The following is a 288,358-nucleotide window of genomic DNA, read 5'->3' on the forward strand; positions in this document are numbered from 1 at the left end:
ACATTCCCTCACACTTTATTGGTTCAGTCTGGGTCACATACTGGTCCAGAACCAATTGTTAACACAGGGTTAAAATTATCCTTATACCAATCAGGTCTGTATCAGTCAGAGTTCTCCAGAAAAACAGAACCAATAGGGGATAGATATATAGGTAGAGATATATACACATATATGTCACAAAAATAATCCCCTGAAGGTCAACTCATAGATGTTAACCTCACCTAAAAAATACTTTACAACAACACCTTTGTCAGTACTTGAGTAGATAACTTAATACTATAGCCTACCAAAGTTGACACATAAAAGTAATCATCACAGAAATTCCCTGGTGATTGAGTGGCTAAGACTCTGAGCTCCCAATGCAGGGGACCCAGGTTTGACCCCTCGTCAGGGAAGTATATCCCACAGGCCACATTCCAGCAGAAGGATGGAAGATCCCACATTACTACAACCAAGAGTCGAAGCAGCCTAATAATTAATTAATTAAAAATTAATCATCACAAGATCCATTTCCAAACCTGTGAAGAATATGTTGAAGAGTGAAAATGGAAACCTGTACAAAATCAAGATCCTGACCAAGAATTGGTCAGTAATGTAGCACAAAGTTAAAGCCCAAGAGCATTGCTTTGTGCCTGTTAGTAAGAAAAATCCATCCTTTAATTTCTACTGAATCCACCGAAGTAAAAGTTCTCCTTACCCCACTGTATACTACTGTTTATACTAACTTCAGTGATTTTTAAAAATACTTTTAATGCACAAGGCTTAGCAGCTTTAGTTTTTCTTTTCAATTTATCAGTAAAAATTAAGACAATAAAATACCATATAAAAGAGAAGCTAATACTTTTCTAATTAAAAAAATTCCACTTCTTACATTGCCAAAATTGAATGAACTTTCATTTATTGTACTTGACCCAGAAACCTCTTTTTGAGTTTATTGCCAGTAATAATTAACTGCCTCGGGTAAAATGCAAACAACTTGTGCCAAGTTGTATAGACTCAAGACAACTTGTGTCAAGTTAATCATTTGGAGTCAGTCACTTTTTACCATATTTTTAAACCCTGTGGTCTTAGGGAAGGGAAGTCCTACAAGCTACAATCTGCTTTTGTGTCCTCATATCCTTATTATCCTGAACATCCTTTTCCAAGATTCTTCCTAACAATCACCTCCTTCCCACTTTTTTTCACTGTATACCGTGGGACTCTAGCTTCAATGTTAACAAATGCATCTATTTCCTCAAAATGTTCATCTATTTATTTCAATGGACACTTGCCTATTAATACTTCATCTGTTTGATGTCAAGCTCCCTCATAATTCTCTTCCCCTCTCTTGACCTCTGGCTCCCTCTCACAACTCAGTAAAGATATTGTCTTGATTTACATAATTTACCTTCACCCTAGACCCTGCTATAAGCCTAAACTAGCCCAACATCATGGTGGACCAATGAACCAGGCTATAGCCCTCAGAAGCCTTAAACTCCAAAACTCAGTCTCTAACTACATTCCATATATCCTTTATCATTCTCTCATGATCTTACAACATTGCAGATTTTCAATCTAAAAAAACCTTTTGGCGAAATATTCTCTCAATTCTTTTAGGTCCTTTCTGGCCTCTTTCCCCTGGGTCACAAGATTGGTCATACAAATGGGCACTTTGGTTTCCTATCCTTCCACTCTAAAAACTCTGACAATCTTCACTGAATGTTCCTCTGCCCTGCAGGGAAGCACAACAGACTTATTGCCAGTAGACTGACTGGCATGCAGACTTATTGCCAACAGACTATAAATTGATCTGGAGCCTTCCTACTGCCTAGCAGTCCCTAGTCAGTTACCTTAGTCAGCTTCCTCTCATTCCTTTCAGACAGTAAATTTCTTGAGGGCAAATTGAGTGCCTGATGGGCAGTCATATCACTTGCATATGACTACTGATTTATATAACAGACATAATTATCTATTAACTTATTAAATGTTAATTAATTTGTTAAATATTTATTTTTTTAACAAATGAACGCACCTTTAAAATGCTTGAGTTTCTCCCATTCATTGTTCTTGTGTTCTTCTCTGGCTCCTTCCCATTCTGAATTCAATCCCAACATTCAATCTTTGCAGAAGCATAGACTGCCCTCATGATTACCTGTCACCGATCGTTATCCTTTAAGAATCATCACCATACTTCAGTGTGTCTTCTTCCCTCATCATGGTCCACTCATTATCTTACCAAACATCTCTGCAGCATGTGACACTGTTTCATTTCACAGTTCAAAGACTGCACTCTCTCAATACTGTTCTAATTCATTTCTTTACTGTCCTTTCCACAAAATTAAACTTTTCTACCATCCCACTAAATGTCAGAGGATTAGTTTGAGCTACTTCCCTGGAAATGGACACTAAAATGGAGAAGAGTGTAGGTGTGTGCTTGGACTGCTCTTAGGAAGATGATTATCAATAGGAGAGGGAGATGAGGCAAGAGACAAGGTGAACTGTGATACAGTTGCAACAGAAGCCTCTACTGATTGTACAGAGTTCTTGAATTAGACGGTCCTTGATTGATGTCACAAATTGATGCAAAGGGGCCAAGGCATTGGATTTCTACATTGATCATTCCTTGGATGAGGGATATCCCCACAGAATGGGCTGGTTCAAAGTAGGGCAAAGCATCTCCCTTGGGTGTAGGGCAATTCTAGAGAAGTGATATCCCTCTGACAGCTGCTGCTGCTAAATTGCTTCAGTCGTGTCTGACTCTGCACGACCCCATAGACGGCAGCCCACCAGGCTCCTCCGTCCCTGGGATTCTCCAGGCAAGAACACTGGAGTGGGTTGCCATTGTATTCTCTGATCCCTCTGACAGAGCTGGGAGCAATCCACAGTCAGTGTTCCTAGAATCTGGGGAGGTGAGTGCCTTGGTTGTGAAGGGTGAACTGAGGGTGCAGTATAGCTTCCTCTACAGTGAGAATTTCCCTCCCATTCTGTCTTTAGTTCACTGCTTTTTTTGCCTCTCACTCTCCTGCCCTGCCTAACATACCTTACACATATGCTTTCAGCTACCACCTGTACTGTGTGTGTCTGTGTTAGTTGCTCAGTCATGTTGGATTCTTTGTGATCCCATGGACTGTAGCCCATCAGCTTCCTCTGTCCATGGAATTTTCTAGGCAAGAATAGAGAAGTGGGTTGCCATTCCCTTCTTTAGGGGATCTTCCTGACCCAGGGATCGAACCTGGGCCTCCCACATTGGCAGGAAGATTTACTACTGAACCACCTGGGAAACCCCACACTCCATATACTCATACAAAACTGACTGCTAGGCATTTTCAGCTGCAGATGCCATGGGCACTTCAAATTTAAAATATCCAGACCCAGAATCATCATCCCCAACCCTCTGCCCTTCTGTGCATCCACAGTTCCTACCATGGCATCACTCTTAATCCCATCGCTCACTCAGCCCCACTCCGGTCCAATCCGGCTAGCCAAAGTCCTGAATATTTAAACTTCTTTCCATTTCTGGATTGAGGTGAGGAACTATTCAAGCCAGAGTGTTGATTAATATGTTCAACTTTACTAAGTGAATAATTAACTCCCTGTGAGCAGGGCAACGGCCTCACAAAGACGTTCACGTCATAATATCTGGAGCTGTGAGCATGTTACATGGCAAAGGGCAATTAGGTTGCAGATGGAAATGAGGTTGTTAATCAACTGAACTTAATACTGCAATATTAGCCTGCATTATCTGGATGTGCTCAGTATAATCACAAGGATTCTTAAAAGTGGAAGATGGAAGAAGAGGTCAGAGTGATACCTTCTGAGAAGGAACTTGACTTGCCATGGTTAACTTTGAAGATAGAGAAAGGGGATTATGAGCCAAGGAATATGGATAGCTGCTACAAGCTGGAAAGGCAAGGAAACAGATTCTTCCTACAACCTCAATTTATTAGTTTTCTATTGTTTCTGTCACAGATTGACATGAAATTAGTGGCTTAAAACAACAGATATTTATTATCTTCGGAGAAGACAACGGCACCCCACTCTAGTACTTTTGCCTGGAAAATCCCATGGACAGAGGAGCCTGGTGGGCTGCAGTCCATGGGGTTGCTAGAGTTGGACACGACTGAGCGACTTCACTTTCACTTTTCACTTTCATGCATTGGAGAAGGAAATGGCAACACACTCCAGTGTTCTTGCCTGGAGAATCCCAAGGACAGGGGAGCCTGGTGGGCTGCCGTCTATGGGGTCGCACAGAGTCGGACACGACTGAAGTGACTTAGCAGCAACAGCAGCATTTATTATTTTATGGCTCTGGGAGTCAGAATTGCAAAATCAGTTTCACTGGATTAAAGTCAAGGTGTCAGCAGGCCCACTCTCCCAGAAGCTCTAAGGAAGAATCAATTGCCTGTCTTTTCATAGCTTCTAGAGCTACATTTCTTGAATCCCTAGGCTCATGACTCCCTCTTCTGTCTTCAAAAATAGTGGTGTAACTTGGTAGTCCTGTGGCTAAACGCTATGTTCCCAATGGAGGGAGCCTGGGTTTGATCCTTGGTCAGGGAACTAAGATTCCACAAGTTGTGGGGTGCAGCCAAATAAGAAAAAAGAAAAAAAGGGAAAAAAAAGTTAAAATCACCTGAAATAAAAGTGACTACTAGTAAAATGTCCATAAATATTATTCCAGATATCTCTGCACAAACAGAAGTCAAATTTTTTCATGGAACCAAACTATAGGGTTTTAACTTGTTTTTATGACATGTCAAAGTCTTGAAGATATTGAAATGTGTCATTCTTTTTAATATTGCTGAACATATAAAATTGAGTTTAAGAAATTATTAGATAATTATTGGCTCTTCACTTTTTAGAATTATACAAATAATATGTACTAAATATAGTAAAAATTAAAACAAGGCAACACATATAAATGGAAAATTTTATTTAAAAAATTTTTTTCACAGAAAATTATTTTATTTTATTTTTTTAATTGCAGGTAATATCTTTTTTTTTTTAGTATTTTAAAAACAATTTAATTAGAAATTACATTCTACATAGAGGTCAACATGCATCCACCACGGGTGTACATGTGTTCCCCATCCTGAACCCCCCACCCATCTCCCTCCCCATACCATCGCTCTGGGTCATCCCAGTGCACCAGCCCCAAGCTTCTTGTATCCTGCATCGAACCTGGACTGGTGATTCAATTCTTATATGATATTGTACATGTTTTAATGCCATTCTCCCAAATCATCCCCCCACCCCCACAGAGTCCAAAAGACTGTTCTATACATCTGTGACTCTTTTGCTGTCTCGCATACAGGGTTGTTGTTACCATCTTTCTAAATTCCATATATATGTTAGTATACTGTATTGGTGTTTTTCTTTCTGGCTTACTTCACTCTGTATAATAGGCTCCAGATTCATCCACCTCATTCAAATGTATTCTTTTTAATGGCTGAGTGATACTCCATTGTGTATATGTACCACAGCTTTCTTATCCATTCATCTGCTGATTTTTCACAGAGCTAGAACAAATAAGTTCACAATTTGTATGGAAATACAAAAACCTTGAATAGCAAAGCAATCTTGAGAAAGAAGAATGGAACTGGAGGAATCAACCTGCCTGACTTCAGGCTTTACTACAAAGCCACAGTCATCAAGACAGTATGGTACTGGCACAAAGACAGAAATATAGATAAATGGAACAAAATAGAAAGCCCAGAGATAATCCCACGCACCTATGGACACCTTATCTTTGACAAAGGAGGCAAGAATATACAGTGGAGAAAAGACAATCTCTTTAACAAGTAGTGCTGGGAAAACTGGTCAACCACTTGTAAAAGAATGAAACTAGAACACTTTCTAATACCATACATGAAAATAAACTCAAAATGGATTAAAGATCTAAACGTAAGACCAGAAACTATAAAAATCTTAGAGGAGAACATAGGCAAAACACTCTCCGACACACATCACAGCAGGATCCTCTATGACCCACCTCCCAGAATATTGGAAATAAAAGCAAAAATAAACAAATGGGACCTAATTAAAATTAAAAGCTTCTGCACAACAAAAGAAACTACAAGCAAGGTGAAAAGACAGTCTTCAGAATGGGATAAAATAATAGCAAATGAAGCAACTGACAAACAACTAATCTCAAAAATATACAAGCAACTCCTGCAGCTCAATTACAGAAAAATAAACGACCCAATCAAAAAATGGGCCAAAGAACTAAATAGACATTTCTCCAAAGAAGATATACAGATGGCTAACAAACACATGAAAAGATGCTCAACATCACTCATTATCAGAGAAATGCAAATCAAAACCACAATGAGGTACCATTTCACGCCAGTCAGACTGGCTGCAATCCAAAAGTCTACAAGCAATAAATGCTGGAGAGGGTGTGGAGAAAAGGGAACCCTCTTACACTGTTGGTGGGAATGCAAACTAGTACAGCCACTATGGAGAAGAGTGTGGAGATTCCTTAAAAAACTGGAAATAGAACTGCCATACAACCCGGCAATGCCTCTGCTAGGCATACACACCGAGGAAACCAGAATTGAAAGAGACACGTGTACCCCAATGTTCATTGCAGCTCTGTTTATAATAAATGGAAAATTGTAAATCCCCTTAATTTTTCTATGAATTTCTATACAAGTACCACTAATACAGAATTGATCTATTTCTTTTTTACATAAGTGGAATCACATCATAGACATTATCCTGCAACTTGATTCCTTTATTTAACAATATATCCTGGTAAAGTGTTACTGTAAGTATGTGAAGATCCCTCTCATTCTTTTTTACTACTGTGTGAGAGTTGGTCCATAAAGAAGGCTGAGTGCCAAAGAATTGATGTTTTCAAACTGTGGTGCTGGAGAAGACTCTTGAGAATCCCCTGGACAGCTAGGAAATCACACCAGTCAATCCACACTGAATATTCAAATAGTCATTGGAAGGACTGTTGCTAAAGCTATAATACTTTGGCCACCTGATTCGAAGAGCCAATTCATTGGAAAAGGCCCAGATGTTGGGAAAGATTGAAGGCAAAAAGAGAAGGGGGCAGTAAAGGATGAGAAGGGGGAAGTAGAGTAGAGTCAGCATCACTGACTTAATGAACACGAATCTGAGCAAACTCTGGGAGATAGGGGAGGACAGAGGAGCCTGGCATGCGGCAGTCCAAGGGGTCACAAAGAGTCTGAGACAACTTAGCGACTGAACAACAACAACATCCTACAGTAAAGATACAAGATGTTGAAGGAGGGAGAAATTTCAAGCTTGATAGTTTGCTTTGTAAAATATGAGAGGATTATTTCTACATTCTTGACAACGTTGTTTATAATTAATCTCTCTAATTTTTGCCTATCTGACAAACAAAAAGTGACATCTCATTTGAAACTGCATTTCCTTGGTTAGACCATCTTTTCATATAATAGTTATTTACATTTATCCTTCCATTATGTGTGTTCATTTTTCTTTTTTGGTGACTGTGTTTTGGCTTTCTTTTTGTAGACATTAGAGTTATAGCTATTAACTGTCAGATTTATATGTAAAGAATACTTTTTCCCACTTTCTTGTCTTTTAATTTTGCTCATAGTATGAGGTTATGGCTTTAAGGTTTATGTGCTTTGTTGAATCTATCAGTCTTTCACTTTATACCTTCTGGATTTTATGATTTCTTTGAAAAGGCCTTTCCCTTTCTAAGATTATAAAATAATTCCTCTACATTTACTTCTACATACTTCATTTACTTCATACATATTAACACCACTGAGGAACTAACTCATCTTTTTCTACCAATCAAAAAGACCAGTTTAGGGACTTCCTTGATGGTCCAGTTGTTAAGATTCTGAGCTCCCAATGCAGAGGGCCTGAGTTTGACCCCTGCTCAGGGAACTAGATCCCACATGCTGCAGCCAAGAATTCACATGTTGCAACTAGGACCTGGTGTAGCCAAATAAATAAATATTTTTTAAAAAAGACCAGTTTAGCCACATATTAAATTCACATGCATATGAACTACTGAATCTCATGTTAATTCTATGTTATTTATTTAAGAGGATTAATTCTTATATTTCTTTTATATTTCTGTGTACAATCTGTCTTTAAAGTATATTTGCAGAAATAATATTTGGTTTGCTAAGCAAGTGATGTCATTGGAGCTATATAGAAAATTCTGTTCCTGTATTGCCAGTGTCAAAGATAAGCAAGTGAGTGAGTGAGTGAGTGAAGTCGCTCAGTCATGTCCGACTCTTTGCAACCCCGTGGACTGTAGCCCAAGCAGGACATTAAAGTTTGAAAACAGATTTTATTCAATAACTACTGACTGTAGGGGCAAGAGCTGAGCTCCATCTGATTAGTGCAGAGATGACGGCATTTTAATGGCAGAATGAAGGAGTAGGGAAGAGTGAGCAGGGCTCAAGTAAAGAGGGAAAAGAAAAATTGCAACTACAAAGGGTGGTATCAAAGTGATTAGGCTAGCTGTGTCTGCCAGCTGGCAGTTAAGGAAACTGAAATTCTATCCTTTCACTGAGACTAGGAGACAAAGGCCCAATTCATCCTGATAATTATATTTCCAAGAAATAGTTTCAGGTCCTGGAGAAAGATACCTCTGAGTAGCAGGAGGTATGTATACATCTCTATGACAAATCTGAACAGCACATTAAAAAGCAGAAGTGTCACTTTGCCGAAAAAGGTCTGTAGACTCAAAGCTATGGTTTTTCCAGTATGGATGTGAGAGTTGGACCATAAAGAAGGCTGAGCACCAAAAAATTATGCTTTTGAATTGTGCCAAGAAACCCTTGGACAGCTAGGAGATCAAGCCAGTCAATCCTAAAGGAAATCAACCCTGAATTGGAAGGTTCATTGGAAGCACTGATGCTGAAGTTAAAGCTCCAATACTTTGGCCACCTGATATGAAGAGCCAGCTCATTGGAAAAGACCCTGATGCTGGGAAAGATTGAAGGCAAAGGGAGAAGAGGGCAGCAGAAGATTATTTTATATTTTGCTTTGTTTCAATTAGGTGTCATAGGGGGTTTTAGCGACATAGTCATTAGCTGATTTCTGAGGTAGTTGATTTTCATTGTTGCTGAATCAATCATTATTCATTCATACAGATGACCTGGACTATTAGACTATCACCTTTTCGTAAATAGCTCCAAAAGCACTTCATGTCAAGTAAATTCTACAGACTTATTTTGCCAGTTGGATCATGGCTCACATCACTCTTAGGGAAGCCTAAGTACTATATTATGAGACTCGATGGGTTAAGAAAGACATAGAAAGACAGAGTCCCTACCCTTTTTGAGGTATTTAGGTAGAGGTAAACATTCGTATCAAATAGCAGCAAAATTGTCTTTTAAAATGTATTTAGTAGTTCAATCAACCTGGATTGTATTTTATATATACTCTGAGATATAGCAATCTATATATATTTTTAAATTTACAGCAAACTTTCCTAATCCAATTCAGGGACTAGTTAATCTGTTTCTGCTAGTTAAAAAGACAATCTGTCATATATTATTCTGAGTTCTACCTCCCAGCTGCATGATCTGGTAATCTTTAATAGGTTAAAATCAGTTACACCACAATTGAGCATAGAAGCTACTACTTTGTTAGAGTTGATAGAAAAGTAAAAATATAATTTAAAATTTAATTTCAAAATTAAATGTTTGTATAACACCTGAAGTACTTCTGCAAAGCTCTTAAGGTATGATGGTTTAGAAAGAGCTTGGCTATAATTGGATGTTGAACTTTAACCTGTAGCCTGTGTTGTTCAGTCTCACTATGTCCAACTTTTGCAAAACCATACACTGTAGCATGCCAGTCTGTTATTCCATGTCTGGTTGTAACTGTTGCTTCTTGACGTGCATACAGGTTTCTCAGGAGGCAGGTAAGGTGGTCTGGTATTCCCATCTGTTTAAGAAATTTCCACATTTTGTTGTGATCCACAGGGTCAAGAGCTTTAGCACAGTCACCGATGAAGATGTTTTTCTGAAATTCTCTTGCTTTCTCTACGATCCAAAGAATTTGGAACTTTCATCTCTGGTTCCTTTTCTAAATCAGCTTGTATATCTGGAAGTTCTCGTTTCACATATTGTTGAAGCCTAGCTTGAAGGATTTTGAGCATTACCTTTCTAGCATGTGAAATGAGTGCAATTGTGTGGTAGTTTGAACATTCTTTGCTATTATAATCTTCTTTGGGATTGGAATGAAACTGACCTTTTCCAGTCCTGTGGCTATTGCTGAGTTTTCCAAATTGCTGGCATATTGAGTGCAGCACTTTCACAGCATCATCTTTTAGGATTTTAAATAGCTCAACTGGAATTCCATCACACCCACCAGCTTTGTTCATAGTAATGCTTCCTAAGACCCACTTGATTTCACACTCCGGGATGTCTGTCTCTAAGTGAGTGATCACACCATCATGGTTGTCTGGGTCATGGCAAGAGTGAACATTGACATTTTAGGAATCAGTGAACTAAAATGAATGGGAATGGGCAAATTTAATTCAGATGACCACTATATCTACTACTATGGGCAAGAACCCCTTAGAAGAAATGGAGTAGCCCTTACAGTCATAAAAGAGTCTGAAATGCAGTACTTGGGAGCAATCTCAAAAACAACAAAATGATCTGTTCGTTTCCAAGACAAACCATTCAATATCACAGTAATCCAAGTCTATGCCTCAGGCATGAATGTCAAAGAAGCTGAAGCTGAATGGTTCTATGATGACCTTCTAGAACTAACACCAAAAAAAGATATCCTTTTCATTATAGGGGACTGGAATGCAAAAGTAGGAAGTCAAGAGATACCTGCAGTAACAGGCAAGTTTGGCCTTGGGAGTACAAAATGAAATAGGGCAAAGGCTAATTTGTTTTGCCAAGAAAACACACCGGTCATAGCAAACCCCGTCTTCCAACAACACAAGAGATGACTGTACACATGGACATCACCAGATGGTCAACATCAAAATCAGATTGATTATATTCTTTGCAGCCAAAGATGGAGAAGCTCTATACAGTCAGCAAAATCAAGACAGGGATCTGACTGTTGCTCAGATCATGAGCTCTGTATTGCAAAATTGAGGTTTAAATTGAAGAAAGTAGGGAAAACCACTAGGGCATTCAGGTATGACCTAAATCAGATACCTTATGATTATACAGTGGAACTGACAGATTCAAGGGATTAGATCTGATAGAGTGCTTGAAGAACTATGGACAGAGTTTTATGACATTGTATAGGAGGTGGTGGTCAAATACGTCTCCAAGAAAAAGAAATGCAAAAAGGCAAAATCGTTCTCTGAGGAGGCTTTATAGACGGCTGTGAAAAGAAGAGAGGCAAAAGACAAAAAAGAAAAGGAAAGATATACCCATCTGAATGCAGAGTTCCAAAGAATAGCAAGGAGAGATAAGAAAGCCTTAAGTGAACTGGTGTAAAGAAATCGAAGAAAACAACAGAATGGGAAAGACTAGAGATCTCTTCAAGAAAATTAGAGATACCAAGAGAACACTTTATGCAAAGATGGGCACAATAAAGGACAGAAATGGTATGGACCTAACAGAAGCAGAAGATATTAAGAAGTGGTGGCAAGAATACACAGAAATATACGAAAAAAGGCCTTAATGACATACATAATCATGATTGTGTGGTCACTCACCTAGAGCCAGACATCCTGGAGTGTGAAGTCAAGGGCCAAAGTGGAACTAAAGTGCCTCTTGATGAAGGTGAAAAAGGAGTGAAAAAGCTGACACAAGACTCAACATTCAAAAAACTAAGATTATGGCATCCAGCCCCATCACTTTATGGCAAATAGATGGGGAAGAAATGGAAACAGTGACAGGCTTTATTTTCTTGGGTTCCAAAATCACTGCAGATAGTGACTGCAGCCAGGAAATTCAAAGATGCTTGCTCCTTTGAAGAAAAGCTATGACAAACCTAGACAGTGTATTAAAAACAGAGACATCACTTTCCTGACACAGGTCTATATAGCCAAAGCTATGGTTTTTCTAGTAGTCATGTATGGATGTCAGAGTTGGACCATAAAGAAAGCTGAGTGCTGAAGAATTAATGCGTTCAAACTGTGGTGCTTGTGAAGACTCCTGAGAGCCCCTTAATAGCAAGGAGATCAAACCAGTCAATCCTAAAGGAAATTAACCCTGAAGAACCATAGGAAGGACTATGATGAAACTGAAGCTCCAATCCTGTGGCCACCTGATGTGAAGACTGACTCACTGGAAAAGACCCTGATGCTGGAAAAGATTGAGGGCAGAAGGAGGCTGGATGGCATCACTGACTCAAAGGACATGAGTCTGAACAAGTTCGGGGATATAGTGAAGGATAGGAAAGCCTGGTGTGTGGCAGTTCATGGGGTCACAAAGAGTCGGACATGCCTGAATGTCGGACATGTTGAACAACAAAAAGAACAACTACTACTTCATTTAGGAAGCAACTGCAATAATCTAGTTTAGAGAAAGTCCTGCACTAGGGCAAAATGAGTGAAACTGTGGAGGTGGAATCCGATTCAAAGATACGTCATAAGGAAGGAGGTGTTTAACACCACACAGTGCAGCATTTGATGTTTCTCAGTTTATGAAAACATAGAAAGTATTTGAGAAATACTGGTTTGAAGAAATAGTTCTTTAGGGTATTCGTGTAAGATGTTCACAGTGTATGTTTGACATATTTGTTCAGAGTATAATCTTTTAAAAACAGAGTAGTACAAGCAGGTATTGGTCCAGACATGACTTTTATCTTGCTGTTTGGCAGTTCTCCTTAACTATTGCACCACAGGAGGCCATGTAGCTAGGCAACAGCAGAGCTGAGATTTTTAATCCAGTCTTGCTACTACAGAGTCCATGCTCTTTATTATTTTGATATCGGAATTTGATTCTGAATTGTGCAGATTCATCCTGTGAAAATCAAGAGGCAACTAGACTTTAGAATTTAAAGGTGATGAGAAAAACCAAAAGAGATGATCTCCTTCTATGCCAAGTTAGTGGGAGTTTTGGATCTTAAAGACTATGAGGAAAACCACTGATAGGTTTTAAGCAGAAGTAACATGATCAGTGGAGGTGTTGGAATTGCAGTTGAGTTATTTCAAGTCCTAAAAGATGATGCTGTGAAAGTGCTGCACTCAAAATAACAGCAAATTTGGAAAACTCAGCAGTGGCCACAGGACTGGAAAAGGTCAGTTTTCATTCCAATCCCAAAGAAAGGCAATGCCAAAGAATGCTCAAACTACTGCACAACTGCACTCATCTCGCACACTAGTAAAGTAATGCTCAAAATTCTCCAAGCCAGGCTTCAACAGTATATGAACCATGAACTTCCAGATGTTCAAGCTGGTTTTAGAAAAGGCAGAGGAAACAGAGATCAAATTTCGAACAACCATCGGATCATTGAAAAAGCAAAAGAGTTCCAGAAAAATATCTATTTCTGCTTCATTGACTATGCCAAAGGATTTGACTGCGTGGATCACAACAAACTGTGGAAAATTCTGAAAGAGATGGGAATACCAGACCACCTGACCTGCCTCTTGAGAAATCTGTATGCAGGTCAGGAAGCAACAGTTAGAACTGGACATGGAACAACAGACGGTTCCAAATAGGAAAAGGAGTACGTCAAGGCTGTATATTGTTACCCTGCTTATTTAACTTATATGCAGAGTATATCATAAGAAATGGTGGGTTGGATGAAGCACAAGCTGGAATCAAGATTTCCAGGAGAAATATAAATAACCTCAGACATGCAGATGACACCACCCATATGGCAGAAAGTGAAGAAAAACTAAAGAGCCTCTTGATGAAAGTGAAAGAGGAGAGTGAAAACATTGGCTTAAATCTCAACATTCAGAAAAATAAGAGCATGGCATCCGGTCCCATCACTTTATGGCAAACAGTGGAAACAGTGGCTGACTTTATTTTTGGGGGCTCCAAAATCATTGCAGATGGTGACCGCAGGCAGGAAATTAAAGGATGCTTACTCCTTGGAAGAAAAGCTATGACAAACCTAGACAGCATATTAAAAAGCAGAGACAATACTTTGCCAACAAAGGTCTAGTCAAGGCTATGGTTTTTCCAGTAGTCATGTATGGATATGAGAGTTGGACTATAAAGAAAGCTGCTGCTGCTGCTGCTAAGTCACTTCAGTCGTGTCCGACTCTGTGCACCAAAGAATTGATGCTTTTGAACTGTGGTGTTGGAGAAGACTCTTGAGAGGCCCTAGGACTGTAAGGAGATCCAACCAGTCCATCCTAAAGGAGATCAGTCCTGAGTGTTCATTGGAAGGGCTGATGTTAAAGCTGAAACTCCAATACTTTGGCCACCTGATGTGAAGTCCTGACTCATTTGAAAAGACCCTGATGCTGGGAAAGATTGAAGGCAGGAGAAGGGGACCTCAGAGGATGAGATGGTTGTATGGCATCACTGACTCTATGGACATGAGTTTGGGTAAACTCCGGGAGTTGGTGATGGACAGGGAGGCCTAGTGTGCTGTGGTCCAGGGGTCACAAAGAGACATGACTGAGCAACTGAACTGAACTGAAGTGAACATGATCAGACTTGAGTGCATGAGAGATAATGCTGGTATGTTTTGCTTCTTTGAGTTTCTTTAGCACTTTAACATAATTTTCAAATTCATTCCAGGACTTGAGTCTCCAAACATTTTATGCGTTTATTTTAGTATTTTTTCCTGAGGAAAAAAACTATACTGTAAGTAAAATTAAACTAATTTTTTAATGTAGTGAACAAATATTAGTACAGATTAACCCACTCCAGTGTTCTTGCCTTGAGAATCCCAGGGATGGGGGGAGCCTGGTGGGCTGCCGTCTACGGGGTTGCATGTAGTCAGACACGGCTGAAGTGACTTAGCAGCAGCAGCAGCAGCAAAGTAAAAAGTTTTTTTATGTCTTTCATACCTATTAGAGGAAAATTATCTGTCTGAAGAGATTTGTTTTCCATATGTTTAAGAATCATTGTATTAAATGAAGCATACATAGATTTTTTTTTTTTAATCTTCAAATGACCTGGTTAAAAACTCCTATTACTAGTTAAACCAGTCAAACAACATTGGAAAACAAGTCTTCAAATACCCTGATTATCAATTTGAAGAAATATCCAACCGTGATGGCAAAATGTCCTATCTTTCAGTAATGAGAGATGATAACTACCGTATTTTAGGAGAATTTAAATAAAACTCTCTTAAACAGAGAATGACAACTTACCGTCTAACCAACTCTGACACACTGATGGCAATCATTTGATAGAAAGGGTTTGTTAGTCCCTCAGTCATGTCCGACTCTTTGGGAGCCTATGGATTGTAGCCTACCAGACTCCTCTGTCTATGGGATTTTCCAGGCAAGAATACTGGAATGGGTTGACAATTCCTACTCCAGGGGACCTTCCCAACCCAGGGACTGAACTCGGGTCTCCTGTACTGCGGGCAGATTCTTCAGTGTGTGAGCCATAAAGGGAGGGGAATGTTTTTGTGTAAGTATACATAGATGTATGTGCTTAGTTGCTAACACACACATACATATATATAATAGTTTATTGAAAAGTGAAAGTGTTAATCACTCGGTCGTGTCTGACTCTTTGTGACCCCATGGACTGTAGCTCACCAGGTTCCTCCACCTACGGGATTTTTCAGGCAAGAATACTGGGAGTGGGTTGCCAATTCCTCCTCCAGGGGATTTTTCCCTACCCAGGGATTGAACCCAGGTCTCCTGCACTTTAGGCAGACTCTTTACTGACTGAGCCATTTATTATGTACAGTTAATGACACTGTTTTGATTTCAATAAAATCAATTTTGAAATTAAAAAATGTAAAATAATAAATGCAATATGTATAAAATATATGTATTTTTATATATAATAACATAATACAAAATAAACTTTCCTATTGCATGTCTAAAATCAGATCATTTGTTTAAAAACTTTGAATTCAATTCAATTCCCCCATTTTAAGAATGTGGAAGTTAAGCACTACAAGATTACCTGAAGGAAAGTTTCCAGAATATGATATATATTTGTCACAAACTGCTCCTTAAACAAAAGGGAGCTATTCTTATTAGTTCAGAAAAATTAAGATATTTTTAAAAAGTTGATTTCAAACTGATTAAATTTAAAATGGTTTTGTGGAACCAGAAGGAAAATCTGTACAGAAAAACTTTTCAATAATTTGTTCCAGTTGAAGATACTCATGTTTTATTTATAAAGTACAAAACAGAGCCATAGAATCACCAAAAAATAATAATGTGTTTTGACCACAAAGTAACGAGGCTGATTTTCTTCACAAGATTTAGAATCACACAGAGTAACACTAAAAATATGCATCTTTTCCTCAGCCAGGAGCAACAGGGTGAGACCAGCCAAGAAGAGTGTGTCATATGACCACAGTTTGACAAAGTTACTAATGCCATTTTCCATTTCATGTGCCCTGTGGAAGGGCAAAAATGGAAAAGCAGACCCAGTTGTGAGGATAGCTTTTTCACATTCTGTCAGCTACAGCACAATAACTGTTATATACTGTATTGCGACTAGCAATGGAACTTCAGTTCTAATACTTGGATTTCCCCTCCATCCAATTTCTTATGTGTTGAAAATATTGGGCAATGCAAAGTTAATTTCTCCTCATGTAGTTGGACAATTTAATTTGGTATTTTGTTCCCTCAATGACTTTAATTAAAATTATAGTATTTATAGGAAAAATGAAAAACTTCGGAGTTGAAAGAATAGCATGAAAGGGCAAGCACTTTGATGGACAGACTTTGAACTGGACCAACTGTCCATTTGAATCTCAGTGTACTTGCTAAGGAAGCTATGGGCTCATTTAATTTTCGTGTTTGCTTTGCTTTGATTTAAAACTAACAACCACGTTCCTTCGGTCAGCCCTTAATCAAATAAAATGATTATGGACTTTTCACTTGGTCCTTCCATCCAGCTACTAAGAGCATAGACGGTTTTGAAGAAACCTGACTTGGCTCAGGTCTTCAAGGAGCTAGCTGGCTAAAAGATACGGCTTGGATTGAATATATGTGCTGTATCAATGCACCATTGCAACTTGAATAAACTTAGAATAATGCCTAAGATTTATTGGGTGTTTATAATGGAGCCAGAAGCCTTGCATGAATTACCTCATGTAATCTTTACAACAGTTCTGAGTAGTATTTAACAGTTTTAATTTGCAGGCTTAGTAAAGTTAGGAAATTTGTCTCAGATCTGTCAAAGGGATTACCAGCTGCATGTTTGCATCTGGTGAGTAATCTCGGGGTTTTCCAGGAGTCCAGTGTCCGAAGATCCTGAACAAGGTAGACTTGGATGATGCCAAGCGGGGAAAAGTTGTGCCTACATCCAGTCCCGGAGGGCCAGTCCTCGTCTAGCCTTCTTTACCAGGGACCATCTTGATGCAGCCTGTCTGATCACATCTCAGGTCAGACGGCTCCCGGCTGATTCTCAAACAGTTTGCTGTTTGAGAAGCAAACAGTAATACTCTTACACAAGCGAGGGCGGGTGTGGGGAGAAAAGACTGAGAAACGTTAGACGTGGGAACGTTGTCCACAGATGGGGAAGGGCCTCAAGGCGGGTCCACCTTTGCAGCCTCCACAGGTTCCAGACACTGATAAGAAAGAGCAACAAGCTCCACCGCCCGAACACTAGGCTAAGACCTATCCCTGACCTTGGCAAAGACAGTAACTCATGACCGCTCGCACCCTACCGGCTGCTGCGGCAAGTGAGCGCACCGGGGCAGACCAAGGCACGCCCGACCGCGTGATGTATCCGACCGCCGCCAGGCCGGGACCTTCCCCCGCGACCCGCCCCGCCCGCGAGCCCCTCCCATCCTCGCTGCTCCGTCTGCCAAGCCCCGGCGCCAGAGGACCCACGACGTCACCGCAGCGCTATCGAGCCTCCAGCCCGCCCCCCGTGCGCCTTCCTTTTCCTCCCGTCCCGTGACGCGGCGGCCCGGCGGCGTCAGTGGACACACTCACACGCGCGCTGCGGCCCGGCCTGCGCCCACCCCAGCATGGCAGCTCTCGCACGCCTCTCCTCGCGCCTGCGGTTCTGCGCCTCCGCCCTCTCCTCAGCGGGCGTCTGGTCCAAGGTAAAGTGCAGGTGAAGAGCAAGGCCTCGCCCGGAAGAACGCGGACGAAAGCCTGAGCGTTTTTTTTTTTTTTTGGTCTGTCCACACCCAGCCTCTCCAGCCCGGGAGCCGGCATCTGGGCGCAGTACCCAGGGCCCCGAGGCGCGCCGACGCCTCCTTGCCTCACTGCTTCTCCGCCTGGCCTCCTTGACTTGGTTCTGCACCCGCTTCCCCAGTGAGGCGAGACGCGGCACAAAAGTGCGCGGAGAGGCCCTGGCTCGCGTCTCCATTTCGCGGGCAGTTTCTTGGGAAGGGGCTTTGGCTGCAGGAACGACCGGGAGGGTTCGCCGGCTTAAGGAGGGCAGGGGGCGACGGCTGCAAGGGGTAGGTTTGCGCTCCGAATTGGGGATCTCGGGGCGGAGTCCCCTCTACAGGCCCGGAACTGAGGGCTGGGCTAGCCAGGGGTCGGCTCGAGTTTGCCGCCAAGGGGGTGGAACGCTGCGCCCCTTCTTCTCCCTACGAGGCTGCGCTGCACCTTGGCGGTGGGAAGCGGAACCGGGACTGGAGCGCTTGCCGGCGCGTTTACCTCGCCACGCCGAGTAGCCTGTGGAGGTCTGGCGGTGCCAGGACGCGGGCTTCGAGCGCGGGCATCCCTTTCTTCTGAGGCTCCTTGGGATTTCCGTTTTCAAAGTTCTTTGCAAACGTTGTCCACTCTCACTGCAAACTCTTCACGAACGGTAGTATCTCGAGGCCCTCGCGCTGCGATTGTGGGCTGTGTCGTCTTTTTTCCCCGCGTGTCCTGTCCCCGCCTGTAAGCCCTCGCTCTGGTGCGGTTCTTATCCGGAGTCCTCGGACAGGACCAGAGTGACGAGTATAGGAGACTAGCTTACCTCCGCTACTTCCGTCACCACGGGAGCCTTTTCCTTGGAAGAGTCAAAGAAAAGTGATGTTTTTGAATAATAGTTCTGAGCTTAAAAGTGTGCCTTGAACACTTATCTCCTCACAAGGAACTCCTCTTTTTCCCCATTGTTGTGGCATCTTACTGGCATCCACTCTGAGAGCGGTGAACGGAGAGGGGCTGTGACTCACCGGTAGGTGAGTGCTAGATGGTGATTAAGAACTGGAAAGAGTTACACATAAATGCCTGTTAGGAGGCATTTTGATAATTGCAGGTAGCTTTGGATTTGTAAAGCATTGTTAGAAGGGAGCTCGACCTTCTGTCATTGCTGTGGGCACTGAAACGAGTGCAAATCGGGACACAGCGACCTCCTTGGGCCAAGGTTAATAACATTCCTTGTTTTGGCACTTTGTGTGTGCATGCTCAGTCGTGTCCAACTCTTTGCGACCCCATGGACTGTAGCCCGCCAGGCTCCTCTGTTCATGGAATTTTTTTGGCAAGAATACTGGCGTGGGTTGCTATTTGCTATGCCAGGGAATCTTCCCGACCCAGGGATCGAACCCACGTCTCTTGTGTCTCCTGCATTGGCAGGCAGATTCTTTACCCCTGGGCCACCTGGGAAGCCCTGCTAGTTACTTATTTGCCTAAGTGTAATTTACTTATTTTCTTATTGTATTATTAAACTATTCCCAAAGCCCAGCAAGCGTCTTCTTAGATGGCCGAGTTACAAATTATGGATTTTCCTGTATCTCATCTCTCCTTCAGGATTTGATCATAGGTCCAACTCCCCTTTCTCCGTGTTCCTCCAGCATTTGGCACTTAAATCCCTTAGTGTTTACCCCTTAAATCTTCACCTCCTACTTGTGTTAACTGTAACATTTGCATACTTGTTTAACTTTTTGAACGTGTAGACATCATCTTCATAACCAGATGAAATTTGCAGACCATATTGTATGCCTTTTTCTCCATCTCTCTGAGCATTACGCACTGCCATGCATAGAATAGACACTCAACACATTTCCTACGTGGATGAGAAAACACTGTGGGCAAACTTATGGAGTAACCTTGAGGACATAGATTTTTTTACTAAATATAACCAACAGGTAAAATGAGGTAGTTTTTTTTTGTCTTGTTTGTGATAAACATGTCTTCCAGACTTGAGTGTGCATCAGAATTACCTGGAGGCTTTATCAAATAGATTGCTGTGTTCATCCCCAGAGTTTGCCATTTAGTAGGTCCTGGTAGGAGCTTAGTACTTTGCGTTAATTAGTTCCCAGATAGTAAAGCTGCTGGTCTGAGGACTGCATTTGCAGAGCCAGTGGCATTGGCTTTGACCTAAACAGACTACCCGAAGGTATCTTCCATCTTCCTTAGTCCATGATTGTTTTGGAGGGTATGTTTAATACTATTTTCCATTGACTATAGAAAATTATTACTGAAAATAAAAATCTTAAAACTACCATTAACACTTTAGCTATTTCTCTTCTTTGAAAACCATCTTTTCCAGATTTATCTCCAACCCCAGACTCTCCTGAACTGCCTTCCTTCCAGTACAACTTACTGGTTCATGTCACTCAGTACTTCTCAAGTCTTTCTGATCAAAAATGAACCAGCCGTAACGTGGCATTTTCCTTCCTTGTTTGTTTTTATTATGGGTAACAGCACCGGTATCCATCCAGAATGTAAGCTGGAAATTTAGAACCATTCTCTCCTCTGCTCCTTTCTTTAACTTGCAGTTGATTACCAGTGTCATGGTAATGTTGTAGTTGTTTAGTGGCTGTTATCCTTGTAAGTTTCATTAGAGCAGAGACTATGCTTGTGAGTTTATTTGTTCGTTAACTCTCTAGTCTCAGTATTAAGTATGAAAGGGAAAGTTGCTCAGTGTCTCTGACTCTTTGTGACCCCATGGACTATACAGTCCTTGGAATTCTCCAGGTCAGAATACTGGAATGGGTAGCCTTTCTCTTCTCCAGGGATCTTCCCAACCCAGGGATCGAACGCAGGTCTTCCACATTGCAGGTGGATTCTTTTCCAGCTGAGGCACCAGAATGGGTATTTTAGAACAAATAGAGGAATGAATGAAAGAATGAGTTCCCCTGCCACTTTCCTGATTCAAGTTTTTGTATGAGAGTTGTGACATCTCTGTTTCAAACAAAACAAAACACTTTGCTGTCCTTTCCTCATTGAAGGATGAAGTTGAAGCTCTCTAGTGTTGTCTTTAAGGCCTTTTGCAAATTGCCCTGACTCCCTTACCAGCCTGATCTTCATGAGCTTCTCTCCACAGTGTGATCCTGCATGCCCTTGAAGACACAGTCTTTCCACATCTTGGTTGGAGAAGGCGATGGCACCCCACTCCAGTACTCTTGCCTGGAAAATCCCGTGGACTGAGGAGCCTGGTAGGCTGCAGTCCATGGGGTCGCTGAGAGTCAGACATGACTGAGCGACTTCCCTTTCACTTTTCACTTTCATGCATTGGAGAAGGAAATGGCAACCCACTCCAGTGTTCTTGCCTGGAGAATCCCAGGGATGGGGGAGCCTGGTGGGCTGCCGTCTGTGGGGTCACACAGAGTCGGACACGACTGAAGTGACTTAGCAGCAGCAGCCACATCTTGGTACCTTTGCTCAGGCAGCTCCCCCTTTCTGGAATCCCCACCCTCATTATTTTTTTTTAAGTCTTGGCACACTTTTACACTTTCTGATCTGCTAGGCAGAATTCATTGCTTATTCATCTATGATCCTTCAGAGTGCTTCAGGGCATCCCTCCAAATTGGAATAAAATATGTACATTCCCTAAAAAACAAAGTATGCTGTTGCTGCAGAGCACTGGCCCATGTCAGCAAGTCCTGTGAGCTCCTTGTGATTCATTTGTGTCATAAGTTAGTGATTAATTATTCATGATAGTGTCCATCTTTGGTCAACGCTGGTCCAGTGCTGGATACCTAAAGCATTTTAGCACATGTCACTACTTCCTTTTGGCAGTAATGCCATGCTGTCCTTGTAAAACTGTGTATATCCACTTAAATGTTAATGCCCTTTCCTTTTAATGGTGTTCTCTGAACCTCTCTCCAGATGGCCTATCCTCCCCACTTCTATATCTATATGTCCAATTTTGAGACTGACCTGGGCAATGTCAATCTTTCTGTGTCCTGATGTATTTAACTAACTATAGGGTGACAAGGGAGAGAGCATGTAGTTGTATAGTTCCTATCATTAAGATAAAATTTGTTTAAAAATAAAAAAAGTGTGGTTTGTGTATTTTCCCTCAGACGTCTTCAAAATGAAGTGCATTTTCATTTCACTAAGTTCTGGAGTGTTGAATGACAGAAAAAAGAAATTTAGGTGAAAGAATTAGTGGTAGAAGTGGTTAGAAAGGAAGGAGTTCTGGATTGGGAAGTCATGAGATAAAACATAGGCTCCACAGTAGAATCTGATCTCAAAGATTCAGTGTAAGAATTTGAAGATAAGAACAAAGTGGGAAGAGGGAGAAGATTTTGAAAGAACTAGATTTAGTAGAAAACAATTTTGCACTGTAAGAATTTTATTTCTTAGCTTCATTATGTACTGAATCACTATTATTTCTTTCCCTCAATAGTGTTAGCAGAAACTAGTGGCAACAATGAGATGGAATTTTGCAGAAGGTAGGAGGGTGGAAAAACAAAACAAAATATATTATGTTAATGTAAAGGAAGATCTCAGTGGAAAAAAAAATGCTCCTAGAATCAGTAGCTGTCAAAGCTGTACAGTGTTCATTACTCTTCATTCTTTTAGGTAACTGCTGCAAAGTTGAAGGTTATTTTATTTATTTCCTTATTTTTGTAGTAGATGATGCTTGGGTTTTTTCACATCATTATTTTAATATTTAAAATATAGTGGAAGGTAGAGCAGTTTAGAGCTCTACTTGAATTCGGTTATCATAGGAATTAAGGTAGGTAATTAGAAACATATTTCTCCCCACCTCCCTGCCAATTCTTGGAAGGTGTTGGGTGTCTGTTTCTTGACCACCAGAAGCAGGGAATGTGGGAAGGGATAGTGGGCAAGGAGTATGTGTGTCAGAGAACAGATTCCAAGGCTTTCTCAGGGGTGCTGCCTCCAGGTTGTGGGCAGTTCGCTGGACTTCAGGCCTTGAAGATCCACAGCAAACTTTCTGTGGTAACTGGCCTCAGGCATCGTGCTTCCTCTTTGTCCCACTGCCTGCAGTTCATATTGCTGTTTGCCCAATAATCTTTGGATACTTACACTGGCAGCTTGATTGCAAATAAAGTAATTACATTAAAGTAATCTTAAAGCTGGTGCTCATTTTTTTTTTTTTTTTTCAAAATCCCCAACAAAGATTGCTTGGATTAATTGGCTATAGTATGGATCATGTTAAATTCTTTGTAAAATCAGTAATGTGTCTGTTTTTGCATGTGTGGAGGGTAGAGTGGGGAGGTTAAAAATGAAAATTAAACTCCCAATCAGTGTCAGGTTAATCTTACTGCCCTGGCGGGGAATGGAGAAAAGGTTGCATTTCCTAAGTGAAGATCATATCCCCTGGGTATCTTCTGTAATCCAGGCTCAGGGCTAAGTGCTTCTTAGCTTAATAATAATACATAATTGTTTGATCTGTACTATATCCCTGGGAAACAGTTATCATCGTTTGTATCAGGCTTTTTTTTAAAAAAAATATTAAGAGTGTCTTATGTGATACAATTACATGTCTAATTATATGGAAATCATTGACAGGAATTTAAAAAAAAATGATCATCTTTTTGTAAACCCTGATAGCTCGGTTGGTAAAGAATCCACCTGCAATGCAGGAGACCCTGGTTCGATTCCTGGGTTGGGAAGATCCGGTGGAAAAGGGATAGGCTACCCACTCCAATATTCTTGGGCTTCCCTTGTGGCTCAACTGGTAAAGAATCCACCTGCAATGCTGGAGACCTGGGTTTGATCCGTGGGTTGGGAAGATTTCTTGGAGAAGGGAAAGGCTACCCTTTCCAGTATTTTGGCCTGGAGAATTCCATGGATTGTATAGTCCATGGGGTCACAAAGAGTTGGACATGACTGAGCGACTTTCACTTTTGTAAACTTAATGTCACTGCCACCCCCCTCCACCCGCCAAAAAAAGAGGCTCAGAAGTTAAGTAATTTTCTCCAGTTAATACTTCTACTGACATTTGAAACAAGGATATTTTAGACTGAGATTAATAGAGTGTGGCCCATTATGCCACTCTTTCTCAGTCAATACATATCAAATGTTGTTATAATAAATAGATAATACATATCAACAAATATTGTTAACTGAACATATGCAAAATGAACAGACCAATGCTGAGTACCTGTAAATTCTTTATTATCTTGAGTCCTTCTCACATTCTCTGAAAATACGAATTAGTTTATTGCTTTTAAGCTTCACTTGGGTTTTTTCTAAAATACTTCTGAAGTTGTTTTGGGGAGAGATGTGGCACAAGAGTCTCAGTAATTAAAAAAAAGATTTACATATGTATTTGGTTGCTGTGGGTCTTAGTTGTGGCACTTGGGACTTTTGATCTTCATCACAGCATGCGAACTTTTAGTTGTGGCAGGTTGGTTCTAGTTGCCTGACCAGGGTTCAAACTTGGGCCCCCTGTACTGGGAGCTCAGTCTTAACCCCTGGACCACCAGGTAAGTCCGCTTCTCAGTAATTTATGACTATTTGTAATGAATGATACTGTTCACGGGGTTCTTCCAGCAAGAATACTGGAGTGGCTTGCCATTTGAATTGCGGTGATTGAGAAGACTCTCGAGAGTCCCTTGGGCAGCAGGGTGATCAAACGAAGTCAATCCTAAAGGAAGTCAATCCTGAATACTCATTGGAAGGACTGATCCAGAAACTGAAGCTCCAGTACTTTGGCCATCTGATGCAAAAAACCAACTCGTTGTAAAAGACCCTGATGCTGGAAAAGATTGAGGGCAGGAGGAGAACAGGGCAACAGAGGATGAGATGTTTGGATCGTGTCATCGACTCAATGGACTGGACATGAGTTTGAGCAAACTCCGGGAGATATTGAAGGACAGGGAGGCTGGCATGCTGTAGTCCATGAGATCGCAAAGAGCTGGACACTACTGAACAACAACAACCAATTTTAACTACAGTAAAAAATGTCAGAGGAGCTATAAGTTTGGAAACATTAATAGATAATTGTGTTAGATTACTAGAGTGTACGGTCATATTGAGAGAATTTCCAGTCTTCAGCAGTTTTACCCCCCCAAATTTTTTAACTTTCTTCCTCTTCCTACTAAGGCCCTCTTTACCTTTCACTGAAAATAAGGACAACAAGAGTTCTTCATGAAAAAATAAGACACTCATAAAGGTTTGTTGTACATAAGTAATAAAATAGAAGTAGTGTAAGACTGAGGATTTTTGAAAAGGACAGAGAGGAACATATTGTGGTAGAGGGCCCCAGTGATAGAAGGCTAAACCTGGGAACTGGTCTTGCTTTAACACTGTGTAGTAAATTACAAGATCCTTATATCTTCAGAAACTTCACTTGTAAAATGAGTTGATTGGATTAGATATGTGTGTATTTTTCTCTTCTCTGTTTTTTAGGCGTGCATGTGTGCTCAGTTGTGTCTGACTCTTTGCCACCCTATGGACTGTAGCCTGCCAGACTGTCCTTAAGATGTCCCAGGCAAGAATACTGGAATGGGTTGTCATTTCCTTCTCAGGGGCATCTTCCCAACCCAGGGATCAAATCCCCATCTCTTGTGTCTCCACTGTACCACCTGGGAAGCCCCTGTTTTCTAGGAGATATCCTCAGTTTCATTTTATGATATATATGTTGGCCTCGTTAGGCTATCAAAGTTTTAAGTTCTAAGATTAAAAACATATTTTCATATATATGTGTGTGTTAAAACAGAATCAAGTAAATCCCTGCTACTTGAGTATAGGACAGAGGAGACCGCTGTTGGTGGTTCAAGCTCTTTCCTTCCTATCCCCACCTCTGCTTATTTCCCTTTGTGTGGGCAGTGTGCCACGGTAAACCACTCTTCCTCATCTGACCTTGACCAAGGTTGCAGTTTAAAAAAACAAAGGTCATTTAGCACCTATACCTTTGCAGATCTCATTGGACTTTCAGTATAGTTTCTTAATCTCCTTTTGTGTTGTGTGTTAGTTGTTCAGTTGTGTCCTACTCTTTGCGACCCCAGGGGGTCTTACCCACCAGACTCCTCTGTCCATGGAATTCTCTATGCAAGAACTCTGGAGTGGGTTGCCATTTCCTTCTCTACCTTTTGTATTAATTGACACTTTTTATGACCAACCTAGACAGAATAGCAACCCACTCCAGTGTTCTTGCCTGGAGAATCCCATGGACGGAGAAGCCTGGTAGGCTGCAGTCCATGGGGTCGCACAGAGTCGGACACGACTGAAGCGACTTAGCAGCAGCAGTAGCAGCAGCAGTAGCAGCGGCAGACAGAATATTAAAAAGCAGAGACATTACTTTGCCAACAAAGGTCCGAAGGCAATAGCAACCCACTCCAGTACTCTTGCCTGGAAAATCCCATGGACGGAGGAGCCTGGTAGGGGGCAGTCCATGGGGTCACAAAGAGTCGGACACTTACTGAGCGACTTCCCTTTCACTTTTCACTTTCATGCATTGGAGAAGAATATGGCAACCCACTCCAGTGTTCTTGCCTGGAGAATCCCAGGGACGGTGGAGCCTGGTGGGCTGCCGTCTTGGGGGTTGCACAGAGTCGGACACTACTGAAGCGACTTAGCAGCAGCAGCAGTCAAAGCTATGGTTTTTCCAGTAGTCATGTATGGATATGAGAGTTGGCCTATAAAGAAAGCTGAGCGCCGAAGAATTGATGCTTTTGAACTGTGGTGTTGGAGAAGACTCTTGAGAGTCCCTTGGACTGCAAGGAGATCCAACCAGTCCATCCTAAAGGAGATCAGTCCTGAATATTCATTGGAAGGACTGATGATGATGCCGAAACTCCAATACTTTGGCCACCTGATTCGAAGAACTGACTCATTTGAAAAGACCCTGATGCTGGAGAAGGGGATGACAGAGGATGAGATGGTTAGATGGCATCATTGACTTAGTGGACATGAGTTTGAGTAAACTTTGGGAGTTGGTGATGGACAGGGAGGCCTGGCATGCTGCAGTCCATGGGGTCGCAGAGTCAGACACGACTGAGTGGCTGAACTGAACTTTACTGAACTGATACTTTTTATGAAAGGAGATTTTGGAGGGAGAAAAAAATGAGAGCACTCATTTATGCTTTTGCCTTGATCCCCTGGGGTTCTCTGTCTGGGAGGCTCTGATAGGCATGGGTGTGAGCTTACAACATCGATGGACGGGTTAAGGGACAGTGTCTCAGGAGTCAGGTGTCATTCTCTCTACCCCCTCTCTTTTTATGTGTGCATGCTCAGTTGTGTCTGACTCTTTGCGATTCCATGGACTGTAGCCCACCAGGCTCCTCTATCTATGGGATTTTTCAGGCAAGACTACTGGAGTGGGTTGCCATTTCCTCCTCCAGGGGGTTCTTCCCAACCCAGGGATCGAACCCACATCTTCTCTATTTCCTGCTTGGCAGGCAAATTCTTTACCCCTCAGCCACTGGGGAATCCCTCTTTTTTTAGGTTGACTACATAGTGAGAATAAAGGAGAGATGATGTTAAGTATGAGTGATTGATTGCAACTCAATCGACTGTATCATTTTTCCTGTTCATACTGTGAATGAAGTGTAAAGAGGGAAAACAGTTTAAAACTGATGGTGAATGCGCGCCAGATAGCCTGACTTGCACCAGATAGTACACTGTGATGAGACTGGCCGCGCCCCTCTTGGAGTTAAGAGTTTGCTGTTTTTCTCTGGCATCCATAAACTCTAGGCTCCAGAAGGGAATGAGTTTTTTGTGTGCTGTTCTTGTCCTTTCCAGAGGTATTCTTTGATACCCAAGATTGGATCAAGGCCAAATCTGTAGTATTTATAATATTGAGAGCAGCAGTTGTATCTTAATACTTATTAGGTTGGAATAAATAGCAGAGTATTTGGCACATATGGGTTCTCAGGAAATATTTGTTAGTTGTATTGCTATCAAAAATCGATATTGACGCTGATACTGTGAATTTGAGTCCCATCATACACAGTATCTACTTTCTTTTACTCTTTGAAGGGGCCCCAAATGACACAAAGTTTTCCTTATGTAATAGAAGATATGGATCATAAAGGGATTCTGGTGGTAATTTGTGAATAGAGTATGTCCACCCTACTCTTTTTTTTTGGTTGTTGTTAAATATTTATTTATTGACTTGGCTACTCTGGGTCTTAGTGGCCACACACAATATCTTTTTTTTCCCTTATTTATTTTTACTGAAGTATGTTTGATTTGTAGTGTATTAATTCCTGTCATACAGTAAAGTAATTCATTTACACACACACACACACACACACACACATATATGCATATACATTTTTTTAAATATTCTTTTCCATTATGGTTTACCATAGGATTTTTTAAAATTGGAGGATAATTACTTTTCAATGTTGTGTTAGATTCTGCTGTACAGCAAAGTGAATCAGCTATAAGTATACATAACATATATCCCCTCCTTCTTGAGCATCCCTCCCCGCCCCCACCCCACCCCTCCAGGTCATCACAGAGCACCACGCTGAGCTCTCTGTGTTTTACAGCAGCTTCTCACTAGCTGTGTTTTACACATGGTAGCATATATATGTCGGTGCTACTCTCTGTTTGTTCTGCCTTCGTTTTTCCCTTCTGTGTGCCCAAGTCTGTTCTTTGTATCTGTGTCTCTATTCCTACCTTGCAGATAGGTTCATTTTTCTAGATTCCATATCTATACGTTAATATTTGTTTTTCTCTTTCTGACTTCTTTCACTGTGTATGACAGACTCTAGGTTCATTCACATCACTACAAATGACCCCATTTTGTTCCTTTTATGGCTGAGTAATATTCCATTCTGTATATGTACCACAACTTCTTTATCTGTTCACCTGTCGATGGGCATCTAGGTTGCTAACATGTTGTGCCTATTGTGAATAGTGGCATGCAGGATCTTTAGCTGTGGCATGTGAACTCTAGTTTCAGCATGTGGATACAGTTCCCTAAGCAGGGATTTCACCTGAGTCCTCTGCCTTGGGAGCCTGACTGGAGTCTTAACCGCTAGACCATCAGGGAAGTCTCTGTCCATCCTACTCTTAAGATGAACTACTTACAGCCCCACTCTTTCTAAGACAAGCTAGTAGAATTATCCTTGTATATATAATAATTGAATATATTCGTATACATGCAAAGTAAACACAAGTTTACAAATGCTTGTTCACTTAAAGATGTTTTTTAATATTTTAGGGATGTATTTGCTACTTTTCAACTAGCACACGTCACCATACCAAATTTTATACAGACCCAGTGGAAGCGGTAAAAGACATTCCTGATGGTGCAACAATACTGGTTGGTGGTGAGTAATAGTATTGTTTTCCTTTTGATTTTCGCAAAGCAGGGAAATCACAATGGTGAGGTGATTAAAAAGGCTAATTATTTTATTACTTTGTTAATAAATGCCAGTTATTAGAAATGCCAGTTATTTTATTGTTTAGTTATCAATTCTTTATCTTATTTTATTTATTACATATTATCTATTTTTTATTATAGTGTTCCCTTTCTGAAAGTTTAGCAAGGTTTAGCACTTTATAGCTGACCTTTTCTTTCCTTTTCTATTTCTTTTCCTATATTATTTGAAAAGCTGACACCTTAAATGGGGATATCTTATTAGTAGCTTTGAAAAATCCCTAGATACTTGGGAATTCTGCTTACCTTAAAACGTTTGCATAAAAAAAAAAGTTTGCATGTATCTTAGTAGCCCACACTGGCCATTCCTTTTGTTCCTCCTCATTTTGGAAGCTAGAGAGCACATCCACATCTATCTGTTAGTGAGCCTCTCAAGTTCTATTGCTTCTTTTGTTTAGAATGTCTTTTACCACCCCTCTCTCACACTCATTAAACTTGTTGCCTGATTCTTATACGTTTCTTTGGATTTCTAGGCCTTGGTCATAAAAATCAAGGGTTATTTTTAGGGCTGTTCTTCATTCATTCATTCAACTCAGCAGTCATTGAATTTTAGACCTAATACCCTTTTGAGGAATTGTGTAAAAGAAATGAAAGTCATTGGCTTAGGCTTCTAGATCTGCAGAATCTACCCAGGAATGTAAAACAAACATGCTTGAAAAAGTAACTGTGTAAAGGTTCAATTTTAAAGTGGGAAAATAACAAATATGTAGTTAAGTGCAAGAAGAGCAATGTGTAGGTGGCTGTATTAACACATTGCACTTGGCTTTATACTTATGAATCAAGGACTTGGCAGTGATGTCTGATGCTATATAATGATGTAAAACATTTGGAGATAGCTATATGGCCATTTATTTTATTTCATTTTTTTGAGGTTTATTTTTGCTTTGTTTTGCCAGTAGAACTTTAGTAAAGTGACTTGCCAACTTTTTTGATCTAAAAACACATTTTACATCACAATCCAACAAACACACATGTATGTACTATGTATACATATATAAGTGAAACAAAAGTTTTTCAAAAATGTCTATCCTGAGTGTTAATTTTTTTCTTTTTGGAAACTTTTTCTCAAAGCAGTTTTAGGTTTATAATAAAATTGACAGGAAGGTACAGAAATTCCTCATATACTCCTTCCCCATACATGCATAGCCATTATCAACAGAGTGGTACTTTTTTTTTTCAACCAGGAATGAATTGCATTGACAGAATCACCAACATCCACAGTTCACCTTAGGGTTCACTTTAATGAAGTAAATAGTGTTGTGCATACTATGAGTTTGGACCAAAGTATAATGACATATATACATATCATTATAATGTCATACAAAGTATTTCACTGCTCATGAAAACTTCTGTACTCTGTGTATTCATCTCCCCCCCCACCCCTCAAATTCCTGGCAACTGTTGATCTTTTTACTGTCTATGACCACTTCTTAAGTTGCTGAGATGTATCTGTGCTTTTGCATAGTGGGTCTAATAATGTGCTGGTACGTTTTTCTTTTTTAAGAAAAGAGTAACAGATACATTTCCTTGGAAGAAAATTACTCTCTACATAAAATTATTTATCTTCTTGGCCCATTATAGGTTTTGGGTTATGTGGAATTCCAGAGAATCTTATAGGAGCTTTGCTAAAGACTGGAGTAAAAGGACTAACTGCAGTCAGCAACAATGCTGGGTAAGTGTGTGTTTTTAAAACAATTGACTTGAAAGAAATGATAACCCTTCATAATATTGAAATGAAGTCTATCAGTGAAGTGAAATATTTCTTCATTGACAGGAGCAGTAAGCTTAAGGATCAGAAGATAGTTTTATCATTCCAATGTTTAAGACTCCATGGTGCCACTGCAGGGGACACAGGTTTGCTCCCTTGTCAGGGAACCAAGATGCCACAAGAAAAAAATGTTCAAACTGAGCCCTTCTTTATAAAGTTTATTTAGTTATTTATTTTGTTTTTGGCTGTGCTGGGTCTTTACTGGTGCACGGGCTTTTCTGTAGTTATGGCGAGGTGGGGCTCCTCTCCAGTTGTGGAGCATGGGCTCTAGGGCCTGTGGGCTTCTACTAGTAGTGTGGCTCCTGGACTCTAGAGCACAGGCTCAGAGTTGACAAGCACAGGCTTAGTTGCTCCAAGGTGTATGGGATCTTCCTGGATCAGGGATTGAACCCATGTCTCCTGCATTGGCAAGCAGGTTCTTTACCACTGATCCACCAGCAAAGCCCCCTTTCATTTTAAAACTTAGAGATTGTATGTTGTACCTTATTGTAAATCTTTATTTATAAAGGCAGATGGACATCGATTTGAAATCTGTTTCTTTTATTTTGGTTATGACCTTACCATAGAAGATACATGAAGAATATAATCAGTCATTAAAAATGTTGCTGGTCTTGGTAGAAAGAGGAGGGTATGCAGCCAGCATTAAGACAGTAGGCTTGCATATCAAAATGGTCAGCAATGACCCATAAAATCTTAATGATTAATGGCCTACATATTAAGATATATTTAGTTATCAAGGGAAAGGACATTTTAATTCACAATAGTAAATTATCAGCTCTTCTAACAAAGACTTCAAAGATCTTAAAAATTAAAGAAATTAATTAATTTGGCAGTTTAGTGTATTATCATAAATGCAATTTAGAAGAAATAGCGTAGATTATTTAGGCAACAAAACTAATCTACGTCGTTGTTGTTGTTGTTCAGTCACTCAGCCATGTCTGACTCTTTATAACTCCATGGACTGCAGCAAGGCAGGCTTCCCTTCACTGTCTCCCAGCATTTGCTCAAAGTCATGTCCATTGAGTCAGTGATGCCATCCAACCTTCTCAACTTCTGTTGCCTCCTTCTCCTGCCCTCGATCTTTTTTAGCATCAGGGTCTTTTCCAGTGAGTTGGCTCGTCACATCCGGTGGCCAAAGTATTGGAGTTCCAACTTCAGCATTAGACCTTCCAATGAATATTCAGGGTTGATTTCCTTTAGCATTGACTGGTGTCATCTCCTTGCTGTCCAAGGAGCTCTCAAGAGTCTTCTCCAACACCACAGTTGGAGAAAGCATCAGTTCTTTGGTGCTCAGCTTTCTTTGTGGTCCAACTCTCCCATCTGTACATGACTACTGGAAAAACCATAGTTGTGACTATACGGACCTTTGTTGCAAAGTAATGTCTCTGCATTTTAGTACACTGTCTAGGTTTGTAATAGCTTTTCTTCCAAGGAGAAAGCATCTTTTAATTTCATGGGTGCAGTCACTGTCCACAGTGATTTTGGAACCCAAGAAAATAAAGTCTGTCACTGCATTTTTCCTCATCTGTTTGCCATGAAGTGATAAGACCAGATGCCATGATCTTCGTTTTTTGAATGTTCAGTCTTAAGCCTGCTTTTTCACTCTCCTGTTTCACCTTCATCAGAGACTCTTTAGATACTCTTTTCTTTCTGCTGTTAGCGTGGTATCATCTACATATCTGAGGTTGTTGATATTTCTCCCGACAGTCTTGATTCCCGCTTGTGCTTCATCCAGTCCAGCATGGCGCATGATGTACTCTGCATATAAGTTAAATAAGTAGGGTGATAGTATGGAGCCTTGATGTATTCCTTTCCCAATTTGGAACCAGTCCATTGTTCCATGTCCAGTTCTATCAGTTGTTTCTTGCTCATTTTTTTCTTTGCTGACTTTATGCTGTTATTTTTGCTTGGAAGCCTGTCCACTTCTCTGGGTATCCACATCTTTTCCCATCTTATAGAAGCCATATCCAGTTAGAAAACAGCTCTAGCCTTCATTGATTTTGTCCCTTTCTGAATTCCTGTGGAGATGGTTAGCCTGTCTTTGTGTACTGATATGTGTTTATTATCTCTGATGTATATTACAGGCCAATCCTTTTACTTAGAGTAGTTTTCTATTTTCTTTTTTTTTTTTTAATTTTTTAGTTGCACCATGGAGCATACAGGATCTTAGTTCCCCAACCAGAGATCAGTCCCGTGCCCCCTGCAGTGGAAGTGGGGAGTCTTAACCACTGGACCTCAGGGAAATCCCTAGAGTAGTTTTCTGTTTCCTACTATTTATGCTTAGCCTATAGTCTCAGAGTCATTGAGACTTGAAGCTGGATGGGATTATAGAGACCGTATGTTCCAGTTCCTTCATTTAACAGGGGAAACCCTCTGTAAATAGGGAAGTAACTTGTTCATGGTCACTTGTTATTCCTGAAACACATCCTGTGCCCTGTGAACTTACTTAATGTTTATTAAAAATACTTTTGATTATCTATACTTGGTTGAATTTTCCTGATAACTCAGTGCTTCTAAGGAGTGTATGCATGTATGCTAAGATGCTTCAGTCATGTCTGACTCTTTGTGACCCCATGGACTGTAGCCCACCAGGTTCCTCTGTTCATGGGATTCTCCAGGCAAGAATACTGGAGTTTATCCAGGTGAGAATACTGGAGTAGGTTGCCATTCCCTTCTGCAGGAGATCTTAGCAACTTAGGGATCGAACCCATGTGTCTTACATCTCCTTCATTGGCAGGCAGGTTCTTTACCACTGGCACCACCTGAGAAGCACAGGGAGTAGTACAGATTAATGTAAATTTTTGATGCAGAGTAAGTACTGATAACCTACTTCATTGAAGTCAAAGAAGGCACTGGGTACACCTTGATTGGCAGTTGATTATCTTTTTTCTTTTTTTTTTGCAGTTGATTATCTTAATTAGAGGTGTTTAAAGTTTATAGGGATGAGGGCTTTGTTTTGATAATTAGAATCAGATAAACGAGGAGGACAGCTTAGTATGTCTTTATTTGAGAACCAAACATGTGTGAGTTGTGGGGTAAAGGGAGAGAGCATGGAATTAGAAGTAATGGTTATCACCAATATGTTCAATCTAAAAAAATGATACAAAATAACTTATTTCCAAAAGAGAAACAGACTCACAGCCATAGAACACAAACTTTTGGTTACCAAAGGGGAAAGGAGATGGGGAGGATAAATTATGAGTTTGGGTTTAACAGATACACACAACTGTATATATTTATAAAATAGATAAGCAGCAAGGACCTACTGTATAGCACAGGGAACTGTATTCAACATCTTGTAAAATACCCTGTAATGGAAAAGAAACTGAAAAAGAATGTATATGAATATATAACCAAATCACTTTGCTCCACACCTTGAAACTAACACAACATTGGAAATCAGTTCTACTTCATTTTTTAAAATAAGGAAGTAATGACTATTTTCTTCTTTAGAAAAAGACTCCATCTTTAGAAGTTCTGCCTGAATTGGAAGTCTTCCAAAGCTCAGGACTTCTAATTGTCTGTTTTTTTTTTTAATTTGTTTGCTTTTAATGACCACTAAGACTTGTTGGCCTGAGGTACCACTTACTTTGCTATGAGTATTGACTATTAAATGTTGATGAGATAAACCCTCCTTTAGGACCACTGAAATGAATCAGTGCTTTGATATGGGTTGATTAGAAAAGCGGGAACATCACAGATGTTCCTCTGATTTTTGGAAGACTTTAACATATGAATTACAAACCTGGATGAGCAAATGTTTCACAGTAAACTTTATTTCAGGTAGTTAAATCACAGAGTCAAGGGAAAAATAGGTGTGCTGTATTAGTCATTTTCATTTCCTCAGGACAAGGTGGGGATTTAGACAACTCCCAAGGGCAGCCCCACTTCATGTAGAAGACTAATAAATAGTGGTAATATGTACAACATATGTACAGCATGTGTACATATGTACAACAGTCCCCACCTTATCCATGGTTTTGCTTTACATGGTTTGAGATATGTGGCATCAACCTTGATCTGGAAATATTAAATGGAAAATTCCAGAAATAAACAATTCATGAGTTTTCAATTATGGGCTATTTTGAGTAGCATGATGAAATCTCACGCCTTCCTGCTCTGTCCTGCCCTGGACAAGAATCATCCTTTTGTCCAGCGTGTCCACTGGTTAGTTTCTTACTTACTCCATAATCAGATCCATGATCATCAGTGTTGCCAGATCACAGTGACTGTGTTCAAGGAACACTTATTTTACTTAATAATGGCCCCCAGATGCAAGAGTAGTGATGCTGGTAATTCAGATATGCCAAGGAGAAGCCATGAAGTGCTTCTTTAAAGTGTAAAGGTGAATATTCTCGATTTAATAAGGAAAGTAAATGATCGTATGCTGAGATTGCTAAGATGTATGGTGAGAATGAGTCTTCAGCCTGAAACTGTGAAGAAGGAAAAAAGAAATTTGTACTAGTTTCCTTGCTGCATCTCAAATTGCAAGTTACAGCCATAGTGCATGATAAGTGCCCAGTTAAGCTGAAAAAGGTATTAAATTTGTATAATAACATATTTTGAGAGATCACATTCACAAAACTTTTATTACAATATGCTGTTAAAATTGTAGCAGCAGCTGTTATAATTGTTCTACTTTATAATTAGTTATTATTAATATCTTACTGTGCCTAATTTATAAATGAAACTTTCTCATAGATATGCATGTATAAGAAAAGAAGATACCTATGTATTGTTGTTTAGTTGCTAAGTTGTATCTCTTTTGTGACCCCATGGACTGTAGTCCACCAGGCTTCTCGGACCGTGGGATTTTCTAGGTAAGAACACTGGAGTGGATTGCCATTCTCTTCTCCAGGGGATTGTACATAGCATCTGTAGGGTTGGTACTGTCTTGGCATGTATCCTGGGTTAAGGGGAGATGCCTGTATGTACCTGTACATGAGATTACAATGCTGTTACTTGTATATACTTGTGTATGTCTTGTTTTATTGCATTTTGCTTTATTGCATTTCATAGACATTGCACTTTTTACAAATTGAAGGTTCAGGGCAGCCCTGCATTAAACAAGTGTATTGGCTCTATTTTTCCAATAGAATTTGCTCACTTCATGCTTCTGTCACTTTTTGATAATTTTTTCAATATTTCAAACTTTTTCATTATTATTATATTTGTTATGGTGATCTGTGATCAGTGATCTTTTTTTTAATTTATTTTTTAATTGAAGGATAATTGCTTTACAGAATTTTGTTGTTTTCTGTCAAACATCAACATGAATTAGCCATAGGTATATATATGACAGTGATCTTTGATGTTATTATTGAAAAAAAATCATGACTTCCTGTAGGTTCAGATGATTGTTAGCATGTTTTAATAATGCATTTTTTTTTAATCACTGTGGCTTTCATTTTTTAAAATTTTTACTGGAGTACAGTTACTTTGCAATGTTGTTACAAAGTATTTTTAAATTAAGGCATTGACATTATTTTTAGGCATAATACTATTGCACACTTAACAGACTATAGTATAGTATAAACATTTATATGCACTGGAAAACAAGAAAATTTTCAGGACTTGCTTTATTGCAGTGTTTGCTTTTCTGTGGTGGTTCGGTGAGGTATGCCTGTAGTTCTGTACTGCTCAGGTATAGGAATTTTCTGGGGGTCCAGGAGAAGTTTTTCATTCTGAATAAAATTTCTGGTTTTGCACCAATGGTTTTGAACCCAGAGATAAAGGCAAATGACTCCTTTGCTGTGCCATCTTATTTGTCAAGATAGCTACAGCTCTGAGAGCTCTAAAGGGCTTGAAGGGGAGATCTCGGCTGCCTTGGCTGATCATGAACATTTCCCCCAAGATTAGGTTATTTGGTTTGGGAAGGGCTAACCACTTCCTCCTTTCCTGCCAGAGATGCTCAGAGGGCTCAAACAAACTTTGTGCTACTGTACAAAAAAGATCTTCATGACCTAGATAATCACTCACCTAGAGCCAGACATCCTGGAATGTGAAGTCAAGTGGGCCTTAGGAAGCATCACTATGAACAAAGCTAGTAGAGGTGATGGAATTCCAGTTGAGCTGAAAGATGATGCTGTGAAAGTGCTGCACTCAATATGCCAGCAAATTTGGAAAACTCAGCAGTGGCCACAGGACTGGAAAAGGTCAGTTTTCATTCTAATACCAAAGAAAGGCAATGCCAAAGAATGCTCAAACTACAACACAGTTGCACTCATCTCACACGCTAGTAAAGTAATGCTCAAAATTCTTCAAGCCAGGCTTCAACAGTACGTGAACCGTGAACTTCAGATGTTCAAGCTGGATTTAGAAAAGGCAGAGGAACCAGAGATCAAATTGCCAACATCCACTGGATCATGGAAAAAGCAAGAGAGTTCTAGAAAAAAACATTTATTTCTGCTTTATTGACTATGCCAAAGCCTTTGACTGTGTGGATCACAATAAACTGTGGAAAATTCTGAAAGAGATGGGAATACCATACCACCTGACCTGCCTCTTAAGAAATCTGTATGCAGGTTAGGAAGCAACAGTTAGAACTGGGCATGGAACAACAGACGGTTGCAAATAGGAAAAGGAGTACGTCAAGGGTGTATATTGTCACCCTGCTTATTTAACTTCTGTGCAGAGTACATCATGAGAAATGCTGGGCTGCAAGAAGCACAAGCTGGAATCAAGATTGCTGGGAGAAATATCAATAACCTCACACATGCAGATGATACCACCCTTACGGCAGAAAGTGAAGAAGAACTAAAGAGCCTCTTAATGAAAGTGAAAGAAGAGTGAAAAAGTTGGCTTAAAACTCAACATTCAGAAAACAGAAATCATGGCATCTGGTCCCATCACTTCATGGCAAATAGATGGGGAAACAGTGGAAACAGTGACACCCTTTATTTTTCTGGGTCGAAAATCACTGCAGATGGTGACTACAGCCATGGAATTAAAAGATGCTTACTCCTTGGAAGGGAAGTTATGACCAACCTAGACAGCATATTAAAAAGCAGAGACATTACTTTGTCAACAAAGATCCGTCTATTCAAAGCTATGGTTTTTCCAGTAGCCATGTATGGATGTGAGAGTTGGACTATAAGGAAAGCTGATTTGAGAGAACAGCATTGAAACATGTATATTATCATATGTGAAATAGATTGCCAGTCCAGGTTTGATGTACGAGACAGGGTGCTCAGGGCTGGTGCACTGGAATGACCCTGAGGGCCTGGATGGGGAGGGAGGGGGGAGGGGGGTTCAGGATGGGGAACACATGTACACCCATGGATGATTCATGTCAATGTATGGCAAAAACCACTGCTGCTGCTGCTGCTAAGTTGCTTCAGTTGTGTCTGACTCTGTGTGACCCCATAGACAGCAGCCCACCAGGCTCCCCCATCCCTGGGTTTCTCCAGGCAAGAATACTGGAGTGGGTTGCCATTTCCTTCTCCAATGCATGAAAGTGAAAAGTGAAAGTGAAGTCACTCAGTCGTGTCCGACTCCTAGTGACCCCATGGACTGCAGCCTACCAAGCTCCTCTGTCCATGGGATTTTCCAGGCAAGAGTACTGGAGTGGGTTGCCATTACCTTTTCTGGGAAAAACCACTACAATATTTTAAAGTAATTAGCCTCCAATTAAGAGAAATAAATTTAAAAATGAAAAAAGAAAGCTGAGCTCTGAAGAATTGATACTTTTGAACTGTGGCATTGGAGAAGACTCTTGAGAGACTCTTGGACTGCAAGGAGATCCAACCAGTCCCTCCTGATGGAAATCAATCCTGAATATTCATTGGAAGGACTGATGCTGAAGGTGAAACTCCAATCCTTTGGCCACCTGATGCGAAGAACTGACTCATTTGAAAAGACTCTGATGTGGGAGGAGAAGGGGATGACAGAAGATGAGATGGTTGAATGGCATCACGGACTCAATGGACATGAGTTTGAGCAAGCTCCAGGAGTCAGCGATGGACAGGGAGGCCTGGCGTGCTGCAGTCCATGGGATCACAAAGAGTTGGACACGACTGAGTGACTGAACTGAACTGAACTTAACCACTTCCTGGGATGTGCACTTGGACTTCCTGCTCAGCCCCTTCAAGATTTCACTTGTCCCATATAACTATGTCATGTATGTGTGCCTGGTAAGTGACTTCAGTTGTGTCTGACTGTGACCCTATGGAATATAGTCTGCTAGACTCCTTGGTACATGGCAATTTTCCATGACAGGAGGGCTGTCATGCCCTCCTCCAGGGGATCTTTCTGACCCAGGGAACTAATCCATGTCTCTTATGTCTCCTGCATAGGCGGGCCAGTTTTTTACCACTAGTGCCACCTGGGAAGCCCCTCACTATGTCATAAATTAACCTTATATCCAAATACAGTTCTTCCTCCATTTACAGTGGGGTTAAATCCCAATAAACCCATTCTAAAGTGAAAATATTCTGAGTCATCAGTATATCAGTACACCTAACTTACTGAGCTTTGTAGCTTAGCCCACCCTGCCTTCAACATGCTGAGATTTATATTGGCCTACAGTTGGGCAAAATCATCTACCACAAAGTTTATTTTGTAATACAGTGTTGATTAGCTCATGTAATTTATTGAATACTGTGCTGAGAGTGAGAAACAGAGTGGTCCTATGGGTACAGAATGGTTGTAAGAGTACTGGTTGTTTACCCTCATGATTGCGTGCCTGATGGAGCTGTGGCTGCCTCTGCCCTGTGTCACGAGGAGTACTGCAGATCGCTAGTCTGGACAAATATCAAAATTTGAAGTATGATTTCTGTTGAATGCATATGACTTTCACACAACCGTAAAGTTGAAAAATTAAGTCAAACCATTTTTAGTTGGGGATCATTTGCACTACATTTTCTTTTGTTTTAGTACCCTTGATATTATTACAGTACATATAAAATTATAAGCTTTTATTATTGGTGGTTTAGACGCTAAGTCGTGTCTGACTCTTTCGACCCCATGGACTGTAGCCTGCCAGGCTCCTCTGTCCATGAGATTCTTCAGGCAGGAATACTGGAGTGGGTTGCCATTTCCTTCTCAAGAGTATATTCCCGACCCAGGGATCAAACCCAGGTCTCCTGCATTGCAGGCAGATTCTTTACCAACTGAGCTATTAGGCCACTGGTGAAAGTGAAAGTCTCTTAGTTGTGTCTGACTGTTTGCCACCCCATGGACTATACAGTCCATGGAATTCTCCAGGCCAGAATGCTGGAGTGGGTAGCCTTGCCCTTCTCCAGGGGATTTCCCAACCCAGGGATTGAACCCAGGTCTCCTACATTGCAGGTAGATTCTTTACCAGCTGAGCCACAGGCAATTGTGGCTATAATTGAGATGAGTATATTTAAATTGAGAGTAAAGAAGAGAAATACTGTTTGGAAAATAGTTGCAACTTCATTTTTTAAAATTAAATTATAGTTGATTTATAATATTATTACTTACACGTGTCCAGTAAAGTGATTCAGTTACACATCTGTGTGTGTGTGTATATATATATGTATATGTATATAAATTTTTTTCAGATTCTTTTCCCTTATAAATTATTATCAGATATTGAATATAGTTCCCTGAGGTGTACATTAATACTTTGTTGTTAATTCTATATATGGGCATCCCTGGTGGCTCAGATGGTTAGTAATCTGCCTGCAATTCAGGAGACCTGGATTCAATCCCTAAGTCAGGAAGATCCCTTGGAGAAGGGAATGGCTACCCACTCCAGTATTCTTGCCTGGAGAATTCCATGGGCAGAGGAGCCTGGGAGCTATATATTTATATATACATATATATATTACTTTGCCAACAAAGGTCCGTCTAGTCAAGGCTATGGTTTTTCCAGTGGTCATGTATGGATGTGAGAGTTGGACTGTGAAGAAAGCTGAGTGCCAAAGAATGGACGCTTTTGAACTGTGGTATTGGAGAGGACTCTTGAGAGTCCCTTGGACTGAAAGGAGATCCAACCAGTCCATTCTGAAGGAGATCAGCCCTGGGATTTCTTTGGAAGGAACGATGCTAAAGCTGAAGCTCCAATACTTTGGCTACCTCATGCGAAGAGTTGACTCGTTGGAAAAGACTCTGATGCTGGGAGGGATTGGGGGCAGGAGGAGAAGGGGACGACAGAGGATGAGATGGCTGGATGGCATCACTGACTCGATGGATGTGAGTCTGAGTGAACTCCAGGAGTTGGTGATGGACAGGGAGGCCTGGCGTGCTGCGATTCATGGGGTCGCAAAGAGTCGGACATGACTGAGTAACTGAACTGAACTGTATATATATCTATATTCATCTTTTTCAGATTCTTTTCCACAATAGGTTATTATAAGATATTGAATATAATTCCCTGTGGTATACAGTAAACCCTTGTTGTTGAGTATGGGATTAAGAAATACAAACTATTTTATATATGATAGTGTATATTTCTTAATCCCATACTCCTAATTTATTACCCTGTCCCTTCCCCATTTGTATTATTTTTTAGATTCCACATATAAGTGATATCATATAATTTTATACTTCTCTGAGTTACTTCACTCATTATGATAATCTCTAGGTCCATTGATGTTTCTGCAGATGGCAATATTTCATTCTTTTTTATGGATGAGTAATATTTCATTATGTATAAGAGTTGACTCATTGGAAAAGACTCTGATGCTGGGAGGGATTGGGGGCAGGAGGAGAAGGGGACAACAGAAGATGAGATGTCTGGATGGTGTTGCTGACTCGGTGGACGTGAGTCTGAGTGAACTCCGGGAGTTGATGATGGACAGGGAGGCCTGGTGTGTTGTGATTCATGGGGTCGAAAAGAGTCGGACACGACTGAGCAATTGAACTGAACTAAACACATGTATACACTATATCTTCTTTATCCATTAATCTGTTGATGGATACTTGGGTTGTTTTGATGTCTTGGCTGTTGTAAATAATGCTGCTGTGAACGTTGAGGTGCATGTATCTTTTCAAATTAGAGTTTTCTTCAGATATATGCCCAGGAGGGGTGTTGCTGGATCATATGATAACTATTTTTAGTTTTTCAAGGAACTTCCACACAGTTTTCCATAGTGGCTGCACCAATTTACATTCCTACCAACAGTGTAGGAGGGTTCTCTTTTCTCCATATCCTCTCCAGCATTTATTATTTGTAGACTTTTTGATGATGGATATTCTGACTGGTGTGAGGTGATACCTCCTGATAATTTTGATTTGCATGTCTCTAGTAATTAGTGATATTGAGCATCTTTTCATGTGCCTGTTGGCTGTTTGTCTTTTTTGGAGAAATGTTTATTTAGGTTTTCTGCCCATTTTTTGATTGGATTGTTTGGGTTTTTTGATATTGAGTTGTATCAGCTGTTTGTATAGTTTGTAAATTAACCCCTTGTTGATTGCATCATTGGTTGCAATTTCATTATTAGAGTTTTATTTTGACAGTTTATTTTAGAATTGTCAGTGAGATTTCAGAAAATGAAATTTCACATTCAGAAAATGAAAAATACTTGTAATACATTGATGTCTTCCATGAAATACACATTTGTGGACACGACTGAATGACTTCATTTTCACTTTTCACTTTCATGCATTGGAGAAGGAAATGGCAACCCACTCCAGTGTCCCTGCCTGGAGAATCCCAGGGATGGGGGAGCCTGGTGGGCTGCCGTCTATGGGGTCACACAGAGTCGGACACGACTGAAGCGACTTAGCAGCAGCAGCAGCAGTATACCTCTCTAATGAATTCTTGGCCTTAGGCTTCTTTTAACCATTAAAATATTTTAACATGAGTTTGTGGTGCTGTAGGAGAAAGGTCAGATCTCTCTTCAGGTATGCTAGAAAAAATTGGCTACTAAAGGCGCTGCTGCTGCTGCTGCCGCGTCGCTTTAGTTGTGTCCGACTCTGTGCGACCCCATAGACGGCAGCCCACCAGGCTTCCCATCCCTGGGATTCTCCAGGCAAGAACACTGGAGTGGGTTGCCATTTCCTTCTCCAATGCATGAAAGTGAAAAGTGAAAGTGAAGTCTCTCAGTTGTGTCTGACTTTAGCGACCCCATGGACTGCAGCCTACCATGCTCCTCCATCCATGGGATTTTCTAGGCAAAAGTACTGGAGTGGGGTGCCATTGCCTTCTCCGACTAAAGGCACTAAGTAAGATAATATCTTTGAAAGTTCATTCAGATTATCTTTAATACCAGAGAGCTTCAAGATGCTTTAACATGTGTGTTTCTCTGTTAGGAATATAGTAGATTTTTCATTAGCAAAAGATTACATATGTGTTTCTTTTTTCTTGTGTGAGGCATTGCCCTTTTCACTTTTTTATCATTAGTGTCTGATACACAGTAGATAAGGGGTACATGTTTACTGAATTTGTGAACTGGAAAGTATATGGCAGAAAAGACACTCTTTTTTAAGATTTATTTGTTTATTTTATTATTATTAGTCTTTTGGCTGTGGTGGGTCTTCATTGCTGCACGAGGGCTTTCTCTAGTTGCAACAAGTGGGGGCGGCTCTTTGTGGGCTGTGGGCTTCTAATTGTGGTGCCTTCCCTTGTGTGGAGCACGGGCTCTAGGCATGCAGGCTACAGTAGTTTCTGCACATTGGCTTCAGGTGTTGTGGCTCTCGGGCTCTAGAGCACTGGCTCGGGAGTTGTGGCGCATGGGCTTGGTAACTCTATGGCATGGGGGAATCTTCCTGGGCCAGGGATCAAACAGGTGTCCCTTGCATTGCAAGGCGGATTCTTAACCGCTGGATCACTAGGGAAACTAGGAAAGACACTCTTATGATAAGCTATCTAACAGCATTTTTTGAGGCATAAACACTAAATTTGTACCTGGTCAGGTGGTAACCTCAGCTGAGTATCTTAAGCTCTGCTGGGTTGCTATGCCAGCTTGCTAGTCCAGAAATAAACCAGTAGCTAAATACACATGGTGTCCAGAGCCAAGATCAACAAATACAGAGAGGTTATCTCCAAACAGAGATAAGTTCAAATGTGTAATGGGTTGGAAGACCACAAAGAGATCAATGAAAGTGTGGTTGGAAAAATTCCCAAGTCAGTGAATGGCCAACTGTATTCTGTTTTATGGTATGGACCTCTGTACTTGGAGGGAATTTCAGATTTTTTAAAACTACAAAGCAAATGGGTTATATCCACATTCATGGATTATTTTACTATATACAACTTTACAACTTTATTTGGACAGGGCTCCAGAGGATATCAATGGTATTGTTATATTAGATAATTGAGAGAATTTATTAAAGAGACTCTTTTTAAAGGAAGAGTCAGGGCTGAGGGAAGGCAAACATGAGTATTGAAGAACCTTAGAGTTAGTAACAGTGGAGAGCTGTTACACCAGCCCTGGCCCTGACGGGGCGAGGGGATGGGGACTGTTAGAACCCAGAAGAAAGTCTTATGGAGAGGGCTATCCAGTGTGCTGCAGGTGCCAGGGAGAGAACTAAGGGAACAGAAGTCCTGACATCATTCTCCCCTCACTCCCCTGATCCTCCTGGTGGTGCCTTTGATTGGCTGGACCCAATCAGAAGTGGATGGACTCAATCAGAAGCCAGAGGGCAGGGGACCCCATGATTCAGTCTACACAGGGCAGCCACCGTAGGTGTAGGGCAGACTGGAGGTTGAAGAATGGATCTGGAGGAACACATAGCAAATATCCAGCTTGAAGACTTAATGATTTTCATTTTTATTACTAAAGAGCCAGTGAGGAGGGGAAAGTGAAATCAAGCAATAAACTCATTTGACAGATGTCAAGAAATGTTTATGTAAAACCCTATATGGGGAAAGAGTTTCTGAGAGAGATGGAAAGGCCAGTGTAAGGGCCTCCATGCACAATGCCTGGTGTATTTGAGGAACTGTAAGGAGGCCTGCAGAGGCAGAGAATTGAGCAAAAAGAAGAATGGGAGGAGTGAGGTCAGAGGTGTAAAAGGACATTTCAACCCATCCCAGGGGGCCACTCTAGAGAGAGACCTTTACTTTTACTCTGAATGAATGGGTACAACTGCAGGGTTTCAAGCAGAGCAGTGACATGATCTGATATATTGTAGTTTGGGCTATCATTTTTTGAGTAGATCATAGTGGGCCGGAGTAGAAGCAGGGAAGGTTACTGTGATATCCGGGCAAGATATGGTGCCAGTTCCAGAAAGGGAATGAGAAATGCTCAGATTCTGGGTGGATGCTGAATGCAGAGTAAGGATTTTCCAGAAGAGCTGACGTGGAACCTGTGTGTCAAGAGTCACTCCCTGAGTTTTGTTCTGAAGATCTGTAAGATGGGGCTGCCATCAGGTGAGGTGGAGAAGGCTGTAGGTAGAGTTGAATTGAGGGGAATAGAATTGTTTACCCAAAGAACTGGGAAATTGTTTAATGTCTGGGTGTATCTGTGCGTGCTCAGTCATGTCCAACTCTTGCAACCCAATGGACTGTAGCCCACCCAGCCCCTCTGTCCTTGGGATTTCCCTGGCAAGAATACTGGAGTGGGTTGCCATTTGGGAGAAGGGAATAAACAGAAAGTGTAAAGCCTTGTGCATAATCCGTGTTCGGGGAGGCTTTTTAATGACTTGGAGCCTTCTAGTGGACAAGTATATTATTAATCTTCAGGGAATTCTCCCCACATTTCAAAACTGCATTCCTGAAAATACTTGCTATTTAGGCTTTAGTTTTCTTTGTAAGGGCTTCCCAGGTGGCTCAGTATTAGAAAATCTACCTGCCAGTGCAGGAGATTCAGGAGATGTGGGTTCGATCCCTGGATCAGGAAGAGTCCCTAGAGAAGGGAATGGCAACCCACTCCCGTATTCTTGCCTGGAAGATCCCATGGACAGAGGAACCTGGAGGGCTACAGTCCATGGGGTCACAAAAGAGTTGGACTTGACTGAGCACATAGGCAGCCAAGTTTCTTCAAGTAAGAATAAAATCTGCAAATATATAGATATATATTTGGCCACACTTCATGGCTTGTGGGATCTTAGTTCCCCAACCAGGGATCGAACGAACCCGGGCCACCATAGTGAAAGTGCCGAGTCCTAACCACTGGACCATCAGGGAACTCTTCTATGCAGCTATTTCCTTACACCCATGGTGAGTGGGAATTGTTTTTAGATTCAGTATTGGAAGACTTGGACTATGAAACAGATCTGTCAGAAAGTTGACAGGTACCTACCTGGACTGCTTTAAGATGTTTACTGTATCTGGACTGCCTGGGGAAGGTTATAGGCTTGGAAATGACACATTATGAGAATTAGGAAAGAATTAGGTGAGCGAGAATAACTACATGTTGGTATGAGAAGGATTAGGATGTGAAGATGAAGGAGGGAGAAAAGGAAGTTGTTAGGAGTAATGTCAGTGATTTGTCATATAAAATCTCAAGTTTCTGAATGTGAGGATGTTAGTGTTCCTTCGGATGTCCCTTTGATTGTAAGCTGCTTGTGTTTTCTTTCTAGGGTTGACAACTTTGGTTTGGGCCTTTTACTTAGATCCAAGCAGATAAAACGCATGGTCTCTTCCTATGTGGGAGAAAATGCAGAATTTGAGCGACAGTATTTATCTGGCGAATTAGAAGTAGAGCTGACACCACAGGTAAAAAAAAAAAGTGTTTTTTTTTTTTTTATTTTTAATAATACAAACTTATTTTGAAGTTTAGCTTTTTCCTTCTAGAAATTTCATTGTGTAAGAGAGGTAAGATAGAATGCTGTTTTGCCAAACCGAGAAAACTTATTTATAAGTCACACCTCTTGACTGCTAGAGGACTAATGTTTTGTTACTATGCACTGTAAAAGAAAGTATTTCTAGTGAAAATTCCAGGCTTCAGGATAAAATGTTAAATTTGGCACTGAAATGTGAATTTCACTGTGGCATGCAAAAGCACTTGCTGAAATGTTTGAAGATTGTCCCAAAAGTCAACTCCTACTAATCACAGAATTAGAAATTTATGCAGAATCTGGTCTTGCTGAGACGTATCAGGAAAATGAAGCCCATGGACGGGAGTAAAACTGTCAGCATCACAGACTAAATGCTGGGGGTCAGAGCCCAGGTTTCCAGGGAACTGAAACAAAGGAAGCAATGACTGCAGTTAATCTAGCAAGTTTCCACTCACTTTATCCACCATTTCCTTTCCTGTCTGATTGAAAAGTTTGTCATTGAGGAACCTTTTTGGCCAGTCCAATATAGTTAAAGGTCCCAGTTCAAGTAGACCCTTGTTTTCAGGTTGGGACAATATTAAACTCACCATCGTTAATATCCAAGCCTATTCTCACTACTGATTAGGCAGGCAGTTATTTAGTCTGAATATGATGTACTCATCTCACACGCTAGCAAAATAATGCTCAAAATTCTCTAAGCCAGGCTTCAACAATATGTGAACTTCCAGATGTTCAAGCTGGTTTTAGAAAAGGCAGAGGAAGCAGAGATCAAATTGCCAACATCTGCTAGATCATTGAAAAAGCAAGAGAGTTCCAGAAAAAACATCTATATCTGCTTTATTGACTATGCCAAAGCCTTTGACTGTGTAGATCACAATAAACTGTGGAAAATTCTGAAAGAGATGGGAATACCAGACCACCTGATCTGCCTCTTGAGAAATCTGTATGCAGGTCAGGAAGCAACAGTTAGAACTGGACATAAACAACAGACTGGTTCCAAATAGGAAAAGGAGTACGTCAAGGCTGTATATTGTCACCCTGCTTATTTAACTTCTATGCAGAGTACATCATGAGAAACGCTGGGCTGGAAGAAGCACAAGCTGGAATCAAGATAGCTGGGAGAAATATCAATAACCTCGGATATGCAGATGACACCACCCTTATGGCAGAAAGTGAAGAACTAAAGAGCCTCTTAATGAAAGTAAAAGAAGAGAGTGAAAAAATTGGCTTAAAGCATTCAGAAAACAAAGATCGTGGCATCTGGTCCCATCACTTCATGGCAAATAGATGGCGAAACAGTGGAAACAGTGGCTGACTTTTTGGGGGGGGCTCCAAAATCACTGCAGATAGTGACTGCAGCCATGAAATAAAAAGATGCTTACTCCTTGGAAGGAAAGTTATGACCAACCTAGACAGCATATTAAAAAGCAGAGACATTACTTTACCAACAAAGGTCCATGTAGTCAAAGCTATGGTTTTTCCAGTAGTCATGTATGGATGTGAGAGTTGGACTATAAGGAAAGCTGAGCCCCGAAGAATTGATGCTTTTGAACTGTGGTGTTGGAGAAGACTCTTGAGAGTCCCCCTTGGACTGCAAGGAGATCCAACCAGTCCATCCTAAAGGAATCAGTCCTGAATGTTCATTGGAAGGACTGATATTGAAGCTGAAACTCCAATACTTTGGCCACCTGATACGAAGAGCTGACTCATTGGAAAAGACCCTGATGCTGGGAAACATTGAAGGCAGGAGAAGGGGAGGACAGAGGATGAGACGGTTGGATGACATCACCAATTCAATGCACATGAGTTTGAGTGAACTCCAGGAGTTGGTGATGGACAGGGAGGCCTGGCGTGCTGTAGTCCATGGGGTCGAAAAGAGTCGGACATGACTGAGCGACTAAACTGAACTGAACTGAATATGATATAACTAGACTGTATGTTAGGGGGTGTGTCAGCAAGTGTTTAGGGCCAGAGTTATTTCCCAGTAGGAAAACTGGGTGGAAAGGCAGGTGGTGGTGAGAGAGCAGCTGGGGAAATTAGATTTGAAATGACTAGTACCTAAAAGGGAGACAAAGTGATCAGAAGAAGATACAAAGACATTTTTCATACAGCTGTTCCTACTCTTAAACAAAATTTGAATTTCTCTTGGCTTTTTAAAAACCGGTTTAGCTTTATGTTGTAGTCTTTGTCGTTTGTATTTTTCCTTAATTAGATAACGTAGTAGATAAAATACTTAAGAGAAGGTTTAGAATACACTCTAAATAACTGGAAATTTTACATTATTATTATATAATCATGATATTGTTATTTATGATAAAATTCAGGCTGTACCTACATGTAGTACACAGTAAAACACGATATTTTATTTTATGTTTTTAAATGTATACAGTTAAAGTTATATACTTCAGATTTGAAAATTGATTTAAAAATATTACAAATAGACTTGTAAAATATGATGTTGAGAAACCAGTGGAGACATGGAAACCGAGAACATGAGTATACAAATAAGCAGTTCCATTACAAATTAAGGATTAAAAATAGAGAAGTTGTTGTCTAGAGCGTCAGTCATTGTTTTGCATTGATCTTCTAGCCTGCAGTGTTAGTGAGGTAGACCAATATGCACTGCTAGGGGTGGTTTAGATGGATAAACACCTAGAGAGCAGGGACCGTGTGGCTAAGTATTTGTGTCCGCAGACAGAAGTGTGCTTAATGGACTTTTGACTCAGTGTTGTTTGCTTGCTTGTAGGGCACGCTTGCAGAGAGGATTCGTGCAGGTGGGGCTGGAGTTCCTGCATTTTACACCAGCACAGGGTATGGGACCCTGGTGCAAGAAGGGGGGTCACCAATCAAATACAACAAAGATGGCAGCATTGCCATTGCCAGTAAGCCGAGAGAGGTAAGATGCACGGATTCCAGGTGGGCTCATTGGGTAAATAAGTATAAAATCATACCTGGGTGAGAATAAAACACATTCGTTCAGTAACATACATATGCTAGGTACAATTTCTAGCTAACACTGAACATCTGCTAGTAATTAAAGTCACGTAGAGGAACCAGAATAAACAAATGAGAAGGAAAACTAATCCATAGAAATGAGAGTCAAGATTAGTTTTATGGTAGGTTTTAAGAAATTTAGGAGTGTGTATAATTGCTGATTATGTTTACGTGGAAAATAAAATACAGCTACTTTATTTAATACCATAATATGTATAGTATTAAACCCTTCATGTTCAGGCCCCTTCTGGACATGATTGAAGAATGGAAAAAAAGCTAAAGAAATCACAAATTTGTCTATAATCTTAAAAAACAGAGAATGGTTATAAATATATAATATGAGTAGAATAAATACCAAGTTTATATTATCTTCTTTATCCTTCATTTTGTACACTGGACACATTTGAGCCTTAGACTGAATAACTTAGTTTTATTTAAAGTGCTGGATAGGATGGAGTATCTTTATACTAGGTAACTTTCCTCACACATTAGAAAAGAATAGAACTCTAGATACAGGTATTTGAGATATTCAGGAGCCAGTTTTAAAAATGACACAGGCCAGTATTTCATTGCTGTATTTTTGGTATCTTTCCCTTCTCTCTGCCCACATGGCTCATGAGAGTTAACAAAAGTCATGGACTGCTGAACTTATCTCTAGGGAAGTGAGAACTTAGTATATCAAGGGGTCTTGTCACCTTTCTTCGTATAAGGATGTTAGCTGTGCCCCTTGGGGTTGTGAGGGGAGATAAAGGTCATTGCTCTCATCCCCCTGCTGTCCCATCTTGTCTCCAGCAGCGTCCTTCATCTTTAGCTGTGCCTTTTCTGCTTAGGGTTACCTATATTGACTCAAAGTTTTTGTTAACGATTTTTATACTCTATCTTTGCTTCTTGCCTAATTAGGTTTAAAAAGTTTTCGCAAAGAAAAAGACAGGAACCTAATTATTAAGATGGATCCTAGTTAATGTAGATTAGGATAGCCAGCAAAATCTGGTGAATGCTTTGAGAACTTGCTAGAAGTTACATCATTAACTCACCCTGTGAAAACAAAGGATAGACTAGAATCTGTCCTGAATGCCTGGGTTCATTTCAGCCTGGAGTCAGGTGTAGGCATCTAGCAGTTTTGTGATTTTGTCTGAATCCCGAGGAATACAACAGATAATCTCTAGAAATGATTCTTGTTAGCCAACTTTATTTTCCTTGATTATGGTGGGAAGAGGAAATGAGTGAATTCCTTGGATTAGTGATAGTTATTTGAGGTCCTTCTGTTTGCTAAGCACTAGTCCAAATGTGGTGGAAAAAGGGGTCCTTTAGGCCAAGTCCCCCTGTAGTGGGGGATCTGACAAAGAATGAAGAAACAAATGCAAAATGTAAGAAATCAAGTAGGGCAAAGGCAGAGAGGGTGCTGAGTGGCCAGGAAGGTGTGTTCCAGGCTGGGTCAGGGGAACCTCTCTGAGAGGTGATGTTTGGTAGAGACCTGAATAAGATAGGAGAATGAGCTGGGTGATGATTGTAGGCTGTGCTCTAGTCAGAAGAAAGAGAAAGGACATGGTCCTTGGCAGGCTTGCTGAGTGTGTGCAACAGCAGGGCAGTGAGACTGGAACAGAGTGAACGAGGCAGAGAGTGGTAGGATTGGAGATTGAAGAGAGGCAGGAGCCAGGTCACATGAGCTTGGGCTTCACTGAGAGTGGTGAGGGGTTGAGAGTGTTGAATAGAAGTGGGAGAGTGATGGGACCTGAGCTACATTTTGGAAAGATCACTGTGGCTTTTGGGAGTGGGTTTTTTGTCAGAGACCCAGAAGCAGAAGCAGCGAGAGAGATGAGGGACTGTTGAATTAATACTAATCCAGTTGGAAGTAGAAGGCAGTTTAGATTGAGGTGGTGACAGTGGAATTTGTGAGAAGTGGTTGCAGTTGGGAAATACACTGAGAGTAGAGCCAACACGATTTACTGAGTAAGAAAAGACACGAATCAAGCATGCTGCTTATTGAGATGGGCCAAGTATGAGAATTAACAAGGAGCTCTTTCTGGACTTGAAGTGTTTAAGAGATTCATTGGCCTCCAAGAGTAGCTACTCAGTAGGCTTTAAGTCAGCTCAGGGAGGGTTGAGAGCTGGGATAGGAACTTTGGAGGCATCAGCAAGTGAAATTCGCTCAGTCATGTCTGACTCTTTGCAACCCCATGGACTATACAGTCCACAGAATTCTCCAAGCCAGAATACTGGAGTGGGTAGTCTTTTCCTTCTCCAGGGGATCTTCCCAACCCAGGGTCGCACCCAGGTTCTCCCTCATTGTGGTCGTGTTCTTTACCAACTGAGCCACCAGGGAAGCCCAAGAATATTGGAATGGGTAGCCTATCCCTTCTCCAGCAGATCTTCCCAACCCAGAAGTGATCAGCACGTGGTGTTTAAAACCATGTGACTTGAGTGACGAGGGCTGGAGTGCAGAGAACACCTCTTTTGCGTTTAAGGGTTTAGAAGAGGCCTGGCATTTAAAGGTTGAAAAGAGGAAAAGAAGCAGCAAATAAAATGGGAGTGTCCAGTGAGTAGAGGAGATCCAGGGGAGGTGATTTGGAAGTTGGAAACTTTTACAAAGCAAGGAGTGATCAACTGTGTTAGAAAGTGAAGGAGCTGAGTAATAGGACTGGAAGTTGATCATTGCAGTTGAAAATGTGGAGGTCATTGGTGACCTTAAAGGGTGATTTTTTTGGAACAGAGGATTTTTCTGGAATGGTGAAAATTTGAATGGAGTGGATTCAAGAAAGGATGGAAAGATGAGGATGTGGAGACTGTGAAATGAGTGACTCAAGTGAATATAATAGCTAGTTTGACAAAACCAATTCTGTCCCTGTTTTTAAATTTTAAAATAGCTAACACTTAGCAACTGCTGATGTGTAGCCCCTTTAGGAAGTTATATAATTGGAATAGAAAAAAAATGTCAGTGTTTTTACTTTGCCCTGAGTTGGCATTTGTTCAGATGTGTTCTTCTAGGTCTGCATGGAAAAGACTCAACTATCATCATTAGTGATGACTGAAATTCTTAAGACTTAAAAAAACTAAGGCAGGAGGAGAAGGGGACAACAGAGGATGATATGGTTGGATGGCATCACTGACTTGACGGACATGAGTTTGTGTAAGCTCCATGAATTGGTGATGGACAGGGAAGCCTGGCGTGCAGCAGTCCATGGGGTCACAAAGAGTCGGACATGACTGAGTGACTGAACTGAAAAAACTATTGATGTGTATCTTACAAATATCCTTCATATAATTTATCTAAGTTCATATTAATATGATCCTCATTCATCTGTGATTCCCTAAATTCATTCATTTTTTCTGACATAATGTGTCATAATACCTTTAAGGAAACTGTTCTGTAAGAAATGATTTCTCTTTTAATGTAAATCAAAACTACAGTGAAGTATCACCTCACACTGGTCAGAATGGCCATCATCAAAAAGTTTACAAATAGTAAGTGCTGGAGAGACTGTGGAGAAAAGGGAACCTATACTGATGGTGGAAATATAAATTGGTGCAGCCAGAGTGGAAAACAAGAAGTTAAACTAAACATAGTTACTGGTCATAATGGCCGTCATCAAAAAGTCTACAAATAATAAGTGCTGGAGAGGCTGTGGAGAAAAGGGAATCTATACTGATGGTGGGAATATAAATTGGTGCAGCCAGAGTGGAAAACAGTCCCACTCCTGGGCATATATGGAAAAGATAAAAACCCTAGTTCAAAGAGATATATGCACCCCAGTGTTTTATAGCAGTATTATTTACAGTAGCCAAGAAACAGAAGCACCCTAAATGTCTATCAACAGGTGAATGGTTAAAGAAGATGTAGTGGATATATACAATGGAATATTGCTTAGCCATAAAAATGAATTAATTCCATTTGCAGTAACATGGATAGACCTAGAGCTAAATGAAATCAGTCAAATACAGAATATTATATGCTGTCACATATGTGGAAACTAAAAGATTGATACAAGTGAACTTATTTACACAACAGGAATAGACTCACTGACATAGCAAACAAACTTACGGTTACCAATGGGTAAAGTGAGGGAGAGAGATAAGTTAGGTGTTTGGGATTAACATATACACACAATTATATAAAAATAAGAACCTACTCTGTAACACAGGGAGCTTTATTCAATATCTTATAATAACCTATAATGGAAAATAATCTGAAAAAGAATATATGTATGTATACGTGTACATGTGCTGTGCTTAGTCAGTCAGTCATGTCTGACTCTTTGTGATCCCATGGACTGGAGCCCACCAGGCTCCTCTGTCCATGGGGATTCTCCAGGCAAGAATTCTGGAGTGGGTTGCCATGTCCTCCTCCAGGGGATCTTCCCAAACTAGGGATTGAACCCAGATTTCCCGAATTGCAGGTGGGTTCTTTACTGTCTGAGCCACCGGGGAAGCCCAAGAATACTGGAGTGGGTAGCCAATCCCTTCTCCAGGGGAACTTCCCAGCCCAGGAATAGAACTGGGGTCGCCTACATTGCAGGCAGATTCTTTACCAGCTGAGCTACGCAGGAATCCCATATATATACATATATGGGATATCTGAATCCTATATCTGGGATTTGAATCACTTTGCTATATACCTGAAACTAATGCAATATTATAAATTAACTATGATTTTTTTTAAAAGTTTCTTTTTTTATTTTTTTTTTTTTTTTTTTAATTTTATTTTATTTTTAAACTTTACATAATTGTATTAGTTTTGCCAAACATCAAAATGAATCCACCACAGGTATACATGTGTTCCCCATCCTGAACCCTCCTCCCTCCTCCCTCCCCATACCATCCCTCTGGGTCATCCCAGTGCACTAGCCCCAAGCATCCAGTATCGTGCATCGAACCTGGACTGGCAACTCGTTTCTTACATGATATTTTACATGTTACAATGTCATTCTCCCAAATCTTCCCACCCTCTCCCTCTCCCACAGAGTCCATAAGACTGTTCTATACATCAGTGTCTCTTTTGCTGTCTCGTACACAGGGTTATTGTTACCATCTTTCTAAATTCCATATATATGCGTTAGAATACTGTATTTATGTTTTTCCTTCTGGCTTACTTCACTCTGTATAATAGGCTCCAGTTTCATCCACCTCATTAGAACTGATTCAAATGTATTCTTTTGAATGGCTGAGTAATACTCCATTGTGTATATGTACCACAGCTTTCTTATCCATTCATCTGCTGATGGACATCTAGGTTGCTTCCATGTCTTGGCTATTATAAACAGTGCTGCGATGAACATTGGGGTACACGTGTCTCTTTCCCTTCTGGTTTCCTCAGTGTGTATGCCCAGCAGTGGGGTTGCTGGATCATAAGGCAGTTCTATTTCCAGTTTTTTAAGGAATCTCCACACTGTTCTCCATAGTGGCTGTACTAGTTTGCATTCCCACCAACAGTGTAAGAGGGTTCCCTTTTCTCCACACCCTCTCCAGCATTTATTATTTGTAGACTTTTGGATCGCAGCCATTCTGACTGGTGTGAAATGGTACCTCATAGTGGTTTTGATTTGCATTTCTCTGATAATGAGTGATGTTGAGCATCTTTTCATGTGTTTGTTAGCCATCTGTATGTCTTTTTTGGAGAAATGTCTATTTAGTTCTTTGGCCCATTTTTTGATTGGGTCGTTTATTTTTCTGGAGTTGAGCTGTAGGAGTTGCTTGTATATTTTTGAGATTAGTTGTTTGTCGGTTGCTTCATTTGCTATTATTTTCTCCCATTCTGAAGGCTGTCTTTTCACCTTGCTAATAGTTTCCTTTGATGTGCAGAAGCTTTTAAGGTTAATTAGGTCCCATTTGTTTATTTTTGCTTTTATTTCCAATATTCTGGGAGGTGGGTCATAGAGGATCCTGCTGTGATGTATGTCGGAGAGTGTTTTGCCTATGTTCTCCTCTAGGAGTTTTATAGTTTCTGGTCTTACGTTTAGATCTTTAATCCATTTTGAGTTTATTTTTGTGTATGGTGTTAGAAAGTGGTCCAGTTTCATTCTTTTACAAGTGGTTGACCAGATTTCCCAGCACCACTTGTTAAAGAGATTGTCTTTAATCCATTGTATATTCTTGCCTCCTTTGTCGAAGATAAGGTGTCCATATGTGCGTGGATTTATCTCTGGGCTTTCTATTTTATTCCATTGATCAATATTTCTGTCTTTGTGCCAGTACCATACTGTCTTGATAACTGTGGCTTTGTAGTAGAGCCTGAAGTCAGGTAGGTTGATTCCTCCAGTTCCATTCTTCTTTCTCAAGATCGCTTTGGCTATTCGAGGTTTTTTGTATTTCCATACAAATTGTGAAATTATTTGTTCTAGCTCTGTGAAGAATACTGTTGGTAGCTTGATAGGGATTGCGTTGAATCTATAAATTGCTTTGGGTAGTATACTCATTTTCACTATATTGATTCTTCCAATCCATGAACATGGTATATTTCTCCATCTATTAGTGTCCTCTTTGATTTCTTTCACCAGTGTTTTATAGTTTTCTATATATAGGTCTTTAGTTTCTTTAGGTAGATATATTCCTAAGTATTTTATTCTTTCTGTTGCAATGGTGAATGGAATTGTTTCCTTAATTTCTCTTTCTGTTTTCTCATTATTAGTGTATAGGAATGCAAGGGATTTCTGTGTGTTGATTTTATATCCTGCAACTTTACTGTAGTCATTGATTATTTCTAGTAATTTTCTGGTGGAGTCTTTAGGGTTTTCTATGTAGAGGATCATGTCATCTGCAAATAGTGAGAGTTTTACTTCTTCTTTTCCAATTTGGATTCCTTTTATTTCTTTTTCTGCTCTGATTGCTGTGGCCAAAACTTCCAAAACTATGTTGAATAGTAATGGTGAAAGTGGGCACCCTTGTCTTGTTCCTGACTTTAGAGGAAATGGTTTCAATTTTTCACCATTGAGGATAATGTTTGCAGTGGGTTTGTCATATATAGCTTTTATTATGTTGAGGTATGTTCCTTCTATTCCTGCTTTCTGGAGAGTTTTTATCATAAATGGATGTTGAATTTTGTCAAAGGCTTTCTCTGCATCTATTGAGATAATCATATGGTTTTTATTTTTCAATTTGTTAATGTGGTGTATTACATTGATTGATTTGCGGATATTGAAGAATCCTTGCATCCCTGGGATAAAGCCCACTTGATCATGGTGTATGATCTTTTTAATGTGTTGTTGGATTCTGATTGCTAGAATTTTGTTAAGGATTTTTGCATCTATGTTCATCAGTGATATTGGCCTGTAGTTTTCTTTTTTTGTGGGATCTTTGTCAGGTTTTGGTATTAGGGTGATGGTGGCCTCATAGAATGAGTTTGGAAGTTTACCTTCCTCTGCAATTTTCTGGAAGAGTTTGAGCAGGATAGGTGTTAGCTCTTCTCTAAATTTTTGGTAGAATTCAGCTGTGAAGCCGTCTGGACCTGGGCTTTTGTTTGCTGGAAGATTTTTGATTACAGTTTCAATTTCCATGCTTGTGATGGGTCTGTTAAGATTTTCTATTTCTTCCTGGTCCAGTTTTGGAAAGTTGTACTTTTCTAAGAATTTGTCCATTTCTTCCACGTTGTCCATTTTATTGGCATATAATTGTTGATAGTAGTCTCTTATGATCCTTTGTATTTCTGTGTTGTCTGTTGTGATCTCTCCATTTTCGTTTCTAATTTTGTTGATTTGATTTTTCTCCCTTTGTTTCTTGATGAGTCTGGCTAATGGTTTGTCAATTTTATTTATCCTTTCAAAGAACCAGCTTTTGGTTTTGTTGATTTTTGCTATGGTCTCTTTTGTTTCTTTTGCATTTATTTCTGCTCTAATTTTTAAGATTTCTTTCCTTCTACTAACCCTGGGGTTCTTCATTTCTTCCTTTTCTAGTTGCTTTAGGTGTAGAGTTAGGTTATTTATTTGACTTTTTTCTTGTTTCTTGAGGTGTGCCTGTATTGCTATGAACTTTCCCCTTAGGACTGCTTTTACCGTGTCCCACAGGTTTTGGGTTGTTGTGTTTTCATTTTCATTCGTTTCTATGCAAATTTTGATTTCTTTTTTGATTTCTTCTGTGATTTGTTGGTTATTCAGCAGCGTGTTGTTCAGCCTCCATATGTTGGAATTTTTAATAGTTTTTCTCCTGTAATTGAGATCTAATCTTACTGCATTGTGGTCAGAAAAAATGCTTGGAATGATTTCTATCTTTTTGAATTTACCAAGGCTAGCTTTATGGCCCAGGATGTGATCTATCCTGGAGAAGGTTCCATGTGCACTTGAGAAAAAGGTGAAATTCATTGTTTTGGGATGAAATGACCTATAGATATCAATTAGGTCTAACTGGTCTATTGTATCGTTTAAAGTTTGTGTTTCCTTGTTAATTTTCTGTTTAGTTGATCTATCCATAGGTGTAAGTGGGGTATTAAAGTCTCCCACTATTATTGTGTTATTGTTAATTTCTCCTTTCATACTTGTTAGCGTTTGTCTTACGTACTGTGGTGCTCCCGTGTTGGGTGCATATATATTTATTATTGTTATATCTTCTTCTTGGATTGATCCTTTGATCATTATGTAGTGACCTTCTTTGTCTCTTTTCACAGCCTTTGTTTTAAAGTCTATTTTATCTGATATGAGTATTGCTACTCCTGCTTTCTTTTGGTCCCTATTTGCATGGAAAATCTTTTTCCAGCCCTTCACTTTCAGTCTGTATGTGTCCCCTGTTTTGAGGTGGGTCTCTTGTAGACAACATATGTAGGGGTCTTGTTTTTGTATCCATTCAGCCAGTCTTTGTCTTTTGGTTGGGGCATTCAACCCATTTACATTTAAGGTAATTACTGATAAGTATGTTCCCGTTGCCATTTACTTTATTGTTTTGGGTTCGAGTTTATACACCGTTTTTGTGTTTCCTGTCTAGAGAATATCCTTTAGTATTTGTTGGAGAGCTGGTTTGATGGTGCAGAATTCTCTCAGCTTTTGCTTGTCTGAAAAGCTTTTGATTTCTCCTTCATATTTGAATGAGATCCTTGCTGGGTACAATAATCTGGGCTGTAGGTTATTTTCTTTCATCATTTTAAGTATGTCTTGCCATTCCCTCCTGGCTTGAAGAGTTTCTATTGAAAGATCAGCTGTTATCCTTATGGGAATTCCCTTGTGTGTTATTTGTTGTTTTTCCCTTGCTGCTTTTAATATTTGTTCTTTGTGTTTGATCTTTGTTAATTTGATTAATATGTGTCTTGGGGTGTTTCTCCTTGGGTTTATCCTGTTTGGTACTCTCTGGGTTTCTTGGACTTGGGTGATTATTTCCTTCCCCATTTTAGGGAAGTTTTCCACTATTATCTCCTCAAGTATTTTCTCATGGTCTTTCTTTTTGTCTTCTTCTTCTGGAACCCCTATGATTCGAATGTTGTAGCGTTTAATATTGTCCTGGAGGTCTCTGAGATTGTCCTCATTTCTTTTAATTCGTTTTTCTTTTATCCTCTCTGATTCATTTATTTCTACCATTCTATCTTCTAATTCACTAATCCTGTCTTCTGCCTCTGTTATTCTACTATTTGTTGCCTCCAGAGTGTTTTTAATTTCACTTATTGCATTATTCATTATATATTGACTCTTTTTTATTTCTTCTAGGTCCTTGTTAAACCTTTCTTGCATCTTCTCAATCCTTGTCTCCAGGCTATTTATCTGTGATTCCATTTTAGTTTCAAGATTTTGGATCAATTTCACTATCATTATTCGGAATTCTTTATCAGGTAGATTCCCTATGTCTTCCTCTTTTGTTTGGTTTGGTGGGCATTTATCCTGTTCCTTTATCTGCTGAGTATTCCTCTGTCTCTTCATCTTGTTTAAATTGCTGAGTTTGGGGTGTCCTTTCTGTATTCTGGCAGTTTGTGGAGTTCTCTTTATTGTGGTGTTTCCTCGCCGTGTGTGGGTTTGTACAGGTGGCTTGTCAAGGTTTCCTGGTTAGGGAAGCTTGTGTCGGTGTTCTGGTGGGTGGAGCTGTATTTCTTCTCTCTGGAGTGCAATGAAATGTCCAGTAATGAGTTATGAGATGTCTATAGTTTTGGGGTGACTTTGGGCAGCTTGTATCTTGAAGCTCAGGGCTGTGTTCCTTTGTTGCTGGAGAATTTGCTTGGTATGTCTTGCCCTGGAACTTATTGGTCCTTGTGTGGTGCTTGGTTTCAGTGTCGGTATGGAGGCATTTGATGAGCTCCTGTGAATGAATGTTCCTTGGAGTCAGGAGTTCCCTGGAGTCAGGGTTTGGACTTAAGTCTCCTGCTTCCGATTATCGGTCTTATTTTTACAGTAGTTTCAAAACTTCTCCTTCTATACAGCACCATTGATAAAACATCTACATTAAAGATGATAAGTTTCTCTACAGTGAGGGTCACTCAGAGAGGTTCACAGGGTTACATGGAGAAGAGAAGAGGGAGGAGGGAGTTAGAGGTGACCCAAATGAGATGAGGTGAATCAATAGTGGAGAGAGTGGGCTAGCCAGTAGTCACTTCCTTATGTGCACTCCACAACTAGACCACTCAGAGATGTTCACGGGGTTATACAGAGAAGAGAAGAAGGAGGAAGGTAACAGAGGTGGCCAGAAGGATAAAAGGGGGGAATGAAAAGGAGGGAGACAGATCCAGCCAGTAATCAGTTCCCTAAGTGTTCTCCACCGTCTGGAACACACAGAAATTCACAGAGTTGGGTAGAGTAGAGAGGGGTTAGGGAGGAGACACAGGCGACCTGGTGGAGAAAAAGGAGGGTCCAAAGGGAGAGAGAGCAGTCAAGCCAGTAATCTCACTCCCTAGTGAAAGATGGGTCCTGAAGATTGGGTCCTTAAAGGTACAAAATTGGTAACAAATACATAAAAGCAAAAATTAAAAATCTAGAGTAGAGTTTGGAATTTCAAAAATACGATGTTAAAGAAAAGAAGAAGGAAAAGAAAGAGAGAAAGAACGAACAAACAAAAACAAACAAGGTCGCGAAAATTATAAGGAAAGTACAGGTACAAAATTGATAACTAATACCAGAAAGCGAAAATTAAAAATCTAGAGTAGAGTTTGGAATTTCAAAAATACGATGTTAAAGAAAAGAAGAAGGAAAAGAAAGAGAGAAAAAACGAACAAACAAAAACAAACAAGGTCGCGAAAATTATAGAGAAAGTACAGGTACAAAATTGATAACTAATACCAGAAAGCAAAAATTAAAAATCTAGAGTAGAGTTTGGAATTTCAAAAATACAATGTTAAAAAAAAAAAAAAAGAAGAAGAAAAATAAAGAGAGAAAACAAACAAACAAATACGAACAATGTCACAAAAATTATACAGAAAATACAGGTACAAAATTGATATCAAATACCAAAAAGCATAAATTAAAAATCTAGAGTAAAGTTTGGAATTTCAGATATACAATGTTATATAAAAGAAGAAGAGAAAGAAACAGAGAAGAAGAAAAAAAAAAAAAAGTCACAGAAATTATATAAAAAAAAACTATAGGTATAAAATTGATAACATATACCAAAAAGCGAAAATTAAAAATCTAGAGTAGAGTTTGGAATTTCAAAAATACAATGTTAAAGAAAAGAAGAAAAAAACAAAAACAAACAAACAAAAAAAACAAGGTCAAAAAATTATAAAAGATATATATATGAAGTTTGCTGAAGAAGAAAAAAATAGGGTCTTTTTTTTTTTTTTGCAAAGTAATAGGTTATAAAAGTGAAAATTAAAGGAACAATAGAGGACTTAAAATTTTTTTTTTTTAATTAAAAAAAAAAGAAAGAATGATTGTAAAAATAATAAAAATATATCTAGGACTTTTTTTTTTTTTTTTTTTTTTGTGGGTGTTGTGGGTTCAGTTCATTTTTGGCTAGTTCCTTGGTCAGATTTATATTTCTCAAGATCTATAGGCCCCTTCCTATGTAGTCCGTAGTAACCACAGGGTTTTGATCTATTGCCTGTAGCTTCCAAGGCGTTTCCCTCTGTTATATCTTCTTCTGTTTGCTAGTCTCTTCAGTGTCTGGTTTCCGCCCTGACTCAAAGGGCACGGTGGAGGACACTTTTTTTTTTTTTTTTTTTTTTTAGGCTTACTTGTTCAGTCGCGCTGTGGGGAGGGAGGGAGGGAGGGATGCTGCAAACAAATAACACTGGCGTGGGCTCGCAGTGCCTCAGCCACCCTGGGTCTGCCCCCGCTCACGGCGCGTGTAGCCTCCCTGTCCACACTGCTCAGACTCTAGGTTGTTCCGCCGGGAACAATCCGAGGCTGGCCCTGGGCTGCATGCACCTCCCAGGTCCAAGCCGCTCAGGTTCAGGCACTCGGGTAGTCCTCAGAGGCGCAGACTCAGTTGGGCCTGCGTTTTGTGCTCTTCCCAGGTCCGAGCGCCAATTTGCTCTTCCTAGGCGAGCGCCAATGCTGCGACTTATCGCCTCCCCGCCACTCGGTTATCTGGATGTAAAACCGGCGCACCTTCTCAGGCAGATGTTGACCGTCCAGAGCCCCAAGAAGTTTTAGTTAGCAAAGAAGCCTTCTTACAATTTTATAGATAATGTCTCTCTGAGGCTGCGATTGCCCCCTTCCGGCTCTGGCTGCCTGTCACCGGAGGGGGAAGGTCTGCAGCCGGCTATCTCTGTTCAGTCCTTTGTTCCGTGCGCGGGCCTGGCGGTCTTAGGTTAGGGCTGGCTTTTCGCGTGGTAGGTATCCCACAGTCTGGTTTGCTAGCCCAAATTATTTCGCTCAGATAGCGCTCAGGGTATTCAGGCCAGATTCTTACTCTCAGCGATGCAGCCCACGCCGCGCCTCCCTGCCCAGCCCCGGTTTGCTAATGGTGGATGCAGGCGTCTGCGCTGCTTCTCTGCTGGGGGAGTTACTGTAGGGCTCGCAATCTGCGAGTTTTAAATTGTTTATTTATTTTTTCTCCCTGTTATGTTGCCCTCTGTGCTTCCAAAGCTCGGCACAGATTCGGCAGTGAGAAGGTTTCCTGATGTTTGGAAACTTCTCTCTTTTTAAGATTCCCTTCCCGGGACGGAACTCCGTCCCTCCCTCTTTTGTCTCTTTTTTTTTGTTTTTAATATTTTTTCCTACCTCCTTTCGAAGAGTTGGGTTGCTTTTCTGGGTGCCTGATGTCCTCTGCCGGCATTCAGAAGTTGTTTTGTGGAATTTACTCGACGTTTAAATGCTCTTTTGATGAATTTGTGGGGGAGAAAGTGTTCTCCCCGTCCTACTCCTCCGCCATCTTGGCTCCTCCTCAAAGTTTCTTTTTTTAAACCATAGTTTAAGAAAAGTATATGTACCCAAACTCTCAAAACTTTCTGTAAAATGCATGCAGTTTTTTTTCCACTAGGAGGCGCAGTAGGAATGAGAATGGACTTCAGCCTTCAAATGGCTTCCATCCCATGTGGTGATGGAGTGTGATGTTGATTTTGTTCCCTCTGTTTCAATTCCCAGAGCTAAGTCCCCATGAAGAAAAAGGGAACAAAATGCCACAGCATAGTTTTGCTTTATGCTTTTTCTCCCCATCTCTTCCATCTGGAGTAGAATTAAAAGTCAATAAACATAAAAAATCAATAACCTTCCATTAGAACAGTAATGACAGAAAAGAAGGTGTAGTAGAATAAAATATAATAGTCATAGTGGCCATCAAAAACCATGAAGCACCTGTGAGTAAACCTAGAAAATATATACAGAGCTTTTTTGGGGGGAATTGTAAAACTATTGAAGGAGGTAAAAGAAGACTTTAAAAAATAAAGGCCTATATTATGCTCACAGGTGGGATATGGCATATCACTTCTCTCCAGATTAGTCTATAAATTCTAGGAATCCCAATTAAAATCTCAGCAGATGATTATGAATTAATTAGGAGAGAGGAATGGATTTTTATAACTATTTTAGGTAGGAAAGTAATGCATTGCCTGTTTCATGCAACTATATAGTTTTTTTCTAGAGTGGAGGGAAACTGAAAGTGTTAGTCTCTCAGCCGGGTTGGACTCTTTGTGACCCCATGGACTGTAGCCCGCTGGCTCTTCTGTCTGTGAATTTCTCCAGGTGAGAGTACTGGAGTGTGTTACTATGCTCTCCTCCATGGGATCTTTTCGACCCAGGGATCAAAGCCAGGTCTCCCACGTTGCAGGTGGACTTCCTACTGTCTGAGCCACCAAAGAGGCCATAGAGTGGAGGGAAAGAGGGGCCTTTTTCATGTCAGTATGTAACTTATTCACAGAAATAGTAAAGAGAGTGCTAACACATGCAGTCTATACCATAAGCATGTAGAATTTTCAGTTCCTCGGAGTTACCAAGCTCTCCTACCACGGGGCCTTTGCACATGCTGCTTCCTTAGTTTCCTCTTCACCACTTTGAGTGAACCCTGATCCAGGGGTCCCCAGCCTCCTGGATCCAATTCCTGATGATCTGAGGTGGAGCTGATGTAATGGTAATAGAAATGAAGTGCACAATAAATAAAATGCACTTGAATCATCCCCAAACTACCCTCTACACCTGTCTATGAAAAAATTATCTTGCACGAAATCTGGCCCCTGGTGCCAAAAAAGGTTGGGGACTGCTGGCCAACACTGCTCATCCTAGAAGTCTCAGTTTAGATCTTCTCCTGCTTGCCCTAACTAGGATTGTATCCCTTTTATCTGTCTCTGTCAGAGCAGGTGGGTCTTCCCAGGTGGCTCAGCAGCAAAGAATGCACCTGCCCCTGGGTTGGGAAGTTAATAGTTTAGTAAAACACATAAGAAAATAAGTAAGTTACACTTAGGCAAATAAGTAACTAGCAGGGCTTCTCAGGTGGCTCAGTGGTAAAGAATCTGCCTACCAATGCGGGAGACACAAGAGATGTAGGTTTGATCTGAGAGTGGAGAAGATCCCCTGGAGTAGGAAATGGCAACCTGCTCCAGTATTCTTACCTGGAAACTTCCATGGACAGAGGAGCCTGGTGGATTACAGTATATGGGGTCTCAAAGAGTCAGACACAACTGAGCAACTGAGCACACACATACACACACATCAGAGCAGGTATCACACCCAAGCAAGCCCTGTGCAGATCCTGACGATGCCCTTTGTCTCTTGCAGGTGAGGGAGTTTAAAGGTCAGCATTTTATCTTGGAGGAAGCAATCACAGGGGATTTTGCTTTGGTGAAAGCCTGGAAGGCAGATCGAGCCGGAAACGTGATTTTCAGGTAGTACAATGGTTTTAAAAAATGTTCAACATAATGCCTGTTAGCAACTTTATGTTTCCGAAATCATGATTACAAAATGGATATCTTGATGTGTTTGGTATTTAAAAATCTATTTTAAAGATTGGTTAATATCAGTCACGTGTGTGTGTGTGTGTGTGTGGGTGTGCGTGTGTGTAGGTGTGTGCAGAACCATTGCTGTGTGGCCATGCTGGTTTGGTGCACTTGAGGACATCTGTTCTGACTGATTGGTGCCCATGGTGCACTGTTTGTTAACTATTTGAATCTATTCTAGTCTTGTATATAGTCGCATATACTTTTGTCCTGTGTAATTTAGTGATGAAGACTAATTACCATGTTGTGACATACTTAGAAAAGTTGACAAAAGCACACAATTATATTTAATTTTGACATCGTTATTTATATGCATTGTCTTAAAACACCTAAGTTAGTTTGATGTTCTGGAAAAATATTGGTAATAACCATTTAGGTCAGTTCTTTTCTGAGCTTGTTGGTGTCTACTAGGAAATGCTTATAAAGATGATGTTTGGAAAGTTGATTAACAGTAATAATGCCTAGCTTTCATTTTCATTATCTGGATGGCCACAGATAGATTAAGCCACTTAATGGATTTCAACATCTTTTGATTACGCTAAGCATACTAAATACCAAGTTTCAGTATCTTGGATTTAGGTATTATGTAGTTGTTTTTTGAAAATTGTGCCACCTTTGAATATACTCATAAAAGCTTTCAAAATGTTTGGTTTTGAAGACTTCACCTGTTAGGTTACCGAACTAGTTTTCTTTTTTATAATATGGTCCATTTCCTGCTTTTTGTTAGTGATTTTTAAACAATCTTTACCAAATACAGTTTTGGTATGATCACAATTAAATTATCAGTGATCACTCTCATGTTACTGTTTCATTTCTGAAGATCTTACATGACATTGGCTTCCCTGGTGGCTCAGCTGGTAAAGAATCTGCCTGCAATGCCTGAGACCAGAGTTCAGTCTTTGGAATGGGAGGATTCCCTAGAGAAGGGAATATCTAACCACTCCAGTATTCTTGTCTGGAGAATCCCATGGACAGAGAAGCCTTGCAGGCTACAGCTCATGGGGTCACAAAGAGTGGACACCACCAAGTGACTAACACTTTATATGACATTAACTATACTGTATTTGATTTTTTGAGCTTAGCCAATTTTTTTTGTTTGTTTGATTTTGTTTTTTTGATGGGGCCACAGCACTTAGGATCTTAGTTCCTTGACCAGAAATCGAATCTGTGTCTCCTGCAGTAGAAGTGCAGAGTCTTAACCACTGGACTGCTAGGGAAGTCCCCATATTTGGTCAGTTTTTGGTATTATAACTAGTTTTAGCAATTACAGAGGACATTGACTGCTATCTACCTTTATTTGACACCTTGGTGTAATGTTTTTGAAGCTAGGTTTTTTTTTTTTTGGAAAATTAATGAAATTGTATAGTAGCAAATGAAAATGAATTACTTAAAATATTTCCATGAGTTTATCCTGTGCTTTACTGCCTGTTGTCTAAAGACAGCACAAGAGCTATTCTGAGCACAGACTTTATGCCTATGGTTTCTGCTCAGTAGCCATTGAGCTTTGATGTGAAATGAGAGTGCTTGTCGCCAGCGGTCAGGTGGCCTAGATTCTTAAGATCCTGACTTCTAGGCTGACCTTCACGTTGAGTGGGACAGCTGGTACAGAGGTCTGTCTAGGCCATTGGTAGAGTGGGCGGGCCCTGCATCCCTGCACCCCAGGCCACTCTGTCCTTGGAGCTTTTGATGCTGGATGTTTGATGGAATCCAATACAGTAGCTTGTGAAAGTACATAGAGATATTCCTCTCTCAAGGACACACCTATCCTTGAATCCAAGTGAAAGAAACATTACTAGCACAAAGGGCTGGTAAGACACAGCTGTGAATTATTCCTCTTTACCAAAGAATTTTTCCTTCCAATTTACACTCTCAGAAACAAGAACACATTTCAATTTTTATTATTAGAGTAAGTGCATAAATTTAGGAACTTGGGAATGCAGAAGCATCAGCAAAATTGGCCCCCTCTTTTTATACCTCAGGGTCTGATGTGGAGGTTGTAGTTTCAAAATTTTCATTGGAAGTTGGTTCTCCAGAATGATCTTTATAAGTGACTCACAAATTACCCATGAATGTTCAGTTAATTTCAACAATAGATGTCTCTTTAGTAATGAGTATAATTATTATACCTTCTCAGATAAAGCACTTGCTACTTTTCTTAATATTTAACAAGAGCAAGTTCAGTGAAATATTTAACTATAGAAACAAAGGAGCATTTCAGTTAAAAGATTTAGAGAAATTAGACTCATTAATATCCATTTTATTTTTCTGTATATTATATGTTGAAAATGAAAAATAGTTCTTTCTCTTAACCCCATAAATATGATATGATTCCATTAAGTGGCCATTGCATTGTTTTTATATATAAAATAGCTATAGAACTTACAGAAAATACGATATACTCTTTTAAAAAAATTCACAGAGTCTTAGATTGCAAAAATTCTTTTAATCTGTAATTAAAGCTGAGAGAGACACTTCTTATTTTTGGCATTCTTTCCACACTTCCTTATTCCCTCACCCCTAATGTAGGAAAAGTGCAAGGAATTTCAACTTGCCGATGTGCAAAGCTGCAGAAACCACAGTGGTGGAGGTAAGAGAAGAGGTTATTTCTGATTTCCTAATGTTACTTTTTTAAAGTTGATGTTATGTGTTAGTTTAAGAAAAAGTACTACAGTTCATTTGTTTTCATGAAGAGGGACAGTGACCATTTTTTTTTTCATTTTAGATGTTGAAGGATTCTATTTAAATATATGATAGTTGAAATTTTGCTGGAATTTGAGCTCTCTGGTTAGCTAGGATCTCAGCAGAATGCTCACTTTGGGAACCAAGCTATGAGGCTGACCAGCTCATGAAAGTTCTTTGGTACTTGAGCAAAGTGGACCTTCTTGGGTAAAATCTCAGGGATGAATTTTTCTAAACAGAATCCCAAGGAAAATAATAAGTTGTATCAGGAAAAGTTCTTTATCTCACTGTGACAGAAAGTGGTGATACTTTGCTCCTCAAGAAAGGAGGGTAATACAACTCATTGCTTTGATGTAGTTCTGTCTGGAACAGTTGAATTAATGCACTAACTGACTCTCCTTTAAACATCTCAGGGTTCGTTTGGAAGAGACTTGAATAATTCTAGAACGTGCCTAGGGTTAAAGCTCTGGGATAGAAATAGGTGCTTATACCAAAACCCTGCCATTTTGTGTGTATATATTGGAACTTGAAAGGAGACTTCAAAATAATTCATGTAGGCTTTGAGGATCACTTTGGAACCAGATTTTCATGGGATTTGAGATACATTTCCCCATGGGAGGGCTTTATAGGATCCCATCTTGGGATCTGGAAATGAGAATGTATGTTCTTGATTTTTCTTGTTATGGTACCATTGTATTTGACATCTTTTCATTCCTTCAAGCACTTGGCCAAGATGATATTTCATGGAGGCAGTGCTGCTGTATTTTTGAAACAATCAAATGTTAGAATTCTCTTGAAAAGTACAGTGTATTATTATTTTACTAGATAGCCATAGTTTGGCTTCTTTTTTTTCCCCTCTTATGGAAGAATGGTTAATTGACAGTATTTGAAGTGTACTATTTTTAAAGTGCTGGGAAATGTGGTACTTTCAACATTGGCAGGATGGTTTCTTTTGCAATGGCTTCAGTATATTTTCTGCATTTAAAATGGATAATGTGATTTAATCTGTGCAGTTTTTTTTCAATCGAATCATCTTAATGACTTTGCCTTTTCATACACCTGTAATGGTACTGAAAAAAGCCTATAACACAGCTTGAACTAATTGGTAGTTTAACTCTGTTGATTGTATGTACCTCTGTAAAACTGCCACAAACGAGTATTTTTTCTCTGAGTACTATGGGGTCAATATGCATTGTCCTGGGTGATTTTCTTTCTTTTTTTCCCTTTTATAATCCAGTTCTTTTCAGCCAGTCTTATCTCTTCCAAAAGCAGGAAGTGAACCTCTAGTAGTTTGAGAGTTAATGAAGATATTTGAAAAGACGTTCGCTGTTGGCATAAGGGAAAGGGAGATAAAATCCTTTAATTGAGCCTGCAAATATGATTAAGGCTGCCCTCCCATGTACAAGAACAGACGTCTCTTATTCACAGCACTCTGTCCTGTTAGACTCACGTTAGGATCCCCTTCAATATAGTGCTGCTGACTGCCACTCCTAATTGATTATACCTGCACTGTCCAATATGCTAGCCAGTGCCCACATGCAACTTTTAAAATTTAAACTGTTGTTGTTCACTGAGTAAGTTGTGTCCAACTCTTTGTGACTCTACGTACTACAGCATGCCAGGCTCCTCTGTCCTTCACTGCCTCCCAGATTTGCTCAAACTCATGTCCATTGAGTCGGTGATGCCATCCAACCATCTCATCCTCTATCACCCCCTTCTCTTCCTGCCCTCAGTCTTTCCCAGCATCAGGGTCTTTTCCAGTGAGTCAGCTCTTTGTATCAGGTGGCCAAAGGATTGGATATTCGGCTTTAACATTAGTCCTTACAAAAAATATTTAGAGTTGATTTCCTTTGGGATTGACTGGTTTGATCTCCTTGCAGTCCAAGGAACTCTCAAGAGTCTTATCCAGCACCACAGTTCAAAAGCATTAATTCTTCAGCACTCAGCTTTCTTTATGGTCCAGCTCTGACATTCATACATGACTAATGGAAAAATGACAGTTTTGACTATATGGACCTTTGTCAGCAAAGTCATGTCTCTGCTTTTGACTATTCTGTCTAGGTTTGTCATAGCTTTTCTTCCAAGGAGCAAACGTCTTTTAATTTCATGGCTACAGTCACTGTCCACAGTGATTTTTGGAGCCCAAGAAAATGAAACCTGTCACTACTTTCCCCATCTATTTGCCATGAAGTGATGGGCTTGGATGCCATGATCTTAGTTTTTTGAATGTTGAATTTTAAGCCAGCTTTTTCACTCTCCTCTTTCATCCTCGTTAAGAGGCTCTTTAGTTCTTTTTCGCTTTCTGCCATTAGAGTGGTATCTGAGGTTGTTGATATTTCTCCCGGTAATCTTGATTCCAGCTTATGCTTCATCCAGTCCAGCATTTTGCATGATGTACTCTGCATACAAGTTAAATAAGCAGGGTGACAATACACAGCCTTGACGTACTCCTTTCCCAATTTTGAACCAGTCCATTCATTGTTCTATGTCCAGTCCTGACTGTTGCTTCTTGATCTGCATACAAGTTTCTCAGGAGACAGGTCAAGTGGTCTGGTATTCCCATGTCATGAAGAATTTTCCAGTTTGTTGTGATCCACACAGTCAAAGGTTTTAGCATAGTCAATGAAGCAGAAGTAGGTGTTTTTTCTGGAATTCCTTGCTTTCTCTATTATCCAATGGATGTTGGCAATTTGATCTCTGATTCCTCTGCCTTTTCTAAATCCAGCTTGTACATCTGGAAACTCTCAGTTCATGTACTGCTAAAGCCTAGCTTGAAGGATTTTGAGCATGAGAAATGAGCAGAATTGAACATTCTTTGACATTGCCTTTCTTGGGATCCATTCCTGTGGCCACTGCTGAATTTTCCAAACATATTGGCATATTAAGTGCAGCACTGTCACAGCATCATCTTTTAGGATTTGAAATAGCTCAGCTGGAATTCCATCACCTCCACTAGCTTTGTTCATAGTAAGGCTTCCTCAGGCCCACTTGACTTCATACTCCAGGATTTCTGGCTCTAGGTGAGGGACCACACGATCATGGTTATCTGGGTAATTAAGATGTTTTTGTATGGTTTTTCTGTGTGTTCTTGCCACCTCTTCTTAATGTCTTCCACTTTTGTTATGTCCTTACTGTTTCTGTCCTTTATTTAAATTTAAAAATTTAAATTAATCTAAATAAAAGTTCAGTTTCTCTTCATTGGTTCCATATACTAGTGACTACTGTGTTGATCAACATAGATAAAGAACATGATCATCCCTGTAGAAAGTTTGATTCAGTTCAGTTGCTCAGTCGTGTCTGACTCTTTTCGACCCTATGAATTGCAGCACGCCAGACCTCCCTGTCCATCACCATCTCCTGGAGTTCACTCAGACTCACATCCATCGAGTCGGTGATGCCATCCAGCCATCTCATCCTCTGTCGTCCCCTTTTCCTCCTGCCCCCAATCCCTCCCAGCATCAGAGTCTTTTCCAATGAGTCAACTCTTGGCATGAGGTGGCCAAAGTACTGGAGTTTCATCTTTAGCATCATTCCTTCCAAAGAAATCCCAGGGCTCATCTCCTTCAGAATGGACTGGTTGGATCTCCTTGCAGTCCAAGGGACTCTCAAGAGTCTTCTCCAACACCACAGTTCAAAAGCATCAGTTCTTCGGCGCTCAGCTTTCTTCACAGTCCAACTCTCACATCCATACATGACCACAGGAAAAACCATAGCCTTGACTAGACGAATCTTTGTTGGCAAAGTAATGTCTCTGCTTTTGAATATGCTTTCTAGGTTGGTCATAACTTTCCTTCCAAGGAGTAAGCATCTTTTAATTTCATGGCTGCAGTCACCATCTGTAGTGATTTTGGAGCCCAGAAAAATAAAGTCTGACACTGTTTCCACTGTTTCCCCATCTATTTCCCATGAAGTGGTGGGACCGGATGCCATGATCTTCGTTTTCTGAATGTTGAGCTTTAAGCCAGCTTTTTTACTCTCCACTTTCACTTTCATCAAGAGGCTTTTGAGTTCCTCTTCACTTTCTGCCATAAGGGTCGTGTCATCTGCATATCTGAGGTTATTGATATTTCTCCTGGCAATCTTGATCCCAGCTTGTGCTTCTTCCAGCCCAGCGTTTCTCATGATGTACTCTGCATAGAAGTTAAATAAACAGGGTGACAATATACAGCCTTGACGAACTCCTTTTCCTATTTGGAACCAGTCTGTTGTTCCATGTCCAGTTCTAACTGTTGCTTCCTGACCTGCATACAAATTTCTCAAGAGGCAGATCAGGTGTTCTGGTATTCCCATCTCTTTCAGAATTTTCCACAGTTTATTGTGATCTACACAGTCAAAGGCTTTGGCATAGTCAATAAAGCAGGAATAGATGCTTTTCTGGAACTCTCTTGCTTTTTCTGTGATCCAGCAGATGTTGGCAATTTGATCTCTGTTTCCTCTGCCTTTTCTAAAACCAGCTTGAACATCAGGAAGTTCACGGTTCATATATTGCTGAAGCCTGGCTTGGAGAATTTTGAGCATTACTTTACTAGCGTTTGAGATGAGTGCAGTTGTGCGGTAGTTTGAGCATTCTTTGGCATTGCCTCTCTTTGGGATTGGAGTGAAAACTGACCTTTTCCAGTCCTGTGGCCACTGCTGAGTTTTCCAAATTTGCTGGCATATTGAGTGCAGCAGTTTCACAGCATCATCTTTCAGGATTTGGAATAGCTCAACTGGAATTCCATCACCTCCACTATCTTTGTTCGTAGTGATGCTTTCTAAGGCCCACTTGACTTCACAGAGGCTAAGTAGAAGGATCAAGATAAAATCTAATTTGTAATTCTAGTTTAGGAATGTAAGCAAAACAGCAATTTAGACAATAAATTATGGTAAGGTTGCCCCCTCTGCCTGCTCATAGTAGAAGAGGTCCACATGGCTTTAGGTTGAATTGGAAGAACTGAGCTCTTGGAAGTGTAAAATATTTGAAATTGGGGTTGATGAGTAGACTGGGTGTTTTCTGATAATGAAGAATCTATCTAGGGTGTGAGTTTTGTATTATTCTTAGTCCGGTGAGTACCCTGGACCTCCAGCTCTTCTTCTGTGCTATGTTCTGTGTACTCTGTGACCTGCATTAGCTTTCAGGACTCTACAATTCTTTCCTCCAGCCCTATCCTGCTTTCTTGTGTAGTGGTCTTGGTAAGATGGATGATTGTGAGCTGGTTTAACAGGGAGTCCTTAGAGATCATAAGTTAGCTGCATATTTTCCTGTATCAGTATTAACAGTAATAATAACTACTATTAATCAAGTATTTATTATGTATTACTCACTTCTATATTTTAGTGGATTTTTAAAAAATGTTCACAATAATCTTATGAGATAGGAATCATTATTATCCTTATTTTACAGATGAGGGCTATAAAGCACAGAGAGGTGAGGTTGTGTACCTGTGTCACACAGCTAGGTGGAACTGAGATAGTCCCATAGGAAACATGATTCCCAGGTGCCTGTGCTTTTCCACTATTTTATGAAATACTCTCAAATCATCATCAATGGTGATATTTCAAAATCTTGAAAGATACTGAATTTCTGAAAGTAGTCCATTTCAATGCTGTTAGAATCAAGCAGATAGGGAGTTTGGGGCCAGTATATTCCTCTATCTCCAGTCTTCTCCAGTGAAGGTCTTTTTGCCTCTTGTACCATCTGCCTCCAAGAGGGCTTTGAGAAAATCATCATCCTGGGTGGGATCAGTAGCCCTGTGAATTGGTTCAGTCCTCCTCTTAGACTCTGTTCATTCTGTTTCGTAGCCTCTCTGAGCTGTGCAGCTTTTCACAAACTTCCTGAATGTGGTGATTGAATGTCTATTCTAGTCTGGCAGGAACTTAAAGCAGTGTTTGCTTTGACAACAACTACACCCTACATTTCAGACAAAGACTTTTCTTTTTTAGACCTCTTAGCGCATCTCCTTTCTCTTATAGATCAGGCCAGAGGGATCATTTCAGTAGCAGGATCTCGGGTGGAGCCTGCCTCCTTGCAGCTTCACCCCACTCCTGAGGCTGCATCTTTTCAGCCTTTCTCCATCGGTACCCACTATAACTTGAGTTTTAAAGGGAGTCAGTGTGATGGGGGGGCGGTAGTACTATAAATATCTAAAATATTAGTGATGATTCCTTAAGAGTGGAGTTGCTCAGTCGTGTCCAACTCTTTGCAGCCCCATGGACTGTAGTCTGCCAGGTTCCTTTGTCCATGGGCTTCTCCAGGCAAGAATACTGGAATGGTTTGCCATTCCCTTCTCCAGGGGATCTTCCTGACTCAGGGACTGAACCCAGGTCTCCTACACTGCAGGTGGGATTCTTTACTATACAGGGAAGCCCCGATGATTCCCTCAGGTACCTTAAAATCTTTGGGAACTTTTTTTTTGCTGTGCTGTGCAGCATGTGGGATCTTGGTTCCCCGACCAGGAATCAAATTCTCTGCCCGCTGTGTTGGAAGCTCAGAGTCCTAGCCACTGGGCTACCATGGAAGTCCCTCTTTTTGAACTTAGAAACAGGATGGCGAAAGAACATGCAAGCCATCTCTTTCTTTTTTTGCTTCATAATTTCTCTTCTAACTGACAAGACATAAAACCAGTATCGGAGAAGGCAATGGCACCCCACTCCAGTATTCTTGCCTGGAAACTCCCATGGATGGAGGAGCCTGGTGGGCTGCAGTCCATGGGGTCTGGAAAGTCGGACACGACTGAGCAACTTCACTTTCACTTTTCACTTTCCGGCATTGGAGAAGGAAATGGCAACCCACTCCAGTGTTCTTGTCTGGAGAATCCCAGGGATGGGGGAGCCTGGTGGGCTGCAGTCCATGGGGTCGCGCAGAGTCGGACACGACTGAAGCGACTTAGCAGCAGCAGCAGCAGCAAAACCAGTGTATTTATCTTGAAGAGAATATCAAAATGACCCTTGGCATGAATTATTTCTGGTTTCTCTTAAAGTGAGACATTCCTCTTTTTTGGAAATGTTTTACCTTTCAGATGTGTTCTAAACAAACGTGAGTTGTGGAAAACCAAAGAGGTGATCAGTATGTCTTTTTCCCTTTAACAAAACTGATATGGATATTGCATTGCATCTCTTAAAACCTGCAGCCAGTGGTCTGTTTCACCACAAAGTTGGATGTCTCTTTTTCCCTCTTAAGGAACCTGGGGGTAGTTGCTTGGGAAAAATAGTACAAGTGGGTGTACATATTGGCACACATGCCACAAACACATTTCTCTTTTTAGGCCAGGCAGTGTTATTTCTGGACCTTCTCTTTGAGTGGGTGAAATCTTCCCTGATAAACTTCACAAGTTTAAGTGCAAACCCAGCCAGGGAACAGTTCTTGGTGCTGTGTCCATGTGTACCGTGAGCGGCAGGACCCTGGAACTCATTTGGCTTCTGCAGGGATCTGTTAACCCTCAACCTCCCACGTGCTCCTTGGTCAGTCTCTTGGGTGCATATCCCATCAGTCTAGGTTTCTCTGGGAATTGTCTCTATATTTTTAAAAAAAGCAACTTATAATAGAAAACCCAGGAGGAGGGGTGGGAGTGCTTCACTCAGGAGACTGTAGATATTTTGTCTCCTGCAAGCAGCCTGGCATGTCTGTGCTGTCAGGAAAGGTCATCTGACTCAGCCACCGAAGGCTGTTAAGGCTGCCTGTGACCAAAATAACCTGGCTGGTTTCGTCAAACGTGTGCCCTGGCTGGTGTTAGAAGATGGCAAGGTTTACACAAAGCTTCTTCAGCTGTTTTAGCTAATTTCAGCTTTTAGTTAAGACAAATATATTCATTACCATAACTTCAATGAACTTATTTTTATCATATTATGGTATATTTATGTATATGCTTATGAAAGAATTATGTCTATTATATGATATTTGATGCATACTGGTATTATATACATGTAGCCTGTGCAGGTTAGAAGGCATAATAATAAATCAAACACCTGCAGACCCACCTAAGGTAGAAATTAGAGGATGGCTTCTTCTCATTGTCATCTGCCTGCCTTTCCTGCAGAGAGAGCCACTGTCAGGAATATTGTGATTATCAGTCCCTTTAAAAAACATCAAAGTCATAAGGTGTGGACATATGGAAAATCATTTTCCAAAGTGATATCATAAAACTTTTTGTTTAGAAGAGCCATGCTCTGGGGACTGTGACTTCTGTGTTCTGTGCTAGCGCTTGGCGCATGCCATGGCTCCTGAGGAGGTTAATTAAAGGAAAATATTAGGGGTTCATCTGCCATCTGGGCATGAAGATGTGTTGTTTCTGATTAGTGGATGAGGAAAAGGGCAGGTTGCAGTGTAAAGGTATTACAGATTTTTGTTTTTAATGTTTATTATGAAGGGTAATGGACATATACAACAGTAAATGGAAGAGTGTAATGAACCCATCTGAGCTCATCCTGCTGTTCCAACACCTGCCCACCCTTGATCACTCCTGCCCCATCTACATCCCCATCTCCTTCTTTCTCCTCTTGTAATATTTTTTTAAATGATTTTTATTTATTTATTTGTTTTCTGGCTGCAGTGGGTCTTTGTGGCTGTGCTTGGGCTTTCTCTAGTTGTGACAAGTAGGGGCTACTCTTCATTGCAGTGGGCCGATTTCTCATTGCAGCAGCTTCTCTTGTTGCAGAGCACAGGCTGCAGGAATTGTGGTGCGTGGGCTCCATAGTGTGGTTCCCTGGGCTCTACAGTACAGGCTTAGTAGTTATGGCACACGGCTTAGTAGCTCCTCTGCACATGGGATCCTGGATCGTGGATTGAACCGACATCTCCTGCTTTTGCAGGTGGATTTTTTACCACTGAGCCACCAGGGAAGCCCCCTCTTGAAGTATTATGAAATAAGCACCAGATATTATATCCTTCACGAGCTTACATGATGATGCTCAAGATAGACAATAGGTACAATCAATAAGTAAAATATATAGTATATTAAATATTGATAAATATTAAAGAAATGGAACAAAGCATGGAAAGGGACATGAGCTGTCAAGAGAAGAAAGTTAAATTTTGTTTTTGTCTGCACTGTGAGGCTTTTGGGTTCTTTCTTCCCCGACCAGGGATTGAACTTGGGCCTTCAGCAGTGAGAATGCAGAATCACTGAATCACCAGGAATTCCAAAAGTGAAATCTGGATGGGTTGGTTTATAACAAAAATGAGATATAATGCTACTGAGATGACATTTGAATAGAGACCTCAGGGAAGTAAGGAAGATAGTTCTGGAGTATCCGGCAGGGGAGTAAGCTGGGTGGTGGAAGAAGCAGCAGGTGGAATATTCCTGGTGGACTTGAAGAGTTGAAATGCCATACTCCCCTTTCTCCAGTGTGAGGTGGTGGGCCAGTGAATCTTTACGTGAGGGTAGCCATCTTGAGAGTAGTATGATTTCTATACTTAGTTCATTTTGTAATCGTTCCTGGGATGATGAGACCTAAATCTGACTTTAAAACTCTGAGATGAATGGAGAATGTGATTTTTATATTGGAACCTCCTGGCTTTTGTGACTTTCTGGCCCTCTTTGGAGAACTCTGTGTTGATACCAGCTTATGCATTATCTTCATAGAGGAAATCATACTGGTGGTTAGTTCACGTTTTACTAGAAGGTGGGAACACAGTGGGTTTAACTGTTTGACTTAATCACTTCAGTGGATCTTGTGAACATTTAATTTCCACCAAGCAGGCCAATTAGTGTATCAACATTTTAGAAACTGGTCATCTTTCATCCTGCTTTAGAAAAAATGAAACTGCCCAAGAGATAAACATAATGCCTTTCCTCTTAGATTGCTTTTATTCTTAATCTTTAGATTGCTAATGCCTTTTGATATTACAGAGAAACTCATAATTTTTCCAAAAAACAGTAAAAAGGAAAAAAAAATTAGGTCCAAACAGGAAAAAAAATGAAAGGTTCTATCCACCCAAGAGAAACATATCTAACCACGTTGAGAAACTTCGTTAGACAGATGCACTGTTAAGGACACACATCCACACACAGACGGCCCCTGCTCATGCCTGTGTGGGATTTATGCCCACACACAAATCTCTGATTGACATGTGGAGATGTGATGTTTATGAAAACTTGGCTGAAATGTCAAATGTGACATTCACCGTGTAAAACATAATACAGTAAATGCCTTTCACTGCACTTTAGTATTTACTTGGTAATGCTTTCTACTTCTCTTCGTTAGGCAGAAGATGAGGACAGCAAGGACCTGTTTAATCCCAGTCTTCTTTACTTCATTCACACAGGCCAGTTGAGATGAGCACTCAACACAAGTTCTTTAAAAACACAGGTGGGGTAGGAAAGCTATTTGATGCAAAATATAAAGAAGGAACATCCTCTTCCCACCAATCTACCAAGAACCCTGGGATCCATCAATCCTAAGGCATAATACAGTCAGTTTCTCAAGTGTTAACTTTGGGAATGGATGTGGTGAGCTATGGATATCATTTTAAATGATTGATTTTTAAGCCTGCTAAATTATCTGATATCTTTAATTTACGTGTTTTTCTCTTATTACAGTTTTTCACTTATAAGATTTTATTCATGCTTTTGGATTTCATTTTTTTTTTTAATTGTTTGCTATGCCTCTCTGAAAGAGATAGCTATAAATTCTTCATGCTACAAATTTAGCCAGATATACATTGCTTTGACAGATGATAATATCCTTACACAACTAAATGAACTGATTCATTCTACTTATTTTGAAGTATTGAAGTGTTTAGAGACATTTCCTTGACTTTTCATAAAATGCAAAACTAATTTGAAAATATTTGAATACTAATGAAGATGTATTTAGTGAAGACACATTGTAGTTGAATATTTTGACAAAATAACCTTCTAAGTAATAGAATCACTATTATATTATTATTTGTTGTTTCTGCTAAGGAAGCAGTAAATATAAAAAATATGAAGTTGATGAGTGCCCAAATTAACTTCACTGCAATTTTTTTTTTTTTTTTTTGCGTACTCTTAAAGAGTACTAAATATAATCCTTAAACTAATGACCATTTACATCCAGAAGAATAGCAGGATAAAGTATGGTTTATTGATGGTAAAAATATATTAAATCAAGTGCTAATCCTGACATTTTATTTCTTGTTGCTTGGTAACAATGCAGGAACTCTGTAAGAGTTCCTTTATCTCAGCTACAATGGACTTCATTACATTGTGGGGTAGAAATACCAATTACAGCAAGTCATTTGTATGCCATTATCCTTACAAAATTTTGGTGCTATTTTTTTATTGTTAGTACAGAGATCCTAAAAGAAAGTCATTTTAATAATACATCCCTCCTTTTTTGATGGATTGGTAGATTTAATTCTAGCTATTTGGGGCTGTTTGGCTTTGTATCTATGTATAATTTTTGAGGCTTCACAAATTTGTCTTTTATCTGTCTACACTGCTTTTGAATTTCATCATAAATATGTATGTTCTAAGTGATTGTTCATTAGTTCTTAGTGAACATCTTTTATACTTGACCACTTAAGAGGAGAGAAAAGAATACCTCATGGAATTTTTTTCTCATAAAAATTGTGAGGACACATACATCATCCTTCTCTAATATAGAGCATTTCTAGTTTTAGAACCTGCTTTAGGAAAAGGGAGCCTGTTGAACAAGTGTGATATAAGTGAAAGGCTAATTTCTGTTGTGTATACTGTATATATCCTATATACTGTTAGTTCATAATTATTATTTACAACAAAGATTGATAAACTGCAGTGTGACCTGTTCTGTACTGCCTAACAGGTAAGAAATTTTTTTAATATGTATATTTTAAAGTGTTGTTTGAAAAAAGAAAAGAACAATATGGGACAGAGACAGTATGGAGCCTGCAAAGCCTTAAACATTATCTGGCCCTTTACAGAAAAAAACTTTCAAACCCTTGACTTATGGCATAATTTCCATGTGTATACTCTAAATATATTAAATGTCACTAAGTATTATTTTCTAAAGGACCAGTGAACTTAAGTAGAACTGAAATAAAATAATGATAGCTGGTTTGAAGAGAATCAATGAAAAAATTAAATTGAAGAAGTAGTAAAATGATTATGTAATTTAGTAGGCCTGTATTGGGGACAACCATGAAGAAAGGAAGATTAGATATAGCAACTTACTTATCTTGCCATGGTTTTTACAATTTCTTTACTATCTCAATGCTTTTGTCAATAAATCTGACTTTAATACAATTCTGTACTGATAGACTCATTTTATTGGAAGCATCTTGCTTTTTCTTGCCCATTAGATTTTAGCACATACCTGAGGGCCAGTTTCTTATGTACAGTGTCTATATCCTGGGGTGATGGGGTGAGGACTTCTCCAACTTGACCTGGGTCCAGCACGCACCTGCAGCTCCTCCTGGCTGGCAGAGTGTCCAGGAGCTGCAAAAATGGTCCAGAGTTGGAGTCGTCCTGTGTGCCTGGGGTTTGGAAGGGCTCCGCAACCCTGGGTTTTCATCTCCTCTGGAGCTCTGCCCCCTGCTTCTCAGAGACAGCCCAGGAGAAGACTTGTGGATAGACTTTGGGCAAGGTGAGACTGGTTGTCTCAGCCTTCCAAACCAGGGATTTTAGCTTCTGATTTTCTTTTTAATCAGGAATATGTATGTAAGAGTTATCTGATTATGTCTTATTTATTGCTAAGGGAAACTTGAAATCAGAAAGTTCACTAGGGTAGTCGTGTGCGTTCTTATGTGACACTAGTCCTCTTAAGGAATAGAAAAGGCTCCATCCAGCCAAAATGTATTCTAATAATTAAAGATAAAGTCAATTATTTATTTACTAATTTTTGCTTTGCCATTCCGCATATGGGATTTTAGCTCCCTGACTAGGGATTGAACCTGGGACCCTGGCAGTGAGAGTCCTAACCACTGGACCACCAGGGAATTCCTGAAAGTCAGTTATTTCAGCTAGATTTGCCTCCTCGTTCTTGTAAGCAAAGGCCCAGAAAACCCTATGCTTGAGTACCACTTCTGTATTAGCATGCGTTTTATATTACTTTGTAATGCTTTATGTTTTCAAAGTGATTTTTCATATGTGTATCTAGTTTGATCCTCTTAATCACCAGGTGAGGTAGGAGGAGAAGCAATTTTATTATATATTACCCATGAGGAAACTGAGACATAGATACATTTCTGGAATAGATCAGTAGGAAGTTGAATGGCTTAATGAAAGGGACATTTGAAAGACTTGGAGTCCTGCTTTCCCACATTTCTTCTGCCATGGTCCTGCCATTACAATGCTGAAGCTTTCCTTTTTTTTTTTTTAATTTTAATTTTTGTTTTTATTTTAACATCCAAAAGATTTTGTATTAGGACACAGTTGATTATCCTTCTTTCTTTTTTAAAAAATTAAGTGTTTTTTTGTTGTGTTGAGTCTTCATTGCTATGAATGGGCTTCAATAGTTGCAGTAAGCAGGGGCTGCTCTTCGCTGCGGTGCGTGAGCTTCTCATTGCATCGGCTTCTCTTGTTGCTGAGCACAGGCTCTAGGCACACGAGCTTCAGAAGTTGTAGCACGTGGGCTCAGTAGTTGTGGCATACAGGCTTAGTTGCTCCGAGGCAAGTGGAATCTTCTCATAACAGGGAATGAACCCATGTCCTCTGCATTGGCAGGCAGATTCTTTCCTATCCACTGTACCACCAGGGAAGTCCTGAAGCTTTATTTCTAAGACACTGAACAACAAGAAGAATTGTGAAACTCTGAAAATGTAGCTAAGTGGGCTTTTATAGAAGCTTGCACCTTATTTTAAAACAAATGAGAGGGTTGTGATTTTAGGTGATGTGTGTAGAATGGATTTTTCTGGAGGCAGGAAAGAAGACACATGGTAGCCAATGAGGAGGCTGTTGGTGTGATCCAGGCAAGAGGTGGCTATGGCTTGGACTTGAGTGGTGGAGTGGAGGTGGGGAGAGGTAGCGGAACTGAGGTATACAGTATTTTGGAAGAGGAATATTTTCAGACTTGGTAATGCCTTGGACGTGGACTGGGGTAGGGGGATGGCAGAGAATAAAATGATTCCTACTCTACTTAAGCAATGGTGTGTCACCTATAGAGTTGAGAAAGCCTGGTAACAGCTTTTGGAAGAAGTAACAAGAACCCAGCTACGATTGATTGGCATTTTTAGGCATTCAAATGGTGATGTAGGTGAAGATGGACATGTATGTGTTGTGCTCAGAGGAGAAGTCTAGAAAGAGTTATACAGTTGGAAATAATCTACATGTATTTGATAAGTAGTCATGGAATGGAAAAGACCACTTAGGGGAAAGGTCCTGGAATCAAGCATTAGGAGTCTCAGTATATTTATTTATTTATTTGGTGAACAGTATCTGAGATTAAGAATCACACCTTTGCCCCTCTGTGACATTGTGACTTTGGACAAATAAATGTACTTAAGAATCCCAGCTTCTTTATAGCATCTCCTATTTCTATTTCTCAGGTCTATTTTGAATGTCTGTGGGTTAGGGCATTTGGATGTGTTTTGTAAAGCTCTGAAGTGCTATGTTCTCACCTTGATCCCTCCTGCTGCTTTGATTAATGAACCTCAGATGACTGTGGTTTTCACTGGCCCAGTGACAATGACTGTAGAACCACCCTGTGAATAGTACCTGGCAAGGTATATCTGCCTTATCCTTTCCCTGTCTTCCACAGTTCTTGAGATTTAAGGAAATAAAAATTTCATAATACCTCCAATTTCTAAAATCTTAGTGCATTATCAAAAAACTAATTGTTTTTGATAATAACAAAAAGCAAGAATTAATTGTTTTTTAAATATATTGTTCACTTTGCATGCATGCGTGCTAAGTCACTTCAGTCGTGTCTGACTCTGCAACCCTAAGCACTGCAGCCCGCCAGGCTCCTCTGTCCATGGGATTCTCCAGGCAAGAATACTGGAGTGGGTTGCCATGCCCTCCTCAGGGGGATCTTCCTGACCCAGGGATTGAACCTGCATCTCTTATGTCTACCCTGCATTGGCAGGCGGGTTCTTTATCATTAATGCTACCTGGGAAGCCATTGTTAGCTTTAATCAGCTGTAAATTACCTAATATTTAAAGCTCATCAAAGTCAGCCTAAATATGTTTGATAACTTACGTCAAGCAAATACAGTGATGACTTTTAATGGGAGCACTACAAACCCCTTATAAAAAGGAATGTTGTTAGAGATCTGTCATTTCATTAGCTCAAGTTGCATACAGTAAAAAAAAAATAATGACCAGTCTCTGCTGTCATATTTTAAATGGAGGATTAGCCAATGATCTGTTTATCTCTTTTTGTACTTTGGCTCAGAAGGTTCAAATATTCTGGTTTTGGATGGAAACTAATGTTTGTTCTCTGATAAAACATACTTATGCTGAATATCCTCCTTGAATTCTTTCCACTGAAAGTAACATTTATTGTTTTAGGGGGTGTGAGAGAAACAGAATGAATAAAGAGAGCCTTAGATACTCGTTGATGGTTTATGTTCAACTCAGTGCACACCACTACCTACAAACATCAGAGGGACCAAGAGTCCAGAAATAGATCCTTATTTCCTTAGGATGCAGCACGCTGCTACGTATAAGTTAGTCAGTCTGCAGATGTGTTTTCCTTAAGAAAGCTTTGCCTTACTGAATTTTCAGACTCAGGGAAAAGTATGTTTTATTTAGTTTGTTTTTTGATGAAATGATTTGAAATGGTTTATTTGGGAGAAATAATGAATGATTAGAAACCAAGAATGACTTAACTGTTAGAAAGTACAGTAGTTCCTCCTTACCTGAGGTTTTGCTTTTCACATTTTCTGATAGCTATAGTCAGCTGTGATTCAAAAATATTGAATGGAATATTCCAGAATAAACAATTCATAGGTTTTAAATAGGGTGATGAAATCTCATCCCCTACAGCTCTGTCCCACCCGGGATCCCCAATTGTCAACATCTTCTGCTCCTAACATCCAGCCATCAATATAATGTCTATGATCCAGGACCACCCAGAGCAGTTGGTCCTCCTTCTGACATATCATCAGAAGGTCAGTACAGTAAGTCTCTTACATATGTATGAGTTCAGTTCTGAGAGCACCTTCAAAAGTCCAGTTTGTTCGTTAAGTCCAACAAAGTTAGCCTAGGTACCCAACTAACTCAATCAGCTATATAGTACTGTACTGTCATAGGTTTTAATAATTTTCACACAAATAATGGATAAAAACACAAAAATAAAAACATTTTTAATCTTGCAGTATAGTATCTTGAAAAGTGCAGCAGTACAGTATTATTACAGTACAACTTTTTGCCTCGGTCCACTCTCTCAATTATTTTCACTTTTGTTTTCATTGTTATCATTTGGTGCTTCTTAGCTGTACCACTGCCTTTATGCTTGCTTCTGGACATCCTGGGCTTGAAATAACGATACTGTGACACTGTATCCTACACGGTACTGTACAGTAAAGTATACAAAGGCACCCCTCGTAGAGGATGCATACATGTGACAGTGTATGCCAGAAATGTGGACTAACGTATGTGATTGGACATGAGACCACACGTTTACACCTTTGAAAATTTGCAACCTGAAGGTTCGTACATAGGGTGCTTAACTGTAGTAGTCTAACATTGCGTTACATTGCCTCTGTCCCTCACCTCATTTCATCTCATGGCATCTCGTCATCTCACATGATCACAAGGAGAAGGGGGAGCACAGAACAGTAAGGTGATTTGGGAGAGCAAGACCACATTCACATATCTTCTATTATAATATATTGTTATAATTGCCCTATTTTATTATTAATTATTGTTAATTTCTTATTGTGCCTAATTTATAAGTTAAACTTTATCATAGGTCTATATGTATAGAATAAAAATGTATATGTAGGGGTTTGGTGCTCTCCACAGTTTCAGACATCCACTGACGTCTTGGAATATATTCCCTGTGGACAAGGAAGCACTGGTGATGGTTTTTTATTCTGTTTTTTGTTCCATGAAGAAGCCCAGACCATGCATGTCCGGGAATATAGGTCACTTTCTCTCCGACTTGGCTTCTGAAATTTAGTGTTAATTTCTGTCACTGAATAACTAAGCCTGCACTCAGTTTCTTTGAAGAGAATTTTAAATCCAAATCCTATGGAGGGAAGTTAAACAGGAACCTGAATAACCTAGTATCTTTTCTGTGCTTGCTGTGAAGAGGAGCTGGGTTATTCATTTAAAGAAGCTGTTTTAGTTTCCTTGATAATTACAGGAAAGGACACAAGTTTTGCCTTGTATTCTTGAAAAGATTCTTTTCAGTTTAGAATTTTATTTTAAATTTTGGAAAAAGTTTGCTGGCACAGACAAAACTCAGGGAAGAAAAATTCATTATTATCAAATTCAGACAAATACAGGTTGACTGTTCAAGCTACAGGATTAAGACTGTAGAGTTTGAAAGTTTTGATATAATTTAAATTTCTTCCAGATTGAGAAATTTACAAAGCTCATTCATTTTGAAAACTGACATCTCAGAAATGGAATCAAATCTTTAGGAAGAAAGGAAGTATTAAATGGTATTTTAAAGGCAGTTCTATAGATCAGTTTCTGCTGTAAAGAGTATTTTAGCTGCTGTTTTATTTATAGATTTTTTTCCCTCCAGTGCTTTTGGCATTATGTTTGCACCCAAAAAGTTTTCACTTACTTTTCCTTTTTGTTGATAAATATTTTAATACATCAATACAGAGTAGCATTTTATATGTGGATTAATGAGGACTAGATTTTATAAGGAGAGAAGAAAATAGAATGGAAAACTTTTCTTCATAAAATTCATTCCCAGAAAATAGAAGGGGCAGTAAAATGGTCCAAGTAGAAAAGATAACAGGTAAAGGGTGCCTTACATAAAGTGGAGTAGATCCATAATTGAAATGTTTTCAACTGTGGCAATAATAGATAAAGGAGTTATAGCCTAATGATAATAAGAACAGCAATAGCAACAAGAACTATTTATACCATGAACTTACGTACAAAGCAAATAAGGTCATGTGTTATAATAGCCTAGTAAGGTAGGTTTTATTATCCTTATTTTATAGAGGGAGGAAATGAGGATAAGGAGAAACTTTATGATAAAGCTAATAAAGGAGAGTTAAGATTTAAAGACATTTCTTTCTGCCTCCAAAGCCATGTTCTTAAGGATTAATGAAGGATAATGGATGTATTTTAAGATACATTTTGTTTTATACTTTGCAGTGTTAATATTTAAAGTATAATTTACTAGCTCCTTAAGGGCAGGGTCATAGACCTTTAGCTAATTGAATTTTTCAGTTAACTAAGTATGGCTCCAGGATAATGTTAATACTTCCATAAACATAAAATTAAAAATCATTCAGAAATGTTAACCTCGTAAAACCTATAAAATAGGATAATCTCCTGAAAGCTATAAAATGAGAGTCTTTACACTTGAGAAGCTAGAATGGTTTCTCCCCAATAAAAATGATGTAGATGATATTAATTTCATTTCAGACAATAGTTTGAAAACAAGATAGAAATTTTAGGATTCTGGATAATAAATAGTGGCATGATTATCTACTTAAAAACTAGGAATTTCCATTTTCTTTACTGACATCTAAGAACCTTAGACATTACCACTCTTGTCCTCACAATAAAAAAGTGAACAAACTGAAAATCAGCAGAAACAGTTTGTTCACAAGAATAATAGTAGTGATGTAGTTCATAATTATAACTGATAGATGAATGAAAGCAATGTTTTAAGGGGAGGGAGGGAGATGAGAATACTGTGTCATAAGGTACTTGAATTTGTCCAAGTAACCAAGAACTCGTGTTAGTCCAGTGTGCTGACTTTCATAAGGAAGTAAACGTTTCTTTCTTTCAAGAAGTTACTTTATGTATGACCATGTTTAGACAGAAAACAGTATTTCACTTAAATGTGGGAAATGAACAATTAGCTAGAAAGTCATTCTAACTGCACACTGGACCAAGTTCATATTTTATGAAATCTGAAGTTTCATATTTTATGAAATGACCACATTTAGAGTTGCTTGGAAAGATAGTAAAAAAAAAAACATGACTGTTAAGTTCACAATGGTAAGGATTTGCTCTGTGAGACACAGTGATGATCTTAGATGATATCTCAGTTTAGTTGTTGCGATAGGATAAGCCTGAAATTAGAAGCTGTATCTAGAGCAATGGTGCTAAATTTAATGATTAAGACAGTCATTGCTGTGGGATCCTGACGATTTGTGGCTGTAACCTCTAAAGTGTTCTGTTTCTTAGCTTTGTTTGTGTAGGTACTTTAAAAAAAAATTATTTGTTTATTTTTATTTTGGGCTGTGCTGGATCTTCGTTGCTGCATGTGGACTTTCTCTAGTTGCAGAAGGTGGGGGCTACTCTCTGGTCGCGCTGTGCGTGCAGGTTTCTCACTGCAGTGGATTCTCTTGTTGTGGAGCACAAGCTCTACAGTGCGCAGGCTTCACCAGCTGGTGCACAGGCTTAGTTGCTCTTCGCATGTGGGATCTTCCTGGACCAGGAATCAAAGCCATGTTCTCTGCATTGCAATCAGTTCAGTCTCTCAGTCATGTCCGACTCTGTGGACTGCAGCATGCCAGGCTTCCCTGTCCATCACCAACCCAGAGCTTGCTCAAACTCATTGGGCCACCAGGGAAGCCCTCTTTAGATACACGTGTATGATGGCTTTTAAAGGAAGGATGAACTTTCTCCATGGCTCAGCAGTAGAATCCGCTTGTAGTGTGGGAGACGTAAGATACACTGGCTTGATCCCTGGGTCTGGAAGATCCCCTGGAGGAGGGCATGGCAACCCACTCCAGTATTCTTGCCTGGAGAATCCCATGGACAGAGGAGCCTGGTGGGCTACAATCCATGGGGTTGCAAAGAGTCAGATACGGCTGAAGCGACTTAGCACGCGGGCAAGCAAAGGAAGGATAGGTCTTCAGGTATTTTACAGTCTCTTTCTTGGCTCACAGGTCTAAGGACATTTGGGTGGGGATGGGCCAGAATGGAGTGTGGAAACACATCTTCCACAGAATCAAGGGCCTTGAGGGAAAAAAATGGAATGGAATTCTTTGGTTCAATTTTGTTAATTCCTGTTTGTTACCTATATGTTTGCTTTTATAAAATTAGAATCATATTTTAATTTTTTTCATACTGTAAAGCGTTAAGCTTTTTTAATAAAAGTATTTATTTGGCTCTGCCCAGTCTTAGTTTCAGCAGGTGGCATCCTCGATCTTCATTGGAACATGCGGAATCTGTAGTTGCAGCGTGTGAACTCTTAGTTGCGGCCTCTGTGATCTAGTTCCCTGACCAGGGATGGAACCTGGGCTCCCTGCACTGGGAGCATGAAATCTTAGACACTGGACCACCAGGGAAGTTCCAAGAAAGTTTTTGGAGATCATTAAATATTCCCCTAAAGAGGGTATTTTAGTAATTATACTCAAATTTATATCAACAGTTCTGTTGTACTTTCATGTTGGTTTTCCTTGCTCACTATTATTAGTAATGCTGTGATAAACATCTGTATCTTGTATCTGTGAGTGTCTGATGATTTGATGAAATCCCTAGAAGTGAATTTTTTGGATGTGTACCTCAACATTTTACAAATTTTTGATAAATATTGCTGCATTATTCTATAGGCAGGTAGTTTCAATTATAACCCTGTAATGATACATAACAGTATCATTTTGAACCATTCTCAACAACATGAATATTATAGTTTTTTTTTAGATAATCTGCTAAGTGAAAAAAAACTGTGTGTGGTTTTAATTTTGCATATCTTTGATGACTAGGGAAGTTGAATATTTATTGTTTTTTTTTTTTGTATTTGTGTGTATGTGTGGTTTTATGTGTTGCTGTAAGTATGATAATTATTTGAATGGGCATGTCTAGTATTTCATTCCCAGGAGTTCTTAGGTAATGAGTTGTATAAGAGGGAGTTATATAAGGGATATCAAATGACATTCCTTGTATGTGGAATCTAAAATGAAATGATACAAACAAACTTATTTATGAAACAGAAACAGACTCACAGATGTAGAGAAAAAACTTATGTTGACTTGAGGGGAAGAATGTGGGGGAAGGGATAGTTAGGGACTTTGGGGTCAACATGTACACACTGCTATATTTAAAATGAATAACCAACAAGGACCTACTATATAGCACATGGAACTCTGCTCCATGTTATGTGGCAGCTTGGATGGGAGGTGGGTTTGGGTGAGAATGGATACATTCCATCACTTCATGGCAAATAGATGGGGAAACAATGAAAACAGTGAGAGACTTTATTTTCTTGGGCTCCAAAATCACTGAAGATGGTGACTGCAGCCATGAAATTAAAAGACGCTTGCTCCTTGGAAGAAAAGCTATGACCAACCTAGACAGCATGTTAAAAAGCAGAGACATTACTTTGCCAACAAAGGTCTATGTAGTCAAAGCTATGGTTTTTCCAGTAGTCATGTGTGGATGTGAGAGTTGGACTGTGAAGAAAGCTGATCACTAAAGAATTGATGCTTTTGAACTGTGGGGTTGGAGAAGATTCTTGAGAGTCTCTTGGACTGCAGGAGATCCAACTAGTCTATCCTAAAGGAGATTAGTCCTGGGTGTTCATTGGAAGGACTGATGTTACTTTGGCCACCTGATGTGAAGAACTGACTCATTTGAAAAGACCCTGATGCTGGGAAAGATTGAAGGTGGGAAGAGAAGGGGATGACAGAGGATGAGATGGTTGGATGACATCACCGACTTGATGGACATGAATTTGAGTAAGCTCCAGGAGTTGTTGATGGACAGGGAGGCCTGGTGTGCTGCAGGCCATGGGGTTGCAAAGAGTTGGATATGAGTGAGCGACTGAACTGACTGAACTGGAGATGTGTATGTATGGCTGAGTCCCTTTGCTGTCCACCTGAAACTATCAAAACATTGTTAATTGGCTATATATATATATAATATATGTAATATAAAATAAGTTTTTTTTTAAAAAAGGAGAAAGAGGACGTGCAGGATTGTGGTTGACACATGAGCTCTGGAGTTAGGCTTTCTGGATTTGAACCCAGCTTCCTGAGTGATCCCCCATCTGCTGAACTCAGGCAAAGGAAGGGCATTTGAACTTCGAGGCAGTCACCCAGTTATGGGAGTAAAGATGAATAAGGCTCTCAAAAAGTAACCATGGCGGCAGCTGTACCCCCAGAACTCATTCCTAAAATAAGGTGTGAGTCAAGTGCTCCGTTGATTCACCATTTTGAGACAGCTCTCTAAAACTTACAGTCGTGATTTCCCACAAAATCATCTCACTGCAAATGAGGACATAAATCCTGTTGAAAAAAGAGAAGGGAAGAAAGGGCCAGAGGGTATTTCTAACATAATCTAATGGTTTTAGAATCTTTTACCTGTGATATTCTCTCCTGAAAAGTTATTGAATAATAAGGCACAGTATGAGTGACATAAATTGAGGAGATGTACTGTTATGAATTATCTTATTGCAAGAAAGAACAAAAGTTTCATTTACTAATTTTGTTTTCACCTTTATTTTAATGAACAATGTTTGACCTACTTTTTGATTTATTCCACATTGGTGTTAAGAATTTAGCTTGTGATTTTAGTCACTCCTATTAAAATAATAGTGGCTTTCCTCACTCCTTCCAGAGACTTTGTCAAAAAATGTTATTTTTTCCACCTCAAATATAGATCTGGCCTACAAATAGTGAAGTGCTAATTAGGGCTTGTGCAAGATTGTTTCACTTGAAAAATTAGCTGCTTTTTTTTTTTTTTTTAAAGGATTTACTTTCCAAATTGTTCTGGTTTGAGTGTATAGCTAAAAAAAGGCATTTTAAAGTGATGGCTTACATAAATGATTTAAGTAAGAAATGAGTGAGAGGAAAAATGAAAAATATTATTCATTGACCCCTTTTGTGTTTCTGGTTATAATTTTTAGAAATGCATTTTTTCATGTATCATTATTGTAGTTTGAGCATGTAACATATGTCAGTCTCCTAAAATTAGAATATATTCAGATTTCCCTGTAGCCTTTCACAAGGCCCCTATAAAACCCAGGGGAACAACCAAAAATTAGTAAGAGTGAGAGACTGTGATTGCCATGGTATTGAAAATTTCTTTCTGGCGAGAGACCACCATAATGAAAAGAAACTGCCCTAGCAGCATTAGTTAAGTGAACTCTTGTGAGAGTTTTGAAGTATGAAGGGAATCATATTTCTTTTTTGTTCAGGTAAGCGATTGCTGTTTCTGAGACCTCTTCCAGAACTAGGTTCCTCATTCCATAAAATAAAAATTTCACACATCTTTCTGCCATTTCCGTTCCTATGTTCCCAAAATTTTTTCACAAGTATCCTCTCTCCACATTCCTCCATAGGCCACATCCTTCCCTAACTCCAGGCGTTTGCCCTGGCCTCTCGTTGCCTGGAATGTCCTCCTCATCCTTCTTTCTGTGGCTCATTTTCTGCCTTCTTGGTGAAGCTTGTTCTCTATTATAGCATTTATTACCTTGTTACATTGTGATTAGCTGTTCATCTGTCTCTTCCAATAGATTGTGAGCACCTCGTGGGACCTTGTCCTATTCATCTCTGTATCCTCCGCATATGCACACAATGCCTGGCACAAAAGAGGCACTCATTAAATGATGTTTGAGTCACTGAGCCAGAAGGTTAAAATATGAGCATAATTTTGCAGGCTTAGAAATGTTCTGCCCATGCTAGTTGCTTGACATTATCCTGCCATAGTCTAAGAAAGTGAAAAATGCCTTGTGTTCAGTAGTTCTTCCTGATGGCTTTATGATTGAGTTCTTGATTGGGCCCTGCTTGGAGAGGCTGGATAACCTGCCACCAGATGTTCTGTAATTCCCTTCTTTATTACAGTGACTAGTTTCCTCTGATTTCTCTGGGATCACTTTATCTCAAGGTGTGCCTTTTAATGCTGGCTGGAATAGATAGCTTTTATTCCTCAGCTAAAGGAGAACAAGCCATATGGTAGTTAACTAGATTTGCAAAGGATTATAAATTGGTGGCAAATAAACTGGCCTTTTAAATGCAACAGCGTGATAAGGCAGGAGAGAATTGGCATAGCAAATTCACAAGTGCAGAGGAGTATTAAAGGTGTACTAAGTGACATGGAATTAAGATCATGTGTTGCATTTAACAAAGTACACCCAGTAAAAGGGGTTTGATCTAGTGCTCAATAACCCAGAATAATGAGAAAGCTGTAGGTTAATGTGTGTACTTTGAGGTCTTGATCGTAGAAAGAAAGAAAGATTGAGCTAAATCACATCCAACTCTTGTGACCCTATGGAGTGTAGCCTGCCAGGCTCCTCCGTCCATGGGATTTCCCAGGCAAGAATACCGGAGTGGGTTGCCATTTCCTTCTCCAGGGGATCTTCTGGACTCAGGAACTGAACCCAGATCTCCAGCACAGCAGGCAGATTCTTTACCGCCTAAGCTATGCAGGAAGAGTGGTTGTAGAACATCCAGCAACTGATGTAGACTTACAACACATAAGGGCTGGAAAGAATACGAGGCATCGCTTAAAGTTCACCTGTCACATTTTAGAGATAAAATGGCCTTACGTGGTTCACATAAGAGCATAGTACAAGAAGGAATTCCCGCTAAAACCCAGAATCTATATCTTTTGACTCCAAATCCAATTCTTTGTTTCACACTCTGCTATCTTCTTAGTTTCTAAGGGTAGGAGACATCAGAGAAATTATGTATGGACAAAAGTCCTTCTCTTACAAACTATTGACATCAGTAAATTACTTTTTTTCTGTCAACCATAGTCATTTTTCTTTAATGGTAGGGGGGAAATTCTGCCTAAAATATCAGGGTGCTTTTTAAATTGTCATTCTTAACTTTTCTTTTTTCTTTTTTTTTATTCTTAACTTTTCAAATATGCTGTTGATTTTCAGGGATGAGCTGTATATGCTCAGATGACATTTTAGATGCAGGACCTTGATCAGCTTTATTCACTTTAGTTTTCAGTTAATGCTGTGAATGACTACCTCAGAGTTAGGACTAGCTCTGCTTTCCTAGTGATGACTGGAGGTTAAAATTCAATTTGTTGGAAGAAAACTGAAAACTGAAGCCAAATCCAGCCTCTTTGGTACCCAATACCAAATTAAGTTTTGGAGACAAGAGTTTTGGTTGAAGTAGAAAAGAATAGGTTTATTGTTTTGACAGGCAAAGGGGGCCACAGTGAGCTAATGCCTTTAGAACTGTGTGTGCCCATCAGGAGTGGGTAGTGAGAAGTTTTATAGTAATGCTTCAAAGAGGGATGATCATCTCATGGACATTCTTCTAACGATTCGAGTCAGTGTCATCAGCCTTCTGGTTCCAACTGATTCTGGGGTCTGTGTGCTTGTGGGCAGCACCCCATTAATTTCTCACAGCTGGTGGGGTTTTTAGTATCTGCAGAACAGCTCAAAGATATTGTTACGTTTATCCTTTGATGGGGAACCAGGAGCCTGTTCCAAGGCTACACTATTGTTCCTCTGACCATTCGTTCCTCTCTTGTCTCTGCATCCCTTCCCTTTCCTAATTACCAACTTTTTGAACCTGTTTATTGGAAGTGGGGAGGAAGGTCATGGATGCTGAATGAAACCTATTTCCTGTAATCAAGAGATGGGTAACACCAAAAGACTTTCCTACCCAGGATTCCCACAGGGTCCTGCTCAGTATCAGAACAAGTGATGCCAGTTGTAAAACTGATTGTCTCTGCCAGTTGTCCTAAGGGAGGAGTCATTTGCTCTTAATGCTAAAATCAGAGCTGAGACTGTGATGAATATGTTTGAATATCTTTTAGGACTTAAAGGTCTAGTTTTAGAAATTGAACTACAGAGAGAGGAAAGAAGATGTTTTGAAGTTTATTTTTGCACTTTATGACTATTTTTATTATACTAAATCAAAGAAAGCAAACAGCATTTTAGTTTTCTTAATCAAATAAACAGGGTTCAACCTTGCTTACTGCTTCCTAAAAATGAAAGCATATTGAGAACATATAGAAATTTAAGTGAAAAATAAAGCTCATATTCAAAATGGCATATGCTAAACGATTTTAAATTTAGAAATTGAGTCATTCACAAACTGAATTCGAGTCACAATCCCTGTTGGGTTAAGCAGCTATTATCTGTGTTCTGGAAATGTTAGAGTTTAGCCCAATTCTCCTTTGAAGTTTCTGTGTTAAATACTGTGTTCTTGCATTATAAAAAGCTCCAAGGATGATTAACAGGCCCCAACTGAAGGAAACAGTCTTAAAAAGTAACCTTTTAAAGTTTTAGCTGACATCACTAATAGGCAGTTTATCTGTGGCTGTAAAACCCAGCACAAACTTTTTTTCTCTCCTTGTTTCTCCATAACTCTCTTCATTGAAAATTGTTCCTAGTTAATTCTATTAATTATATCATGTCTCGCTGTTTTTCTTGGAGTGTGTGATAATGGTGTAATTTTTCTTACTATTATAGATAAGGCTGGTGCTTTGAATGAATGTGTTGGAGGTATTTTAATTCCTTTGGGTAGATGTTCTCATTTTAATTATTTCTTTGGATTTGCTACAGCCTAATGTTTTCTTTTAGAAAAAGATAGGACAAATAAAATTGGATATTTATAATACTTACTGAATGTTATTAAATCACATACTTAGTGAAGGATGGCATTTTTTGGTTAAATAGAAAGTGTGAAGGCAGAATGCCATCATGATCTAGACTATCTGGATGTTGTATTAGTCAGTGGAAATGAAAATAATACTTAGCATAAGCTGCATTTGAATTTGTTTAAAAAAAAAACAGTTCAATTCTACATAAACTATTGGATTAGTCCATGAAGTAATTTTTTTACTGTTTTTTTTTTTTGATCAATATGTCCTATTAATTTTGCTACTAGTCACAGTTTTAATAAATTGAATTATTTTAGGTGAAGTTTTTCTCCTAATGAGTTCAAACTCATCCCATTTCCACCTCATCCCGTGGTTCTAAATGAAACATTGTAGGGACAAAGAACTGTTTTTGTTTTGTAATGAGGAACATTAGGTTGAAGGTGATTATCATAAACTCAGGTTGAACAAGAGAAGAAAGGAAGATTCTTTCACTGTTCTCTGGGTATCTTTGTCATATTATAGTGTTTTTGCTGGTAGTTAGCTAAGCCCTTTTATTTCCTAGAAAAAATGACTAGGCTAGGTGTTATTTTAGAATATTAACTTTGATCCCTGTTTAATTGCATTCATTTAATTGGCTCATTTTATTTTTTTAACCAGTAGAGGCCATTTTGTACCTTCATTGTATCAGTATTTTTTCTGGCTTGTATCATTCTCCAGTTTGATAAATATACTGTTTAATTTTTATACATTTTGTTCCAGATATTGTAAAGTAGCTTATAAGGCACAGAAAATACACAATTTAACATCAGTTAAAAGTAGGGCCCTACAAAGAAAGAAAACCAATGGTAGGGCTTTAAAATGGAGCAAGGACCAGACTGAAAAATTATACTGTAATAGCAAGTGCAAGATATCAAATAAAAATTATAGGACTTGTTTATATAGTTAGAAGTACATCTAATCTTTTTAATTTATTTTTTATTTTCTATTGGAGTATAGTTGATTTGCAATGTTGTTTTGGTTTGAGGTGTACAGCAAAGTGATTCAATTATACATACATACATTCTTTTTCAGATTTATTTTCCCACATAAGTTATTACAGAACATTCAGTTCCCTGTTGTTGTTGTTTAGTCGCTCAGTCGTGTCTGACTCTTTGTGACCCCATGGACTGCAGCATGCGGGGCTTCCCTGTCTTTCACTATCTCCCAGAGTTTGTTCAGATTCATGTCTATTGAGTTGGTGATGCCATCCAACCAACTCATCCTCTGTCTACCCATTCTCCTCATGCCCTCAGTCTTTCCCAGAATCAGGTCAAGGTCTTTCCCAGTGACTTGGCTCTTCACAGCAGGTGGCAAAAGTAAGTATTAGAGCTTCAGCATCAGTCCTTCCAGTGAATATTTAGGACTGATTTCCTTTAGGATTGACTGCTTTGATCTTCTTGCCGTCCAAGGGACTCTCAAGAATCTTCTCCAACACCACAATTCAGAAGCATCAAATCTTTGGTGCTCAGCCTTCTTTATGGTCCAACTCTCACATCCATACATGACTACTGGAAAAACTGTAGTTTTGACTATCTGGGACCTTTCTCAGCAAAGTGATGTCTCTTCTTTTTAATATGCCTTCTAGGCTTGTTATTGCTTTTCTTTCAAGGAGCAAGTGTCTTTTAATTTCCTGGCTGCAGTCACTGTCCGCAGTGACTTTGGAGCCCCAGAAAATAAAGTCTGTCACTGTTTCCATTGTTTTTCCATCTATTTGCCATGAAGCGATGGGACCGGATGCCATGATCTTCATTCGAATGTTGAGTTTTAAGCCAGCTTTTTCACTCTCATCTTTGACCTTCATCAAGAGGCTCTTTAGTTTCTCTTCACTTTCTGCTTTTAGGGTGGTGTCATCCGCATGTCTGAGGTTATTGATATTTCCCCAGCAAGCTTAATTCCAGTTTGTGATTCATCTAGCCTTGCATTTCACATGATATACTCTACATAGAGGGTTTCCCAGGTGGTGCTAGTGGTAAAAAACCCTCCTGCCAATGCAGGAGACATAAGGGACAGGGGTTCGATCCCTGGGTCTGAGAGATGCCATGGAGTAGGGCACGGCAACCCACTTCTGTATTCTGGCCTGGAGAATCCCATGGACAGAGGAGTCTGGCGGGCTCAGCCCATAGGGTCACAAAGACATAGAAGTTAAATAAGCAGGGTGACAATATACAGCCTTGACGTACTCCTTTCCCAGTTTGGAACCATGTCTGTAACACGTTGTTCCGTGTCCGGTTCTAACTGTTGCTTCTTAACCTGCATATAGGTTTCTCGGGAGGCAGGTAAGGTGGTCTGGTATTCCTGTCTCTTTAAGAATTTAACACAGTTTGTTGTGATCTACACTGTCAAAGGTTTTAGCATATTCAATGAGGCAGAAGTATATGTTTTCCTGAAATTTCCTTGCTTTCTCTGTGATCTAGTGGATGTTGGCAGTTTGATCTCTGGTTCCTCTGCCTTTTCTAAATGCAACTTGTACATCTGAAAATTCTCAGTTCATGTACTGTTGAAGCCTAGCTGAAGGATTTTGAACATCATCTGAAATGATGTGAAAATTACTGCACACATGCAATTGTGCAGTAGTTTGAACATTCTTTGGCATTGCCCTTCTTTGGGATTGGAATGAAAACTCACCTTTTCCAGTCCCGTGGCCACTGCTGAGTTTTCCAAATTTGCTGGCATATTGGGTACAGAACTCTAACAGCATCATCTTTTAGGATTTGAAATAGTTCAGCTGGAACTCCATCACCTCCACTAGCTTTGTTCAGAGTAATGCTTCCTAAGGTCCACTTGACTTCACACTCCAGGATGTCTGGCTATAGGTGAGTGATCACTCCACTGTGGTTATCCGTGTCATTAAGATCTTTTTTGTATAGTTCTTTGTATTCTTGCCACCTCTTCTTAATCTCTTCTGCTTCTGTTAGGTCCTTATTGTTACTGTCCTTTATTGGGCCCATTTTTGCATGAAATGTTCCCTGGGTATCTCTAATTTTCTTGAATAGATCTCTAGTCTTTCCCATTCTGTTGTTTTCCTCTGTGCTATGCAGTAGATCCTTGCTGATTATCTATTTTGTATATAATAGTGTATATGGTAATACCAAACTTCTAGTTTTCCACCCCCCTCATAGTACATGTAATTTAAAGGAAAATAATGATCAAGTGAAGTACAACTATTCTTGCTATTAAAACCAGACAGAATTTTATCTTAGGCACCCTGTTGTTGTTTTTAATTTTTTATAATTTATTTTTTAATTGAAGGATAATTGCTTTACAGAATTTGTTGTTTTCTGTCCAATATCAACATGAATCAGCCATAGGCATACATATGTCCCTTCCCTCTTGAACCTCCCTCCCATTTCCCTTTCCCTCCCACCCCTCTAGGTTGATACAGAGCCCTGTTTGAGTTTCCAGAGACGTAATGCAAATTCCCATTGGCTATTTGTTTTACATATGGTAGGCACCCTGTTTTAATTGGAAGGAAAAACTCTTTATAACTGTGGTGTAGGTTTTCTCCAAGAGTATACTATTCTTGGAGCATTAAAAGACTGGTTGGGCTCCTTAATAATTTTTTTTGCTCAAACTTTTGCTGAATATTTGGAGGTCATGAGCTTAAGATTGTCTTATAAGATGCAAATGGGAATGTAGATGTTCAGAATTGTCAGTTGTACCCAGACCCTTGCTCTTTAACCACAGTGAGCTCAGGATGTATTCTCTGTCTTCATTTAAGGGCTTGATAAAGATATTGAACAGGATAGGACCAAAGACACCAAAGTGTTACCAAGTCCAAGCTTGCTCTGCTCATCACACAACAGACCAATAAATCAGAGAAGAGTTGTTGAGGCAAGGAATATGACTGTATTCAGAAAGCTGGCTGACTAGTGTCTCCCCAAAACAATCTTATCAGAGTCTTAGGGAAGGGAGTAAGGAAGTAAAATAATATGGCCATTAATCTTGCAGTGTCTCCTGGAATGACCAGACTTGGGGAGGGGACGGGTTAATTTTTTCCTTCCTGTAGCCATCCAAGGGTAGACTGGGTCCTGGATAATAGCACTTTGGTTTAACATTCAGGCAGAGAGGCAGACAAGCAATGAGAAGGAAAGGTTAAAAGCAAACAGATGCAACATTTAGTCAGATTTTATTCTTCCCTGAAACGAAAGCACTAGAATAGGGGTCCTTTTTTAATGTGGGGTCTCACTGAGGCTTGGGGGGAGAAATGGGTAGATGTTTATGGACAAATCCTTCGTAATCCTTAGAGGGATTTTACAGGTCAGTAAATATTTTTGTGTGTGGACAGATGTTGTAGCTTTCATCAGAGTCTTAAGCAAGTACTTATTTCCCTCAAAGAACCACACTATCAGAGGCCTCTAAGACTTTGTCAAGCCATCCAGTAGTTTTGTGGTTCTTCTGTTATCTTTCTGTCTCTGCATCAGAGCAGGCTCCCTGTTTTCTTCATTGTTGTATCTAGTAGGTGCTTAATTCATATTGTTGATTTTAAAGTGAATGAAACCAAGTCACATTTTCTCGGTATGTCTGTAAAACTGTAGTGTGAGGGAGTTGGCCAGGTGCTTTGTGAAATCATACTGTGTGCTTTTCTCTCGATTCAAAAATGCACTAGCTAGATCTGCAAATTAATGAAGTTCACTTGGCAGGGCTTGGTGTGGGAAAAAACTTGTCCTGGGGTCTAACGATGTTCTTCTATCTGTTTATGACCTTGTGGACCGTTTGTTCAATAATCTTTCCCCTGCCCCACCACGCAACATGGATCTTAGTTCCCTGATCAGGAATCGAACCCTTGCCTCCTGCAATGAAAGTGCGTCTTCTTAACCCCTGGACCACCAGTGAAGTCTCAATAATTCATTAGCACACTCTTGTGAATAGAGCCCCAGTTTGAAAAGGAGTATATTTGCCTTTCCATACGCTGACATCTATGCCATTTTTTACTTGACTGTAATTCTGTGACCATATTTTCAGGCTTTTTAAGAATCCTGACTTGTAATTTTTGTGGGTCTACAGCCTAGAATTAGTTTGGAGAATCTAGGTGTATCTTCTTGGAATTCAGTTCCTTCTTAGCCATATTAGTTCTTCCCTTTTCTTCTCCCTGATCGTGAAGCCAGAAGTGAAATGGAATTGAGCTGCTGTGCTTTATTCTGTCTTCTGTCTCCAGTGGTTGTGATTACCATGTCTGAACTCCCCATCAGCAGCAACAGAATCACCCCAGAAACCACCCTTCCATTGTCTTTAGTATTTAGACACGACTCAATGGCACCCCACTCCAAAACTCTTGCCTGAAAAATCCCATGGATGGAGGAGCCTGGAAGGCTGCAATCCATGGGGTCGCTGAGGGTCGGACACGACTGAGTGACTTCACTTTCACTTTTCACTTTCATGCATTGGAGAAGGAAATGGCAACCCACTCCAGTGTTCTTGCCTGGAGAATCCCAGGGACGGGGGAGCCTGGTGAGCTGCCGTCTATGGGGTCGCACACAGTCGGATACGACTGAAGCGACTTAGCAGCAGCAGCAGCACCTCATTACAATTTGTACTTTTTGACCTACCTGTTACAGTTTCATGTGACCTCATTTTGTCTTAGGTCATGCGTGTCTCTCTTTTGTATGAGCTTTTTTTTTTTTTAATTGAAGTGTAGTTGCTTTACAACGTTGTGCTAATTTCTGCTGGACAGCAAGTGACTCAGTTGTACACATATGTTCATTCTTCTTTATATTCTTTTCCATTATGCTTTATCCCAGATTGGATATAGTTGCTTGTGCTCTACAGCAGGACCTTGCTGTAATAGTTTGCATCTAAATGTAATAGTTTGCCTCTACTAACCCCGAATTCCCAGTCCATGCCCCACCCTTCTTTCTCCCCTTGGCAACCACAAGTCCATTCTCTATGTCTGTGAGTCTGTTTCTGTTTGTAGATAGCCTTTTTAAACTACGAGAAGACACACTGCTATCCATGTTATCATATTCTTTCTTTGTATACCGTGTTCTCGTTGTCAGGATGATCCGTTTTCATACTGTCAGAATGGGGGTTTTGAGCGCCTTCCATCCCTTATAGTCTTCTATCATTTACAGTTTCTGACTGCTTGATCCTGATCTTTGTTTTTATCCTCTCAACTTTTCAAAATCTACCTCCCTTCAAAAACCAGGATACATTTTTGTGTATATCTTAAGATTCAGTTCCTGGCTTATTACAAATTCCAATTTTACATTGTCACTTTCTTTCAGGGTTTCCATCATTTCTACTTTACCAAAGAATTTATCTTTATTGGTTAAAAGTCCAGAATCATGGTTTCTCTCACTGTTTCATTCTGAAAAATAGAACTTGTCAGAAGGCAATATCGAATTTATCAGAAGAATATGATGAACAAAAGATGTTCTAATAATTGACATTGTCCATGATATCACCCTTTTATATCACTGTCTTGTTTCTGAGCCAGTTTTGTCATTTCTGTTAAAAAATATGCCATCTACATCTTTAGTTTGGTGAGCACTCTTGATTATATGTCCATTAGTGCGATATTCTTTCTCCTTTTAAAGTCACTTTGAATACATTTTGTCACATCATCGCTAGGTCAGTGGCTTCCCAGGCTTGTGCCTGTTTTCGTGACATACCTTGTGCCTTTGAGCTTATTGTCATCAGACATTGGAGAATGCCCATTGGCGTGAGATATTCAGTGACTATGCGGTTACATTTACAACTGTTTGTAAGGTTGCAGTTTCATTAATAGCCACTCATCTTTTCAGTTTTTGTGCCTTTCTATAAAGACATCTAAGACCCCATGTATTTTTCCAGATCTTTTCAGCTTTCATGCCATTTTCTACGATATTTTTGTAGTAGTCAAATTATTCCCTAGCATGGAGCTTAAGAAGCTATACACCTTCTTGTTCCTTTGGATGTTTTTTCTCTGTTGGATTTGTGGGGAAGGACACCCTTCAGGCCAACCCTCCTTTTGCTCGACATTTCTTCTTTCTCTTCCCTGATTTTCTGGGTTAAAGTAGTATACAGAATACCTCTGCATCTTCTAAATTTTTCTGTTATTGCTCATTGCTTCCCTTCTCCATTTTTCTAGTCTTCCAAGGCCTTTTTTCTTTTTTTGCTAATTTGGGTACTGGTGGTTTTTTTTTTTAATGTTTCTTATGGTTTAATGTTTTTTAATGTTTAATGGTTTTAACAAGCCATTGTGGCTTGTTATTTGCTTTTTAAGTTTCCTGATAAGAGAAGAATATTCATCCTAAGTCTTTCTGAAGGCTAAGATGACTCAGGAATAAAATCTGCAATGTGATTCCTCCCCTTCCTCCCACCTCACTTTATTTCACATGGTGAGGTTTGCAGGTGTGCAGCTTTTTCCACTAACAGCCTTCAGGGTTGTGCACACTTTTGTGGCCATAACCGACTGAGGTTGTCACTAAAATAAAATATGAAATAAGGAGGTTATTACTTTGCTGTTCCTCTGTTACATTACCTGAGATATAAATAATGTTTGCCAAGAAAAAACAAAAACACTGTCACCCGAGGATGAATTCTTACCCTTCTCTGAGGTTTAAATTTTTGCAGAATTATAAAGTGGGAAGGGTTTAGGGCAGAGAAAGCAACCTTTTAAAACAAAGTTCAAATCAATAATAATTAACATTCACTGGCCTCTCTTTTCCTGCTAATAACTGAAGACAAGTACTAATTAGAGAAGCCTCAAGTGTTTGGATTTCTGGATGTACCAGATGGCTGCATAAGAACTATGCATCGTGCCAGGAAGAAGCCTGGGTTGCTCTTAGCTACCACCTCTCCTCCATTTTGATCTTGTCTGAGGACCCTTAAACATGCCCATCACTGTGCACTGAGGCTTTTTCTTTGTTCTTTCTTCTCTTGTCTTACCCACTTCTGATTTCAGGAGTACATTTCTGCCATGCTTAGTGAGTGCTCTTGTGAGCTTTTATTTTTACTTCTTCCTTAACAAACTCCTTCTATTCATCTTTTTCTTTTCAGATTTCCTTTGACTCTTATGTTTTTGTCTGATCTCACCAGATCCTTCCCTCTCTCCCCATTTGTTCTTTTTCAAGATCACACAAAATCAGCACAGAACCTTTCAGTTGCTAACATTAAGATAGTTCTGCTTCTTCAGGTTTTTTTTTTTTTTTTTGGTAAACTCTTTTCACAGATTGTCTGAAAACATATGTTTTCTTCTTTGGGTTTATACTTTAAATATTTTCTTCCTCTGTGATTAACTCTGCTAACCAACTCTGAGAAAGCTTTGATTTTTGTATAGAAATTTTCAATCCTGTTGAGTGTTGGTATTGTTTTGACAAATGCTGCCCATGCGTTTTCCACAAGATGAAAATCATTCCTATTAGGATGACAAAGCCTGGAACTGATTACGCTTAACCACATTCTTGCTTTTCATTGGAGTTGTTTTACTGGGACACATTCTTTCACTTCGTTTGTTGTGAAAGTCATGATATAGTTGCCCTTGGTAAAGAAAATTGGTCTTGATTTGGTGTTTTTTTGTCGGAACTTTCTCTGATGGAACTCAGAAGAAAGTAGAGATTGGTTACCATCAACATTTTTGGCTAAGTGAGAAGTATGACTCCTTTTCTTTCCCCGTGTGTTTCTTGCTCCTGCTGAAGGGTCATTGCAGGGAAACCAGTGAGGAAGCTGATGCAGTAATTCAGGCCAGAGCTGAGAGGGCGTGATCTACTGGAACAATGTTAGACAGTGAGATTAATTTGCATTTTCTTAAAAAATATAAACAAAAAGTTTACATTTCATAATGTTGTAAATGTTTTTAGAGTTTAGAAACCACAGTTTTTAGGGCTCTATTTTCTTTTTAACATGTCCTTTTGATACATAGCTAACTAAGCAATTTATCACATCCTCCACTTATGTATTTCCTAGTTTTGGAAACCATCTACTTGATGTCTATTGCAACTTAAAAAAAAAAAAAAAACTTGCATGTTTTTCACCTCTTGATTATAAACATAAACTTAAACAGAAATAACTTGTACTGTCACCTAGGGATAAAAATTAGCATTTCAGTACTAGTTTCCTTTGGTTTTTCCTCTTAGTTTTTGCAGACGTATAAATAATCGTTTGAGCCAATATATTAGTCTCTCAGTCATGTCCAACTCTGTGATCCCATGGACTATAGCCCACCAGGCTCCTCTGTCCGTGGAATTCTCCAGGCGAGAATACTAGAATGGTTTTCCATTCCCTTCTCCAGGGGATCTTTCCAACCCAGAGACTGAACCCCATACCATGTATATTTTAGTGTTATTCTATTGTTGATCCTTTAGGTTGTTCCCAACTCAGTTTAAAAAAATTTTTTTGTATGTGTTTTTGGCTGCCCTGAGTCTTCATTGCTGTGCTCAGGCTTTCTCTAGTTGCGACATGAGGAGGGCTGTACTCTAATTACCACGCAGGGGCTTCTCATTGTGGTGGCTTCTCTTGTGGAGTATGGGCTCTAGGTTTGCGGGCTTCAGCAGTTGTGGCTCAGAGCACTGGTTCAATAGTTGTGGCTCACAGGCTTAGTTGATCCATGGCATGTGGGGTCTTCCTGGACCAGGAATTCAACCTGTGTCCTTTGCCTTGGCAAGCAGATTCTTGACCAGTAGATCACCAGGGAAGCCCCAACTCAATGTTATTTTAACAAATTCTATGGCCAGCATTTTCATGAATAGTAAATCTTCACACATATCCTCAATAAATGGCTTCAAATATATCCTTAGAATAATATCCTCAGAATAAATTTTTTAAAGTCAAGAATTTCTTTGAAGGCTTGAGTTGAATAAGTGTAAAATGTGAATGAACTCTAATGGCTGAAATTCCTGGCTTGTTGAAGAGGTGGAAGTAATACTTAGTTGCTCTGCATTTCCTATATCCACCTCCTGTTTACCTGATCCCTACCTTGGTTGCAGTAGATTAAAAAAGAATCAATATGCAGGAGGCCTAATAACCTGTTGGATATGTAAAAAGTGAGGGCCATGTTCTTGATATATCAGAGTATAGAGAACTTTGGAGGAAAAGATACAGAGCACAGTAATGGGGAGCCCCCTTCCTCCCCCTGATTCATTCTCAGATGAATATTAGATATACATCTCTACTCACTATTTCATTTTTGGATTCCCACATGTTTACTGACTCTTCCTTGGAGTTTTTGTTCGATCAGAGAAGATGGTTTTTATGTACCATGTCCTGTTTTTTTTTTCAGCTATTTGAGAGCAGTGCATAATAATGAAATCGACTCTTGTTAACCCCCATTAGTCTTTCATTGTGGAAGGAGTATGATTTGGGCATACATGGTAGAATAGCATAACGAGGGGTGCTTAACCTCGAAAACTTCTGAAGAGTTCAATTACTAGTTTAGGAGACAAGTATAATACAACTCCCTTTGTACAAGTCATTTCCTTTGCAGATAGTTCTTTGCTTTGGGTATGACATCTATTAAACTGAGTACTCTCAGTCTTCAAGATAATATTTTTTCTTGGCACCAGAAAGATAATTTTTTGATCTCAACAATGTTGATCTTAGTTTTTCTTAATCCTTTTTACTCTGAGGGTTTTTTTTTTTTAATGTTGATATAAGAATTTTTCTATTGTCCTTTTTAAAAATGAGTTTTAAAATAGCAGACTGACTTGGGACATTTGGTATTGCTATAAAGTACCTTTTTGCTCTATGAATAACTTTAATTTTTAGAATTTCTAGTTAGTTAATATTTTCTTTTTCAAATTTCCATATTGAAATTAATGATCAATCTTAAATTATTTCAGCAATTGCAGTTCTATCACAATCCTAGGAAGCTAATAACAGGAATAATTAGAAATTGTTACAAATAGCATTTGCGTCTATATTTAAAAAGCAATTGACCAAGCAGATGTTGTTACAGATTTTTGTCTTTGATATGATAAATTTCCATTAATTTTGAAAATCTGGGTTTAAGGGATGTGCTTTCAAATTTTGCATAGTTGAGCTGCAATTTGTGAAAGTTCAAGCAGCTGTACTGACAAACGTTTGACAAATTTGTAGCTGAGGCTGTTTTAAGCAAAGTTCTAGAACTTTATGTTCTGTGTTTTATGTTCAGGCCATGTATTTGAATTTCTTCTCTTTTTGTGGGTCTAGAAGTTTGTGTATATGTATGTATATGTGTATTCTTTCTCTCTGATGTATATGTAGATTTATATATGATATTTGTATGTATATACATATATATATTTTACATTGTGTGTCCAACCTAAGTTGGAGGTAAAGATGCATATTCTTTGTTTTTTTTTTTTTAATAAAAATATTCAATTTAAACTCTCATTATTTAATTTAAAATGTTTTTCTCTTTGCTTAGGTTGAAGAAATTGTCGATATTGGATCATTTGCTCCAGAAGACATTCATATTCCTAAGATTTATGTACATCGCCTTATAAAGGGAGAAAAATATGAGAAAAGAATTGAGGTAATTGACTTACCTTGTTTGTCAGTATTTATGGATCTGACTGTCAGAGAGATGTGTCCCTGGAGCTATTCCAGATGAAAAAGAATTAAAGCTGAACAGGAAGTCTTGCTTTGAATCTTAATAGACGCTTCTCATGTGTCCATCTTGAGGGGACGTCTGTGTGATTGTCTAGATTAACAGTGCCTTGTGTTTACCACATGTATGTCACTAAATTACATGATTCTCCAGACTGTGTCTTCCAAGCTTTTGTAACTGTTCTAATTTATAATGCATAGTTTTGGATGGCTGTCCTGAAAGATAGAGAACAATAATCAGGCCTTTGGTTGCTCTACCCCTGCTGGACTCTTAGTGTTTGAGTGTTCAGAGCTAACTATCTTGATGTCTTTTCATGTTTTCCCACAAGTGTTGGGCTCTCAGCAGCTGGTGGACAGATATGAGATCACGATAAGGAGAGGCTACCAGGAGCATTGGAGGTATACTAAGGCTACTGAGAGCATGAAGATCAGCTGGATCAGAGTTGATATTAAGATTCAGAAATGTGTAGGGATCCGCAACAGAATAGACAAGCAGTAAGAGATACCAGAGATTCAGAGATGCCCTCTACCTGTTGACATCAAACAGGAAGAGACTGCAGTCTAAAACTAATGTCAGGGCCCAGGGATCAAAAAGAGGACATTTGCAAACAGGGCCAGAGTCTGTGTCAAAGAGACCTAGTGATGGAAATAGTTTTCTGACTGGTTTCTGGATATATCTATGATTTCTGTGATGCACTTATAGCAAAACCAGTCTCAACTCTGCAGGTGGAAATAGGAGATTGATAGCAGCAATACTTGGTAAACACATTCTGGTAGCCCCACCAAAAAACGGAGTCGAAAGGTCTATTTGTTCTCTTTGTTCCAGCTCCATCCCTGAGCACCCGAGGAGAATTCAGCTGTAGGACTCTTAAGAGTAACAGTAGTAGCACTCTTTGTGACAGTAACGGAGGAATTATTCGCTTCAGAGATAGAACAAGTGTATGTTCGTCTTCAAACAAATCTGACCTTTCATTTACTTCCTAAAGAATAATTTCTGTCATCAAATGTCATCCATGTTACTCTTCTTTTGTTAAAAAAAAAACAAAACAAAACATCTATATTATATTGCAGATTTGCTTCCTGTTAGTAATGGGGGAGAGTTAAAATTTTTTCCAATACAGTTTCGTATTTCAGCAGTGATAAAATACAAGGCATACCTCAACCATGAATAATTTATTTGTTTATTTTAAAGCGTTTATCAATCCGGAAAGAGGAAGATATAAAAACCACATCTGGTAAACCTGGAGATAATGTCAGGGAACGTATCATCAAGCGGGCAGCTCTTGAATTTGAGGACGGCATGTATGGTATCCTTTATTCCTTTTGGGGCTGAGCAAAGACTTAGCCCTTTTTACATATTCATCAGGTTACTAGACTTCCTGCATAGGGATTCTTTTCTAGTCCATTGTAGCTTCTAAAGCAATTGATCAGTTTTTACAAAATGTGGCATATAACCTAAAGATACAAAGATAAATGGAATTGAAATTATAATCCTTTTACCTTCTTGAAGCAAAATAGTGACTGAAAATTTGCTTAGCTATTCTCTGATATACAGTGAATTCCAGTTCAGTTTGGCATTTGGCTAAAGTTAATTGGGAAAAGAGATTACCCCAGATGAAGGTTTAAATTCTCAGAAGTACTAGTTATAACCAATGTTATTTGCTTTCTCTGTGTTCTGACATTTACATACTCATTTGAAACATAAGATCCAACTTCTTAACAGCCTCTTGTTTCCCATGACAAAGATCCTGTGAGTGTACCCTTTTATGTCTGATGTTTTGTATTCAATGAATGATTCAATTCTGCTTTAGATACTTTGTCAAGAAAAGGGTAGATAAAGTGTTTGGATTTTGAATGTGTTTAAATGTCAGTGAGTCTGCCATTTTGCTAATTTTTGAGACGTTAACCATTGAACTATATAATACAAATAATATATATAAATTCAAATAATGTATGATAAGGTAAATATTTGTTGAATGGTGAATACAGTAAAGCTGTGCTTAAAGTCCTGGGACAGAAGGTAGAAACATGGCATGTGTATCCATTCTCTGAACTTCCTCTGGTCCATAAAAACCTTCTTTCAGACAGATATTGACTGGGAAAACTCCCTTTTTTTACTTTCTTCTTAACTCCCATCACTTCATTTTTTTTTTTAATCTTTCAGCTTATGCATTGGTTTATGGCGGGAATTCACACAGGGAAGAGAATATTATAGTGCCTTCTTTCTCAGCTCCCATATCAGCAAGTTACAGAGTCAACCAAATTGGCTGAGCAGATGAAAGCTTGTCTGTGGGCTTTCTTTTTACCTCCAGTCAACTGGTTTACCACTGACACTGTTAACACTGACTAAATGATAACTCTGCTTTTAGATGTATTGGCTTCTCTTCTAGGTGTCCTTTGTTCACTGTCATTGTATTGCCTATGAAAAATATGTGCAAGTCAGTTCATATAATGGTCTTTGCACAGCACCTACTCTTTTTCAACCCAAATTGCATGGGCTTTTCTCTCTCTGGTGTTTGACTCACTAAATAATATTAAAGAACTGAAAATTGCAGCATATGATAAGAAAGTTGAAGTATAAAACTTGTAATTTGGATTGCCCTTTCTTGAAAATAACCTGCTCACAATGGAATCAGTACCTCAGCGTGTTACGTGCGTCACTGTGAGAAACACAGTTAACTCTACACTGGATGGTTTGGTAGGAGGTAATCCAGGTAGCTATCATCATACCTTCATAGACTCCCTATATTCACTAGAGGTGACCTGGCACGTTGGGTTGTTTTGCTGGCCTTTGTAGTTTATAATATGGTACCATATACACACTTTATCTTTTCTGGCCTTGATTCTTAAAGCACTCCCTGTTATTAGGATCTCCTCCGAGTGCTGTTATTCTTTACTTGTGTCAGGGTCTGTGGTGTGCATTAGTGGACAGCATGGACAGCGGTTCTAGACAGTGTCGGTTGTTTTTTTTCCTTTTGGACCATGCTGTATAGCTTGTGGGGTCTTAGTTCCCCGACCAGGAATCAAGCCCAGGACTTTGATCATCTGAAGAAGGTTTAATAGCCTCAGTTAGCTCTTTAAAAAAAAATTTATTGAAGTATAGTTGACTTACAGTGTTGTATTTAATTTCTACTGCACAGCAAAGTGAGTCAGTTATGCATACATAGATTCTTTTACAGCTAATTTTCCATTATGGTTTGTCATAGGATATTGAATATAGTTCCCTGTGCTGTACAGTTGGACCTTGTTTTTTATCCATTCTGTATATAATAGTTGGCATCTGCTAATCCCAATCAGTTAGCACTTTGATGCTGCAGCATAGCTTCTTTTTAATAGATGGTCTCAGATGTGTTCACTGAAACTTAAGCATCCCCACCATCCTCTCTATGTCTTAGAGAAGATTCAGTTACCAATGGATGTTATTACAGTGACCCAAAGGAATCCATACAATTTAGGTAGACATTTTGGTGGTGTCAGAAAACTTTGTTAAAATTCAAACACAGAAGCCCCTTGTAGAATATTTTAATCATCTTTAGTCTCAGTTGGAGTTTCGAATAGTGAAAAATGCTTTTAAACAAAGCTCAGGCCATGTTACATCAGTCAGCAGTCATAGTACATATATCATAATACATTAGTCCTAATACATAGTATATAAGTCCTAATACAAGCCAAAAATTTGCTAAATGTGTCTTACAATAAAAATGACCTTTTGATTAGTTTTCTGAAGCCACTACTTTGATATCTTCATGGCAAAAGCTGTGATTATTTGAGAGATTTTCTTTTTGAAAAAATTACAAAGTAATATCTAGAGAGTGGTGGGAGAATACATTCAGAAAAAGTGACTTTAAACGCTCTGTGCAGATTTATTCATGTAGAAGATTTATGACATAATCTCTACCTTTTGTATGTTGGACCTTAACATCTTTTATTCCAGCCAATTTGGGCATAGGAATACCACTTCTGGCCAGCAACTATATCAGCCCCGATATGACTGTCCATCTGCAAAGTGAAAATGGAGTCCTGGGTTTGGTAAGACAAAAATTAAAGTTATATTTATCCAGTCTTTAAGATATTTTATATAGTGCAGTCTTCTTAGAGTTGTTAGCTTAGATTTTCCAATCTTATTTTTCTTTCTCTTCATCTTCATAATAAATGTTTAACTTTTCCCATAAAATGGTAGTACTTATGAACATGTCCTGTCATATTTTATGGAGTAGATGGTAGTTTCCCAACTCCATGAGCTTTTCAATCACTCCTCATTTATCACTGTATGAGCTTCCATCTCCCCTATATAACACCGACTTCAGAGACCTCACACCAGCCTGTTCAGGTAAACTATTTATTAGCCTTTGTGTGACTGCACAAGATAATAAAGATTATTAATAATCCTATATTAAATAAAAATCAGCAAGTCTCAGCATGAGAAACTGAAGAATAACATTTCTATTGATCCTTTAGAACAGGACATTTTTTGACAGTTGGCCAATTCGAAAAGTTCTCATGTCATAATCATTTTGAGGCCATGTTGTTCAAAACGGTAGAATTTTCCCTTTCTCAAGAATAACTTTTCAAATGGGCTCAATATTCTCATAGAATTTGACTATTCCTTTTATTTTAATATTTATTTAACATAAAATAAAATTAAATACTTTAGCTTCCTGAATAACTTTTATTTACTTATTAATTATGGCAGAGATTACTTATTGTCTGACGATTTATAATATTCCTAATCTTTTATTATTTCTCAGTATATCTTAACTGTTAATACAGTACAAATTGTACATATGGAAAATGTATATCCAGCATTTAAAATATAAATTATGGTCATGAGCATGTAGTTGATTCTGATTGAGGCAATGATTGTGACCATTTTCAAAAACACAAAAATGATAATCGTCTGGAGAAAAAAAGATTCATACTGCAAAGACTCACATTTTTCAGATACCTTAGAGATTATCTAGAGTGACCAGATCCCTCATTTTGAAGACAAAGGAAATAAGTTGATATGCTTAACTATGATCACTGTTTAAAGAAAAATTTACACAGGTCTAAAACATTAGTTACCATTTCAGTTTATTTATAGAATACATTTTTGATCCCATTTTTTGAAAGTATGTTAAAGTTTTAACAGCCACTATTTTCTCTTTCTTGGCTCTAACTTAGACCTTTTCTTTCCTCTTTTTCTATTTCCTCTCTTTTAGTTTAATATATGTTATGTTATGAAACTGCTCACCCTATTCAAGTTATTAGAGATGGTTTATAAAAATACATAAAAAATAAAAACTTAGGATTACCAGTCAAAGGGACAATAAGGGCATCAAAAAGATGAGACTTGCTTCTTCAGATCCTTCTAGCCCAATAAAGTAGCCATTTAGTTTGTATTCATTGAGCTGGACACGACTGAAGCGACTTAGCAGCAGCATTGATATACTATAGCATAGACTGCATAGTAGATACTAAATAATTACTTTTTTTATTGACCTGGATTTCCAATAGCTTAACATTTCTTTCAGACTTTGGTACTTTGAAGAAACTATTTTTCACTTACCTGATCACACTTATTAGTGTAGAAAAGACTAATCAATGTGAGATATAGAGCCATGAAAACATCAGGATTACTTTGAAAAGGTTCACCTCAAGTCTTCTGATAATCATTTCCTAAGGTTTTAAATGAGTTGTTTGCATTAAAGTTTTAGTGTGTGATTCAGTGAGAAACTTCTTTTCCTAACTGGACATGTGCTTTATTTTACAGGGTCCATACCCATTAAAAAATGAAGTTGATGCAGATCTAATCAATGCAGGTAAAATAACTCATTACATGTTCTTCTAGCATTTTCCTTTGCTATTAGTTTCATTCTCTGCCAAATGATTTTAGAGTAAGGAGTTGGGCTTGATTCTTTGATGTTTCCTGGAGAATATGCACTGTACTTTACTTGGAGGAGGCGAGAGAAGCCTTTCCAGTGCCATCTTGGTCTGCTTGCCCATTAGAGGTCTCCCCTATTTAGGGCAGAGTAAGATATAGGGGAAATTGCAGGAGGGGCTACATGAAATGGCAGGAGCTTTGGTGGGTCAATCAGGTGCCATCCTGACGGTGCACAGAGAATGCTCTCAGATGGGGTAACGAGAATTAAAGGAAAGGATAGTTTACAGGGGTGTAAATAGGGTTAAGGTAAACCAGAAAGGATGTTGAAGTACCACAGGGAGTTTTTATCACCCTTGGGCCTTAAGGGGCAACTGTGGGAGAGGGTCACCAGACAGGAACAGGGTCTTTGTGGAGGAACACAAACATCTTGCAGAAACCTGTGTGAGGGTGAGGATGGGAGTCTGCTCTGCTGTATCTCCTGCTTGTGCCTCCAATTGGCAGACCCCAGGCTGAAATAGATCTGTCTTCTCATGATGAGAAGGTGGGAAGTGGATCCATAGTAGCAGCCAAAACCAAGATCTGGGGCTCTGGGGTTTTTGTCGTGGGTACTATGTTCTGTCCTCTAATCCAGGGGTCCCTAACCACTAGAATCCAATGTCTGATGATCTGAGGTGGAACTGATGTAATAATAATAGAAATAAAATGCACAATAAATGTAATACGCTTGAATAATCCTGAAATCTTCCCTCTACCCTCTGGTCCATGGAAAAATTGGCTTCCATGAAACTAGTCACTAGTGCTCAAAAGATTGGAGATTGCTGCTCTAATTGACATGAGAGTTAGGAGTTGTTTGTTTATTAGTTGCTAGGTCATGTCCAACTCTTTTGTAACCCCACAGACTGTAGCCAGCCAGGCTCCTCTGTCTGTAGGAGTTCCCAGGCAAGAATGCTGGTTAGTAGAGCATCCTTCAAAACTTCAAGGGTACTTAAGGATGTACTCTGCTACTCATTGCAATCTAATGATATAGGTGATAAATACAGAGTTTCTTTGAATTGGGAACTCTAGCCTGTCTTCTCCTATGCTCTGGTATTCATATGCTTTGCTTTTTATTATTAGCCTTTTATTTGACTGGGACAGAGAGTCACACATTGCAGCAGCCTGGAGGAGGAGGAAAAACAGGTCAGACCTTTTGGCCTCCATCATTGCCCATACGTGAGGCAGTACTGCCACTGTGTTGGAGCTAAAGATTTTCCTTAGAATGGAGTTTCCCATAGGAAGCTAATTTTTATATTCTGGCATGATTTTCTTTATCCTTCTTTTACTTCTATTCACTCTACCCCCACAAAAGTATAATTCTTACTTTGTGTTCAAAAATAGTATGTGTAAATTTCTGAAGAGAAGCAACAGGAACCGAATATAAAGGCCAGCTGCCAAGTAGAATTGATGTTTAATACTTAGGAGTTTTGGAAGTAAAACAGCTTCTGGTTGAATAGTTGAATTAGTTAACACGACTTAACTCTGAAAGGCGCACTGTGATAAAGCAATGACATTTAACCAAGGCTGTGATTTAATTGTACTGTACCCTTTAGCAATAGCTCATTGATCTGTGAAAATATTTGCTGCTTGGTTTAATTAATTTATGATGTTAGTGAGTTATTTGCAAAATGAATAACTCCATTTTCCAAATTTCAGGCTTGAGCTCATAAAACCCACTTTCTTTGGAAAGTAGTTAATCTTTTCAGTGACATCATTGGAGAGTAGACATTTCTGATTCCATTGAGCTTAAAAGTAGCCCAATCCTAATGAAGCCACCAGTTTTAGATTTCAACTTCTCAAATACCATATATAATCTTAAAGTACTTTGTAAAACCAGAATTCTTTGCTTTTGGGAAGCCAGGCTGCCAATCAGTTTAATAGTATTCTATCTCTTTCATCAACGTCCTTTTTGGGATTTATGATGCTTTTGACTTTGGAGCTAAGTTAGAGGTGAAACACTTTGAACTCCAGAACCCAGAACATAAATTGATGATTTCCTCAACTCCCCAAGTTTGGACATTACCAGGAAGATTAGCCCATTGTTTGTGTTCATTTGAAAGGATTTTCATAGAAATCCATTAGAACAAAGACAGAGTTATGTTTCTGGGCATAAAAAGTGTATTAAAATAATAATTAGAACTATTTCTAAGGATCCTCTTTTCTAAATAATTTTATATGGTTATGTAACAATGAATGACCACTTGTATAGAATCACACAATTTACAGCATATTTTTTCACATATATTATCAATATATTAAGTAAAAATTGAGCCTCAAGTGAAAACTTTTTATACACGTTGGGAAACTGAAGCCCAGAAAAGTGAAGTGATGTGCTCAAGATCAGGTTGCTAGGGACAGATTCACATGTAGTCTCCTGCTCTTGGCCCCAGGCCTTTTTCTCTGCACATTGATCTACATCCACTGATAAGTTGAGAATTTACAAGGATGCAGAAGGCAGCATTTAGAACATTTCCAAGGTCTCAGGAAGATTTGCAGCATCCTAGTGCAATTGTGAAATTTCTAATAAATCTCATGTTAGCTTTCATATTAATGTGCATTTTGCATTCTTTCTTATTTCTTAATATTTTTCTTATTTTAATATCAAAATGTTTTTAATGACTTCTTCTTGGTCATTGTTCAGTCGTTAAGTCATGTCTGACTGTGCGAACCCATGGACTGCAGCGTGCCAGGCTTCCCTACCTTTTGATTAAAAAACTACTTAGAAAGACTTAGCAACTAAACAACGACTTAGAAAGAACCATGTTAATCTCATGGCTTTTGAATATCCTTGTTTCCTGCTATGTGCCTCTAGAGTGGTGGCTTTCAATGGGAAAGAGGGTGATTTCACCTTTCTGGGGACATTTGATAATGTCTGGAGTGCCAGTGTTACTGGCATTTAGTATGCAGAGGCCAGGGATGCTGTTAAGCATCCTGCAATAATCAGAGCAGTTTCCAGCCCCCAGCATCAGCAGTATCTGCTCTAGAGGTCTGCGTGCCACATCTGAAGAATTACAGGCCTGCAGTCTAAAGTACCACATTCAGGATCTCTCTAATGGTTGTGACTGACCTTTCCAGATTTATCTTTCGCTATGACTGAGTCCGCCCATACTGAAGTGCTCGATCTGTTCTGTTTCCTTCATCCATGACTTAGCTCTTTCAGTGCCCTTTCTTTTTTGTTATGTTCTATCCCTTGTTCATCCCTGTCTCTTTATCAGTAATGCCTATCCTTCAAGTCCTAGTTCATTTGTCCTCTCCAAATCCTTTTGCGGCTCAGAAGTGCTTCTCCTTCGAACCCACAACACATTCAGCATCTCATAAGCATACCACATTTTGCCTTGTTATTATTTGTGTATATTTATCTCTCTCGCTGGGTATCGTGTTCCTTTTGTTTAGGGTATGCATGCTTGCTTGGTTGTTACAGTCATGTCTGACTCTTTGTGACCCCATGGACTATAGCCCTCAAGGCTCCTCTGTCCATGGGATTCTCTGGGGAGGGGGCGGGGGTTGCTGTGCCCTTCTCCAGGGGATCTTCCCTATCCAGGGATTGAATCTGTATCTCCTGCATTGCAAGCAGATTCTTTACCCACCTGGGAAGCCCTTGCTTAGGGCAGTGGTTCTCAAAGTGTGGTTTTCAGAGCCACAGCATTGGCATCCCCATCACTGAGGACTTCTTAGAGATGAAAATCCTCAAACTCTGGGAGTTGTGCTCAACAGTCTGCGTTTTTATAAGACCTCCATGTGATTCTGATGAGTGTTTGAGAACCATTTGTTTAGGGCATCTGCATTTTGTTTAAGGCACAGAGTGAACATCTACTTGATATTGAGTGAGTGGCATGTTATGTCATAAGCCAAATGACTCAATAACCATGAAACTGGATAATTCTATTGCCTGAATATCATGAGAGGATATAGACATATACAGGGGAAGTTGAAGAAGACAAATAATTAGGAAAAGCTGAATAAGAAAGCCTTTTTAAGATATTGATTGTATTATTGATTATAATTATTTAACCAAATTAGGACACTGTATTTGAAAAGCATTGGTATCAACTTTAGGATATCCTATTTTTATTTAGATTTTGGGATGTTAAAAATGAAAATTAACTTTTTTTTCAAAGAATATATTTATAAGATGCCAGAATATATAACAGGGGGCCTGACAATAACTTTCATAAGAATTATTTTCTGGGCTCTTTAAAAAATACTATCCTTGATAAATCACATGGGGAGATCAGAAGCTCTGTGTGCATTGATCTCAGAGTTTCCTTTACAGTAAGTGGTAAATAATGTCTTCTATGTACTGCCAGCCGGTAGAGATAGCCCTTTGGAAGTCATTTTATTTATCACATAGAGAACAAAGAATTGAAATTTTTGTTCGTTTGTTTGTTTTGCATTTCCAGCCTACAGATTCTTCTTTGCCTCTCCATCTCACAGGACTGGAGAGGAACTGTATTTTCTGGACATGAAAGTGGTGTTAGGATAAGGTTTAGTTGTATTCTGCTTGTCCTGAAACCTGGAGTTCACACGCTGGTATATAACCTTATCATAAAAGCTGATTGCTTGCCCCTGTAGCATTTATCCCTAGAGGGTTGATGGCATTGTCTTTTTCACAAGTAGGTTTAGAGTGATGATTAACAATGAAAATAATATTAAAAATTAATGTTCACAAAGTGCTTTCTCTGTACCAGGTCCTAGAGTAAGGGCTTTACATACATGATTTCATTTAATCCTCTAAATCCTACATGCTGTTTACAAGCCAGCCCTTATTAACCACACCAGAAAGTATTCTCCAAAGCTTTTCAGCTTTGTGTTCCTTTAAAAGAGGTGAGAATGTTTCCTTTGATTAGAATCAAACTTTTAGGGGTCAGTAAATAATTCAGCATGATATAGATAGTCATGCTCTATATTTGAGCTCAGATGGAGGGGGATATTGGTGAAGTTAGCTCTTGGACATGACTTGAGAAGTTGAGGGGACAGCTGTTGCACATTTGATCACTCTTGTGATCTGATCACAGTCAGATCACTCTTGTCCTGTTGTGTCCAAGAGCTTTGCTCTATTCCATTCTTGGAATCACTTTTCTTCCCCTTCTTATTGTCTGCTCTATTACACTGGGGCAGTGGCATGCAGTGTGCTCAGACAGTTGACTTAACCTTTGGCAGAGTGGCACGTGAACACTTTTCTGTTGAGACCAGAAGCATCTCCTAGGTACCTCAAGCTCCTGAATAGACAGGTCACAAGAACTCAGCAGCTCAGGTTTGAGTTAGGTTATATTATTGCTTGTATAGGGATTGGACGACCTTGAAGAACTTTTCTAGTTCTCAGTTTTTATTATGGGATGTAAGTGTTGGGAGAGGTCCTTCTAAGAGGACCTTTTCTGGTTATTAGTAGAAATTTACTGAAGCAAGGGCAGAAAGATGAAGCAGAGAGAAAGGTTGAAAGAAGAGATTCTTTCAACCAGTGACATTAAGGAATTAGGTGAAACCTCTCTTTCTAGATTATTCATTGATTTTAAAGAACTATTTGGCGGAACTGATACAATTGTGTAAAGTTTAAAAATAAAATAAAATTTTTAAAAAAAAGGAAAGAAAAAAAAAAAGAAAGAAAAATATTTGAGAAGCATCTCCTGCTTCATTCCCTTCCAGCTGATTTCTTCATGTTTATTCTACAGTGTTTCAGTCCAGTGACTTATAATAGCATTGGGTTCTGACAGGTGCATCCCAAGAACCCCTTTCTTCTTTACTCCTATTAGCATTTAATAGGGGCTTGTGAAGGGACTGGGTCTGGTGGGAGACAGGGATGGTTATGTAATAATAGGCAATAGAGAAGTACATTGTCTGTAGACAATTTCAAAACAATAATAAAATGAAAAGTTGGTCTGTTTTTCATTATCCCCATGCAAGGGCAAATCTGAACAATGTTGGTAACAAAACACTTGTCTTTGTAGGTTGGCAGTTCCCATTGTGTCCCCCCATACTCCTGTTGTTGCTGTGTTTTGGTTAAGGGACACTTACTTCTGTATGAAATAGAGAAGGTGTAGACCTCTGTCTCCACCATGATTTCCGCTCTTAGAAATCTAATAGCCTTTTCTTTCTTTTGTCTTCCCTGTGTCTGTGTGTGTGTGTGTGTGTAGGCAAGGAAACAGTTACTGTTCTTCCAGGAGCCTCTTATTTCTCCAGTGATGAATCATTTGCAATGATTAGAGGGTATGTAATAATGGAGCTCCTCATGTTTCCCACGGTGTGGAATGAGCTGAGTCATCCCTGAGTCTATTAACAAGACTGCGAAACATAACCACCTCTCCCAGCCAGAAAATGATCATGGACTTGCTTGGCTGCACCAAGATGTGAAATTATTCACATTGAATGTTGGCAATTGGAACATGCAGCCCACGATTATTAAAAGAACCTTCAAAGTGAAATATATGTCTGTGTGCCAACTAAACTGAAGTAAACGTTTTTGAGGCTCTTTCTGAGGATCCTAACATTTTCTGCAAACTGTGTTTTCATTTTCTAGCTAGTGTTTGCCTTCAAATTGAGCCACATTTTCCCTTACCAAAGGAAACAAACTCACTGTGTACACCTGTTTTTAATTTGTTTTTGGATACAATATAGGCTATAATTTTTTTTAAAGAACTCTTAATAGTTATTTTTCTGCCTTAGCTTGAAGCCAGTCTATTTGGAAATCAAGTGTTGGGTGGAAGAAAGCAAATATATTTGGGGGCAGGGGGAGTAAGATTATTTAATTGCTGGCAATTTCAAGCAAAAGGGACATAAAACATGGAAGTTTGCTTTATATTTCTTCTCTGTCTTTCTCAGGGGACATGTCAATCTGACAATGCTAGGAGCCATGCAGGTTTCCAAATATGGTGACCTGGCTAACTGGATGATACCTGTAAGTAGGCACGTTTTCTTCTGAATTATGCCTGGGTTAGAATAATTGTTTTTGAAGTATTAATATTAAGAAAAATCTTATCAGATTGCTATGAGTACAAATATAATTGTTACAAAAATAGATACTGTAAGATGTATTTCTTATTTCAAATTTTAATAAAAATCAAATTTCTAATTCTCCTGAAAAATATTTAGCTTTGCCAGTTTACTATGTAATTGGAACTAAAAATAGATAAGATCAGAGTCAAAGCATAATTTTCCCTAGAAAAACAGAGAACTTCCTCAGAAGGTAAAAAATATGGGTTAATTATACTCTGATAAAAGTAAGAAATACAAATATTTATTATAACTAAGCTTTATAACTAGAAAGAGTAATTAATATGTTCATTAATTTTATGTTAATTGTATTCTTTTCTTATTCACAGTGAGTAAAATCCTCTCTTGATTAGTCATGTGACCCTATGAGTAATCAATCACATTGTCTTCTATTACCGAATACAAAACCTGTGATATTTAAACATGTCTGTGAAATGCAAACAGTTTTCATTTACTAACGATCTAAATCAAGGAAGAAACCTCTTGAAATTAGCTTTGGAAAAAAGACTATAATCAGTTGATTTATGAGTGTAATTCTTTACATTCCAGAGTGTGGTTCTTTATATGTGTAGGCGAACAACAATGAGTGTCCATGATTATGAGCTCATTTTTTTCAGGTTACTCTTTTAATGTGTATCTTTAAAGGTTTCTGTGTGTTTCTCTGAAGCTTGAGCTAAAAAATATTTTGTTTAACTGAGGTTGGTGTTCTATAATGAAAGGTTTTTTGTATTTTTTAAATTTCTTAGTTTTTCCTGCTCATTTTTTGAGGATGGTGAATTAATGTAGTTGATAACAATGGTAGAGATTGTATTAGTTTAGCTTTTTTGAACTATGATCTCTTGAAACATTATTTTAAAATTTCAGTTATTATTACAGCTCTGGTTCTCAAACTTGGTTGCATATTGGAAGCACCTGGGAATTTTTAAAAATGGTGATGCCTCTGGCCCATCATTAGTTTCCAGTTTAATCTGGGATATAACCTGGAACTGGTTATTTTAAAAGCAGTCCTATATGGTGATGATATGTAACCACGTTTGAAAACCAAGTTCGAGTGTATTAAAGAGTGATCATCAATCATGTTTAAAATGTAAAGGGAAAATATCATTGACCCATTAATAGTAAGAACACTTAGCAAGTTATGGATTTGCTAAGTTGTTGTATTGTTGATATATTGTTATTCTAAATTAGCCATAGTTATAAGAGTTGGCAACTTTCGGAGGCTTCGAAGAAATCAGGGGGTCTCCTGAGCATTATACAGTAAGTCAGATTGATACTTTATAGGAATGTTTATTTGTGTAGAAAGAGTGTATTTCTCTTTTCAAATTTTAGAAAAAGTCTAATAGAGGGTAGTAGAAGGAGCATAAAATAGCAAGCCCTGAGTTTTAGCCCTAACTCTAAGGTTATAATATATATCATAGGGCTTGACACAGTATATGCTAGATAAATGGGTTGTTATTATTTGATAAGTTAAGAAGTTGGAGATGCCTGCCTGGCAGAGGACGGAAGAGGATTGGTTACTATGAACAGAAGCAAGAGAGTTCAAAGTAGAGTCTATTTCTCTGGACTATTAGTGAGTTTTAAAATCACAGAAACATGTCCAACATATTTTTGCTTTCAGGGAACTTGGGCATCTTTAACAAGCTACTATACAATTTGTTTTTATTATGATTTAGCACACAGTGAGACTGGAAGCTCTCATGGTGAGAGTATGCATTATGTAGTTGCCATTTGTAGGGAAGATTTTCCAACATGTATCATGGTTTTATATATCCTATGAAGATTCCTATGAATGATCAAAACATCAGTGTTTATTACTTTGTAATTTTCCTAATATAGTTTGGAGATCATGCGTTTGCAAAGGACTGGATCTAGTGGAGCAGCAGTAGAGAACTCTGGATTTCTAAAGGGGTGTGGAGAAAAATTAAGCTTGAAAAGTGTTCTTGTGTCTGGTTCCACTCTTTGGTCATGGAAGTTAATAGCGTCTTTTCTGAATGAGCATTTCTTTTGTTCTTTTAGAATTTTACTTATGGCTGTGCTGGGTCTTGATTGCTGCACAGGCTTTTCTCTAGTTGTGCTGAGTGCTACGCTCTAGTTGCAGTGGAAGGGTTTTTCATTGCGGTGACTTTTCCTGTTGGAGAGGGTGGTCTCTAGGCACACAGGCTTCAGTGGCTGCGGCTCTCAGGCTCTAGAGCGCTTGCCCAGTAGTTGTGGTGCATGGGCTCAGTTGCTCCGCAGCAGGTGAGGTCTTCCCAGGTCAGGGATTGAATCCCTGTCTTCTGCGTTGGCAGGCAGATTCTTTACCCCTGAGCCACCAGGGAAGCCCTCTTTTGTTCTTTTAGTAACTGATAGTGACTTCTGGGATTCTTTGTATGTGATACAAGGTATATATTTTGCTTCCTTTGGATTCAAGATAGCTTAAGAGTCAAGACCATGAGCTTTAATTTGGAAGAGATCTGATTTGAATTTCAGCTCTACCCCTTAAAATTACACAATCTGGAGTATATGGATTTTTGTTAGGATTAAATGAAAATAAAAAGTGAAGACTCAAAGCACTCCATAAATAGTGGCTATTATTTTTAACTTCTTCAGTGTACTATTGCTTAACATTGAGAGGGAATATTTGCCTCAAAAAATGCTGGCGTAAGCAAGACTATTTTGCAGTAACTGTAAAACCTGTGTATCCAAATTCATATTCAAGTACCAGATCTGAGGACACATTTCTTGTTTTCATTGGTTATGGATAACAGCCTAGCCTCCTTATGTAGTTTCAGTGAGCTATTTCTGTTTGCCCTAAAGATTTATGTTGATTTATAAAATTTAGATATATTTTTATTGCAAGACCTGGCAGTCAAGGCGCTGAAGGGTTCAGCTTTATTATATCATTTTTCATTTACTTTTATCTTTTTACTGAGTTTAATAATCTTTCAATGGTTGTAAAGTCTTGAGTTTCTCTGCACCGTAGCATCTCCATCAATCATTACAATGTCAGATTATAATAAACTTTAAGCTTTTAAGGCAAGCAAATGGTGTGGATGCTATTTGTCTTATCCTCTAATAGCTTCTTAGTATGCAGCATGGGTCCTGTTTTCACAGATTTTTGAAAATTCTGCCCTGAGCATACAAAGAGAGAAAATGTGACAGAACAGTGATTGGCTCTTTCTAGTTCCTTGATGATGGTAACCCTAGGCAAGCTGCAGAAGTATGAGAAGATGTGCAGTCCGTTGACTCTCCATCCAGAGCTGCTCTGGCTCTTCTAATGCTTATTTCTGGGAAACAGCTGCCATAGATGATAGACTTGTGAGGGGAAGTAGATGTGTATGACCTACTATGGGAGCTGGTTATTAAAGGCATGCAATAGCTGCCTTCTGGACAAGTTGCTGTATCTGAGCTGAACGTAACAGCCGAGGGCCTGCTCCTTCTACACGGGGAGAACAGAAATGAGGGATTCTTGGAACAAACAAAAATAGAATGTTTAGGTGTTTTGTTTTTCCCTCGTATTTTTCATTTCTTTGTGCATTTTAGAAGATTAAGCACAAATCAGCGTCATATTCAGGTATGCTATATGTATGAGTGCATAACATTGATTTGGTCTCCTAGATATGATGCCTGTTTTAAATAAGCTAATTCTCTAGTCTTTCTTCTTGTACAGCTGAGGGGAAGGGGTTGTGCTCAACATTTAATCTCGTGGTTTAGATGCATGAAATGTAGCCTATATACTAAACTGTAGGTACAGATACAGAAATATAAAGATTACTGTATGGATAGATACAAACATACAGATCTAGATAGTTGTTTTAAGATACTGGTGTCTTGTCCATTTGTCCCAATGCTCAGGCAGCTGCAAACCATGGGCAAGGAAAAAGGACAGGTGGGAATTATGTGTACTTTAACAATTATTCAGTAGTGCTTTTGCTCCATCAGTGTAATGTAATAGAAACTGTACAGAACTTTAGGGTTAGATATGCCTGTTCTTAAGTACTGAAGTGAAAGTGTTAATCGCTCAGTCATGTCAGTTGCTCAGTCATGTCCAATTCTTTGAGACCCCATGGACTGTAAGCTGGGCTTCCCAGGTGACAACTAGTGGTAAAGAACTCGCCTGCCAGTGCAAAAGGCATGAGATGAAGGTTTGATCCCTGGGTCGGAAGATACCCTGGAGGAAGGCATGGCAACTCACTCCAGTATTTGCCTAGAGAATTCCATGGACAGAAGAGCCTGGAAGGCTACAGTCCATAGGGTCAAAGAGAGTCGGACACGACTGAAGTGACTTAGGATGCACGCAGAGATTGCAGCCTGCCGGGCTCCTCTGCCTATGGAATTGTCTAAGCAAGAGTACTGGAGTGGGGTGCCATTCCCTTCTCCAGGGGTTCTTTCTGACCCAGGGAGTGAACCTAGATCTCCCTTACTGCAGGCAGATTCTTTACCATCTGAGCCACCAGGGAAGCCTTGCTTAAGTACTGGTTCTGTCATTTATTGGTGGTATAACAAATTAGGTGAACCTTGATATATTCATTTGTAAAATGATAACATTTAACTCATGTGCTTGCTTTGGGGATTAAGTTCGCTCATTCATTCAACAAATATTTATTAGATGTGTATTAAGGGCCATGCTCTAAATTTCTCTCTAAGCACTGTATCAGTAACATCCCACAAATTTTTGTCTCTTTTGTTTTATTATTATTCTCTTCAGGATATTTTTAATTTCTTTTGTGTTTTTTTCCCATGACCTATTGGTTATGTAAAAGTATATCATTTAATTTCAAAATATTTGGTGATTTTCCACAAAACTTTGTACTAATTTCTAGTTTAATTCTCTTGAAGTCAGAGTACATACTTTACATGGGTTCTATCCTTTTAAGTTTGAGATGTATTTGCAGCCTAGAATATAATCTATTTTTGTGACTGTTCCATCTGTTTCCATTCTTGGAAAGACTGTGTATTCTGCTCTTGTTGGCTAGAGTGTTCTCTAAGTGTCAATTAGGTCAAGTAGGGAGATGGTGTGGTTCATGTCTACTGTGCCTTTCTATTGATTACTGAGAGAAGAGCATTGAAACCTTGAGTTATAATTGTACATTTGTATATTTCTCCTTTCAGTTTTATCACTTTTTACTTCATATATTTTAGAACTCCATTACAGTAGTACTTAAGATTATTATATTCTTTTAACAAATTGACCTTTTAAAAAATTATATTTTTCTTTATCTCTGGTAATATTTCTTATTCTGAAGCTGACTATCTTAATATTAATATGTTCACTCTGCATGGTATATCTTTTCCCATTCTTCTACCTATAACCTGTCGTTACATTTAAGTGAGCTTTTGCAGTTAACATATATAGTTAGATTTTGGTTTTTTATCCAGTCTTGACTTATTTTCTTATATATATTTTAGTGGTTCTCTCAAGGTTTGCAATACAGACCATCTTTTATTTATCACAGTCTATTTCAGGTTATATCACTTTATATATAATGAAAGAACCATACAGCTATAAACTTATATTCTATGTTATCTTATTTGCTATTTAGTCATATGTTTTATTCTGCATGTGTTATAAATCCATGGTGCATGCATGTGTGCTAGGTCACTTCAGTTTCGTCCAGCTTTTTGCAGTTCTGTGGACTATAGCCTGCCAAGCTCCTCTGTCCATGAGGATTGTCAAGGCAAGAATACTGGAGTGGGTTGCCATGCCCTGCTCCAGGAGAACTTCCCAACCTAGGGATCGAACCTGTGTCTCTTATGTCCCCTGGAGTGACAGGCAGATACTTTATCATTAATGCCACCTGGGAAGCCCCATAAATCCATGGTACTTTGTTATTATTTTGCTCTAAACAGTCAAGTCTCTTTTAAAGAGATTGAAAATGAGAAAAATATTGTTTATAATTTATGTATATAAATTGTATATTTTATCTCTTTTCCCTGTATATTTGCTCTTTCCTTCACTTTTCCTTTACATCAATTCAGAATGCCATCTGATCTTATTGTCTGTCTGCTGGAAGGACATCCTTTGATTTTTTTTTTTAATGCAAGTCTTACAGATGTTACTCAGGTTGATTCTTTCAGTATTTGCTTAAAAAAATTTTTTTTTAATTTTTATTTATTTTTTTTAATTTATGGAAAATTTGCTCTTAAGCTCTTTGAGATTAGTTGACAGCCTTTCAGTTCAGTTCAGTTGCTCAGTCGTGTCCGACTCTTTGCAACCCCATGAATCGCAGCATGCCAGGCCTCCCTGTCCATCACCAACTCCCAGAGTTCACTCAGACTCATGTCCATCAAGTCGGTGATGCCATCCAGCCATCTCATCCTCTGTCGTCCCCTTCTCCTCCTGCTCCCAATCCCTCCCAGCATCAGGGTCTTTTCCAGTGAGTCAACTCTTCTCATGAGGTGGCCAAAGTACTGGAGTTTCAGCTTTAGCATCATTCCTTCCAAAGAAATCCCAGGGCTGATCTCCTTCAGAATGGACTGGTTGGGTCTCCTTGCAGTCCAAGGGACTCTCAAGAGTCTTCTCCAACACCACAGTTCAAAAGCATCCATTCTTCGGCGCTCAGCTTTCTTCACAGTTCAACTCTCACATCCATAAATGACCAGTGGAAAAACCATAGCCTTGACTAGACGGACCTTTGTTGGCAAAGTAATGTCTCTGCTTTTGAATATGCTATCTAGGTTGGTCATAACTTTCCTTCCAAGGAGTAAGCATCTTTTAATTTCATGGCTGCAGCCTTTAGTTTCAGTCTAATTAGCCCCACTACTCATGCTGTTTTTTCTGAGGACACTACCTGATGTCCATGGCATTTCCCCTCTGGCTAGTGGGAATGTGAATTATTCTCAGACCTGTGTGAATTATGGACATTTTTCACCTAATACTTCTCGTGATTCTTCACCAGACCTCAGACAATTTTTTCTTGTAATATATATACATCATTACTCTGGTAAATAACTTGAGTTCACCTTTTGCAAATCTTCTGAGCTCTCTCTCTGTATAGCAAGCTCCCCTCTGGTATTTTGAGATCTCAAGTCAAACTCTAGTTGATCAGAGATCTCAACCCAAATGAGGCAGCTGGACTTCTCATTTCCCCTCCTTGCACTGCAGTCTGGAAACTCTCTAGACAGTAGCCTGGGGCAGTTGTGGGCCCATCTTATTGGCTTCCCTTTTCTCAGAGGTCACAGTCCTGTATTGCCTGCTCTCTGATGTCTAAAAGATGCTTTTTCTATTATTTGTCTGTATTTCTTTTTTTTTTTAATATTTATTTATTTGTATTTATTTGGCTGTTTTGGGTCTTAGTTGCAAAACGTGGTATCTTTAGTTGTGGTATGTGGGCTTAGTTGCTCCGTGCCATGTAGGATCTTAGTTCCCTGACCAAGAATTGAACCTGTGTCCCCTGCACTGCAAGGTAGATTCTATTTTCTTTTTAATTAATTAGTTTATTTTAATTGGAGGATAATTACAATATTGTGATGGTTTTTGCCATACATCAGCATGAATCAGCTATGGGTATACATGTGTCCACCCCATCCTGAACCCCCCTTCCACCACACTCCCTACCCTGTCCCTCTGGATTGTCCCAGAGCACTGACTTTGAATGCCCTGCTTTATGTATTGAACTTGCATGGGTCATCTGTTGTGCATATGATACTGTACATGTTTCATTGCTATTCTGTCAAATCATCCCACCCTTGCCTTCTCCCACTGAGACCAAAAGTCTGTTCTTAACATCTGTGTGTCTTTTGCTACCCAGCATGTAGATTGTCGTTACCCTCTTCCTAAGTTCCATATATATGCATTTACATACAGTATTTGTCTTTCTCTTTCTGACTTATTTCTCTCTGTATAACAGGCTCCAGTTTCTCCACCTCATTAGAACTGATTCAAATGCATTCCTTTTTATAGCTGAGTAATATTCCATTGTGTATATGTATCATAACTTCCTTATCCACTCATCTGCTGATGGACATCTAGGTTGCTTCCATGTCCTAGCTATTGTAAATACTCCTGCAGTGAACATTGGGGTACATGTGTCTTTTTTAATTCTGGTTTCCTTGGAGTGTATGCCCAGCAGTGGGATTGCTGGGTCATATAGAAGTTCTGTTTCTAGTTTTTTAAGGAATCTTCACACTGTTCTCCATAGTGGCTGTACCAGTTTGCATTCCCACTAACAGTGTAAGTGGAGAAGGCACTGGTGACCCACTCCAGTACTCTTGCCTGGAAAATCCCATGGACTGAGGAGCCTAGTGGGCTGCCGTCTATGGGGTTGCACAGAGTCCAACCTGACTGACATGACTTAACAGCAGCAACAGTGTAAGAGGGTTCCCTTTCTCCATACCCTTTCCAGCATTTATTCTTTGTAGATTTTTTTTTTTTTTTTTTTTTAGATGATGGCCCTTCTGACTAGCGTGAAATGATACCTCATTGTGGTTTTGATTTACATTTCTCTAATAATGAGTGATGTTGAGCATCTTTTCTTGTATTTATTACCATATGTATATAATCTTTGGAGAAATGTGTGTTTAGGTCTTTTGCCCACTTTTTGATTAGGTTATTCTTTTTTCTGGTGTTGAGCTGCATGAGCTGCTTTGTATATTTTGGAGATTAATTCTTTGTCAGATGTTTCATTTGCTATTATTTTCTCCCAGCAAGGTGGGTTCTAAACCACTGGACCACCAGGGAAGTCCCTGTCTGATTTTCTAATTGTTTAAAAGCATTAATTATATTTTTGAACTTTGGTCTTTATATAGTTCTTAGATGATTTTCCTAGTGTAAATCCCTAGTAATAGAACATCTTGGTCAATTTTTAGGGGTTTTGAAACTTACTGAATTCTTGGCAAAAAATTATCTCAGTTTACACTCATACTGTTTTCACTCTCTCACCAACACTGGTATCAGTTTTCGTTTATTTGTTTTTCCTGTTTTTCTAATCTGTTATTTTGCATTTCTTTAAAAACTGCATCCTTGACTATTTAAAGAGCTGGCAATGTCTTATTTTTCTGGAGGGGCACTTAATCCTTTTTGTTGTTGTTGTTCTGGAGGCCTTCCTTTTGGCTTTTAGTGTTTATTATATCTTATCAAATATTGTTTCCAGTACTGCTGTCTTTGATCATTTTAAAAAACAGTATTGATGGTGACTATTCTCTGTTGTAAATGTGTGTTAAGAGACCATCTGTAACAAGCAAGCACATGTGAACGTGTGTGTGTTTGTGTTTTGTTTCCGATATGTTGAACAAGTCTTACACTTGGGATGAAATCAAAGCACAGCAATTTTTATCTCCTGTGGTGCATTTAACTTTATTCTGTTGGGAAGCTTTCCCTCTGTGTCAGCTCATTCTCAGATAATAAACTTTCAGTGGGTCACTTTAATTCCCAAACTTAGTAGTGAGTCTAAAATTAAAGGATCCAGTTCAGACTGGTGGCTCAGATGGTAAAGAATCTGCCTGCTATGCAGGAGACCCAGGTTCAATCTCTGGATTGAGAAGATCCCCTGGAAAAGAAAATGGCTCCAGTATTCTTGCCTGGGACATCCCATGGACAGAGGAGCCTGGCAAGCTATAGTCCATGGTGTTACAAAGAATCAGACATAGCTGAGCAACTAAACACACACAGTGCAAACTGGTGAACTTTGCTTCAGTATACATTCAAAAGCAATGTATCTCCTTTAACCACTGCTTCCCAGCTATGGGCAGAACAGGCTGCCTGCATTTGGGGAAGGTTGCTTGGTGTTCTTTTGCTTTTTCTCTCCACTCACTTCGTCCACCAACTCAGTTTGGCACTGCAGGGTCAAAATTCAGGAGAATGAGAAGGTGAGGAAGAAAGTTGGGAAAGTTCTTATATAGCTGTTGACTGGTAATGCCGTGAACTGCCTCCATGCTCTCTGGTCCTTTCACATGCTTAGAGCTGATCCCTTTCTCTGTGTGGTTGGGCTGGGGTTTTGGGGACCCCCTTCTGGGCTCCTTCTGTAGTGTCTGTCCTGATGAATGATGGCTGGATGCTTTCCCAGCAGCTCCTGGCTTTCCTATTGTTCTCTTCACACATACACTCTCAGTGATAGGACCCTCTCTTCCTTCCATGGCATCTTGTTGAGAACATATTAAAGCATCTTCATGCTGCTGCTGCTGCTGCTGCTGCTGCTAAGTCACTTCAGTCATGTCAGACTCTGTGCGACCCTCTCCTACATGGCCCACATCTGGGAAGCACCCACACATTTCTTGTCCACCTTCAGGAATAGTGTAGCTACTTTGCCAGAATGGTAGCTTCTACTTTCTCAGGTAGGAGTCAGACATGCCATTCCCTGGTTGCATCCTGGCTCTTCTCCAAAGGGTATGATGCTCTCCTGTTGTCATCCAGGCTCTAATATGTTGATTTAGGGGTAGACAAACACTTGCCCCTCTTTTTGGTTGCTGGGATGGACCTTTCTTCAAGCCCTTTATAGAGAATCCTCTGCTGTGGCCTATACTCTGCTCCTTGATCTTGCCAATGGATCCAAAAATCATAGAACTTGTTTTTGACCATTTTCTCTGAAAATTCTGTTACTGAGCATCTGTCTCACATGCTGGTATCTCATAGGTGTCACGGTTGAACATCAGTCAAAAGCAAGACAAAAAAAGTCCCACTCTAGCATTTGGTTTCTACCACTTTGGCTTGTGGCCCTGCTGTTTCCTTGCTGTCATTATTTCTCCCTTGTAAGCTCATGTTCAGCTAAGTCTCCATATGTGCGCGAGTGTCCTCTGTCTATGGTTCCTGTATACCAGGGTGCTCCCCACAGTTTATTCTGTTCCTAGCTCCCCTGGATAGAATAGAGGACCATGGAAGAACCTAGCCAAGCCCTTCTCATTCTACCAGGGAATAAAACGTACATTGACGCCGTGGATAGAACTTCACTTCCTGTGTCAATTAGAGACACATTTAATATCCGCAAATTTTCTGAGACCAAAGAATGATTTCTTTTTGTTCTGCAATTTAACAAATGAGCATACGTTAAAGAAAAAAAAGGACAACCTAAGATTAGTGAAATTTATGAATTTAGGGTGTTATTAGGAATATAAGCTGTTTATTATTGTTTTTCACTTGAAAACTATATTTGGTTATCCAAAAATACTTTAATCTGTGACTGTCTGGAAAACATTATGTTGAAAACTAGTCTTTAGTTTTATTACTCACAGTCAATATTTTTCAGATTAAAAGTATTTATTGACTAACATATTGACATATGAATTTTATAATGAAAATTTCTCTTACTTGGAGGATCCTGCTGCTGCTAAGTCGCCTCAGTCGTGTCCGACTCTGTGCAGCCCCATAGATGGCAGCCCACCAGGCTCCCCCGTCCCTGGGATTCTCCAGGCAAGAACACTGGAGCAGGTTGCCATTTCCTTCTTCAGTGCATGAAAGTGAAAAGTGAACGTGAAGTCGCTCAGTTGTGTCCAACTCTTAGCGACCCCACGGACTGCAGCCTACCAGGCTCCTCCGTCCATGGGATTTTCCAGGCAAGAGTCCTGGAGTGGGCTGCCATTGCCTTCTCCATGGAGGATCCTATGGATGATCAAAAGCTGTGTGTGTGTGCTCAGCCCACCAGACTTGTTTATCCATGGGATTTCTCAGATAAAAATACTTGAGTGGGTTGCCATTTCCTTCCTCCAGGGTATTTTCCCAGCCCAGGGATTGAATTCATATCTCCTGCATTGGCAGGTGGACTCTTTACCCCTGAGTTACCAGCGAAGCCACAACTAAGTTATAAATCTACTATTTTTACTACAAGGGAGCTAAGTTATAAATCTACTATTTTTACCAGAAGCTCTTTGGTTCATGCCATTGGCCAGGTTCTATGCTGTTTATTTGTATGTTTATTGTCACTTAATCCTTATAACTCTGTGAGTTAAATATAATAGTCCCTGTTGTTATAGATGAAGAGACTCAGGCCAGGAGAGTTAACTTTTCAAGTTTACATGTGTTGCAAGTTATGCAGTGGGGATTTAGTCACAGTATTGTTTGCTTTTATGTACTTTGCATTCTGCCACAAGTTTCTTTGTTCCTTTTTTTGGATGTATTTTACTAATGCCTTTGTGATGAGACAAAACTACCTGCAAAATAAATAAATATCTTTATAGCCTTTCTGTAAACTTGAGAAAGAAATCTCTGTTTCATTGTGTGGGGTAGCATGTGTGCGTACTAAGTTGCTTCAGTCATGTCTGACTCTTTGTGAACCTATGGACTGTAGCCTGGCAGGCTCCTCTGTCCATGGGACTCTCCAGGCAAGAATACTGAAATGGGTAGCCATTCCCTTCTCCAGGGAATCTTCCTGACCAGGGATCATACCTACATCTCTTATGTCTCCTGCATTGGCAGGTGAGTTCCTTACCACTGGTGCCACCTGGGAAGCCCATGTGTGGGATATAGGCTATTACAATTGGAAGGATACATGCTGTATGTGTAATACTAGTTCAAGCTGCAGGCATTGGAAGGTGCTGGATTGACAATTTGCATATTCTTTCTTCTGCATATTATCTTTTAAGTCCTCACTTGAATTCTAAAGTCTCCACTGCCTAATCACAGTAATTAACATCAATCTCATGTATGAAGTATTTTATTATCAACCCATTTTGTTTTTTATAATCTACCAACTGAAGCGTTCTTTGAAAGAGTTCTTGTCCTCTACTAGGATTTTTATAATTTTAGCTTTAGATATTTCTTAAATGGAAAACATTGAGACATAATTATAGAAATATGGGAATCAATGCAAAGGGGAATCCTAAATAGAGGTTTGTTTTTTTTTTTTTTTTTTTAAAAGATTAAATGTGAGATCAGGAAGGAACAATAGCAGATTCATTAGCAAGTTACCTCACTCAGCCTAGATCCCCACCAGTGTTAAACTTTTAGGTAAGCAAAGTAACATGAGAATATGAAATAGAAATATCTCAATTTTCATTAATCTTAAAAGAGACTTTGTCTTTTGATTGCTATCTGAATCTGTTTTTGCTCTGAAGGAAAGGAAATATTTTCCTCCTTTGTATGTTGCATATGATGTGTTTGTGAACAACTGCTTGGTTCTAAGAACTCTCTTCACTGGAACTCAGATATATTCAAGTCAGACTCTGAAAGAAACGTAAGCTGGATATCTGATTGGTTCCAAGACATGGTGCTACTTGGCCTCCTAGCAGCTCTGTATGAATTTGATCATACTTTCCACCTCCTCAGTATTGGAAGGCAGAAGTCTATGCATGAAACGGGAGTTTGGACCTTTTTATTAAAATAGTATCTGTCCCCTTTCTCCTTCTTTATAAAGAGACTAAGCAATGAGTGAGTTTGTTATTTTCAGTTATTATCCCTTTAGTTAAAGATGGTTAGTATGACTGCGGCAGCCTCCTCTCATTAAAGAGCCCACTTAAAAGAAGGGGAGGAAACATTAAAAATGATAGATGAGGTCTCCTAGAAACCCATTATTAGTAATTTCATAAATAATGGTGCTTCTGATATGACTTAGCGGGGAATGAAGCCAAAGGGCTGAAGACAGTGTGACCCTGCAGCTAAAGACTAATGAATCTTGAAGACTAAATGTTATTGAATGACTGAATTTAGCATTTCCAGTTGGTGAAAGCTTTATTTCTTACTTTACTCCTTTGGTTTAGAGATAATTTTTGACTAGAACTTTTATTGTCAAAAAAGTTTTATTAGGGAAAATGTCAAATGTGTACAAAAATAGAACACTAATGCTTAGGCAGTTGTCCATTCATGGCTAGTCTTATTTCTTATAGTCTTATACTCCTATTTACCTCTGCCCTCCCCAAATTATTTTGAGGCAAATTTCATCATCATATCATCCTATCAATAAACTTTTTAGCATTATTTCTGAAAGATAAAGATTCCTTTTATAAACCACAATTCCTTATTCCCTTAACAGTAAGCGATTAAGGATGCAATTCCTTAATATCATCCGTCGATACAGCACCCTTCTTCTACTGATAGAGAACCTGAATTCAAAGAAATGAAGTGGCTTGACCCAGGTCACAAAACTAGGCAGCAGCTAGGCCAGTGCTATAATGCATCACTCCAGCCTGTTAGTCTTAGAGGGATGGCATGTCCACTGTAAGAGGAAGAGTTTACTTTTGAAATGTAACATCCCACATAAAAAGCCTTCCGTTTTCCTTTTAAGTACACTCAGAAGCAGCTCTACGTCTCTGTGAAGTCACTTAACCTTTCAGACTTCATCTCTTTATTTTTAAAATGGGATGAATGCAATAGGTTGTATTTTATACAACTTTTTGTATTTTATACCTACTTTCTTTGGTTTTATATGTTGTATTAAGGACTGTGGATAGAGTGGTGAGCAAACCTCTTCAGGAAGAATCTTTTTCCTGGAGTGCACTAAGCATTAAATATGTTGATTTAGGAAGGACTGGTAGGTTTAGAATAATAGAGTTTCTTTGTCCAGGAGTGATGCATACTTTGTCATTTATTTAGGTCTTGTTTACCTCTTGCACTACAGTTACTCCTAATTCTTTTTAAGTGTTTGTCAATGTATTGAGCTGGATATTCCCTTTCAACTTCTAATCTATTTATTTTATTTGCTATCATGGTTCTTTTAGAATTCTCTTAGATATTCTACATATCTCTTTTATCTGCAAATAAAAATCATTTTTATTTTCTAAGATGCCTGCCACCAGTTTATTTTCTTTTAACATATTATCCAAAACAAATATGAGTAAGTCATAGTGATTGAGGACTCTCTTGATTTTGATGAGATTTTATTTAAAATTTTTGCCTGTAATACTATGCTTGCTGTTTGTATTGTTGTTGTTCTAGAAGTTTATATTGTTCTAGAAGTTTCAGATTGCTTTTAAACTTACTGGCTGTTGAATTTTATCCAATGTGTTTTTAATCTGTTAATTTACACATGGCTGTTGTTCAGTCACTCAGTTGTATTCAACTCTTTGCGACCCATGGACTGCGCAGCACCCTGGACTTCCCTGTCCTTTACTATCTCCCAGAACTTTCTTAAACTCATGACCTTTGAGTCGGTGATGCCATCCAACCATCTTATCCTCTGTCATCCCCCTTCTCCTCCTGCCTTCAATCTTTCCCAGTATCAGGGTCTTTTCTAATGAATGGGCTCTTCACATCAGATGGCCAAAATATTGGAGCTTCAGCTTCAGCATCAGTCCTTCCAAAGAATATTCAGGATTGATTTCCTTTAGGATGGACTGGTTTGACCTCCTTGCAGTCCAAAGGACTCTCAAGAGTCTTCTCCAACACCACAGTTCAAAAGCATCAGTTCTTTGGCACTCGGCCTTCTTTATGGTCCAACTCTCACATCCATACATGACTGCTGGAAAAACCATAGCTTGACTAGAAGGACCTTTGTAGGTAAAGTGATGTCTCTGCTTTTTAATATGCTATCTAGGGCTTCCCTTGTGGCCCAGTTGGTAAAGAATCTGCCTGCAGTGAGGGAGACCTGGGTTCAGTCCCTGGGTTGGGAAGATCCCCTGGAGAAGAGCATGGCAATCCACTCCAGTACGTTTGCCTGGAGAATCCCCATGGACAGAGGAGCCTGGTGGGCTACAGCCGATGGGGTTGCAAAGAGTCGGACATGACTGAGTGACTAAGCACACACACAGGTTTGTCACAGCTTTTCTTCCAAGTAGAGAGAATCTTATAATTTCATGGTTGCACTTAGCATCCACAGTAATTTTGGAGCCCAAGAAAATAAAGTCTGTCACTGTTTCCATTGTTTCTCTATGTATTTGCCATCAAGTGATGGGGCTGGATGCCATGATGTTCCTTTTTGAATATTGAGTTTTAAGCCAGCTTTTTCACTCTCCTCATCTTCATTAAGAGACTGTTTAGTTCCTGTTCACTTTCTGCCACAAGAGTGGTGTCATCTGCATATCTGAGGTTATTGATATTTCTCCGGGCAGTCTTAATTACAGTTTGTGCTTCATCCAGCCCATCATTTCACATGATGTATTCTGCATATAAGTTCAATAGTCAGAGTGGCAATACACAGTCTTGATGGACTTCTTTCCCAGTTTGGAACCAGTCCATTGTTCCATGTCCAGTTCTGTTGCTTTTTTGACCAGCATACAGGAGGCAGGAGACAGGTAAAGTGATCTGGTACTCCCATTTCTTTAAGAATTTCCCACAGTTTGTTGTGATCCACACAGTCCAAGGCTTTAGTGTAGTCAATGAAACAGAAGTAGACGTTTTTATGGAATTATCTTGCTCTTTCTATGATCCAGTGGATGTTGGTGATTTGATCTCTGGTTCCTCTGCCTTTTCTAAATCCAGCTTGAACATCTGGAAGTTCTATATTCATGTACAGTTGAAGCCTAGCTTGAAGAGTTTTGAGTATTACTCTGCTAGCATGTGAAATGAGTGCAGTTGTGTGGTACTTTGAACATTCTTCGGCATTGCCTTTCTTTGGGATTATTGGAATTTGTTAATGTTATATTTTAAGTTGATAGGTGTTGAATCATTGTTACTCTTAATACAGATGATCAGTTTGTAACAATCTGCAAGAAATTTTTTTGTTTATTGGTCTCCTCATATTTTGTGACCTTTTTTGTGACAATCTTGTTAACATGTATTTTTCTTTATAGCATTTATTTCTTTTGGATTTTCAAATTTATTGGTCCAAAACAACATAATATTTTTGTATAATTTCTTTAATAGCTTAGGAACTTGTATCTGCTTTTTATTTCTAATTCTGTAGATACTCATTTTCTCTCTTCTGTTTTCATCAGGCTTGTAAGAACTCTAATTGTTTTTAAATTAATCAAGTTTAAGAAGCATATGATTTGTTAATTTTATTCTTCTTATTATTCTCTGTGTTATACTAGTTTCTAGATTTACAAATTGCTTACTTAATTTTCAATCTTTCTGTTTTAATAATAAAAACTTTTAGGGCTTTCTCTTTCTTTAGTACAATATTGTATACTATAAACTTTAATGTGAAGTTTGTATTTTCATTAATTTCTAGGGCATTTGTAATCTTTTTATTTTTATACTTTATTTTTGGCTGTGCTGAGTGTTGTTTCTGCGTGGCCTTTCTCTAGTTGTGGAGAGTGGGGGCTGCTCTCTGGTTGTGGCTTGCAGACTTCTCCTGCGGTAGCTTCTCTGGTTGCAGAGCACAGGCTCTAGGGCTCGTGGGCTTCAGTAGTTGCAACTCCTGGGCTCCAGAGCACAGGCTCAGCAGTTGTGGTGCACGTGCTTAGTTGCTTTATTGCATGTGGACTCTTCCCAGATCAGGGATTGTACTTGTGTCTCCTGCATTGGCCAGCAAATTCTTTACCACTGAGCCACCAGAGAAGCCCCAGAATTTCAGTTTTAATTTCATTTTTGATTCAGTAACTTCTTAGAAGAATTTTTTCCCTTCAAAGATTTGTGGGGTATTCTTTATACTTTTTGAATTTACTAGGTTTTCTATATGGCCAAGTACATGATTTGTTTTTCTGAACTTCATATGGAAATGAAATAATTTTATATTAAATTCAGCCTATTACTTAATGTGGTCATATCCTTTATTTATTCACTAGTTCTTAGGGACAGTATGTGGTTTAATAGAGAGCAAATAAGAGAATTCAAAAGACCCGAATTCTAGTTTTAACTTTTCTGCTAACAAATTGTGATCTTACATGACTTTCTCTCTTTTGGTCTAATCCAGTGCTATCCAAAAAAAACTTGCTGTCGTTGTGTAAATGTTCTATATATACTTTGTTCAATATTGTAGCACTAGTAACATGTTGCTTTTGAGCACTTGAAATGGGGCTGCTGCTACTGCTGCTAAGTCACTTCAGTCGTGTCCGACTCTGTGCGACCCCATAGACGGCAGCCCACCAGGCTCCCCCGTCCCTGGGATTCTCCAGGCAAGAACACTGGAGTGGGTTGCCATTTCCTTCTCCAATGCATGAAAGTGAAAAGTGAAAGTGAAGTCGCTCAGTCATGTCCGACCCTCAGCGACCCCATGGACTGCAGCCTTCCAGGCTCCTCCATCCATGGGATTTTCCAGGCAAGAGTACTGGAGTGGAGTGCCATAGAAATGGGGCTAGTATTACTGAATAACTGAATTTTAAATTTTATTTAATTCAAATTTATATAGCCAAATATTGGACAGTGCAGGTATAATCTATTAAAGTCTTACACTCAATAAATCTCAAGGGAGCCCAACTATAAAATGTTATTTTAACTTTCAAGCTGTAAATTTACATATTAGGTATTTTTGAAGATGCTGTGATATAATGGGAAATTTGAATGCTTAGAGAAATAAATAGTTGAGAGATGGTAAAATTTCAGAAGTTTCATACTCAGTCCAAGCTTCTAACATTAAAAAGATTGAGCCTTTGGTGATCTAAAGGTTTTGAAATACAGAAAGTTATACTGAGGGTTAGCTTCTAAATGTCAGCCCTTAGGCGAAAATCACATTATTCAAATTACACTTAAGAATGTATTTTATTTCTTTGTTAAAGGTTGGAAGACCCATAAAATCTATCATGTATTCTTTGTATTTTTTGTATTTTTTCCCTTAGGTCTTTGAATCAAAAATAAATCAAAACCTAAATTATGAATTACCTAGAAATTAATGAGAATAAAACTTTATATCAAAGCTTATAGAATACAATTAAAATTAGACTCAGAAAAAAATTGAGAACCATAAATACTTTTATTATTTGCAGATACTGTGAATTGACCCTTCTGGCTTGCTTGCATTCCTTACCAGTGTAATGTACACAGTGTGACTATGTTAGGACTTCCGTTATCTGATCGTATTAGCCCTGGGATGTGTATTACTAAGACCCGCAGGATCAATACTAAATCAGATCATGATTATCTTTGTTAAGAACTAGATAGAGAAGTTGACTTTTATTTGGGGGAGGTCAGAAAATCCCATGGACAGAGGAGTCTGGTGAGCTACAGTCCATGGGGTTGCAAAAGAGTCAGATACAACTTAGCAATTAAGTGAAAACAAATATGATATGACAACATGTCATATAAACCCTAGAATTATCTTGATAAATATTCATTGCTGGAAGCATATGGGATTGAGACTGCGTGAATATCAGTTTCTCATCTCCCATCTTACCCTCTTTCCAGAACTTCAATGACTAAATAGAATGCCAGGCAAAATCATTAATATTTTACATTTTAGCTCTCTTTCTCCTTTCTTTTCCCTCCTCAGTCAGTATGGTGGAATTTTCTTAAGTAAAAGGCAGATAGAGTTTTTGAGCTTTATTGTACCCAATAATAAATTTAACATTTATTATACCCAATAATATATATAACATTGCCCATTTATTGTTTGCTAACTCAAAGTGGATCATTTGTAATAATACTTTTTTTTTTAATAATACTTTATATATTGAGAATTAGTAGAGAATAGGATATTCCATTTATTTTTTTCAGATTATCCAAATTTAGCTATGTGCTGTGCTTAGCTGCTCAGTCGTGTCCAACTCTTTGTGACTCCGTTGACTAACCTGTCTGGCACCTCTGTCCATGGGGATTCTTCAAGCAAGAATACTGGAATGGGTTTGCTGCCCTCCTCCAGGGGAGCTTCCCAACCCAGGGATAGAACCCAGGTCTCTGCATTGCAGGCAGATTCCTCACCATCTGAGCCACCAGAGAAGCCCAAATTTGGCTATATAAGTACCAATTTCTAAGTATAATTTTGGATAGAAAACCAGATTACCTGTCTTGTTACAATTATGCATAAAAAACATAAGTATGTTTTGCACAAGGGCTTGACACAGAGTCCTTTGCTTCCCTGGGGGCTCTGACAGTAAGGAATCTGCCTGCAGCGTGGGAGACCTGGGTCTGGAAGATCCCCTGGAGAAGGGGATGGGTACCTACTCTAGTATTCTTGCCTGGAGAATCCCGTCGACAGAGGAGCCTGGCAGCTACAGTTGATGGGTTCGCACAGAGTCAGGCACAACTGAGCCGACTAACACTAACATAAGCTTTAACTCATATATGAGAGATTTGACCTGTTTTATCCTTTCATTATCTGTTACGGTATTTATGGAATATTGTTATAACTTTGAACACTAACAGAATTAGATAAGAGAATTCCTCATTGGAGAGTTCTTATCATGATTTGCGTCTTATCTTTTGTTTTTCAAAACACCGCTTTCTGGTGGGGATCCTGTACTTACCAAATAATAAAGGGCCAAAGAAGTACATATTAAAATGAAAAAAAAAAATAAGCCTATCATCTATATAATCAGAGCCTGAAAAACTAATCCACAAACAATGTAGAACTAGCTCCCTTAAAATTGCAACATTTTTCTTACTACCAGAACATTATGAAAAATAAACTGATTACTCTGGCACTTAGAAACTTAATCAGCTAACATTTTCCATCCTGAATGTGACTTCTGCTCATAGTCATGTAGTTTTTAGGAAATTTAATTTTCTTAAATCATGGCTTTCAGGTTGGTGAAGGATACATGGTTTGTTTACAAGCACATTTGGAAAGTTTTATAATTTTTGTCCTTAAGGATCCAACTGTATTTTTAGAAGTTGTCTAAACTGAAACTATGTAGATCATCTCTAGGCTTGCTGTCTGCTTCTTAACTAAATTAATTAATTACATACAATAGATTAGGAACAATAAGAAAAAAAATAGTGCAATAGGTCCAACATAATGGACATTTTAAATAAGAAGCATCTTCTGTGGGAATTCAATTACATTTTTCTGGAAGTTATAACTTCCAGAAAAAACTTAAAAGACTTCAATTTTTTTCTGACTTGTTCTTTTAACTTCAGGTAATTTATTTAACTTTTCTTTGTTGTATTTTCTTTTCTGTATAAGGGAGAGTAAGTAAGTAAATATTAAGTAAATAAGTAATATCATTAAGTAAGTAAATATTTGGAGAAGGCAATGGCACCCCACTCCAGTACTTTTGCCTAGAAAATCCCATGGACAGAAGAGCCTGGTAGGCTGCAGTCCATGGGGTTGCTAAGAGTCGGACACGACTGAGCTACTTCACTTTCACTTTTCACTTTCATGCATTGGAGAAGGAAATGACAACCCACTCCAGTGTTCTTGCTAAGAGTCGGACATGACTGAGCTACTTCACTTTCACTTTTTGCTTTTGTGCATTGGAGAAGGAAATGGCAACCCACTCCAGTGTTCTTGCCTGGAGAATCCCAGGGACAGGGGAGCCTGGTGGGCTACCGTCTATGGGATCGCACAGAGTCAGACACGACTGAAGCGACTTAGCAGCAGCAAGTAAATATTAAGTAAGTAATAGTAAGTAAGTAAGTAAATATGATTATTTACTTACTTTTTGTAAGTAATAGTCTTACTACTTACTTTTATAATATCTACTTACTTTTTGTAAGTACTGTTTATAATGAGGAATTATCTTTATAAATTGTGTTTATTGAAAGATTCTCTCTTACTGTGGAAAAAGTAAGCCATAACAGGAAAAATAAAATAATAGTACAAAGTAGAAATGGCATATTATATATCATAGAACAAAGATCCAGTCTGTATTTCTGATTTTTTCAAACTTGTAATAATATGGTTGTAGAACATTGTTTTAAAAGGTCCTCATTACCATGTTTCAAGTTTTTTTTTTTTAATGCTATCAAAAACCTAAGCTGTCCAATATCAGAATTGGCTTATCAAAATAATAATGACTTAGATGGCAAAGTTTATTTATTGGGAAAAATAAAATAGAGCAAAGGAAATCCTCAACAAAATGAAAAGGCAACCTGTCAAATGAGAGAAATTATTTGCAAATCATGTATCTGCTAAGGGGCTAATATTCAAAATATTTAAAGAACTCATGCAATTTAATGCCAAAAAAACCAAACAATCTAATTTTTAAATGGACAGAAGATATTAATAAACATTTTTCCAAAGAAAATACACAGATGGCCAGCAGGTACATGAACAGATGCTGAACATCATTAATCACTGGGGAAATGTAAATTAACCTCATGAGTTATCACCTCATACCTGTTAGAATGGCTACTATAAAAAAGACAAGAAAGGGAATTCTCTGACAATCCAGTGGTTAAGACACGGGACTTTCACTGTCATGGCCTGAGTTTAATCCCTGGTTAGGAAACGAAGATCCCCTAAACCATGTGGTACAGCCGAAAAAAAAAAAGACAAGAAATAAGTGTTGGTGATAAAGTGGTGAAAAGAGAACCCTTGTGCACTGTTAATGGGAATGTAAATTGGTCCAGCAACTGTGCAAAATGGCATGGATGTTTCCCCAAAATTAAAAATAGAACTACCATAAGAACCAGCAATTCTACTTCTGCGTATTTGTCTGAGGAAAGCAAAAATTGTAACTTGAAAAGATATATGCACCTCTATGTTCATTGAGGGATTATTTATAGTAGTTGAGATATGGTAGCTACCTCTGTGACAATCTATGGATGAATGAAGAAGCTATGCTATATGTATGTATGCACACACATAAACAAACACAACAGAGTATTACTCAGCCATAAAGAAGAATGAGATCTTACCATTTATGACAGCACACATGGACCTCTAGGGGATTACAACAAGTGAAATAAGTCAAACAGAGAAAGATAAATACCATGTGATCTCTCTTATATGTGGAATCTAAAAAACAAAAACAAGCTTATAGATTTAGAGAACTAGTTGGTGGTTGCTAGAGGTTGGGGGTGGAGGTGTGAAAAATGGGTGAAGGATGTCAAAAAGAAAATTATAACAACAAGAACAATGAAAAGCCCACACATAGAGTTCTCAGAAGTATCTTTCTTGTTCTTTATCCAGATACTAACTTATGACTTTCTGTTAAGCTAGTATATCCCGTATTGGAATAAAATTCAGTTACTACAAGAAAACAGATCATAGCTAAAAACAAAACACAAATTCATTTAACTGTCATAAATTTATTGTTTTTAGAGTCAGATTTTGCAAAGTTTTTTAGCAATTGTCTAAAAAATTACTAGGAGAGGCCCTCACTGAGGGAAATCTGAGTACTAATCTGTATTGGTTTCATTTTAAAGAAAAAACAAAAACTATAGGAACAAGCCACATATTGAGGTTTTTAAAAAAATAAACTTTGTGTTTTGGAATAATTTTAGATTTACAGAAAAGCTGTAGAGATAGTACAAAGAGTTTTCATATTCCCTTCACTCGATTTCCCTCATTATTATAATCCTTTATTACTGTGGTACATTTGACATTATTTTCCAGTAGCAACCGCACCATTTTCCATTCCATCCAACAGTGTTCAAGGGTTCCAGTTTCTTCATATCCTTGTCAACACTTATCTTTTTTTTTTTTTTTAACAATAGGTAATACTATATTGTGGTTTTGATCTGCATTTCCTTGCAGGTTGGTGATTATAAGCATCTTTTCATATACTTTTTGTGCTTCTCTGATGAGCTCAGTTGGTAGAGAATGCACCTCTAATGCAGAAGACCCCGGTTCGCTTCCTGGGTTGGGAAGATCTGCTGGAGAAGGGATAGACTACCCACTCCAGTGTTCTTGGGCTTTCCTTGTGGCTCATCTGGTAAAGAATCCCCCTACAATGCGGGAGACCTGGATTCGATCCCTGGGTTGGGAAGATCTGCTAGAGAAGGAACGGCTACTCACTCCAGTATTCTGGCCTGGAGAATTCCATGGACTGTATAGCCCATGGGGTCTCAAAGAGTTGGACACAACTGAGCACCTTTCACTTTCATATACCTTGGCCATTTGTATGTCTTCTTTGAAGAAAGTTTTATTCAAGTCCTTTGTTCATTTTTTAGTTGGATTATTTGATTTTTTTGCTGTTGAGTTGTAGGAGTTTCATTTATATTTGAGTATTAATTCCTCATCAGATATGTGGTTTGAAAATATTGTCTCCAATTTCTTAGGTTACTTTTTAATGTCATTGATTATTTCCTTTGCTGTGCAGAAATTTTCTAGTTTGATGTAGTCCTCCTTGCTTATTTTTGCTTTTCTTGCCTTTTGTTATCCCTATAAGAGCCCAGTTATATTCTTTCCATGCAGATATCTAGTTCTCCCAACACCATTTATTGGAAAATCTATATTTTCTCTGTTGTATATTCTTGGCAGCTAGGTCAAAAATCGGTTGACTGTATATGTGTGGATTTATTTCACAGCCCTATATTCTGTTCCATTGATCTATGTGTCTGTTTTTATACCAGTATGATACTGTTCTAATTATTGAAGCTTTTGAAATCAGGAAATATAATCCCTCCAGCTTTGTTCTTCTTTCTCAAGATTGCTTTGACTATTTGGGGTCTTCTGTGGCTTCACATAAATTTTAGAATTTTAAAAACATTTCTATAAAAAAAAAAAGTCATTGGTATCTTGATAGGTATTGCCCTGAATCTGTAAATTACTTTGGATAGTATGGTCATTTTAATAATATTAGTCTTCCAACTCATGAACATAGAGTTTCTTTCATTTAAATTTTGTTTCATCAGTGCTTTATAGTTTTCAGTGTGCAGTTCTTTTGTGTACATTAATATCAATCTCCTGACTCTGTTTGAATTTTGTCAGATTTTCCATTCATGTTTTCTGTCTTTTCCAGGATCCAGTTCAGAGTACTGCATTGCACTTAGTTGTCACATCTCCCTAGTCTTTTCTGGTCTGTGACAGTGTCTTAGTCTTTATTTTTCATTACTTTGATAGTCTTGAGAAGTACTGGCCAGATGTCCTGTATAATGTTCCTCAGTATGGGTTTGTCTGATTTTTTTTTTTTCATTAGAGTGAGGTTCTGAGTGTTTGGAAAGAATACTATAGAAGTAAATATTCTTCTTTTTGCATCATGTTAAGGAGTATAGGATAGCCACATGATAACACTGTTGACATTAACCTTTATCTTTTGATTAAGATACTGTTTACAAGGTTTGTTTACTATAAAGTTACTATTTTTCCCTTTCCACACTTTATTCTTTAGAAGCAAGTCAGTAGATTCAGCCCACCCTCAAAGATCTCTTAAGAGAAAGGTATTATATATTATTTGCTGTTCTTTGAGAGAGATTTGTCTCTTCTCTATCATTTATTTGTTTATGACAGTATGGACTCATGTATATTTTATACTTTGAGTTATCACCCAATGCCATGTTGTTTATTTTCACACTCAAGTTATTCCAACTGTGGCCATTGGGAATTTTTTCACACTGGCTTCTGTATACCTTCATTGAAAATTTTTTCATTGAGTACTTCCTTTCTGTTACTACAGGGTGTTCATCTTATATTTTTATTGTACCCAGTATCAGCTATTTCTCCAAGGAATCCTGGTTTCTTTTGCTTGAGAAAAGTATTTGAAACCAAGATCTGGGTGTTTGGGTGTGCTTGTTCCTACCATGATGTCTTTGCTTCTAAGCCTTCTCAATGAACAAAGCTAAGTTATATATATGCATGTGAACTCACACTCATACAGTTTTGAATAATGAAGATAAACAACTTTCCATTTTAAACCTGCTCACTGAGGTTAGTCTAGTCAAAGCTGTGGTTTTTCCAGTATCCATGTATGGATGTGAGAGTTGGACCATAAAGAAAGCTGAGCACCAAAGAATTGATGCTTTTGAACTGTGTTGTTGGAGAAGACTCTTGAGAGTCCCTTGGTCAGCAAGGAGATCCAACCAGTCTATCCTAAAGGAAATCAGTCATGAAACTCTAGTAGTTTGGCCACCTGATATGAAGAACTGACTCATTGGAAAAGTCCCTGATGCTAGGAAAGATTGAAGGCAGGAAGAGAAGGGGATGACAGAGGATGAGATGGTTGGGTGGCATCACCAACTTTATGGACATGAGTTTGAGCAAGCTCCAGGAGTTGGTGAAGGACAGGGAAGCCTGGTGTGCTGCAGACCATGGGGTCGCAAAGAGTCAGACATGGCTGAGCAACTGAACTGAACTGAGGTTAGAGAAAAAAGCAACTCCTTCCTGAAGAGCTGCGTCTCAAGTGGTTATCAAGAGAGTGTGTTTCATTCTAAATATGAAGCCTAAAAATAGCATTCTTGGGAATAAAAATGATATTTTTGAGAGTACATCGCAGCTCCAAATATTTGCCATACCTCAATTCCAGATGAATGTGAATGAAATCATTTTTGCCACAGAGTGTTATAGCAATAAAAGGAATAAAATTTTTCTCACTGCAGCTCTTGCTGCTCACCTGAGAATGTAAGTATTAGATTTTTTTTTAATTTTTTTAAATTTTATTTTATTTTTAAACTTTACATAATTGTATTAGTTTTGCCAAATATCAAAATGAATCCATCACAGGTATACATGTGCTCCCCAACCTGAACCGTCCTCCCTCCTCCCTCCCCATACCATCCCTCTGGGTCGTCCCAGTGCACTAGCCCCAAGCATCCAGTATCATGCATTGAACCTGGACTGGCATCTCGTTTCATACATGATATTTTACATGTACGGCACAACTACTCAGCCTGTGCTCTGGAGCTCACAAGCTGCAACTTCTGAGCCCACATGTTGCAACTATTGAAGCCTGAAGACTTTGGAGCCTGTGCCCCACAACAAGAAAAGCCACTGCAATGAGAAGCCTATGCACTGCATCCAGAGAGTAGCCCCTGCTCGCCACAACTTGAGAAAAGCCTACACAGCAACAAAGACTCAGCAAATACATAATTTTAAAAAATCGTGTGAACACAAAACTTGATTATTTCAGACCTGTTTTCCACGGAGCCTAAGTTGAGGTACATTCTAAATCTAATACATGTTCTTTTACCTAACCCTCTAACTTGCTTAATATAGAACCTACATTTAGTATACATAGCATTCGTTGTTGTTGTTTAGTTGCTAAGTCATGCCCGACTCTTTTGCGCCCCTGTGGATTGTAACCCACCAGGCTCCTCTGTCCATGGGATTTCCCAGGCAAGAATACTGGAGTGGGTTTCCATTCCCTTCTCCAGGGGATCTTCCCAACCCAGGGACTGAACCCAGGTCTCCTGCTTGACAGGTGGATTCTCTACTACTGACCCACCTGGGAAGCCCTTATGCTCTTTCACAATTGTTCTTAAGTGTGTATGTGTTTAGCTTTTAAATTATCTTCTACACTATTTTTTGATCTTTTCTACTGTGGTTAAAAACACTGGTAATGATTTTGATGTATTCCTTAGTAATGTTCTTTCAGTCACTGTGCCTCTCTCTCTGAAAATTCCATCCAGCTGTCAGAGATAGCTGTGTAATTATAATAATTCTGTAATTGTGCTCTTTAGAGCTTTGCAGACAGTGGGAGGAGGTGATGGAGCAAGTGTGCTTCTGCCCGTGGTTCTATGCTCACCGCCCGCATTTCATTCCAACCAACCCACACCCCCTTTGAAGAAGCAGATGATAAACTTTGTGAGAAAGATTATTTCATATTTCCAAAAGTAATGTAATAATTTCATATTCCATGTGAGTGACTTGTTGAAGGATGTTGATATATTTTTGTACATTCAGACACATAAAAATGATTGTTATCTTTCCGTTTGTATTTTAGCTGTCATTTTTGTTGTTATTATCTAGAGATTTCCTAAAAATAACATAAGCCCTTAAAAATATTCTGTGTGATAGTAAATGGGATCTGTGTTCCCACCATTAGAACATTAATTTGAACCAGCCATATGAAATTTCTGTGTTTTTAGGTCATACGTGTTTTTGTTTTCTTGTTGTTCAGTCACTCAGTTGTGTCCGACTTTTTGTGACCCCATGGACTGCAGCACACCAGGCTTCCCTCTCCTTCACCATCTCCCAGAGTTTGTGCAAACCCATGCCCATGGAGTCGGGCTGCCATCCAACTATCGCATGCTCTGCTGCACCCTTTTCCTCCTGCCTTCAATCTTTGCCAGCATCAAGGTCTTTTCCAATGAGTTAGTTCTTCGTATCATAGGGGCAGTTTCATATGATTCTAATGCATTTCTCTCTGTGACCCAATGGAAAGAAGAGGTTGTTAATGAAGAAAATAACTTACCCTTGGATTTTAAAATATTGTGTTTATCCTGTTTCTGGTTAATGTACAGGGCCAGAAATGCCAGTGTTTAGCATTATTTAATTAATTCAATTAAATTCTTATTAAATAACTTATTTATACTGTAAAAAAGTTCAATTTAATAACTTATTTATACTGTAATAATACTTAATCATGTTAAATAAAAACAAACCCCCTTACATCTATCCTGGAGCACTTGTTCAAGCTCTTTCTATTGATGTCTTCTATAGGAGGTCTGATAAAATAAGGTGAACTCACCTAGCCACCTTATTTGATATTTGTTTCCATCTTTGCAGAATAATGAATAGATTCTATGAAGACTGAAACTATAGCTTCATGACAAAGCTAAGAATAACATAAGAGTTTTCCTCCTGCTGTTCATTTTATTAACCAAACAGAGTAATCAGACTGTCAATCTATCTGACCTTGTAAGAAGTTAACCTACCCAAAATGCTTCATTTATAACCCAGGGAAACTTCATCATATATTGCTTATACCTTAGGAAAAGAAAATATTAACATTTTCTACTTTTAACTCTTCACTTAGTAAATTTATAATCAATTTCTTATACAAAGGTGGAGTTAATGACTTGCAATCAATTTTATGCACATTGAAAATTTTTTATTTACTTGGAGTAGGTTGAGCTGAATTCACCCACATTCACCCAATTCAAAGGTGAATTATGTAGGCACTATTGAGTGGTATTTATACTTTTACAAAATGAGAGAATCAGTGTAGTTAATAGCTAGGGCTCCTTTTTCCTGTTTGAAGATAATTGATTTCTTTAGTGCACAGATACTGATGAATCACAATAGATGTGATCGATCACAGCATATGGTAGTCATAGCTGGATTGTCTTGGAGGCCTGGTATTGTGTTTAAAGTTGTTAGATGGTGGTGGTGGGTGGGACACAATTTGTTAGAGAGGGGAAGGGGATGCTTCTCATGAGGAAGAATTTTAATTATAGTTACCTGGATTGATTAGTGATGAGGCCTCATCACTACTTGTCAGTGGAACATCACCCCTGATCCTGATGCAGGCCATGTGACCGATTCTGCAATGAGACTGAGCAGGGATGCTGTGAGGGCAGCAAAGAGAGGTCCCTAATCTGTCTTGTTGATGGGTTGGGGCAGAGGCATGTGGATGCTTCCTGGGAGACCTCAATCAGGATTGTTACGTAAAGGGTGATCTGGAGTACCCTTGATAGAATGAGGGTGGAGCCTTACAGCATAGTGTGAAGCCATATGTGGTAGACCAGAAACTCACTATTCCTGGAATAAACATGGGAACTGGGGTGTAAGGAGATGAGGAGGGTCCAGGCCAGGCCATCATAGTTTGTATGCCAGACTGAGTGATGTGCTTAGGCTTTACCCTGAAGCACTGGGGAACTAGTGAAGAGTCTTAAGCAGAGGAATGATATAAAATGCTAATTTTAGGAAGATTATTTTTGAGTTTGTGAGTTGGAAAGATTTGAGAAGGTCAAGGGGCTTCTCTGGTGGCTCAGACGGTAAAGAATCTGCCTGCAATGCAGGACATCTGGGTTCAATCCTTGGGTTGGGAAGATCTCCTGGAGGAGGGCATGGCCACCCACTCCAGTATTCTTGCCTGGAGAATCCCTATGGACAGAGGAGCCTGGCAAGCTACAGTCCATGGGGTCGCAAAGAATCAGACATCACTGAGAGACTAAGCACAGCATAGCACCAAGGTCAAGGCTGGACACAGGTTGACTAGTAGGGATGTTATACCACCACTTGGGAAGAAGTCTTAAAGATCTTATCTAGATAAGAAATGATCAAATTCAAGAAATATTGTGATTGAATGACGCATTGATTGTACATAGATAGTGAAGGAGAAGCAAGAGATAGGAACATTTCTGATTCAGACCCTGAGATGGTTGGCCACTAACTGAAACAGGAAGTTTGTTAACAGATGAGATTTGCCTTGAAAAATATGCTTAATTTAGTTTGGACTATACTGAGTTGAGGCATGAATAATTAACATACTATAATAGAAGTTTTTAGTTCTCACTCCCATAGGACCAGATGAGTATTCCTCATTGGCAGACAGCTGTCTTCTGTTCAGGGATTGAGATTTCTTGTGTTCTGTGGCTGCACCATCTTCAACATGTAGTTTGTAGAAAGGGGAAAAACATGGAACCTTGTTCTTGGAAGATTTTATGGTCCAGTCCTGGAAGTATTATATATCACTTTCACCCTGTTCCATTCATCGGTCAGAGATATCCATATGATGAACCCTAACTCAAGGAAGGCTGGGAAATGTAGCCAATTGCCAAGAAACAAGAGGAAATTATTTTGGGAATCAGCCAATAGATTGGGCCACAGGGTTGGCTGGTGGATATTGAAATCCGAAACTCAGAGCAAAGATTTGAGCTGAAATGTGGTTTTAGAAACATCAAAGATGGAGTGATTTATATCATGAGCACACAGATGAAGTCACTCATGGAGAACAAGTAGTGACAAGAGCAGGAGCCCAAGGGTAGAGGTTTTAAGTTGGCCAACACACAAAGCTGGTGTGGGAAAAAGGATGCGAAAAGGGGGCCTGAAAGAGAGTAGGAGGTGTTTTATGAACCATGGAAGCCAATGAGTATAGAGAGTGTTCAGAAGTTGGTGGACAAGAGTGTAAAATGTCATGGAAAGGCCCAGGAATGTATAAAATAAACCCTCAGTGTTACTGAATCAAATGATTAAATATTAGAGAAGGGATGGAGTAGTTCTCACTTCAAAGGCATGATCAAGACAGAAATCGGACCTCAGTGTATTGAAGAATCTACAGAGAGGGGGATAATTGATGAAACAAGATCTCAGAGAGAACAGGAGCAAGGGTGCTTACTAAAATGAAATTTTGAGTTTATTCAAGTACTGCTTTTTATATAATGCTTTTCTGTTCAGCCCATATTATGATTGATAACTGATATTTGTTACAAGCAATTTTGTCAATTTACTTAGCAGTAGAGACTATTATTTCATTTCTAGTTAAATATTAATTGGTTTACATGATCAATTCACCTGTCCTGGGAAATATACATTAATCTTAGAGAAGAAAGTCACATTTTTCTTGGTTTTGAATACAAAGTATAACAGAAAAGAGAAATATTCTGCTGTACTTCTGTTATAACTTTGCTAAGTTAACGCAAAATTTAAATCTTTTATAACCTTTCTCTCTTTGTTTAAACAATGTTGATTATGTTTTTTACTTTCCCTCTATCCTGCACTTTAGCTGGAAACATGTTTAGAGGCCCTTTTCTTTCCTAGAACATTTTTTAATAATGGGGAACTGAGATAGAAATAAAGAAGCTTACTTTTGGATTGAGATGGATTCTTAATGTTCTGATATTTAATACTGAACAACAAACCCTAGCTTTATTAATAAATAACAGCTATCTTTCCCTTTTTCTTACACTTGATTCACATTTTTCAGTGGGGCACATAGCATTAGTTTAAAATGCTTTAAAAATTGTTTCTGTAGATTGTACATTGTTTCTTACTTAACAGAATATTTAGAGGTAACAGATCTGAAAATAAGCCATTACTTTTATATACTAATGCTAAAGATGATGGCAAGAATCATTTTCAATATGTTTTATGTTTTATTTTAAATGGTATTTTAACCATTTCCTTCACTTTTCTTCAGAATTCTGATATTAGGAAATAGGATCAAAGTAAATAAAAATGTGTTTAAAATATTTATTTTGGTTTAAATATATTTCCTAGGGAAAAAAGGTAGATGATCATATTCATTTTTTATTCCTAATTCTTTAGTTCCTCGTTCATAATAGACCCCGGAAATATTTGTGAATGGAGGATAACACTTGAGTCAGTATCTTTTTCGAAAAGTTTTATAACTGTCGTATTAAATAATACAGATTGCAGCATTCTAGTGCATTTTATTTCAGTATTCTTTTCATACTTGATGTCAGAGTCAATCCATAAAATGAGCTGGCTATGAAGTGAGTATCCAGCAATCATCTCCCCATTATGCTAGCCAGAATGCATTTCAGAACTAAAGTTGCCCCATTCAAGAAATGTGTATTTGCTGATGAGATTCTAAAGAAAGCCACACTTTGTGTCACCCTGGCCCAGTATTTCAATCGTGCCCAGAATCTCTTCTTTATTATAGGCCTGTTTTTCTCTAAATACCACTTTCTCTCTTGTGATTTATTTAAAAGTGTATTTTTAGCTCCTTAACCTCTCTGTTTTATCAGCTTTTTATTTTGTATATTGAATAGGATATAGGGTTTCTAGGAGGGAGATGAAGATGTAGATGAGATCTGTATTTCAACTCTATCAAGTGTCAAGCAGTGTGTAGGACACTTGGATAAACAGGTAATTACAGTGCCTAGGACAGTCACACCCCTCCCCGCCAGAAGAGCAGTGGTACAACGTCTCCTTAAGAGGCCTCAGGTCCCCCACTGTTGTGCAGCTGTAACAGTTAGTTCTGTTTCTGTGCAGAATTCTGTCCCTTACATAGAACTGTTTTGGACAACACATCATTTTATTAGTCACACTAGCTGATGTAAGAGATAAGCCTCCTGACTTCAGTGGTTTAGCATCTTATATGTTTATTTTTCACTTGTATTGAACAATGCAGTTTGTTTCTGAATAAGTGGGCTCTGCTCCACATGGTCATTGAAGGACCCAGGCTGAAGGAAGCTCAGTCATCTATGATGTCAATGTCCAGATTGTAGAACTTGAAGGAGCATGAAGGATTCTATGTGAGAGGTTTTTATGGGCCAGAACCTGAAACTACAGATGTCTCCTCCCTCTCTTCCGTTGTCTAGCACTCAGGCACATGTCTTCCCCAGCTGCAGTAGAGAAATGGGATATTCAAGTAGTTGAGTCCCAGAAGAGTGCCTGCTGAGTGGGGTTGAAAGACTGTGTTGAATTTCCCACCTGCTTCAGAGAGTATGTCTTACATAACTGTTTTTTTTTTTTCTGCTGGTATAGATAGAATAAGTTGTTTTCCTTTAGTAATTGATTCTGTTTCAGAAATCACTTGGGACTTGAAATGGAAGGAAATGTTGTATTTTCTTTTTCTAGTACAATGAACTTACTTAAAAAATATGAAAACAAACATTTGAAGGTTTTTCCTGTTAACCTGCTAGAATGCTTTCCCTTAGGAGTCACTGCTGTTCTCTTTCCCATTTGCCAGACTGCTTTTGTGAAGCATCTCTTCTGTGACACCCCCCTGCCCCAGCCTCTTCCTCCCATTCCTGCCTCTCCAGGCACAGTTAGCATTTGCATCTTCAGTGTTCTGCTAGAGCTTGAACATACCTATGTTAGTTGAAGCCATTCATCCACTTATTCATCTGAGCACCTATAATGTAGTAATAATAATAATAAATAATACAATGACAGAAAGAAAAGGAGAGTTGACATTCACTATGATAGAATTGCATACCGAATAGTGCCAAGGACACAGGGAAGAGGCACTTAGCTCTGCCTTGGGATGAGGGAGAGGTGGAGAATGCTTCTTTTACAGGGAAGAAGTTTGGTTCCAGTCTCTTTAATTACACAAGGATGCTTTCCCTTCCCTCAGTGGTGAAATTTATGAGGAAAGAAGCCTGTCTTGATCATCTCTAACTCTAGCACCCAGTACTGTCAGGCTTATGTTAGACACTCAGGAAACTGAATTGACTGACTCAGGAAACTGAATATGTAAGTCGGTGAACTTACAAACTTTTGTTTATTCCACAGTTTTCATACATTATTTCATCCATTCCTCACAACAGCTTTATGGTATGGCAGATATTCTTATTCCTGAATTATGAAGAATGAGCCCAAATTCAGAGAGATTTGTGCGTGTACATGCTACGTCGCGTCAGTCGTGTCCAATTCTTTGCCACCCCATGGACTGTAGCCGTGGACTGTAGGCTCCTCTGTCCATGGGATTCTCCAGGCACAATACTGGAGTGGGTTCCCATGCCCTCCTCAGGGGATCATGACCCAGGGATTGAACCTGTCTCTTGGTGTTTTGCACACGACACATGATGGGTTAATAGATCTCCGGTGTTCTGCACTTAATCTTGTGCATTTTTCACTCTTGGAAACCAATGTGTAAGTTTCAGAATAGTGCTTTGAAACATAGCATGTGCTTTGAGGACAGAACATTAGATCACTTGAATTCCTTTGCATGATGAAGGCTGTTCATTTACATTGAGTCAGGGGGTAAAGTTCTTTTTAAGAGAAACAAAGAGCTAGTTCTTTCCGACATGTTTTCTAGCTCTTCATATTCCTGCCAGCACAGTGTTATGTGCTTAGTTGGTACTCTGTAAGTCTTTCTTAAATAATTGACAGGGGTTTAAAATACATACATCAGATTCACTTAAAATGGACAAGCTTCTTTTTAGAGGCTGTCATAAACTTTTACCAGTATCATTGTGTCACAATGGACAAAATTGGACTGTGGTATATTCTAATTCAAATAATTCTGTTTTAATTCAAGGAACGTTTAACACACTAACTTAGCCTCCGGTTTTCTTTGGCTTTCTCATTCTTTGGCACTTACACTCTTAGTCTGCCCAAGGACACCGTGTGCGGAAGCTCAGACTGGCTGGATATTCTTACCACAGCAGTTTGAGATATTTTAAAATGGACTAGCTTTAGTGTCTTCTGATGCTTTAAAAAATCTCAAACTTCTAAGAATTGGAGTTTATGATAGACATTCATTGCTTCCATCTATAACTTTCATATTTTGTACCATAACGTATCAGTGTTCTCTACAGAAATATTATGATGTGGTGCTTAACTTATTAAAATTGCCGTCAAGTAAGGTTGAAGGCATGACTTATAGAAATATAAAATTATACATTTCTACATGGATATTCTGCTTCATCGCAATCTTAATGTCTGAAGACAGACTCATTTGGTCTCTTCTACTCCTTTCTTGCTCCACTCTCCAACCATTGCCATGCTTCTCATGTCATTTAGTGACAAGCTCCAAACCACGAAGATATCCTGACTACTTACTCCCTTCTTTTCTGTTTCCTAATTCATGTTCATGCAGTGTTGCATTGACCTCTGAAATTTCTGAAACCAGGGTATTTGAGACTGTTTTAAAGCCAGCTGTGAGTGTGTGGCCTAATCTCCTTAAAGCTATGAAATTAGGGGAAAGGAGCCGAGAGCCCTGTAACCATTTATTGTCAAATCAGCAAGAGGACTTGTATGAAAAAATATATTAAATTTTCAAGAGGTTTCGGTGTTAGAAACATTTCTCGTCAGTCTACTTGAGTAAGAATTTATTTCATCATCTCTGGAAGCACTTGCTTTTTCCAAAATTCTATAACCAGGAGACAGACTAGACAATGGGAATTATTCAGAGTATATGGCACAGAGAAGGTGGTTGGTAAATGTTTAATGAATGAGGAGCTGGACAGATGACCACCAATAGAATTGTCTTGATGAAAGGATCCTGAACTGTGCTTTTGTTTTCCGTTTTTGCTTCACAGAAATACATACTTTTGTTTTGGTTTATTTTTGTAAGAGCAAGAGGAGTGCCAAGTTTTAGAAAGACAGACCCACCTTTCATATTAATCATTACTAGGGAAACACCACTAATGCATTAGTTTGTTACCTAGTGGCATTGAATCTGCAGGACAGCCAAGAGAGTGCTTTAGAAAGGGTCTGTGATTGAAGACTCAGTGGTGCCAGTTGTATGTTTAAAAAGAAAGAAATGAATGTCAGGGGTATATAGATTTTCATCTCCTATTATTCTGATAGTAGTAATGTGCCCAGAATTTTGGAAAGATTCTTGAGGCTTTTCTTATCCACTGATTGCCTTATTGCTAATATTTCTTTGATGTAATAATGTTAGCTATATTTAATAAATGTGACATAGTAATATTTATCCTGAACTTATCCTTCAGCCACAGAATAATAGAGAACAACAGAATATTAAGGTGATAAAGTTCAAGTACTAAGCAATGAAGGTCAATGAGTTTTTCTGATTAATTATTCCAGCAACTTCTTGTAAGTTAATTTTGTTGCACCACATACTGAAAGGTTGAAAGAGAATTACTTCTTATTTTTTGTTTGTTTTGCAGGGAAAGATGGTGAAAGGAATGGGAGGGGCTATGGATCTAGTGTCCAGTGCCAGAACCAAAGTAGTGGTCACCATGGAACATTCTGCAAAGGTAAGGAGGGCTGCTTTTGGAAATTCACACTGGGCTGTGACTGTGGTTTTTATTGTTTGCTCTGGATCACTCAACTTGATAGTATTTATATTTTATAGCAAAACATTGCAGATAAAGACAATTATTTATTATCATTCAGCTAAATGGTTGTTTAACTTTGAAGCAAACATCAGGGCATTCTTTGATTATTTGCCTCACGTGCACATTAAAGGTAAAAGCTATAATGTCTTCAGAGGCAGTGAAAAGATGTTAGGGAAGAGGTGTTGATTCCGGTTTGTAGATATTTTTAATTTTGGGGCCACACCCAGCGGCATGAGGGATATTAGTTCCCCAACCGGGAATTGAACTCGTTCTGCCAGACAGTGGAAGCTCAGTGTCCTAACCACTGGACTGCCAGTGAATTCTGATTTAGGTTTAAAGATGGTTATAGTGGTTGTATTTCTGTGAAAAATGAAAATGCAACAGAATGTGGGTTTTTAAAAGCAGTTATTTTCATGTGGTTAATGTGGCCTTTTACCAAGGCTGTGGAGGTGCCATTTTGAGAAGGTGTTAGAAAATGATGGACTTGGTAACAGCAAGTGGTCTATTCTGAAGAATATTACACTTCTATTTTGATAAATTATTCAGTGTTTATTGAATGCCTGTTCTGTGTTGGGCACTGCTGGAATTTGGCTGTGACTAAAAATGGACAAGAATCCTTGACCTCGTGGTGTGTGATTAATGATGATGATGATGTCATTATCCTACAATGGTGATGGCTTCCATTCATTGAGCTTACTGTGCTCCAAAGGCACACTAAGCTCTGTGTGTGTTTGCCTGTACAAGCCCATGAGCTTGATACAGGTATTTGTTGTGGGTCCAGAAACAGAGTTTCAGTGGAGTTAAGTACTTGCCTGAGGTCACATAACTAGTGGAACTGAGATTAGTCCTGATACCTCTGACTTTGAGGCCCAGTCTTCTAAATACCAAGCTATCAGTATGACTTGCTTTCTTATTCCTTTCTTATTTGTATTTGAACCAGCTGAGCTTAATTGCCTTCCTGACCTGAATCCCTGGGCTTCTGATAATTTGCAAAGTTGATATTGAGTGACGAGTACGCTTTTCACTCTCTATGCCCTCTGCTCATTCTCCTTTAAAAGTCTTACTTTTGAAACAAAAACTATTTTCACCTTGTTGTTGTTGTTCAGTCGCCAAATTGTGTCCGACTCTTTGCGACTCCGTGGACTGCAGCACGCCAGGCTTCCCTGTCCTTCACTATCTCCCAGATTTTGTTCAAACTCATGTCCATTGAACCAGTGATGCCATTCAGCTATCTTGCCCTCTGTCGTCCCCTTCTCCTCCTGCCCTCAATCTTTCCTAGCATCAGGGTCTTTTCCTTGATACCTGCTATTTTGAGTGGAAGTGATAGTTCATTTTCACTTTTTTTATTTGGTGATGAAGTATTGGAGAGCCTGGATCTGAAAGATTTGCATTTGACTTGCTTCCCATGGGGAGTTCTGTTACAGAATGATGTGTGTCATGAAGCAGTTTCATTGTGAAAACTGTAATAAATACAAAATTATAAATTGCTTAGTAAACACTGAAAACTGAGCAGTGAAGCCTAAATATGGAACAATAGAAATGAAACCAACACAGGTGACTTCTGAGCAGTGCCTTGCAAAAAGCATCCAAAATACTCCATTTCAGAGACAAAGGAATGCCAAGCACGCAGATCAAATCCAAAGTTTTTCCAGAACATAATGTCTGTTTGGAGGAAACTCTTGCCGACTTTCCTTTTGTTGTTCCTTCAGTGTTGACGCATAGGCAGTGAAGTCCGACTCATTTCAGATTATTTTTGTGCATTCGTTTTCAAAACATTGGGCCTGTATTTAGCAAATTCTCTCTCTCTCACTTCTCTTTTCCCCCTAAACTGTTTTCTTTCTCCTCAGCTGGAATTTTTGATAGAGGAAACATGGCACTTCAAACTTCTGATTAGTCCCTTATTAAAGCTTTTCATAGAAGGAAGATACTCTTTTTTTTTTTTTAGAATTTCTTATTTTTCTTCTCTGAGTGAGGAAACTGGCACTGACTTTTAGACCAGAACTGAAGTTAGATATTTTCCCTAGATACTTTCAATTGAACAAACTAACAAAAAATATTCTTGTGATTAAGAGATTGGTTCAAGATGGCAGAATAGAAGGACATGTGTTTATCTCCTCTTGCGAGAGCCCAAATCACAAGTAGCAGTTGAACAACCATTGACAGGAGGATGCAATAATAATAGTGACTTCTTCATAGTTCACAGTTAGATAACCTTGAAAACTGGGCTTCCCTGTTTGCTCAGTGACAAAGAATCCACCTGCTAGTGCAAGAGACACACATTCGATCCTTGGGTGGGAACGATGCCCTGGAGAAGGAAATGGCAACCCACTCCAGTATATTTGCTTAGGAAATCCCGTGGACAGAGGAGTCTGGTGGGCTACAGTCCATGGGGTTGCAAAAGAGTTGGACATGACTTAGCAACTATATAACAACAAACCTTGAAAACTAACCAAAAGAAGAAGTTCCTTTTCTTGCCACCTTCACTTTTTACTCCTGGAATGTGATTCCTACTCTCTGTTGTTCACCTGGACTCACTGTTACTGGCCCAACTTAAGGAAACACAGGGACCTCACTTCTTTCCTGCATCTTTTGTCTGCCTGAAGATTGAGAGAGGTTGGAAAGAAGAGAGAGAGGAGAGTTCTTTCACTCCTAGTGGCCTCTCCCGTAATGACCAGTTCTTTTAGACGTGCCAGGTAACTTCTACTGCCTTATGACTAATCAGCCCAGGGGGAGGATCCCTACAGTTTTCTAAGATACAGAGTGGATAGTTTGCAGTGAAGAATTAAAATCTGAAGAAAGAAATATAATCTTGTATTCTTGGGCTGCTAATCTTTTTTTTCAGTAAGTGGATGGAACCATCAGCTGGTCTTAGGTATAGCTTTTTGCTCCTTTTCTTCATCTATAGGGTTACAGATGCAGGTTACTTACAAATATAGCATGACCTAATGTTTACAAATGTTTTAATCAAAGGAAACTCTTTCCTTATAAGTCTTTGCAGCCAGCCAGCAGCTTATGGTATTTGAAGCCTGGCTGCCTACAGTGCTGCTCTAGAGTAACCATCATAACATTTCCCTTGCCTTCAAACTGCCTCTGGAGACATAGAGCAGACACTGGTGTCAGACTGGCATTGTAGAGTGGCTTTCATTTAAACTTGGGCATCGAGGTTCCAGGCAAAATTACAAAAAAGTAGTGGTAGTTTTTGGTGTCTAGCCACCGTCTTTCTTCTCTTCTTTTGATCTCTTGGCGTGTCCTTCTTTTGCCCTCTAAAAATGGGGAAAAATGGAGGAAAGGAATAGGAGTTTGAGTCCTCACTAGGTGCAAGGCTCTGTGTATGTCATTGTAGATACTGAATTTATTAACCTGTCAGTGACCCTGTAATGTAAGGCTGGGATGTAGGCAGGTCAGAAACTTGTCCAGGTCAGCGGCAGAGCCTGAAGTTTTACTCAGTTTGGTCTAGTCCATATTCATCGTACGATTCCATGCTGCCTCCTCACAAGAGTTACCTCTGTATCACCATCCCACCCACACCGGCCATTTTCTGGGAGCATCAGGTTTCAGAAGTACCTCTTTCTTTTTTTTTCATTTTTTCCTGGTCAAAGCTCTCCTTACTTTGTTGAGATGGATATAAGCAAAATATTCATTTATTTTTTTATTGGCCATGTCATTTGGCTTGTGAGATTGAACTCCTTGCTCTCACTCAGCAGGGAGAGCAAGGAGCCCTAACCACTGGACCACCGCCAGAGAATTCTCTCAGCAAAATATTTAAAAGAAAGCAACGGAATTGTGTCACTTAGTACCCATCTCCCCTTCTTCCCTTTTGTATTAGAACCCTCCCAGGCTTTAGCTGGGCACATTGTAGCCCAGTGACAGACCACATTTTCCAGACCTCCCTTGCACGTTGTTCAGTCATGAAGTCGTGTCTGACTCTTTGCGATCCCATAGACTGCAGCACACTAGGCTTCCCTGTCCTTCACATCTCTCAGAGCTTACCCAAACTCATGTCCATTGAGTTAGTCATGCTATCCAACCATCTCATCCTCTGTCATCCCCTTCTTCTGCCGTCAATCCATGTGACCAAGTTGAGTCAGTGGGATTTCAGCATTTGAACCCATGTAATTTCTGGATCATACTCTTAAAGCCAAATTCTTTGGACTTTCTTTGCCCCTCTCTGGTCTTTTGAGAAAGACCTTAACTGTAGCCTTGGACCCAAAGTTGTAAACCACATGCTACCCCAATGCAAAGCTGTTCTCAACAACCTGGATCCCTAGACACCACATCCTCTTTTTTACTAGTTCCTCCAGGGCTCCATGTAACTTCATCCAAGGTCCTCTGCACCTCTGACTCTCTGCATCTCTCTTGGATGCTATATAAATTTTTGTCCCCAACTGTTATTCTTCACTTAGTGAATCCCTGATCCTTATGTCCACACTGGAATTGTCTGATGAATTCTAGGACTGTATTTCTTCCCTGTTAGATAACTCCCCCCAATTATTCCATAACTACCTCAACTATAACACTTATACAAGTAAAATCATCATTTCCTCTAAAAACCTCCCATCTGCTAGCCCAACTGAAGTGATGATGCCCCGCCCCTTCTGGAAATTACCTGTGGAATTTCTGCCCCTCCCTTGGCACCAAGCGCTGTGCGTATTGCATCCACAGCACCCCTGTAATCTGCTCTGTCCTGTGCATTTCTGCTTGTTTAGGTCCTTGTCACATCTACATAGCATCCCAAAGGTCCTCTTACTGCTAGACAGACTTTCTTTCCTGGTAACCAGTCATACCATGCCACTGCCAAAGTGGCTAGTCTCAAACTAAAGCTGGATTGAATTAGGGCCACGGAGGAACTCAAAAGCCTCTTGATGAAAGTGAAAGTGGAGAGTGAAAAAGTTGGCTCAAAGCTCAACATTCAGAAAACGAAGATCATGGCATCCGGTCCCATCACTTCATGGGAAATAGAAGGGGAGACAGTGGAAACAGTGTCAGACTTTATTTTTCTGGGCTCCAAAATCACTACAGATGGTGACTGCAGCCATGAAATTAAAAGACGCTTACTCCTTGGAAGGAAAGTTATGACCAACCTAGATAGCATATTCAAAAGCAGAGACATTACTTTGCCAACAAAGGTTCGTCTAGTCAAGGCTATGGTTTTCCTGTGGTCATGTATGGATGTGAGAGTTGGACTGTGAAGAAGGCTGAGCGCCAAAGAATTGATGCTTTTGAAGTGTGGTATTGTAGAAGACTCTTGAGAGTCCCTTGGACTGCAAGGAGATCCAACCAGTCCATTCTGAAGGAGATCAGCCCTGGGATTTCTTTGGAAGGAATGATGCTAAAGCTGAAACTCCAGTACTTTGGCCACCTCATGCCAAGAGTTGACTCATTGGAAATGACTCTGATGCTGGGAGGGATTGGGGGCAGGAGGAGAAGGGGACGACAGAGGATGAGATGGCTGGATGGCATCACTGACTCAATGGACATGAGTCTGAGTGAACTCCGGGAGTTGGTGATGGACAGGGAGGCCTGGCGTGCTGCGATTCATGGAGTCACAAAGAGTCGGACACGACTGAGCGACTGATCTGATCTGATCTGAGCCTCCCAGTCTTTTGTCATCAACTCCCCAGCAGCCCACCCCATTCTGTTTCCAGGGCTTCACTTCTTCTAAGATCTCCACAAATGCATCGTGTTGTTTCAAGTTCTTAGTTGTTTCCATGTTCTGTTCTCTTTTTTAAATGGCTCACTTCTACCTCTACCCCACCCAATATAAATGAGCCAGCTTTTTATGAATTTGCTGGCTTAGCACCTTCCATCCTCTGATGAATATTCTTTGATGCTTTTTCTGGAAATTTGGCAGAATTATTGTATGTAAGTATGTTAATTTACTTGTTTCTGCAGGCACCAAATATTTGTTGAGTACCTACTATATGCCGAGCACTATAATAGGCTCTGAGGAAGTTAGAAATAGAAAGATGTGGTCCTTCATTTAGACAGGTCAGAGTCTCACCGGGATAGAGTCATAGAAAGCAATACTTAGAATAGTTACACATCAGAGTGCACGTCATGGGATGCAGCATTTGCGTGGAGATCTGATGGATGGGGCAGAGTTTGCAGGGACCTGTGTGTTGCAGGTCAGGGGAACAGGCACTGGTGTTGGAGGGCAGTGCATGCTGAGATCCCTATTGTCAGAGAAACAAAGACGAGTTGGGTGGAAACACACACACACACAATTCTCCACACTGGTAGGAGTGATGTTTTAAAATATAAACCAGATTATATCACTTCTTTCTGGGCTCAGAAATCCTCCACGGCTTCCCATCTCCCTTAGATCAAGTTCAGAGTGCTACGTATTATCTCTAAGGCCCCCCCCTGGTTTGTCAACATCAATCGAAGTGCCTCTGTGATTCAAGCTCCTGGGATTCTCCCACTTGCCCACTGAGCTCTAGCCAGACTCTATTCCTGTAAGTTTCTGGAACATTCCAGACACCCTCTGCCTCGGGGCCTTTGTGCTTGTTACTCTCTGTGCCTGGAAAGCTCTTAGGTTATCTGCATGGCTCCCCTCCTCAGTTCAGTCAGATCTCTGTTGAGAATACCAGAGCAGCTTCCCCTGACTATTACACAAAATGAAATTCCCCCCTCTTCTGATGATTCTTCATCTCCTTTCTGCACTAGAATGTGAGTTCCATGAGGGCAGGGGCTCTTTCTATCACAACAGCTGAGGAAAATCATGCCCGGTGCATATTAGGAATCAGTAATTGTTGAATTCATTAATTTGAACATATTTGAACACTTTTAACTTTTTCCAAGCAGTTACATGTTCATAAACTGCCTCTATTTTATCATTATAACACTCTTCTGAGGTAAGTCTTAACTGTTTTCCTTCTAAAGATAATCCAGCCAAATTTCCTGGAGATTAAACATTCTGATAAAGGTCAGGTAGAAAATTAAGACCAAGTAGAAAATTAAGACCAGACGCAAGCTGAGAACCTATATATCCTGCCTCCCTTTTCTGTTACTAAACTTTTCTGTCTGGCAACTACCATCATCACTAACAAGATAAAGGAAAGTGCTTTGTTCTCAGTATTGTGTACTGGAAATGTGTTCCTAAGGGTATAACTCTCAGAGCACAAAAGCAAAGAAATTCAGTCATAGTTGTCATTTATTGGAAACAGGCAAAGCTCCAGTACTTATTTTTGAGAACATAAATGAGAGCTCTATTTCTGAAACAGGCTTAGGTTTTATTTTTATTACAGTAGGAGGCCTGGATTCTAAAGAATAAAAAGAGTCATAATTATATTGTTACGAAGCTGAGGATAAATCTTTGTGAATAATATTTTTATTAAGTCTAATCCGTATCTGATAGCAAAGCAGTCATATCAAAATCTTGAATACTGTTTTACTTTGTCTTTGCTTTTTTAATATAATGTAACTTATTTTTTAACTTTTATATTGGGGTATAGTTGATCAACAACGTTGTGTTAGTTTCAGGTGTACAGCAAAGTGATTCAGTTATACATATACATATGTCTATTCTCTTTCAAGTTCTTTTCCCATTTAGGTTATTAAAGAATATTGAGCAGAGTTCCCTGAACTATACAGTAGACTCTTGTTGATTATCTGTTTTAAATATAGCAAGGCGTATAGGTCAATTCCCGAGAAGGCAGTGGCACCCCACTCCAGTACTCTTGCCTGGAAAATCCCATGGATGGAGGAGCCTGGTAGGCTGCAGTCCATGGGGTCGCTAAGAGTCAGGCACGACTGAGCGACTTCACTTTCACTTTTCACTTTCATGCATCGGAGGAGGAAATGGCAACCCACTCCAGTGTTCTTGCCTGGAGAATCCCAGGGACGGGGGAGCCTGGTGGGTTGCCGTCTATGGGGTCGCACAGAGTAGGACACGACTGAAGCAGCTTAGCAGCAGCAGCAGCAGCAGCAGCATAGGGTCAATTCCAACCTCCCATCTGTCCATCCTCCCCACCCTTCTCCCCAGTGAGAAGTTTGTTCCCCCCAATGAGAAGTTTGTTCTCTAGGTCTCGGATTCTGTTTCATATATAATTTCATTTGTCTTTTTTTGTCATGAAGTTGAGAATAAATCTTTGTGAATAATACTTTTAGTAAGGCCATTTCATATATGATAGCAAAGGTGTCATATGGAAATCTTGAATACTGTTTTACCTTGTCTTTGTTTTGTTTTTTTGTGCAGAGGAATTATACAAAGTATAGATGAGATTTATTCATCCTTTTTAATTTGGATCAAATATATTACCAAAAGCTGCAAATATGAAAGAGTTTTTTAAAAAATGCTTTCTCAGAAACATCCTTGAGATAATTTTCTGCGATGTTGAAAAGTATCCCAAGATAAAGTATTCTTCTGTGAGGATAATTCATAATTAACAGTTTCATTTGGTTTAATTTTTTTTTTCATTCATAAGAGCTTGCCGCTGTTTTATAATTTGTTAATGAAACTTCTTCGCTAGGCTTGTTTGGGAAAAAAAAAACAATCAGCTCAGATCAGATCAGTCACTCAGTCGTGTCCGACTCTTTGCGACCCCATGAATCGCAGCACGCCAGGCCTCCTTGTCCATCACCAACTCCCAGAGTTCACTCAGACTCATGTCCATCGAGTCAGAGATGCCATCCAGCCATCTCATCCTCTGTCGTCCCCTTCTCCTCCTGCCCCCAATCCCTCCCAGCATCAGAGTCTTTTCCAATGAGTCAACTCTTGGCATGAGGTGGCCAAAGTACTGGAGTTTCAGCTTTAGCATCATTCCTTCCAAAGAAATCCCAGGGCTGATCTCCTTCAGAATGGACTGGTTGGATCTCCTTGCAGTCCAAGGGACTCTCAAGAGTCTTCTCCAACACCACAGTTCAAAAGCATCAGTTCTTCAGAGCTCAGCCTTCTTCACAGTCCAACTCTCACATCCATACATGACCACAGGAAAAACCATAGCCTTGACTAGACGGACCTTTGTTGGCAAAGTAATGTCTCTGCTTTTGAATATGCTATCTAGGTTGGTCATAACTTTCCTTCCAAGGAATAAGCGTCTTTTAATTTCATGGCTGCAGTCACCATCTGTAGTGATTTTGGAGCCCAGAAAAATAAAGTCTGACACTGTTTCCCCATCTATTTCCCATGAAGTGGTGGGACCGGATGCCATGATCTTCGTTTTCTGAATGTTGAGCTTTAAGCCAACTTTTTCACTCTCCACTTTCACTTTCATCAAGAGGCTTTTGAGTTCCTCTTCACTTTCTGCCATAAAGGTGGTTTCATCTGCATATCTGAGGTTATTTATTGATATTTCTCCCGGCAATCTTGATCCCAGCTTGTGTTTCTTCCAGTCCAGCGTTTCTCATGATGTACTGTGCATAGAAGTTAAATAAGCAGGGTGACGATATACAGCCTTGACGTACTCCTTTTCCTATTTGGAACCAGTCTGTTGTTCCATGTCCAGTTCTAACTGTTGCTTCCTGACCTGCATACAAATTTCTCAAGAGGCAGATCAGGTGGTCTAGTATTCCCATCTCTTTCAGAATTTTCCACAGTTTATTGTGATCCACACAGTCAAAGGCTTTGGTATAGTCAATAAAGCAAAAATAGATGTTTTTCTGGAACTCTCTTGCTTTTTCCATGATTCAGCGGATGTTGGCAGTTTGATCTCTGGTTCGTCTGCCTTTTCTAAAACCAGCTTGAACATCAGGAAGTTCACGGTTCACATACTGCTGAAGCCTGGCTTGGAGAATTTTGGGCATTACTTTACTAGCATGTGAGATGAGTGCAATTGGTGTAGGGGCACTCTGTAGGGGATGTTGGAGATGGTTTCTCCAGGGTAGATGACACCAGAGCCAAGTCATGAAGAGTGGGGCGGGTGTTGACATTCAAATGTGGGGTAAAGGGGTACATGGAGTGTGTTTCAGGTGGCATGAACACACGCTTGAAGACTTGTTCCCTTAAGGAGCAACCACCTTCTAGACTTTGCCTTCTTTGTACTTGATCACAGGGCTTTCCCAAAGAAGATGCCTGAAATAAGAAATAATATTGGGGCACATTTAAGAAACACTTAACAGAAAAGATGGGCATGAAATGGGGTTTTATGTAAATCAAAGTCTTACATGAATGCTCTGTTGCCTCCGATAAATGAAGTGTTGACATGGAATGCAAAAATCACTGTAAAAAAGAGAACTTGTTATCTTGGATTAAGTTTATTATGATAACATGAAGCTTGTTGAAATGATGACATGAGGTTTATTATCATTTAACCAGAATTATTTATACTTAAGACTTTAGCAAAATTGCACACAGATTATCTAAAGAATTAAAGAGACATCACCATGAAGCAAGTAATAGAAAGTATTTGGTTGGATAAAAAGAAAATGGTGGTTTCCTAGATTTTGTAGGAGGCCTGTAAGTGATGCAGTGGAGAAGAGAAAAGCTGGAGAAGCAGGTGGAGGAAAGAGATATAAATGTTCACCAAGGTTAGATGAAGTTAGCAAAGAAGGAAATATATATAAAAATCAGAAGCCTTGAGGACCAGTCAGAGCTTTTTTGATGCTTCACTTGGTGTCTGGTCATCTACCTTTTTTGACATTTCTTCATGGAGAAAGAAAGGAGCAGATTGATGGAGATGAACAAGACACCACTAACCCTAAAAATTCGGATATAGAGTCAATCCCTCCCACTATACTGCACGTTCAGAACATTTCTTCCTACCGTGATCAGGTAAGGAAGAAAGAAGACTTGGCAGTTGAAAAGAAAACCACAGCACAAAGAATTTAAAGGACCAAATGACAATTAAATGGAAGAGTTAAAATGAAACACCTGGTCTTTGGACTCCTAATAAAGTGTTCTTTGCTACCACACTACACTACATCTCTTTTTTGGGATTTATTTTTTATTGCTAAAAACCCAGCGATTGTTCCTGCTTTGTGAATCATAGCACATTGTAAGGCTCAGCCTGGCGTGGTTAGAATAGAGTGCTCAAGTGAGAGTTAGTCATATTTTGGCTTCATAGCTAACCTACTGTTGAATATTGAAACTGTGACATTCTTTAATCCTTCTGCATCTCATTTTCTCTTCTTCCTTGATCTGTGTTATGTCTTGAAGCTCAGTGTGAATGGAGTCATCTAGATACCTTGTTCTTACCACAAGAATACCGTTGGTGCTACCATCCTAGGCCAGCCATATGCTAAGTCGCTTCAGTCGTGTCCAACTCTGTGCGACCCCACAGACGGCAGCCCACCAGGCCCCCGCCGTCCCTGGGATTCTCCAGGCAAGAACACTGGAGTGGGTTCCCATTTCCTTCTCCAATGCATGAAAGTGAAAAGTGAAAGTGAAGTCGCTCAGTCGTGTCTGACTCTTAGCGACCCCGTGAACCGCAGCCTACCAGGCTCCTCCGTCGATGGCAGGAGCATTTTCATTTCCTCCGTTCATTTTCTGGGTAAGAGTACTAGAGTGGGTTGCCATTGTCTTCTCCGCCAGCCATATGGTTTGCTCCCAAATATGGGTTGCGGTTTCATTGGTTCTGTGGGTCTCGGGAATTTTGTTTAGGCCATTTTCTGTGTAATTCTGTGTTCAACTTCATTGAGGAACTTAAGACTTCCTGAAAAATTCCCTGGTGGTTTAGTTGCTAAGTTGTGTAGGACTCTTTGTGACCCCATGGACTGTGTCCATGTAGGTCCCCATATAGCCTGTCAGGCTCCTCTGTCCATGGGATTTTTCAGGCAAGAATACTGGAGTGGGTTGCCATTGCCTTCTCCAGGGGATCTTCCCCACCCAGGGATCAAACCTGTGTCTCCTGCACTGCAGGCAGATTGTTTACCATCTGAGCCACCAAGAAAGCCTAAAGAATTCCCTAGTAGATTGTAGAAATGTTCAGTGTATGTTATGTAAACAGTTCAAGGTTACTGAGCACTTGCTAAGTGCTGGACACTTACAGTCACCCCTGAGGTATAGCAGATGGATAAGACACAGGATCCTTGACCAGCTAGTGTGGAGTGGAGTGAGGTTTTACACTCAGGTCCTTGACTCTGCTCTGAATCACTGAGCTGTACTGTTTACATGGAAAATGGTTTCTGAAAGGTGTGTTTTGGTGATGTGCTGTGCTGTGCTTAATCGTTCAGTCACGTTCGTCTCTTTTTGGCCCCATGGACTGTAGCCCGCCAGGCTCCTCTGTCCATGGGGATTCTTCAGGCAAGAATACTGGTTGCCATGGCCTCCTCCAGGGGATCTTCTAAAGCCAGAGATTGAACCCAGGTCTGCTGCATTGCAGGTGGATTCTTTACTGTCTGAGCCACTAGGGGAAGTCCAGGAACACTGGAGTGGGTAGCCTATCCCTTCTCCAGGGGATCTTCCAGCCCAGGAATTGAACTGAGGTCTCCTGCCTTGCAGGCGGATTCTTTACCAGCTGAGCTACCAGGGAAGCCCTTCTGTCTTGGTAGGGCACAATTAATTCTGGTAGTTGAAATTCTCCAAAACCAGAGTTGGTTGTTCATTGGAACCCAAGTGGCTGCTTTCACACCAGATGTAGGTCTTGCTCAAATAACGGGAACAAAGTAAGAGCTCCCCACAGAAAAACGTTCCTTGGAGGCCCACAGATTGTTCACTTTGTTCACATGCAGACCTGGAATTCATTGTGACATGTCTTATTTGAGTTGTATGAAGTGCAAGGAGTCCTGACAACTATAGCAGTTCGAATGTTCATCATTAATCTCAGCTCTGTAATTAAGCGTCTGTGACATGTGCAAGCTTTCTTTGAAATCTGGGAATGAAAATAGACCATTAACAATGAAGCAGAAATGAGGTTTTATTTCTACAGCTATAAGTTTTCTTACACAGTAAAATCTAGAAACATACAGTTTGTTGTTAAAAGTGTAATGTCTATCCACTCTCTCTATATATATTTAGCACTAATTTTGACTAAATTAAAGTAATACAGTTTGTCAGTTTTTGAGATTCACCTAAGATTCCCAATGGAATTCCCCTTGTTTCCCCATTCATTCGTTCAAAAAACACTGAATATCTTTTGTGCCATACACTGGATTAAGTATACTAAAGCCTCTTAATTACTCGTATGTTGGTGCATCGACATGTTATTACAAGGAGTAAAATCTTAAGCCCAGTTATTTGAAATCCTTTGCTTCTGATCATACTTAGTATGATAGCAGTTTTGAGAGAGACATAAGCCAGCTAGCAGTGCATAATTGAGAAGGTAAAACTTGGAGATGGCTCAAGATGGTGATGGCATCATGTGTGGGGTTTTTAGACCCAACATGGAAGCAGTAGGAACATTTTTGCCATTTTAAATAGAGGATCTAAAATGTGACAAATTAGCCTTCAGCCTCAAGGGAAATAGTAATTTAAGCTCCTGGTGCTTGATCCTTAGAAAGGAGCTTCATCATAATCAGAAGAAAATGATCTGAAGATCAGATCATTAGAGCTAATGTTTCAGCTGTGCTCCAGAGATGTGCCCCATCGGTCACCTCTGCACTGCACGGGGTTGGGGGAGTAGGGAATGGTGGAAAGGGGTTGGTGGTTGAAAACCTGCTTCCCATCTCAATCCCTCTTTCATGTTTGAAGAAAAGGCAGTGTAGCTGAAGGAAACTTTGAAAAAAAATATGAGTATAGACCAGCACACACAGTTTACCAATGAGCGAACGGAGGCCCAGATATATTCCAGGAAAGGCAAATAGCTATATAAGAAAGTGAATATAATCATGGTTTTCTACACTGCCTGGGGTATCAGTGAGCCGTTGTACAGTCATTTTGCCAGCATAGTGTAAATTCTGACTATTGAGTTATATACGAATTGTGACATAGCTACGCTGGGTGAACTGAAGATGATGAAGCATGGGGGTTTGCAGGAGAGGAAAGTCTTCATGTGCCCCTGTAAGAAGTTAATAGATAATACCTAAAGCTGATTAATTAAAACATAAATAGCTTTGTCAACATAGCATTTAAAAATGCAGAGGTTCAATGGAACAGAATACAGAGCCCAGAAATAAAATCACACACCTTTGGTCAATTAATCTTCAACAAAGGAGGCAAGAATATACAATAGAGAAAAAAACCGTGTCTTCGATAAGTTGTGGGGAAACTGGACAGCTACATGTAAAGAATGAAATTAGAACACTACCTAACACCATACACAGAAATAAACTCAAAATGGCTTAAAGACTTAAATATAAGACATGACAACATAAAACTAGAAGAAAACATAGACAAAACAGTCTCTAACATAAATTATGGCAGTATTTTTTTAGAGCAGTCTCTCAAGGCAGTAGAAATAAAAGCAAAGATAAACAAGTGGAACCTAACCAAATTTATAAGCTTTTGCACAGCAAAGGAAATCATAAAATGAAAAGATGATCTACAAGCTGGGAGGAAATATTTGAAAAAAATGGAACCAACAAGGTCTTAATTTCTAAAATATACAAACAGCTCATACAACTCAATAACAAAAAACCAGACAACCCAATGAAAAAATGGGCAGAAGACCTAAATAGATATTTCTCCGAAGAAGACATACAGATGGCCAATAAGCACATGAAAAGATGCTCAACATTACTAGTTATTAGAGAAATGCAAATCAAACTACATTGAGGTACCACCTCATTCCAGTCAGAATGGCCATCATTAAAAAGTGTAAAAATGGTAAATGCTGCAGAGGGTGTGGAGAGAAGGGAACCTTCTTACACTTTTGGTGGGAATGTAAATTGGTACAGCCACTGTGGAAAACAGTATGAAGGTTCCTTAGAAAACTAAAAATAGAGTTGTCCTGTGAGTTAGCAGTCCCATTCTTGGGCATATATCTGAACAAAATTCTAATTTTAAAAGATACAGGCACGCTTACGTTCATAGCAACACTACTTATAATAGCCAAGAAATGGAAACCTACATGTCCATTGACAAATGAATGGATAAAGAAGATATCTATATATATGTATATATAGATATATATGTATACACACACATATATATAATATTGCCTATCAAATAATAATATCCCACATTAATTAATATATATATACTAGAGTACTACTACTCAGCCATAAAAAAGAATAAAATAATGCCATCTGTAACTACATGGATGAGTCTAGAGATCATATTGAGTGAAGTAAGTCAGACAGGGAAAGAAAAATACCTATGATATCACTTTCATGTGGTATCTAAGATACGACACAATGAACTCATCTATGAAACAGAAACAGCCTCACAGACATAGAGAACAGAATTCCTGTAAGGAATTCTCTGGCAGTCTGGTGGTTAGGACTCAGCATTTTCATTGCTTAGGGCTCAGGTTTGATCCCTTTTTGGAAAACTAAAGTCCCACAAGCCATGTTGCTCAGCCAAAAAAATAAAAAGAAAAAGAAACAGACTTGTGAAAGCAGGTGGGCAGGGGAGGGTTGAATTGGGAGTCTGGGTCTAGTAGATGCAAGCTATTGTATATAGGGTGGATAAACAACAAGGTCCTGTCGTATAGCATGGAAAACTATAGTTAATATCCTGTAGTAAGCCATAGTAGATAGTAAAATTTGTTATAAAATAAAAAAATTTAAAATGCAGAGGTAAGAAGAAAATGTATAGAAGTATATAGAAAAATGCTAAATAAAGTTGAAATTGATTTCCTGTTCAGAGCATGTCTAAGGATACGAGGGGAGTCCAGAGCTTCTGTTTTCTGTGAATGTATTACTTTTTCAACAAATAAAAATAAAACTTGAAGGAATGTATAATATGCATTTGTATCCTATGTATGCCCCCTACCCTTGGTAGAAAAATAACTCATTTGTCAAGGAGACCCTTCCTTGGGAGATCTAAGGGTGGAGGCTTAGATCAAATCTGTGGCTGGCTGTTTCCCAGCTAAACCAGTTATGCCTTTGGCTACTCATTTGTATTTCTCCTTAAATTACTGTAGGAACACAAGCCGCCTCCAGAAAGGTGAAAGCATGATGGCGCAAGTTTTTGAAACAGCCTGTACTTAGGAGACAATTTCTCTGATAATTCCTTTTGTCCTATCTTATACCAATTCTAAATAAGAATCAGCCCCTAACTACTCTTTTTGATGTTTTTTAAAACAGGGAAATGCACATAAAATCATGGAGAAATGTACATTACCTCTAACAGGAAAGCAGTGTGTCAACCGTATCATTACTGAAAAGGTAAAGTGCCTTTCTCTTTCATTTCCTCTAGTGCCTGCTACCTTTTTTAAAAAATGTGTAAGCATTTTAGAACTTTTTGTTACTTTCTAAAAGTGTATTACATTGGTAGTCATGGGATTAATTTAATCCGTGGGTAGACTGAATAGGAAGATTCATCAATTTAATGTTTCTGGATGCAGAATTCTTAAGTGAACTTCTCTGGAAATATACATATACACACAAAATGAACTATTGCCCTTGGTAACTTTGACAGTGTGATACAAATAAAAGTTATATTGAGCCTTATGACTAATACAATAGATGATCTATACAAAGTTAAGAATATATTTATCATTCCTGTCTTCTTTGATTTCCTGAATTGCAAATACATATTGTTGGATCTCATTTTAGGAAACTCAGTAAAAATTAGGTTTTAACCATTTAGGTGCAAATTGCAGTATGGCCCCACAGTGAACCAAAAAATCTATTCTTTGGTTCTTGCATAAAGCGGACTTCAGAACACACTTGCGTTTTAGAGGACCTCTAGATATTATCTTCTTTGATAGAAAAGTGTTACTGGTAAATTGAAACTGAGAACAGCATGACTGCAGGTGCTGTAGTTCCTTTCCGACCCAGATTTGAACCTGAGATGCTGGAATGACATTGCTCTCGTAAGTGAGCCAGGAGGGTGTCATTTTCATTGTTTTGATTCAGTATTTTGATGAACCACAGGACAGAATTCTCTAGATCTAGAGTCTGTTTGTTTTTTCGTAATGGTGCTGTTCCTTTTGGCCTCAGTCAGGTTTAGAACCCTCATTCAGTTGTGGTACGAAGCACCCTAAAGCAGCCTTTTGAAGTAGAAGGCTTATAATACTTTTCAGAAGCCACATTTTAAGGAGAGTTTTGTCCTAAAATGGTGCCTGCCCCTAGGGCAGTTTATATCCATAAAGATGACATATAGAGAAGAACAAGCAGATAAAAGGGCACAAATCTAACCTACCATTTATTCCAAGTCTTATCATTTCTTAAACTCCTCCACAATCATGGACAGAACTTGTTGAAAAGAATCCATTACTTTGAAATCAAAGACAAAACAGTCCTTGCTCCTGTTTTCTTTAATAAAGTGATGGCGGTACAGCTCCTACGGGTAACCCCAGCTACGTTTTACCCCCGATCTTCCTCTTCTCCCTGTAGCCCCCCTTCACGTGCGCCCTCACCGTGTTCTTACCAGTTTAATGTTTTCATGTGGAACCACTCCCATTCAACTCTGCCTCCCCAGATTCTACCCATCTTTTAATATAATTTCCAGCTTCATCATGAAGAGGTTTCCGATAACTTAGCACTCACAATTTCATCCTCAGAGTGGCCCACCGTTCATTTTGGCACTTACCCTCTAATATAGCGACCCCCAGCCCCTGGGTACCCGTCTTAAACCTGGTTGGCACAGCCGGAGGTGAGCGTTAAGATGAGCAACCAAAGCTTCGTCTGCTTCTTCCCGTCGCTCCCTGTCTTTCACATTACCACCTGAACCATCCCACCTGCTACCCCCAGTCTGTGGAAAAATTGTCCTCCACTAAACCAGTCCCTGGTGCCAAAAAAGCTTGGGAACCACTGATTACATGCCTGCATTTTCTCATGAGATTACGTATATGTTATTTAACTTTGCTGCCATTTAAAAAAGCTTTCTACCCTTTCTCTCCATCTGCATTATTGTTTTTTACATTCTTTCATTCCATAAGTATTTCTGAGCTCCTTCTCTGAGGCAGGCTATTGCCAACAGTGGGCTCAGAAAGGAGGACAGTCTACTGCCCAGGAGCACATTCAGGTGGAGCTGACCTCAAGCATCCAGAGGTGCCAGCAGTTAGAGTAATGCATGTAGTAGAGTCCACAGAAGAGATGTGCCAGATCGGATGCTGAGCTGGGAACATAGAGGAAGGCTGCTTAGCAGGCTCAAGAGAGTCTCAGGAAAGCTTCTAAGTGGTATCAGATATAAGCTTTTCTCTTTCTCTCTCTCTTTTTTCTTTTTGGCCACACTGCACAGCTTGTATGATCTTAGTTCCCCAATACCAGGGTCTGAACCCGGGCCCTAGTAGTCTCAGCGGTAAAGAATCCGCCTGCCAACACAGGAGACATGGGTTTGATTCCTGGGTCAGAAAGATCCCCTGGAGAAGAAAGTGGAAACCCACTCTAGTATCTTTGTCTGGGGAATCCCATGGACAGAGAAGCATAGCAGGCTACAGTCCATGAGGTCGCAAATAGTTGGACAGAACTGAGGGTCTCAGTGAAACAAAAAAACAACTCTCGGCAGTGAGAGCTAAGAGTCCTAACCACTGGACCACCAGGGAATTCCCATCAAATATAAGCTTTTAACTGCAAGGCATTTCACAGTCTGAATCTTTTCTCCTCCAGTCTGTTGCTCTCTTTTTGCCTTAACATTCTCCCCACCTCTACCGTCCTAAATGCTGTGAACTATGTGGCATCACTTACACCTTCCCCCACAACACACACCGTGTTCTTCTGGGACTTTGCACATCCTGTCTCTCTCCCTGGCATGCTCTTCCCACCCTAGCCATCTCGCTATTTCCTGCTCATCTTTTATGTCTCAGCTACTTATTCTTCTGGCAAACCTTCCCTATCTCTCCCCAAGTCTTGTCATTGCTTCCCTGAGTCTTAGGACTCCACCCTAACAGCACTGTATTGAAATAACCTCCAAGCTCTGCCTGTCTCACTTATTACTGTTTATCTAACATTGAGCATAATGCTTGACCTGTACACAGTGAATGCCTGTTGAGTAAATACCATACGTTCCTTGATGAGAAATTAATAGATTGAGTGATGAGTCTTGAAAAATAAACATGAGTTTTTATAAGTGAAAATAAGACCAAAGAGGCCCTTCTAGGCAAAAGAAATAAAATAGGCAGGGTCACAGAGGTATTAAAACACAGCTTACTCAAGGACTTGCATATGGGACAGTGTGGAGCATGGGACAGCATGGAGTGAGGGTATAGCCAGGGATTTTGAAGGCTGAAGATGAAAAGCCAGTGAGGGGCCAAATTATGAAGGAATGTGAATATATTGTTAATAAATTTGGGTTTTATATAGAAGGCAGTTGGGAGCCCTTCATGATTTTTAATGGACTTTGCCCTTGTGGCTCAGCTGATAAAGAATCTGCCTACAGTGTGGGAGACCTGGGTTGGGAAGATCCCCTGGAGAAGGGAGAGGCTATCCACTCCAGTATTCTGGCCTGGAGAATTCCATGGACTGTATAGTCCATGGGGTCACAAAGAGCTGGACACAATTGATCGAATTTCCCTTTCACTTTCATGATTTTTAATAGCTGGGGACACCATTGATTAGCGGAGAAGGCAATGGCACCCCACTCCAGTACTTTTGCCTGGAAAATCCCATGGACAGAGGAGCCTGTTAGGCTGCAGTCCATGGGGTCAGGAAGAGTCGGACATGATTGAGTGACTTCACTTTGACTTTTCACTTTCATGCATTGGAGAAGGAAATGGCAACCCACTCCAGTGTTCTTGCCTGGAGAATCCCAGGGATGGGGGAGTCTGGGGGGCTGCCGTCTCTGGGGTCACACAGAGTTGGACACGACTGAAGCGACTTAGCAGCAGCAGCAGTAGCAGCCATTGATTAGATGTTCATTTTGTAGAGCCAAGAGAAGCAAATGGCAACGCACTCCAGTGTTCTTGCCTGGAGAATCCCATGGACAGAGAAGCCTGGTAGGCTGGAGTCCATGGGGTCGCACAGAGTCGGACACAACTGAAGTGACTTAGCAGCAGCAGCAGCAGCAAAGAGCCATGTGGTTTTTACATAGAGTAGGGGGAGAAACCATGAGACTCCCTTCAGGTATCTTGGTCAGAAATATCAAGGTCCTAAACCACAAGACCCAAAGAGAGATTTCAGAAAGATTTAGGAGATGGACACAGCCTAACTTGGTGATGAATGGGGCATAGTACTAAGGCAGAGGTGATTCCTGAGTTTTCTGGCTAGAGTCATGGTTTACCTCTTTTATCTTTAATGAAGCCTGGCTCTGCAGGAAGAGAAAGGGAGGAGCAAGGAAAGGCAGCGAAAAAATAGGTTTTGTTTGAACATACTCAATTTGATATTCCTGAGTAAGGTGACATCGAAAGTATCCAGTCTGAGATTTCTGATAAACAAGTGGAGATGGGTATCTGGAGCTCAGAGAAGTCACAGTTTGAAGGAATATGTGAACTCATTAGCAGACGGGGGTAACTGGAACCTAACCTGTAGGTGGCGTTGTGTAGATAAAGGGAGCTAGGTGTGGCACTTTGGGTGCCTCAGGGAATGGAGTAGGTAGGGTATTTCCCCTGTGCTCTATACATAGTAGATGCTTAATAAATGCTGCCTTGCTATTAACTTTAATGATTGTGAACACTGCCAGAGCAGATGTGGGACTAGAATTCCATTTTCAGCTCTTAAGGAAAGTTCCATTAGTTGCCTGCCATTTGAAAGAGGCTTCAGAGATATTTCGACTCTGCTTTCTTGGTTTTGTGTTGCTAGAATGATGGGATGATAGATACCTTCCTCAACAGCACTTGGGCTGTGACTAATTGCTTTATCCATAATGCAGCCTGTTACGGTGGTGAAAAAATAATAAAATTATTCATCTGTAAAACAAAGTAATTGAAATATTATTCTTGGTAGTTGAACAGTTGGCTGTAGCTTTTAGATTTTAGTGTCTGTCTTTTATCAAGTTTTTGTTTACACTTTATATGACTAAGTGGGGAATCTCCCTCAATATTTCAAAAGTAGATTTCTCATTTTTTTTAAAATTCATAATGTTTAGTTTTCTAATATATGACCTTGAGAGCTAATTAGGGATTGATAAAGATGTTAATAAAAGGTTTTTAAAAGCAATGTCATTTGCCACAGAGTTTATCTTCTTGATCACCGAAGCTTTATACTCATAATACCACAGTTATACACAATAAGGCTCTTTTTCTCTTATTTGTTCCATTTTGATAAATTTGTGGTTGTTCATAATACAAGGGAAAGAATATAGTATGAATGATGCTCCAGACACATTTTCTGCAAATAAAAAGTTGCCAATTAAAAAAAAATTATAATTGTCATTTTGAAATTGAATAACCTACTGCATCATATGGGCGTTCCTCACTGATAATTTTTCCCCCTCAAAACATATTTCAGCTGAAAAGTTTCTTTAGGAACATAAAAATATGGAAACAAAAAAGTTTGCTGAAATAAATCATCCCAAATGTAAATCATCTTTTCCAGTAAAACCAATCAGGTGTCTATTCATCAAACAAAGCAAATATCACTAGTCCCCTTAATGTTTTGCTCCTGAGGAGAAATATCAATTATCTGGAGACAGATAATCATTTGGAGGCTTTAATTTGTGTTCACACACATATGCACATGTGGGAGAAAGAATATGCCTCTGTGGTGTCCTTGCTATGTCTCAGGCATGAGGCCAGCTGCTCCGAGTAGGTTTGTTATTATATTTGTCCTGTATAACAATCTTGGGAAGTAGGTTTGTTTGACATACATCTACAGATGTGAAGACAGGTTCAGCAAAGATTGCATAGCTATTGCCAGCTGAGCTGGAATTCCAGTTCATCTTGAAAGCCAGGATTCTTTCTGCTACATATTGTTGTGTCTTCTTTTTTATTATTTTTAAAATTTCTATTTTATATTGGAGTACACATTGCTGTGTCTTTTTAATAGCCTCCAGGAGTGTGTTTAAAAATGTCAATTTAGGGATGGACTTCCAAGCTAGATGAAAATAAAGATTCTAAGGCTGCAAATAATAGTTGAATTTAAAGTAATTCCAGAGGAGATGAGAGATCTGGGAAGCATAAAAAGTTTAAGTCTGAGGAAGACTGACCTTGAAAACTGGAAGAGGGAACAGTTCCTGTGCATGGAGGACAACTTACTGTAGAGTCCATGAGTGAATGTTTAGGAAAGCAGTTTTGCTTCTTGCAGTTAGAGCTTCCCATTGGTAGGTAATCTGCCTTAGAAAGTGAGCCTTCTACTACTAGAAGTTTCTAAACAAAGCCCCAGAGACCATCTCAGAAGAATGCTTTGAAGAATTCTTGTATGGAAGATTTTATTGCATGACTTTGTGGGTCCCTTCTACTCAATTTGTTGCTTTACCAAGAGTGACCACATGTGTTCTGTATCAGACACAGCTGGTTGAGCCTACCTGCTTGGGTCAAGCTATACCAATTGGCACCACCATCACCTAGTATAACCAATCAGAATGTTGAAATGCAGTGTTTAGGGTGAGGTGAGCCTTCTCATGCTTGTCCTAAACGTGAGCATCTTCATTTGATTTCCATACCAGAGGGAGAGTCACTATGCTTTCAGACCTGTGTGTTTTCACAGGACTTAAGGGAAAGCTTTAATGTTTACGTGGGGGAGGGAGTTGTCTTTCAGGGCAAACTGTCCCTTTACAATTAACTCCTAGCTACTTCAGAGCACCTGCTTTTGTTTCCAGTAATTTACTGAGAAGCATCAGTCAACTTTCCCCCATCATTCCTGTCCTTTCACCTTCTAAATCTCTCCTTCCTCCCTGCTTTTCTTCCTCCTTTTTTTTCAGATCATTGTTAAATGCCAAATTAAATTTTGACCAAAAGTGTTAGATCTAACAAAAGGAAAGTAGTTAAAAAAAAACTGGTTATAATAGTGGCAAATGCCATCAATAGTCAGCATTTATTTATTTTCTGGCATCAACAGCGCTCCCCAACTAATTGCCAATTAAGGCATTGGCGTTTATTCTCACCAAAATATAGTAGTTACAGTTGACACGTTTTCATTGCTGATTTTCAGTCTTTTACCCTGGGTCTTTTCTGTCCTTAAAAAACTTGTGAGGTTATTTCTGTTTCGTGCTATAAAATAATTACAGTGATAGGAATAGTCATTGTCATCTTCTTGATTTTGACAGGCTGTGTTTGATGTGGACAGCAAAAAGGGTCTGACTCTTATTGAACTCTGGGAAGGCCTGACAGTGGATGACATAAAAAAGAGCACTGGGTGTGATTTCACAGTAAGTGTTTCTATGAACAAATCCAGCTACTTGTCCTGTACCCCGAGCTTGGTTAATGGGTATTTATGGGACATGAACCATTAATTTGTGATCATTTTTGGAGTTGACCTTTGCAGGAACAGGAGTGGAAGGATGGGTGCCTCCAATGAGAGCAGGTGGGAGCAGGAACAGGCTCTGACTCAGGGGACAGGGTTGGCTCAGGGATCAGAAGCAGGAGGGGGAGGAACCACTAGGAGCTGCTGCAAACAGCAGGTTGAGCTTGAGCTCTAAGCTATTTACTGTAACATTCCTTGCAGTCCTCTGTTCCTGGGTTATGTATTGGGCACAGCCAAACTTAATTAACTAAAAAATGTGAGCCACACACAGACAAATGATACTTCCTTATTTTGAAACGTATGTGTGGAATTTGATTTTCTCTCTGATTAACTTCTTTGCCTGATCATTCCGTCTATGGGCGATCCTCGAATGTTGAGCTTTTAACACCACTGGATTGATAATCACAAAATAGATGATTCCTGTATTTGAAGAAAAACTGTGCTTTAAAACTCTGACTTACAAAGCATATAAGAACATCGGGAGTATCCACTAAGAAATCTCCAAATCCCTTTTTTAAACAAAGAGAATAAAGTCCACGGGGTCACTCAGTTGTGTCCAGTTCTTTGCGATCCCATGGACTGTAGCCCGCCAGGCTCTTATGTCCATGGAATTCTTCAGGCAAGAATACTGAAGTCGGTAGCCATTCCCTTCTCCAGGGGATCTTCCCAACCCAGGGATCAAACCTGTGAATCTGTGCCTCCTGCATTGGCCGGCGGATTCTTTACTACTACTACCAGCTCGGGCCTGATAATATAAATAATAGCCTTTTAATATAAGAGCTTATTTGTGAATCACCAATCACCAAACTAATGGGATTGGGCAGAGAGTTCAGTCCATTTAGAGTTAATTGAAAGTAAAGGTGAAATGTGTCTGAAAAATGAAGAAATAGACTTTGCTTCTCACATACCTTTTTAAGAACAGCTCTACATGTTAAAATGAAATATATTTATAATGAGAAGAAATATTGCAGCTACCCATCCTTGAGAAAGTAATTTTACGAACTGTTAGTCGCTCAGTCACATCTGACTCTTTGCAACCCTGTGGACTGTACCCCATCAGGCTTCTTTGTCAGCAGAATTTTCTAGGCAAGAATACTGAAGTGGGTTGCCTCTTCCTTCTCTAGGGGTCTTCCTGACCCAATGAGGATCAACCTGACCCACATTGCAGCCAGATTCTTTACCATCTGAGCAAGCAAGGAACTTCCTTGATAAATCAAGCATGTATTTCATACATTTCTTCCTGAGGTACTACATGATTGGCTGGTACCTATTAGTGCTTAACAAACATCTGTAAACAATTGTGCTGCATAATTCACGATCCACATATAACTGTTTCTGGTACTGTGTGAAGGTCTTTGTCTATTAACCTTCTTTGAATTTCCTTACAGAAAAAAGAAGTCTTCCAACAACTCCTTACATGAAAAGCACATCTTTAATTAACTTTTCAGTGACCTCAGTGGGTAACAAATGGGATTTGTTTAGTTTAACTATTTAGAATTCCTTACTCCAGTGATGAAAGCAACGGGTTCTTCTTCCTTAATTAGCTATTCTTTATATTTTTTCCCTCTGTGGATAAGTTAACCTCTTCTTCAGCAGATGACATTTTTGAGACATTCTATCGAATGTTCAAATCTCTGCTACAGAAGGGAATTGTAAAAGAAGATCCTCATTGTTACCAGTTTTTTTTTTTTTTTTCTTTTTAAGTCATGTAGGTAAATCAAGAATGAAAAAGATAGATTTTTACTGTTTTTACTTTGTTTTTTAAGTGCTAGTTTCCATGTCTTGATACATTGAAAAATATCTCTGTGGCACCTCTCTTATCGCAGTAGCAACCCTCCTCCTCTTTTGGCATTGACATATAATTTTGTTTCCTCCAAATGAGGCTGTTGAAATGAAATGTTAATTTTTATGTCAACATTGCTCTGAAAATGAAAAGGTCTAGTAGTATCAGCTAAGCCATCTCAACAGAAGAACTGGATTTTGAGGATCTAATGATCAATGGCATCTCTTTAGACCCTGACAGATGAAGCCACATGTATCAGATTCTCTGTAAGACTAGAGACTGAAGTGTTCTTATTCATAAGAAGTTCTGTTTAATAGCTGGGTTATCAACAAGCTACATTTAATAACAAAGTACATTGGGATAGCATCTCTTTATTTGATAACTCAAAAGATATCTCATGATTATTACTGCATAGATAGAATTTTACTCTATGTGACTGCATACAGTTTACTCAAGATCTCTGTTTGACAAAGGCCACTCAGCCTTCACTGTATACTGAGAACTGAACATTTTAGAAAGGCATAGTTAGACCAAAGAAAGCTAAAGACCTCGGTCAAAGTAAATATGAAAATGTGTTGGTAAAAATCCCATGTACCTAGGAATATGGGCAAGGGACTGGGCAAAAGATATAGAATGTGAGCTGATGGAGAAAATCCTGAGAATTAAAAAAAAAAAAAACAAATATGACAACATCAGATAACAGGACATGACAAAATTGAGGTTTCAGGGTATTAAAAATAATGGTAATGAAATATCTGAGCATTAAAAAAAAAAAAAAAAGAATGACTAAGACTTTTCCTGTATGTCACAGTGCAATTAGCAAAAACAAAAAATGTGAAGGGAAAATGTGTCCTTTAGGTATCACTTGAAATAGGTTTAAAAAAAATTCATAGTAACCATGATGTGAGTAGAAAGGAATTTTCTTTTCAATTAGTAGGAAAGTCTCTGTCATGTTACATCTGAAACTCCAGAGAAAGCAGTAGACGTTTTGTAAAAGAAATGCAAATATTGACTATATTTCAGGAAACTTCCTCACACTTCTAAAATAAGATTCTGGTCAGGAGTAGTTGACAGCAAAAGAAGCTAACCCATAATGGACAGAGGTCTTGTTCCATATGATCGCTTTCCTTCAAAATGCAATTGTTATAAAGAAAGGGACTTTCCTCTATATTTCTTGAAGATTGAGTTCAAAATCTATTGAGAGAGAGAAACGAGTTGGTCAGAGGTTAAAACATCATGTTATAAAGCCTAGGATGAAGAATGTGGCTTAGATGTACAGCCACATAAGCTTTCCCAATTACAGACCCCTGAAGTGAGAGGGACCTCCACTCCCAGTTATAGGCAGCCTTGAAAAATCAGGCCTTCCACGCAGAGGAGAGTCTTTTCTACTGAACTTCTTTCCATGTGGCTGAAAGCAAAACAGCACATGCTCCCTACAGAAGGCTGAGGAAGAAGGTTCAGACTGAGTCCTACATACCCCCAGTTCTTCTGCCCAAATCCTTCTTAAGGGACACACTTGAGGCCAGAGTATTACACTGGTAAGTGTCCTTCCGCATGAGCAGTGGGGAATAAATGCTTGACACCAGCACTGTTGGTTGGTAAAGCCATACACACATGTTCACGCCCTACAAATGCTTGACGGTGATGCTGTGCAAGAATGCTTTTCTATTTTTTTTTTTAATAATTTTAGCTCCAAACATTTTTATGACTAAGGAGTTCTCTGGTTTACTTTTTTTCTAGGGCACTCATATTTTGAAAAAAAATTTCTCAAATAAATAGTAATAATTCATTTTCAAAGAGCTAAAGGGATATTGCACAGTTCTCATATTAAAGCTGTGACAAGCTAATGAACACGTTAAATTTCTTTATTTCTGGTTATACTTACATCACTCAGTGTGTTACTGCCAGCTACTTCTTGGGTCAAATAGAAAGAAAAAGGAAATGAGCTCCCTGGTAGCCTAGTGGTGAGGATTCTGCCGCAGCCCAAGTTCAATCCCTGGTCGGGGGAACTGAGAGCATGCAAGCTGTGGGGTGCAGCCAAAAAAAAAAAAAAAGGAAGGTGGCATCCTACCACTTAAATTCCATTATATTCCAAAGTATCTTTTTGAATAAGTAGTTGGTTCAATTGGATATTCATTTCTTTCTTTTCTGATTCATGCTTGAATTACATAAAATAGGTTTTTCTTTACCACATATATCTGTGAGCCTTTTTGAACTAGAATATTTCTATTTTATTTTTTAAGTTTTCTGTTTCTTTAATTTAAAAACTTAAAAATAAATTGAATCTACAGTTGAACATCATGTAGTAGAATAAACCTTCAGAGGTTATTAGTTGTCCATGGTTATTTATTAAACTCCCAGTGTATCTCCCATATTAAGCTATGAAACATGAATAAAACAGGACAAACTAGTATAATTCCTAATCCCAAGAGCCTTGGTCTTTTCTGTAGGTAGGAATACACCTAAACCACCAGTGGCAACAAATCAAATAAGAATCCTGCCTATTGATATGTTTGCAGGGGAATCTGAAAGAAGCCAGCTGCAGGCATTCTTTGCAAGTTGAATAAATTTGTATGCTCAATGTCTATTATGAACTGGTATTATACCAGAATTAAACAGTATATTCTTTGGATTTCAGTGGACTAGGAAGACAACTTGTTAGCTTATCCTCTGCTCACAAATCATACAGTCCTATGCTTAGCCTGTAGATCACTTTGGCAGGATAATCTGCTTCAGCTTACATGGGTTCACCATGTTGATGAGACTGTGAGAAAACAAATGAAAAATGGTGGGTTAGTAGCTGTTTTTCTTTACAAAAATAGACAGGCCAAGTCAGTGTACCTAAAGGTTCATCTTCTTTTCTGTTAAAAGTCAAGTTCCATGCTGAGGCTATAAAGGTTACTAAGAGCTCAAAATAGGGCCAGCATGACAAGGATAAGGATCAGATGTTTAGTTTGAAAAAGTCAAGGTGTCCAGTTTCCTTTTAAAGGCAATGCTATAAAGCACCTATTAGAAAATGACCTGTTTCCAAAGAAGAGTTTTATTTCATTAAATTATTTCCACAGATGCTCTGTTGTTTAAAAAAAGAAAATTGATTGTTTATGAGACACACTCTCTAAATACTCAGAGCCCATATATCTTTATTCTCTTCGGTAGAATTGAAGATCTGTGACTTTTGTGTATTAATGTCTTTTATTTTGTCTATTATTATGTATCTGTTCTTGGAGCTGGCAAGTCTGAGTGAGCTCTCATTTATCCTAAGATATGTACCAAGCCATTCTGATCTTTTTTATTCTGGTCATGGCATTTTTAGGTAGAAAAATGGAAGAGGGTACATTAACTTTTGACATTGTGAAGACTTAATAAGAAAACAATTTACAAATGAATAGCAATATTTAACTTCATCATAGCCAAATAATTGTCTTCTGTTTTTACTACTGACTTAACCTGTATTAGGAGACCTTTCTTCTAGTTCTTTGAGGCTTATCTAATCTACTCATTCATTCATTCATTCATTTAACAAAATTTTAAGTGTTTATTCTGGAAGACAGATTAGATCCCCTTCAATTGTCACATCCATGAAGGGCTCAAAAATCACCTAAATTTTAGTATTCCATACTGTGCTTTCCATGGAGCCTGTTAACTAAGACTTAATGGATATTTGCCAGCTTAAATTTACCTGCTATTACACCTTGAAAGATCTGTCAAAATTAAGCCAGACTACTTACCACCAGGGTTTCCCTGGTAGCTCAGATGGTAAAGAATCTGCCTACAATGTGGGAGACCCACGTTTGATCCCTGGGTTGAGAAGATTCCTAGAGAAAGGCATGGCAGCCCACTCTGGTTTTCTTGCCTGGAAAATTCCATGGACAGAGGAGCCTGGTGGGCTGTAGTCCATGGGGTCGCAAAGAGTTGGACATGACTGAGCAACTAACACACACACTTACATTTAGATTTCCTCCTCGACCAGCTTTAGCATTAAATATAGATCTGCCCTCATATTTCTCTACTTCAAGACTCCTTGGAATTCATTTGCTATTTGGTACATTGAACATAATCATAGTTAATATTTAATATTTTTAATACTGTTACTTCCTTTTTATAATAACCTGGTATCTTTTTACTGCCTTTTTATCATTTCCACTCTGATTATAAAATTTCTGATAAAAGTGTGTTATCCAAAGACTACATTATCTCTTAACAAAATTGTGAATTGACTGGATCTATTTTAAGGATTCTGAAACTTGTGGCTTGCTCCATGGCTCTGTTCTGAGTGAAGTTCATCAGTCTCAGAGCTCAGGGGGCCATTCAGGAGAGTTTGGTCATCTGGACCCTTGTTCATCTGCTGCTCCTCCTCCACCTCCTCCTGGTTGCGAGTCTTAAATATCTTTAAGAGCTATAATGCAAGAAGGTTGAGAACTACCAGATACACAAAATGTAAATGGATAAAAGTGTTCTTTTTCTCAGTGGCTCAGATGGGGAAATAATGAGGAAACTCCAGGTGAGGGCTATGGCAAGATTACTTGTTGCCTACATCATTCAGTTTTGGAAATTCAAAGCAGAGATGTTTTATACCATGAGGTTTTTCTCATAAGTCCATAATTTTTTTTCTCTTTCTTTTACCAGGTTTCACCAAAACTCATACCAATGCGGCAGATCTCAACTTGAAATGTGTAGTAAACCTTTGTTCTAGGCCTTGTGCTCTTCATTTCAACCACATAGGAGTTTATTAGGACATCAGTAATCATAATTGTATATCTTACAGTTTTTGTCTAGTTTTCTTCTAGTGTCTTAGTGCTTTTATAGCCATACAGATTTTGTTCTCTCCAGCGTGCTATGGCATTTTAATGAATAACCAAAAGGAAAAATATATATGCTTAGCTTATTTGTTTTATAAGTGCTGAGAAGGTCATATTTACAGTTGGTGCTCACATTGGATTTATCTTCATCTTCTGTGGTAGGTACATTAAATTGTGCACAATTTGTACCAAGATGGGCCCTTAGGGAGAGTTTCATTGGTATACTTTCCCTCCTAACTAAATCATGACATGTAGAAAAAAAGGAGGGAGGAGAAGAACTCCACTCAGAGTATACCCAGGGCAGCATTGTTGTAGTTCTAAAAGATAACATTTGTGTGGATTGAATTAGGAGAAATGTTGTCTTAAAGATCAGGTTTTTCCTTTAGCCTTCTCTGTCTTTTCTTTTGGAGCCTCTGACTTTGTGATTACATCTTAGTGCATCCCTTCTCCATCCCCACTTTTGGTAACTAAAATAAATACCCAAGAAGGCAAACAGGAACATCTCTGTGTGAGAGAAGTAACCTGGTTTGTGGGAGAGACCAAATGGTATAGAGTCTATTGGTGCTAACATCCAACCAAGAAGTTGCCTTTATAAACAAACCAAATAAATACCTGTGCTTTGCCAAAGATGACAGTTTTTTTTTTTTTTTTTTTAAGGAAGACAGCTATAAACCTAACTGATTAGTCAGTTTTCTCATTTTCAAACAGTACAGTATTCCTGTGTATCCAGAAAGATCCTTAGAAGTCTTTCTCTATGGTATTGTGGGCTTCTTGTATAATACCTCCTCTTAAGGTAAGAGGAGCTGTAGGGTAATTTATCATGAACCTGCAGTAACAGTGACCGGAGAGGTTTAGGTTTTTTTTTTTTTTTTTTTTTTAAGAATTCTTTCTTTTCAGGGTCTCTTTTTTCTTCTTGGGAAAGTTTCTAAATATTGAATGCCTTTTTCTACAGAACAGTGTTCTTTATTCTGCCCAGGATTCTTCCTTGAACAAAATACTTTTTATTCAGCTTTATCAAACTAGGGAAAATAATGATGAGCAAATCCAGGATTTGAAGTGCAGTGAACTTCATCCTTAGAAAATAAACATGGTAGATTAGATTTTGTAAGGACCTTCTCCTCCGAGGTATCCTCAGTTATCAAACAGTTCCCCAGGGGGTCTACCAAGCGTCCTGGGTATCAAATTGGAGAAAAGTCCAGGCACCCTGAAGACAGGCCAGATTGCTGTCCTCTGGACAGAGGTAGGCATGTTGTAGTGCAATATATCATTCCTCTCATACCAGATATAAGCATTTCTGCAAGTTTTTAGCTAATGGCTGTCATTAAATTCACTTTCTCTTCAGATACAGCTACAGTTCTGTCATTTTAGAGGAAGGAGAGGAGAAGCACACTCCATATATAAAATGGTCTTTCTGGCTGGCTGCGTGTTTGAAAGCTTCCTCTCCCAATACTGGTAAAATGGACTTTCTAGAGAATTTTAATGGTCTAGAGAATAATTTACATCTGTGTTAGAGTTATGGTTTGGAAAATGTATGACATTGATGGTTGCTGTATTTGTAAACTTACTTCTTCTGTGATTCTAAGAAAGCTCCTCATGTTGAGTGGCAAATTCTAAGTAGATGACTTTATATTCTTGATTAAAGAGTACCATAGGTGTTAGGAAATGCATTAAGAACTACAATAAATATTCCAAATGGATGTCGATCAGTGTGATTGTCCTTTTTCTCATTTGGGAATGGTTTAAATGTGGGAATGATGCAACAGAGATTGGTGTGATAGCCAATAATAAAGTTAGAACACTTAACCACTTGTAATCAAGTGACTGTTTTTTCTTTTGCTCTTGTCAAAGAAAAGATGTTATCCTTCATGAAAGAACAAGTGAAATGTCTACCTACGTGAATTCTGACTTTGCTGCTTGTCAGAGTCAATCATTTATTTGTCTACAAAAATCGATTATCCCGGATTTCCATGTGTTATTATTTATTCACATGTATCTAACATTCCTCTGTTGTTGCTCTTTAGTTGCTGAGTCGTGTCCGACTCTTTTGAAACCCCATGGACTGTATCCCACCAGGTTTCTCTGTACATGGGATTTCCCAGGCAAGAATCCTGGAGTGGGTTGCCAATTTCCTTTTCTAGGAGATCTTCCAGACCCAGGGATCAAACCCACATCTCTTGCATTGCAGGCAGATTCTTAACTGCTGAACCACCAGGGAAGCCCAACATTCCTTTAGTAGTGAGTAATTTTCCAGTGATATGTAGATTTTACTTGCATTTTGAAGTGGCCCTACCCAGGTGTCTAACCAGCATCTATGTTGCCCCTCTTGTAACAGACTCACCCCCTGTCCAAGGAGCTGGGCCAAGGATATGCCTCTTTTTGTAACTCTCCTTTGTCCAGAGTGATTTTATAAGGGATGGCTGTATGGCCCAAAATGTATGATTCAGGTTATTTATCCTATGTTGAAAACTGAAGATGAGAGAGAAGCCAATTTTCTTATTGGTCTCTGCTCACTGAGCCATAAGAAGAATGTGAGCCTGACACCAATACCCACGTCCCGCTCCCCACCACACACTGAGCTTCAGTTAGAGAGAAAGAAATGGAAACATAAAACATTGAGCTGTCGGGAGGAGGCATCCTAGTGGTATTTGAGTTTCTGGTTCTGCACCATCTAAGGTGCACTAACTTCTCTGCAGCCATGCTTAGACATGAGCCCACAAGTCTCCCTTTTTGTTTGATCCTTTGTCACCTGCAGCCAGAGTGTGAACTCAATCAACTCTGGTAATTCTTAAGACCTGGGAGGGATCTGGTCTCCTACAGAAGGTATGCAGAATATAAGCAAATCTGCTTCTCCCTGGGCCCATAGAACATATATAAGAGCATTTATAGGTGTTACCCAGTGGGCAGGAAGGTTGTGGGTGGAGGCTTTCATTCTACAGTTTCAGTGTAGTCAGCACAACTTTGACAATTATTCCAATGGCAGTATAAGCAGAGATTTATTCAGTGGATGAGTTTCTTTGCACTAACCTTTTCCCTTTTCTCAAAAAATAGGATCTTGGGTTTCTTTAGCCTATTTTCAGATTCTTTGTTTTTGAAAAGGAGAGAATCTAGTATCTTCCACCATAGATTCAATACAATATAATTAATAACATGATTGAAAAAATACTGACAGTCCTTTTAAAAATGTGTGTCATAATATTACCAGAATCATGAGTTGTTCTGTCCTTTTATTTTTCAACATCTACACTATCTTTCTGCTTCCACTGCCATACTATCAATTTAAACCTGTCAATAAAAGTCATGTGGTCTGAGCACATGGCTATGTGACATATACTTGAAGTTTCCTGCTTCCACAGTGTTCAGTATATCCATGTGAAGTCATCCAAAGGCACTCTTCATGGACCATGCAGCAAGTCTCATGAGTGTGATGCCAATACCAACCCAAGTAAGTAATTGCTTAAGACAATGCCTTCCCTTAAAGCTGCAATCAAGCACAAATGAGTGACTTCCCTGGTGGTCCAGTGGTTAAAATCCCATGCTTTCAATGTAAGGGATGTGGGTTTGATCCCTGAGCAGGGGTCCAAGATCCCAAGTAACTGAGCCCTTATGCAGCAACTCCTGAGCCTTCAGCTCTGGAGCTCACACATCAAAAATAGATAGCTTGTGCATCACAACTAAGACCCAACACAGTCAAATATATAAATATTTTTTAAAAAACCACACAAATGATACTTACTTGTGAAGGTTAAGCATGCTTGATTATCATGGTCATTATTGTCTTTAATGGGGTGCCACACTGGGTTTCCACCTGGAAATGATGTCAGGCCACTCTTCTGGCTTCTTTGTAGCATGAATTACATAGAAGCTATACAAAACACTCCTGGTTTCCACTGACAAACCATGAAAGCCCAGGCCCCTCATGTAGTCATTTTATTTTGTTGTCTGATTTTTAGGCATCCCATCTGTTACCTATAACTTTTTCAAGAGAACATCAGAGACCAGGGCAGAAGCTCATATAGAAATCCTGGTGTTGCATTTGAGACCCCTTGATTTGGGGATAGAAGGTAGCATCTACTTTGCATTCTTGGGTTAGAGTGCTCAATCTGCAAGTCTCAGATATGACTTTAATCTCACTCAACTCTTTCGTGTGTCCAGCGTAAGCAAGGGTTTACAGAGTTGTCTCTTTCTTAGCCAAATATTCCAAAATGTGTGTGTAATGGTCGGTCTTTGGAATGTAGCATACAATGTCTGTGTGCTGTTTTAAAATCTTGTGTATTAGTATAACAACTCCATAACTTGTCCATGGTAGCTTCCAAGTGTGTTTATTGAATTAATTTACTAGTTGAAAACATGAGGTGATAGTAAGCCAGGCCTGAGGGTTTCCATCAGCTAAATAATTAGATTAAGGCCTCTAAAGAAGATGTAGGAAAAGAAAAGGAAGGAAATAAGAGGCAGAATCTGGAGGCTAACAAAAGAATAGAGACCTGAATAATGACCTGTATTTGTTGAGCATTTTGTAATGTATAAAACACCTAGCTAGTTATTTCATTCTCAGTAATCTGCCAGGGAGACATTACTCCATTAAAATTAACTTTATTAGTCTGAGAGAAGTAATGTCCATCAACTCTTTAATCAGATTAACTTTTCAGGGCTAATGTTGGATTTTGCCCAGGTACTTAATGTGAATTAAATCCCCTGAATAGAACTAGATTTGTTACTCTCTGGTAAGTTGCAAAGCAGAGAGTTCAAAACCTTTCAACCTAATGGTATATGTCTTCAGGTTTTGTTCTTGTCCACACAGCTATTGTCCACCCAATTTACAAGGAAATCAGTAGTTGTTAAAATAAAAAAGGCTAATGGCAACACCAGGGAAATTGTGCCTGTGGAAGGTTTGTAATGACTGGGTTTGCTCCTATAAATGGCCCCATTTAGGCTTGCAGGTGAGGCTGCTCATCTGACACCAGCAGGAGGGGCTGATGAACACTGCTTTATCTTTGTAGCTGAACACCTGAAATTTGATTTTCATGATGTTAATCTTAACTCACTTTCAAAGTCAGAGTTGTGGTTTAGACTCCTTCAGTTGAACCCCAGAGATTGGTTGATATGCTGTGCTGTCTTTAGTCACTCAGTCATGTCTGACTTTTTGCAACCCCATGGACTATAGCCTGCCAGGCTCCTCTGTGTGTGGGGATTCTCCAGGCAAGAATACTGGGTTGTCATTCTCTTCTCCGGGGATCTTCCCAACCCAGGGATTGAATCCAGGTCTCCCGCATTGCGGGCAGATTCTTTACCATCTGAGCCTCCAAGGAAGCCCAAGAATCCTGGAGTGAGTACCCTAATCCTTCTCCAGGAGATCTTCCTGATCTAGGAATTGAACCAGGGACTCCTGCATTGCAGATGGATTCTTTACCAGCTGAGCTACCAGGGAAGAAGTCTGAAAATGGTGACACAGCAAGAGCATTGTCCAGCGAGATCTAGGGCCTTTCCAGTCACCAGGTCCTGGAAAGACGAAAACTAGTCACAGCACTGAAGCCCATGTTGTTATTGAACATGAGTGTAAGTGTGGGAAGGCATTAGGCCTTCATGTGGGAATGTCCAATTGTTACTATTGTATTTATTTGAATATGACACCATCTTTTTTTTTTTTATAATAGAATATTTGGCATGAGATCTACCCTCTTAAATACGGTATTGTTAAGTACAGATCTCTAGATTCACATTCCCACCAACAGTGTACCTTTGCCCATTTTAAAATTAGGTTATTTAAATGTTTGCTTCCGGTCCCATCACTTCATGGCAAATAGATGGGTAAACAGTGGAACAATGGCTGACTATTTTGGGGGGCTCCAAAATCACTGCAGATGGTGATTGCAGCCATGAAATTAAAAGACGCTTACTCCTTGGGAGGAAAGTTGTGACCAACCTAGACAGCATATTAAAAAGCAGAGACTTTGCTTTGCCAACAAAGATCCATCTAGTCAAGGCTATGGTTTTTCCAGTAGTCATGTATGGATGTGAGAGTTTGACTATAAAGACAGCTGAGCACAGAAAAATTGATGCTTTTGAACTGTAGTGTTGGAGAAGACCTTGAGAGTCCCTTGGACTTCAAGGAGATCAAGCCAGTCCATCCTAAAGGAAATCAGTCCTGGGTGTTCATTGGAAGGACTGATATTGAAGCTGAAACTCCAATATTTTGGAGACCTAATGTGAAGAGCTGACTCATTTGAAAAGACCCTGATGGGAAAGATTGATGGCAGGAGAAGGGGACAACAGAGGATGAGATGGTTAGATGGAATCACTGACTCAATGGATGTGAGCTTGGGTAAACTCCAGCCGGGAGTTGGTGATAGAAAGGGAGGCCTGGCATGCTGCGGTTTATGGGGTCTAAAGAGTCAGACACGACTGAGTGACTGAACTGAACTGAACTGACTGAAATGTTTGCTACTGAGTTAACGGAGTTTATGTATATGAAGCCCCAGTTTTCTGTTTTGGCTTTTGTTGCCTGTGCTCTTGGTGTCCTATGGAAAAAGTCATTGCCCAGACCAATGTCCAGAAGCTTTTGTACTGTTTTCTTCTAGGAGGTTTTTTACATTTAGGTCTTTTGTTTAAATCTTTAAGCTGTTTTAAGTTGATTTTTTGTCTAGTGTAAGATAAAGGCCTAATTCCACTCTTTTGCATGTGGATGTCCCATTTTCCCAGCACCATTCATTGAACAGACTCTGCTATCCCTACTCTTTGTTCTTGGCACCCTTGTTGGAGATCAGTTGACCATATATGCAAGGGTTTATTTCTGCCTCTGTGTTCTTTTCCATTGGTTTATATGTGTGAAAACACCCATCAATTAAAAAATTCGTTGTGATTTTATTTGCTTTTTATCACTTAACCTATTTTATCTTATGCATATTAGGATATTTTTTAGACTTTCCCTGAGTCTCAGGAGAGTTTGCCTGGTATTCCTTTTTTGGATTGGGAGATGCGAATTATTATGTACATAGAATAGACAAACAACATGATCCTACTGGATAGCCCAGGGAATTATATATGAAAAAGAATGTATATGTATATATTCTTTTATTTAATAGTATATGATTTAATGTATGTATAACTGAAACACTTTGTTGTACAGCAGAAACTAGCAACATTGTAAATCAACTATATTCAGTAAAATAAAAAGATAGAACAAAAATAAAGAAGGGTCATTTATGGATGCTTTATTCAGTTGATAGACATCATAAGCAGTTAATAGCCCAAGGAAACCCACCCTTCCCCAAGTTTGTGCACTTACTATCGGGCTTCTCGTTGACAAGAGAGTTCAAGTTGTCCAAGGAACAGGTTGGCCTGAAGATCAGTCATGATAAGGGTGAGAGGGAGCTGAGGTGCCTGTCTCATCTTCTCCTGGAGCAGTAGGGCTGCCGGAAGCTGAAGGGGTCATGGAATTGGACAATTCCATCAGTTGTGAAAGCATTCCAGTTCCAAAGACTTAAACATGTGGGAAATCATTCATATTGGGATCAATAAATTGAAAGGGTCCTCTGAGCTTTTCTAAATTAGCATAGTGTATTATTTAAGAATATTTGAAAGAAACCTATTTTATAACTCAAGTACACAAAGAGTTGATTGCATAGAAAAAGACTCTTAGGGAGTTGTTTTATGGATAGAAAAGAGTCAATAATTTTATTAGTGTGTGTGTGTAAATAGTCTTTAACTGTTCTTCCAAGTAGGCCAAGTGCTTATTATGTAATGTTCCTATTACAATTTGCCTTCCAGGTATGTCTCTATTTCCTCCTTCATTAACTCCCATCTTTTCCATGTACACAGTTTCTGTCTTAGGTATACACAAGTTTACCTGTGAAAAGTTTTTAAATTGTAACTAAAAGTGTTTAACATATCACTGATACCCAAATACATAAACATGGAAGGCCAAGGCATTTGAGAGGCACTTTCATTAAGCCAAGAATATCAAACTCGACAAGAGATTGCTGAAGAAAGTATACTGCCATTTAAGATGACTGTTGCTGTGGAATAAATGTTTCTGCACCTCCACCCAAATTCACATGTTGAAAACCCTAATCTTCATTGTGACAGTATTTGCAGGTAGGCTCTTCAGGAAGTCTAGATTAGGTTTAGGTAAGGAGATCAGTCAGTCCTGGGTGTTCATTGGAGGGACTGATGTTGAAGCTGAAACTCCAATACTTTGGCCACCTGATGCAGAGAGCTGACTCATTTGAAAAGACCCTGATGCTGGGAAAGATTGAGGGCAGGAGGAGAAGGGGACGACAGAGGATGAGATGGTTGGATGGCATCACCGACTCAATGGACATGGGTTTGGGTGGACTCCAGGAGTTGGTGATGAACAGGGAGGCCTGGTGTACTGTGGTTCATGGGGTCGCAAAGAGTCGGACACGACTGAGCAACTGAACTGGAGACCATGAGGTGGAGCTTCAGTGGTGGAAATAGTGCCTTTATAGGAAGGGGAAGAGACCAGAGTCCCCTACACTCTCTGCCACCTGAGGATACAGCAGGAAGGCAGCCATCTGCAACCTTCCTGGGGGAGGGCACCTTGATTTGGGGTTTCGCAGCCTCCTGAAGTGTGAGAAGTAATATTTAGTGTTTAAACTACCTAGTCTATAACATTTTCAGCCTGAGCTAAGAAGAGTGTGAAAAACTTGGAGAAACTTCAGGAAGACAAATAACCAAGGACCTACTATATACAACTCTGCTCAATATGTTACAACCTAACTGGGAAAAGAATTTGAAAAAGAATAGATACATGTATATGTATAACTGAACCACTTCATTGTACAACTGAAATTAACACATTGTTTTGTTCTTTATTATTGGAGTATAATTGCTTTACAATGCTGTGCTACTTTCTGCTGTACAACAAAGTGAATCAGCTATATGTATACATATATCCCCTCCCTTTTGACCCTCCAATCCCTCACCATCCCACCCTTCTAAGTCATCACATAACACAACACTGTTTATCAACTATGAAAAGTGAAAGTGTTAGTTGCTCAGTCATGTCTGACTTGACCCCATGGACAGACCCCATGGACTGTAGCCCAACAGGCTCCTCTCTCCATGGAATTTTCCAGGCAAGAATACTGGAGTGGGTAGCCATTCCCTACTCCAAGGGATCTTCCCAACCCAGGGATTGAATCCAGTTCTCTTGCATTGCAGGTGGATTCTTTACCATCTGAGCCACCAGGGAAGCCCCAAATCAACTATACTCCAATATACAGTAAAAAGTTTAAAAAAAGAATGAAACTATGATGAGAGAAGAAAATGGGAATATTTAACTTGTAGAAGGGAAGTGAGAGGAGTGATTTAATAAGATTTAAAGAGCTGCTATGCATAACTAATGAAGAATGTCCTTGGTCTGAAGGAAAGAAGAACACAAGGTGGGTGAGGAATTTAATTTAGACATTTAGCCTCATTTCCTGACAGTAAAATTTTAAAGAACAGAAATTAAATTATCTACCTATTCATTTATTTACTCATTCATTTATTCCTTTATTGGTAGGAGTTGAGAGTAGAAGAGGGACAGAAAAAGTAATCTGTACTTGATTAAAAGGCAGTTTTGAAATCTAGTGTTCCTGAAATCTGATATTCAAGGAAATTTCTACTGACTTTATGGTCTGTATTCTCTTTGCCTGTACAACAACCCTCTCATTATCCTAAGAAATCTATTATATGCTTGAAAAACTAATTTCTTAATAAAGGTTTAGTGACGGAATAAATAAAAAGTGGATAAAGTAATTACAAGTAATTAATGGCACAGGATTATATTCATACAGAATTCACTTGGTCTTTTTAAATTTCTAATTTCAAATTATAACAGCTAATAACCACATAGCTGATTTGGCGATATGACAGTAATAACTCAGATCTCTCTTTCTCTTTACCTCCCTCCTTTTTCTGTTTTCTTTTGTTCCTTATTTTCTTTCAATAGATATTTATTGAGCACTTAATCATTCAGGGTCTAATCAGGAGACAGATACTATATGGTAAGTTGAACAGGGAAAATTCAACATAAAAAACTATTAACTGTAACAGGGATTGAAGTGATGAGAAATTAGCTAGTAAGAAGGAAAGAGAACTCAAAACAACTTAAAATAGGAAGTGGAACTGAAGCACAGAGAGGTTAGGGGACTTCTCCAGTATCACACAGCTAGTAAGTATTAACAGTATAGCTAGGACATAAGTCCAGACCCCCTGACTACAGAACTTGAACTTTTAAACATTTATACCAAAGACCAATAGCTTTATGTACCCGAAGGTAACAGTTGAAGTGTGGAAAGAGATTAAAGTTCGAAAATGTCATAACAGAATTGCTTAATTAAAAATGCCCTAAATATTCATCAAAAATGCCACACGACATAGGAATAATGTATATAAGGAGCAGCCATGACCCCTAGGGTTGAGATAGAGCATCCAAGGAGAGGCCTCCAGCACTGAGATTTTCCTTGTTGGAAAATGTGCAGTGGTGGCTTGCTGGATGGCAGGGAAGTCAGTATGGTGCCACACCAGCAGAACTTGTTGGAAATCTGCCTCTGAAGTGCCCAAGGAAGCTGTTATGGGGGAGTGCCACACTTCAGGAACTGCCAGAAACCCACCTAAAGAGATGCCAGGAAAAGTGTTCACAGGAAGATATCTCAGTCCACTGAAAAGCACTCTGAGGAAGTGGGGGAAGCTTCTGGCATGGGGTCCTCTTGGCCATCACACCATGGGAGCCAGGAATTGGAGAAGTCAGCTGTGCTGTGGTTTCTGGATGTAGAAAAGCTGTGTGTGCTGCAGGGACTGGACTGTGGAAAAACCATGGCCTGACAAGGGAAGCACACCATAGCAGAGGGAGAAACCTCTTCTTCCAAGTGCCCATCCAGCACCTTCTATTGACAAAACGTTGTGCCAATGGGCTAAGACGCACTATTTGCAGGGTCCATCTCCGTTATCATGGAGCAGACAGTGAAGAGTAGGGTTGGAGATGAAAGGTGGTAAGTTGATGGCTGACATAGCACCAATTATAAGCCAGAAGTATGCTAGGGTCTAAGGATACAGCAGTAAGAGTGGAGAGAGATAGCTTAATCAAATAATCATAATTAAGAGTAAACATAAAAATTCTTTTCCTATAAAGGAAAAATATGTGTACCATGAGAGATTATTTAGAAGGATCTTGAACATACTTGTTTTTGTTTAGCACATCCTTAAATATACCACAAGTTGCTCAATAAAATGTGTAACCATGTTTAGAAAAAAGGAGCTAAAGTGATTCTTTTTTTTTTTTTTTAGAGTTTATGAAAACTTTAAATTTCCCTTTTTTTTCATTTATATTTTATTTTTTAAAATTTTTTATTTTTAAACTTTACATAAATGTATTAGTTTTGCCAAATATCAAAATGAATCTGCAGAATCAAAAATAAAAATGAGACACAAACAATAGGGAAATCAAGTAATTTATGAGTATTATGATCTATACAAAATCAAAAGGAATTCTGTCCCAAACAATGCAATACTTCTGGCAAAGAGTGGTTAGAAGATGAACATCAACCATCAGTTATGTTTGGTTTGAGAAAATCTGAACTTGAAAGTTTCAGTGAGCTAGAGTTATTGAAAGGATATGGGATAAACAATTCTGGTTCAGAGTAAGGTGCATACCACTCAGTGGCTATTGTAGTCATTTGATTATGGAGATTTTATTGTGGAAGGATATGACATAGATACAATCTGTTCTGAAGAGGTCAATTGAAATGCTGTGTTGCTTGGGAAATGTAGCAATGAGAACATTGCTGACCAAACTGAGCCAGCTGTGTTTTTCAGAAAAGAAGCAATTGTGAAATGACCTCATTGTCATCTACAGTATCATGGAGAAGCAGAAATATTCCAAGGACAGCAGAACATGTTTGCAAAAGTTAACTGAGGCACAAAATTAAAAGTCATTTCTTACGGCAGCAAGGAAAAAAGTGAAGGCTTAAAGCCAGAGAAACAACTCTCCTATACATGGAAGTAGATAGTGCTTCTGTTTATCTCATATGGCCTTCCATTTAATAAGGTCTTTTTTATTTTATTGACTATAGCACAAAATGAACCATCTACTTATATGTATAAAACAGTGGTGTCCAGTCCAGAAAAAGGGTAATTGTGTTGAAAAAAAATTCAATAAAACATTCTAAGAAGTACACCTGCTTCATAGATTATGTTCTGCCCTGATTTTTTTCAATAATATGAAAAAGAGCATTTTGAACCCTTGTTCCACAATCAAGTTATGTCCTCCAGCTTAGACAATCTTATGTCCACCTTCTCAGGAAAGGTATTTAATTCATTGGTGAAGTTATATGATGTAGGCATTTGCTTTAAAATGCTCTGTAAAGTAATAAAGATTGCAAAGGTAGGTGAAATAGTATTGGCAAAATTGTGGTAATTAATGAAGCTGAGGGCAATTGTTACATGAGAATGGTTACAACAGAATCATTGTTATTATTCACTTCCTGTGTGTTTGAAATTTTTTCATATTAAAAGGGTTTTCAAAGAAAGTGTATAAATAAATATCCATTCAGTATCATTATAATAACTACAGTTCTGAATAAGGATACTTAGTGATGGTCTACTTGATTTTGGATAAGAAAGATGGCTTTTCAAAATTAAGCTTTTTTTTTTAATTCTTCTAGTCACTAGTAACGCAAATCTTCATGCTAAATAGGAGAATTAAAACAAGTGCAAAAAGCATGAAAGGACAATCAACATTATTAGTCCTTGGGGAAATGCAAATTAAAACCTTGATGAGATAGCAACATACCAGAATAACTACAATAAAAAAGCAAAAATGCCAAATGCTGCTGAGGATGTGAAGACACTAAATAAGTCCTACATAGCTGTTGTTGGGGATGTCAAGTGGAGCAACTACTGTGCAAAGCAGTCCAGAAGTTTCTCTAAAGACTAAATATGCATTACCATGTGGCCTACCAAGGGCTTCCCAGGTAACTCAGTGCTAAAGAAGCCACCTGCCAATGCAGGAGATGCAGGATCGGTCCCTGGGTTGGGAAGAACCCTTGAGGAGGAATTGGCAATTCACTCCAGTATTCTTGCCTGGAAAATTCCATGGATAGAGGAGCCTCATGGGTGACAGCCCATGGGGTCACAAAGAGTCAGACATGACTGAGCACACGTGCAAGCAATGGCCTAGCAAATTCATCATCAAATTCATCAATTAATTTGGGCATTTATTTCCCCAAAATTAATACTTATGGCCATACAAAAACCTGTAAGTGAATGTCAATAGTAGTTTTATTCATAAAAGCCGAAAACTAGAAACTGCCCAGATGTCCTTCAGTGGGTGAATGGTAAACCACTATGGTAAATCCAATCCATGGAATACTACTCAGCATTAAAAAGCAATGAATGGGACTTTCCTGGTGGTCCAGTGGTTAAGACTTTGCCTTCCAATGCAAGGGATGTGGGTTTGATCCCTGGTTGGGGAACTGAGATCCCACATGCCTCCTGGCCAAAAAAACAAAACATAAGACAGAAGCAATATGTAACAAATTTTAAAAGACTTTAAAAATGGTCCACATCAAAAAAAAAAAAAAGTAATAAACCAATGGTATTGAGATACGTAACACCTAGGATTAATCTCCAGAAAATTATGCTGAGTGAAAAAAAAGCCAATACCAAAAGATTATATCTTATATGATTTCATTTATGTAACATTTTTGAAATGACAAAAGTTTAGGAATGAAGAACAGATTAATGGTTACCAGGGGTTAGGGATCTGAGGAGAGTGGAAGGGAGATGGGTGTGTTTATCACAGAATCACAGGAGGGATCCTCACCTTTTCTGTGTCTTAACCATGGTGGTGGATGTATGAACCTACACATGTGGTAAAATTGCATAGAACTCAATTTATATACAGTCCATGGGGTTGCAAAGAGTCAGACACGACTGAGCAACTAAGTACATACATAAATGAGAAATGCAATAAAATTGATGGCTTGTATCAATGTTATTAACCTGCTTCTAATATTGTAATGTAATTTTGCAAGATGATGCTATTGAAGGAAAACAGGTAAAGGGAATTAGACATCTCAGTATTATTTCTTCCAGCTGAATGAGAATGTAAAATTATCTCAGTACAAATTTCAATGAAAAAATAAGTGCAAAAATAACTGAAAGTTCAAAGACTGCCTACTCAAAACTTTGGCAGATGTTCTTTCTTTTTTCACTTGGAATTTTAAAAAGTTGAAATCTTCCTACTAATAATTGCAAATAGTTGTTTATTATCTAGGAATATCATTCACTAGTTAAATAAGTTGGTTTTCTAAGGTGTAAATGGATATAGTATTTTCTTGACAGTGATGTTATTAGTATTAAAAAATATATCTTAAGTACCTGATACATAGAAACCATTTTAAACCCCATCACATTGGAGATAATTTTTTCATTTGTAGATTTTTTAGGACCCCTGCTCTTCTACTTTTGCTTTTCCTTTTGTCTTCAGAAATTTTCTTATGAGTTTAATTTTCTTATATGTCTGTGTAGCCCCCAGAACATGAAAAATAAAAGTAAAACTTTTCATTATGGAGACAAAAGCTTAAAACTAATAGTCAAAAAGAGATATTGGATTATCTGTGGGTTTCAATTATCTATTCTCTTCCAAACCAAGTGTAGCATATAAAATCAAGAATTATGGGCATTGAACTTAATGGTGATTTAAAATGCTGCAAGATTAGGCTGCTAAAGACAAATGTAAATTCTCATGGTGGTCTCTCATCAATGTTCATTTATCGCCAAGGACACTTGATGTAAAAATGTAAAAATACTCAGTGAGTGCTTGTTCTGCCCTTCTTATGAGAAGTTATAAAAAAACCCAGCATTGCACCACCAGTAATTATGTGTGTTTCCAGGTCCGTCTACTTTTATGAAGCAGACAATAAGCATTTTTGATGGTAGAATGAGAAAAATTACTCTTTTAAAAAGCAAGGAAGGAATTTTCTGCTTCAGTAATGGTGCTGCAGACTGCTGCAGGTAAAAGTGGTCACAGAAAGCAACAACCAGGAGAGCTGGATAACATATCCATTTTCACATGACCCTCCACATCCACTTCACCTCACAGAAAAGGTTTGAGGGTGGGTATCAAAGAGCACACAAGGCAGCTGGAACTTTCAGCAAAAATAGAAGCACAATGCGGTTAGCTTTATATTCTTAAACTTGACATTCCATGCTATTCTTCTCCTTGAGGTACTTGCTAATTTATGAGATTTGTATAGCTAAAACACTGAGAAAGTAAATACAAAGTGACAGCGAAGAGTCTGAAAAGATTGGAAAAGCTTAAACTGCCTTATGAAGTTCGGGAAACAAAAATTAGAAATTAAGGCAGCAGGAAAGAAAAGCTCCTAGCTAACAACTTAGTGTTCCAGTTAGTTCCCCAGAAGGGCTACCGCAGAAATAAGGGTGGACCCAGAAGTAGGTAAGTCTTTTTTAAAAAAAGTTTTTTGCTTTGCATTAGATAAAATTGATTAACAACGCTGGGTTAGTTTCACGGGTAGAGCAAAGTCATTCAGTTACAGATACATGTATCTGTTGACAAGCCTTTGTAAAGATGAAAACCCATCTCTGAAACATCTCATTCTATGAGAGGAATAAGGTGATCTGTTTTTAATCTGACTCCACCCCACAAAAAAAAGAAAACTTCCCTCAAGAGGACCTCAGAAAAAGCCTCAAATTATTGCCACAATATTCGACAGATAGATGATCCAGATGTTGGAGTCACTAGACACAGACATTAGAAAAGGTGAATACATTCAAGAAAATAGACGATGAGATAGACAGTTTAACCAGAGAAATTCTAACATATGATAAAGTGAAATTAAGAACTCAATAGATGAAAAAAGAGTAGATGAGATGCTGAAAGAGAGGATTAGTGAATTGGAAGATAGAATAATATACAATATCCAAACTGAAGCACAGAAAGAATAAAGGAATAAAAAATACTGGGAAGTGTATAAGAGACACATGGTACATAGTGAAAAAGATCTAATATCTGTGTAAAATGTTAGAGAAGAAGAGGAAATAGAGAATGAGGCTGGAGCTTTAATTGGCAAAACATTGACCAACATTTTTAAAGATTGCCAAAAGAACTTAAGTCACAGATTCAAAGAAGCTCCACCAAACCTCAGCAGAATAAAAAGAAAACAAAGAGAAAAACCTAGGCGTACTAGCACCCAGTATCTAAAAATCAAAGACCAAAAGAAATCTTAAAAGCAGCCAAAAGAACAAATGATACATTACTTTTATTGGAAGAAGAATAAGTTGGAGAGTGACTTCTTGAATAAAAATGGGAGAGTGGAGTGACATTTTTAAGTGCTAAAAGAAAGCAATTGTCAAGCTTGTAGCAAGCCAGAAGATGTTTCTCAATAGAAGAGTTTCCTACAGAGGTTGGGATAGCTTGCTACAAAAGCCTAAAGGTTGATACTGTGACCAGCTTACAGAGAAGGGGCCTGCAAAAATTCCACATGGCATTCTTATATGCCACCCGCACATCAAGCACCACTGAATCGTGTCATCGGACTCAAGTGACAAAACCGCTTGTACAGCATCCTGGGCAAGCTGCAGAGCTTTGTTATTTAGGGCTCCAATCAAAGCTGGCAAGCTTTTAGGTTGCTTGGTAGACAGGTTGGTGGAATATACCCAAACTGGGTATATGTTCCCTCAAAAATCCAAAGAGACTATGTGTTATACCCTCCTTTCCTAGTGTAGGCTATTCCAGAGGCCACAGCTTGTCTATCACCTTGAGAGGAATGTCTTGACATACCCCAGATTACCAGGCCTTTATGAATTTCAGCAAGGTGGCAGGACCCTGAATGTTTGAGGAATTTATTACCTACCCACTGGTACACACATGCCTTAAGGTGCATTAGTAGTTGCTACTTCCTGCTCACCAGATCTTATCAGCACATTATCATCGATGTAATGATGACACATCACAGCCAGTGTGATGTCCTGTTTAATGGAGGTCCATGCAGATGGTATTATGATGCAGGGTGGGAGAATCGAAATACTTCGTAAGATAAGAAAGTGAAGGTCTATTATGAGCTCTGTGAACTGAAAGAAAACTGCTTCTGTTGGTCTTGACCAAAAGATATAGAGATATAGAGTATTAGCCAGATCAATAACTGTACACCAGGTGCCAGGACTTCTATTGATTTACTCCAGCAAAAAAAAAAAAAAAATATCTGGAAAAACAGCTGTAACTGAGGTGGATACCTAAGTTTAAGATAATCCACTGTCTTTCTTTAAGATCCATCTGTTATCTGCCAGCCAAATAGATCTGTCAGGCCAAACAGATAAGTTGAATGAGAATGTGGTACAAATCACTATCAGTGTACCATTCAAAATTTTGATAGCATGAATCTCTCAAATCCCTCCTTCAATGCAGCACTGCTTTGAGTATACAGTTCTGGTAGGTAGGGGCAGTACTAGTGGGCTTCTGCTTTATTTCTATTCTAATATCTATCTATCTGTGCATGTGTGCATGCTCAGTAGCTCAGTTATGTTCTACTCTTTTGTGACCCCATGAACTATAGTCTGACAGGTTCCTCTGTCCATGGGATCCTCCAAGTCAGAATATTGGAGTGGGATGCCATTTCCTCCTCCAGGGGATCTTTCTGGCCCAGGGATCTCCTGTGTCTCCTACATCTTCTTGCATGGGCAGGCAGATTCTTTACCACTGAGCCACCTGGGAAGCCTTATCTGTCTGTCTATCTATCTATAATCTATCATCTATCTTTCTACTTATCTATCTACCTACCATCTACTGTCATAATAGCCCTCATCCCATGAGCCAAAGAACTCTTGTTGGGATTTCAATGGCTGCTGCTAAGTATGTCTGTTCCAACTATGCTTTCTAGAATTGGAAAAATAATCACAGAATGAATTTGGTGATCTGAAATAACGGTAGGATGTATTCAAGCCAAAGTCCCTTAATTATCTATCCACCATAAGCTTCTATTGTAACTAGGGGACCACAAGGGAACTGGGGGTCTATGTGAATTTTGGTCATTTCACAGAAAGTGGTCAGCGATCTCCCAGATATTGTCAGTCTGCTAAACAACTGCTTGAGGAAGGCTAGAGGAAGATTTATAGTATAAAATTTAAGCTGTGTTGCAAGGTCCTTTCTCAAGGAAGCCCAACTTCCCCATCTTTCAAGGGGCACTGGTTTTTTAACTGCCTAGGGTCTGGGATGGTTGCAAGAATGGACCTCTCTATTCCGGTAATTCAAATTAGACTTCTATTCATCAAAACTTAGAATTTTTCTATTTCAATAGAACCCACTTGTACGTCCCAACCCAAATTTTTTAGGTTTACTCCTTACCAATCTGTGTCCTAATTTTAACACAAGAGACCCTGTGAGATTTGAATTCAATTTGTGCAGTAATACAGCCATCCGCAGGAGTAGAGTCTGGGTTTATTTTTCAGAAATCATTGTCCTGTAGTTATAGGAGATAAGGGTTTCTTTCAGGGGAGTCATAAATGCTTTCTGGTCATTTACTTGAACTTTAATCTGGAAATTTAAAGCTTTCAACTCATCAATTTATCCCTCAAGTTCTCCACCCTACATAAAGCAACCAATAATCCCATTATACTTATTTTCACTAAGATATTTTATGAAAGCAACTATGTGGTGTCTCAAAGCCTTACTCTCTATTAGCACTTAATTATAGGTATCCATAAGTGATCATTTGAACGGTTATTTGCTTTTGCATGCCATGTACCAATGGTGTCCTCTTCACCACTAGTCAATGTCTTTAAACTTAATTAAATCGGAGAATAATTCCAGATAAGCCAGAACTAAGTTAGAGAACCTACCCATAAAGTTCTGTTTTCCTAGAACTACTTCTGGTGCCAACTGCTGTGTCACCTAGGAGAGAAAGGCCATGTTGAAAGATAAGAAAGAAGGGATTTATTACAGGAATTAGAACTGACACAGTGTGGTAGCTGGTGAAAAACCCATGGATAACCTTTGCTTCTGGAAATGAGTGTAACATCACTATAGGTCAGTACCCCAGCTGGACATGAAAGAGGGGAGAGAAAATACACGCTGGAACCCATGAGACAGACTAGAATCTGCACCTGTCTCATCTCCAGTCTGATAACATACTGGGTGAGCCAGAACATTGGTTTGGGTTTTTCTGTAACATCTTATGAAAACCCAAACAAAATTTTTGGCCAACCCAATAACTGATGTGGAAGACGCATACATCTGTCATCATGGAACTTCATATGCACTTGGGTCAGGACTCTGAAACCAGGGAAGAAATTAGCAGCAGCTAGAGGTCTGGATCCTTCCCTATAACAAAAGGTGAGCCAGCAGATCAGTGACAATATGCATGAACTACAAAGTACCTCATATCATACAATAACCTTTACAAAGTCATGGAAGCTTCATTTTCACTTCCCAATCTTACAGAAATTTATTCTGTTGCCAGCCCAGAATCATCCAAGGTGAAGGTGAAAGTGAGAGTTGCTCAGTCGTGTCCAACTCTTTGCGACCCCGTGGACTTAGTCCAGGGAATTTTCCAGGTTGGAATAGTGGGGTGGGTAGCCTTTCCCTTCTCCAGGGGATCTTCCCAACCCAGGATTGAACCCAGGTCTCCCACTCTGCAGGCAGATTCTTTACCAGCTGAGCCACAAGGGAAGCCCAAGAATACTGCAGTGGGTAGCCTATCCCTTCTCCAGCGGATCTGCCAGACCCAGGAATCGAACTGGGGTCTCCTGCATCTCAGGTGGATTCTTTACCAACTGAGCTGTGAGGGCCAGGCAAAGAAAACAATTAAGAAAATATGCTTCCAGTTTAGCTAAGTGCAAACTCAACACAGATGGTTTGGAAGCAAAGATGGTTGTTGAAGAAGGGAGACTCAAGATGGTAAGACTAGTTAAGATATTTTAATAATTGAAAATAAAACTTATGAGAACCTGTAATTGTTAGTGATCAGAATAGTTGAAAGCAAGGACACATACAGAATATATTATAAATGAAACACCCAAATGTTTGCTTGAGAAATGTAAAGGAAAAGGAAAGAAAAAGGAAAGATAGGTGTCAGTCTATTATTTAGGAAATTAGAAGAAAGATATGATAAGAGACAGAAAAATGGAAAGAAAAAGGAGGATGGGAGAAGAGGGGAGAAATATGGGAAAGTATTTGCTGAGGTAGAGGTGACCTATAGGCATTTAGAACCATAGAACTAAATAAAGTTGCAAGGTAAATGGCTCTGAGATTATTACTGTAATAATTTAAATTTCTTGACAAGTTCTTAAAATTATGATCTCAATCCACAGAGCAGGGAACTGATACACAAAGACTGTATATCTATCTTTGCATAAAGATATAAATGTAGACAAAGATAAGTGTGTAGATATTCAGTGTATGGCCAATGAGATTGTTTAACCCTGAATATTACATTGTGCTATGCTTAGTTGCTCAGTCGTGTCCGACTGTTTGTGACCCCATGGACTGTAGCCCACCAGGCTCCCCTGTTCATGGGATTCTCCAGGCAAGAATACTAGAGTGGGTTGCCATTTCCTTCTCCGAATGTTACACTGGGTTTACTTTAAGATCCTATTCCCATCCAATGGAAATTCTGAAGTACTCGCCAAGATTTCTTCAAATTCCAGGGAGTTTACATTCTCTTCGTAGGACCTTGCTCCTGTTTCCTGTTCTTTCTGAACTCTTCCACTCACTCGTGCCTCATATCCACTTGCTCCTCTCTTCACTCCAGTAGTCTATTCATGAGATTAGCTTGCTTTTCTTAATTTCCCCAATAGCAATTTGTGTAGAAACGTGTGCTCCTTCTCTTCAGTACCCACCTGCTCCCATGTTATGCTTGCCATTAAGACCTCAGCAACACCTGCCTAAAAGAACCTATGTTTCTGTTGAAATTCTGTTTACTTTCCAGGCTTTGAATCACAAGACCCAGGGATTTACCCTGGGAGCCTTTTCACACTTAAATTCCTTCATGCCATCTTGTGCTGGGGAATGGTGAAATGGACCTTTGCCCCATTTCAAGTAAATCAGTTGCAAATTCACAGACCTGTTTCCAGGGCAGATTTATTTGGTTTGTTTTTAAAGGCTTATGATTTATGTTTAGTATGTCAGTATTAACATTTTCTGAAAGGGAGAAAAATCAAATTCTATATTTAAGAAGGAAGGTAATGGTGAGAGAAATAAGAGGCAAGAAAACTTTTTTCCTCCCTCCATCCCTCCCTCCCTCCCTTCCTTTCCAACTTCCCTCCTTCCTTCCTTCATTCTTCTCTTTCTTCTTTTTATCTATCATCTATGTGTTATCGATCTGTATCTATCTATACACTCCCTTGTATTGGCTATTTAAACCGTAACTGATTGCACTGGCTTCATTTATTCCTAGGGGAGAAGATGGTTTGGGGCTTGGTCAAATACCTTGACCAACCAGTTTGCGAATGAAACACGAGACCCCAAGATCATGATGTGGAAGGAGGCAAATAAGAGGGAAATAAATCATTCTACAAATGCAAAATGAAGAGAAATTTGAAGACAGAGTACAATGGGAGGAGGTGGGTACTGAAGAGAAGGAGCTGATCGTCATAACAGCGGGAGGCACCTCCCAAGCAGTACCAAGTACCGAGACATTCCCAGGGCAAGACTAGCCAGATAGCCATCCAACATTGCTCAGTACCTCCCCTCTGGCATTCTGAACTTAAGCTAAATCTTTCCACACAAAAATTGCTATTGGAGAGATTAAGGAAAGCAAGCAAAGTTATTAACAGGGAGAGCCATCATAAACAAGATGAGAAAATAATAGTTATTTTAGATTTTAACTATTTTTTAATTTAATATTTTAATTTATATGTTAATTCTGAAGTTAATTAATCATTTTCATTTTGTTTCCATTTGGTTATTTTTAGAGTCACTTTCTTGAAAGTCATTCAGTCCTGCTGTACCTACTATATTTTTCTCCACTGCTCCCCACATATTCCTTCTATGGTAATTCAGGAGACACTTGTTTGCAATTTATATACATGCTATACTTGCTCTGATTTTTAGAAATTCTCATGCATTTTAGCTACTTTTTTTTTTCATTTACCTGTAATTTATTTCTGTCTTAGCAGCCAGATGGAGTCCCATCTCCTCCAAGCAGCCTGTTCAATTTAACCCAGTTTGCTCTATCAGTTTCTTCACTGAGTTCCTACTGTATTTTCTACTGATCTAAGTTGTTTGCTAGGACTTCTCTTTGTTTTAGAGACCCTATAGTGCCCTCCCCACCAGCACACACAATGAATGGTCCATTACTGGGTAATTAATCTTAATTGGTTAATAGGTTTATTAGTTTCTTAGATTGAGTGATTTGAGAATGCTCCAAATATGGAATAATATTTAGTCATGGCCAACATTAAAGCAGTAGAATTTTCCAGTAAAATTCCATTTTTAATGTTTTTTCCAGGAGTGACAGTTCAATTTTTAGATAGGAAGGATTTAAGAGAGAGAAGGAAAAAGCCATGCAACCTGTGAAATTTCACAATTTTGTTGACATCTCTATGCTTGGTAAATTGGGCCCTAGTTAAAAGTATTACCACCATCATTCTGCAAAGTAACAGTTCCCCCTGCAGTTTGGAAAAGGAAAGAGTGGACTTGGGAGCAGCATGGTCAGCATGGTGTAATGGAAAAAGAGCTCAAATAGAGGTTAAGGGATACAGGTTATTTTTCTATTTCTGCCATTTATTGGCTCTGTGCAAGCGCTCAAACCTTGGGAGCCTGTTTTCTCCTTCTGTCGGTGAAAACATGGGCAGCACCATTGTCCAAAAGCAGACTTTCCATAGACAGTCGAAAATGACTTTGACAATGGACTAGAAAGTCTCTTAGATCCTTAGTACTGTCATTCCAAACAATGCAAGAAATAATATTCTATAGGGTCAAGGAAGAGGGAAGTTGTCTACTTTAATGGCATAAGTAAATACAGCTTAATGCTTCATGGAAAAAATAATATTTTCAAAATCATGGATTCATAACTGTAAAATATAGATGCTACTACAGTTTCTATGGGCTTCCCTGGTGGCTCAGATAGTAAAGAATCCACTTCCAATGTGGGAGACCTGGGTTCGATCCCTGGGTTGGGAAGATCTCCCGGAGGAGGGCATGTCAACTCACTCCAGTATTCTAGCTGAAGAATCCCCATGGACAGAGGGGCCTGATGGGCTACAATCCATGGGGTCGCAAAGAGTCGGACACAACTGAGTGACTAAACACACACACAGTTTCTACAAAACCTACTTTATACAATTTTATAGAGTTTTACATTTTTCTATTGCAAATGAGTCTTGAGAAAGTTTTACCTGAAAGAAAGCTGAAGTCTTAGCAGTGAAAAAAATTCAAAGCTAGGAGAAATGTATAGTGGCTTGGATAGTTTGAATTTGAGTGGATTTGAGTTCTATTTTCAGGTTTTGATACTTAATGGGAAATTGAACACGCATGATTTTTTGGTGTCTATAGCCCCATATCCTAAATGGGATGGGTATTGTGTTTTGGGTAAGATTTAAGTCAAATGTCTACAGGAACCAGAGAGTTAAAGGAAACGGATGAAATGAGTTGTGGTAAGTAATAGGGAATGATGTGTAATGAAGCCCACTGGAGTGATCAGATCTCACTTAAACCAACTGACTCACATCAGGCAAGTAAATTGCTTGGCACAATGCTCTTATGTCTTTTGAATTTTCAAGTGTAATTCATATGTGAATCTCTGGGATTTGGGCATTTAATTTAAAAATTTTTGGTCACTGTGAAGACCAGACAAATTGCATCTATGGGTCACCATGCAAACTCTACTTTAGCATGTACCATCAGAAGAATGTTAAGAGATGATCATTACTGATTCTGTCATGAGGTCCTTATGGTACAAGTACAGAGATTGAAACCACAAGAGACCACCTGGCTGGTAAACATTTTATGGATTCAACAAATATACTAGCCATTATGGTGGAAACTGAAAACTACATTTACTGAACAGGAAAGACCCAATAATATAGTGGCAGGGTCCAGCTGGGCCAGGGAAACTGCATCACAGCTTGTCAACATCCTCAACAACCAATTTCTATTCCTTCTGAATGCAATCACTCCACCCGCAGTGCAGGGACTCTTGTTGCAACAGGTTGATCAAGTATCCTCGGTCTCTGGAATGTTCAGCTAATTAGAAACATTCTGCAAAGACAATTAGGCTATGTTTCAGCCTCTTTCTTTGTCAAGAATGATATGAGTAAAGAGTAGTAGAGAAAATATATGGAAATGACGGGAAAGCCTTTCCTTTACCACTTGACAACAGAAACAGCATTTGTAATTTTAACTAAGATGGTAATTTTCTAATGTGACATTATTTCAGTGTTCTACATAAATCTGTGAGAGATAAAAATTCTTTTGGAGACAAATATTGTGTTACTGCTTTGCAAGTAATAATGCTAGAAATTGAGATAGCAAGACAACAAACACCTTTCTGATATTTATGTGGTCTTGACCCCTTCCCACTTAACAGCCTTTGCTCACTCTATTCTTTCTCCCTGGAATGTCTTTCTACACATTTAAATCCTGCCCACCTTTCAGGGTCCAGCTCAATGGTGTCTTTTCAGTGAAGTTGGATGTTTTCTCTTTCTCTAATGAATCCCTATTTGTGTTTACTTCTTATTCCTGTAGCTGCTGCTGCTGCTGCTAAGTCGCTTCAGTAGTGTCCGACTCTGTGTGACCCCATAGACAGCAGCCCACCAGGCTCCCCCGTCCCTGGGATTCTCCAGGCAAGAACACTGGAGTGGCAGATGGTATATTTCCTAAGGGCATAGATAAATAAATAAGTGATATTTTCTCTCTTAAATTATGGCGTACACTCTACTGTTGTTCAGAGTAATAGTATAATCTTAAATTGTATGTTCAGTTAGAAATCTGTTTTACTGGAGTTCTACTATGGAAATGACATAAATACAACACAAAATTAAGATAAGGCCTCTGTAGCAGTATGAGGGGCAAACATATTGCCCCCTCTCATTAGGCTAAAAAGAATAAAAATCTGTTTGGAGGTGGGGGAATGGAAAGGGCCAGAAGAGACGATCACTCTCTCAAATCCATATGGAAAAAATTTTTGTGTGTGGTAGAATGGAGAGAAAAAAATATTACTTGGCTATCAGTTGCTTCAATTTAGGCAATTTCAGAAGTAAGTCACAGATTTCCCTAGTAGCACAGTGGATAAGAATTCACCTGTCAATGCAGGGGACGTGGCTTTGATCCTTTGTCCAGGAAGATGCCACATGCCAAGGAGCAACTACGCCTGTGTGCCACGATTACTGAGCCCAAGCTCTAGTGCCCGTGAGCTGCAACTACTGTGCCTGTGCACCAGAACTACTGAAGCCCAGGCGCCAGGGCCTGTGCTCCAGAGCAAGAGAAGACCCTGAAACGAGAAGCCGCACTGCAATGAAGAGTATCCCCTGCTCACTGCAGCTAAAGTCCATGCAGAAGGCAGTGAAGATCCAGTGCAGTCAAAAACAAGTAAATAATTTTTTTAAAAAAAAGAAAAGATATTTTATAAAAGAAATGTCATTCTCTTTGTTGCAGAAGGAACATTCTTTTGCTTATCAGAGCTTTTAAATCATTACCTTTTTCTTTCTCGTGTGGAAATCTACTAGATTCTACACAAACAGAGCTAAATTTGTATTGGGTCCTACTCTAGATAAGCAAAATATTGTAAGAGAGAGACCTAATCATATTAAAATATGACAAGTCTGTCATAATAATGCAAAGTAAGCATTACATGATGAATGCACAAAATGGAGTATGGGGAGAGAGGAAGGGAACTGTAGGAAGGAAGCTGTTGCAAGAACACATAAGATGATAGGGTATATAATTAACTCTGTAAATTGTGAGACATAATTCATAGTCCTGTTTCTCTTAGGAAAATGTAAAAATTAGATTTTTTTTTCAAAAATTCAGGCAAAAATTAAGACATGGAAAATGAGCACAATTTGTAGACAGACCTACAATTGCCATTCATGCTTATCTTCCATCTTGTTCATTCCAAGACTAGATTTGCTCTGAGGTTAAGTTGATGGAAGAGAAGAGAGGCCAGCATCAGTGTGTAACTTCACAGTGTGAGGGAATAAAGGACTAATACAGAACCAAAAGATGAGGAACTTCTAATGACTGAGAGACCTATGGCCTCAGGAACCTCATTTGAGGGGACTTTGGGTCCCTAGGAAACTGGACAGTAATCATGAGGTGTTGTTGGAGTCAGAAAGAGAATTAGGCTAAAAGAGCTAATGAAGCCTGCATGGGGGACATAGGATATTTTTAAGACCCCAGGGGTCAGATCCAGGTGCAGGTTGGAACCAAGGTAACACATGAAGCATTTCAGAAGGGCACTAAATAAAGCTAGATGTCCCTAGAGGCATTGAGCCTTATTTGAAAGGCTGTTGGCCTGATAGTCTCTTGAGAACTCTGCATTCCTATCTTAGCTCCCGTATGCCTGTGATGGCAGGCATCACTTACCCTCCACAAAAGCCGGCTAATAACCTAAATCCTACTTATCTTTTGAAGAAAGCATTTGAGAAAGAAATGGATTCTAGTCTTCTTCCTAGACTCTTTTACTCCCATTCTCATATTCTTTGGCTCTGAATCAGTCAAATCAATGTATTCTGTTTAGTTCAGTTCAATTCTGACATAGTTACTATTTCCATTTAGTGAATGTCTAATGTGCATCAGATATGGGTGAGAGGTATCTTACCTTATCTTATTTCAAATCTTTATATCTACCTTACAAAGTTAAAGGAACAGAGGTTCAGAGATATTAATAGAATTCCTCCAGGCTATACAGTTAGTAAATGACAAAGGTAGGATTTAACCATAGGCAGGGTTAGTTCTGGCTTCCCAAGTGGCACTAGAGGTAAAGAACCCTCCTGCCAATGCAGGGGACATAAAAGAAGTCTAAAGCTTGTCCACAAGCTTGGGCAAGGAGCAGGAATTCAGTACAGCATAAATAATTCTAACTATTACTTTAGTTGGCTAATCCTCAGCTATACCAATATCATGCTACAGACAGCGGGCAGGCAGCTAGCTTCTGACAACAGTGTGGAACTTTCAAATGAAATACACTTTTATGCAGAGTGCCTGGCTTAGGAACAACAATAACAAAAAAGCAAATAAAATCCAAAGCTTTAGTGGGAACTTTGAAGATAAAAAGCTTTTAAAAAGGAAAAAAATAATTGTTTAAAAATGTTATTGAATGAGATTCTAAGAATGGCTATTGCTATTTTTTAAAAGAAAAGCTTCATATTCTTTTAAGCAACATAGGACTGCTAGCAATTTCAATAGGGATGGCATCTGGCTCAAGTAGCTTTCCCCAAAAGTGAGCAGCAATGTCATATGAATCTCAAGGTAAGAGATGTCTGGAAAAGATGATTTCTAGTCAACAGTCATTGTTCATTTTTTGTTAGTTCATTCATTCATTTAATTTTTTTTTAATTTTACAAGTGTTGAAATACACCGAGAGGTATATAAACTATATGTAATAGTTTTAAAGAATGATTATAGATCACACACCTAAGTAACAAGAGGAATATAACATTACTTGTTGATTAGAAGTTGTCCTCCTGAATACCTTTTCTCAATCAAGTCTCTTTGAAAACCTTTTGAGCAATGACTTGAAGGAGATGAGAGAGAGAGTCATGAGTATTTCTTAAGAAACAGAATTCTGAGTGGGCATAACTATTAAACGCTCTGAAAGTGAAAGTGTTAGCTGCTCAGTCCTGTCAGACTCTTTGCAATCCCTGGACTATAGCCCGCCAGGGTCCTCTGTTCGTGGAATTCTCCAGACAAGAATACTGGAGTGGGTTGCCATTTCCTACTCCAAGAGATCTTCCCTGCCCTCAGATCGAACCTGTGTCTCCTGCATTTTGCAGGCAGATTCTTTACCATTTGAGTCACCAGGGAAGTATGCTCTGAGGCAGCAGCAACTCTGGTGCATTCAAGGACAGTGGGAATCCAGATTGACTGGAATAAAGACAACGAGGAAAATATTCTGAAATAAAGCTAAAGACAAAATGGCAGGCTCAGTTATGTGGGCTCTGATCCTGTGGGCTTCCTATGACTACTATTGTGGCTATTAGTCTAAATGTTGTTCTTTGATGGTAATCATCTTTTTCTCCTTGATTGCCTTAAATCTTCCAGTGGCCTTTATTTGGCAGTTTCTCTATGATATGACTAGATATGAGTTTTTAAAAAAATATTTTTCCTGTTTGGGAGTTTTTAAAGTTCCTAAATCTATAAATCAATGTCTTCTATCAGGTGTGGAAGATTTCCTCTTCACTCTTGCCTCCGTTTCTTCCTTCTTCCTCTTTCTGGAACTTCAGTTAAACATATGTTAAACTTTCTTACTCTGTCTTCTCTGTCTCTTGGCTGCTTTTCATCTCTGTCTCTCTCTAACTCTTTTTTCTTGTGCTGAATTTTGAAGAATTTCCTTTCGTCTGCTTTTCAGTTTACGATATCTTTGTTCAGATGTATCTAATGTGCTGATAAATCCATAGAGAAGGTTTTCTATTGTAATTATTATATTTATCATTTCTAAAAGTAATATTTCATTGCCATTCAAATCTCTTACACCATAATTTCATATTTCTTGAAATTATTTTTAAGCTTGTATTTGACTTATTTTAAATTGTGAGCAATATTATCTTAATATTTGACATTTTAAAGGCTTCATTCCTGCTGGATTTTGCTCATGAAGTTTTGTTTCCTTGAGTATTTTTGATATTTGACTCTGTGTATAATCCTCACAAAAGTGTTTTGGGAACTTTTGAAGTGTAGAATGAAGGCATATTTTTTCACTGAAGACTTTCATTTGCTTGTAAAGCATGGAGCATTAGCAGTCTGGAACCCTTTTCTCCCCACCCCCTTCCCCCATCCCCACCTTTGGCCACACCATGTGAGATCTTAGTTCCCTGACCAGGGTTTGAACCTGTGCTCCTTACAATGGAAGCACAGAGTCTTAACCACTGGACCTCTAGGGAAGTTGCATTCTAGAATCCTTTTAAAATAAAACATTAGTTTCAGGTTTTTGAGGACTCATCTTACTGCTGCTAAGTCACTTCAGTTGTGTCCGACTCTGTGCAACCCCATAGACGGCAGCCCACCAGGCTCTCCCGTCTCTGGGATTCTCCAGGCAAGAACACTGGAGTGGGTTGCCATTTCCTTCTCCAATGCATGAAAGTGAAGTCACTCAGTTGTATCTGACTCTTAGTAACCCCATGGACTGCAGCCCACCAGGCTCCTCCATCCATGGGATTTTCCAGGCAAGAGTACTGGAGTGGGGTGCCATTGCCTTCTCCGGGACTCATCTTAGTTAGCTTTTAAAAAATAATAGGCTTTATTTTTTAGAGAATTCTTAGGTTTACAGCAAAACTGAGTGTGAAACAGAGTTTCCCATACTCCAATCATTCCCTATACATAGCCTTCCCCACCCTCAACATCTCATACTAACAGGGTACATTTGTTATAGTTCCCTGGTGACTTTAAATATAGTTTACAAAGCAGCATAAGAACAAACTTATATACATATATATATATATATGTATAAACTTCTCAGGACAATTCTCTATTTTTTGTTCAGCACCAAAGTAACTTTCCTTGTAGTGTCCTCATATTGGAAGAAAAGGTGGTTTACATCTGATTCAGATTTAACCTGAGATCTAGCTTTATGAGAAGGTCTCCTGTTCAACTACCCACTTGTCCGTTTTTAGCCTGTTTTTCTGTCCCTGTACCAATGAGGCCATGAAACCTGAAATTTAAGTTTGCCAGGTTAGCAAATGCTCTCATGAGAAAGTGGCTTTCTCCTATAAGGAGAAACTTCTATGTTTTTTTCCTACAGGAAGAATTGGGCCTGAAAAATTCCTATAATCTTCTAAGGTCTTCAATGCAACTAAGAAGGCTTAAAAATTACTTTCCTGTCTTTTTAGTTGGTTTCAGTTGGATACTTGGCCAAATATTTTATCATGAACAGCAAGTGCTAAGTTTTGGTCATGTCCAGCTCTTTACAACCCTATGAACTGTAGCCCACTAGGCTTCTCTGGCCATGGGATTCTTTAGGCAAGATACTGGAGTGAGTTGCCATGGCCTCCCTCCTCCAGGGGACCTTCCCAATCTGGGGATCAAACCTGGGTTCTCCTGGCAGCTCTTGCATTGCAAATGAATACTTTACAGCTGAGCCACTGGGGAAACCCTTCATAAACAGAAGTCCATTCATTTATTCTCTCAATCAACAAACAATTATTGGATATCTGCTACTGAGCTGGATATTTGGGGGGTGCAATTATATATTGGGTATTATTCATGTCATGAAGGGCTTACAATTAAGTTCAGAAGGAAGTATGTGAAGACTAATCAATGTATAAGTTTTCTGAACAGAAGTAGAGAAGTTTAACTTTAATTACAATGCAATGTCTGTCTTTTTCCCAAATGCAATTCAAGTACTAAGAATTTAGCTTTGTGGGAAGAAATCTGTGAATCACTGTTCTCTGTATTAACACCCCCAATATTTTCTGGCTCCTATGAAGGAACAGAGATTTAAGAGAAAGAAACTTAGGAACGAAACTAGGGTGGGGATGGGGGTTCCAAGGATATTACCAAGAGCTTAAATTCTGTTCTCTTTTAAAAATACAATTTAAATTTTTTAATGCAATTTTAAAATGTTACTTTCTATTTTCAGCTATTACAAAATATAGGCTATATACCCTGTGTAGTACAATATATCCTTGAGCCTGTCTTACTCCCAATGGTTTGTACCTCCCATGTCCCCCCCATCCCCAATGAGATATTTGCCCTCCATCAACGGTAACCTCTAGTTTTCTCTCTTTATCTTTGTAAACTTTGTTCTCTTGGGTCCATTTAAAAATTGATATAGTCTGTTATCGCCTGTTGTCTGAACCTGCCTCACTTATGTGAACCATCAGTATGATCTTTCTGGGGAGACTGTAATTACCAGTATTGTCAAGGAGATCCCATATGTGTCACCTCCAGTACATGATCATAACAATGGATGTCACTTGTTGGTCAATTATCTTACAACTTCATATGATATTAGAGTAGTAGTAGGCTGCAGTCCACAGGGTCACTAAGAGTGGGATACGACAGAGCAACTTCACTTTCACTTTTCACTTTCATGCATTAGAGAAGGAAATGGCAACCCACTCCAGTGTTCTTGCCTGGAAAACCCCAGGGACAGGGGAGCCTGGTGAGCTGCCGTCTATGGGGTCGCACAGAGTCAACACAACTGAAGCGTCTTAGCAGCAGCAGCAGCAGTTCTATGGACATTAAAAAACCCAAATAAGACCTGCACCTGCCATAAGATTTAGAGTTTATTTGGTACTTTCAGGTATATGTTCTTAACCCCAGGAACAATACTTAAATGATTAGGACAATAGATTTTTATTTACATAGCTTGGAAAAAGTCCAACAAATCAACTCCAAACAGTGAGATATTTGATACCCTATCTTTATTTACACATTCTGGGAACAGCAGATCTGAAAGGCAAACCAAGGTTAATGTTCTGGCAATCAGCTGAAGTTAATTGATGGAGACATTTCAGAGTAAAACAAAATTATCTTGACAGCTTTTCATTAGGATAACAACCTGACAGTAAAAGGACTACCTAATTTTTTTCCTAATCATGACAAATTATTATTAATAGCAACTCACACGTGTATGATGCATCTTGAGAGACAGATCCCTACAGACTTACAGCATGGACTGGTGAAATAGCCTCCCCCCCAAGCTAGATCCTGGCATTCCTAAAATAGTGATAGAAGAGTAGTTTATTCTAAATAAAGTTCAAAGGGCTGTTTAACTTAAATTTAGACCTTAAAGCAAAGATCTAAAAATATGAGGAGTGTTAAAAAGTAATGTTCCAGAAACTTTCACCAAATAATTGTAGCCCACATGAGTAATTTTTATTTTTTTTTCTTTTTTAAGAGAATGACTCACTCTTCAGAAAACATTTGCTTTGTTCACAGAATATGTATTATGTACCTGATAAGAAACTGTTTATAGCTTTAGAATAGGTCATAAAGTCAAACATGAAGGGCAAGAAGGAAAGTTTTCATTTGGACACATATCCTAGGATAAATCTGGGAGTAGGTTCCCCAGAATTCTGGTGAGAATTTCATAGCTTTCATTTCCCTAAGCATTGAGCTCATGTCTTTGTGAATTTATGAATGCTAGAAGAAAGAGAAGGACATGGAAGATAAAGTCCTGGGTGAAGGCTGGAGAAGCTTTATTGCTTCTGTCCATCTTTATGCCCTTCCAAGAATTCTGAAGAAAACTCCAGAATAGCAGTGAAGAGAGAGAAGTCTGGTGAGAAGTCATATGGGTAACATAGAGCTGAACACGAAATTGGGGATTCTTGATTAAAGGCAAAGAACAGGCTTATCTCTAATATTTGTGTGGCCTGGGCATTAGGTCAATTGACAAATTGATAAATAAAATGTGTTCTATCTTCCCATTTAACTGGGTGGCTCAGACAGTAAGGAATCCACCTGCAATGCAGGAGACACAGGTTAGATCCCTGGGTCAGGAGGATCCCTGGAAGAAGGGAATGGCTGACCACTCCAGTATTCTAACCTGGAGAATCCCATGGACAGAGGAGCCTGGCGAGCTATAGTCCATGAGGTCGCAAAGAGTTGGACATGACTGAGTGACTAACACATTCATTTTTCTATCTTCCTACCAATAAAATTAGAGATACCAAGGGAACATTTCATGCAAAAATGGGCACAATAAAGGACAGAAACAGTATGGACATAACAGAAGCAGAAGATATTAAGAAGAGGTGGCAAGAATACACAGAACAACTATACAAAAAAGATCATAATGACTAAGATAACCATGATGGTGTGATCACTGACCTAGAGCCAGATATCCTGGAATGTGAAGTCAAGTGGACCTTAGAAAGCATCACTATGAACAAAGCTAATGGGGGTGATGGAATTCCAACAGAGCTATTTCAAATCCTAAAAGATGATTCTATGAAAGTGCTATACTCAACATGCCAGCAAATTTGGAAAACTTAGCAGTGGCCACAGGACTGGAAAAGGTCAGTTTTCATTCCAATCCCAAAGAAAGGCAACGCCAAAGAATATTCAAACTACTGCACAACTGCACTCATCTCACATGCTAGCAAAGTAATACTCAAAATTCTCCAAGCTAGGCTTCAATAGTACATGAACTGAGAACTTCCAAATGTTCAAGCTGGATTTACAAAAAGCAGAGGAACCAGAGATCAAATTGTCAACATCTGTTGGATCATAGAAAAAGCAAGAGATTTCCAAAAGAACAATCTGCTTCATTGACTATGCTAAAGACTCTGACTGTGTGGATCACAACAAACTGTGGAAAATTCTTAAAGAGATGGAAATACCAGACTCACCTGCCTCCTGAGAAATCTATTTGCAGACCAAGAAGCACCAATTAGAACCGGACATGGTATAATGGACTGGTTCAAAATTGGGAAAGGAGTACGTCAAGGCTGTATATCGTCACCCTGCTTATTTAACTATATGCAGAGTACATCATGCAAAACACCGGGCTAGATGAAGCACAAGCTGGAATCAAGATTGCCAGGAGAAAGATCAACAACCTCAGATATGCAGATGACACCACCCTTATGGCAGAAAGTGAAGAGGAACTGAAAAGCCTCTTGATGAAAATGAAAGAGGAGAGTGAAAAAGTTGGCTTAAAGCTCAACATTCAGAAAACAAAGATCATGGCATCTGGTCCCATCACTTCATGGCAGATAGATGGGGAAACAATGGAAACAGTGAGAGACTTTATTTTCTTGGGCTCCAACATCACTGCAGATGATGACTGCAGCCATGAAGTTCAGACACTTGCCCCTTGGAAGAAAAGCTATGACCAACCTAGACAGCATATTAAAAAGCAGAGATATTACTTTTCCAACAAAGGTCCATCTAGTCAAGGCTATGGTTTTTCCAGTAGTCAGGTATGGCTGTGAGAATTGGACCATAAAGAAAGCTGAGCACTGAAGAATTAATGTTTTTGAACTGTGGTGTTGAAGAAGACTTCTGAGTGTCCCTAGGACATCAAGGAGATCAAACTAGTCAATCTGAAAGGAAATCAATCCTGAATATTCATTGGCAGGACTGATGCTGAAGGTGAAACTCCAATACTTTGGCCACCTGATGTGAAACTCCAATACTTTTGGCCACCACTGACTCATTAGAAAAGACCCCAAAGCTGGGAAAGATTGAAGGCAGGAGGAGAAGGGGACAACTGAGGATGAGATGGTGGATGTCACAACTGACTTGATGGACATGAGTTTGAGCCCACTCCAGGAGTTGGAGGTGGACAGGGAAGCCTGGCGTGCTGCAGTCCATGGAGTTGCAAAGAGTCAGACACGACTGAGTGACTGAATTGAACTGAACCTCGAGATTTCACCTTCATAAATGACAAAGTGAGAATTTTGGATTAGGCTATTGTTTTTATGTAGCTTTATAAAACAATATTCACAATTGTCAATTTAATTTGAAGGTGAAACTATAAAATTATTAGTAAATATCACATTTTAAGTATGTATAATTTAGATGACAATGAAATTTCAATATATTTTAATATGTTGTCCAATCTCAGTAAATACTTCTATATGAGTATTGGCAATTATGTCATTCATCATCCAAGTAACTGCCAATGATATCATACTTCTTGATGTTACACCTGGAAGTACACATTCAAGGGGAAAATGAATTTTTTAATATTACAAAATATTCCTCAGCCCAGTCCAACTGTTTCGAATATTGTTGCAATCCATGAGTATATCCAATGTACTGGAACACAAAGAAGATCAAGGAAAAAGATGTTTGTCACTGGGAAACAATGATTTAATTTGTAGGAATCATTGCATCCATGCTGAGAGGAAGAATTTAACAAATTAATTTGTCTTAATTTTTTTTTTTTTGCCTAAATCCTCCTCTGACCTTCATAGCTGTGCCCATTTTCAGTGTCAATAGGTTTACAGTCCAAAACCTTTGTGGGATTTGGTTATAGGACCTTACTGTTTCTAGGATATAGAGAGATGAGCAGAAGAGTTTTTCTAGGACTTGAATGGTATTGGTTATAAGCATGAATGTTTCAGGTTATGATTTGAATGTTACCATAATTGAGCACTAAATTCTAAGTGACAGAGGCGCCTTGTGTTTTTAAAATCTTTGATTTATGTGATCTGTGGGGCTCTCTAAAGCATGGCACTCTGGGAGGAAATCTTGCAGAGATATAGACAAAAGAGGTTTATGAATTCCTGGGTCACTGACCCTGTTTTTTAGAAGCCCTGGGAGACCCATGCTTCCCTGATAGCTCAGTTGGTAAAGAATCTGCCTGCAATGCGGGAGATTACGGTTTGATTCCTGGGTGAGGAAGATCCACTGGAGAAGGGAAAGGCTACCCACTCTAGTATTCTGGCCTGGAGAATTCGATGCACTACAGTTCACGGGGTCACAAGGAGTCGGACTTTCACGTTCACTTGGGAAACCGAGCCATGTTGCAAAAAGAGCTTCCGCAGATGACCCATGAAGACAGGTACAAGTGTAACACCAGGATACCCAGGAAGAAAGCTTCAGGAGCACTTGTTTGCTGAGGGTTTGATGGACGTAACATGGGTAGAAGTGTGGATGGGGTGAAAGAGATATTTTTGGAGGTGCTACTCTCTGTGAGAAGGTTTCTACCTGAACAAACTTTGAAATAGAACTGTAATTGTTCACATGGATGTCTCTAGATTCAGTGTATGATATATTTCGTGGAATGTTTTTCCTTACCAGTATTTGTCAAGGATTCTTCAGATTATCTGGTGTCTCTCTTAAAATCTATGAAGAAGCTGTTTCAGGAATGTAAAGCTCTCTGGAGTCCCATTTCAGTTGCTACAGTAAGGTAAGATAAAACAATTAGAAACAACTTTGATGATAGGGAAAATGAAAGTGATAGTCACTCAGTTGTGTCGGACTCTTTGCGACCCCATGGACTGTAGCCTGCCAGTCTCCTCTGTCCATGGAATTCTTCAGGCAAGAATACTGGAGTGGGTTGCCATTCCCATTCCAGGGCCTCTTCCTGACCCAGGGATCGAACCCTGGTCTCCTATGTTGGCAGGCAGATTCTTTATCATCTGAGTCACTACAGATGCCCCTACTTCGATGATAGGCTCAACTTTTAAAGTATTTGTTTCTTCTGGCTTTTTTTTTTCTTTTTGGCAAGGGTACAGAGGTTAAAACTGTGAGAAAGAATAGCTCAGAGCTACATGATAATAAAAAACTGGGCTTTTACTGAAAATTCTTTCATTTCTAAAGACATTAGGCCACAATGTTATGCATATTTTTAATGAATTCCATTTTCTTGGACCTGTGATTGATGCAACCACACAACCAGATAATTTACATTTAAAAATGACAATATTAAAAAATTAAAGAGAAGGAGGGTTGCTTTGGACCCTTACATTATTACTATACATAAGATAGGTAAGTGTCTCAATTCCAAATGTGAAATGGTCTCAGAAGAAATACTCTGCAATAATAATGTAAAGTTTACACTGCAATAAAAGTGTAAAAAATCCTACTAACCTATGGAAGAACATTATTTGTTTTTATTTATACAATGGGAATATAAGCCTTTATATTAACATCATGGCCAGAAACTGAATTGAAAAGCTAAAAATTCTCATCCTGCTATTTATATTTCATCAGTTGGTATACAAACATCAAATCTGAGAGCAAATGAACACATGTCCCCTTTCAGGACAAGAGTGATACTTGTTCAATGATAGTCAAACACTATAGTGATGGTGTACATGCCAAAATGTCAGGGTCTAAAATAAAATCATTATAATGAGCAAAAACATAGTCTCTCAAGGAGTTTTCTAGACAAATTGGAACAACATCTGCTATGTTTACAGGCTTGGGCATGATGAAAAACATTTTGAACACAAATGTTGCATGATATAAGCTGGGTTTCTGTAGATGGTGGAACTCCCATGAATACTGAGAAAGAAGCTGGACTGTTTAGGAAAGGCAAGGGATGCTGCTGGAAGGACAGCTCTGTTGTTTCAACTCTTTCTTTAATAATTTTCACTGAGGAGTAGCTGGTTCCTAGATCAGTAATATGACATCTTACTATGGTCTCCAAATAGTCTGTAAATTCTAGAGACCTTACTTCTCTTGGAAGGCTTCATGAAAGTCTTGGAGTTCTTCAAAATGTGTTTGCTGGTGCTATTGGATTCAAGGGACTCGGACTTATGAAGCCCAAGACCTTACTGTTTAGTAAGAGCCATGAACTAAGTACAAAAAAAAATCAAAGTTTTATCTTGGCTTTGACTGTGCTGCAAAAACTCTTCAGGAGAAATTAAAATCTTAGCTGCACCCAAGAGAGGTCCATAAATACCAGGACTAGTTTTTCACTGCAACTTAACACACAGATTAGGATTACTATTCATATCCCTATTTTCTATGACATGGTATCATGTCGTCATCTGAACGGAACTCATGGTTTTGTGCCAAGCGCTAAAAGAAGTAGATTATTTTTTCCAGGTAGGTATCATTTAGCATTCTGTGTCCTTAATGATGCCCTAAATACTTGAAAGAGTTAATGTTTGTCCTCTCGGTATCAGGAAGTAACCTAAGGCTCCACGAAAATGTAGATCCTCATTATAATAATCAGAGATAATGAGGATAAATGTGTGGAGATAACTGGTGCACAGTGACTGCAAAGGGATGACAAGCGTGGACAACATTGTTTGGCAGGACCACACGTTGTTTCAGGGGGAGCAGCTGATATGCTCTGAAGTCTTTAATTGCTTAAGCTATTCACCTTCAGGTTTATACCGTGCCCATCACCTGGGCCCTATTTTTTATAACTATCTGCTGAACATTGGCTGAGTCAAAATTGTTTTGTTATGAGTTATTCACATCACCTTAGGGAGGCTGGCTCATATTAGGAGCCTCAATTTCCCCATAAGCCACTGAACAGGAAAACATATTTCAGGGTGAATTAGTTCCTAAGAGGACTGTGAGACCATGACACTTTGGTGGCTCATTCTTCCCTATATGCTTAACTAGGAAGCAATTTTTAATTTTTTACTCCCACTGTCAATACTACCCTAAAATAAGAACACTGGCCATAGATCAGGCAGTTGGGGGTGGGGGGCTGGGGTGGCAAGTGGGAGACTGACCTGGGCTTGCTGCTAAGAAGGCAATGACTTGAAAAGGCAGTTGGCTTGAGAGAAAAAAGGATCTGATGCTTAAAAAAAAAAAAAGTACCTAAAGATGACACGGTATAAATTGCCCACAAGCCCTCCTATCATCACCAAAATACAATAATGAAAAAGGATCCCTCCCCTAGCCATGTAACATGTCTTCTCTTGCCTTTTTATGATTTTCCTTTCATTGCAGAGCAAAACTTGGTGTTCATGTTTCTCTGATTTAACGTGAGTAAATTTGTGAAGGAAGGAGTAAAAGGAACACACGTGTGATATGTCCGGAGACTGCAATTGCCTGGCAATTGTACTTGATGCCCGATACGGCACTACTCAAAGAATATAATCCACCAAGCATTATTTCCTTCTTAAAGAACGAGTCTAACATGTCACAGTACAGCTTACCATTTCTTTTCTTTAAACATTTCATCTTCCACCATTCAGACACAAACATCTCAACTTACAGCACTGCACAGTTTCAGCAAGCAGTTTGTTTCTTTTATATTCCAACAAATGCAAAAAATGCAAAGGTTAAAGCTGTCATTTTTGTTTGTTGTAAATCAGAGGAGCAGTGTTTAATCTTCCCCATTCGTTCCCTCCCAAGAGGATCTTGAAAAAAACCTAAAGTTTCAGTTTTCAAATGATGATTGTATTTGTAGAAATTAATTGAGATAATACGCGGGCAAGTGCTAGGTGCTATAGGAAGCAGCATTATAAAAATGTATAAGATCTTGCTGTTATTAGCCAGGAATATTACACTCTGGTGCTAGAAGAATTAAGATCTAAGAAGCATCCAATAGATGTATAAGAAGGGGACCTCTCTCCTTTGGAAAAATATGTTTTGCATTTCATAAGGAGTGAAGTAGAATTTTAGAAAAGGGTTTTTTTTTGAGTCATTAAAGTGTTTTTAATCAGTTTGATGAGTAATGATAAAAGGATAACTTCTAGATCATGAATACCAGTGATTTAGGACCCAAGGTCAGATTCTTTATTGAGTAGAGTAGACTCCAAATCCTAGGTTAAAAAATGCCATGAGAAATTCTGTTTGTGTATGAGTAGGTGAGAGAGAGAGAGGGAGGGAGAGAGAGAGACTGTCAAAGATAAATGCCATTTTCTTTAACTAATATTTATTTTTTGATTTAAAGCATAAAGCATTTTTCCAAATGTGTCAGTTTACAGTATCATTTGGGTGTGTGATCGTTGTACTCTCCTGAGTGTCATAGTGCTCACTGCCCTCATCATTCGTCAGCTGGAGGGAAGCCCAAATCACTGCTTTCTGACACACTCATACAGGAGATGGAGCTGAAGTCTGATGTGTTACCACTTGTCATCAGACTGAATAGTGCTTTGCTTTTGTTGTGGTTGACTAACAACATGAAATGAAGGTTATGAGTTCTTGATCTGCCCTGCCTTGGTTTCACTGGGAAGACCACTAGACACCTTATGACTTTGAGCACTTTAATTCAGCTCATAAAAGGGAATCAATTCAGTTCAGTCGCTCAGTCATGTCCGACTCTTTGTGACCCCATGAACCGCAGCACGCCAGGCCTCCCTGTCCCTCATCAACTCCTGGAGTTCACTCAGACTCACTTCCATCGAGTCAGTGATGCCATCCAGCCATCTCATCCTCTGTCGTCCCCTTCTCCTGCCCCCAATCCCTCCCAGCATCAGAGTCTTTTCCAATGAGTCAACTCTTCACATGAGGTGCCCAAAGTACTGGAGTTTCAGCTTCAGCATCATTCCCTCCAAAGAAATCCCAGGGCTGATCTCCTTCAGAATGGACTGGTTGGATCTCCTTGCAGTCCAAGGGACTGTCAAGAGTCTTCTCCAACACCACAGTTCAAAAGCATCAATTCTTCGGCGCTCAGCTTTCTTCACAGTCCAACTCTCACATCCGTACATGACCACTGGGAAAACCATAGCCTTGACTAGATGGACCTTTGTTGGCAAAGTAATGTCTCTGCTTTTTAATCTAGGTTGGTCTTAACTTTCCTTCCAAGGAGTAATTGTCTTTTAATTTCATGGCTGGAGTCACCATCTGCAGTGATTTTGGAGCCCCAAAAAATAAAGTCTAACACTGTTTCCACTGTTTCCCCATCTATTTCCCATGAAGTGATGGGACCAGATGCCATGATCTTCATTTTCTGAATGTTGAGCTTTAAGCCAATTTTTTCACTCTCCATTTTCACTTTCATCAAGAGGCTTTTTAGTTCCTCTTCAGTTTCTGCCATAAGGGTGGTGTCATCTGCATATCTGAGGTTATTGATATTTCTCCTGGTAATCTTGATTCCAGCTTGTGCTTCTTCCAGCCCAGCATTTCTCATGATGTACTCTGCATAGAAGTTAAATAAGCAGAGTGACAATATACAGCCTTGACATACTCCTTTTCCTATTTGGAACCAGTCTGTTGTTCCATGTCCAGTTCTGACTGTTGCTTCCTGACCTGTATATAGGTTTCTCAAGAGGCAGGTCAGGTGGTCTGGTATTCCCATCTCTTTCAGAATTTTCCACAGTTGATTGTGATCCACACAGTCAAAAGCTTTGGCATAGTCCATAAAGTAGAAATAGATGTTTTTCTGGAACTCTCTTGCTTTTTCGATGATCCAGTGGATGTTGGCAATTTGATCTCTGGTTCCTCTGCCTTTTCTGTTCTTAACTGGGGACAATTTACCCCTTCCACTTCAGGGGACACTTAGAAATGTCTGGAGACATTTTTTATTGTTGTGACTGGGGAGAAATTGCAGGTGTCTAGTAGGTAAACTTTTCTGTCCATGGAATTCTCCAGGCAACAATACTGGAGTGGGTAGCCATTCCTTTCTCTAGGGGATCTTACTGATTAAGGGATCGAACCTGTGTCTCCCGCATTGCAGGCAGATTCTTTACCATCTGAGCCACCAGAGAAACCTGGTAGACCCCAGCGAGTGAGTGAAAGTCGCTCAGTTGTGTCCAACTCTTTGCAACCCCATGGACTATACAGTACATGGAATTCTTCATGCCAGAATGTTGGAGTGGGTAGCTGTACCCTTCTCCAGGGGATCTTTCCAGCCCAGGGATTGAAGCCAGGTTTCCTGCATTGCAAGGGGATTCTTTACCAGCTGAGACACCAGGAAAGCCTGGTAGACTCTAGGGATACTGCTAAACATCTTACAATGCACTGGACAACCCTCCACAACAAGAATTATCAGATATAAGATGTCAATAATGCTGAGATTGAGAAACCCTCTTTTTGAGGTAATAGGTCTCAGAGACAGCTGGTGGGGGACTTGGAAAATGAACCATAAGCCTGGGTCAGATCCACTCCACATTGGCTATGAAAGTCAATGTGGTAGTGATAAAATCTAATTCAGAACACTCCTGTTATGAGAAAGACATAAGGCTCCCACTCTCCTTCATTAATAATTCTCACACCTCACTGCTGATGGTAAAGCATTCAGTGTTTACTCCCCCACTTCCTAATAAGCCTTCAGGGAGGAAAGAAATCCAGAGTAAACTTATGACCTGCCCTACTCCCATCCTATTTCTAATAACCTCCACCCAAATATATGAAGGACTGTAGATTGTTCATATGTGGCACTTTGCATGTTACCCTTTCATGGGGAGGTTTTTAGAAGCTGCATGTCATCAGTAGGTAAAATATGCAAGTGGTATGGCCAGGCAGCTGCAGAATAATTGATCATGTTTCCAAGGTCCACAGATTATGCCAAGATTCGTTCACATGAAGCCCACCTGGGATCTGCAATCTATTGTAAACTAAACTAGTTTAATAAGGGCATCTGTTGTGATCCCTTTCATGTTGCCTTCAGCAGGCATGCCTCTTTTATCACGAGTGAGGCTTTTGTTTCTGAGTTTCATAACAGCAAAGCTTCCCTCCATGAAGCGCTGAGCCTTTGCCAACTTTCCAGCCACCTCCTGAATAAATTAACTATGTTCCATCAGGTGGCAGAGAGGACATTTTGAATTCTCTGTGACAGATGGTTTGACACACCTAATTGAAGTAATATATCTTTCAGAGACTCTTGATGTGTTATAAGGAAATGTAAAGCGTGTCACATGAGGACAAATCTCTCCTGACTGAAGTAGGGAATTTGGAGTAAAGGTGTTGCACTCAGCCTAGGCGTGGCATTTTTCAGGGAGGAAAAAACCCTACCTCTAGACGTTCAGCTTTATTAAGGAAGACATTTGTACCAGTTACATCTAAGAAGGACACCAAGGATTCTATTAGCCAGTTTGGGACTAGTGTTATAATGAACTGAATCAAGAAGCCCACCTGTTCAAAATTAGGCATATTTTAGGAAAGGAATGGCATTCAACAAGTCCAAATGGAAGTACATAATGTAGAAAATCAAATCCCCTAACTGCCTTTCAAAGTCCACAGAATGGGAATTTGTTTCTTCGTATAATAGAGCCTCACTGGGACATAATGGGAAAGAAACAGCTGAGTTAAGAGTTCTGACTTCTGAGAGAGCTTTCAGATATGCTCAAAACTCACAGTGGAAAAGACATTCCCATGAATAAAAGTCAGCTCCCACTAAGTGGGGGCTTTTGTACATTTAGGTTTGAGTCTTCAGATAGATAAACTTTTGCAGGGACGCAAATAGATTTCCCCTTTAACAGAAGCTGGGTGACGTCTTCCTTCAGCGTCCTGAGATTCTTTTGAGGGGTTAGCAATGCAGTGAGGACGCTGTGGTTTAGAGAATTACTATCCCAGCATGCAGCGGTACCGGGGCTCTGAGAATCCCCAGGAGAAAAGGGGATGGTAATGGGTTATAGGGGAAGGAGAGTGAAGTTTATAAGAGTGGGAGTGATCTGGAGCCTGCAGCACCCTACACGCCACAGCTCAGCACTGTCTAAACTGAGCTGATTGGTAGCTCAGCCCCTTCATCCTGCCAGGGTTTCATAGATGCACTGGATTTACTCTGCCCCAGACACACATAGAAAGCAGAGCTTCAAACGACTGCCCCAGGGGGCTTGCTACAATTTCTTGGAGGCCTGATCCTTATTATTCATGATAATATCATTTGGAAGCTGCCTCCTCACCTGACAGATTACTGAATGAACAAAACTCACATTTCCTTAACAATCTGTATAGGGTCTTATTTAGGTAAGTGCTGTGACTAACTCATTTTTCTTTGATTCTACCTCATTAATAAAATCAGGATCTTCTGCCCTTTCCCCACCTCCTCAGTTATCTTGAGTTCTACCAGGAGGCTGTCCCATCTGGTTCAATTGGGTTTTTTAAAAAATTTATTTATTGTAATTACTTTACAATATTGTAGTGGTTTCTGCAATACATCAACATGACTCAGCCATGGGTGTACATGTGTCCCCCATCCTGAACCCCCCATCCACCTCCCTCCCCATCCCATCCCTCAGGGTTGTCCCAGTGCACCTGCTTTGAGTGCCCTGTTTCATGCATCGAACTTGTACTTTTGTCATAGGAATAGAATATACCTTTGAAAATACTTTGATATATTGATTCATGCATCAGTCTTTTGTGAACGTGGTTACTGGGAGTCATTTCCCCACATTCTCAACAGCACTGCCACCATAACTAAACTGAGCTTCTGAATCTGCAAACAAGAGGCCCAAAACCTAGATCAGGGTGACTTACTACATCCTGCTCTAGTGAATATCTAGCATCTGGAAGGCCTCCTTCTCAGACTTTTTCACCTCTATCTATCTTCAACACTTATCAGTAACACTCATCGGCCTTTGGTAAAAAAAAGACCTTTCCTCATAACTGCCCAGCGTCACCAAAGAGAATGAAATGTCTTATGAGATAGGGCCTTAGGTCTTGATCCTGGTGACTGGCACAGTAACTCAACTGAACACAATCAGTGTGATATTTAATAACTATTAAATATTATAGGCTTCCCAGATAGCTCAGTTGGTAAAGAATCTGCCTGCAGTGCGGGAGACCTGGGTTCAATCCCTGGGTGGGGAAGATCCCCTGGAGAAGGAAATGGCTACCCATCCCAGTATGCTTGCCAGGAGAATTCCACGTAGAGAGGAGCTTGGCTGGCTACAGTCCATGAGGTAGCAAGTGTCAGACACGACTTAGTGACTAAACTCAAATGTTATATAATATTAGTTTTTGCTTACCTTCCTCCTTGTCTTTTGTTGCTTGTTTTCCTCACTGCTGTATCTCCAATGCTTAGTAAAGACTGCCTGGCCCATGTTTGGTGCTCAAAAGTATTTCATGAATGAATCATCTGAGAAGCCATGGTATTTTATTCCTCTTAGGGTGTAGTGATTTTAAAACGTGCGAGAAAGTACGTTACTTTAACACCACCCTCACCCCCATGCTCATAATTCCTAACATCTCTCTCCCTGCCCTGTCAAGATTTCAGAAACACTTGCTCTAGTTCCTGGTCAAATATTGTTAATATTCCTGTAGTACATATATGTGTCACACACAAAACAATGTTTTAAGCACTTTGTATTTATGCACTCTTTTCCTCCTTGCAACCACTCCGTGAAGGAGATACCATAGTTATCCTCACGTTGCAGATGAGAAAACCGAGAGGCAGTAGTAAAGTGAGAGCATTGGAGATGAACTCAGGTAACCCGGCTTTAGAATTCACATTCCTAATCACCAGACATGCTGTGTCTTCAATGACTATAACACCAAACTCTTTATTTCAAAACTACTGAGTTCCTGAAATTATAGTGCATGTCAAAAGGGACGCGGGCACAAAGGGAGACACCGAGGGAGAAAACCTGCTCTGCATGTTGTTAATAAATCACACTTATAACAAAAGTGGTTTATTTGCAATGTCATGATTATATAAGCAGATCAACAAAAGATGGGGTTAGATCAGACAAAGAGTTCCAGCCCTGCCATGGAAGAGGTCTTTAACCCACTACGTAGCCTCCAAAGGTGACACCCACTAGACCCGAAGGAAGACAAACTGAATGGTCACCCTTCTGTACCAACAAGTGGTTGACTTTATCACTTTGCATGATGGAAAGAAAACTGGCTCATGACACCCAGGGACTTCAGTGCCATCAAAATGCTCTTCTCATGGCCCTCTCTTTCCAGATCGGGTTGCCCTTGCTAGTTGCCCTTGATGGGGTTCAGGTTCCTCTAGTATCATTGGAAATTGAGAAGTCCCCTCAAAGGTGGAAGCCCCTGCTGGCTTTGGGTGACCTTTGCCCAGGGAGCCCTTGAATGCCTATAAAGAGGATACATTTTGGACCTAGACACTTCAGACACTACTTAGTTACCTGGTTAATTAACCTCGTAGAGGATATATATTTATATATGCTCTTTCCTCTGAAACAAGGCATCAGGTTCTGGGAAGGACAAAGAACTCGCACCACTGGTAGGTCATTAGGCTCCAGCCCCAGAGATTCAGCCTTTGCACTTGTTTTCTCACCCATACAGTAATACCCACCTTGCAATTACTGAGCAGTCACCCTGGGTCAGATGATGTCTGCTCTATATTCATCCAGTCGCAACAGGAAGCAGACTGCAGGCTCAATTAAGATAAATTACAGAAGCACAGAGTGTCTAACAAAAAACACGCACAAAGGTGTGGGCAAGGTATAGGAAACCCAGGAGGAAGAGGGCCAGATCCCTAGGCTAGTAGGAGTGGGACCATCACCAACCTAGTGAAGGTGAAAGAGAAGCCATTATTCAAACTTGGAGTCAGTTCTGAGGAGAGGCTGGCTTGATGGAGCCTGACCTTAGCTGGAGGAAATATGGCCAGCCTGCCCAGTGACCTCAAAGAGAGGGGCTCAGGAAACACATGCCACACCCTCATTCTCCTCCCCTATGACCCTGTGCTGGGGCTCTTCAGCAGCCAATTTCAATCTGAAGCCAGAGGTCAAGAGAGACCCTAGGTGTAGTCCATACAGCTCAAGGTAGAGACAGATGGGTTTATATGTAAAAGGGTAAATAGAGCCCTTTGCATGCATTACCTATTTAATCCTTACAATATCCTCCCAAGATAATTACTGTCCCAGTTTTTCAGAAAAGGAAACTGACTTGTAAGCAGTGAAGCAATTATATAGGGGTGTGTGTGTGTGTGTGTGTGTGTGTGTTATCTATCTATGTTCGGTTTCTCAGTCGTGTCCACCTCTTTGAAACCCCATGAACTGTAGCCCACCAGGCTCCTCTGTCCATGGAATTTTCCAGGGAAGGATACCGGAGTGGGTTGCCATTTTCTATTCCAGGGGATCTTCCTGACCCAGGGATAGAAACTGTGTCTTTTGCATCTCCTGCATTGGCAGATGGATTCTTCACCACTGTGCTACCTGGGAAGCCCAATATATATATATAAACATTGTGTTATCAAATAACTTTGTCATCAGAGATCACCTCACTCAGTACTTTTCATGTCTATATGGCCTTTTATGTGACACATTTTTATTTTATTTTATTGCATTTCAATTTATTTCATTTCACTTTATGTATGAAAACATGTGCAGATTCCATTGTGCCATGCACCATTCTATATGCTTTATAAATATTAGCTTAGTAATTTTCAGAGTAATATTAAGAAGCAGGAAAAAAAAAAAAGAAGCAGGTACTATTATTATTCCCATAATATAAATGAGACAGGTTAAGTAACTTGTCTGGAATTCCATACTGATGAATGGTGGAACTCACATGCAAATTTACACAGTCTGATTTGAGTCCCATTCTTAACCATTCTGCTCTACATATATACATATCTCCTATATGCATATATCTCATTACCCCTAGACTGCAAAATTGGAATCATGTTATATATTCCTGTTCTTTAATTTTGTATCTAACTATATGTCTTCAGCATGCATTCGTATAGGAGTTCTTTTTCTTGATTATACTCATCCTAATTGGATATGGAAATAAATATTTCACCAAGAAATAGAACATGCCAGTAATACTGCTACTGCTACTGCTAAGTCACTTCAGTCGTATCCGACTCTGTGTGACCCCATAGACGGCAGCCCACCAGGCTCCCCCGTCCCTGGGATTCTCCAGGCAAGAACACTGGAGTGGGTTGCCATTTCCTTCTCCAATGCATGAAAGTGAAAAGTGAAAGTGAAGTCGCTCAGTCGTGTCCGACTTTTAGCGACCCCATGGACTGCAGCCTTCCAGGCTCCTCCATCCATGGGATTTTCCAGGCAAGAGTACTGGAGTGGGGTGCCATTGCCTTCTCCGATGCCAGTAATAAGCAGCTAAAAAAAAAATCAGGTAGAAGAAAGGTACTCCCCAGCACACACACACACACACACACACACAAACACAGAGATAAAAAGTAATGGAAACAGTACATATTTCTAGTAAAATATTGGATCATTTGACATAAAGTTTTACCCTTGAATGACCTGGTGTATATAATTGGCTCTGTGTGTTTGATTAGCTGCATAGTGGCAGAAATAATTCATGGTGATCTGTTCAATGCTATGGGCATTTGATATGTATAAGAGGCTTTGGGGATTTATGAATATGTAAAAACTCTTCTTGTTGACAGTCTTGTTGTAGAGGCAAGATGTATATTCATAGAGGACTGATATGGACTGAAAGTCTATATATCTCCCCCAAATTCACATGTTGAAGTTCTTAAACCCCAATGTGATGGCATTTTTGTGATGGGGCCTTTGGGAGGTAGTTAGGGTTGGATGAGTTTATGCAGGTGGGGTCCTCATGGTGGGATTAGTGCCATTTTAACCAGAGACACCAGGGAGCTCCTTACTCCTCTCTCTCCCTTGTGCCCTCAAAGAAGAGGCCAGTGAGCACACAGAGAGATGGCACCACCTACACGCCAAGAGGAAATCTCAGAATGAAACTTACCTTACCAGAACCTTGATCTTGGACTTCCCAGCCTCCAGAACTATGAGAAATAAATTTCTTATCTAAGCCACCTGGTTAAATGGTGTTTTGTTTTTGCAGCTCGAGCTGGATGATACAAGGAAGATAATTTTAAGAAGTAGCTCAAAGTAGTAAGTGCTTAGCAGTGAATGAAGACTATAATAAATATTTGAGAGGAGGGAGGAATCTGAACATCTGTGGTGGTCAGATAAGCCTCCCAGGACTTAGACAGGTGGGGAAGAGGAAGTGGCTGACACAAGCGAAAATACAAAATGACCACACAGGAACTCTCTTGGTGGTACAGTGGTTAAGAGTCTGCCTTGCAATGCAGGGGACATGGGTTCAATTCCTGGTTTGGGAAGACCCCACATGCCATGGGGAAATTGAGCCCTTGGGCCATGACTCCTAAGCCCACATGCCCTAGATAGAGCCTGTGCTCCACAACAAGACAAACCACCACAGTGGGGAGCTTGCATATCACAGCAAAGACCCAGTGCAGCCAAAAAAAAAAAAAGACCGTGCACATTTGAAGTGTGCCAGCTCATGATTCACGTGAGGGGTCTGTGTGAAGAGAGCTTCTTCCAGGTCTCCGTGTTTGCCCTTCTCTCTCCTGGGCATGGTCTCCTCCCCATCTTCACCAGGTTACTGTAATGCCTACTCAGTCTCAGGACCCAGGACTTCCATGTCTCATCCTTAGGAAATCTTTGCTGACTCCCAGGCTTGGTTGTGACTCCAGTTACAGAATTCCCTGATTTCTTTCGGGGCACTCTCCGCAATGATACTTAAATTATTAATTGTGTGAGGTGTTTTTTTTTTTTTTGGTGCTTGTTTGCCCCACTGGACTTCCAGCTCCATCAGCACCCAGTTTGGGTTGTTTTGCTCTTCATTATGGTCCCAAATTGGGGCACAGTCTGAGTAGGCATTAGCAGCTCAATACATATTTGTTGATTGCCTAGATAAATGCCTGGCTATTACATCTCACAAAAGAGCTCTTCCTTGTTGTAGCACTGACATATCTTAAAGACTGTGTCTTTGTTTAGGTCTGGGCTAAGGACCACATGACTTCCTGGGTGGCCTAGCGGTAAGGAATCTGCCTGCAACGCAGGAGACAGGAGATGTGGGTTTGATCCCTGGGTTGAGAAGATCCCCTGGAGAAGGAAATGGCAATCCAGTCCAGAATTCTTGCCTGGGAGATCCCATGGATAGGAGCCTGGTGGGCTACAGTCCCTGGGGTCACAGAGAGTCAGACACAACCAAGCGTGCACACACTCAAGGACCACATATATAGTCAAAAGAAATATTATGTCAGAGGCCAAGTTATAAAAATAAGCTGATTGACTCTGATCTGTCACAGCCCTTTTTAGAGCTCCAAATTGTTTCTGACTTATAGAAGGATCTTTTTGGTCCTTTGAAAGGATAGAAGCTCAGGGTCAGATGACAAGATAAATTGGCTGAAATTGATGACCATAAAGTAGCTAAAAGAGAGCCAAGTGTGTTTCAGATATTCAAACTTTTGCCATTTGTCAACTTTTAACAGGCTGAGAAGAGGCTTTTTAAAATTATTTAACAAAAAATGTTAGATTCTACTTAAAAATACAAAGAGAACAGACTAAACTGTAAATATTTTCACTGGTAGCCTCTCCAGGTACTGGAGGTAGAAGAGATTTAACTTATTTCTTTTTGGGGACCTGAGCTCCCTGACTATTTAGGAAGAAACATGGGGATCTACATCAAGGACGTTTCTTCCTTTTCTGTCGGGTTCTCTGCAAGAGTCCTTTGACTATACTTGGCTGCCCCAATTTCTAGCTTCCTGTGGTATCAGATGTTTGGGAGAAAAGGCAAGATCTGTTTTTAGAGACATCTGTTTAACAGAGAGTCAGAAACCCCCACGCTAATAGCTCTGCAATTAACTGCTTCTGACTTATCTCAGGGCCAGTTTCCATCTTTCTGGATGACCCTGGTGGTAACAATCCTACTCAGACCCTCAGGACTCTCATTTCTCTCCCTTGCTGCCTCTACAGAGCATAAGGTCATCCATGGCCATCCCATCCAGCTCATGGAAATGACGAGGCTTGGCGTGATCAAAGCCACTTTCTCCTTTCAGCATTTTATGGGGACTTCCCTGGTGGTCCAGTGGTTAAGAATCCGTCTTGCAATCCAGGGGATGCAGGTATGATCCCTAGTCAGGGAACTAAGATCTTATATGTCATGGAGCAACTAAGCTCGCACACCACAACTACTGAGCCCACATAATCTGAAGCCTGTGCGCCGCAACTCGGGAGTCCATGAGCCACAACTCGAGTCTGTGCTGCAACAAAAAAATCCTGCAAGAGGCAATGAAGAGCACCAAGATGCAACTAAGACCTGATTCAGCCAAATACATAAAGTAATTAAAAAACGTTCTGGAAACGGCAAGGCATGACATTAACAAACTTTCCTAATCAAGACTAAAGTGACTCCTAATAAATAAAATGGGCAAACTAATATTGCCGATGATCAAACGATCAGAGACTCTGAATACTGACTTGTTAATAAGGTTTGAGATTTTTTCTAACACAGAAACCTTCTTCAACATCTGCCTCACACTCAAAATTATAAGCTGGCTGTTGAACTATGTTTTTACAAGAAATGTGCTCTGAACAAATAGTACTCAGAGCCATCTCACATGTCTAAATGCTGCAGTGCTTCCCTTTTTTTTAAATTGGTCACTAGTCCTATCTGAAATGTAATGGCCAGAAAGTAATATTTTAAAAAGCCTATAAACAACCAAATGGATTTCTCAATATCCATGTATTAAGTTCATGTACTTTTTGTGTAGTCCCTTTGATCTTCACTTTATGCTACTATATTCTTTCAGTATACACAACTTTAACAAGCCTAGGAGTATAGTTTTTCAGTTCATAATAGAAACAATATATCAGAAAGGGCAAACCCATTTGAATGAGCAAGAGTTGCAAAAATAATCATATCCAGATGGGGCAGGCAGAGAAAAGAGAAAAGGCAGATTCAAGAACTACAAATAAACAAACATTTCAGTAGCCTAAGGCCATTTCGTAGGGCTCTCTTCACTTGGATTGGAAAGTGTTTTTGTATTACAACCCTGCAGGGTAATCGGATGTTCATGGTGTTGACCCTGAATTGTCAGGCAAAATAAAGAGATAAAATCATGACAGGTAACCTCTGTTCAAGAGGCAGAGAAACATTTAATGTATTTTTGAAATATCTTCAAATAAAATAGTTCAAATAAAACATGTTCACTGGCTCTAACAGATAACTTAAAGTTATCTGGAAGATTCATTTATGTGAAACACCATATTTTGTGACCGTGTCAAATAACTTATGTGAGTTGTGTGGGGAGAGTTGAAGAGTACAGATGATACAGTCTTGACTTCACAGGCTTACTGCAATATTCATGAGGTAATAATTCTTCCAATAAAATTTAATATTGTTTCTGTTTCTAACATGGCTAGACTTGGGAGTAGAGAGAGGGAGATGAGAAAAATACACCTCTATCCTCTACACAAAATGTTTGCACCTGACTAGTTACCTGGCAAACTGTGGGGAAGACAAATTCTCCAACTTGTGTAAAATTTAGACAATCTGATCAACGAAGTGTGAAGTGAAAGTCGTTCAGTTGTGCCTGACTCTCTGCAACCCCATGGACTATACAGTTGAATTCTTCAGGCCAGAATACTGGAGTAGGTAGTCTATCCCTTTTCCAGGGGGATCTTCCCAACCCAGGGATCAAACCTGGGTCTCTGGCATTGGAGGTAGATTTTTTTACCAGCTGAGCCACCAGGGAAGCCCAATCTGATCAACAACAGATTGAAATAATTCAGTTTAGCAAATGTTTTCAGTAGAGCAGAGGAATCATATTCAAACAACCCAAAACCAAGGGAAGAAAACCTTAGTATCCTGAAAAGCTTGGCTGACCATATCTCAGTATTGTATTTGGCAGAAAGAAGGGTACTCAACACATGGGTTTGTTCAGATTCACCTGGTTTCTCTGTGGGAAACACCAAGGATGCTTTCTCTTCCCTTATTATTAGATTTATCTTCATCTGCCTTTCTGGATACACTGGAGATAAGTGCTTTGAAATTACCCAGAGAGAAGCAGATTAATGGTTTTGTTTTTCAAACATCTTAATAAAAGATCTGAAAGTTATTATTTGTTAAGTTGTAAGGAGATAGGTGACAAAGTACTGCAAATTGAATCTTCCATACACACTGAATTAGCACAATGGACCAAAGACTCACAAAATAAAACTGTCCTAAGCTAAAGCCAGAAGTGCTCAGGGTTGTTCATTTACTTCTGCTTTCCAAATTTCCCTCCTGAGCATCAGCCGGGCTGACTGTAGAACACATTTTTTGGGCTTGCTCTCTATCTCACAGCCTGGAGGCTATGAGATGCTGCCGGGGTTCAGGCAGTGTCTCATCTATTATCCATTTGGGAAAATTACCACTGGCTATTCAAAGCTCCAGGGTCCCAGGCATCACACAGCTTTTTCATGAAACCTAAGTCTATCCAGCTTCCCTGGTGGCTCAGAAGGTAAAGAGTCTGCCTGCAACACAGGAGACCAGGGTTCAATCCCTGAATTGGGAAGATCCCCTGGAAAAGGGAATGGCAACCCACTCCAGTATTCTTGCCTGGAAAATCCCATGGATGGAGGAGCCTTGTGGGCTACAGTCCATGGGGTCCCAAAGAGTCAGACATGACCGAGAGACAATAAAGATCTATAATAATATAAGAAATTAGTTAGTGATGACAACTTGGGTCCTCTCAGAGTTCAAAGAATCGTGGGAGTTTTGTGACAAAGATGTGCTGAAGAAAGGATCTTTCCACTCAGAAATGTCTCATCCCCGTCCTATCTGTCCCAAGTTGGTATTTCCTTTAACATTTCTTTCCACAAATTCAGTGGGTGCCTCTACTGCTAATAATGGCTTCCCTTTATATCAATTCTTTCCAAACTCTGACTTCATTGATGAGAGCCCCCTTTTCCATATCTGGTTCACCTGATTTGGGAGGGAGTGGGCTCTTAGAATCCAGTCCCAGTGTATAATATGAGAGAGGACCTTCTCCCTACTCCAAGTCAACGAACACACTGTCCTAGTAGTAAACTCGAGTTGTGTACCATCTCAGGTTGCACCTAGCTAGCTTCTACCCACAATTTATGGGGGATTATAGCTCAAAATGGATAAGGCAGTGGCGCCCCACTCTAGTAGTCTTGCCTGGAAAATCCCATGGTCAGAGGAGCCTGGTAGGCTGCAGTCCATGGGGTCGCTAAGAGTCGGACATGACTGAGCAACTTCATTTTCACTTTTCACTTTGATGCATTGGAGAAGGAAATGGCAACCCACTCCAGTGTTCTTGCCTGGAGAACCCCAGGACGGGGGAGCCTGGTGGGCTGCTGTCTATGGGGTCGCACAGAGTCAGACACAACTGAAGCGACTTAGCAGCAGTAGCACAGCTCAAAATGGTGAATGAAAATAACTACTGAGTAATTGTTAAAGATGTTATAATATTTAACTGCTTTTGTATGTTTTGATCTATTGTGAATTTTAAAACAGTCTTTTTAAAAATATTTATTTTTTTATTTGACTCCATCGGGTCTTAGCTGTGGCTTACAGGACCTTCATTGTGTCATGTGGGATCTTTTGTTATGGCTCGTGGATTCTCTTATTGTGGCTTGTGGGCTGCAGAGCGTGAGCTTAGTTGCTCCATGGCATGTAGGATCTTAGTTCCCTAGCCAGGGATTCAACCCACGTCCCCTGAACTACCAGGCAAATTCTAAACCACTGGACCACCAGGGAAGTCCTTCAAAGCAGTATTGTGTAGAAAGTAATACAGGGATTAGTTATTATTTTAGGGATGAAGAAACAGAAGGATAGTGACTTACCCAAAGTCACACACCTAGGAACTGGCAGAAAGAACAATCTGGGTCTTTCATGCTTTCTACTTCTGGCTGAAGCCTCTCTTAGCCATTATAGAACATTATGTGATGCTGTGATATGACAAGAACAACAAATCAAAGTTATCTCTTGGATGTGATGGTGCAGATCCCATGAAAGGTGGTACAAAACCATTCATCTTCTCGTCTCTCATGTGACAGTGGCAGATAGATCCCAGTTGTTTGGGATACATGAATAATGAAGCGCTGAAATGAAATAAAACTTGTCCTTCTGGCAGTGACGTCTTTGACCTGATTAGTATCAGGCTCTATTGGTCTATCTTATCAAGAGCACAATTTTGTAATGAATAGATTGATAAGCTTGCTTTCATTAAGCAATAAAGGAAACCAGAAAATGTCTACAAATGTGTGACATACCAGATTAAAAATATGTTCTGTGCTCTTTCTTATTTTAAATATTGTGGACTGAATGAGTTTATTTATATATTTTTTCTTTGGAGCAGAAATTCTAGAATGAAACTGGCAGAGGCGAGGTGAGGCGAGGATGACTGTGTGTTGCCAGGGCTCCTGACTCCCCAGCTAGCCTGCATGTTACAAGCACATTTCAAAGGAAGCTTAACTTCTACACTTCTGTGGTCCTGCTAGCTCAATTAGAGGGGCCAGCCTGGCCTTTTTCATCATGCCCTGTGGGAATATCCTTTGATATCAGTGGGGATCCTAGGGCTGAATGAGAGAAGAGAATGAGAGGCTGGCTCCAGAGGAATATTTGATCTGAGTTGGGTCAGGACGAGAGCAGGCACCGCCTGTGAGGACAGTTTCCTGTCAACTGCGGTGATCAATCTCCTCCAGGCTGACTGCAGTCGAACCACAGGCATTTACCTTAGCTAAACCCTGAATGACTGTCTGTGTATCAGCAATAAGCACACTCTGTGAGCCTGGAGTTCCAGACAATCAGAGGCCAGGTCTGCTTTCTGAAGCGAGAGGCTTGCTCAGGTTCTGTATTCAGACTTCCTGCTGAAAGTGTTACAGAGAACAGGGGTCTCATAGAACAGACCCCAGAATCTGATTCAGCAGCTAAAACCATAGGGTTGCTTCCACACCACCCATTTGCATCCATACCATGACATCTTATTCAGATCCTGAGAGGACTGGCCTTTTTTTCTACTGTCTATCTTAGTGGGGAGAAGACAGAGAAGAAAGGAAGATGGAGAGAGATGAAGAAATGAAGAGTAAAAGAGGGCAGGGGGGTGGGGCAGAAGGAGGGATGGAAAATGAGGCTGGTTTCTGAGTGGCTTGAATACCTGGGACAAAAGCAAATATTAAAACAAGGCCCCATGCAAGACAAAAGACTCTTTTCTTTCCTTTGTACCCTTGACCCCAGGCAATCACATTTCCTTCAGTTCAGGCTTTACCCTCACTCACACACACACACTCAAGATTAATCTTGTGAAGTGAGGGAGGGATGGAGTAGGAGTTTGGGGCTAGCAGATGTAAACTATTTATTATACAGAGAATGGATGAACAACAGGCCTTACTGTATAGTACAGGGAAATAATGGAAAAGAATAGAAAAAAGAATGTGTATACATGTGTAATTGAATCACTTTGCTGTATAGCAAAAATTACACATTATAAACCAACTAGAGTACATCATGAGGAACACTGGGCTGGAAGAAGCACAAGCTGGAATTAAGATTGCGGGAGAAATATCAATAACCTCAGATATGCAGATGATGCCATCCTTATGGCAGAAAGTGAAGAGGAACTAAAAAGCCTTTTGATGAAAGTGAAAGAGGAGAGTGAAAAAGTTGGCTTAAAGCTCAACATTCAGAAAATGAAGATCATGGCATCTGGTCCCATCACTTCATGGGAAATAGATGGGGAAACAGTGGAAACAGTGTCAGACTTTATTTTTTGGGGCTCCAAAATCACTGCAGATGGTGATTGCAGCCATGAAATTAAGAGACGCTTACTTCTTAGAAGAAAAGTTATGACCAACCTAGATAGCATATTCAAAAGCAGAGACATTACTTTGCCAACAAAGGTCCATCTAGTCAAGGCTATGGTTTTTCCAGTGGTCATGTATGGATGTGAGAATTGGACTGTGAAGAAAGCTGAGCGCCAAAGAATTGAAGCTTTTGAACTGTGGTGTTGGAGAAGACTCTTGAGAGTCCCTTGGACTGCAAGGAGATCAAACCAGTCCATCCTAAAGGAGATCAGTCCTGGGTATTCATTGAGGCTGAAACTCCAATACTTTGGCCACCTCACGTGAAGAGCTGACTCACTGGAAAAGACTCTGATTCTGGGAGGGATGGGGACAGGAGGAGAAAGGGACGACAGAGGATGAGATGGCTGGATGGCATCACTGACTCAATGGACGTGAGTGTGGGTGAACTCCGGGAGTTGGTGATGGACAGGGAGGCCTAGCATGCTGCGATTCATGGGGTCGCAAAGAGTTGGACACGACTGAGCGACTGAACTGAACTGAACTGATCTGATACTTTGATAGAAAAAATATTGCTCTCATTACCTCTGGACTTTGCAACACTATTACTGAAGACAATGAATTTCCCAGAGCACTCAGTAGAAAAGCCCATCCCACAGTGGGCCTCAAGGCCTCCTCTCCTGTGCTCTGTACAACCACTACAGGACATACAGAGCCACTCTAACTCTGAGGTACAATACTGTATACAGAGCTGGTCTCCCTCTGAGGTAGTGCTGTGTATTCAGAGCTGGTCTTCATCCGATGTCCCCAATATATACAGAACCAACATCTCTTTGAGGTGTTCTCTCTCTTGGATCTCTTTGTGTGCTTGCTCAGTCGTGTCCTACTCTTTGTGACCCTATGGGCTGTGTAGTCTGCCAGGCTCCCCTGTCCATGGGATTCTCCAGATGAGAATACTGGACTGTGTTGACATTTCCTTCTTCAGGGGATCTTCCCAAACCAGGGATCGAATCCACGTCTCGTGCATCTCCTGTATTGGCAGGCAGATTCCTTAACACCAGCCCCACCTGGAAGCTGAGGTGCTCTAGTAGGAAACGATAAAGGCACAGAATAAGGAAAGTAAGAAAGAATGGACCAAATTAGATGAAACTCTCTGTCTCCATTTGGTCCAATTTCTCAAAGGCACATTGATTACAATATGAAAGACATAGATAGATACTGTATTTATCATAAAAATTAAGGGAAACATAACATTGGAATCATTTCTGCTATGAAACAAAGGCTATAAACATGACGTATAGTTCCATGATTGACACTAAGATGCCTCATATGAAAAGACGTGGGAGGAAAACAGCAACTTAAGGTCCATTTCAACTCGAAGTTATGGAAAATCACAGTGTTTCACCTCCCAAAAGGGGGAACTTCAGGAATATCTTTGGCTATCCTAGGCTGGAAGGATTAGAGTTTTGCCTGTATCAAATGGTGTGAGTGACAGTCAGATTGTATCATTTAGAACGACTACCAGGAGATGATGAAGACCAATGGGGTCTGCAAGATTTTGGGGAAACATTTACTTCTGGAGAATGCATGCTGCTCTGTATGATCCACATCAGTTGTTTTCATTTTCAAAATGTGGTGCTCTGCTGGGACAGAATTGAAGAAAGAAATTATTTTCTCTAGTTAATGCCTCGGGTCAGACACCTTCCTGAATCAAGTATTGTTGCTAGCAGGATTGCCTAAAAACACAATTGATGACTCATGAGAACACATGGCTATGATATTTAAAAAAAGGCTGGGGTATGGAGCTCCATTTATACCTATTGTGCTATTTGCACTAATGAAGGGTTCACAATGAAGACCAGTTCAGCCTGGAGAGTTCTAGCCACACTTGAGGGATAAATAAAACATCTCTTAACAGGAAGTCACCTTATTGAGTTACTTGTATGAAAATAGAAAAGAAAAATAGAGTGTTAACTTTTTCAAATACATTTAAAAAACAAAAAGTATCAACTTACTGTTGCTTACTGAGTTGATTTTTTTTTAAAAACAAACTTTATTAGAATGAGGAAGACGTGGGCATGGGGCATGATGTGACGTGATTAAAGCCTGGGTTCAGAGAGGACCTCTGAGCGTCATTCAGGCCCAGATTCCACGGGGATATACCGATTTCAGTGGAGCTGGGACAAGGATGTCCCATGCAAGGAGCGCACAGACAGTAGTGTGGAAACACCCCACATTATGCTTGATCCCTCTGAGGCGAACTGGACTTCAACCTGATCCTGGAGATGGGACCATGGAGGGGGACACTGGTTTTCTGGGGAAGCCTATTAACACTATCCATAGGGGTGCTCAGAGCCTCCATGATCAGTCAGTAGCTTCCCAGGGTTTTATCCCAGTGGTTCTTGTTTTCTCTCTGTGTGCTTTTATTTTGCAACTCTTCCATCCAAAAATCAGGGCAGCATCAGATCTGAGCCAAAGAAGATTCTCCAATTGAATATGACGAAAGGACTGGGATTAAGATGAGGTGACTCCTGCAAGTGCAAGGTCAGATTTTGTCTTTATTTAAAACCTTCTATTTTGTTCAGCATGGATTGGGGGGGGTTAATTTTCTTAAAATATTTCATAAAATGTTATTTACCTTGATTACTGAGTTTAACTGAACACCCTTAAGTTTTGTGCTTGAGGTGCATGCCCACTTGCATCACCTTAGTTCCATGTTTTGATCCTTGCTTCATATTAAGATATGATTTAAACAGGAACAGGCCAAACTGATGTTTCTCCAATGGGTGCCCACAGAATTTAGGGAATGGTATCCTGAGGTGATGAAGGACAGACATGTTTTGTCCCAGTACCTAGGTGAGATGGTAAGAAATTTCTGTGGATTTGATTCTAGTAGACCTCTTCTTAAGGACATCTTTATATATAAAGTTTAGTTAAAATCAGTTGAATTTCTTTAATCAAGTCCAGTCATGCTTCAATTTAGCACTGAAAAAAGTAAGAAAACATTGCTCTTGGACTGAAATAAATCCATGTGTTTGGCAACGAAAAGGCCTTTTTGAAACATAAACATGACAAATGGTTCAAAAATAATTTGAGTTATTGAATGAGTTTGCACCTAATAAAATAGAAACGTGGTACCCAGGAACACTTTTCTGCATGGAATAGGAAATCTAGTCTATAGGAAGGCAGACTGCTGAGAATTGCTCAGCCTGTGCTCAGTCTCTACTGTGGTCGATAGCCAGCAGGTCTTCCCAGCTTCTTTTTTGTAATAAACCTCTACCTTTCCCCTTTACATCTACCTTACCTGCTTTAGCATCCTGCCTTGAGTACCCTTTATAGTCCAACCAGCAACCTGGGTTTCAGATGCCTCCCTTTGCTTCTTGTCTCTCCCTCTGTCAGTCAGGTTTGCATCTGGCTGGAAGTAATAGAGCCCCAACTCTAATGACTTGATTAGATATGGGTCTATTTTCTAATGTCCAGAGGTAGGTTGCTCATGGCTGGTAAGGATTATTTTAATCTGGCCCATTGTTATCCTGAGCAAAATCTGACTACTTAAAAAGAGGAAAATATCTACTGGTTAGACATATAGTATTATTAGCCACACTGGACTGCTCAATGCTCTGCTTTTAAAACAATTAATGTACTCTCTAAGAGGCATCAGAAAACGTGTTCTATATGATCTAAAATATATTATCTCAGTTCATCCCTCCAGCATGCTTATAGTAGTTATTTTTGTTTCACAGCTGAAGACTCAGAAGCCTATTGAAATTAAATAGTTTGCTTCATGTTCCATAGTTAGTGTATATGGTAGAGAAAGAATTTAAAGACTAATCTTTGGTTTTAGGTCTGGTACTCTTTCTAATAGTGTGATAAATAGATCTGTGCCATTACATGAACAGTCTTTAGTGTAACAGTTGAAATTTTATCTTTCTTTTCAGTGGTCAATCTTTTACATCAAGGAGTACGTCAAGGCTGTATATCGTCACCCTGTTTATTCAACTTATATGCAGAGTACATCATGTGAAATGCCGGACTGGATGAAGCACAAGCTGGAATCAAGATTGCCAAGAGAAATATCAATAACCTCAGAAATGCACCACCCTTATGGGAGAAAGTGACGAAGAACTAAAGAGCTTCTTGATGAAAGTGAAAGGAAAGAGTTAAAAAGTTGGCTTAAAGCTCAACATTCAAAAAACTAAGATCATGGCTTCCAGAGTCCCATCATTTCACGGCAAGTAGATGGGGAAACAATGGAAACAGTGAGAGGCTTTATATTTTGGGGCTCCAAAATCACTGCAGATGGTGACTGCAGCCATTAAATTAAAACATAATTACTCCTTGGAAGAGAGGCTATGGCCAATCTAGACAGCATATTAAAAAAACAGAGACATTGCTTTGCTGACAAAGGTCCATCTAGTCAAAGCTATGGTTTTTCCAGTAGTCATGTATGGATGTGAGAGTTGGACTGTAAAGAAAGCTGAGTGCCAAAGAATTGATGCTTTTGAACTGTGGTGTTGGAGAAGACTCTTGAGAGTCCCTTGGACTGCAAGGAGATCAAATTAGTCAATCCTAAGGACATCAGTCCTGACTATTCATTGGAAGGACAGTTGGTGAAACTGAAGCTCCAATACTTTGGCCACCTGATACGGGAACTGAGTCATCAGAAGAGACCCTGATGCTGGGAAAGATCAAAGGCAGGAGAAGAAGGAAACGACAGAGGATGAGATGGTTGGATGGCATCACTGACTTAATGGACATAAGTTTGAGCAAGCTCCAGGAGTTGATGATGGACAGGGAAGCCTGGTGTGCTGCACTCCATGGGGTCACAGAGTCGGACACAACTGAGCGACTGAATTGAACTGACTGTACATATTTTTTGTTCTTTTGAAAAGAGCCATTCATTCGACTTGTAGATTGTTTCCACATCCTAGCTATTGTGAACAATCCTTTTTGAGATATCCTTCTGGTTTCATTTCCTTCAGATATACACCCTGAAGTGGAATTGCTGGATCATACAGAAGTTCTGTTTTTTAATTTTTTGAGGAACCTCCGTACTGTTTCCATAATGGTTGTACCAATTTATATTCCCACCAACAGACTTCAACGGTTTCTTTTTCTTTTTGCATAAAAACAGAAATATAAATCTATGGAACAAAATAGAAACCATAGAGATAAATCCACTCACCTATAGCCCCCTTATCTTTGACAAAGGAGGCAAAAAAAAAAAAATATGATGGAGACAGTCTCTTCAACAAGTAGTGCTGGGAAAACTGGTCAACCATGTGCAAAAGAGTGAAATTAGAACAGTTCCTAACTCCATACACAAAATAAACTCAAAATGGATGAAGACCTAAATGTAAGACCAGAAACTGTAAAACTCTTAGAGGAAAACATAGGCAGAACACTCTCCAACATAAATCACCTCAAGATCTTCTATACCCCACCTCCCAGAGTAATGGAAATAAATATAAAAATAAACAAATGGGACCTAATTAAACTTAAAAGCTTTTGCACAATTAAGGAAGCTATAAGTAAGGTGAAAAGACAACCCTCAGAATGGGAGAAAATAATAGCAAATGAAACAACTGACAAATAATTAATCTCCAAAATACAGAAACAGCTCATGTAGCTCAATACCAGAAAAACAAAGAACCCAATTAAAAACTGGGCAAAAGACCTAAAGAGACATTTCTCCAAAGAAGACTGACAGATAGCTAATAAATGCCTGAAAAGATGCTCAACATCACTTATTATTAAAGAAATGCAAATCAAAACCACAGTGTGGTATCATCTCACACTCGTCAGAATAGCCATCATGAAAAAATCTACAAACAATACATGCTGGAGAGGATGTGAAGAAAAGGGAAGCCTCTTACAGTGTTGGTGGGAATGCAAATAGTTCCCTTTTCTTCAGATCCTTGAAAAGGATTTTGATTTTCAACCCTTACAGTTAAATTAAAAAATAATTATATACATGGTCAAAAGGATGGCTGCTTTTCATTTAAATAAGTTAAAAGAGAAAGGAGAAAAAAGTAGCTGGAAACAGCTCTCTACCTAAGCAATGAACTTTGTCTTGTTCTATAAATACATGGGACTTGAATCAAAAGGGATGAGCTGCCGTTTCTGGATGTTGATGATTCTCAAAACGGAATCTTATCGATTGATTGTTTGGAAGACAAGCTCCTCATATCCTCCAAAAGTAGTTTAAGTGTATGTGAGGGAGAGTCTGGGTGTGTGTTATTACATTAGACAGCGGATGGCATGGTTTTACTGATGATACAAAGAGACCACAGCCTATCCCTCTGAAGGGAATTTATTGCTGCTCTTCAGGTTAATGTTTTTAATATCAGAATATTTGTTACCGCCAATGAGGTAATGTTTAAATAAATCAATTGTGCCACTTTATTATGCAATTATACTAAGGCCCAGGTCTTTACATGTCCCTTGAGCTTAAGTTTAGCTCTGAGTTGGCTTCAAGCAATTTCACTGCCTTCCTTCTCTTCCTGATTAATTGGGATAAATGGCATGGTCTTTGATAGATGGGGTTGCCCTGGGGGCTGCATGCTTGCGTGAGGATGCCTCTTTTGCCACTGCTGTCTGGCATTCTTCTTTTTCCTTCATGTAGCGGCATCCTTGATATACACTCAGGCAAATTGTCCAGGTGGTCCAGACATTCTCAGGCTCAGGGGGAGACCAGGTAAGCACTTAAGTGGCTCCCTCTACTCACCTTTGTTGGAGGTTGAGATTCATATACTCTTTTTAGTCTTTGAAAGTGGATCCTACTTTTTGGAAAGTTTGCAGAGAGGCTAGATTTTTCTCCAAGATTGACCCGGAAAAGGTAATGGTCAAAAAGACCAAACACAAAGTGTATTTGTCTTGTCTATGTAGTAAAAGTTGATTGGTTTGGGATCAAAATAAAAGCCATAAGTTTGGTATGTGTCAGGATGCAAGCAATATTCCCATGATGATCAGTATCCCCCATAAGGGACCATTAATAGGAAAGTCCTGAGGACTTTTACTATAGAACAATCTGTGAAACTAATCATAGCTCTGAGCTGAGGCACAGTCTGAGCTTCATATAACCAATAAGGAGGGATGGAATATAAGAATTAAATGGATAGATAGCCTACCACTCTATTCCTTGCTTTTGGAGGCTTCTGGGCTCTCTGGAGGTTAGAAGGCTGTTCTAAAAGCGAAACTCCTCAATTCCAAGTACCTCCAGTAAGGAACTAAGCCCATCACTCACATTCGTGTTATAGTTGGGAATCTTTTTACCATTTAACCAATATTTCTTCTCTCCAAAGGGATATTACTATGGATATGACCTCTAATCAGTGGTGTGTCACACAACTATTGTTCTTAAAACTCAAGTGAACAGCTCCTGAGATAGGATTCCATAATGATAAACAATGTTTCCTAATGGTATACTTCCTTCCCAGGTGGCGCTAGTTGTAAAGAATCTGCCTGCCAGTGCAAGAGACCCAGATTTGATTTCCTGGGTAGGGAAGATCCCCTGGAGAAATAAATGGCAACCCACTCCAGTATTCTTGCCTGGAAAATCCTGTGGACAGAGGAGCCTGGTGGGTTATAGTCCCCGGGGTCACAAAGAGTTGGACACAACTGAGTATACACACACACAATGGTATTCTTACTATTATATTTCAGAAGAGTCCAGATTTATGAGCACTCAGCCATCAGTGATGGTTAATTTTACATGCAAACTTAACTGGGCTACAAATTGCCCAGATATTAGGCCAACTATTATTCTGGATATGTCTCTAAGGGAGTTTCTGGATAAGATTAACACTTAAAGCAGTAGACCAAGTAAAGCAAGTTTCTTTCCCTAATGTGGGTGGACTTCATCCAATCAATTGAAAGCCTGGACAGAATAAAAAGACTGACCCGCTGCCAAGTAAGGAGACTTCCTTCTGCTAGACTGCTTTTGAACTGGGATATTGACTCTTTCCTGCATTTGGACTTGAACTGAAACATCAGCTCTTCCTGGGTCCCCAGTCTGCCAGCCTTCAGGCTGTACTGTCAACTCTCCTGGGTCTCCAGCTTGCCAACCCACTCTGCAAATCTTGGGATTTGTCAGCTTCCATAACAGCATGAATCGATTCCTTGTCCTCTCTCTCTTTCTTCCCCCAATACTATTGGTTATGTCTCTTGAGAACCCTAAGTAATACAGGAACCAATCTGTAGATTTCCACTGAACTCTTAACATCTTTCATTCGTGCTTACCTGTTTTTGTCTTGAGTGCTAGATGTAACTATGTTCTGATACAAGAAGGACAATTCTTAATACCTGTTGTATAAGGTCTCAGTCCTGATGGAGTCTCTTCTTCAGATATTCTGAAGCTCACCGCGGGCACCACCTACAGTTAGCAGACAGAGCATGAAGTGTGTGAAAAGGACCTGAGAGTGTTCTGTCCATTGTGTTAAAACCAAGAAATAATGCTCTGTCACTTAGGCTCTGTGGAAGGAACAGGAAACAAAGGAGAATGAGGAAGAGGAGAAATGAGAAGGAAGGAAGTGGAGGAGATGGGTTCCTTGGACAGCTTGTATTTGTTTAGAAGTAGGACTACAAATGGGACTGAAGGCCTCCAGAAGGATTAAAAGGCTTTCTCACCTAGGTTCCCTCCAAATTTTTATGCCTCTACTATGTAAACTAGACAAATATGCTTTCTCACGAAGAAATTCTCTTTTAGAACTTCTCTGGTGGTCCAGTGGTTAAGAATCTGCCTGCCAATGCAGGGGACATAGGTTCTATCCTTGGTTCCAGAAGATCCCACTTGCCTTGGGGCAACTAAGCCTGGGCCAGCTCTATAGAGCCAGTGAGCTGCAACTCCTGAAGCCTGTACACCTAGAGCCTGTGCTCCACAACAACAGAAGCCACTGCAGTGAGAAGTCTGTGCACTGCAACAAAGCCAAGCACAGCCAAAAATTATAATAAATCAATTAGACAAAGAAAATGAAATGTTGCATTAAAAAAGAAAATTGAATGTTGTATTAAAAAAAGGATTTCTCATTCACTCTTAGTCTTGGGAAGGCATAGTGCAGCCTGGAGGTAGCAGTGAATGTTCAAATTCTGCAATGATTGTGCTTTCGGGCCCTCTGTAGCATGGAGACATTAAATCAGGGGAGGGAAAGGACCTCTGTAAGAGAGAGAGGGAAGGTCTTTTTGGAGTCTGATCTTTCCACTTTCATCATGTGTCCTAGTTCCCAGGAAAGGAGTCTGTAATTTATGGAGCTCATCCACCATTCTTGCCACATATCATCATCTCCTAACACAATCAGGTGTGTTTGGGTTGCCTCTTCCACCCCCACCATCGCAAGGGTAGCACTCCCAGATCAAGTTATCAGCCCTGCCTGCACAGTGCAAGCACAGAGCATGGAAAGAGGCTCTTTTTTTTTTTTTTTACTTTTTAAATGTGCCTGCTTTATATCTTCACTCTCTCAAGCAGGAAGAAGAGAAATGAGTTACAAGGGAATTTGTGTTTATTAGTCTCTGAAAACCACTGTCTGTGGGGGCAGGAAGTTGGCATCTGGGAGAGGTGTCTGCCTGCAGTGGCCTGGGGCGGGGTGGGCAGGGTGGGGGCCACAATGAGAAGAGAAGATCACTTAAATTCTGGAGATTTGAGCAAGCATGTATTAGTTGGCAATAAATAATGGGGTCTCCAGTGGGGAAGACCACTTCTTATATGTCTCTCTGTCCTTTTCCCATGCATGGTCAGTTACAGTGGCATTTGTAGATATGAACAAAATGTCTACAGAGGATGAATGAGAAGTGGTCCAGAGCCCCCTGAAAAGGGGAGAAGGCAATGGCACCCCACTCCAGTGGGGTGGAAAACCCCACTTGCCTGGAAAACCCCATGCATGGAGGAGCCTGGTAGGCTGCAATCCATGCGGTTGTGAAAAGTCGGACACAACTGAGCGACTTCACTTTCACTTTCATGCATTGGAGAAGGAAATGGCAACCCACTCCAGCGTTCTTGTCTGGAGAATCCCAGGGACAGCGGAGCCTGGTGGGCTGCCATCTATCGGGTCGCACACAGTCGGACACGACTGAAGCGACTTAGCAGCAGCAGCAGCAGCAGGGCACAGAAATTTGTCTATCCTGTAAGTGAAGGTCTTCCCCAGCAATTCTCTCTCCAACTAATCCTGCAGGACCTCCTGTTAGTCCCCAGGGGCACTATTACAGCGGCCGACACTATTCATCCCACTCAGGGTGCTCTGGATACAAAAGTACCCTGGGGTCACCCTGTGAAGCTGTTTATCCTCTCCAGAATGGAGACTGGTTTTTCAAACACCCTGCTTCTATAGAAGGTCACTAAACATTATACACCCACAGAGCAGAGACAGTAATCCAACAGAATAGTGTTTGAGAACTGGGTTTTTCATAAGGCTTCTGGAGCATGCTCAGTAGTGTCTGATTCTTTGCCACCCCATGGACTGTAGCACACCTGGCTCCTCTGTCCATGAGATTCTCCAGGCAACAATACTGGAGTGGGTTGCCATTTCCTTCTCTAGGGGATCTTCCCAGATCAGGGATTGAACCCATGTCTTCTGCATTGGAAGGTAGATTCTTTACCACTGAGCCACCTGGGAAACCCTCATCAGGCTTTGGGGCATTTTTAAAAACCAGCTTGATAGCCAGGGGCTCAATATAGCATTTCTCTGGGTTGTGGAAAAGGCTCCTTCAACTGCCTTCATCTGATTTTTCTTTTGCCTAGTTAGAGCACATTTTGTCTTAGTTCTTTTCTTCCTCTTTCCTACCTGCTTCCTGGCCTCCATTCCAATATTAAGTCCAGAAAGTCTCAAAATATCCAGCTTGAAAAATTACATGGGCGTGTTGGGTAAAAACCTTAGGACTTGTCTCTGGGCTTATTCACAGAAGACCTGGCTTAAGTCCAGAAGTCATTTTTAATTAGAATCTAGACAGTTGTGACGCAGGAGTCCTCAGCTCATATTTTGAGAGCAGTATTTTAGCTTCAGCTGCTCATATTTAATGAGTTATCAGTGCTTGTGTAATACATGAATCCATTTTCAGCTTCATTGTTTTTCTATATTTTATTTTTTTTCATTTCAGGATTATAGAAAGCAAAACAAAACCAAACTAAATGCACAATGCCAGAAAATCTTGCCACTATCTCATCATTGTATTTGAGTGAATTCTTAATACATAAAAATATGTATCCAAATATTACTTCACAAAGTCAACTTTAAACCTGAACCTTCTGATGAAGACTGGATTTAAGCAAAACTTTGGAGAAAAAGATGTTTTATCATGTTCACCCATTTGATGCTAAAATTCTACAGAATAAAATATATTTGATAACAGTTAACATGTAAATGGAATCGTTATGACCTGTCTTTTTTCTCCAACCTATGAGGTTTGTCTCTGTCCTTCTGTGCCTCTGTTTCTCTGTCTCTTTCTCTCTTACTTTATTTCAGTGAAAGAGGAAGTTATTTGTTCCCACTGGATCAGATTTACCACAGTCAAGGTATAAATGAGCCTCACGGCAGAGGTTATTTTCAGGGACACTTTAGCCTTCCAATTATTAGTTTCTGTAATACATCAGAGGATAAATTTTGACTTTGGGAAATATTACTGTGGCTGAGAAATTCCGGGAAAACTATATATTCATTAGACTTAAATAGTTCAGTTGTAAATGAAAGTTTGCCAATTAAGTGACATTTTAAGTACACTGAAGATTTCGGATATCTTGAGGAAACGTGTAACCAATTTATTGGTTAAGTGAGCACCAGTTTGGTAACATGAATAGCCATCCCCTAACTCAGCCTATGTGTGAATGTGGTTATCTGTATACTGTATTCTATTAAAGTCAAGGGCATGTCCCCTGTATCAACTACTATGGTCTGAGCAAATGAGATGGAGATGAACCTGGCTTATCTGGAGGCTAGAATTTAGACGGATCTTACTGGAATGGTTGGGGAAGAAAGAAGAGAAATTACATGTTGACTGTCAGTCTTGAGCTAAGATTTTATGTCTGCTATCTTATTCAATCATCAGAATCCCACCACCCTCCACTGACCTGCCATCTTCTCCAGACTTATTTGCTGCAACACAAAAGAAATGAAGAGAAACTTTGAGCAGGAAATTCTGCATGGGAGAATGCAGCTTAGGGAGGGGTTTGGTCAGGTTCATAAAAATATGGAAGCTGCCTATTATGGATGGTATGTAAAACCATCCAGGATCCCCTAGGCAGTGGGTATGTATAAAAAGGAGAAAGACTTCAAGACTAAGCCTACTCATGAACCCAGTATTTGGCTTGCTTGGACCTCAGATATCCCTTATGTAACTACTTGGATTCTTTGCTGTCTAGAATTGCCTGATAACAATGACTTTTTAAAAAGTATTACATGTGTTTTTGATGAAATTTTAATGCAATGTCTACATGGATAAGATTGAACCAGAAGAAAGGCAACAGATCACCTCTCAGAAAGAAAAAGGCATCTACCTCTTAGGCAAAATTAAGATAAGTTAGAGTCTCTAGTTGGAGAAGGCAATGGCACCCCACTCCAGTACTCTTGCCTGGAAAATCCCATGGACGTAGGAGCCTGGTGGGCTGCAGTCCATGGGGTCACTAAGAGTTGGACGTGACTGAGCTACTTCACTTTCACTTTTCACTTTCATGCATTGGAGAAGGAAATGGCAGCCCACTCCAGTGCTCTTGCCTGGAGAATCCCAGGGACCGGGGAGCCTGGTGGGCTGCTGTCTATGGGGTCGCACAGAGTTGGACACGACTGAAGTGACTTAGCAACAGCAGCAGCAGAGTCTCTAGTAGGGCTAGGATCTCCTGAATAAGAAAAAAGAAGAAGCACTTCCCTGCATGCAGGACTACTGTGTGTGATGGGGTTCACTTGTGCATTGTACAGCTCTAAGGCTCCCATCGTGCACATAGATTTTGTATTAATTTTGACAATTTTTCAGAAGATGCAAGAAAAGCCCTGAGGAAGGGGTTCCTTTACTTATTTTGCCCAAAGGCACCACATTCTTTAAAAGTGATGTGGCTCTTGAGTCCCTCAGCACTGGAGGAGAGCAGCCTTCTTTGTTGTTTTTTCACCACTCAGTCGTGTCTGACTCTTCAACCCCATGAAATGCAGCACGCCAGGCTTCCCTGTCCATTACCAATCCTCGGAGCTTGCTAAAACTCATGTCCATTGAGTCGGTGATGCCATCCAACCATCTCATCCTCTGTTATCGCCTTCTTCTGACTTCAATCTTTCCCAGCATCAGGGTCTTTTCCAATGAGTCGGTTCTTCACATCAGGTGGCCAAAGTATTGGAGTTTCGGCTTCAAGCATCAGTCCTTCTAGTGACTATTCAGGGTTGATTTCCTTTAGAATTGACTGGTTTGTTCTCCTTACAGTCCAAGGGACTATCAAGAGTCTTCTCCAGCACCACAGTTCAAAGGCATCAGTTCTTAGGAGGTCAGCCTATTTTATTGTCCAGCTCTCACATCCGTACATGACTACTGGAAAAGCCACAGCTTTGACTATACGGATCTTTGTAGGCAAAGTGATGTCTCTGCTTTTTAATATGCTGTCTAGGTTTGCCATTGCATTTCTTCCAAGGAGCAAGGGTCTTTTTTCATGGCTGCAATTACCATCCAAGGTGATTTTGGAGCCCAAGAAAATAAACTCAGTGAAACTATGAGCCAGGCTGTGTAGGATCACCAAAGACAGACAGGTCATGGTGGAGAGCCTGACAAAACGAGGTCCACTGGAGAAGGGAATGGCAAACCACTTAGGCATTCTTGCCTTGAGAATCCCTTGAACAGTTGAAAAAGGTAGCCTTCTTAGAGGTAAAAAATTCAAATGAGAAAGTGGTAGGGGGTGGGGGCCGGCAGAGGAGAGGGGATGACTTCTGATTATGTCTCTTTCCTGTTTCTGCCCCAAGCCTCTCAAGCAGAATAGAGAAGAGATTAGGGATAATTCCTTCCCAGTAGTGGGGAATGAAGCCCAACCTTGATATTTTAGTGTTGATGCTTTCATAATTTGTAAAATACAATTGTATCAGAATCTTCTATTCCTCTCCTCTCTCATGATTCACCAGAATACAAGCTAAGAGAGCTACTATAGGAAAATAGATTGAAGATAGATTTGAAAATTAGAGATTTGGTTCTAGATCTGCTTTTTCCTTAACTACCTCTTTGGGCAAATCATTTGATATTATTTAACCTCATTTTCCAGATTTGTAAAATGAAGGAGTTGGATGTGCTGATTATCAAAATAATTTCTAGAGCTAAGACTTTAGGATTTCATGAGAAATCTTATGATTTTGTGTAAAATTGTCTGGTTACCAAGAAAATGTTGTTAGAATTCTTCTGATTAGTATCAAAGTTGAGAATATGAGAATTGAAATGATCTCTTAAATAAGCTGGATTTAGAATCACTCAATTTGGAACCTAGCATTATTGTTCTAGGCAAATGTTGGTTTATGAAATTTTAGGAAATTCTTTGTCTTTATTTTTCTCTCTCTCTTTGTCCCTCTGTCTCTCTCCTTCTTTCTCTCTCTCTTTTCCTCTCATTATCCATTATACCATGTTGTGGTAGAAAGAGCATTTGACTTTGAAGATCGGCCAAAAGTTCTGGGTGGAAGTTTCAGCTCTGCCACTTATTAATCATGACCTTCAGCTGTTCACTAAGCTTTTCTTATACTCATTTATGTATAAAGTGGAAATGCTAATATCCACTTTAGAGCATTATTGGGTAGATTAATCAAGAATATGTTTGTAAGAGATCTCTATAAACTGTAATATATTCTGTACATTCAGGAGGTCATTAGTATCATGCTGAAATATCATTTCCATCATAACAAAATGCCAACGATTGATTCATAAAAACCAAAGGTATTGTTTGATAAATAGCCTCTTCCCCAGCAACCTTCTCTATTTCCTGCCATGTTGTCTTCCCAGCATCCCTGGGAGGTGACTCTCATTTTGCCTGATTCAAAAGTAAGTAAGCCGAAAAATAGTTAAAAATGTGTGTGCTCAGTTGTGTCTGACTCTTTGCTTCTCCCTGAGTTGTAGCCCGCCAGGCTTCTCTGTCCATGGAATTTTCCAGGTAAGAATACTGGAGTGGGTTGCCATTTATTCCTCGCAGGGACCTTTCTGACCTAGGGTTCAAACCCTCATCTCCTGTGTCTCCTGCATTGGAAGGCAGATTCTTTACCACTGTGCCACCTGGAAAGCCCTTCAGTTCAGTTGCTTAGTCAGGTCCGACTCTTTGCAACACCCTGGACTGCAGCACACCAGGCTTCCCTGCCCATCACCAACTCCCAGAGCTTGCTCAGATTCATGTCCATTGAGTCGGTGATGCCATCCAACCATCTCATCCTCTGTTGTCCCCTTCTCCTCCTGCTTTCAGTCTTTCCCAGCATCAGGGTCTTTTCCAATGAGTCAGTTTGTCACATCAGGTGGCCAAAGTATTGGAGCATAGTTCAATTTTGTGTTATTGTCTTTGAAAATGGTTGTAAGTATTTAGCAGAATCCTTGAATTTTTTTTTTCTCTCCTACTATGTCATACTAAAAAAAGTTCCATCCTGATAATTTAGTAGTATATTTTTATTTCTCTTCACCTATTCCTCCCAGGTTTTTGATGTGACATTTCCATTCACATTTTTAAAGGAAAGAGTTCTATGCATCACATACATGAAATTTCTAGGAAAGAAGCAGACACAGAATTACAGCATTTTTGATTTCTGTTTAAAGAAAAGCTAGCTCCTCTGCTCCTGTCTGACCTTGGTAAAGTTGGCAAGGTTTACTTAAACACTGCCAAATGTTTGATCTTTTTAATTAATATTTTCTATGCCTACATAGTGGCCATCTCCCTGAACCTCAAAAGCAATTCACAGTCATTATTAGTTAATATACTCAGTGTCCTTGTGAGTCAGGTGTGGGGCAGGTGGTGCTATCTGTCTGTTCACATGAAAGAACTGGACGTCAGTGTGATGCTTCCAGACCGTTCCAAGTGGGACTGGGTGACTCAAGAGCTATTTCAGTTGTTCACTGAGAATCGATATGCTTTTTAGCTGGAAAAAATTATTTGAGATCAAGAATAGGAATAGTGGACTTGTATTACTAAAATCCAAATCCCCCCAAAAGTAAAATAAAATGAAATCCAAATCCACTGTTGCTTGCTGCCTGGCACTTAAACTTTCCTTTTACTCAAACAAGATTTTACAGATTTTGAAGCAGTAAGTCATTCATAAATGCATGTATGCATCAATTGGATTAGCCATCCATCCAACCATTAAGAAGTTCCTCAAAACAAAATGGTTCTTAATATATGCATTCACATGCATTTCACGCAGCCATGAAATTAAAAGATGCTTCCTCTTTGGAAGGAAAGCTATGACAAACCTATACAGCATATTAAAAAGCAGAGACATCACTTTGCCAAAAAAGGTCCATCTAGTCAAAGCTATGGTTTTCCCAGTAGTCATGTATGGATGTGAGAGTTGGACCATAAAGAAGGCTGGGCACCGAAGAACTGATGTTTTCGAATTCTGGTGCTGGAGAAGATTCTTGAGAGTCCCTTGGAGAGCAAGAAGATCAAACCAGTCAATCCTAAAGGAAATAAAGTCTGAATAGTCACTGGAAAGACTGATGCTCAAGCTAAAACTCCAATACTTTGGTCACCTGATGTGAAGACCCGACTCATTGGAAAAGACCCTGATGCTGGGAAAGATTGAAGGTAAAAGAAGGGGGCAGCAGAGGATGAGATGGTCATTAGCATGACCCCCTCGAGGGACATGAATTTGAGCAAACTCCGGGAGACAGTGAAGGACAGGGAAGCCTGGTGTGCTACAGTCCATGGGTTCGCAAAGAGTCAGACATAACTGATGCAACTCAGCATGCACGCACGAATGCACTCTTACCCACAGAATGATACTCCTCCTCCTATTTGATTTGTAAATTCTACATATGCCACTTGGGTAAACATAGAAATTAGTAAAAATATAAGCAGTGTTTGTTTTTAAATTTTACCCAGGGTCAGTCTTGGGATTAGAAAAATGTTTGCTGATTTTGCATTTTAAGGACAGCAGATCTCTAGTGTCATGTCTCATGCCAACTTTGTAAATGATTTCTTGGCTGTGATTTCTTCCTTAGGAGATATTTTCACTGAGGTTATTTTTCCTCTGATACCTGAGAGTGCTCCTTGGATGGTGCTTCTTCAGTGTGTACATCCTAAGTAGATGATGGGCATCTAGTCTTCACATTACCCCTTGTTTATGGACAACCCTGAGGAGCGGTAACCATAGTTACCTTACCTCCGAGTGGCTTTGAAGTGACTTGCTCCAAAGGAAATTCTGAGCTGAAGCCAGAAGATTGCATTTGGGAGAGACTGAGAAAGGAAATTAAAAAGGAGGGAGGGTGTCCAGAAAGTGCAGGAGATGGGAAGGATGGGAAGTGAGCTGGAGCAAACTGAAAATGAGGAGCAGAGATGGAAACCAAGTGGGCTTCCTTCAAGCTGGGGACAAGTCACCAAGACCGTTTTCATTGAATTACACTTCTGCTTCAGCATTTCTCTGCTATTTAATTTCCATTATTTCAATTTAGGATTTCTCATTCTACCATTTCTACTAATATGGGCTAGTTATTGTTCCCACCCAGCCTCCTATAACTTTTGCATAGGTAGGATCATGATTACTGCTATATGTTAATTCACGCAGCCTGTATTGGTGCTTTATTTTAGATGTCTTGTGCAGGAGACAGCGAAGTAGGTAAAAAGAAGAAGACTTCCTACCAGCTTTTAGTGACTCTGGGAATATTCTAACCAAATCCTTTAAATCTATGGTGTAAACAATGATAGGAACAGAAGAGGAACAAAATCCTGACAGGAACTCAAAGAAGCAAGCACTGAAGTAGAGAACTGCCTAAAATGCCTTAAGACCCTTCAGCCCTTTGCTCACACCATCTGCTCACATGCAAAAAACAAACAAAAAAACCCCAGAGGTCTCTGGATTATAGCTACAGGTATAGAGGTGTCAGGTAGAACCATCTTAGCAGCTGTGAAAGTTGGGGAATAATTATCATTCCCTGTATTTTGTGGCCTGAAGAGTTGTCAGTAGACACAGCTAAAATAATCAAAACCAGGTGGTTCTAGGGAGATGTCGCACATGGCCTAGGATCCCTTTGGAGAGAGAGAGGACCTGCTCTCTGCCCTTTTGCCCCCAGTGTGGCCAGCAAGCCTCAGATCCATTTGATGACTCAGGATAAATATAGACTTCAGACATAAACAACTTTACTACACCATCCCTTGTGCCTTAGCTAGAGAGGGCTCATCTGCTTTCATGACACTTTATTTCAGAAGCTGTTGTGTCTTTACCACTTACCATCCATGGATTGGTCTTTACTGCCACTGTCCTCAGACAGCAGTAGAGTCTGAACTGCTCACAACATCCATTTTCCCCACAGCTGCTCTGGGCTGTTTCTCTGTTCCATGTGCTCCCTTTTCTCACATTACATAAAAATTCTAAAGAGTGCTTATGTACTCTTCTTCTGATACTCTTTCTTTAGATCTTGACGATTCTTGTATACCTTCAGGGACTCTAAGTATTCTTGTATCATCCAGGTTTTTACTGATTAAAGCTGTCTTGTCAATGAAGTGTAGCTGACACTGCTCTACTAATATCTCCTTGTTTGTCTTGTTGGCACAGGTAGCCATGAATTCCTGTGGGTATGAGAAGATCTTTCTTTTGAATCCTCCTCTAATTCCACACCAAACAAAATTATCCTGGTGGAATAAATCTGCTTGCCCTGCAAGGTGATGCATGCTTTCTAAGTTGCTTCAGTTGTATCTGACTCTTGGCAACCCCATGGACTATTTTTTTTTTTTTTTTAGTTGAGGAACTCATTTATTTCATGCAGAAGTCTTCATAGATGCCACATTCACAACAGGTGCAGACAAGGCTGAGTGGTAGACAATGTCTGGAGAGGCTGCAGAGAGCTGGTGAAAGGATCGAGCACAGGGCCTGATCCAGGGTGCAGCCGGGGGGCATGATCCCAGGGTACCGCCCAGCACCCACCTGGAAGTCTGTCCGCTGGGGGGGGTCTGGAGCCCGGAGGCGTGGGGGGAGGTCACAGCACGCGGTGCCCGGTTTCCAGCAGCATGCTCTCCAGAAGCAGCCTGCTCCCAGCCTCCAGGTAGGGCTGGTGCAGCCACATGGACAGGTAGCTGAGGGCGAGGTCGCGGTTGGCCGTGTGTGCCAGCTGTTCCACCACCGTGTGTTTCAGGCAGAGCTCCTGGCTGTACATGTCCTGCCAGGCTCCTCTGTCCATGGGATTCTCTGGGCAAGAATACTGGAGTAGGTTGCCATGCCCTTCTCCAGGGGATCTTCCCAACCCAGGGATCAAACCTGTGTCTCTTATGTCTCCCACATTGGCAAGTGGGTTCTTTACCACCAGTGCCACCTGGGAAGCCCAAGGTGATGCTATCTGTATCTTTCTATGTTCTGAACCTTAATCATGTACTATTTTTTTTTCCAACTCACAAACTGCCCGATGATTAAGTGCTCAAGGATAAGGAACATACAGAGGGGAAGAATAGGGGAAGTGATAAGGAGTTTGGGACCGATATGTGCACACTGCTATATTTAAAATGGATAACCAATAAGGGATTTCCCTGATGGCTCAGATAGTAAAGAATCTGCCTGCTGTGTGGGAGACCTGGGTTAAATCCCTGAGTAGAGAAGATCCCAGTATTCTTTCCTAGAGAGTCTCATGTACAGAAGACCCTGGAGAGCTACAATCCATGGGGTTGCAAAGAGTCAGATATGACTGAGTAACTAACACACACACACATACACACACACACACACACACACACACCCAACAAAGACCTACTGTGTAGCATAGGGAACTCCACTCAATGTTATGTGGCAGCCTGGATGGGAGGGGAGCTTGAAGGAGAATGGATACATGTATATGCTTTTGAACTGTGGTGTTGGAGAACTCTTGAGAGTCCCTTGGACTGCAAAGAGATCCAACCAGTCCATCCTAAAGGAAATCAGTCCTGGGTGTTCATTGGAAGGACTGATGTTGAAGCTGAAACTCCAACATTTTGGCCACCTGATGTGAAGAGCTGACTCATTTGAAAAGACCCAGATGTTGGGAAAGATTGAAGTCAGGAGGAGAAGGGGACGACAGAGGATGAGATGGTTAGATGGCATCACTGACTCAATGGACATGAGTTTGGGTAAACTCTGGGAGCTGGTGATGGACAGGGAGGCCTGGTGTGCTGCAATTCATGGGGTGGCAAAGAGTCAGACACGACTGAGCGACTGAACTGAACTGATATGTATGCTCAATTCTTTTGCTGTCCACCTGAAACTATCACATTGTTAGTCAGCTATACTACAATACAAAATTGAAAGTTTTTTAAAAAAGGATAGGGAGCGCAATACAAAGAAGATGCAGTCCCAGCAGTAACTTGGGGGTAGGATGGAACAGGCTAATAAGAGCTGGTCTTAAATATTCAGGAATTTTGCAAGCCAGTTGTTGCAAAACTGCTTGATGGCTTGAAACCAGCTACTGTGAGAATATTCACACAATAGAAATTGTGAGACACTACAAATCAGGGCTTCCTACCTCCCTCCCCAACTCTCCTGGAGAGATGATTTACCTGCTCACTATCTTAGCCTCAGATGTAATATGTGTGTGTTCATGAGAGATTGGGCGAAGGAGGGGAGAAGTGTGGAGGGATGCATGCTCTACCATCCCAGAGAAAAAAGCTTTTAAATAGGGTTGTCAAAAGTGCCAAAAAATACTAATCATGCAAATTTTGAAACATAAGTCAGTTCAGTTGGTTCTCATAAAGTATAACAGTTACAAATTTTTAAAATTAGCTTTTACTGGAGTATAGTTGTTTTACAACGTTGTGTTAGTTTCTACTGTATAGCAAAGTGAATCAGCCACACACGCACATATATGCCCTCCCTTTTGGACTTCACATTCAGGTCACTGCAATGCACTGAGTTCCTGTGGTGTACAGTACGTTCTTTTATACATTCTATAATTTTCTGTTATCTTATTTGTTAATGTTTGCTACTAGCTCTATTAACCCTTCCTTCTTTGCTTTCCTTAAGTTTACTTTGTTGTTCATATTTATTTCACCAATTGGAGTCTTTTTTCTTCATGGGAATAAGGATTTAGGAATGTAGTGCTATTTTTTAGTTCTGTTTACAATACTATCTCGGTATGCTGAAATTTCAGTTTTGATTTTCTTTGATCTACAAATTGGCCTTAGAATAACAAAATGATCAGGTTTCAACCCTTGGGTAGGAATTTCCAACTTTAATTTGAGAAAGTACTATTGACTAACGTGTATTTAGTGCTAACTATGGGCTGGTTTTAGAAAAGGACTGAACTGAACTGAACTGACTGAAATGTTTGCTACTGAGTTACTGGACTTTATGTATATGAAGCCCCAGTTTTCTGTTTGGGCTTTTGTTGCCAGTGTTCTTGGTGTCATATCTAAAAAGTCATTGCCCAGACCAATGTCCAGAGGAACCAGAGATCAAATTGCCAACATCCGCTGGATCATCAAAAAATCAAGAGAGTTCCAGAAAAACATCTATTTATGCTTTATTGACTATGCAGATGACACCACCCTTATGGCAGAAAGTGAAGAGGAACTAAAAAGCCTCTTGATGAAAGTAAAAGAGGAGAGTGATAAAGTTGGCTTAAAGCTCAACATTCAGAAAACGAAGATCATGGCATTTGGTCCCATCACTTCATGGGAAATAGATGGGGAAGCAGTGGAAACAGTGTCAGACTTTATTTTTTTGGGCTCCAAAATCACTGCAGATGGTGATTGCCCCCATGAAATTAAAAGACGCTTACTCCTTGGTAGGAAAGTTATGACCAACCTAGATAGCATATTCAAAAGCAGAGACATTACTTTGCCAACAAAGATCCATCTAGTCAAGGCTATGGTTTTTCCGGTGGTCATGTATGGATGTGAGAGTTGGACTGTGAAGAAAGCTGAGTGCTGAAGAATTGATGCTTTTGAACTGTGGTGTTGGAGAAGACTCTTGAGAGTCCCATGGACTGCAAGGAGATCAAACCAGTCCATTCTGAAGGAGATCAGTCCTGGGTGTTCTTTGGAAGGAATGATGCTAAAGCTGAAACTCCAGCACTTTGGCCACCTCATGCGAAGAGTTGACTCATTGGAAAAGACTCTGATTCTGGGAGGGATTGGGGGCAGGAGGAGAAGGGGACGACAGAGGATGAGATGGCTGGATGGCATCACCGACATGATGGACGTGAGTTTGAGTGAACTCCAGGAGTTGGTGAGGGACAGGGAGGCCTGGCGTGCTGCAATTCATGGGGTTGCAAAGAGTCGGACACGACTGAGCGACTGAAATGAAATGAACTGAACTTAACTGAACTGATCGAGCACTCTGCTCAATGCTTTTCATGCATTATTTTACTTAACCTTCAAACCAAGACTTTGAGATTGTTACTATTATAATTGTATTTGTTTTACATTTATCCTTTCCCCAGTATTACAAATAGAGACTGAGGATTAGAAACTTTGAAGGTCTTGTGCAAGACCACAGCCTAGCAAGCAGCAGAGCCAAGTGTGAAACCCAACCATTCGGAGCCCAGAGCCAGGTTCTTGGCATTGTTGTAGCATGAAAAGTGTCTGTTATCCTGACTTACCAGCTATTGAACTGCTTGCTTCTTAATTGGAGGGACTCAACACTGTTTCTTGGGGTGAACATTTGTGCAACATCTCTTTCAGATGTAAGTCACATTCCAAATCAGTAGGAACAAGGAGTACTCCCTGAATCATTTCACTCGAATGATTCCCCAGTTAGACTTGTTAATTACCACATGCCTATGATTACGTGGTACTCTGCCCAGTGCTGCACAAGGCCATTAACTGACGTGGTCTTTGCTGTATTCATACGCATTAGTACATTCATTGTTGTAGTATACTTAGTTTATGAAAAGGGTATTGATAAGTATGTTATAAGCATCTTTTTCCATGGTGATTTTCAAACCTGACTGACTGCACATGAGAATCACCTGGGCAGGGGGAGATTTAAAAAACCTCAGTGCCTAAATTTCATTTCAGACCAATTACATCAGAAAAGTCTAGAGATGGGACCTACACATTAGCTGGTATTTTAAAATTGTGATGTCAGATAATGACAGTGTCTATAATTTTATTTCTGGAAAACAAATACTATCACTTAACTGTTTAACTAGTACACATTTATTTTAAAAATAATTTTTCTATCCTCCAATGTAAAAGTAATATCAAAGTAGTGTATCTTCATCTTATAAAGTCTAGAAAATTATAGTAAAAAACTGTGGACCTCTAAGATATCAGTTAGCAAAGTAATGATTAAGTGAAGTATAAGTATATTCATTCTCTGAGATGAATGTGCCACAAGGAAAATATAGGTAGTTATTAGGAGGTATAGTAGGAGAACCTCTTTCAGGCTGGTGCTCAGAATGATTTTCCCTACAAAATTTGAGTTGAGAACTGAGAAGAATAAGGAAAGAATAGGAAGGAATTAGGCAAAAGTAAACTTCATGGGAAATAGATGGGGAAACAGTGGAAACAGTGTCAGACTTTATTTGTTTGGGCTCCAAAATCACTGCAGATGGTGACTGCAGCCATGAAATTAAAAGACGCTTACTCCTTGGAAGAAAAGTTATGACCAACCTAGATAGCATATTGAAAAGCAGAGGCATTACTTTGCCAACAAAGATCAGACTAGTCAAGGCTATGGTTTTTCCTGTGGTCATGTATAGATGTGAGAGTTGGACTGTGAAGAAAGCTGAGCGCCAAAGAATTGATGCTTTTGAACTGTGGTGTTGGAGAAGACTTGAGAGTCCCTTGGACTGCAAGGAGATCCAACCAGTCCATTCTGAAGGAGATCAGCCCTGGGATTTCTTTGGAAGGAATGATGCTAAAGCTGAAACTCCAGTACTTTGGCCACCTCATGCCAAGAGTTGACTCATTGGAAAAGACTCTGATGCTGGGAGGGATTGGGGACAGGAGGAGAAGGGGACGACAGAGGATGAGATGGCTGGATGGCATCACTGACTCGATGGACATGAGTCTGAGTGAACTCTGGGAGTTGGTGAGGGACAGGGAGGCCTGGTGTGCTGTGATTCATGGGGTCACAAAGATTCGGACACGACTGAGTGACTGAACTGAACTGAGGTGAGAAAAGCTCTTGGATACAAAGGTAACAGCATGGCAGAAGGCCACAGGGTGGTGAGAGACATAGCTCACCATCTATCACTAAGGACCTGGGTGTCTGAAGGGTAGGAAATGGGGTATGTATAAGAGGAATATGGTGACCCACTCCTTCAGAGATTGCAATGCATGTTGAAGATTTTGGTCTTATCTTAAGTGCATTGGGAAACCACTAAAGGATTTTGGGTAGAGACATAGAATAATCAGAGTTGTGTTTTGAGAATCTCTCTCTGTTTGCCTTGTAGAGAACAGGTCAGCGTGAGAATGAGGAAAAAGGGGAGACCAAGTAGAATAAAAGTTGATGGATAACAGTAGCTTAGACTGAGTTGGCAGCAAAGGAATTAGAGGGAAAGGGCAGAGGAGAAGAGAGCAGATTAGATATTTAAGAGGCAGAATTGGCATGAAGAATTTGGTGAAGGATTATATGAGAGAATTAAAGAGAGTTGTGTCCACGCCAACTCCTCATTTTTTAGCTTTCATTATTGCATGTAGGACACTCTGTTTTCTAAGACTGGAAACAGGATGAAGGACTAGACTGGAAAGAAAGAAGATGAATTGAGCTTTGAACAGGTTGATTTTGAGGTGTCCTTAAGATGACCAAATGAAGAAAATACATTAAAAATTTGGAGGGCCAAGCTGAGAGCTCAGAAAAAAGGTTAGGGCTAGAAGTCTGACTCTAAATATTACTGGTTTGTGAGTGGTGATTAAAGCCTTGGGTGATGGTGAGATTTCCAGAGGAGAAAGAGTAGAGTGAGAAGAGAAGAGGCCACGATTGAGTCTTGAGAAATGCTAATGCTTAAAGCCAGACAGAGGAGGCTGAATTCCCAAAGCAAACTGAGGGGGACCGGCTGACAGGTAAGAGGAAAGTCAGGAGGGTGTAATGTCCAGGAAGTTTCAAGAAGACAGTATTGGCTTTTAAAAGAAGGGGTTGTTGATAATGCAGAATTCTGCCGGTGAGTCACCTAAGGAAGAGATCTGGAAAATGCCCATGTCTTTTAGCAATGTGGAAATAGGTCAACGGCCACCTTAGTAAAAGTCATTTTGGTGAGGGGTGGGTGTGTCATCAGATTCAAGTGGCCTGAAAAGTGGCTGGGAAATGAGAAGAACGCCAACAAAACAAAGACAGAAAATTACTTTGAAACGTCTGAGAGTGAAGGGGAGGGGAGAGAGTGATTATAGAGGTATGTGGCTGAAGGGAGTATTGTGATTTTGTGTTTTGAGATGGGATAGAGTTGAGGCTATTGGAAGACTCAGATAGGGAGAGTTCCTGAGAAGTTTCAAGGAAATAGGATCTAACACAAAGAGGGACTGACTTAGGTAGGAGGAAGTGCACTGCAAGTACACTGCTTCTTTTATAACAAAAGGAATAAGAAATGTGTGTGTATTTGTATAGTAAGATATGTAGGTTTTATAACAGGACATGCAGGAGCTTCCTGTCTGTGAGCACCTATTTCTCATTAAAGTTGCAGGTAAAGTTGTCTGCTGTGAAGAGTGGTTGTAGACTGTAGGGTGTATATATATATATATATATATATATAAATATATATAAAAGCATGTGTGTGTGTATGTGTCTCTCTCCTTCTGTATGTGTGTATAGCTGTATTGAGGTGTGCTGACTAGATGAAATAGTGGAATTACCAGGTACTATTGAAGTCTGATTGAAGTGACCATGAACTTATAATAATGCAAATATGCTTGCTTTATTTACTTATTTATTCAACATATTTTTATTGAATCTTAGCGGGTTTGATCCCTGGGTTGAGCTCTCCTGGAGGGGAAATGGCAATTCACTCTAGTATTCTTGCTGGGAAAATCCCATGGACAGAGGAGCCTGGTGGGCTACAAACAATGGGGTCGTAAAGAGTCAGACACAACTGAGTGAGTGAGCGTGCACGCGCACGCGCATGCATACACACACACACACTGTTCCAGTTACAGAGGATAAAGCAACAAACAAAACAAAATCAGTTTCATTATAGAAATTCCCAGAGAGGAATGCAGTCAAAGCTTAAATAAATAAGTGAGTCATAGAGATAATGTTAGGTGGTTTCAGAGACTGTGCAGAAAAATCACAGTTATGGGAGGATATCTGTTATACAGAGTAGTCAGGGAAGGAGACATTTAAGCATTGATATGAATGAAATGAGAGAGTGATACTTATTGATCTGGAAGAAGAGAATTTCAGGTCAAGAAATTCCTGGTAAAGATAAGTGCAAAAGCCCTAAAGCAGGAAGAAGGGTCAGCAATGAAGTCAGAGTGGCTGGAGTAATGTGAAGAGGAAACTGGCCAGAATGAAGAATGGGGGCTAAGTCACAGAGTGTTCTAGAGCATGGAAAGGGATTTGGATATTTTTTTAATTGAAATATAGTTATTTACAATATTGTGCTAGTTTCAGTGTACAGCAAAATGGTTCAGTTATGTGTAAATATATTTTTTGGTTATTGTCCATTAAAGGTTATTAAAAATATTGAACATAGTTCCATGTATTATACAATAAATCCTTGTTGCTTATTTATTATATATACTGTAGTAGTTTGTATCTGTTAACCCTGTACTCGTAATTTATCCCTTCCCTACTTTCTCTTTTAGTGACGAAACATTTATTTTCTATGTCTGTGAGTCTGTTTCTGTTTTTTATGTAAATTCGTGTGTATTTTTTTTTTTTTTTATGATTTCACATAGAAGTGATGGAAATTGGATTTTAATCAGAGTGAGCTGAGAAGCCAGCAGAGGGTTCTGAGCAGAGGAGTGATATAACAGATCTTGCATATTGGGATTTTTTTTCCTGGAAAAACCCAACTGCTTGAGTGCAAATTTAGGAGTTCTGTACTTGCATTGGCAAGTATTGATGCAAAGAAGAACACACAGAGGTAATTGAGCTTAGAGTTACTGAAGTTGTTAACACTAGAATCTAAGCTGAGTAAGAAAGGACATATAGAGAGATAGAAGCCAATGGATAGGGAGAGGACAGAATTATCAATGAACTTGAGGCTCCATGAGGTTAAAGTATGGTCAAACAAATTAGTGGGAAAGAAAGGAGACTGGTCAGAGAGAGGTGTGTGATTTTATATGTTTAAGGGTGATATAGCTTCACGCAACACCAAGATCCTTGGCGTAACCATGAGAGAGAGTGGCTAAGTGAGAAGGTCAAGGGGGAGGGAGGGTCTAAGAGTTTGTTGAATTTGATATATTATTATATTTTAATATTTAGCTTAAGCTGAATTTTTCCATTAGCCATCTACTTAAAAAATGCTCTAAGGAACACTGGAAACCTTGACAAGCACATTACAGATAAGTAGGGCAGAGCTCAGAGTCCTGTTTAGAATGCTTAAAAAGAAGATTTTCTTGAGTGGTATCCTGTTGAAACAACCTTGATGAGGGAGGTGTGTTTGGTGCTAGTGAAGTCTGAGCAGGCGAGCAGGTAGGTGGGCTCTCGTGCTTTTAAGCACTGTTTAAGTGGTTCAGAGCCAGAAAGTTTGAGAATTGCTACATTACCACATTCACTTAAAAAATGAATTAACTGAGACCACCTTAGTAGTGATTTAACTGGCTGATTACTGAATCATTTACAAAGCTTTTTTGAAATATAAGCATCTAGTTCCCACCCAGGAACTAAGGAAGCCTAGAAAAAAATGGAAACAGTGACAGACCATTTTCTTGGGCTCCAAAATCACAGTGGATGGTGACTGCAGCCATTAAATTAAAAGACGTTTGCTCCATGGAAGTAAAGATATGATAAACCTAGACAGCATATTAAAAAACAGAGACATCACCTTGCCAACAAAAGTGTGTATAGTCAAAGCTATGGTTTTTCCAGTAGTCATGTATGGATGTGAGAGCTGGACCATGAAGAAGGCTGAGCACCGAAGAATTGATGCTTTGGAACTGCAATGTTGGAGAAGACTCTTGAGAGTCTCTTGGACTGCAAGAAAATCAAACCAGTTAGTCCTAAAGGAAATCAACCCTGAATATTCATTGGAAGGACTGATGCTAAAGCTGAAGCTCCAATAATTTGGTCACTTCATACGAAGAGCCGACTCATTGGAAAAGACCCTGATGCTGGGAAAGATGGAGGGGAGGAGGAGAAGGGGGTGACAGAGGATGAGATGGTTGAATGACATCACTGACTTAATGAACATGCATTTGAGCAAACTCCGGGAGATAGTGAAGGACAGGGAAGCCTGGTGTACTGCAGTTCATGGGGTTGCAAAGAGTCGGACATGACTGAGCCACTGAATAGCAACAACAAATGTGTATTTACAAATTCATATAAAGCTCAGTGGATTACATCCAGCCAGGATAAAACCACTGGAATAGGGCTTAGTGACTAGTTACTGATATTGCCTATCTATACCATGGACTCTTTTCCTGCTCATGGTGATGTGACTTTTCTCTGGGACACCATCACTAACTCACTCTTGGTCTACGTGCCATGGGGAGAATTGAGGCTACTCTGGCTCCAGAGACAGCAGATTATCCAAGACTGGGTGATTTGGGAATCATGTTTCTTTTTTTTTTTTTGGCCACACTCTTCATCTTGTGGGATCTTAGTCCCCCTGCTAGAGATCAAACATATTCCCCCTGCAATGGAAACTCGAAGTCTTAACTGCTAAACCACCAGGGAAGTCCTATCACTTTCTTTTTCTATAGAGATTTGGTTTAGGAACTGCACAGGACCTAAGCCAAGGTGATTTTTCCCAATCAGAGCTAATTCCAGGTTTTCTGGGTCACTCTTTGAGTCATTCTCTTGACCACGGGTCTAGAACTGGGAGGTTGTGAGCATGGAGCTGCTGACAGGTGTCTTGAAACATGAAGAAAGCCCCTCCAAAAGGGAGTAACACAGAGGAAAGTAAAGGCAACATACAGACAGATACCTGTCCAGTGTGTATTGGATTGAGCTGTTCTGATTTGTATTGATGTGTGTGTGCTCATCATGCCTGATTCTTTGCAACCCCATGAGACTCTTCTGTCTGTGGAATTCTCCAAGCAAGAATACTGAAGTGGGTTGCCATTTCCTATCCCCTGAAGTAGGAAGTCGAACCCAGGTCTCCAGGGTCACCTGCCTTGGCAGGTGGATTCTTTACCACTGCGCCCCCTGGGAAGCCCCTCTAAGTTGACACCTCGAGGTTGGAGTCTTGTCTAAACTGGATTCTCCGACTTTCTAGATACTCTCTTTACTTTGGCCACGTGATTTCACCCTTCCAGGTAGCCTTTTTTGCCAATCTGGCTCAGGAAATTCACATTCTCAGAATCTGGCTCCTGTGTGTGGCAAGGAGACAGGAAAATAAAATGAGATCAAAATAGAAAGAAAATTGATTCTCTATGAGATTATGGCCTCTGGTGAACCCTAGACATGCTTAGACAGCTCAGCTTCTTTTTAGATCAACTTAACTCACCCAAATGGTTATGAAGCAGCAAATGGCCTCAGTCAAAAGAGCTATTTGGGATTGAGAATCCTAGAAGTAATGGACTAGAACATTATGTTCTGAGCTCAGCTTTAAAAATATGACATAAACTAGACATATTCATCTAAACATTTTTCTGTGTTGACAAGTTTCTTAGCTCTCTCCCCTTCATGCCTTTTCCTAACAGATGCCCAGTTTCATAAGGTTATGTTATTAATGGTTTCTGAAATAAAGTACTAGACTCCATGTTGTCACAAGATGAGGAATCACTTTATTTACTAATTTTGAAGAAATCAGGTTTTTGTTGTAAGAAATATTGAAAATATTATAATATTATCTTTCTCATTGAGTGGCCTGACACTAGTTCTGTCTTAAATGTTTAGCTCCTGAAACATCAGAAGGACCTGGTTAGACAACACATTCAGTTTCAAGTTGTTCTCATACCATAGATTCCAAGAGTCACTTAGGAGAAAAGTGGAATGTTACATCTTACTTCACCTATTGTCCTGTTATTCATCAAATGGATAACTTTTATTTCCTTAAAATATCGACTGCCATCATTTTAGTGTCTGTAGGAGAAATCACTGTAGCAATTTCAGCACCTGGACTGAGCACTGACCAACATTTCAGGATACAAAGTCCAACTGTCTCATAAATTGAAATGCTAGTCAGTAGATAAAATTTGAAAATCCATTCCAAAAGAAAGCTTGATATAATGAATGTCCTTTCACTTCTCTTGAAAATGCTATAATCTCATGACTCTTGGTGAAGGTCATGTTTAACTGCTTTTCTCAAATGTCACCATCATTTCAGAATACTGCATAAATACCATTTTGGTATCAGTTTTCTTCCATGAAACAATTTTCCCTAATAACCTGAAACTCCCTCTGAGCCATGATGTCTAACTTTCTTTAATATTAGCATGAAGCTCAATTTTAGGAGAAAAGAAATAGACGAGAACAATTGGCACTCAAACCCAAAGAACTTATGCTCAGTTATACGCTTCTTTTTCTTTCTTGGTATCGTTTGTGGCTTAAGAGTAAAAGACAACCCAACCCCCAAATAAAAAACTTGCTAGTATAGAATCATGAGGACACTATAGTTCGTTACTGACTTAGAACTAAATGTGTCTCAGTTAGGATGATACACACTCCACTGGTGTGTGAAGACCACTTTCATTTGTCACTGTCAATAGAGCCACACAGGATTGCAGAGAATTCTAAGAATACATCTCAGCATGATTAAAACTGTCCTGATTTATCCTTTGTCTGTGGGCAATGAGACACTCTCAGTTGAAAGCTCAAAGTTATTTCTTATATTTAATAATCCAGTTCAGGGCAAGAATAAAGCTGTAATGCAACATTTGAAATACAAAATTCAATCAAGTAAGTAAGATCTTAAAAACCAGCCCTTCAAATCTTTTTAAGTACTTATATAATTCTAATCTCTCTCTCTCTCACTCACACAGACAGATTCACACACACCTTCATGCATAGCTTATTTGGTTAGTAAATACCTCAGATTGTTTATACAAAATAAATTAGGAGACAATTTCCAGGGACCCCACCTTGAGCTTCAGCAGTGTTCTCTTTAGATCTTAGGCATGCCTTGACCTCATCTAGACTTCTACAGGAGAGGGCTTGTTAGGGACCCACTTCTTGAATGTTGCTGAGGTCTCTTGGGAAAGCATACACCTGCTAGAGACTTAAAAGATTATAAAAAGAGCCAGATATCTGGATTGGAAGGCAGAGGTGATCTGATTACAACACAGGGTATCTCATGAAAATTGCTTTCCCACCCAGTAACGCCCCCTTCCAAGGGTTTGGATCCCAGTATTAGAGTGAGGGTGACTGAGTTTTTTTTAAAGCTATTTTATAATGATCTCAGCGAGTTATCAAGAGATCATGAACCCAAGACAGTATTACTTTGTAGCTTATGTTGAGAATTTAGCTCAAAGAAGAATTTATTAGTATGATATCTTCCTTTAAAAAAAATATTTTTGTAATCCTGTTTGGTACTGTTCATTTCACGAAAATAAAAGAGAAGATTTCAAATAGCTTAAAAGAATGAGAAACTGTTTTAGTAAAGTGCAAGTGCAGATATCTCTTCAAGACCGTGACTCAATTCTTTTGGATATATACATTCCATTGTCAGTGCATGGGTGAACCTAGCACATTATGCTAAGTTGACTAAACCAGACAAGAGAAAGACAAATACTCTATATGCTATGTGAAACAAAGAATTCCAATTTTATAGAAAAGAAATTAGAAAGATGGTTGTCAGAGACTGGGGAGAACAGGAAAGGGGGTGATGCAGGTCAAAGGACTACACTTAGACTTTCATATATAAGAAGAATAAGCACTGAGCAGCTAATGCGTGACATACTGACCATGGTTAAAATACACTCTCGTATTTGTGAGGGTAGATATTAAGCATTATCATCACATTTTTTCTCCTAAGAGATTACGTTTTCTATGGAAGAAAAACACACGATCTCACTTATACATGGAATCTAAAAAACAGAACTCAAAAAAGCAGTTTATACTTTGTTTATACTCCCCAAATGGGGAGATAATTGGTCAAAGAGTACAAAGTTCAGTTATGCAAATGAACAAGTTTTAAAGATCTGGTGTACAGCATGGTAACTATAATTAACAATACTGTATCATATACTTGCCAATGGCTAACAGAGTAGATCTATTTTCACTACACACAACACAAAAAAAGCTGGATATATTAGTTAGCTTCAGTGGGGTAATCATTTCACAATGTAAGTGTACATGAAATCACCATGTTTTACACCGTAAGCATACATCCAATTTTATTTGTCAACTGTACACCAAAAAAGATACAAAAAGTTCCAATTAGATTTAAAATTACATTGTTCACATTTTACTTTAATAAGAGAAAATTAATAAAGATGAACACCATTGAGTAACTAAAGTATCTGATATTTTGATCAAAGTTGTTCATCTAGCATTTCTGACATTACAAACATTTCATTGGCAAGCAAGTCTATTCAATCTCAGTAGTTCTCATTTTTTCTGCTGAGAACAGAACAAAGGGTAATGCCTTTAAAAAGGAAAATTTTGGTTGATAGTAATAGTATTAATTCATATCATAGAATTTTTTGAGATCCTGAAAATTTCTAAATTTAATGTTGCCTGGAGAAAGGGAAATGGGTAGATAGATACAGAAGGTGTGGTTTTCAAGTATGTAGTAAACAAAGTGAAGAAAATGTGATACAGTGGATATTTTGCCCTAGGTTCAAAAATATCTGGTTTGATTAATGAGGAGCAAAGTACAATATGAAATATAGGCAAAAAGTGTAAATTACTGCATGAATTTTGGGGTTCAAGAATTCAGCTGTGTAGGTATAACTTCTAGGAGAATTGAACATATGGTGATTTAGGTATGAGGCGTTCAAGGTTTTAAGTGACTTGCTTTCTAAAAAGATGAAACATGATCTGCAATAATAAAATTCTGGGATTCAAATGATAAGATGTGCTAGTCCCTCTTTCCTCTGTACAGTTCATGCCATGACTTCCTCTATTCCATTTGGGGTACTGAGTTCCTTTACTTCTCACCAGGAAAGTGAAACATGGTATGAGGGTTGGGCAAGCGTGTCCCACAAAAGCGATTTAGATAACTTGAGAATATTTCACCTGGAGAAGCAAATAGACTTAATAAAAACATAGTAATTACTTATCTCTTCTCACCCTGCATCTTATGCTTGCTGAATTGCCACACAAATTCTTTGTCCTTCTCTCTTTTTCATCTGTCCCAACTCCTCTGGTTATTTCATCTGGTCTTATGGCTTCAAATGCCATCTACATGCTGACAACTAACCATATGTATATCTTTAGTCTTGACCACTCCTGGGAACTCTCATCTCATATTGAGCTATCTATTTGACATCTCTACATAGATGAATAACTGACATTTCAAACATAACAAGGTCAAAGCTGAATTCCTACCCTGACTACTCTCACTTCCTTCCCCATCTAAATTAGTGACAACTGCCTCCTTCATTTGCCTAAGTCCAAACTATTGGAGTCATGCTTCTTTCTGATCATTGCAAAGGGCACACAGTGCCTGACAGACGTGTAGGAGGAAGATGAAGGGCACACATAGATCAAGCAGAAGCCAGTCTCGACTCAGCATGCCCAAAGGAGCCTTCAGAGGCATGCTGCGAGGAGGTGCTTGACGGTGAAGATTCAGCACTCAGCGTGCCTTTCCAGAAGAGTCCTGTAGTTTTGGACACCCGCTTCTCTAATCAGGTCTGTGGAAGAGGGAGAGAAAGGCATAATGAAAGTTATATTCTAAAATGGGTAGCCTCATCCAGGAGAGGTTGTTTCACAATGTCTGGGAGAGTCTGACTCTGAACACAAGCAAGTGTTGGAAACTGAGAGGCACAGTGATGCCTGTTTTTGGTGACATTGAGAACAAAGCTTTTAATGATGGTCTCACCCACAGGGTGCAATGCAAAACCCAACACCTGTGACTGTTCAGTCTTCTGTTATTGTGGAAGTAATTATACTATTCATGGAACACAATAATCCACAATATTTCTCAGAGGAAAAAGAACAAATTCTGCCTCTTTTGGTTCAATTTTCAGAGCAAATTTCAACAGCCTTCCTGTTCTACAGGAAAAAGAAAACTAAAAGCAAAACCCACTGACAACTCAGATGAACAGAAAATGGCTATGGATCTCACAGAATATATTTATTTAAAATTTCCCTCTCATTTGTTTTCTTATGTACAGATAATGTTTGTTTTAAAATATGGTATTTAACCCACTATAATCATTCATTGTTCAATGCATTTGATGATCATTCACTTGCCATGTACTGACTGTACCTTTGCAAGGATATACTATACTCAATAGAACAAAATTGGAGTATTCATTTGCTCTGAGATTTAGTTAGCTATGCTTCACTGGATTGTAGGATGTATCAGAGTTTAACTAATCTACATGTGATTATGACTAAACATCAAGCAAAAGAAGAAAAGTGTCAATGTGTGCGGTTACTTAGTATATTAAGACAGCCAAGCTCTTTAAATATATTATTTCACTAAATGTCAAAAATAACCTTAAGGAAGTACTGCTGTTCCTATTTTGTAGATGAGGACATAGGTTTCGTGAAAGTTTAAATAATTTTCTTGAGGACAACAAATAAGTGACAAAGCCTTAATTTTTAAATTAAATTTATTTATTTTTAAATGAAAAAAGATGAATATTTTTAATGATAAAAGGTACAATTTACAAAGAAGACAGACATCATAAACCATTAGACACTTAACAGCAAAGAAACAAAGATACATAAAGCTAAAATCAGAAGAAATAAAAGGGAAAGGAACAAAATATATACTCATTATGAGACATATTAACATTTACCTGAGAATATTTTATCAAGTATAGAAAAAATAAGAATAGGAGCATCTTGAATGATGTCATTAATAATTTAAATATAATGGATTTCTATTTCTACTAATTTATATTAATCTTAAAACCCAAATATGTTTGCAATGTCATGTCGCATACGTTGTTATTAGATGTCCATAAGACATTTAGAAAAACTGCAAAGCCAGAATTTGAATCCAAGTCTTTTCATTTTTACTTCAAAGCCTTTGTGCTTAGTTACTATACTGTGGTACTTCTCCATCACAAAAATAGAAAGAATAAAAAGATGTAAAGAAACATAAAGAAAGATGAGCAGCCTTCCTCTGTGGGGAGCTTCAATACAAAGTACTGAAACACCTTTAACTTTTCCTTGAATGTTTTGGCAAATTTTAACCATTGCCTTAATGAAAATGATAAAGAGAATACGGGAAGAAATACAGCTATTTAAAAAGAAAGTTGTTCCTAGGATGTTTCCCAGGACAAAGGGGATTTGTCATGGTCTTCCTGTGCAGTGAGGTTAGTCTGCTGTTCTGGCAGCTTTGTCTGTAGATCTAATGCCAGAGCAAACGCAGTGATGCTTCAGTAGTTCAGCTCATAACAAGGGCTCAAAACCAGAGTCCATGGAACTGCAGCTGGGAAAAAGCTGGCCTGTGTTGGGGGTGGTGACCTCCGAATGGACTCAGCATCTTGAGTGGAATACGTTTTTGTCCTTGTGTAACTGAAGATCTGATTGCAATCATTGACTTTTAGTTATTTGAAGGTCAACTGAAATGGAAGAAAATTCCAGTTCTCATTTGCCATTAATTAGCAATGGCAAATTATTTGGGGAGCATGTTTGTCTCTGACATTTAAGGTCAAATTCTTCTTGTCTTATTATTGCCAAAAGGGTCCATTATGTAAGGAAGAGTAACAAATTATTTATTTTTGTTTTTTATTGAAGTATAATTGCTGTACAATGTTGTGTTAGTTTCTGCTATGTGATGAAGTGAAATCAGCTATAGTATACCTATATCCCCTCCCTCTAGAACCTCCCTCCTACCCCAACCCCATCTCTCTCCTCTAGGTCATCACAAAGCACTGAGCTGAGCTCCCTGTGCTATACAACAGCTTCCCACTAGCTGTCAATACATGGAAGTTTACATCCCTCAATCCTGATCTCCCAGTTCGTCCCACCCTCCCCTTCCCTCACTGTGTCCACATGTTCCTTCTGTATGTCTGCAACTCTGTTCCTGCCTTGCAAACAGGTTCACCTGTACTGTTTTTATAAATTACATACATATGCATTTAGATATGATATTTATTTTTCTCTTTATGAATTACTTTGGAAAAGTAACAATTTAACAGGAGGACATTGACATATTGATTATGATTTTCTAAGAAGCCATTAAAAAAGAAATATAAGTAATTGGCAAAGTCTAAAAATGGCTTATTTGTGACTGCCTGTGTATGTAAAACATTGTATTGTCCTTTTGACCAGTAAATAGAGAAATACTAGTTAAGTGCAGTTTTAGTATTTACAGTTAAGGAATTATCTAAAAATCTGATGCCAGGACACCAGTTTTGGCCTAAAAAGCTTAGGCCAAAAGGGCTATATTTAAGTTTAATAATTATTAGGAACCATTCATTTAGAACCAGGAGAGAGGCAGAAGTTAATATTAGTTTCACTGTTGTTTCTGTTTAAGTGAAAATTGTTTCTTAAAGAGAGGGCTTATTAGCATAGATATGTTGAAACCACATACATAAATATGAAATAAATGATTTAGTGCTTTAAAAAATTGTATTAGTTTTCTAGAGCTGATGTAACAAATTACGACAAAACTGACAGCTTACAAATAGCAGAAATGCATACTTTCACAGTTCTGAAAGCCAGAAGTCTGCCAGGCAGTGTGCTTTCTGAAGGCTCAAAGGGAGAACTCTTTGTTGCCTCTTTCCTAGTTTTTGGTGAGTACTGGCACTTCCTTGCATTCCTTGGCTTGTAGACTCATCATTCCAGTTTCTGCTTTGGTTGTCACATGGCCATTTCTACATGTGTCTGCCTCTTGTCATAATGATACATCATTATACTAGGGAGTATGCCATCAATATTAACTTGATCAAATCTGCATAGACTCTATTTACAAGTTATGTCACATTCACAGGTACTGACAGGGGTGGGGAGGGGGGCTTTTGCACATAATTCTGTGATCTTGATCTCAAAGTATGATCCTATTCCTTTGCTGAATGTTTCCCTCTCAGAAGCTTTCTCTCTGAAGTACTCTGAAGGCAGGTTTCTCATCTTTTCCCATTTTTTAAAAGTGTCTTTTTATTTTTGGCTGCATGGGCTTTTTGTTTCAGTGTGAGGAGGCTCCAGAGGTCTCGGGCTCAGTACTTGTGGTTCGTGGGCTTAGTTGCTCTATGGCATGAGGGATATTAGCTCCTTGACCAGGGATTGAACCCATGTCCCCTGCATTGCAAGGTAGATTCTTAATCACTGGGCCAGCATGGAAGTCCCTTCCCCAGCTTTAATAAAGTAAAAATAAATAATCAGAGAAGTGATAGGCAAAAGGCAACATATTAAGATTTGAAAAACAGAGTCTAATCAGGAAAACAGAAATTACTCCAATTATTTTAATACAGAGGATTCAATATAAAGAATTGGAGAACTGAAAAGTCAAGAAGAAAGCACTGAGGTGACATAGATCTAGTCAAGGAAAGTTTTCCAGTAGTCATATATGGATGTGAACATTGGACCATAAAGAAGGCAGAGTGCCAAAGAATTGATGCATTTGAGCTGTGGTGCTGGAGAAGACGAGAGTCCCTTGGACTGCAGGATCAAACCAGTCAATCCTAAAGGAGATCATTCCTGAATATTCATTGGATATTGATGCTGAAGCTCCAATACTTTGGCCATCTGATGCAAAGAACTGACTCATTGGAAAAGACCCTCATGCTGGGAAAGATTGAGGGCAAGAGGAGAAGGGGGCAATGGAGGATGAAATGGTTGGATGGCATCACAGATTCAAAGGACATGAGTTTGAGCAAACTCTGGGTGATAGTGGAGGACAGAGGAGCTGCTGTGCTTCAGTTCATAGGGTCACAAAGAGTCAGACATGACAGCAACTGAACGCAACAACACAGGAGGAACACAAGGAAGTGGTTGGAACCTGTATTTGGCAAAGAAGTGTCACAGAGCTGGGACCCACACTGCTGTGGAAATGGTGCTGGGCAGTCTTCTGGTATCTCTGAAGGGCACAATGAGGCCAGTTTTGTGAGTGTGAAAAATACAGGAAACTAGAATCCCACTTACCACTGCCTAAGTGATGGGCTGTTGCTGAGTGGAGAGTGACAGGGTGGCTAGTACTCAGGAAAGGGCATGTCTCCCTCTGCCTTCCTCCCTCTGCCTGTTACCAGTAGTCCTTTTGGTAGTGGAGCCCCTTTTGCCAGAACCAAACTGGGAGCCTTCTAACAAAGGTGAGATGAGGTTCAGAGCCCAGTGGCGGCATCTTAAGGTGGAGGGCAGAAAGGTGGATTTGGAGTTGGGAGAAGTCTTAGCTTAATAACCAGCAAATGCAAGTTTGCAGGGCCAGTTTTCATATTTGAAAGACTAGTTGACACTGTACATTTGTTTGTATACTGTGGCCCTTTTGAGAGACATAAGCCATTGTAATGACTAAGATTTCCCCTCCCCATGACCTCCATAGCCTCCATAAAGAAGGCTGAGCTTCAAAGAATTGATGCTTTTGAACTGTGGTGTTGGAGAAGAATCTTGAGAGCCCCTTGGACAGCAAGATCAAACCAGTCAGTCCTAAATGAAACCAACCTTGAATATCTGTTGGAAGGACTGATGCCAAAGCTGAAGCTCCAGTACTTTGGCCACTTGATGTGAAGAGCTGACTCATTGGAAAAGACTGATGCTGGGAAAGATTGAGGGCAAGAGGAGAAGGGGGCAACAGAGGATGAGATGGTTGGATGGTATCACTGACTCATGTATATGAGTTTATACAAACTCCTGGAGATACTGAAGGACAGGGAAGCCTGTCATGCTGCAGTCCATGGGGTCACAAAGAGTTAGACATGACCAAGTGACTGAACAAAAAACAACAAATACCCTCTAAGAACTAATATCACTCTTGAGGGAATATTGCCTCATGAACATGAGTGTCACTGATTCTCAGAGCCAGATGTTTGATAGCTTACCTCTCAGGCACAGATCTTAAAAGCTGAAATGTGTGATGTGGGTTTCAAACCCTTTGCTCCTCAGGGATAAGCTCTGGGCTTTGAGTTCCCTCCTGATTGTAAGTTGCAGTGCAGGGTTGGGGTTTATAGTGATACTGTATCTCTGTATCCAGCTTCTGGTAAACTGTAAACCAGCTTCTCCTACTCACCTGCATGTGGACCTTGTGTCATTTGACCGGTATGTAGACTCAGACAGTTTTTCTATATTTTTTTCAGTGGAAGTTGTTGCATATTTAGCAGTGGATTCTGTGCATCCATGCGAAGAGATGAACCCAGAATCCTACTATACTTCCGTCTTGAATGGGAACCTCAAGAAGCTCCATCTTAAGGAAAGAGCACAGGGACTTCCCTGGAAGTACAGTGGTTAAGCCTTCACCTTCCGATGCAGGCTTCCATCCCTGGTCGAGGAGCTCAGATTCCCAAGTGCCTCATGGCCAAAAAATCAGAATATAAACAGAAGCAATATTGTAGCAAATTCAACAATGGTCTACCTTAAAAAATATTTATAACAGAAAGAGTAAAAACCAGGTGAATAAGCAGGAGTGAATGAAGAATGATTGTGGGCATCAAAATGAACAAAATATGTAAGGTTTTTGCAGATGGGGAAGAGGCTGGATATTCAAATTAAAGAGTAAATCCAAGTGGGCTCTTGGGTAGCTATTTCAGAGAATGGCTATCCTATCTATTGCAGGGAGGTTAGGTAATTGGAAAGTGTTCAGAAGGAAAGTGTTCTGAAGAAGTCTTCCCTGGTGGCTCAGTCAGTAAAGAGTCTGCCTGCAGTGTGGGAGATCCAAGTTCAATTCCTGGTTGGGAAGATCCCCTGGAGAAGGAAATGGCAACTCTCTGTAGTATTCTTACCTGGAGAACTCTATTGTCAGAGGAGCCTGTATGGCTACAGTCCATGGGGGTCACAAAGAGTCCATGGGGGTCACAAAGAGTCAGACACGACTGAGTGACTAACACATTTTCTGAAGAAAACAAAGCAATTCAATTTGTTAATTTCTAGGACTGACTGAGCTGGCTTGCTTTCTTAAACAATTGGAGTGAGGGCAGGGAGATGGCAGAAGTAGATAATGGCAGAGGTAGATACCTCTAGCAACCGATTAGATGGGAAGTTTAGATGGAGACACATAGGGAGTAGTTCAAGGACAATAGAGGGTAATTTAACAAAATGTGAGATTGTATGTATGGTGACTATAGAATTGTGGAGAGGAGTGATTGATGTGGTTGTTGATTATGCAGATCTTGAGTGATAAAGCAGAGCAAAATAAACAGAAAATATAGGATCTGGAATTTCAAGTTATTTATAGTTATAAATTGGAGAAGGAAATGGCAACCCACTCCAGTGTTCTTGCTTGGAGAATCCCAGGGACTGAGGAGCCTGGGGGGCTGCCGTCTATGGGGTCGCACAGAGTCGGACACAACTGACTTAGCAGCAGCAGCAGCATAGTTATAAAAAACATTACCTCATTTTAGGCTGCTGCACTATAGTGGAATTAGGAGTAGGTGAGAAGGAGATAGCTATTTGGAACAACATTTGAAAGAATTCTCTATCTTCAGAGATCTGACATTTCCAGTAAAAGCAAGGCCAGGGTTTGTCAGATGCTCTGCTTTTGGACAAATGAGCTGCCTGTTGAGTTTCATTATTCTTCTTCTTGGCAGAAAAATCATATTGCAGCTTATAAATTAAGAGAGAGCCAGTAAGGAAATTTCATTGAACATTGGTATGGTTAATGGCCCTGAGCATTTGAGGAAATGCATCCATAAAAAAAAAAAAAAGCAGAGTCCAAAAACAGACTGTTAGGAATAGGAACAATCAAAGTTCAGTCAGTCAGTTCAGTCGCTCAGTCGTGTCCGACTGTTTGTGACCTCATGAATCGCAGCACTCCAGGCCTCCCTGTCCATCACCAACTCCCGAGTTCACTCAAACTCATGTCCATCGAGTCAGTGATGCCATCCAGCCATCTCATCCTCTATCATCCCCTTCTCCTCCTGCCCCCAACCCCTCCCAGCATCAGGGTCTTTTCCAATGAGTCAATTCTTCACATGAGGTGGCCAAAGTATTGGAGTTTCAGCCTCATTATCAGTCCTTCCAATGAACATCCAGGACAGGTCTCCTTTAGAATGGACTGGTTGGATCTCCTTGCAGTCCAAGGGACTTGCAAGAGTCTTCTCCAGCACCACAGTTCAAAAGCATTAATTCTTTGGCACTCAGCTTTCTTCACAGTCCAACTCTCACATCAATACATGACCACTGGAAAAACCATAGCCTTGACTAGACAAGCCTTTGTTAGCAAAGTAATGTCTATGCTTTTGAATATGCTATCTAGGTTGGTCATAACTTTCCTTCCAAGGAGTAAGCGTCTTTTAGCTTCATGGCTGCAATCACCATCTGCAGTGATTTTGGAGCCCAAAAAATTAAGTCTGACAGTTTCCCCATCTATTTCCCATGAAGTGATGGGACCAGATGCCATGATCTTAGTTTTCTGAATGTTGAGCTTTAAGCCAACTTTTTCACTCTCCTCTTTCACTTTCATCAAGAGGCTTTTTAGTTCCTCTTCACTTTCTGCCATAGGGGTGGTGTCATCTGCATATCTGAGGTTATTGATATTTCTCCCGGCAATCTTGATTCCAGCTTGTGCTTCTTCCAGCCCAGCGTTTCTCATGATGTACCCTGCATATAAGTTAAATAAGCAGGGTGACAATATACAGCCTTGACGTACTCTTTTTCCTATTTGGAACCAGCCTGTTGTTCCATGTCCAGTTCTAACTGTTGCTTCTTGACCTGCATATAGGTTTCTCAAGAGGCAGGTCAGGTGGTCTGGTATTCCCATCTCTTTCAGAATTTTCCACAGTTTATTGTGATCCACACAGTCAAAGGCTTTGGCATAGTCAATAAAGCAGAAATAGATGTTTTTCTGGAACTCTCTTGTTTTTTCAGGACTATAGGCATCTAGAAAAGATGGAGTGAGGGGAGTACAGGATTCAAGAGATAGATGATTACAGATGGTGCAGATTCTGCAGTTCTTGCTGATTTTTTAAAAATTTGTTTTAAATTTATTTTTGGCTGTGCTGGTTCTGTGGTGCTTTGAGGGCTTTTCTCTAGTTTTGGAGAGCAAGGGCTACATTCTAGTTGTGGTGCGTGAGCTTCTTATTGCTCTTTTTGCTGAGCACAGGCTCTAGGGAACTTGGGCTTCAGTAGTTATACCTGTGCTGTAAAGCATGGGCTCAATCGTTGTGGTGCAAGGGCTTAGTTGCTTCGAGGCCTGTGGGATCCTCCCAGATCGGAGATGGAACCCATGTCTTCTGCATTGGCAGGTGGTTCTTTACCATTGAGCTACCAGGGAAGCCTGTTGTTGATTCTTTTTACTATTTCTTAGATTTTTCTCCATTTCTCCTTACTCTTTGCCACCACCCCTCTTCAGATCACAGCCATCACTCACCTGGGCTATTAGAACATGTGCCCAGCTTGGCTCTATGTTTCATGCCTTGCCACCCTCAAACCTACCCCAGTTTATTTTCTTCATTTCTGTCAATGATCTTTCTAAAATATTCATCCATTCACTCCACAGATATCTGTGAAACACCAAGTATGCATGAGGCATTCTACTGGGTGGTGGTAAGACAGTGATCAGCTAAGCATATATGGCCGCTGATTTCAGTGAGCTTGAAGCCCTTAATTGTTTTTCATTCTTCAGTCGCCCAATTGTGTCTGACTCTTTGCAACCCCGTGAACTTCAGCATGCCAGGCCTCCCCGTCCCTTACCATCTCCCGAAGTTTGCCCAAGTTCATGTCTGTTGCATTGAAGTCCTTAATGAACAGTGACAACAATGATTAGAGCTTTCAAGACCAGATATGGGAAGGATGATGGTGTGGTTGGAAGGAGAGAAGGGGCAGAGCTCTGAAAGAAAGATCCTAGAGGGAGTGATGTCTGTTATGTCAGAGTTTGGTTTTTAGCTGAAAATATTTGAAAGGTTAGCCAGGGGAAGGTTGTTGACCAGAGGAGGCCTGAGTTTTGTAAAGGCCATTCTGACAGCTGAACAGAGAAAAGTTGGGAGGGTAATTACTAATTAAATTTCTTCCTTATCTCCTTTCAAAGGATCTCCCAGTGTTCAGATTTAAACACTGATTCCTTATGCTAGTATTCAAAGGCTTTTTGTAAACAACCCTTCCCTCTGCAACTAGTTGCATCAGTTGCTGGACCTTTTCTTACAGTTTACACCTCTGGTTCTTTAAGCAGAATTACCTGGGGATACAGTAGAGATTCAGATTCTCAGGCCCCATCCCCAGGGATTTCATTTTATTAATTTTAGGGTTTGATTTCAAAATCTACACTTCCAAACAGTACCCCATGCTATCAGTCAGGACTAGTTGTTGTCCAAATATTGGACTGGCGGAAAAATTCCTTTGTGCTTTTCTGTAACATCTTAGGGAAAAATCTATACAAACTTTTTGGCCAACTAGTAGAACTTTCAGTTTTTCTCTATCTGCATGATCCAATATGGTAACTGTTGAACACTTGAAATATGGCTGGTGCAACTAACTAAATTTTAATTGTAAAGAATTGAAATAAATTTAATTTAAAGAGCCACTGGTGGTAAATTGGCCAGTTCAGTCTGGATTCCAGTCTGAGACACTTTCTTTATGAGGGTTGTACTCAATGTGTAGCTTCTTGCCTCGTGATCTAGGGACAAGCTTCCCACTCTAGGAGCCTGCTCTCCACTAGTCACCACCTCCTCCCTGCATGGTCAGTTTCCATGGAGTCTATAGGTTTCTCTTACAATAGCTTCCTTTTGACCCCTTCAGATATGGAGTAGGTACCCCTCCTTCCATATCACAGACATATACTTCTTTTTATCCCCGACACCTTGAGAGCTTCCTGGATACAATACTCTCTGTACATGTTTGTTGTAGAAATAAACAAATAAATGAAACAACTGAGACACAGAAGAATAGGTGTTAGAATCATTTAACTAAGGCATTAGGTAGACACTGATCATTAGAAGATGAGGGTTATTGTTTGTTTGCTGCAACTTTGTTATTGGAAATGCCACAAAGCTGGACCCAAGAGAATTAAACTGTTCATGATCTTTAGTTGATAATGAATTCAATGTATTGTCTATGATATCTTTGTGGATTAGTTTTGCAAAGTTTGGGTGGCAGCATGTTCTGGGGAGAAATATTTTGGAGCCGTACTACTGCCTGGATTGAAACACTGGTTCTGTTGCTTACCCAGCAACTGATTCTGTTGTTTAACCTCAGGGAAGATGTTAAGTTACTTAACATTTCTTATATTCAGTTTCATCACCTACAAAATGTGTTAATTATAGTACTTACTTCTCAATGTTGTTAACAAAGTAATATTTGCAAAGGTCTTAAGAAAATATCTGGCACATATTAAGGAATTGAGTGTTTGCTTAATGAATTAAAAACAAACTTGGCTGTTGGCTCCAGTAATATCCCAAGCTTGTGATCTTTTATCTTGGGCAAAAGAAGAATTAGGAGGAAAATGTAGGCAGTGAATACACGTTATCAGTACTCAGCAACCACACATGCCCTCTAGGATTCAGTTGGGATGAAGAGATGGGATAATGTTATGAACACAGAGGCAGGCTCATGGTACCGCGCCTGTGTATGCTCAGTCGCTTCAGTCGTGTCCAACTTTTTGCGACCCCATGGATATAGCCTGCCAGGCTCCACTGTCCATGGAATTTTCTGGGCAAGAATACTGGGGTGGGTTGCCATTTCCTCTGCCAGGGGATCTTCCTGATCCAGGGATCAAACCCGTATCTCTTTTGTCTCCTGGATTGCAAGCCGGTTCTTTATTGCCACTCGATCTGAGTCAATCTGTCAACTGGAGATTACAAGAAGTAAGGTGAGAAGAAATTCTGGAAAGGTAGAAATGAAACAGCCAATATTTAAATGAAATCTGGCATGATTTTGATGTAAAATGTAAATTTCTCGAAAAATGCCTCATTTCAGATCTCTTACCACCTTTTCAATCTAAGCCTAAAGTAGATTTTGAAAGCAGAATTTGAGCTCCCACTTCCTTTCTCAAAGAACACATGTTGGGCATTTGATATTTGCTTGTCTACTTAAATTATAACCTTTTCTTAATGGAACTCTGCATTCTCTTCAGGAAAATTTCCTCTTTGCCATCACAGGCACTCTTGATTGGGAGGAATTGAAGGTGAGCTGTCTATGGAGATGGAAATGAATACAATATAAGTTGATCTGACACTTTCCTCTAGGAATTACATTTTGAGGGGAATGATACATGGCAGGATATACCAATCCAGCCATTCATTACCTTGATACCTGGACCCCATAGTTAAGAAATTCCTATAGCTTAAGGAAGAGTTTGCCCTGTTCCTGACTTAATTCTCTGGAATTCTGGCTTATTCAGGATTTTAGCTACTGGAGGCCTGGCATGCTGCAATTCATGGGGTCGCAAAGAGTAGGACATGACTGAGCGACTGAACTGACTGATACCTCTAACAGATTCCATGTTCTGTTTACATGAGCCAAAGTTAATCCATGATGTAAAGAATTCAAACTGATAAAATTCCATATTTACTTAAGTCATGATCTGGTGAAATAAATAGTGAACTCTGAAATTTTCCCTCAAAACACTGTTTTTTAATGTACTTTCTTACTGACTATGAAGTAGAATAGGAAATTTCAGAGGTTGCACTATTGAGACTTCTTGACATGAAGGGGAAATGCCAGATGTTTAGGAACATCAAGTAAGAAATAATGGACGACTAAGGAAAGTCATAGGTAAAAACCCATCTCTAGAACAGTCAGCAAACTTTTTCTAAAAAGGCCAGAGAGTAAATAATTTAAGCCTTGAGAGTAATAAAATCTTTGTTAAAACTCTTCAATTCTGATCATTTCAGTTTAGTTGCTCGGTCGTGTTTGACTCTTTGCGACCCCGTGGACTGTAGCAGCCAGGCTTCCCTGTCCATCACCAACTCCTGGAGCTTGCTCAAACTCATGTCCATCGCGTTGGTAATGCCATCCAACCATCTCATCCTTTGTCGTCCTCTTCTCCTCCTACCTTCAATCTTTCCCAGCATCAGGGTCTTTTCAAATGAGTCAGTTCTTTGCATCAGGTGGCCAAAGTATTGGAGCTTCAGCTTCAGCATCAGTCCTTCCAATGAATATTCAGGACTGATTTCCTTTAGGATGGACTGGTTGGATCTCCTTGCAGTCCAAGGGACTCTAAAGAGTTTTCTCTAACACTGTGGTTCAGAAGCATCAGTTCTTCAGTGCTCATCTTTCTTTGCAATCCAACTCTCACATCCATACATGACTACTGGAAAAACCATGGCTTTAAGTAGATTGACCTTAGTCAGCAAAGTAATGTCTCTGCTTTTTAATATGCTGTCTAGGTTGGTCATAACTTTTCTTCCAAGGAGCAAGCGTCTTTTAATTTCATGGCTGCAGTCACCGTCTGCAGTGATTTTGGAGACCCCCAAAATAAAGTCTGTCACTGTTTCCATTCAACTCTGCTATTAAAGCACAAAAGCAGCTCTAGATAATGTGTAAACAAATGAACATGACCATGTTCCAATAAAACTTTATTTACAAATATAGGCAGCAGATGAGATTTGGCTCACTAGCCACAGTTTGCTGACAGCTTCCTTAGAATTGTGCCTGGTGTATATAAGGCTTTCAATAAATATTCATTGACTGGATGAATGAAAAAGGGGTCAGTTTGTAGGCTGGATACAGTTCCCATCTGATGATTTCTGTTTTCTCAGACTATTAGCAGTGTGAGATTTTTTTACTGACAGCAGAGTAGAGTTGAGGCTTTGAGACCATTAGCAAATTTCTGAAATAACTGCTGGTTGGGGACAATGTCTGATTCCAAAATTCAAATCTTATATATTGCTAGGAATAGTTTACTGGAATGGAAAGAAAGGAACTAGCATCTATTAAAAGAGTCTAATATCATTTGCATGTAATAACGATCTTACCTCTTCCTTTCCAATTTGGATATCTTTTGATTTTTTGTCTTATCTGGTTTCTGTGGCTAGGACTTCCAATACTGCTGAATAGAAGTGGTAGAGTGGGCATCCTTGTCTTGTTCCAGATTTTAGTGGCAAGTCTTTTATTAATAGCTTTTCACCATTAGGGATTATGTTGGCTGTGGGTTTGCCATAAATAACTTTTATTATGTTGAGATATGTTCCCTCTGTACACACTTTGATGAGAGCCGTTACCATGAATGGATTTTGAATTTTATCAGCTGCTTCCTTTGCATCTATTGAGATGATGTGGTTTTTGTCTTTTCTTTTGTTGATATGGTATATCACATTGGACCATCCTTTTTACCATGGGATGAGTCCAGGC

General features: G+C 39.5%; 1 protein-coding gene across 1 annotated transcript; it reads left to right on the forward strand.

Annotated features, from left to right (window-relative positions):
- The first annotated feature begins 17,947 nt into the window (after window positions 1–17,947).
- Window positions 17,948–185,411, forward strand: OXCT1 (3-oxoacid CoA-transferase 1). Its single transcript, NM_001076070.2, is given in 17 exon segments — window positions 17,948–18,072; window positions 29,283–29,391; window positions 31,083–31,173; window positions 46,699–46,834; window positions 49,643–49,792; window positions 64,941–65,047; window positions 67,685–67,745; window positions 105,734–105,841; window positions 107,108–107,222; window positions 109,850–109,944; window positions 111,668–111,716; window positions 117,946–118,018; window positions 118,631–118,706; window positions 154,770–154,859; window positions 171,006–171,086; window positions 178,006–178,107; window positions 184,612–185,411. Coding segments are annotated over 17 exon segments (1,563 nt in total). The 5' UTR covers window positions 17,948–17,994; the 3' UTR covers window positions 184,654–185,411.
- Window positions 185,412–288,358: the final 102,947 nt, after the last annotated feature.

This window comes from Bos taurus, chromosome 20 (assembly GCF_002263795.3).
Source record: "Bos taurus isolate L1 Dominette 01449 registration number 42190680 breed Hereford chromosome 20, ARS-UCD2.0, whole genome shotgun sequence".
NCBI classification, from domain to species: domain Eukaryota; kingdom Metazoa; phylum Chordata; class Mammalia; order Artiodactyla; family Bovidae; genus Bos; species Bos taurus.